General features: G+C 46.0%; 95 non-coding genes and 3 pseudogenes across 95 annotated transcripts; all 98 read right to left on the reverse strand.

Annotated features, from left to right (window-relative positions):
- Positions 1-1,709: 1,709 nt before the first annotated feature.
- On the reverse strand, positions 1,710-1,900 carry LOC130340097 (U2 spliceosomal RNA). The gene has a single exon (XR_008880297.1). It is a non-coding gene; the product is annotated as a U2 spliceosomal RNA (small nuclear RNA).
- A 2,086-nt stretch (positions 1,901-3,986) lies between these two features.
- On the reverse strand, positions 3,987-4,177 carry LOC130340109 (U2 spliceosomal RNA). Its single transcript, XR_008880308.1, has one exon. It is a non-coding gene; the product is annotated as a U2 spliceosomal RNA (small nuclear RNA).
- Positions 4,178-6,256: 2,079 nt separating this feature from the next.
- LOC130340121 (U2 spliceosomal RNA) lies at positions 6,257-6,447 on the reverse strand. The gene has a single exon (XR_008880319.1). It is a non-coding gene; the product is annotated as a U2 spliceosomal RNA (small nuclear RNA).
- Positions 6,448-8,538: 2,091 nt separating this feature from the next.
- Positions 8,539-8,729, reverse strand: LOC130340133 (U2 spliceosomal RNA). The gene has a single exon (XR_008880330.1). It is a non-coding gene; the product is annotated as a U2 spliceosomal RNA (small nuclear RNA).
- A 2,072-nt stretch (positions 8,730-10,801) lies between these two features.
- On the reverse strand, positions 10,802-10,992 carry LOC130340039 (U2 spliceosomal RNA). Its single transcript, XR_008880247.1, has one exon. It is a non-coding gene; the product is annotated as a U2 spliceosomal RNA (small nuclear RNA).
- Positions 10,993-13,076: 2,084 nt separating this feature from the next.
- Positions 13,077-13,267, reverse strand: LOC130340051 (U2 spliceosomal RNA). Its single transcript, XR_008880258.1, has one exon. It is a non-coding gene; the product is annotated as a U2 spliceosomal RNA (small nuclear RNA).
- A 2,090-nt stretch (positions 13,268-15,357) lies between these two features.
- On the reverse strand, positions 15,358-15,548 carry LOC130340063 (U2 spliceosomal RNA). The gene has a single exon (XR_008880269.1). It is a non-coding gene; the product is annotated as a U2 spliceosomal RNA (small nuclear RNA).
- Positions 15,549-17,635: 2,087 nt separating this feature from the next.
- LOC130340086 (U2 spliceosomal RNA) lies at positions 17,636-17,826 on the reverse strand. The gene has a single exon (XR_008880290.1). It is a non-coding gene; the product is annotated as a U2 spliceosomal RNA (small nuclear RNA).
- Positions 17,827-19,415: 1,589 nt separating this feature from the next.
- Positions 19,416-19,526, reverse strand: LOC130340090 (U2 spliceosomal RNA; annotated as a pseudogene).
- Positions 19,527-21,628: 2,102 nt separating this feature from the next.
- LOC130340075 (U2 spliceosomal RNA) lies at positions 21,629-21,819 on the reverse strand. Its single transcript, XR_008880280.1, has one exon. It is a non-coding gene; the product is annotated as a U2 spliceosomal RNA (small nuclear RNA).
- A 2,089-nt stretch (positions 21,820-23,908) lies between these two features.
- LOC130340087 (U2 spliceosomal RNA) lies at positions 23,909-24,099 on the reverse strand. The gene has a single exon (XR_008880291.1). It is a non-coding gene; the product is annotated as a U2 spliceosomal RNA (small nuclear RNA).
- A 2,093-nt stretch (positions 24,100-26,192) lies between these two features.
- On the reverse strand, positions 26,193-26,383 carry LOC130340092 (U2 spliceosomal RNA). Its single transcript, XR_008880292.1, has one exon. It is a non-coding gene; the product is annotated as a U2 spliceosomal RNA (small nuclear RNA).
- Positions 26,384-28,470: 2,087 nt separating this feature from the next.
- LOC130340093 (U2 spliceosomal RNA) lies at positions 28,471-28,661 on the reverse strand. The gene has a single exon (XR_008880293.1). It is a non-coding gene; the product is annotated as a U2 spliceosomal RNA (small nuclear RNA).
- A 2,071-nt stretch (positions 28,662-30,732) lies between these two features.
- LOC130340094 (U2 spliceosomal RNA) lies at positions 30,733-30,923 on the reverse strand. The gene has a single exon (XR_008880294.1). It is a non-coding gene; the product is annotated as a U2 spliceosomal RNA (small nuclear RNA).
- A 2,075-nt stretch (positions 30,924-32,998) lies between these two features.
- Positions 32,999-33,189, reverse strand: LOC130340095 (U2 spliceosomal RNA). Its single transcript, XR_008880295.1, has one exon. It is a non-coding gene; the product is annotated as a U2 spliceosomal RNA (small nuclear RNA).
- Positions 33,190-35,267: 2,078 nt separating this feature from the next.
- LOC130340032 (U2 spliceosomal RNA) lies at positions 35,268-35,458 on the reverse strand. The gene has a single exon (XR_008880241.1). It is a non-coding gene; the product is annotated as a U2 spliceosomal RNA (small nuclear RNA).
- Positions 35,459-37,546: 2,088 nt separating this feature from the next.
- LOC130340096 (U2 spliceosomal RNA) lies at positions 37,547-37,737 on the reverse strand. The gene has a single exon (XR_008880296.1). It is a non-coding gene; the product is annotated as a U2 spliceosomal RNA (small nuclear RNA).
- Positions 37,738-39,829: 2,092 nt separating this feature from the next.
- LOC130340081 (U2 spliceosomal RNA) lies at positions 39,830-40,020 on the reverse strand. Its single transcript, XR_008880285.1, has one exon. It is a non-coding gene; the product is annotated as a U2 spliceosomal RNA (small nuclear RNA).
- Positions 40,021-42,103: 2,083 nt separating this feature from the next.
- LOC130340098 (U2 spliceosomal RNA) lies at positions 42,104-42,294 on the reverse strand. The gene has a single exon (XR_008880298.1). It is a non-coding gene; the product is annotated as a U2 spliceosomal RNA (small nuclear RNA).
- A 2,087-nt stretch (positions 42,295-44,381) lies between these two features.
- On the reverse strand, positions 44,382-44,572 carry LOC130340099 (U2 spliceosomal RNA). The gene has a single exon (XR_008880299.1). It is a non-coding gene; the product is annotated as a U2 spliceosomal RNA (small nuclear RNA).
- Positions 44,573-46,661: 2,089 nt separating this feature from the next.
- Positions 46,662-46,852, reverse strand: LOC130340077 (U2 spliceosomal RNA). Its single transcript, XR_008880282.1, has one exon. It is a non-coding gene; the product is annotated as a U2 spliceosomal RNA (small nuclear RNA).
- A 2,086-nt stretch (positions 46,853-48,938) lies between these two features.
- LOC130340100 (U2 spliceosomal RNA) lies at positions 48,939-49,129 on the reverse strand. Its single transcript, XR_008880300.1, has one exon. It is a non-coding gene; the product is annotated as a U2 spliceosomal RNA (small nuclear RNA).
- Positions 49,130-51,216: 2,087 nt separating this feature from the next.
- Positions 51,217-51,407, reverse strand: LOC130340101 (U2 spliceosomal RNA). The gene has a single exon (XR_008880301.1). It is a non-coding gene; the product is annotated as a U2 spliceosomal RNA (small nuclear RNA).
- Positions 51,408-53,504: 2,097 nt separating this feature from the next.
- Positions 53,505-53,695, reverse strand: LOC130340103 (U2 spliceosomal RNA). The gene has a single exon (XR_008880302.1). It is a non-coding gene; the product is annotated as a U2 spliceosomal RNA (small nuclear RNA).
- A 2,094-nt stretch (positions 53,696-55,789) lies between these two features.
- On the reverse strand, positions 55,790-55,980 carry LOC130340104 (U2 spliceosomal RNA). Its single transcript, XR_008880303.1, has one exon. It is a non-coding gene; the product is annotated as a U2 spliceosomal RNA (small nuclear RNA).
- Positions 55,981-58,072: 2,092 nt separating this feature from the next.
- Positions 58,073-58,263, reverse strand: LOC130340105 (U2 spliceosomal RNA). The gene has a single exon (XR_008880304.1). It is a non-coding gene; the product is annotated as a U2 spliceosomal RNA (small nuclear RNA).
- Positions 58,264-60,356: 2,093 nt separating this feature from the next.
- Positions 60,357-60,547, reverse strand: LOC130340106 (U2 spliceosomal RNA). Its single transcript, XR_008880305.1, has one exon. It is a non-coding gene; the product is annotated as a U2 spliceosomal RNA (small nuclear RNA).
- Positions 60,548-62,630: 2,083 nt separating this feature from the next.
- Positions 62,631-62,821, reverse strand: LOC130340107 (U2 spliceosomal RNA). Its single transcript, XR_008880306.1, has one exon. It is a non-coding gene; the product is annotated as a U2 spliceosomal RNA (small nuclear RNA).
- A 2,083-nt stretch (positions 62,822-64,904) lies between these two features.
- LOC130340108 (U2 spliceosomal RNA) lies at positions 64,905-65,095 on the reverse strand. The gene has a single exon (XR_008880307.1). It is a non-coding gene; the product is annotated as a U2 spliceosomal RNA (small nuclear RNA).
- A 2,066-nt stretch (positions 65,096-67,161) lies between these two features.
- On the reverse strand, positions 67,162-67,352 carry LOC130340110 (U2 spliceosomal RNA). Its single transcript, XR_008880309.1, has one exon. It is a non-coding gene; the product is annotated as a U2 spliceosomal RNA (small nuclear RNA).
- A 2,095-nt stretch (positions 67,353-69,447) lies between these two features.
- Positions 69,448-69,638, reverse strand: LOC130340078 (U2 spliceosomal RNA). Its single transcript, XR_008880283.1, has one exon. It is a non-coding gene; the product is annotated as a U2 spliceosomal RNA (small nuclear RNA).
- Positions 69,639-71,717: 2,079 nt separating this feature from the next.
- Positions 71,718-71,909, reverse strand: LOC130340079 (U2 spliceosomal RNA). Its single transcript, XR_008880284.1, has one exon. It is a non-coding gene; the product is annotated as a U2 spliceosomal RNA (small nuclear RNA).
- A 2,084-nt stretch (positions 71,910-73,993) lies between these two features.
- LOC130340111 (U2 spliceosomal RNA) lies at positions 73,994-74,184 on the reverse strand. Its single transcript, XR_008880310.1, has one exon. It is a non-coding gene; the product is annotated as a U2 spliceosomal RNA (small nuclear RNA).
- A 2,077-nt stretch (positions 74,185-76,261) lies between these two features.
- LOC130340112 (U2 spliceosomal RNA) lies at positions 76,262-76,452 on the reverse strand. The gene has a single exon (XR_008880311.1). It is a non-coding gene; the product is annotated as a U2 spliceosomal RNA (small nuclear RNA).
- Positions 76,453-78,541: 2,089 nt separating this feature from the next.
- On the reverse strand, positions 78,542-78,732 carry LOC130340114 (U2 spliceosomal RNA). Its single transcript, XR_008880312.1, has one exon. It is a non-coding gene; the product is annotated as a U2 spliceosomal RNA (small nuclear RNA).
- A 2,079-nt stretch (positions 78,733-80,811) lies between these two features.
- Positions 80,812-81,001, reverse strand: LOC130340082 (U2 spliceosomal RNA). Its single transcript, XR_008880286.1, has one exon. It is a non-coding gene; the product is annotated as a U2 spliceosomal RNA (small nuclear RNA).
- Positions 81,002-83,103: 2,102 nt separating this feature from the next.
- On the reverse strand, positions 83,104-83,294 carry LOC130340115 (U2 spliceosomal RNA). Its single transcript, XR_008880313.1, has one exon. It is a non-coding gene; the product is annotated as a U2 spliceosomal RNA (small nuclear RNA).
- A 2,067-nt stretch (positions 83,295-85,361) lies between these two features.
- Positions 85,362-85,552, reverse strand: LOC130340116 (U2 spliceosomal RNA). The gene has a single exon (XR_008880314.1). It is a non-coding gene; the product is annotated as a U2 spliceosomal RNA (small nuclear RNA).
- Positions 85,553-87,631: 2,079 nt separating this feature from the next.
- Positions 87,632-87,822, reverse strand: LOC130340117 (U2 spliceosomal RNA). The gene has a single exon (XR_008880315.1). It is a non-coding gene; the product is annotated as a U2 spliceosomal RNA (small nuclear RNA).
- A 2,098-nt stretch (positions 87,823-89,920) lies between these two features.
- On the reverse strand, positions 89,921-90,111 carry LOC130340118 (U2 spliceosomal RNA). The gene has a single exon (XR_008880316.1). It is a non-coding gene; the product is annotated as a U2 spliceosomal RNA (small nuclear RNA).
- Positions 90,112-92,191: 2,080 nt separating this feature from the next.
- LOC130340119 (U2 spliceosomal RNA) lies at positions 92,192-92,382 on the reverse strand. The gene has a single exon (XR_008880317.1). It is a non-coding gene; the product is annotated as a U2 spliceosomal RNA (small nuclear RNA).
- Positions 92,383-94,473: 2,091 nt separating this feature from the next.
- Positions 94,474-94,664, reverse strand: LOC130340120 (U2 spliceosomal RNA). The gene has a single exon (XR_008880318.1). It is a non-coding gene; the product is annotated as a U2 spliceosomal RNA (small nuclear RNA).
- Positions 94,665-96,752: 2,088 nt separating this feature from the next.
- Positions 96,753-96,943, reverse strand: LOC130340122 (U2 spliceosomal RNA). Its single transcript, XR_008880320.1, has one exon. It is a non-coding gene; the product is annotated as a U2 spliceosomal RNA (small nuclear RNA).
- Positions 96,944-99,034: 2,091 nt separating this feature from the next.
- On the reverse strand, positions 99,035-99,225 carry LOC130340123 (U2 spliceosomal RNA). The gene has a single exon (XR_008880321.1). It is a non-coding gene; the product is annotated as a U2 spliceosomal RNA (small nuclear RNA).
- Positions 99,226-101,320: 2,095 nt separating this feature from the next.
- On the reverse strand, positions 101,321-101,511 carry LOC130340125 (U2 spliceosomal RNA). The gene has a single exon (XR_008880322.1). It is a non-coding gene; the product is annotated as a U2 spliceosomal RNA (small nuclear RNA).
- A 2,088-nt stretch (positions 101,512-103,599) lies between these two features.
- Positions 103,600-103,790, reverse strand: LOC130340126 (U2 spliceosomal RNA). Its single transcript, XR_008880323.1, has one exon. It is a non-coding gene; the product is annotated as a U2 spliceosomal RNA (small nuclear RNA).
- Positions 103,791-105,882: 2,092 nt separating this feature from the next.
- LOC130340127 (U2 spliceosomal RNA) lies at positions 105,883-106,073 on the reverse strand. Its single transcript, XR_008880324.1, has one exon. It is a non-coding gene; the product is annotated as a U2 spliceosomal RNA (small nuclear RNA).
- Positions 106,074-108,155: 2,082 nt separating this feature from the next.
- Positions 108,156-108,346, reverse strand: LOC130340128 (U2 spliceosomal RNA). The gene has a single exon (XR_008880325.1). It is a non-coding gene; the product is annotated as a U2 spliceosomal RNA (small nuclear RNA).
- Positions 108,347-110,436: 2,090 nt separating this feature from the next.
- LOC130340129 (U2 spliceosomal RNA) lies at positions 110,437-110,627 on the reverse strand. Its single transcript, XR_008880326.1, has one exon. It is a non-coding gene; the product is annotated as a U2 spliceosomal RNA (small nuclear RNA).
- A 2,100-nt stretch (positions 110,628-112,727) lies between these two features.
- LOC130340130 (U2 spliceosomal RNA) lies at positions 112,728-112,918 on the reverse strand. The gene has a single exon (XR_008880327.1). It is a non-coding gene; the product is annotated as a U2 spliceosomal RNA (small nuclear RNA).
- Positions 112,919-114,992: 2,074 nt separating this feature from the next.
- On the reverse strand, positions 114,993-115,183 carry LOC130340131 (U2 spliceosomal RNA). The gene has a single exon (XR_008880328.1). It is a non-coding gene; the product is annotated as a U2 spliceosomal RNA (small nuclear RNA).
- Positions 115,184-117,284: 2,101 nt separating this feature from the next.
- LOC130340132 (U2 spliceosomal RNA) lies at positions 117,285-117,475 on the reverse strand. Its single transcript, XR_008880329.1, has one exon. It is a non-coding gene; the product is annotated as a U2 spliceosomal RNA (small nuclear RNA).
- A 2,099-nt stretch (positions 117,476-119,574) lies between these two features.
- On the reverse strand, positions 119,575-119,765 carry LOC130340134 (U2 spliceosomal RNA). Its single transcript, XR_008880331.1, has one exon. It is a non-coding gene; the product is annotated as a U2 spliceosomal RNA (small nuclear RNA).
- Positions 119,766-121,857: 2,092 nt separating this feature from the next.
- Positions 121,858-122,048, reverse strand: LOC130340136 (U2 spliceosomal RNA). Its single transcript, XR_008880332.1, has one exon. It is a non-coding gene; the product is annotated as a U2 spliceosomal RNA (small nuclear RNA).
- A 2,084-nt stretch (positions 122,049-124,132) lies between these two features.
- On the reverse strand, positions 124,133-124,323 carry LOC130340137 (U2 spliceosomal RNA). The gene has a single exon (XR_008880333.1). It is a non-coding gene; the product is annotated as a U2 spliceosomal RNA (small nuclear RNA).
- Positions 124,324-126,413: 2,090 nt separating this feature from the next.
- On the reverse strand, positions 126,414-126,584 carry LOC130340088 (U2 spliceosomal RNA; annotated as a pseudogene).
- Positions 126,585-126,594: 10 nt separating this feature from the next.
- Positions 126,595-126,785, reverse strand: LOC130340074 (U2 spliceosomal RNA). Its single transcript, XR_008880279.1, has one exon. It is a non-coding gene; the product is annotated as a U2 spliceosomal RNA (small nuclear RNA).
- Positions 126,786-128,875: 2,090 nt separating this feature from the next.
- On the reverse strand, positions 128,876-129,066 carry LOC130340138 (U2 spliceosomal RNA). The gene has a single exon (XR_008880334.1). It is a non-coding gene; the product is annotated as a U2 spliceosomal RNA (small nuclear RNA).
- Positions 129,067-131,136: 2,070 nt separating this feature from the next.
- Positions 131,137-131,327, reverse strand: LOC130340139 (U2 spliceosomal RNA). Its single transcript, XR_008880335.1, has one exon. It is a non-coding gene; the product is annotated as a U2 spliceosomal RNA (small nuclear RNA).
- Positions 131,328-133,404: 2,077 nt separating this feature from the next.
- Positions 133,405-133,595, reverse strand: LOC130340033 (U2 spliceosomal RNA). Its single transcript, XR_008880242.1, has one exon. It is a non-coding gene; the product is annotated as a U2 spliceosomal RNA (small nuclear RNA).
- Positions 133,596-135,689: 2,094 nt separating this feature from the next.
- On the reverse strand, positions 135,690-135,880 carry LOC130340084 (U2 spliceosomal RNA). Its single transcript, XR_008880288.1, has one exon. It is a non-coding gene; the product is annotated as a U2 spliceosomal RNA (small nuclear RNA).
- A 2,067-nt stretch (positions 135,881-137,947) lies between these two features.
- On the reverse strand, positions 137,948-138,138 carry LOC130340034 (U2 spliceosomal RNA). The gene has a single exon (XR_008880243.1). It is a non-coding gene; the product is annotated as a U2 spliceosomal RNA (small nuclear RNA).
- A 2,084-nt stretch (positions 138,139-140,222) lies between these two features.
- On the reverse strand, positions 140,223-140,413 carry LOC130340035 (U2 spliceosomal RNA). The gene has a single exon (XR_008880244.1). It is a non-coding gene; the product is annotated as a U2 spliceosomal RNA (small nuclear RNA).
- A 2,088-nt stretch (positions 140,414-142,501) lies between these two features.
- On the reverse strand, positions 142,502-142,692 carry LOC130340037 (U2 spliceosomal RNA). The gene has a single exon (XR_008880245.1). It is a non-coding gene; the product is annotated as a U2 spliceosomal RNA (small nuclear RNA).
- Positions 142,693-144,795: 2,103 nt separating this feature from the next.
- LOC130340038 (U2 spliceosomal RNA) lies at positions 144,796-144,986 on the reverse strand. Its single transcript, XR_008880246.1, has one exon. It is a non-coding gene; the product is annotated as a U2 spliceosomal RNA (small nuclear RNA).
- Positions 144,987-147,068: 2,082 nt separating this feature from the next.
- Positions 147,069-147,259, reverse strand: LOC130340040 (U2 spliceosomal RNA). Its single transcript, XR_008880248.1, has one exon. It is a non-coding gene; the product is annotated as a U2 spliceosomal RNA (small nuclear RNA).
- A 2,093-nt stretch (positions 147,260-149,352) lies between these two features.
- Positions 149,353-149,543, reverse strand: LOC130340041 (U2 spliceosomal RNA). The gene has a single exon (XR_008880249.1). It is a non-coding gene; the product is annotated as a U2 spliceosomal RNA (small nuclear RNA).
- Positions 149,544-151,647: 2,104 nt separating this feature from the next.
- Positions 151,648-151,838, reverse strand: LOC130340042 (U2 spliceosomal RNA). The gene has a single exon (XR_008880250.1). It is a non-coding gene; the product is annotated as a U2 spliceosomal RNA (small nuclear RNA).
- A 2,079-nt stretch (positions 151,839-153,917) lies between these two features.
- On the reverse strand, positions 153,918-154,103 carry LOC130340085 (U2 spliceosomal RNA). Its single transcript, XR_008880289.1, has one exon. It is a non-coding gene; the product is annotated as a U2 spliceosomal RNA (small nuclear RNA).
- Positions 154,104-159,492: 5,389 nt separating this feature from the next.
- LOC130340089 (U2 spliceosomal RNA) lies at positions 159,493-159,710 on the reverse strand (annotated as a pseudogene).
- A 2,074-nt stretch (positions 159,711-161,784) lies between these two features.
- Positions 161,785-161,975, reverse strand: LOC130340043 (U2 spliceosomal RNA). The gene has a single exon (XR_008880251.1). It is a non-coding gene; the product is annotated as a U2 spliceosomal RNA (small nuclear RNA).
- A 2,079-nt stretch (positions 161,976-164,054) lies between these two features.
- Positions 164,055-164,245, reverse strand: LOC130340044 (U2 spliceosomal RNA). Its single transcript, XR_008880252.1, has one exon. It is a non-coding gene; the product is annotated as a U2 spliceosomal RNA (small nuclear RNA).
- Positions 164,246-166,336: 2,091 nt separating this feature from the next.
- Positions 166,337-166,527, reverse strand: LOC130340045 (U2 spliceosomal RNA). Its single transcript, XR_008880253.1, has one exon. It is a non-coding gene; the product is annotated as a U2 spliceosomal RNA (small nuclear RNA).
- Positions 166,528-168,613: 2,086 nt separating this feature from the next.
- Positions 168,614-168,804, reverse strand: LOC130340046 (U2 spliceosomal RNA). The gene has a single exon (XR_008880254.1). It is a non-coding gene; the product is annotated as a U2 spliceosomal RNA (small nuclear RNA).
- A 2,083-nt stretch (positions 168,805-170,887) lies between these two features.
- Positions 170,888-171,078, reverse strand: LOC130340048 (U2 spliceosomal RNA). Its single transcript, XR_008880255.1, has one exon. It is a non-coding gene; the product is annotated as a U2 spliceosomal RNA (small nuclear RNA).
- A 2,084-nt stretch (positions 171,079-173,162) lies between these two features.
- Positions 173,163-173,353, reverse strand: LOC130340049 (U2 spliceosomal RNA). Its single transcript, XR_008880256.1, has one exon. It is a non-coding gene; the product is annotated as a U2 spliceosomal RNA (small nuclear RNA).
- A 2,090-nt stretch (positions 173,354-175,443) lies between these two features.
- Positions 175,444-175,634, reverse strand: LOC130340050 (U2 spliceosomal RNA). Its single transcript, XR_008880257.1, has one exon. It is a non-coding gene; the product is annotated as a U2 spliceosomal RNA (small nuclear RNA).
- A 2,087-nt stretch (positions 175,635-177,721) lies between these two features.
- LOC130340052 (U2 spliceosomal RNA) lies at positions 177,722-177,912 on the reverse strand. Its single transcript, XR_008880259.1, has one exon. It is a non-coding gene; the product is annotated as a U2 spliceosomal RNA (small nuclear RNA).
- Positions 177,913-179,993: 2,081 nt separating this feature from the next.
- On the reverse strand, positions 179,994-180,184 carry LOC130340053 (U2 spliceosomal RNA). Its single transcript, XR_008880260.1, has one exon. It is a non-coding gene; the product is annotated as a U2 spliceosomal RNA (small nuclear RNA).
- A 2,068-nt stretch (positions 180,185-182,252) lies between these two features.
- On the reverse strand, positions 182,253-182,443 carry LOC130340076 (U2 spliceosomal RNA). The gene has a single exon (XR_008880281.1). It is a non-coding gene; the product is annotated as a U2 spliceosomal RNA (small nuclear RNA).
- A 2,097-nt stretch (positions 182,444-184,540) lies between these two features.
- Positions 184,541-184,731, reverse strand: LOC130340054 (U2 spliceosomal RNA). Its single transcript, XR_008880261.1, has one exon. It is a non-coding gene; the product is annotated as a U2 spliceosomal RNA (small nuclear RNA).
- A 2,089-nt stretch (positions 184,732-186,820) lies between these two features.
- On the reverse strand, positions 186,821-187,011 carry LOC130340055 (U2 spliceosomal RNA). Its single transcript, XR_008880262.1, has one exon. It is a non-coding gene; the product is annotated as a U2 spliceosomal RNA (small nuclear RNA).
- A 2,084-nt stretch (positions 187,012-189,095) lies between these two features.
- On the reverse strand, positions 189,096-189,286 carry LOC130340056 (U2 spliceosomal RNA). Its single transcript, XR_008880263.1, has one exon. It is a non-coding gene; the product is annotated as a U2 spliceosomal RNA (small nuclear RNA).
- A 2,096-nt stretch (positions 189,287-191,382) lies between these two features.
- Positions 191,383-191,573, reverse strand: LOC130340057 (U2 spliceosomal RNA). The gene has a single exon (XR_008880264.1). It is a non-coding gene; the product is annotated as a U2 spliceosomal RNA (small nuclear RNA).
- A 2,094-nt stretch (positions 191,574-193,667) lies between these two features.
- Positions 193,668-193,858, reverse strand: LOC130340059 (U2 spliceosomal RNA). Its single transcript, XR_008880265.1, has one exon. It is a non-coding gene; the product is annotated as a U2 spliceosomal RNA (small nuclear RNA).
- A 2,053-nt stretch (positions 193,859-195,911) lies between these two features.
- On the reverse strand, positions 195,912-196,102 carry LOC130340060 (U2 spliceosomal RNA). Its single transcript, XR_008880266.1, has one exon. It is a non-coding gene; the product is annotated as a U2 spliceosomal RNA (small nuclear RNA).
- Positions 196,103-198,197: 2,095 nt separating this feature from the next.
- LOC130340083 (U2 spliceosomal RNA) lies at positions 198,198-198,382 on the reverse strand. Its single transcript, XR_008880287.1, has one exon. It is a non-coding gene; the product is annotated as a U2 spliceosomal RNA (small nuclear RNA).
- A 2,084-nt stretch (positions 198,383-200,466) lies between these two features.
- LOC130340061 (U2 spliceosomal RNA) lies at positions 200,467-200,657 on the reverse strand. The gene has a single exon (XR_008880267.1). It is a non-coding gene; the product is annotated as a U2 spliceosomal RNA (small nuclear RNA).
- Positions 200,658-202,703: 2,046 nt separating this feature from the next.
- On the reverse strand, positions 202,704-202,894 carry LOC130340062 (U2 spliceosomal RNA). The gene has a single exon (XR_008880268.1). It is a non-coding gene; the product is annotated as a U2 spliceosomal RNA (small nuclear RNA).
- Positions 202,895-204,985: 2,091 nt separating this feature from the next.
- Positions 204,986-205,176, reverse strand: LOC130340064 (U2 spliceosomal RNA). The gene has a single exon (XR_008880270.1). It is a non-coding gene; the product is annotated as a U2 spliceosomal RNA (small nuclear RNA).
- A 2,092-nt stretch (positions 205,177-207,268) lies between these two features.
- LOC130340065 (U2 spliceosomal RNA) lies at positions 207,269-207,459 on the reverse strand. The gene has a single exon (XR_008880271.1). It is a non-coding gene; the product is annotated as a U2 spliceosomal RNA (small nuclear RNA).
- Positions 207,460-209,548: 2,089 nt separating this feature from the next.
- LOC130340066 (U2 spliceosomal RNA) lies at positions 209,549-209,739 on the reverse strand. The gene has a single exon (XR_008880272.1). It is a non-coding gene; the product is annotated as a U2 spliceosomal RNA (small nuclear RNA).
- Positions 209,740-211,838: 2,099 nt separating this feature from the next.
- Positions 211,839-212,029, reverse strand: LOC130340067 (U2 spliceosomal RNA). Its single transcript, XR_008880273.1, has one exon. It is a non-coding gene; the product is annotated as a U2 spliceosomal RNA (small nuclear RNA).
- Positions 212,030-214,118: 2,089 nt separating this feature from the next.
- Positions 214,119-214,309, reverse strand: LOC130340068 (U2 spliceosomal RNA). Its single transcript, XR_008880274.1, has one exon. It is a non-coding gene; the product is annotated as a U2 spliceosomal RNA (small nuclear RNA).
- Positions 214,310-216,402: 2,093 nt separating this feature from the next.
- LOC130340070 (U2 spliceosomal RNA) lies at positions 216,403-216,593 on the reverse strand. Its single transcript, XR_008880275.1, has one exon. It is a non-coding gene; the product is annotated as a U2 spliceosomal RNA (small nuclear RNA).
- A 2,091-nt stretch (positions 216,594-218,684) lies between these two features.
- LOC130340071 (U2 spliceosomal RNA) lies at positions 218,685-218,875 on the reverse strand. The gene has a single exon (XR_008880276.1). It is a non-coding gene; the product is annotated as a U2 spliceosomal RNA (small nuclear RNA).
- Positions 218,876-220,970: 2,095 nt separating this feature from the next.
- On the reverse strand, positions 220,971-221,161 carry LOC130340072 (U2 spliceosomal RNA). The gene has a single exon (XR_008880277.1). It is a non-coding gene; the product is annotated as a U2 spliceosomal RNA (small nuclear RNA).
- Positions 221,162-223,251: 2,090 nt separating this feature from the next.
- LOC130340073 (U2 spliceosomal RNA) lies at positions 223,252-223,442 on the reverse strand. The gene has a single exon (XR_008880278.1). It is a non-coding gene; the product is annotated as a U2 spliceosomal RNA (small nuclear RNA).
- Between the last annotated feature and the right edge of the window lie 1,070 nt (positions 223,443-224,512).

Genomic DNA, 224,512 nt, shown 5'->3' on the forward strand with positions numbered 1-224,512 from the left:
GCATAGAGGACATGCCTGCACCCCATTGGACTTACCTGTGTGGGTTAAATCCGGGTTATTTGACAACCTATGGCGGTGATGGTTCTGCTCAGGCAGAGCAGTGCTGATGCTCCTCATAAAGCTGTCGCTGCTGTGAAGGTTCTAGGTGACATCACAAATCCCTATGGTTACATACACAACAAAGCTGGGTTGTTGTTGTTTACACTCTGCAAGGCCTGTGGAAGTGAGTGACATCATAGCACTGTAGTTCTGAGGGTTCTAGATGGATGCAACAATCTCCTGTTGCTTCTATGAAGGCCATAATAGACGACATCACCAAACAGCTCCATAGTCACATACACAGCAAAGGAGAGATGTTGTTTACACCTAGTGATGTCAGTGGTATTGAGTGACATCACAGCACAGTGCTAAGGCTCCTGGGCCTGGACACAGCAGCGGCTGCAATATCTCAACGGAGAATACGTTTATATATATGTGTGTGTGTGCGCGTATATATATATATATATATATATATATATATATATATATATATATTTCTCCGCCGAAATCACTTTTAAACCCATTTCCACCTTTTTTTCCCTTCTCTTCCTCTTACTTTTTTTTCACGTTTTTTTACGTTTTTCTCCTTTTCGCCTCTTTTCTGGGCGTATTATTCTTCTTTTTCTTCTTTTTTTTCGTCTAATGCATACCCCATCAGTGCAGCAATGCTTATTCAATACCGCCAGCAGATGGAGACACTGGGGGATAATTTTCTAAGGATTTATACTGATTTTTCCTGTCTGAATTTGTCGCACAGAAAGTTGCAGGCCAAATATGTGTGACATTTCTGCGACTTTAGCTTCTAGAGCATTTTTACAACATTATACATAGGTGCTGAATACATAAAAAGCGACTGTTCAGCGACAGACAAGTCGCATCGGCTGAAAGTAGGCCAGAATGTCAGTCCATGTTGGAGCAGGTTTAGATACAGTCTAAAGTATAGATCTCAAAGTCTGTGCACAGAATTTAGCAAGGGCCTCGCACCTTCTGATGCATCAGGTAGGTGCACAATAGCATAGCCTAACCCTCTGTACTTTGGTCTATATTGATGCGGGACATAGACAGCCAGCTGATGACCAATCCATTAGTGCAATGGATGGCTGGAAGCATTTGTCTTTGCCTTTGCAATACCACAGAAGCAATGCATGGTCAATGTACAGCAATGACACACCTGTGTGAACAGCCAGGAGACCCCCCCCCCCCCCCCCCCCCCATGTTATGTTACATAGTTACATAGTTAGTACGGTCGAAAAAAGACATATGTCCATCAAGTTCAACCAGGGAATTAAGGGGTAGGGGTGTGGCGCGATATTGGGGAAGGGATGAGATTTTATATTTCTTCATAAGCATTAATCTTATTTTGTCAATTAGGAACATTCAGCACCCACCCGCTATCAAGGCAGCTGCCTATCATGTCATGCCCTACCTGCACAGGTGTGCTGGCTACTCAAATGATCCAATTAAGGAGGCCATTTAGTCAGCAGCAGCAGAAGTCCTGTGCCTGGACGCTCCAACAGCGGCCAGACACAAGCAGAAGCAGCAGAAGCAGCAGCAGCAGCACCACCTTTTGTTTTTTGGCTGCAGCAGCAAGGCCCACAGGGCTGGCTAGCTGGCTAGCCAGCAAGCAGGTAGCAATGAAAGTAGGAATCTTTCTTTTTAACCCTGTAAGGGGGTGGTGCACTGTACCCGAAGATACTGCCATATCGGGTCAATGCATAGGGCGACGGAAGCAAGCTTCGAAATCGGCCCCCGTTCTCAAAAATCCATTTAATATATGGTCCCCAGATAGGGGACGTATCAGATATTAAACTGATAAGAACAGATACTACACTTGATCTTAGCCAAAAGGCCGAGAAGCGATAACCGTGAAAGGGGCGGGCCCAACAAGGTCCCCTTCATGGGCACTATCACTGCTTGCTGTCAGGGAGGCTGCCAGACAATTTTCCATGCACACTCTGGGCTGGGGGGCAGTCAACCACCAGTACACACAGCAGAACCTAAACCCATACCATTATTGCTAAGCAGCAAGACAGGGGCCCATTGCACTCCCACGGGGCCTTTTTAAATGCAATCCATAACCCGGATTTGCCAGGAACCCTTCTTACTCCTCCTACTTGCATGTGACACTGGGCTTAGGATCTGCATAGGAAACACACACACAAGCACACACCTACCTTTGTTGCCTGCAGATGCCTCCTTGGCTGTCCCCAAACGGTATCAAACCAACACCCACGGGAAGCTGTAAGCATAGAGGACATGCCTGTACCCCATTGGACTTACCTGTGTGGGTTAAATCCGGGTTATTTGACAACCTATGGCGGTGATGGTTCTGCTCAGGCAGAGCAGTGCTGATGCTCCTCATAAAGCTGTCGCTGCTGTGAAGGTTCTAGGTGACATCACAAATCCCTATGGTTACATACACAACAAAGCTGGGTTGTTGTTGTTTACACTCTGCAAGGCCTGTGGAAGTGAGTGACATCATAGCACTGTAGTTCTGAGGGTTCTAGATGGATGCAACAATCTCCTGTTGCTTCTATGAAGGCCATAATAGACGACATCACCAAACAGCTCCATAGTCACATACACAGCAAAGGAGAGATGTTGTTTACACCTAGTGATGTCAGTGGTATTGAGTGACATCACAGCACAGTGCTAAGGCTCCTGGGCCTGGACACAGCAGCGGCTGCAATATCTCAACGGAGAATACGTTTATATATATGTGTGTGTGTGCGCGTATATATATATATATATATATATATATATATATATATATATATATTTCTCCGCCGAAATCACTTTTAAACCCATTTCCACCTTTTTTTCCCTTCTCTTCCTCTTACTTTTTTTTCACGTTTTTTTACGTTTTTCTCCTTTTCGCCTCTTTTCTGGGCGTATTATTCTTCTTTTTCTTCTTTTTTTTCGTCTAATGCATACCCCATCAGTGCAGCAATGCTTATTCAATACCGCCAGCAGATGGAGACACTGGGGGATAATTTTCTAAGGATTTATACTGATTTTTCCTGTCTGAATTTGTCGCACAGAAAGTTGCAGGCCAAATATGTGTGACATTTCTGCGACTTTAGCTTCTAGAGCATTTTTACAACATTATACATAGGTGCTGAATACATAAAAAGCGACTGTTCAGCGACAGACAAGTCGCATCGGCTGAAAGTAGGCCAGAATGTCAGTCCATGTTGGAGCAGGTTTAGATACAGTCTAAAGTATAGATCTCAAAGTCTGTGCACAGAATTTAGCAAGGGCCTCGCACCTTCTGATGCATCAGGTAGGTGCACAATAGCATAGCCTAACCCTCTGTACTTTCGTCTATATTGATGCGGGACATAGACAGCCAGCTGATGACCAATCCATTAGTGCAATGGATGGCTGGAAGCATTTGTCTTTGCCTTTGCAATACCACAGAAGCAATGCATGGTCAATGTACAGCAATGACACACCTGTGTGAACAGCCAGGAGACCCCCCCCCCCCCCCATGTTATGTTACATAGTTACATAGTTAGTACGGTCGAAAAAAGACATATGTCCATCAAGTTCAACCAGGGAATTAAGGGGTAGGGGTGTGGCGCGATATTGGGGAAGGGATGAGATTTTATATTTCTTCATAAGCATTAATCTTATTTTGTCAATTAGGAACATTCAGCACCCACCCGCTATCAAGGCAGCTGCCTATCATGTCATGCCCTACCTGCACAGGTGTGCTGGCTACTCAAATGATCCAATTAAGGAGGCCATTTAGTCAGCAGCAGCAGAAGTCCTGTGCCTGGACGCTCCAACAGCGGCCAGACACAAGCAGAAGCAGCAGAAGCAGCAGCAGCAGCACCACCTTTTGTTTTTTGGCTGCAGCAGCAAGGCCCACAGGGCTGGCTAGCTGGCTAGCCAGCAAGCAGGTAGCAATGAAAGTAGGAATCTTTCTTTTTAACCCTGTAAGGGGGTGGTGCACTGTACCCGAAGATACTGCCATATCGGGTCAATGCATAGGGCGACGGAAGCAAGCTTCGAAATCGGCCCCCGTTCTCAAAAATCCATTTAATATATGGTCCCCAGATAGGGGACGTATCAGATATTAAACTGATAAGAACAGATACTACACTTGATCTTAGCCAAAAGGCCGAGAAGCGATAACCGTGAAAGGGGCGGGCCCAACAAGGTCCCCTTCATGGGCACTATCACTGCTTGCTGTCAGGGAGGCTGCCAGACAATTTTCCATGCACACTCTGGGCTGGGGGGCAGTCAACCACCAGTACACACAGCAGAACCTAAACCCATACCATTATTGCTAAGCAGCAAGACAGGGGCCCATTGCACTCCCACGGGGCCTTTTTAAATGCAATCCATAACCCGGATTTGCCAGGAACCCTTCTTACTCCTCCTACTTGCATGTGACACTGGGCTTAGGATCTGCATAGGAAACACACACACAAGCACACACCTACCTTTGTTGCCTGCAGATGCCTCCTTGGCTGTCCCCAAACGGTATCAAACCAACACCCACGGGAAGCTGTAAGCATAGAGGACATGCCTGCACCCCATTGGACTTACCTGTGTGGGTTAAATCCGGGTTATTTGACAACCTATGGCGGTGATGGTTCTGCTCAGGCAGAGCAGTGCTGATGCTCCTCATAAAGCTGTCGCTGCTGTGAAGGTTCTAGGTGACATCACAAATCCCTATGGTTACATACACAACAAAGCTGGGTTGTTGTTGTTTACACTCTGCAAGGCCTGTGGAAGTGAGTGACATCATAGCACTGTAGTTCTGAGGGTTCTAGATGGATGCAACAATCTCCTGTTGCTTCTATGAAGGCCATAATAGACGACATCACCAAACAGCTCCATAGTCACATACACAGCAAAGGAGAGATGTTGTTTACACCTAGTGATGTCAGTGGTATTGAGTGACATCACAGCACAGTGCTAAGGCTCCTGGGCCTGGACACAGCAGCGGCTGCAATATCTCAACGGAGAATACGTTTATATATATGTGTGTGTGTGCGCGTATATATATATATATATATATATATATATATATATATATATATTTCTCCGCCGAAATCACTTTTAAACCCATTTCCACCTTTTTTTCCCTTCTCTTCCTCTTACTTTTTTTTCACGTTTTTTTACGTTTTTCTCCTTTTCGCCTCTTTTCTGGGCGTATTATTCTTCTTTTTCTTCTTTTTTTTTCGTCTAATGCATACCCCATCAGTGCAGCAATGCTTATTCAATACCGCCAGCAGATGGAGACACTGGGGGATAATTTTCTAAGGATTTATACTGATTTTTCCTGTCTGAATTTGTCGCACAGAAAGTTGCAGGCCAAATATGTGTGACATTTCTGCGACTTTAGCTTCTAGAGCATTTTTACAACATTATACATAGGTGCTGAATACATAAAAAACGACTGTTCAGCGACAGACAAGTCGCATCGGCTGAAAGTAGGCCAGAATGTCAGTCCATGTTGGAGCAGGTTTAGATACAGTCTAAAGTATAGATCTCAAAGTCTGTGCACAGAATTTAGCAAGGGCCTCGCACCTTCTGATGCATCAGGTAGGTGCACAATAGCATAGCCTAACCCTCTGTACTTTGGTCTATATTGATGCGGGACATAGACAGCCAGCTGATGACCAATCCATTAGTGCAATGGATGGCTGGAAGCATTTGTCTTTGCCTTTGCAATACCACAGAAGCAATGCATGGTCAATGTACAGCAATGACACACCTGTGTGAACAGCCAGGAGACCCCCCCCCATGTTATGTTACATAGTTACATAGTTAGTACGGTCGAAAAAAGACATATGTCCATCAAGTTCAACCAGGGAATTAAGGGGTAGGGGTGTGGCGGGATATTGGGGAAGGGATGAGATTTTATATTTCTTCATAAGCATTAATCTTATTTTGTCAATTAGGAACATTCAGCACCCACCCGCTATCAAGGCAGCTGCCTATCATGTCATGCCCTACCTGCACAGGTGTGCTGGCTACTCAAATGATCCAATTAAGGAGGCCATTTAGTCAGCAGCAGCAGAAGTCCTGTGCCTGGACGCTCCAACAGCGGCCAGACACAAGCAGAAGCAGCAGAAGCAGCAGCAGCAGCACCACCTTTTGTTTTTTGGCTGCAGCAGCAAGGCCCACAGGGCTGGCTAGCTGGCTAGCCAGCAAGCAGGTAGCAATGAAAGTAGGAATCTTTCTTTTTAACCCTGTAAGGGGGTGGTGCACTGTACCCGAAGATACTGCCATATCGGGTCAATGCATAGGGCGACGGAAGCAAGCTTCGAAATCGGCCCCCGTTCTCAAAAATCCATTTAATATATGGTCCCCAGATAGGGGACGTATCAGATATTAAACTGATAAGAACAGATACTACACTTGATCTTAGCCAAAAGGCCGAGAAGCGATAACCGTGAAAGGGGCGGGCCCAACAAGGTCCCCTTCATGGGCACTATCACTGCTTGCTGTCAGGGAGGCTGCCAGACAATTTTCCATGCACACTCTGGGCTGGGGGGCAGTCAACCACCAGTACACACAGCAGAACCTAAACCCATACCATTATTGCTAAGCAGCAAGACAGGGGCCCATTGCACTCCCACGGGGCCTTTTTAAATGCAATCCATAACCCGGATTTGCCAGGAACCCTTCTTACTCCTCCTACTTGCATGTGACACTGGGCTTAGGATCTGCATAGGAAACACACACACAAGCACACACCTACCTTTGTTGCCTGCAGATGCCTCCTTGGCTGTCCCCAAACGGTATCAAACCAACACCCACGGGAAGCTGTAAGCATAGAGGACATGCCTGCACCCCATTGGACTTACCTGTGTGGGTTAAATCCGGGTTATTTGACAACCTATGGCGGTGATGGTTCTGCTCAGGCAGAGCAGTGCTGATGCTCCTCATAAAGCTGTCGCTGCTGTGAAGGTTCTAGGTGACATCACAAATCCCTATGGTTACATACACAACAAAGCTGGGTTGTTGTTGTTTACACTCTGCAAGGCCTGTGGAAGTGAGTGACATCATAGCACTGTAGTTCTGAGGGTTCTAGATGGATGCAACAATCTCCTGTTGCTTCTATGAAGGCCATAATAGACGACATCACCAAACAGCTCCATAGTCACATACACAGCAAAGGAGAGATGTTGTTTACACCTAGTGATGTCAGTGGTATTGAGTGACATCACAGCACAGTGCTAAGGCTCCTGGGCCTGGACACAGCAGCGGCTGCAATATCTCAACGGAGAATACGTTTATATATATGTGTGTGTGTGCGCGTATATATATATATATATATATATATATATATATATATATATATTTCTCCGCCGAAATCACTTTTAAACCCATTTCCACCTTTTTTTCCCTTCTCTTCCTCTTACTTTTTTTTCACGTTTTTTTACGTTTTTCTCCTTTTCGCCTCTTTTCTGGGCGTATTATTCTTCTTTTTCTTCTTTTTTTTCGTCTAATGCATACCCCATCAGTGCAGCAATGCTTATTCAATACCGCCAGCAGATGGAGACACTGGGGGATAATTTTCTAAGGATTTATACTGATTTTTCCTGTCTGAATTTGTCGCACAGAAAGTTGCAGGCCAAATATGTGTGACATTTCTGCGACTTTAGCTTCTAGAGCATTTTTACAACATTATACATAGGTGCTGAATACATAAAAAGCGACTGTTCAGCGACAGACAAGTCGCATCGGCTGAAAGTAGGCCAGAATGTCAGTCCATGTTGGAGCAGGTTTAGATACAGTCTAAAGTATAGATCTCAAAGTCTGTGCACAGAATTTAGCAAGGGCCTCGCACCTTCTGATGCATCAGGTAGGTGCACAATAGCATAGCCTAACCCTCTGTACTTTGGTCTATATTGATGCGGGACATAGACAGCCAGCTGATGACCAATCCATTAGTGCAATGGATGGCTGGAAGCATTTGTCTTTGCCTTTGCAATACCACAGAAGCAATGCATGGTCAATGTACAGCAATGACACACCTGTGTGAACAGCCAGGAGACCCCCCCCCCCCCCCCCCCCCCATGTTATGTTACATAGTTACATAGTTAGTACGGTCGAAAAAAGACATATGTCCATCAAGTTCAACCAGGGAATTAAGGGGTAGGGGTGTGGCGCGATATTGGGGAAGGGATGAGATTTTATATTTCTTCATAAGCATTAATCTTATTTTGTCAATTAGGAACATTCAGCACCCACCCGCTATCAAGGCAGCTGCCTATCATGTCATGCCCTACCTGCACAGGTGTGCTGGCTACTCAAATGATCCAATTAAGGAGGCCATTTAGTCAGCAGCAGCAGAAGTCCTGTGCCTGGACGCTCCAACAGCGGCCAGACACAAGCAGAAGCAGCAGAAGCAGCAGCAGCAGCACCACCTTTTGTTTTTTGGCTGCAGCAGCAAGGCCCACAGGGCTGGCTAGCTGGCTAGCCAGCAAGCAGGTAGCAATGAAAGTAGGAATCTTTCTTTTTAACCCTGTAAGGGGGTGGTGCACTGTACCCGAAGATACTGCCATATCGGGTCAATGCATAGGGCGACGGAAGCAAGCTTCGAAATCGGCCCCCGTTCTCAAAAATCCATTTAATATATGGTCCCCAGATAGGGGACGTATCAGATATTAAACTGATAAGAACAGATACTACACTTGATCTTAGCCAAAAGGCCGAGAAGCGATAACCGTGAAAGGGGCGGGCCCAACAAGGTCCCCTTCATGGGCACTATCACTGCTTGCTGTCAGGGAGGCTGCCAGACAATTTTCCATGCACACTCTGGGCTGGGGGGCAGTCAACCACCAGTACACACAGCAGAACCTAAACCCATACCATTATTGCTAAGCAGCAAGACAGGGGCCCATTGCACTCCCACGGGGCCTTTTTAAATGCAATCCATAACCCGGATTTGCCAGGAACCCTTCTTACTCCTCCTACTTGCATGTGACACTGGGCTTAGGATCTGCATAGGAAACACACACACAAGCACACACCTACCTTTGTTGCCTGCAGATGCCTCCTTGGCTGTCCCCAAACGGTATCAAACCAACACCCACGGGAAGCTGTAAGCATAGAGGACATGCCTGCACCCCATTGGACTTACCTGTGTGGGTTAAATCCGGGTTATTTGACAACCTATGGCGGTGATGGTTCTGCTCAGGCAGAGCAGTGCTGATGCTCCTCATAAAGCTGTCGCTGCTGTGAAGGTTCTAGGTGACATCACAAATCCCTATGGTTACATACACAACAAAGCTGGGTTGTTGTTGTTTACACTCTGCAAGGCCTGTGGAAGTGAGTGACATCATAGCACTGTAGTTCTGAGGGTTCTAGATGGATGCAACAATCTCCTGTTGCTTCTATGAAGGCCATAATAGACGACATCACCAAACAGCTCCATAGTCACATACACAGCAAAGGAGAGATGTTGTTTACACCTAGTGATGTCAGTGGTATTGAGTGACATCACAGCACAGTGCTAAGGCTCCTGGGCCTGGACACAGCAGCGGCTGCAATATCTCAACGGAGAATACGTTTATATATATGTGTGTGTGTGCGCGTATATATATATATATATATATATATATATATATATATATATATTTCTCCGCCGAAATCACTTTTAAACCCATTTCCACCTTTTTTTCCCTTCTCTTCCTCTTACTTTTTTTTCACGTTTTTTTACGTTTTTCTCCTTTTCGCCTCTTTTCTGGGCGTATTATTCTTCTTTTTCTTCTTTTTTTTCGTCTAATGCATACCCCATCAGTGCAGCAATGCTTATTCAATACCGCCAGCAGATGGAGACACTGGGGGATAATTTTCTAAGGATTTATACTGATTTTTCCTGTCTGAATTTGTCGCACAGAAAGTTGCAGGCCAAATATGTGTGACATTTCTGCGACTTTAGCTTCTAGAGCATTTTTACAACATTATACATAGGTGCTGAATACATAAAAAGCGACTGTTCAGCGACAGACAAGTCGCATCGGCTGAAAGTAGGCCAGAATGTCAGTCCATGTTGGAGCAGGTTTAGATACAGTCTAAAGTATAGATCTCAAAGTCTGTGCACAGAATTTAGCAAGGGCCTCGCACCTTCTGATGCATCAGGTAGGTGCACAATAGCATAGCCTAACCCTCTGTACTTTGGTCTATATTGATGCGGGACATAGACAGCCAGCTGATGACCAATCCATTAGTGCAATGGATGGCTGGAAGCATTTGTCTTTGCCTTTGCAATACCACAGAAGCAATGCATGGTCAATGTACAGCAATGACACACCTGTGTGAACAGCCAGGAGACCCCCCCCCCCCATGTTATGTTACATAGTTACATAGTTAGTACGGTCGAAAAAAGACATATGTCCATCAAGTTCAACCAGGGAATTAAGGGGTAGGGGTGTGGCGGGATATTGGGGAAGGGATGAGATTTTATATTTCTTCATAAGCATTAATCTTATTTTGTCAATTAGGAACATTCAGCACCCACCCGCTATCAAGGCAGCTGCCTATCATGTCATGCCCTACCTGCACAGGTGTGCTGGCTACTCAAATGATCCAATTAAGGAGGCCATTTAGTCAGCAGCAGCAGAAGTCCTGTGCCTGGACGCTCCAACAGCGGCCAGACACAAGCAGAAGCAGCAGCAGCAGCACCACCTTTTGTTTTTTGGCTGCAGCAGCAAGGCCCACAGGGCTGGCTAGCTGGCTAGCCAGCAAGCAGGTAGCAATGAAAGTAGGAATCTTTCTTTTTAACCCTGTAAGGGGGTGGTGCACTGTACCCGAAGATACTGCCATATCGGGTCAATGCATAGGGCGACGGAAGCAAGCTTCGAAATCGGCCCCCGTTCTCAAAAATCCATTTAATATATGGTCCCCAGATAGGGGACGTATCAGATATTAAACTGATAAGAACAGATACTACACTTGATCTTAGCCAAAAGGCCGAGAAGCGATAACCGTGAAAGGGGCGGGCCCAACAAGGTCCCCTTCATGGGCACTATCACTGCTTGCTGTCAGGGAGGCTGCCAGACAATTTTCCATGCACACTCTGGGCTGGGGGGCAGTCAACCACCAGTACACACAGCAGAACCTAAACCCATACCATTATTGCTAAGCAGCAAGACAGGGGCCCATTGCACTCCCACGGGGCCTTTTTAAATGCAATCCATAACCCGGATTTGCCAGGAACCCTTCTTACTCCTCCTACTTGCATGTGACACTGGGCTTAGGATCTGCATAGGAAACACACACACAAGCACACACCTACCTTTGTTGCCTGCAGATGCCTCCTTGGCTGTCCCCAAACGGTATCAAACCAACACCCACGGGAAGCTGTAAGCATAGAGGACATGCCTGCACCCCATTGGACTTACCTGTGTGGGTTAAATCCGGGTTATTTGACAACCTATGGCGGTGATGGTTCTGCTCAGGCAGAGCAGTGCTGATGCTCCTCATAAAGCTGTCGCTGCTGTGAAGGTTCTAGGTGACATCACAAATCCCTATGGTTACATACACAACAAAGCTGGGTTGTTGTTGTTTACACTCTGCAAGGCCTGTGGAAGTGAGTGACATCATAGCACTGTAGTTCTGAGGGTTCTAGATGGATGCAACAATCTCCTGTTGCTTCTATGAAGGCCATAATAGACGACATCACCAAAAAGCTCCATAGTCACATACACAGCAAAGGAGAGATGTTGTTTACACCTAGTGATGTCAGTGGTATTGAGTGACATCACAGCACAGTGCTAAGGCTCCTGGGCCTGGACACAGCAGCGGCTGCAATATCTCAACGGAGAATACGTTTATATATATGTGTGTGTGTGCGCGTATATATATATATATATATATATATATATATATATATATATATATTTCTCCGCCGAAATCACTTTTAAACCCATTTCCACCTTTTTTTCCCTTCTCTTCCTCTTACTTTTTTTTCACGTTTTTTTACGTTTTTCTCCTTTTCGCCTCTTTTCTGGGCGTATTATTCTTCTTTTTCTTCTTTTTTTTCGTCTAATGCATACCCCATCAGTGCAGCAATGCTTATTCAATACCGCCAGCAGATGGAGACACTGGGGGATAATTTTCTAAGGATTTATACTGATTTTTCCTGTCTGAATTTGTCGCACAGAAAGTTGCAGGCCAAATATGTGTGACATTTCTGCGACTTTAGCTTCTAGAGCATTTTTACAACATTATACATAGGTGCTGAATACATAAAAAGCGACTGTTCAGCGACAGACAAGTCGCATCGGCTGAAAGTAGGCCAGAATGTCAGTCCATGTTGGAGCAGGTTTAGATACAGTCTAAAGTATAGATCTCAAAGTCTGTGCACAGAATTTAGCAAGGGCCTCGCACCTTCTGATGCATCAGGTAGGTGCACAATAGCATAGCCTAACCCTCTGTACTTTGGTCTATATTGATGCGGGACATAGACAGCCAGCTGATGACCAATCCATTAGTGCAATGGATGGCTGGAAGCATTTGTCTTTGCCTTTGCAATACCACAGAAGCAATGCATGGTCAATGTACAGCAATGACACACCTGTGTGAACAGCCAGGAGACCCCCCCCCCCCCATGTTATGTTACATAGTTACATAGTTAGTACGGTCGAAAAAAGACATATGTCCATCAAGTTCAACCAGGGAATTAAGGGGTAGGGGTGTGGCGCGATATTGGGGAAGGGATGAGATTTTATATTTCTTCATAAGCATTAATCTTATTTTGTCAATTAGGAACATTCAGCACCCACCCGCTATCAAGGCAGCTGCCTATCATGTCATGCCCTACCTGCACAGGTGTGCTGGCTACTCAAATGATCCAATTAAGGAGGCCATTTAGTCAGCAGCAGCAGAAGTCCTGTGCCTGGACGCTCCAACAGCGGCCAGACACAAGCAGAAGCAGCAGAAGCAGCAGCAGCAGCACCACCTTTTGTTTTTTGGCTGCAGCAGCAAGGCCCACAGGGCTGGCTAGCTGGCTAGCCAGCAAGCAGGTAGCAATGAAAGTAGGAATCTTTCTTTTTAACCCTGTAAGGGGGTGGTGCACTGTACCCGAAGATACTGCCATATCGGGTCAATGCATAGGGCGACGGAAGCAAGCTTCGAAATCGGCCCCCGTTCTCAAAAATCCATTTAATATATGGTCCCCAGATAGGGGACGTATCAGATATTAAACTGATAAGAACAGATACTACACTTGATCTTAGCCAAAAGGCCGAGAAGCGATAACCGTGAAAGGGGCGGGCCCAACAAGGTCCCCTTCATGGGCACTATCACTGCTTGCTGTCAGGGAGGCTGCCAGACAATTTTCCATGCACACTCTGGGCTGGGGGGCAGTCAACCACCAGTACACACAGCAGAACCTAAACCCATACCATTATTGCTAAGCAGCAAGACAGGGGCCCATTGCACTCCCACGGGGCCTTTTTAAATGCAATCCATAACCCGGATTTGCCAGGAACCCTTCTTACTCCTCCTACTTGCATGTGACACTGGGCTTAGGATCTGCATAGGAAACACACACACAAGCACACACCTACCTTTGTTGCCTGCAGATGCCTCCTTGGCTGTCCCCAAACGGTATCAAACCAACACCCACGGGAAGCTGTAAGCATAGAGGACATGCCTGCACCCCATTGGACTTACCTGTGTGGGTTAAATCCGGGTTATTTGACAACCTATGGCGGTGATGGTTCTGCTCAGGCAGAGCAGTGCTGATGCTCCTCATAAAGCTGTCGCTGCTGTGAAGGTTCTAGGTGACATCACAAATCCCTATGGTTACATACACAACAAAGCTGGGTTGTTGTTGTTTACACTCTGCAAGGCCTGTGGAAGTGAGTGACATCATAGCACTGTAGTTCTGAGGGTTCTAGATGGATGCAACAATCTCCTGTTGCTTCTATGAAGGCCATAATAGACGACATCACCAAACAGCTCCATAGTCACATACACAGCAAAGGAGAGATGTTGTTTACACCTAGTGATGTCAGTGGTATTGAGTGACATCACAGCACAGTGCTAAGGCTCCTGGGCCTGGACACAGCAGCGGCTGCAATATCTCAACGGAGAATACGTTTATATATATGTGTGTGTGTGCGCGTATATATATATATATATATATATATATATATATATATATATATATATTTCTCCGCCGAAATCACTTTTAAACCCATTTCCACCTTTTTTTCCCTTCTCTTCCTCTTACTTTTTTTTCACGTTTTTTTACGTTTTTCTCCTTTTCGCCTCTTTTCTGGGCGTATTATTCTTCTTTTTCTTCTTTTTTTTCGTCTAATGCATACCCCATCAGTGCAGCAATGCTTATTCAATACCGCCAGCAGATGGAGACACTGGGGGATAATTTTCTAAGGATTTATACTGATTTTTCCTGTCTGAATTTGTCGCACAGAAAGTTGCAGGCCAAATATGTGTGACATTTCTGCGACTTTAGCTTCTAGAGCATTTTTACAACATTATACATAGGTGCTGAATACATAAAAAGCGACTGTTCAGCGACAGACAAGTCGCATCGGCTGAAAGTAGGCCAGAATGTCAGTCCATGTTGGAGCAGGTTTAGATACAGTCTAAAGTATAGATCTCAAAGTCTGTGCACAGAATTTAGCAAGGGCCTCGCACCTTCTGATGCATCAGGTAGGTGCACAATAGCATAGCCTAACCCTCTGTACTTTGGTCTATATTGATGCGGGACATAGACAGCCAGCTGATGACCAATCCATTAGTGAAATGGATGGCTGGAAGCATTTGTCTTTGCCTTTGCAATACCACAGAAGCAATGCATGGTCAATGTACAGCAATGACACACCTGTGTGAACAGCCAGGAGACCCCCCCCCCCCCCCCCATGTTATGTTACATAGTTACATAGTTAGTACGGTCGAAAAAAGACATATGTCCATCAAGTTCAACCAGGGAATTAAGGGGTAGGGGTGTGGCGCGATATTGGGGAAGGGATGAGATTTTATATTTCTTCATAAGCATTAATCTTATTTTGTCAATTAGGAACATTCAGCACCCACCCGCTATCAAGGCAGCTGCCTATCATGTCATGCCCTACCTGCACAGGTGTGCTGGCTACTCAAATGATCCAATTAAGGAGGCCATTTAGTCAGCAGCAGCAGAAGTCCTGTGCCTGGACGCTCCAACAGCGGCCAGACACAAGCAGAAGCAGCAGAAGCAGCAGCAGCAGCACCACCTTTTGTTTTTTGGCTGCAGCAGCAAGGCCCACAGGGCTGGCTAGCTGGCTAGCCAGCAAGCAGGTAGCAATGAAAGTAGGAATCTTTCTTTTTAACCCTGTAAGGGGGTGGTGCACTGTACCCGAAGATACTGCCATATCGGGTCAATGCATAGGGCGACGGAAGCAAGCTTCGAAATCGGCCCCCGTTCTCAAAAATCCATTTAATATATGGTCCCCAGATAGGGGACGTATCAGATATTAAACTGATAAGAACAGATACTACACTTGATCTTAGCCAAAAGGCCGAGAAGCGATAACCGTGAAAGGGGCGGGCCCAACAAGGTCCCCTTCATGGGCACTATCACTGCTTGCTGTCAGGGAGGCTGCCAGACAATTTTCCATGCACACTCTGGGCTGGGGGGCAGTCAACCACCAGTACACACAGCAGAACCTAAACCCATACCATTATTGCTAAGCAGCAAGACAGGGGCCCATTGCACTCCCACGGGGCCTTTTTAAATGCAATCCATAACCCGGATTTGCCAGGAACCCTTCTTACTCCTCCTACTTGCATGTGACACTGGGCTTAGGATCTGCATAGGAAACACACACACAAGCACACACCTACCTTTGTTGCCTGCAGATGCCTCCTTGGCTGTCCCCAAACGGTATCAAACCAACACCCACGGGAAGCTGTAAGCATAGAGGACATGCCTGCACCCCATTGGACTTACCTGTGTGGGTTAAATCCGGGTTATTTGACAACCTATGGCGGTGATGATTCTGCTCAGGCAGAGCAGTGCTGATGCTCCTCATAAAGCTGTCGCTGCTGTGAAGGTTCTAGGTGACATCACAAATCCCTATGGTTACATACACAACAAAGCTGGGTTGTTGTTGTTTACACTCTGCAAGGCCTGTGGAAGTGAGTGACATCATAGCACTGTAGTTCTGAGGGTTCTAGATGGATGCAACAATCTCCTGTTGCTTCTATGAAGGCCATAATAGACGACATCACCAAACAGCTCCATAGTCACATACACAGCAAAGGAGAGATGTTGTTTACACCTAGTGATGTCAGTGGTATTGAGTGACATCACAGCACAGTGCTAAGGCTCCTGGGCCTGGACACAGCAGCGGCTGCAATATCTCAACGGAGAATACGTTTATATATATGTGTGTGTGTGCGCGTATATATATATATATATATATATATATATATATATATATATATATTTCTCCGCCGAAATCACTTTTAAACCCATTTCCACCTTTTTTTCCCTTCTCTTCCTCTTACTTTTTTTTCACGTTTTTTTACGTTTTTCTCCTTTTCGCCTCTTTTCTGGGCGTATTATTCTTCTTTTTCTTCTTTTTTTTCGTCTAATGCATACCCCATCAGTGCAGCAATGCTTATTCAATACCGCCAGCAGATGGAGACACTGGGGGATAATTTTCTAAGGATTTATACTGATTTTTCCTGTCTGAATTTGTCGCACAGAAAGTTGCAGGCCAAATATGTGTGACATTTCTGCGACTTTAGCTTCTAGAGCATTTTTACAACATTATACATAGGTGCTGAATACATAAAAAGCGACTGTTCAGCGACAGACAAGTCGCATCGGCTGAAAGTAGGCCAGAATGTCAGTCCATGTTGGAGCAGGTTTAGATACAGTCTAAAGTATAGATCTCAAAGTCTGTGCACAGAATTTAGCAAGGGCCTCGCACCTTCTGATGCATCAGGTAGGTGCACAATAGCATAGCCTAACCCTCTGTACTTTGGTCTATATTGATGCGGGACATAGACAGCCAGCTGATGACCAATCCATTAGTGCAATGGATGGCTGGAAGCATTTGTCTTTGCCTTTGCAATACCACAGAAGCAATGCATGGTCAATGTACAGCAATGACACACCTGTGTGAACAGCCAGGAGACCCCCCCCCCCCCCCCCCCATGTTATGTTACATAGTTACATAGTTAGTACGGTCGAAAAAAGACATATGTCCATCAAGTTCAACCAGGGAATTAAGGGGTAGGGGTGTGGCGCGATATTGGGGAAGGGATGAGATTTTATATTTCTTCATAAGCATTAATCTTATTTTGTCAATTAGGAACATTCAGCACCCACCCGCTATCAAGGCAGCTGCCTATCATGTCATGCCCTACCTGCACAGGTGTGCTGGCTACTCAAATGATCCAATTAAGGAGGCCATTTAGTCAGCAGCAGCAGAAGTCCTGTGCCTGGACGCTCCAACAGCGGCCAGACACAAGCAGAAGCAGCAGAAGCAGCAGCAGCAGCACCTTTTGTTTTTTGGCTGCAGCAGCAAGGCCCACAGGGCTGGCTAGCTGGCTAGCCAGCAAGCAGGTAGCAATGAAAGTAGGAATCTTTCTTTTTAACCCTGTAAGGGGGTGGTGCACTGTACCCGAAGATACTGCCATATCGGGTCAATGCATAGGGCGACGGAAGCAAGCTTCGAAATCGGCCCCCGTTCTCAAAAATCCATTTAATATATGGTCCCCAGATAGGGGACGTATCAGATATTAAACTGATAAGAACAGATTTTTTTTTTTTTTTTTTTTTTTTTATCTAAAGCCGAGGAACGTGCTTTCGATTCACCCAAAGTGCAAGAAAAAGTGCAAACGTGTTACACTAAAAAAACGTGCACAAAGGATGCGGTCTATCGCAAGCCCTACTGATAAGAACAGATTTTTTTTTTTTAAGTTAACCCTCAGAACTCCATCAGAGCTCTAAGTTCTTATTTGAGCTTGATTTTTTTGTTCATCATCAGGAAAACCCGTTTTTCTTTATTTCTTTATCTTTTTTTAACAATAAAAGAAACCATATTTAAAACATAAAAAAATATTTAACCAAAACTAACAATGCAATATTTCACCAAAGAGGATTACCAAAAGGTCATTCCTCTTCTCCATGCAAAAACCATCAAGAACTCTAGGAAACCACAAGTTATTGCACCTCTCTGCATCTCACTTTTAGCTGGAACCGCCAGCCACGCCGGAACTTTGTATGTTTCCACAAATCTATCCACATCTGCGTGAAACGAACGATAAACTTTATCCCTTGCTTCATTGATTTTGTATCCCAATCTTTCTTTTAGACTACCCAAATCCTTGTCAAAGGCCTTTTTCTCTTTATTTGTCACACTCTCGAAAACAACATCAAGAGAGCCTCCATACCTTACCGGTATAAATTCATCTTCTTCATTTTCTTTCCTTTTCTTCTCCTCCACCACTTTTCTAGTTGGAGCTTCTTCCCCTTCCGGTTCTTCACTCACCTCAATTTCCTCCTCTCTATTTCTTTTCATACCCTCCTTCTTCTTCTTCTTCCTCTTAGGACACGTGCCTACCAGATGCCCCTCATCACCACATAGGTGACATTTTTTCTTTTCTTTACATGCTTCTGGTTCATGGCCTTCTCCTTGACATTTATAGCACCACAAGATGTCGCAGAAATCTTTCCTATGCCCGTACTTCTTACACTTTCGACAAAAGTCGTCCATGCCAGAAAAGAACAGGTCCCCATTAACTGTACCAATCTTAAAACGACCAGGCGGATACATTAGCCTTCCATCAGGTGCTTTCTGAAACTTTACTTGAAATTTCCACTTCGTCGTCCAAAGACCGAATTGATTATATATCTTGCCTTTTGGCTTCACCTCCTCACAGAATCTGGAAAGGAACAAAACAATCTCCTCTTCTGGGATATACGGACTGTACATCCTTACAGTTAGAAGTCTTTCCTGCATCGGAAAATGGGGAGTAATCTCTACCCCTGCCAACACGGTTTGCGACTTCCACAGCAATGCTTTATTGCAGAACATACCACAGTCCTCCTCCGAAACCAGAACCACGTCATAGATACCACTTCTTGGAAATTCCAGCATGGATAATATCTGTTCCTTCTTCAGCTCAAAGAGCTTGAACAAAATCTCTTCCACTACGAAAAATAAGCCTCTCTCCTTCTTCTCAGGGTCCAAAAGAGTAACACGAACTCCATTTCGTAGTCTGGCGTAGCTAGGTACACCTACAGCAGGATCTTCTGTCTTGCCAGCCTCCTCCATCGCAGAACAAAACACCTCCCCTACTGCAAGCAGGTAGGTGGTGATCGCTCCTCGTTGCCCGGGGACTAAGCCGCTACCCTGATGTCAGCAAGGGGGTTTAGTCCCACCAAAAGATGGAACGATCCCCCAGGGAAAAGGAGCGGGTACCCCGGGCACCTTCCAGCCAGATCAAGCAAGCAAATACTACACTTGATCTTAGCCAAAAGGCCGAGAAGCGATAACCGTGAAAGGGGCGGGCCCAACAAGGTCCCCTTCATGGGCACTATCACTGCTTGCTGTCAGGGAGGCTGCCAGACAATTTTCCATGCACACTCTGGGCTGGGGGGCAGTCAACCACCAGTACACACAGCAGAACCTAAACCCATACCATTATTGCTAAGCAGCAAGACAGGGGCCCATTGCACTCCCACGGGGCCTTTTTAAATGCAATCCATAACCCGGATTTGCCAGGAACCCTTCTTACTCCTCCTACTTGCATGTGACACTGGGCTTAGGATCTGCATAGGAAACACACACACAAGCACACACCTACCTTTGTTGCCTGCAGATGCCTCCTTGGCTGTCCCCAAACGGTATCAAACCAACACCCACGGGAAGCTGTAAGCATAGAGGACATGCCTGCACCCCATTGGACTTACCTGTGTGGGTTAAATCCGGGTTATTTGACAACCTATGGCGGTGATGGTTCTGCTCAGGCAGAGCAGTGCTGATGCTCCTCATAAAGCTGTCGCTGCTGTGAAGGTTCTAGGTGACATCACAAATCCCTATGGTTACATACACAACAAAGCTGGGTTGTTGTTGTTTACACTCTGCAAGGCCTGTGGAAGTGAGTGACATCATAGCACTGTAGTTCTGAGGGTTCTAGATGGATGCAACAATCTCCTGTTGCTTCTATGAAGGCCATAATAGACAACATCACCAAACAGCTCCATAGTCACATACACAGCAAAGGAGAGATGTTGTTTACACCTAGTGATGTCAGTGGTATTGAGTGACATCACAGCACAGTGCTAAGGCTCCTGGGCCTGGACACAGCAGCGGCTGCAATATCTCAACGGAGAATACGTTTATATATATGTGTGTGTGTGCGCGTATATATATATATATATATATATATATATATATATATATATATATATTTCTCCGCCGAAATCACTTTTAAACCCATTTCCACCTTTTTTTCCCTTCTCTTCCTCTTACTTTTTTTTCACGTTTTTTTACGTTTTTCTCCTTTTCGCCTCTTTTCTGGGCGTATTATTCTTCTTTTTCTTCTTTTTTTTCGTCTAATGCATACCCCATCAGTGCAGCAATGCTTATTCAATACCGCCAGCAGATGGAGACACTGGGGGATAATTTTCTAAGGATTTATACTGATTTTTCCTGTCTGAATTTGTCGCACAGAAAGTTGCAGGCCAAATATGTGTGACATTTCTGCGACTTTAGCTTCTAGAGCATTTTTACAACATTATACATAGGTGCTGAATACATAAAAAGCGACTGTTCAGCGACAGACAAGTCGCATCGGCTGAAAGTAGGCCAGAATGTCAGTCCATGTTGGAGCAGGTTTAGATACAGTCTAAAGTATAGATCTCAAAGTCTGTGCACAGAATTTAGCAAGGGCCTCGCACCTTCTGATGCATCAGGTAGGTGCACAATAGCATAGCCTAACCCTCTGTACTTTGGTCTATATTGATGCGGGACATAGACAGCCAGCTGATGACCAATCCATTAGTGCAATGGATGGCTGGAAGCATTTGTCTTTGCCTTTGCAATACCACAGAAGCAATGCATGGTCAATGTACAGCAATGACACACCTGTGTGAACAGCCAGGAGACCCCCCCCCCCCCCCCCCCCATGTTATGTTACATAGTTACATAGTTAGTACGGTCGAAAAAAGACATATGTCCATCAAGTTCAACCAGGGAATTAAGGGGTAGGGGTGTGGCGCGATATTGGGGAAGGGATGAGATTTTATATTTCTTCATAAGCATTAATCTTATTTTGTCAATTAGGAACATTCAGCACCCACCCGCTATCAAGGCAGCTGCCTATCATGTCATGCCCTACCTGCACAGGTGTGCTGGCTACTCAAATGATCCAATTAAGGAGGCCATTTAGTCAGCAGCAGCAGAAGTCCTGTGCCTGGACGCTCCAACAGCGGCCAGACACAAGCAGAAGCAGCAGAAGCAGCAGAAGCAGCAGCAGCAGCACCACCTTTTGTTTTTTGGCTGCAGCAGCAAGGCCCACAGGGCTGGCTAGCTGGCTAGCCAGCAAGCAGGTAGCAATGAAAGTAGGAATCTTTCTTTTTAACCCTGTAAGGGGGTGGTGCACTGTACCCGAAGATACTGCCATATCGGGTCAATGCATAGGGCGACGGAAGCAAGCTTCGAAATCGGCCCCCGTTCTCAAAAATCCATTTAATATATGGTCCCCAGATAGGGGACGTATCAGATATTAAACTGATAAGAACAGATACTACACTTGATCTTAGCCAAAAGGCCGAGAAGCGATAACCGTGAAAGGGGCGGGCCCAACAAGGTCCCCTTCATGGGCACTATCACTGCTTGCTGTCAGGGAGGCTGCCAGACAATTTTCCATGCACACTCTGGGCTGGGGGGCAGTCAACCACCAGTACACACAGCAGAACCTAAACCCATACCATTATTGCTAAGCAGCAAGACAGGGGCCCATTGCACTCCCACGGGGCCTTTTTAAATGCAATCCATAACCCGGATTTGCCAGGAACCCTTCTTACTCCTCCTACTTGCATGTGACACTGGGCTTAGGATCTGCATAGGAAACACACACACAAGCACACACCTACCTTTGTTGCCTGCAGATGCCTCCTTGGCTGTCCCCAAACGGTATCAAACCAACACCCACGGGAAGCTGTAAGCATAGAGGACATGCCTGCACCCCATTGGACTTACCTGTGTGGGTTAAATCCGGGTTATTTGACAACCTATGGCGGTGATGATTCTGCTCAGGCAGAGCAGTGCTGATGCTCCTCATAAAGCTGTCGCTGCTGTGAAGGTTCTAGGTGACATCACAAATCCCTATGGTTACATACACAACAAAGCTGGGTTGTTGTTGTTTACACTCTGCAAGGCCTGTGGAAGTGAGTGACATCATAGCACTGTAGTTCTGAGGGTTCTAGATGGATGCAACAATCTCCTGTTGCTTCTATGAAGGCCATAATAGACGACATCACCAAACAGCTCCATAGTCACATACACAGCAAAGGAGAGATGTTGTTTACACCTAGTGATGTCAGTGGTATTGAGTGACATCACAGCACAGTGCTAAGGCTCCTGGGCCTGGACACAGCAGCGGCTGCAATATCTCAACGGAGAATACGTTTATATATATGTGTGTGTGTGCGCGTATATATATATATATATATATATATATATATATATATATATATTTCTCCGCCGAAATCACTTTTAAACCCATTTCCACCTTTTTTTCCCTTCTCTTCCTCTTACTTTTTTTTCACGTTTTTTTACGTTTTTCTCCTTTTCGCCTCTTTTCTGGGCGTATTATTCTTCTTTTTCTTCTTTTTTTTCGTCTAATGCATACCCCATCAGTGCAGCAATGCTTATTCAATACCGCCAGCAGATGGAGACACTGGGGGATAATTTTCTAAGGATTTATACTGATTTTTCCTGTCTGAATTTGTCGCACAGAAAGTTGCAGGCCAAATATGTGTGACATTTCTGCGACTTTAGCTTCTAGAGCATTTTTACAACATTATACATAGGTGCTGAATACATAAAAAGCGACTGTTCAGCGACAGACAAGTCGCATCGGCTGAAAGTAGGCCAGAATGTCAGTCCATGTTGGAGCAGGTTTAGATACAGTCTAAAGTATAGATCTCAAAGTCTGTGCACAGAATTTAGCAAGGGCCTCGCACCTTCTGATGCATCAGGTAGGTGCACAATAGCATAGCCTAACCCTCTGTACTTTGGTCTATATTGATGCGGGACATAGACAGCCAGCTGATGACCAATCCATTAGTGCAATGGATGGCTGGAAGCATTTGTCTTTGCCTTTGCAATACCACAGAAGCAATGCATGGTCAATGTACAGCAATGACACACCTGTGTGAACAGCCAGGAGACCCCCCCCCCCCCCCCCCCCATGTTATGTTACATAGTTACATAGTTAGTACGGTCGAAAAAAGACATATGTCCATCAAGTTCAACCAGGGAATTAAGGGGTAGGGGTGTGGCGCGATATTGGGGAAGGGATGAGATTTTATATTTCTTCATAAGCATTAATCTTATTTTGTCAATTAGGAACATTCAGCACCCACCCGCTATCAAGGCAGCTGCCTATCATGTCATGCCCTACCTGCACAGGTGTGCTGGCTACTCAAATGATCCAATTAAGGAGGCCATTTAGTCAGCAGCAGCAGAAGTCCTGTGCCTGGACGCTCCAACAGCGGCCAGACACAAGCAGAAGCAGCAGAAGCAGCAGCAGCAGCACCACCTTTTGTTTTTTGGCTGCAGCAGCAAGGCCCACAGGGCTGGCTAGCTGGCTAGCCAGCAAGCAGGTAGCAATGAAAGTAGGAATCTTTCTTTTTAACCCTGTAAGGGGGTGGTGCACTGTACCCGAAGATACTGCCATATCGGGTCAATGCATAGGGCGACGGAAGCAAGCTTCGAAATCGGCCCCCGTTCTCAAAAATCCATTTAATATATGGTCCCCAGATAGGGGACGTATCAGATATTAAACTGATAAGAACAGATACTACACTTGATCTTAGCCAAAAGGCCGAGAAGCGATAACCGTGAAAGGGGCGGGCCCAACAAGGTCCCCTTCATGGGCACTATCACTGCTTGCTGTCAGGGAGGCTGCCAGACAATTTTCCATGCACACTCTGGGCTGGGGGGCAGTCAACCACCAGTACACACAGCAGAACCTAAACCCATACCATTATTGCTAAGCAGCAAGACAGAGGCCCATTGCACTCCCACGGGGCCTTTTTAAATGCAATCCATAACCCGGATTTGCCAGGAACCCTTCTTACTCCTCCTACTTGCATGTGACACTGGGCTTAGGATCTGCATAGGAAACACACACACAAGCACACACCTACCTTTGTTGCCTGCAGATGCCTCCTTGGCTGTCCCCAAACGGTATCAAACCAACACCCACGGGAAGCTGTAAGCATAGAGGACATGCCTGCACCCCATTGGACTTACCTGTGTGGGTTAAATCCGGGTTATTTGACAACCTATGGCGGTGATGGTTCTGCTCAGGCAGAGCAGTGCTGATGCTCCTCATAAAGCTGTCGCTGCTGTGAAGGTTCTAGGTGACATCACAAATCCCTATGGTTACATACACAACAAAGCTGGGTTGTTGTTGTTTACACTCTGCAAGGCCTGTGGAAGTGAGTGACATCATAGCACTGTAGTTCTGAGGGTTCTAGATGGATGCAACAATCTCCTGTTGCTTCTATGAAGGCCATAATAGACGACATCACCAAACAGCTCCATAGTCACATACACAGCAAAGGAGAGATGTTGTTTACACCTAGTGATGTCAGTGGTATTGAGTGACATCACAGCACAGTGCTAAGGCTCCTGGGCCTGGACACAGCAGCGGCTGCAATATCTCAACGGAGAATACGTTTATATATATGTGTGTGTGTGCGCGTATATATATATATATATATATATATATATATATATATATATATATTTCTCCGCCGAAATCACTTTTAAACCCATTTCCACCTTTTTTTCCCTTCTCTTCCTCTTACTTTTTTTTCACGTTTTTTTACGTTTTTCTCCTTTTCGCCTCTTTTCTGGGCGTATTATTCTTCTTTTTCTTCTTTTTTTTCGTCTAATGCATACCCCATCAGTGCAGCAATGCTTATTCAATACCGCCAGCAGATGGAGACACTGGGGGATAATTTTCTAAGGATTTATACTGATTTTTCCTGTCTGAATTTGTCGCACAGAAAGTTGCAGGCCAAATATGTGTGACATTTCTGCGACTTTAGCTTCTAGAGCATTTTTACAACATTATACATAGGTGCTGAATACATAAAAAGCGACTGTTCAGCGACAGACAAGTCGCATCGGCTGAAAGTAGGCCAGAATGTCAGTCCATGTTGGAGCAGGTTTAGATACAGTCTAAAGTATAGATCTCAAAGTCTGTGCACAGAATTTAGCAAGGGCCTCGCACCTTCTGATGCATCAGGTAGGTGCACAATAGCATAGCCTAACCCTCTGTACTTTGGTCTATATTGATGCGGGACATAGACAGCCAGCTGATGACCAATCCATTAGTGCAATGGATGGCTGGAAGCATTTGTCTTTGCCTTTGCAATACCACAGAAGAAGCAATGCATGGTCAATGTACAGCAATGACACACCTGTGTGAACAGCCAGGAGACCCCCCCCCCCCCCCCCCCATGTTATGTTACATAGTTACATAGTTAGTACGGTCGAAAAAAGACATATGTCCATCAAGTTCAACCAGGGAATTAAGGGGTAGGGGTGTGGCGCGATATTGGGGAAGGGATGAGATTTTATATTTCTTCATAAGCATTAATCTTATTTTGTCAATTAGGAACATTCAGCACCCACCCGCTATCAAGGCAGCTGCCTATCATGTCATGCCCTACCTGCACAGGTGTGCTGGCTACTCAAATGATCCAATTAAGGAGGCCATTTAGTCAGCAGCAGCAGAAGTCCTGTGCCTGGACGCTCCAACAGCGGCCAGACACAAGCAGAAGCAGCAGAAGCAGCAGCAGCAGCACCACCTTTTGTTTTTTGGCTGCAGCAGCAAGGCCCACAGGGCTGGCTAGCTGGCTAGCCAGCAAGCAGGTAGCAATGAAAGTAGGAATCTTTCTTTTTAACCCTGTAAGGGGGTGGTGCACTGTACCCGAAGATACTGCCATATCGGGTCAATGCATAGGGCGACGGAAGCAAGCTTCGAAATCGGCCCCCGTTCTCAAAAATCCATTTAATATATGGTCCCCAGATAGGGGACGTATCAGATATTAAACTGATAAGAACAGATACTACACTTGATCTTAGCCAAAAGGCCGAGAAGCGATAACCGTGAAAGGGGCGGGCCCAACAAGGTCCCCTTCATGGGCACTATCACTGCTTGCTGTCAGGGAGGCTGCCAGACAATTTTCCATGCACACTCTGGGCTGGGGGGCAGTCAACCACCAGTACACACAGCAGAACCTAAACCCATACCATTATTGCTAAGCAGCAAGACAGGGGCCCATTGCACTCCCACGGGGCCTTTTTAAATGCAATCCATAACCCGGATTTGCCAGGAACCCTTCTTACTCCTCCTACTTGCATGTGACACTGGGCTTAGGATCTGCATAGGAAACACACACACAAGCACACACCTACCTTTGTTGCCTGCAGATGCCTCCTTGGCTGTCCCCAAACGGTATCAAACCAACACCCACGGGAAGCTGTAAGCATAGAGGACATGCCTGCACCCCATTGGACTTACCTGTGTGGGTTAAATCCGGGTTATTTGACAACCTATGGCGGTGATGGTTCTGCTCAGGCAGAGCAGTGCTGATGCTCCTCATAAAGCTGTCGCTGCTGTGAAGGTTCTAGGTGACATCACAAATCCCTATGGTTACATACACAACAAAGCTGGGTTGTTGTTGTTTACACTCTGCAAGGCCTGTGGAAGTGAGTGACATCATAGCACTGTAGTTCTGAGGGTTCTAGATGGATGCAACAATCTCCTGTTGCTTCTATGAAGGCCATAATAGACGACATCACCAAACAGCTCCATAGTCACATACACAGCAAAGGAGAGATGTTGTTTACACCTAGTGATGTCAGTGGTATTGAGTGACATCACAGCACAGTGCTAAGGCTCCTGGGCCTGGACACAGCAGCGGCTGCAATATCTCAACGGAGAATACGTTTATATATATGTGTGTGTGTGCGCGTATATATATATATATATATATATATATATATATATATATATATTTCTCCGCCGAAATCACTTTTAAACCCATTTCCACCTTTTTTTCCCTTCTCTTCCTCTTACTTTTTTTTCACGTTTTTTTACGTTTTTCTCCTTTTCGCCTCTTTTCTGGGCGTATTATTCTTCTTTTTCTTCTTTTTTTTCGTCTAATGCATACCCCATCAGTGCAGCAATGCTTATTCAATACCGCCAGCAGATGGAGACACTGGGGGATAATTTTCTAAGGATTTATACTGATTTTTCCTGTCTGAATTTGTCGCACAGAAAGTTGCAGGCCAAATATGTGTGACATTTCTGCGACTTTAGCTTCTAGAGCATTTTTACAACATTATACATAGGTGCTGAATACATAAAAAGCGACTGTTCAGCGACAGACAAGTCGCATCGGCTGAAAGTAGGCCAGAATGTCAGTCCATGTTGGAGCAGGTTTAGATACAGTCTAAAGTATAGATCTCAAAGTCTGTGCACAGAATTTAGCAAGGGCCTCGCACCTTCTGATGCATCAGGTAGGTGCACAATAGCATAGCCTAACCCTCTGTACTTTGGTCTATATTGATGCGGGACATAGACAGCCAGCTGATGACCAATCCATTAGTGCAATGGATGGCTGGAAGCATTTGTCTTTGCCTTTGCAATACCACAGAAGCAATGCATGGTCAATGTACAGCAATGACACACCTGTGTGAACAGCCAGGAGACCCCCCCCCCCCCCCCCCATGTTATGTTACATAGTTACATAGTTAGTACGGTCGAAAAAAGACATATGTCCATCAAGTTCAACCAGGGAATTAAGGGGTAGGGGTGTGGCGCGATATTGGGGAAGGGATGAGATTTTATATTTCTTCATAAGCATTAATCTTATTTTGTCAATTAGGAACATTCAGCACCCACCCGCTATCAAGGCAGCTGCCTATCATGTCATGCCCTACCTGCACAGGTGTGCTGGCTACTCAAATGATCCAATTAAGGAGGCCATTTAGTCAGCAGCAGCAGAAGTCCTGTGCCTGGACGCTCCAACAGCGGCCAGACACAAGCAGAAGCAGCAGAAGCAGCAGCAGCAGCACCACCTTTTGTTTTTTGGCTGCAGCAGCAAGGCCCACAGGGCTGGCTAGCTGGCTAGCCAGCAAGCAGGTAGCAATGAAAGTAGGAATCTTTCTTTTTAACCCTGTAAGGGGGTGGTGCACTGTACCCGAAGATACTGCCATATCGGGTCAATGCATAGGGCGACGGAAGCAAGCTTCGAAATCGGCCCCCGTTCTCAAAAATCCATTTAATATATGGTCCCCAGATAGGGGACGTATCAGATATTAAACTGATAAGAACAGATACTACACTTGATCTTAGCCAAAAGGCCGAGAAGCGATAACCGTGAAAGGGGCGGGCCCAACAAGGTCCCCTTCATGGGCACTATCACTGCTTGCTGTCAGGGAGGCTGCCAGACAATTTTCCATGCACACTCTGGGCTGGGGGGCAGTCAACCACCAGTACACACAGCAGAACCTAAACCCATACCATTATTGCTAAGCAGCAAGACAGGGGCCCATTGCACTCCCACGGGGCCTTTTTAAATGCAATCCATAACCCGGATTTGCCAGGAACCCTTCTTACTCCTCCTACTTGCATGTGACACTGGGCTTAGGATCTGCATAGGAAACACACACACAAGCACACACCTACCTTTGTTGCCTGCAGATGCCTCCTTGGCTGTCCCCAAACGGTATCAAACCAACACCCACGGGAAGCTGTAAGCATAGAGGACATGCCTGCACCCCATTGGACTTACCTGTGTGGGTTAAATCCGGGTTATTTGACAACCTATGGCGGTGATGGTTCTGCTCAGGCAGAGCAGTGCTGATGCTCCTCATAAAGCTGTCGCTGCTGTGAAGGTTCTAGGTGACATCACAAATCCCTATGGTTACATACACAACAAAGCTGGGTTGTTGTTGTTTACACTCTGCAAGGCCTGTGGAAGTGAGTGACATCATAGCACTGTAGTTCTGAGGGTTCTAGATGGATGCAACAATCTCCTGTTGCTTCTATGAAGGCCATAATAGACGACATCACCAAACAGCTCCATAGTCACATACACAGCAAAGGAGAGATGTTGTTTACACCTAGTGATGTCAGTGGTATTGAGTGACATCACAGCACAGTGCTAAGGCTCCTGGGCCTGGACACAGCAGCGGCTGCAATATCTCAACGGAGAATACGTTTATATATATGTGTGTGTGTGCGCGTATATATATATATATATATATATATATATATATATATATATATATTTCTCCGCCGAAATCACTTTTAAACCCATTTCCACCTTTTTTTCCCTTCTCTTCCTCTTACTTTTTTTTCACGTTTTTTTACGTTTTTCTCCTTTTCGCCTCTTTTCTGGGCGTATTATTCTTCTTTTTCTTCTTTTTTTTCGTCTAATGCATACCCCATCAGTGCAGCAATGCTTATTCAATACCGCCAGCAGATGGAGACACTGGGGGATAATTTTCTAAGGATTTATACTGATTTTTCCTGTCTGAATTTGTCGCACAGAAAGTTGCAGGCCAAATATGTGTGACATTTCTGCGACTTTAGCTTCTAGAGCATTTTTACAACATTATACATAGGTGCTGAATACATAAAAAGCGACTGTTCAGCGACAGACAAGTCGCATCGGCTGAAAGTAGGCCAGAATGTCAGTCCATGTTGGAGCAGGTTTAGATACAGTCTAAAGTATAGATCTCAAAGTCTGTGCACAGAATTTAGCAAGGGCCTCGCACCTTCTGATGCATCAGGTAGGTGCACAATAGCATAGCCTAACCCTCTGTACTTTGGTCTATATTGATGCGGGACATAGACAGCCAGCTGATGACCAATCCATTAGTGCAATGGATGGCTGGAAGCATTTGTCTTTGCCTTTGCAATACCACAGAAGCAATGCATGGTCAATGTACAGCAATGACACACCTGTGTGAACAGCCAGGAGACCCCCCCCCATGTTATGTTACATAGTTACATAGTTAGTACGGTCGAAAAAAGACATATGTCCATCAAGTTCAACCAGGGAATTAAGGGGTAGGGGTGTGGCGCGATATTGGGGAAGGGATGAGATTTTATATTTCTTCATAAGCATTAATCTTATTTTGTCAATTAGGAACATTCAGCACCCACCCGCTATCAAGGCAGCTGCCTATCATGTCATGCCCTACCTGCACAGGTGTGCTGGCTACTCAAATGATCCAATTAAGGAGGCCATTTAGTCAGCAGCAGCAGAAGTCCTGTGCCTGGACGCTCCAACAGCGGCCAGACACAAGCAGAAGCAGCAGCAGCAGCACCACCTTTTGTTTTTTGGCTGCAGCAGCAAGGCCCACAGGGCTGGCTAGCTGGCTAGCCAGCAAGCAGGTAGCAATGAAAGTAGGAATCTTTCTTTTTAACCCTGTAAGGGGGTGGTGCACTGTACCCGAAGATACTGCCATATCGGGTCAATGCATAGGGCGACGGAAGCAAGCTTCGAAATCGGCCCCCGTTCTCAAAAATCCATTTAATATATGGTCCCCAGATAGGGGACGTATCAGATATTAAACTGATAAGAACAGATACTACACTTGATCTTAGCCAAAAGGCCGAGAAGCGATAACCGTGAAAGGGGCGGGCCCAACAAGGTCCCCTTCATGGGCACTATCACTGCTTGCTGTCAGGGAGGCTGCCAGACAATTTTCCATGCACACTCTGGGCTGGGGGGCAGTCAACCACCAGTACACACAGCAGAACCTAAACCCATACCATTATTGCTAAGCAGCAAGACAGGGGCCCATTGCACTCCCACGGGGCCTTTTTAAATGCAATCCATAACCCGGATTTGCCAGGAACCCTTCTTACTCCTCCTACTTGCATGTGACACTGGGCTTAGGATCTGCATAGGAAACACACACACAAGCACACACCTACCTTTGTTGCCTGCAGATGCCTCCTTGGCTGTCCCCAAACGGTATCAAACCAACACCCACGGGAAGCTGTAAGCATAGAGGACATGCCTGCACCCCATTGGACTTACCTGTGTGGGTTAAATCCGGGTTATTTGACAACCTATGGCGGTGATGGTTCTGCTCAGGCAGAGCAGTGCTGATGCTCCTCATAAAGCTGTCGCTGCTGTGAAGGTTCTAGGTGACATCACAAATCCCTATGGTTACATACACAACAAAGCTGGGTTGTTGTTGTTTACACTCTGCAAGGCCTGTGGAAGTGAGTGACATCATAGCACTGTAGTTCTGAGGGTTCTAGATGGATGCAACAATCTCCTGTTGCTTCTATGAAGGCCATAATAGACGACATCACCAAACAGCTCCATAGTCACATACACAGCAAAGGAGAGATGTTGTTTACACCTAGTGATGTCAGTGGTATTGAGTGACATCACAGCACAGTGCTAAGGCTCCTGGGCCTGGACACAGCAGCGGCTGCAATATCTCAACGGAGAATACGTTTATATATATGTGTGTGTGTGCGCGTATATATATATATATATATATATATATATATATATATATATATATATATTTCTCCGCCGAAATCACTTTTAAACCCATTTCCACCTTTTTTTCCCTTCTCTTCCTCTTACTTTTTTTTCACGTTTTTTTACGTTTTTCTCCTTTTCGCCTCTTTTCTGGGCGTATTATTCTTCTTTTTCTTCTTTTTTTTCGTCTAATGCATACCCCATCAGTGCAGCAATGCTTATTCAATACCGCCAGCAGATGGAGACACTGGGGGATAATTTTCTAAGGATTTATACTGATTTTTCCTGTCTGAATTTGTCGCACAGAAAGTTGCAGGCCAAATATGTGTGACATTTCTGCGACTTTAGCTTCTAGAGCATTTTTACAACATTATACATAGGTGCTGAATACATAAAAAGCGACTGTTCAGCGACAGACAAGTCGCATCGGCTGAAAGTAGGCCAGAATGTCAGTCCATGTTGGAGCAGGTTTAGATACAGTCTAAAGTATAGATCTCAAAGTCTGTGCACAGAATTTAGCAAGGGCCTCGCACCTTCTGATGCATCAGGTAGGTGCACAATAGCATAGCCTAACCCTCTGTACTTTGGTCTATATTGATGCGGGACATAGACAGCCAGCTGATGACCAATCCATTAGTGCAATGGATGGCTGGAAGCATTTGTCTTTGCCTTTGCAATACCACAGAAGCAATGCATGGTCAATGTACAGCAATGACACACCTGTGTGAACAGCCAGGAGACCCCCCCCCATGTTATGTTACATAGTTACATAGTTAGTACGGTCGAAAAAAGACATATGTCCATCAAGTTCAACCAGGGAATTAAGGGGTAGGGGTGTGGCGCGATATTGGGGAAGGGATGAGATTTTATATTTCTTCATAAGCATTAATCTTATTTTGTCAATTAGGAACATTCAGCACCCACCCGCTATCAAGGCAGCTGCCTATCATGTCATGCCCTACCTGCACAGGTGTGCTGGCTACTCAAATGATCCAATTAAGGAGGCCATTTAGTCAGCAGCAGCAGAAGTCCTGTGCCTGGACGCTCCAACAGCGGCCAGACACAAGCAGAAGCAGCAGCAGCAGCACCACCTTTTGTTTTTTGGCTGCAGCAGCAAGGCCCACAGGGCTGGCTAGCTGGCTAGCCAGCAAGCAGGTAGCAATGAAAGTAGGAATCTTTCTTTTTAACCCTGTAAGGGGGTGGTGCACTGTACCCGAAGATACTGCCATATCGGGTCAATGCATAGGGCGACGGAAGCAAGCTTCGAAATCGGCCCCCGTTCTCAAAAATCCATTTAATATATGGTCCCCAGATAGGGGACGTATCAGATATTAAACTGATAAGAACAGATACTACACTTGATCTTAGCCAAAAGGCCGAGAAGCGATAACCGTGAAAGGGGCGGGCCCAACAAGGTCCCCTTCATGGGCACTATCACTGCTTGCTGTCAGGGAGGCTGCCAGACAATTTTCCATGCACACTCTGGGCTGGGGGGCAGTCAACCACCAGTACACACAGCAGAACCTAAACCCATACCATTATTGCTAAGCAGCAAGACAGGGGCCCATTGCACTCCCACGGGGCCTTTTTAAATGCAATCCATAACCCGGATTTGCCAGGAACCCTTCTTACTCCTCCTACTTGCATGTGACACTGGGCTTAGGATCTGCATAGGAAACACACACACAAGCACACACCTACCTTTGTTGCCTGCAGATGCCTCCTTGGCTGTCCCCAAACGGTATCAAACCAACACCCACGGGAAGCTGTAAGCATAGAGGACATGCCTGCACCCCATTGGACTTACCTGTGTGGGTTAAATCCGGGTTATTTGACAACCTATGGCGGTGATGGTTCTGCTCAGGCAGAGCAGTGCTGATGCTCCTCATAAAGCTGTCGCTGCTGTGAAGGTTCTAGGTGACATCACAAATCCCTATGGTTACATACACAACAAAGCTGGGTTGTTGTTGTTTACACTCTGCAAGGCCTGTGGAAGTGAGTGACATCATAGCACTGTAGTTCTGAGGGTTCTAGATGGATGCAACAATCTCCTGTTGCTTCTATGAAGGCCATAATAGACGACATCACCAAACAGCTCCATAGTCACATACACAGCAAAGGAGAGATGTTGTTTACACCTAGTGATGTCAGTGGTATTGAGTGACATCACAGCACAGTGCTAAGGCTCCTGGGCCTGGACACAGCAGCGGCTGCAATATCTCAACGGAGAATACGTTTATATATATGTGTGTGTGTGCGCGTATATATATATATATATATATATATATATATATATATATATATATTTCTCCGCCGAAATCACTTTTAAACCCATTTCCACCTTTTTTTCCCTTCTCTTCCTCTTACTTTTTTTTCACGTTTTTTTACGTTTTTCTCCTTTTCGCCTCTTTTCTGGGCGTATTATTCTTCTTTTTCTTCTTTTTTTTCGTCTAATGCATACCCCATCAGTGCAGCAATGCTTATTCAATACCGCCAGCAGATGGAGACACTGGGGGATAATTTTCTAAGGATTTATACTGATTTTTCCTGTCTGAATTTGTCGCACAGAAAGTTGCAGGCCAAATATGTGTGACATTTCTGCGACTTTAGCTTCTAGAGCATTTTTACAACATTATACATAGGTGCTGAATACATAAAAAGCGACTGTTCAGCGACAGACAAGTCGCATCGGCTGAAAGTAGGCCAGAATGTCAGTCCATGTTGGAGCAGGTTTAGATACAGTCTAAAGTATAGATCTCAAAGTCTGTGCACAGAATTTAGCAAGGGCCTCGCACCTTCTGATGCATCAGGTAGGTGCACAATAGCATAGCCTAACCCTCTGTACTTTGGTCTATATTGATGCGGGACATAGACAGCCAGCTGATGACCAATCCATTAGTGCAATGGATGGCTGGAAGCATTTGTCTTTGCCTTTGCAATACCACAGAAGCAATGCATGGTCAATGTACAGCAATGACACACCTGTGTGAACAGCCAGGAGACCCCCCCATGTTATGTTACATAGTTACATAGTTAGTACGGTCGAAAAAAGACATATGTCCATCAAGTTCAACCAGGGAATTAAGGGGTAGGGGTGTGGCGCGATATTGGGGAAGGGATGAGATTTTATATTTCTTCATAAGCATTAATCTTATTTTGTCAATTAGGAACATTCAGCACCCACCCGCTATCAAGGCAGCTGCCTATCATGTCATGCCCTACCTGCACAGGTGTGCTGGCTACTCAAATGATCCAATTAAGGAGGCCATTTAGTCAGCAGCAGCAGAAGTCCTGTGCCTGGACGCTCCAACAGCGGCCAGACACAAGCAGAAGCAGCAGAAGCAGCAGCAGCAGCACCACCTTTTGTTTTTTGGCTGCAGCAGCAAGGCCCACAGGGCTGGCTAGCTGGCTAGCCAGCAAGCAGGTAGCAATGAAAGTAGGAATCTTTCTTTTTAACCCTGTAAGGGGGTGGTGCACTGTACCCGAAGATACTGCCATATCGGGTCAATGCATAGGGCGACGGAAGCAAGCTTCGAAATTGGCCCCCGTTCTCAAAAATCCATTTAATATATGGTCCCCAGATAGGGGACGTATCAGATATTAAACTGATAAGAACAGATACTACACTTGATCTTAGCCAAAAGGCCGAGAAGCGATAACCGTGAAAGGGGCGGGCCCAACAAGGTCCCCTTCATGGGCACTATCACTGCTTGCTGTCAGGGAGGCTGCCAGACAATTTTCCATGCACACTCTGGGCTGGGGGGCAGTCAACCACCAGTACACACAGCAGAACCTAAACCCATACCATTATTGCTAAGCAGCAAGACAGGGGCCCATTGCACTCCCACGGGGCCTTTTTAAATGCAATCCATAACCCGGATTTGCCAGGAACCCTTCTTACTCCTCCTACTTGCATGTGACACTGGGCTTAGGATCTGCATAGGAAACACACACACAAGCACACACCTACCTTTGTTGCCTGCAGATGCCTCCTTGGCTGTCCCCAAACGGTATCAAACCAACACCCACGGGAAGCTGTAAGCATAGAGGACATGCCTGCACCCCATTGGACTTACCTGTGTGGGTTAAATCCGGGTTATTTGACAACCTATGGCGGTGATGGTTCTGCTCAGGCAGAGCAGTGCTGATGCTCCTCATAAAGCTGTCGCTGCTGTGAAGGTTCTAGGTGACATCACAAATCCCTATGGTTACATACACAACAAAGCTGGGTTGTTGTTGTTTACACTCTGCAAGGCCTGTGGAAGTGAGTGACATCATAGCACTGTAGTTCTGAGGGTTCTAGATGGATGCAACAATCTCCTGTTGCTTCTATGAAGGCCATAATAGACGACATCACCAAACAGCTCCATAGTCACATACACAGCAAAGGAGAGATGTTGTTTACACCTAGTGATGTCAGTGGTATTGAGTGACATCACAGCACAGTGCTAAGGCTCCTGGGCCTGGACACAGCAGCGGCTGCAATATCTCAACGGAGAATACGTTTATATATATGTGTGTGTGTGCGCGTATATATATATATATATATATATATATATATATAATATATATATTTCTCCGCCGAAATCACTTTTAAACCCATTTCCACCTTTTTTTCCCTTCTCTTCCTCTTACTTTTTTTTCACGTTTTTTTACGTTTTTCTCCTTTTCGCCTCTTTTCTGGGCGTATTATTCTTCTTTTTCTTCTTTTTTTTCGTCTAATGCATACCCCATCAGTGCAGCAATGCTTATTCAATACCGCCAGCAGATGGAGACACTGGGGGATAATTTTCTAAGGATTTATACTGATTTTTCCTGTCTGAATTTGTCGCACAGAAAGTTGCAGGCCAAATATGTGTGACATTTCTGCGACTTTAGCTTCTAGAGCATTTTTACAACATTATACATAGGTGCTGAATACATAAAAAGCGACTGTTCAGCGACAGACAAGTCGCATCCGCTGAAAGTAGGCCAGAATGTCAGTCCATGTTGGAGCAGGTTTAGATACAGTCTAAAGTATAGATCTCAAAGTCTGTGCACAGAATTTAGCAAGGGCCTCGCACCTTCTGATGCATCAGGTAGGTGCACAATAGCATAGCCTAACCCTCTGTACTTTGGTCTATATTGATGCGGGACATAGACAGCCAGCTGATGACCAATCCATTAGTGCAATGGATGGCTGGAAGCATTTGTCTTTGCCTTTGCAATACCACAGAAGCAATGCATGGTCAATGTACAGCAATGACACACCTGTGTGAACAGCCAGGAGACCCCCCCCCCCCCCCCCCATGTTATGTTACATAGTTACATAGTTAGTACGGTCGAAAAAAGACATATGTCCATCAAGTTCAACCAGGGAATTAAGGGGTAGGGGTGTGGCGCGATATTGGGGAAGGGATGAGATTTTATATTTCTTCATAAGCATTAATCTTATTTTGTCAATTAGGAACATTCAGCACCCACCCGCTATCAAGGCAGCTGCCTATCATGTCATGCCCTACCTGCACAGGTGTGCTGGCTACTCAAATGATCCAATTAAGGAGGCCATTTAGTCAGCAGCAGCAGAAGTCCTGTGCCTGGACGCTCCAACAGCGGCCAGACACAAGCAGAAGCAGCAGAAGCAGCAGCAGCAGCACCACCTTTTGTTTTTTGGCTGCAGCAGCAAGGCCCACAGGGCTGGCTAGCTGGCTAGCCAGCAAGCAGGTAGCAATGAAAGTAGGAATCTTTCTTTTTAACCCTGTAAGGGGGTGGTGCACTGTACCCGAAGATACTGCCATATCGGGTCAATGCATAGGGCGACGGAAGCAAGCTTCGAAATCGGCCCCCGTTCTCAAAAATCCATTTAATATATGGTCCCCAGATAGGGGACGTATCAGATATTAAACTGATAAGAACAGATACTACACTTGATCTTAGCCAAAAGGCCGAGAAGCGATAACCGTGAAAGGGGCGGGCCCAACAAGGTCCCCTTCATGGGCACTATCACTGCTTGCTGTCAGGGAGGCTGCCAGACAATTTTCCATGCACACTCTGGGCTGGGGGGCAGTCAACCACCAGTACACACAGCAGAACCTAAACCCATACCATTATTGCTAAGCAGCAAGACAGGGGCCCATTGCACTCCCACGGGGCCTTTTTAAATGCAATCCATAACCCGGATTTGCCAGGAACCCTTCTTACTCCTCCTACTTGCATGTGACACTGGGCTTAGGATCTGCATAGGAAACACACACACAAGCACACACCTACCTTTGTTGCCTGCAGATGCCTCCTTGGCTGTCCCCAAACGGTATCAAACCAACACCCACGGGAAGCTGTAAGCATAGAGGACATGCCTGCACCCCATTGGACTTACCTGTGTGGGTTAAATCCGGGTTATTTGACAACCTATGGCGGTGATGGTTCTGCTCAGGCAGAGCAGTGCTGATGCTCCTCATAAAGCTGTCGCTGCTGTGAAGGTTCTAGGTGACATCACAAATCCCTATGGTTACATACACAACAAAGCTGGGTTGTTGTTGTTTACACTCTGCAAGGCCTGTGGAAGTGAGTGACATCATAGCACTGTAGTTCTGAGGGTTCTAGATGGATGCAACAATCTCCTGTTGCTTCTATGAAGGCCATAATAGACGACATCACCAAACAGCTCCATAGTCACATACACAGCAAAGGAGAGATGTTGTTTACACCTAGTGATGTCAGTGGTATTGAGTGACATCACAGCACAGTGCTAAGGCTCCTGGGCCTGGACACAGCAGCGGCTGCAATATCTCAACGGAGAATACGTTTATATATATGTGTGTGTGTGCGCGTATATATATATATATATATATATATATATATATATATATATATATATATTTCTCCGCCGAAATCACTTTTAAACCCATTTCCACCTTTTTTTCCCTTCTCTTCCTCTTACTTTTTTTTCACGTTTTTTTACGTTTTTCTCCTTTTCGCCTCTTTTCTGGGCGTATTATTCTTCTTTTTCTTCTTTTTTTTCGTCTAATGCATACCCCATCAGTGCAGCAATGCTTATTCAATACCGCCAGCAGATGGAGACACTGGGGGATAATTTTCTAAGGATTTATACTGATTTTTCCTGTCTGAATTTGTCGCACAGAAAGTTGCAGGCCAAATATGTGTGACATTTCTGCGACTTTAGCTTCTAGAGCATTTTTACAACATTATACATAGGTGCTGAATACATAAAAAGCGACTGTTCAGCGACAGACAAGTCGCATCGGCTGAAAGTAGGCCAGAATGTCAGTCCATGTTGGAGCAGGTTTAGATACAGTCTAAAGTATAGATCTCAAAGTCTGTGCACAGAATTTAGCAAGGGCCTCGCACCTTCTGATGCATCAGGTAGGTGCACAATAGCATAGCCTAACCCTCTGTACTTTGGTCTATATTGATGCGGGACATAGACAGCCAGCTGATGACCAATCCATTAGTGCAATGGATGGCTGGAAGCATTTGTCTTTGCCTTTGCAATACCACAGAAGCAATGCATGGTCAATGTACAGCAATGACACACCTGTGTGAACAGCCAGGAGACCCCCCCCCCCCCCCCCATGTTATGTTACATAGTTACATAGTTAGTACGGTCGAAAAAAGACATATGTCCATCAAGTTCAACCAGGGAATTAAGGGGTAGGGGTGTGGCGCGATATTGGGGAAGGGATGAGATTTTATATTTCTTCATAAGCATTAATCTTATTTTGTCAATTAGGAACATTCAGCACCCACCCGCTATCAAGGCAGCTGCCTATCATGTCATGCCCTACCTGCACAGGTGTGCTGGCTACTCAAATGATCCAATTAAGGAGGCCATTTAGTCAGCAGCAGCAGAAGTCCTGTGCCTGGACGCTCCAACAGCGGCCAGACACAAGCAGAAGCAGCAGAAGCAGCAGCAGCAGCACCACCTTTTGTTTTTTGGCTGCAGCAGCAAGGCCCACAGGGCTGGCTAGCTGGCTAGCCAGCAAGCAGGTAGCAATGAAAGTAGGAATCTTTCTTTTTAACCCTGTAAGGGGGTGGTGCACTGTACCCGAAGATACTGCCATATCGGGTCAATGCATAGGGCGACGGAAGTAAGCTTCGAAATCGGCCCCCGTTCTCAAAAATCCATTTAATATATGGTCCCCAGATAGGGGACGTATCAGATATTAAACTGATAAGAACAGATACTACACTTGATCTTAGCCAAAAGGCCGAGAAGCGATAACCGTGAAAGGGGCGGGCCCAACAAGGTCCCCTTCATGGGCACTATCACTGCTTGCTGTCAGGGAGGCTGCCAGACAATTTTCCATGCACACTCTGGGCTGGGGGGCAGTCAACCACCAGTACACACAGCAGAACCTAAACCCATACCATTATTGCTAAGCAGCAAGACAGGGGCCCATTGCACTCCCACGGGGCCTTTTTAAATGCAATCCATAACCCGGATTTGCCAGGAACCCTTCTTACTCCTCCTACTTGCATGTGACACTGGGCTTAGGATCTGCATAGGAAACACACACACAAGCACACACCTACCTTTGTTGCCTGCAGATGCCTCCTTGGCTGTCCCCAAACGGTATCAAACCAACACCCACGGGAAGCTGTAAGCATAGAGGACATGCCTGCACCCCATTGGACTTACCTGTGTGGGTTAAATCCGGGTTATTTGACAACCTATGGCGGTGATGGTTCTGCTCAGGCAGAGCAGTGCTGATGCTCCTCATAAAGCTGTCGCTGCTGTGAAGGTTCTAGGTGACATCACAAATCCCTATGGTTACATACACAACAAAGCTGGGTTGTTGTTGTTTACACTCTGCAAGGCCTGTGGAAGTGAGTGACATCATAGCACTGTAGTTCTGAGGGTTCTAGATGGATGCAACAATCTCCTGTTGCTTCTATGAAGGCCATAATAGACGACATCACCAAACAGCTCCATAGTCACATACACAGCAAAGGAGAGATGTTGTTTACACCTAGTGATGTCAGTGGTATTGAGTGACATCACAGCACAGTGCTAAGGCTCCTGGGCCTGGACACAGCAGCGGCTGCAATATCTCAACGGAGAATACGTTTATATATATGTGTGTGTGTGCGCGTATATATATATATATATATATATATATATATATATATATATATATATATTCTCCGCCGAAATCACTTTTAAACCCATTTCCACCTTTTTTTCCCTTCTCTTCCTCTTACTTTTTTTTCACGTTTTTTTACGTTTTTCTCCTTTTCGCCTCTTTTCTGGGCGTATTATTCTTCTTTTTCTTCTTTTTTTTCGTCTAATGCATACCCCATCAGTGCAGCAATGCTTATTCAATACCGCCAGCAGATGGAGACACTGGGGGATAATTTTCTAAGGATTTATACTGATTTTTCCTGTCTGAATTTGTCGCACAGAAAGTTGCAGGCCAAATATGTGTGACATTTCTGCGACTTTAGCTTCTAGAGCATTTTTACAACATTATACATAGGTGCTGAATACATAAAAAGCGACTGTTCAGCGACAGACAAGTCGCATCGGCTGAAAGTAGGCCAGAATGTCAGTCCATGTTGGAGCAGGTTTAGATACAGTCTAAAGTATAGATCTCAAAGTCTGTGCACAGAATTTAGCAAGGGCCTCGCACCTTCTGATGCATCAGGTAGGTGCACAATAGCATAGCCTAACCCTCTGTACTTTGGTCTATATTGATGCGGGACATAGACAGCCAGCTGATGACCAATCCATTAGTGCAATGGATGGCTGGAAGCATTTGTCTTTGCCTTTGCAATACCACAGAAGCAATGCATGGTCAATGTACAGCAATGACACACCTGTGTGAACAGCCAGGAGACCCCCCCCCATGTTATGTTACATAGTTACATAGTTAGTACGGTCGAAAAAAGACATATGTCCATCAAGTTCAACCAGGGAATTAAGGGGTAGGGGTGTGGCGCGATATTGGGGAAGGGATGAGATTTTATATTTCTTCATAAGCATTAATCTTATTTTGTCAATTAGGAACATTCAGCACCCACCCGCTATCAAGGCAGCTGCCTATCATGTCATGCCCTACCTGCACAGGTGTGCTGGCTACTCAAATGATCCAATTAAGGAGGCCATTTAGTCAGCAGCAGCAGAAGTCCTGTGCCTGGACGCTCCAACAGCGGCCAGACACAAGCAGAAGCAGCAGAAGCAGCAGCAGCAGCACCACCTTTTGTTTTTTGGCTGCAGCAGCAAGGCCCACAGGGCTGGCTAGCTGGCTAGCCAGCAAGCAGGTAGCAATGAAAGTAGGAATCTTTCTTTTTAACCCTGTAAGGGGGTGGTGCACTGTACCCGAAGATACTGCCATATCGGGTCAATGCATAGGGCGACGGAAGCAAGCTTCGAAATCGGCCCCCGTTCTCAAAAATCCATTTAATATATGGTCCCCAGATAGGGGACGTATCAGATATTAAACTGATAAGAACAGATACTACACTTGATCTTAGCCAAAAGGCCGAGAAGCGATAACCGTGAAAGGGGCGGGCCCAACAAGGTCCCCTTCATGGGCACTATCGCTGCTTGCTGTCAGGGAGGCTGCCAGACAATTTTCCATGCACACTCTGGGCTGGGGGGCAGTCAACCACCAGTACACACAGCAGAACCTAAACCCATACCATTATTGCTAAGCAGCAAGACAGGGGCCCATTGCACTCCCACGGGGCCTTTTTAAATGCAATCCATAACCCGGATTTGCCAGGAACCCTTCTTACTCCTCCTACTTGCATGTGACACTGGGCTTAGGATCTGCATAGGAAACACACACACAAGCACACACCTACCTTTGTTGCCTGCAGATGCCTCCTTGGCTGTCCCCAAACGGTATCAAACCAACACCCACGGGAAGCTGTAAGCATAGAGGACATGCCTGCACCCCATTGGACTTACCTGTGTGGGTTAAATCCGGGTTATTTGACAACCTATGGCGGTGATGGTTCTGCTCAGGCAGAGCAGTGCTGATGCTCCTCATAAAGCTGTCGCTGCTGTGAAGGTTCTAGGTGACATCACAAATCCCTATGGTTACATACACAACAAAGCTGGGTTGTTGTTGTTTACACTCTGCAAGGCCTGTGGAAGTGAGTGACATCATAGCACTGTAGTTCTGAGGGTTCTAGATGGATGCAACAATCTCCTGTTGCTTCTATGAAGGCCATAATAGACGACATCACCAAACAGCTCCATAGTCACATACACAGCAAAGGAGAGATGTTGTTTACACCTAGTGATGTCAGTGGTATTGAGTGACATCACAGCACAGTGCTAAGGCTCCTGGGCCTGGACACAGCAGCGGCTGCAATATCTCAACGGAGAATACGTTTATATATATGTGTGTGTGTGCGCGTATATATATATATATATATATATATATATATATATATATATATATTTCTCCGCCAAAATCACTTTTAAACCCATTTCCACCTTTTTTTCCCTTCTCTTCCTCTTACTTTTTTTTCACGTTTTTTTACGTTTTTCTCCTTTTCGCCTCTTTTCTGGGCGTATTATTCTTCTTTTTCTTCTTTTTTTTCGTCTAATGCATACCCCATCAGTGCAGCAATGCTTATTCAATACCGCCAGCAGATGGAGACACTGGGGGATAATTTTCTAAGGATTTATACTGATTTTTCCTGTCTGAATTTGTCGCACAGAAAGTTGCAGGCCAAATATGTGTGACATTTCTGCGACTTTAGCTTCTAGAGCATTTTTACAACATTATACATAGGTGCTGAATACATAAAAAGCGACTGTTCAGCGACAGACAAGTCGCATCGGCTGAAAGTAGGCCAGAATGTCAGTCCATGTTGGAGCAGGTTTAGATACAGTCTAAAGTATAGATCTCAAAGTCTGTGCACAGAATTTAGCAAGGGCCTCGCACCTTCTGATGCATCAGGTAGGTGCACAATAGCATAGCCTAACCCTCTGTACTTTGGTCTATATTGATGCGGGACATAGATAGCCAGCTGATGACCAATCCATTAGTGCAATGGATGGCTGGAAGCATTTGTCTTTGCCTTTGCAATACCACAGAAGCAATGCATGGTCAATGTACAGCAATGACACACCTGTGTGAACAGCCAGGAGACCCCCCCCCCCCCCCCATGTTATGTTACATAGTTACATAGTTAGTACGGTCGAAAAAAGACATATGTCCATCAAGTTCAACCAGGGAATTAAGGGGTAGGGGTGTGGCGCGATATTGGGGAAGGGATGAGATTTTATATTTCTTCATAAGCATTAATCTTATTTTGTCAATTAGGAACATTCAGCACCCACCCGCTATCAAGGCAGCTGCCTATCATGTCATGCCCTACCTGCACAGGTGTGCTGGCTACTCAAATGATCCAATTAAGGAGGCCATTTAGTCAGCAGCAGCAGAAGTCCTGTGCCTGGACGCTCCAACAGCGGCCAGACACAAGCAGAAGCAGCAGAAGCAGCAGCAGCAGCACCACCTTTTGTTTTTTGGCTGCAGCAGCAAGGCCCACAGGGCTGGCTAGCTGGCTAGCCAGCAAGCAGGTAGCAATGAAAGTAGGAATCTTTCTTTTTAACCCTGTAAGGGGGTGGTGCACTGTACCCGAAGATACTGCCATATCGGGTCAATGCATAGGGCGACGGAAGCAAGCTTCGAAATCGGCCCCCGTTCTCAAAAATCCATTTAATATATGGTCCCCAGATAGGGGACGTATCAGATATTAAACTGATAAGAACAGATACTACACTTGATCTTAGCCAAAAGGCCGAGAAGCGATAACCGTGAAAGGGGCGGGCCCAACAAGGTCCCCTTCATGGGCACTATCACTGCTTGCTGTCAGGGAGGCTGCCAGACAATTTTCCATGCACACTCTGGGCTGGGGGGCAGTCAACCACCAGTACACACAGCAGAGCCTAAACCCATACCATTATTGCTAAGCAGCAAGACAGGGGCCCATTGCACTCCCACGGGGCCTTTTTAAATGCAATCCATAACCCGGATTTGCCAGGAACCCTTCTTACTCCTCCTACTTGCATGTGACACTGGGCTTAGGATCTGCATAGGAAACACACACACAAGCACACACCTACCTTTGTTGCCTGCAGATGCCTCCTTGGCTGTCCCCAAACGGTATCAAACCAACACCCACGGGAAGCTGTAAGCATAGAGGACATGCCTGCACCCCATTGGACTTACCTGTGTGGGTTAAATCCGGGTTATTTGACAACCTATGGCGGTGATGGTTCTGCTCAGGCAGAGCAGTGCTGATGCTCCTCATAAAGCTGTCGCTGCTGTGAAGGTTCTAGGTGACATCACAAATCCCTATGGTTACATACACAACAAAGCTGGGTTGTTGTTGTTTACACTCTGCAAGGCCTGTGGAAGTGAGTGACATCATAGCACTGTAGTTCTGAGGGTTCTAGATGGATGCAACAATCTCCTGTTGCTTCTATGAAGGCCATAATAGACGACATCACCAAACAGCTCCATAGTCACATACACAGCAAAGGAGAGATGTTGTTTACACCTAGTGATGTCAGTGGTATTGAGTGACATCACAGCACAGTGCTAAGGCTCCTGGGCCTGGACACAGCAGCGGCTGCAATATCTCAACGGAGAATACGTTTATATATATGTGTGTGTGTGCGCGTATATATATATATATATATATATATATATATATATATATATATATATTTCTCCGCCGAAATCACTTTTAAACCCATTTCCACCTTTTTTTCCCTTCTCTTCCTCTTACTTTTTTTTCACGTTTTTTTACGTTTTTCTCCTTTTCGCCTCTTTTCTGGGCGTATTATTCTTCTTTTTCTTCTTTTTTTTCGTCTAATGCATACCCCATCAGTGCAGCAATGCTTATTCAATACCGCCAGCAGATGGAGACACTGGGGGATAATTTTCTAAGGATTTATACTGATTTTTCCTGTCTGAATTTGTCGCACAGAAAGTTGCAGGCCAAATATGTGTGACATTTCTGCGACTTTAGCTTCTAGAGCATTTTTACAACATTATACATAGGTGCTGAATACATAAAAAGCGACTGTTCAGCGACAGACAAGTCGCATCGGCTGAAAGTAGGCCAGAATGTCAGTCCATGTTGGAGCAGGTTTAGATACAGTCTAAAGTATAGATCTCAAAGTCTGTGCACAGAATTTAGCAAGGGCCTCGCACCTTCTGATGCATCAGGTAGGTGCACAATAGCATAGCCTAACCCTCTGTACTTTGGTCTATATTGATGCGGGACATAGACAGCCAGCTGATGACCAATCCATTAGTGCAATGGATGGCTGGAAGCATTTGTCTTTGCCTTTGCAATACCACAGAAGCAATGCATGGTCAATGTACAGCAATGACACACCTGTGTGAACAGCCAGGAGACCCCCCCCCCCCCCCCATGTTATGTTACATAGTTACATAGTTAGTACGGTCGAAAAAAGACATATGTCCATCAAGTTCAACCAGGGAATTAAGGGGTAGGGGTGTGGCGCGATATTGGGGAAGGGATGAGATTTTATATTTCTTCATAAGCATTAATCTTATTTTGTCAATTAGGAACATTCAGCACCCACCCGCTATCAAGGCAGCTGCCTATCATGTCATGCCCTACCTGCACAGGTGTGCTGGCTACTCAAATGATCCAATTAAGGAGGCCATTTAGTCAGCAGCAGCAGAAGTCCTGTGCCTGGACGCTCCAACAGCGGCCAGACACAAGCAGAAGCAGCAGAAGCAGCAGCAGCAGCACCACCTTTTGTTTTTTGGCTGCAGCAGCAAGGCCCACAGGGCTGGCTAGCTGGCTAGCCAGCAAGCAGGTAGCAATGAAAGTAGGAATCTTTCTTTTTAACCCTGTAAGGGGGTGGTGCACTGTACCCGAAGATACTGCCATATCGGGTCAATGCATAGGGCGACGGAAGCAAGCTTCGAAATCGGCCCCCGTTCTCAAAAATCCATTTAATATATGGTCCCCAGATAGGGGACGTATCAGATATTAAACTGATAAGAACAGATACTACACTTGGTCTTAGCCAAAAGGCCGAGAAGCGATAACCGTGAAAGGGGCGGGCCCAACAAGGTCCCCTTCATGGGCACTATCACTGCTTGCTGTCAGGGAGGCTGCCAGACAATTTTCCATGCACACTCTGGGCTGGGGGGCAGTCAACCACCAGTACACACAGCAGAACCTAAACCCATACCATTATTGCTAAGCAGCAAGACAGGGGCCCATTGCACTCCCACGGGGCCTTTTTAAATGCAATCCATAACCCGGATTTGCCAGGAACCCTTCTTACTCCTCCTACTTGCATGTGACACTGGGCTTAGGATCTGCATAGGAAACACACACACAAGCACACACCTACCTTTGTTGCCTGCAGATGCCTCCTTGGCTGTCCCCAAACGGTATCAAACCAACACCCACGGGAAGCTGTAAGCATAGAGGACATGCCTGCACCCCATTGGACTTACCTGTGTGGGTTAAATCCGGGTTATTTGACAACCTATGGCGGTGATGGTTCTGCTCAGGCAGAGCAGTGCTGATGCTCCTCATAAAGCTGTCGCTGCTGTGAAGGTTCTAGGTGACATCACAAATCCCTATGGTTACATACACAACAAAGCTGGGTTGTTGTTGTTTACACTCTGCAAGGCCTGTGGAAGTGAGTGACATCATAGCACTGTAGTTCTGAGGGTTCTAGATGGATGCAACAATCTCCTGTTGCTTCTATGAAGGCCATAATAGACGACATCACCAAACAGCTCCATAGTCACATACACAGCAAAGGAGAGATGTTGTTTACACCTAGTGATGTCAGTGGTATTGAGTGACATCACAGCACAGTGCTAAGGCTCCTGGGCCTGGACACAGCAGCGGCTGCAATATCTCAACGGAGAATACGTTTATATATATGTGTGTGTGTGCGCGTATATATATATATATATATATATATATATATATATATATATATTCTCCGCCGAAATCACTTTTAAACCCATTTCCACCTTTTTTTCCCTTCTCTTCCTCTTACTTTTTTTTCACGTTTTTTTACGTTTTTCTCCTTTTCGCCTCTTTTCTGGGCGTATTATTCTTCTTTTTCTTCTTTTTTTTCGTCTAATGCATACCCCATCAGTGCAGCAATGCTTATTCAATACCGCCAGCAGATGGAGACACTGGGGGATAATTTTCTAAGGATTTATACTGATTTTTCCTGTCTGAATTTGTCGCACAGAAAGTTGCAGGCCAAATATGTGTGACATTTCTGCGACTTTAGCTTCTAGAGCATTTTTACAACATTATACATAGGTGCTGAATACATAAAAAGCGACTGTTCAGCGACAGACAAGTCGCATCGGCTGAAAGTAGGCCAGAATGTCAGTCCATGTTGGAGCAGGTTTAGATACAGTCTAAAGTATAGATCTCAAAGTCTGTGCACAGAATTTAGCAAGGGCCTCGCACCTTCTGATGCATCAGGTAGGTGCACAATAGCATAGCCTAACCCTCTGTACTTTGGTCTATATTGATGCGGGACATAGACAGCCAGCTGATGACCAATCCATTAGTGCAATGGATGGCTGGAAGCATTTGTCTTTGCCTTTGCAATACCACAGAAGCAATGCATGGTCAATGTACAGCAATGACACACCTGTGTGAACAGCCAGGAGACCCCCCCCCCCCCCCCCCATGTTATGTTACATAGTTACATAGTTAGTACGGTCGAAAAAAGACATATGTCCATCAAGTTCAACCAGGGAATTAAGGGGTAGGGGTGTGGCGCGATATTGGGGAAGGGATGAGATTTTATATTTCTTCATAAGCATTAATCTTATTTTGTCAATTAGGAACATTCAGCACCCACCCGCTATCAAGGCAGCTGCCTATCATGTCATGCCCTACCTGCACAGGTGTGCTGGCTACTCAAATGATCCAATTAAGGAGGCCATTTAGTCAGCAGCAGCAGAAGTCCTGTGCCTGGACGCTCCAACAGCGGCCAGACACAAGCAGAAGCAGCAGAAGCAGCAGCAGCAGCACCACCTTTTGTTTTTTGGCTGCAGCAGCAAGGCCCACAGGGCTGGCTAGCTGGCTAGCCAGCAAGCAGGTAGCAATGAAAGTAGGAATCTTTCTTTTTAACCCTGTAAGGGGGTGGTGCACTGTACCCGAAGATACTGCCATATCGGGTCAATGCATAGGGCGACGGAAGCAAGCTTCGAAATCGGCCCCCGTTCTCAAAAATCCATTTAATATATGGTCCCCAGATAGGGGACGTATCAGATATTAAACTGATAAGAACAGATACTACACTTGATCTTAGCCAAAAGGCCGAGAAGCGATAACCGTGAAAGGGGCGGGCCCAACAAGGTCCCCTTCATGGGCACTATCACTGCTTGCTGTCAGGGAGGCTGCCAGACAATTTTCCATGCACACTCTGGGCTGGGGGGCAGTCAACCACCAGTACACACAGCAGAACCTAAACCCATACCATTATTGCTAAGCAGCAAGACAGGGGCCCATTGCACTCCCACGGGGCCTTTTTAAATGCAATCCATAACCCGGATTTGCCAGGAACCCTTCTTACTCCTCCTACTTGCATGTGACACTGGGCTTAGGATCTGCATAGGAAACACACACACAAGCACACACCTACCTTTGTTGCCTGCAGATGCCTCCTTGGCTGTCCCCAAACGGTATCAAACCAACACCCACGGGAAGCTGTAAGCATAGAGGACATGCCTGCACCCCATTGGACTTACCTGTGTGGGTTAAATCCGGGTTATTTGACAACCTATGGCGGTGATGGTTCTGCTCAGGCAGAGCAGTGCTGATGCTCCTCATAAAGCTGTCGCTGCTGTGAAGGTTCTAGGTGACATCACAAATCCCTATGGTTACATACACAACAAAGCTGGGTTGTTGTTGTTTACACTCTGCAAGGCCTGTGGAAGTGAGTGACATCATAGCACTGTAGTTCTGAGGGTTCTAGATGGATGCAACAATCTCCTGTTGCTTCTATGAAGGCCATAATAGACGACATCACCAAACAGCTCCATAGTCACATACACAGCAAAGGAGAGATGTTGTTTACACCTAGTGATGTCAGTGGTATTGAGTGACATCACAGCACAGTGCTAAGGCTCCTGGGCCTGGACACAGCAGCGGCTGCAATATCTCAACGGAGAATACGTTTATATATATGTGTGTGTGTGCGCGTATATATATATATATATATATATATATATATATATATATATATATTTCTCCGCCGAAATCACTTTTAAACCCATTTCCACCTTTTTTTCCCTTCTCTTCCTCTTACTTTTTTTTCACGTTTTTTTACGTTTTTCTCCTTTTCGCCTCTTTTCTGGGCGTATTATTCTTCTTTTTCTTCTTTTTTTTCGTCTAATGCATACCCCATCAGTGCAGCAATGCTTATTCAATACCGCCAGCAGATGGAGACACTGGGGGATAATTTTCTAAGGATTTATACTGATTTTTCCTGTCTGAATTTGTCGCACAGAAAGTTGCAGGCCAAATATGTGTGACATTTCTGCGACTTTAGCTTCTAGAGCATTTTTACAACATTATACATAGGTGCTGAATACATAAAAAGCGACTGTTCAGCGACAGACAAGTCGCATCGGCTGAAAGTAGGCCAGAATGTCAGTCCATGTTGGAGCAGGTTTAGATACAGTCTAAAGTATAGATCTCAAAGTCTGTGCACAGAATTTAGCAAGGGCCTCGCACCTTCTGATGCATCAGGTAGGCACAATAGCATAGCCTAACCCTCTGTACTTTGGTCTATATTGATGCGGGACATAGACAGCCAGCTGATGACCAATCCATTAGTGCAATGGATGGCTGGAAGCATTTGTCTTTGCCTTTGCAATACCACAGAAGCAATGCATGGTCAATGTACAGCAATGACACACCTGTGTGAACAGCCAGGAGACCCCCCCCCCCCCCCCCCATGTTATGTTACATAGTTACATAGTTAGTACGGTCGAAAAAAGACATATGTCCATCAAGTTCAACCAGGGAATTAAGGGGTAGGGGTGTGGCGCGATATTGGGGAAGGGATGAGATTTTATATTTCTTCATAAGCATTAATCTTATTTTGTCAATTAGGAACATTCAGCACCCACCCGCTATCAAGGCAGCTGCCTATCATGTCATGCCCTACCTGCACAGGTGTGCTGGCTACTCAAATGATCCAATTAAGGAGGCCATTTAGTCAGCAGCAGCAGAAGTCCTGTGCCTGGACGCTCCAACAGCGGCCAGACACAAGCAGAAGCAGCAGAAGCAGCAGCAGCAGCACCACCTTTTGTTTTTTGGCTGCAGCAGCAAGGCCCACAGGGCTGGCTAGCTGGCTAGCCAGCAAGCAGGTAGCAATGAAAGTAGGAATCTTTCTTTTTAACCCTGTAAGGGGGTGGTGCACTGTACCCGAAGATACTGCCATATCGGGTCAATGCATAGGGCGACGGAAGCAAGCTTCGAAATCGGCCCCCGTTCTCAAAAATCCATTTAATATATGGTCCCCAGATAGGGGACGTATCAGATATTAAACTGATAAGAACAGATACTACACTTGATCTTAGCCAAAAGGCCGAGAAGCGATAACCGTGAAAGGGGCGGGCCCAACAAGGTCCCCTTCATGGGCACTATCACTGCTTGCTGTCAGGGAGGCTGCCAGACAATTTTCCATGCACACTCTGGGCTGGGGGGCAGTCAACCACCAGTACACACAGCAGAACCTAAACCCATACCATTATTGCTAAGCAGCAAGACAGGGGCCCATTGCACTCCCACGGGGCCTTTTTAAATGCAATCCATAACCCGGATTTGCCAGGAACCCTTCTTACTCCTCCTACTTGCATGTGACACTGGGCTTAGGATCTGCATAGGAAACACACACACAAGCACACACCTACCTTTGTTGCCTGCAGATGCCTCCTTGGCTGTCCCCAAACGGTATCAAACCAACACCCACGGGAAGCTGTAAGCATAGAGGACATGCCTGCACCCCATTGGACTTACCTGTGTGGGTTAAATCCGGGTTATTTGACAACCTATGGCGGTGATGGTTCTGCTCAGGCAGAGCAGTGCTGATGCTCCTCATAAAGCTGTCGCTGCTGTGAAGGTTCTAGGTGACATCACAAATCCCTATGGTTACATACACAACAAAGCTGGGTTGTTGTTGTTTACACTCTGCAAGGCCTGTGGAAGTGAGTGACATCATAGCACTGTAGTTCTGAGGGTTCTAGATGGATGCAACAATCTCCTGTTGCTTCTATGAAGGCCATAATAGACGACATCACCAAACAGCTCCATAGTCACATACACAGCAAAGGAGAGATGTTGTTTACACCTAGTGATGTCAGTGGTATTGAGTGACATCACAGCACAGTGCTAAGGCTCCTGGGCCTGGACACAGCAGCGGCTGCAATATCTCAACGGAGAATACGTTTATATATATGTGTGTGTGTGCGCGTATATATATATATATATATATATATATATATATATATATATATATATATATATTTCTCCGCCGAAATCACTTTTAAACCCATTTCCACCTTTTTTTCCCTTCTCTTCCTCTTACTTTTTTTTCACGTTTTTTTACGTTTTTCTCCTTTTCGCCTCTTTTCTGGGCGTATTATTCTTCTTTTTCTTCTTTTTTTTCGTCTAATGCATACCCCATCAGTGCAGCAATGCTTATTCAATACCGCCAGCAGATGGAGACACTGGGGGATAATTTTCTAAGGATTTATACTGATTTTTCCTGTCTGAATTTGTCGCACAGAAAGTTGCAGGCCAAATATGTGTGACATTTCTGCGACTTTAGCTTCTAGAGCATTTTTACAACATTATACATAGGTGCTGAATACATAAAAAGCGACTGTTCAGCGACAGACAAGTCGCATCGGCTGAAAGTAGGCCAGAATGTCAGTCCATGTTGGAGCAGGTTTAGATACAGTCTAAAGTATAGATCTCAAAGTCTGTGCACAGAATTTAGCAAGGGCCTCGCACCTTCTGATGCATCAGGTAGGTGCACAATAGCATAGCCTAACCCTCTGTACTTTGGTCTATATTGATGCGGGACATAGACAGCCAGCTGATGACCAATCCATTAGTGCAATGGATGGCTGGAAGCATTTGTCTTTGCCTTTGCAATACCACAGAAGCAATGCATGGTCAATGTACAGCAATGACACACCTGTGTGAACAGCCAGGAGACCCCCCCCCCCCCCCCCCATGTTATGTTACATAGTTACATAGTTAGTACGGTCGAAAAAAGACATATGTCCATCAAGTTCAACCAGGGAATTAAGGGGTAGGGGTGTGGCGCGATATTGGGGAAGGGATGAGATTTTATATTTCTTCATAAGCATTAATCTTATTTTGTCAATTAGGAACATTCAGCACCCACCCGCTATCAAGGCAGCTGCCTATCATGTCATGCCCTACCTGCACAGGTGTGCTGGCTACTCAAATGATCCAATTAAGGAGGCCGTTTAGTCAGCAGCAGCAGAAGTCCTGTGCCTGGACGCTCCAACAGCGGCCAGACACAAGCAGAAGCAGCAGAAGCAGCAGCAGCAGCACCACCTTTTGTTTTTTGGCTGCAGCAGCAAGGCCCACAGGGCTGGCTAGCTGGCTAGCCAGCAAGCAGGTAGCAATGAAAGTAGGAATCTTTCTTTTTAACCCTGTAAGGGGGTGGTGCACTGTACCCGAAGATACTGCCATATCGGGTCAATGCATAGGGCGACGGAAGCAAGCTTCGAAATCGGCCCCCGTTCTCAAAAATCCATTTAATATATGGTCCCCAGATAGGGGACGTATCAGATATTAAACTGATAAGAACAGATACTACACTTGATCTTAGCCAAAAGGCCGAGAAGCGATAACCGTGAAAGGGGCGGGCCCAACAAGGTCCCCTTCATGGGCACTATCACTGCTTGCTGTCAGGGAGGCTGCCAGACAATTTTCCATGCACACTCTGGGCTGGGGGGCAGTCAACCACCAGTACACACAGCAGAACCTAAACCCATACCATTATTGCTAAGCAGCAAGACAGGGGCCCATTGCACTCCCACGGGGCCTTTTTAAATGCAATCCATAACCCGGATTTGCCAGGAACCCTTCTTACTCCTCCTACTTGCATGTGACACTGGGCTTAGGATCTGCATAGGAAACACACACACAAGCACACACCTACCTTTGTTGCCTGCAGATGCCTCCTTGGCTGTCCCCAAACGGTATCAAACCAACACCCACGGGAAGCTGTAAGCATAGAGGACATGCCTGCACCCCATTGGACTTACCTGTGTGGGTTAAATCCGGGTTATTTGACAACCTATGGCGGTGATGGTTCTGCTCAGGCAGAGCAGTGCTGATGCTCCTCATAAAGCTGTCGCTGCTGTGAAGGTTCTAGGTGACATCACAAATCCCTATGGTTACATACACAACAAAGCTGGGTTGTTGTTGTTTACACTCTGCAAGGCCTGTGGAAGTGAGTGACATCATAGCACTGTAGTTCTGAGGGTTCTAGATGGATGCAACAATCTCCTGTTGCTTCTATGAAGGCCATAATAGACGACATCACCAAACAGCTCCATAGTCACATACACAGCAAAGGAGAGATGTTGTTTACACCTAGTGATGTCAGTGGTATTGAGTGACATCACAGCACAGTGCTAAGGCTCCTGGGCCTGGACACAGCAGCGGCTGCAATATCTCAACGGAGAATACGTTTATATATATGTGTGTGTGTGCGCGTATATATATATATATATATATATATATATATATATATATATATATATTTCTCCGCCGAAATCACTTTTAAACCCATTTCCACCTTTTTTTCCCTTCTCTTCCTCTTACTTTTTTTTCACGTTTTTTTACGTTTTTCTCCTTTTCGCCTCTTTTCTGGGCGTATTATTCTTCTTTTTCTTCTTTTTTTTCGTCTAATGCATACTCCATCAGTGCAGCAATGCTTATTCAATACCGCCAGCAGATGGAGACACTGGGGGATAATTTTCTAAGGATTTATACTGATTTTTCCTGTCTGAATTTGTCGCACAGAAAGTTGCAGGCCAAATATGTGTGACATTTCTGCGACTTTAGCTTCTAGAGCATTTTTACAACATTATACATAGGTGCTGAATACATAAAAAGCGACTGTTCAGCGACAGACAAGTCGCATCGGCTGAAAGTAGGCCAGAATGTCAGTCCATGTTGGAGCAGGTTTAGATACAGTCTAAAGTATAGATCTCAAAGTCTGTGCACAGAATTTAGCAAGGGCCTCGCACCTTCTGATGCATCAGGTAGGTGCACAATAGCATAGCCTAACCCTCTGTACTTTGGTCTATATTGATGCGGGACATAGACAGCCAGCTGATGACCAATCCATTAGTGCAATGGATGGCTGGAAGCATTTGTCTTTGCCTTTGCAATACCACAGAAGCAATGCATGGTCAATGTACAGCAATGACACACCTGTGTGAACAGCCAGGAGACCCCCCCCCCCCCCCCCCCCCATGTTATGTTACATAGTTACATAGTTAGTACGGTCGAAAAAAGACATATGTCCATCAAGTTCAACCAGGGAATTAAGGGGTAGGGGTGTGGCGCGATATTGGGGAAGGGATGAGATTTTATATTTCTTCATAAGCATTAATCTTATTTTGTCAATTAGGAACATTCAGCACCCACCCGCTATCAAGGCAGCTGCCTATCATGTCATGCCCTACCTGCACAGGTGTGCTGGCTACTCAAATGATCCAATTAAGGAGGCCATTTAGTCAGCAGCAGCAGAAGTCCTGTGCCTGGACGCTCCAACAGCGGCCAGACACAAGCAGAAGCAGCAGAAGCAGCAGCAGCAGCACCACCTTTTGTTTTTTGGCTGCAGCAGCAAGGCCCACAGGGCTGGCTAGCTGGCTAGCCAGCAAGCAGGTAGCAATGAAAGTAGGAATCTTTCTTTTTAACCCTGTAAGGGGGTGGTGCACTGTACCCGAAGATACTGCCATATCGGGTCAATGCATAGGGCGACGGAAGCAAGCTTCGAAATCGGCCCCCGTTCTCAAAAATCCATTTAATATATGGTCCCCAGATAGGGGACGTATCAGATATTAAACTGATAAGAACAGATACTACACTTGATCTTAGCCAAAAGGCCGAGAAGCGATAACCGTGAAAGGGGCGGGCCCAACAAGGTCCCCTTCATGGGCACTATCACTGCTTGCTGTCAGGGAGGCTGCCAGACAATTTTCCATGCACACTCTGGGCTGGGGGGCAGTCAACCACCAGTACACACAGCAGAACCTAAACCCATACCATTATTGCTAAGCAGCAAGACAGGGGCCCATTGCACTCCCACGGGGCCTTTTTAAATGCAATCCATAACCCGGATTTGCCAGGAACCCTTCTTACTCCTCCTACTTGCATGTGACACTGGGCTTAGGATCTGCATAGGAAACACACACACAAGCACACACCTACCTTTGTTGCCTGCAGATGCCTCCTTGGCTGTCCCCAAACGGTATCAAACCAACACCCACGGGAAGCTGTAAGCATAGAGGACATGCCTGCACCCCATTGGACTTACCTGTGTGGGTTAAATCCGGGTTATTTGACAACCTATGGCGGTGATGGTTCTGCTCAGGCAGAGCAGTGCTGATGCTCCTCATAAAGCTGTCGCTGCTGTGAAGGTTCTAGGTGACATCACAAATCCCTATGGTTACATACACAACAAAGCTGGGTTGTTGTTGTTTACACTCTGCAAGGCCTGTGGAAGTGAGTGACATCATAGCACTGTAGTTCTGAGGGTTCTAGATGGATGCAACAATCTCCTGTTGCTTCTATGAAGGCCATAATAGACGACATCACCAAACAGCTCCATAGTCACATACACAGCAAAGGAGAGATGTTGTTTACACCTAGTGATGTCAGTGGTATTGAGTGACATCACAGCACAGTGCTAAGGCTCCTGGGCCTGGACACAGCAGCGGCTGCAATATCTCAACGGAGAATACGTTTATATATATGTGTGTGTGTGCGCGTATATATATATATATATATATATATATATATATATATATATATATATTTCTCCGCCGAAATCACTTTTAAACCCATTTCCACCTTTTTTTCCCTTCTCTTCCTCTTACTTTTTTTTCACGTTTTTTTACGTTTTTCTCCTTTTCGCCTCTTTTCTGGGCGTATTATTCTTCTTTTTCTTCTTTTTTTTCATCTAATGCATACCCCATCAGTGCAGCAATGCTTATTCAATACCGCCAGCAGATGGAGACACTGGGGGATAATTTTCTAAGGATTTATACTGATTTTTCCTGTCTGAATTTGTCGCACAGAAAGTTGCAGGCCAAATATGTGTGACATTTCTGCGACTTTAGCTTCTAGAGCATTTTTACAACATTATACATAGGTGCTGAATACATAAAAAGCGACTGTTCAGCGACAGACAAGTCGCATCGGCTGAAAGTAGGCCAGAATGTCAGTCCATGTTGGAGCAGGTTTAGATACAGTCTAAAGTATAGATCTCAAAGTCTGTGCACAGAATTTAGCAAGGGCCTCGCACCTTCTGATGCATCAGGTAGGTGCACAATAGCATAGCCTAACCCTCTGTACTTTGGTCTATATTGATGCGGGACATAGACAGCCAGCTGATGACCAATCCATTAGTGCAATGGATGGCTGGAAGCATTTGTCTTTGCCTTTGCAATACCACAGAAGCAATGCATGGTCAATGTACAGCAATGACACACCTGTGTGAACAGCCAGGAGACCCCCCCCCCCCCCCCCCCATGTTATGTTACATAGTTACATAGTTAGTACGGTCGAAAAAAGACATATGTCCATCAAGTTCAACCAGGGAATTAAGGGGTAGGGGTGTGGCGCGATATTGGGGAAGGGATGAGATTTTATATTTCTTCATAAGCATTAATCTTATTTTGTCAATTAGGAACATTCAGCACCCACCCGCTATCAAGGCAGCTGCCTATCATGTCATGCCCTACCTGCACAGGTGTGCTGGCTACTCAAATGATCCAATTAAGGAGGCCATTTAGTCAGCAGCAGCAGAAGTCCTGTGCCTGGACGCTCCAACAGCGGCCAGACACAAGCAGAAGCAGCAGAAGCAGCAGCAGCAGCACCACCTTTTGTTTTTTGGCTGCAGCAGCAAGGCCCACAGGGCTGGCTAGCTGGCTAGCCAGCAAGCAGGTAGCAATGAAAGTAGGAATCTTTCTTTTTAACCCTGTAAGGGGGTGGTGCACTGTACCCGAAGATACTGCCATATCGGGTCAATGCATAGGGCGACGGAAGCAAGCTTCGAAATCGGCCCCCGTTCTCAAAAATCCATTTAATATATGGTCCCCAGATAGGGGACGTATCAGATATTAAACTGATAAGAACAGATACTACACTTGATCTTAGCCAAAAGGCCGAGAAGCGATAACCGTGAAAGGGGCGGGCCCAACAAGGTCCCCTTCATGGGCACTATCACTGCTTGCTGTCAGGGAGGCTGCCAGACAATTTTCCATGCACACTCTGGGCTGGGGGGCAGTCAACCACCAGTACACACAGCAGAACCTAAACCCATACCATTATTGCTAAGCAGCAAGACAGGGGCCCATTGCACTCCCACGGGGCCTTTTTAAATGCAATCCATAACCCGGATTTGCCAGGAACCCTTCTTACTCCTCCTACTTGCATGTGACACTGGGCTTAGGATCTGCATAGGAAACACACACACAAGCACACACCTACCTTTGTTGCCTGCAGATGCCTCCTTGGCTGTCCCCAAACGGTATCAAACCAACACCCACGGGAAGCTGTAAGCATAGAGGACATGCCTGCACCCCATTGGACTTACCTGTGTGGGTTAAATCCGGGTTATTTGACAACCTATGGCGGTGATGGTTCTGCTCAGGCAGAGCAGTGCTGATGCTCCTCATAAAGCTGTCGCTGCTGTGAAGGTTCTAGGTGACATCACAAATCCCTATGGTTACATACACAACAAAGCTGGGTTGTTGTTGTTTACACTCTGCAAGGCCTGTGGAAGTGAGTGACATCATAGCACTGTAGTTCTGAGGGTTCTAGATGGATGCAACAATCTCCTGTTGCTTCTATGAAGGCCATAATAGACGACATCACCAAACAGCTCCATAGTCACATACACAGCAAAGGAGAGATGTTGTTTACACCTAGTGATGTCAGTGGTATTGAGTGACATCACAGCACAGTGCTAAGGCTCCTGGGCCTGGACACAGCAGCGGCTGCAATATCTCAACGGAGAATACGTTTATATATATGTGTGTGTGTGCGCGTATATATATATATATATATATATATATATATATATATATATATATATATTTCTCCGCCGAAATCACTTTTAAACCCATTTCCACCTTTTTTTCCCTTCTCTTCCTCTTACTTTTTTTTCACGTTTTTTTACGTTTTTCTCCTTTTCGCCTCTTTTCTGGGCGTATTATTCTTCTTTTTCTTCTTTTTTTTCGTCTAATGCATACCCCATCAGTGCAGCAATGCTTATTCAATACCGCCAGCAGATGGAGACACTGGGGGATAATTTTCTAAGGATTTATACTGATTTTTCCTGTCTGAATTTGTCGCACAGAAAGTTGCAGGCCAAATATGTGTGACATTTCTGCGACTTTAGCTTCTAGAGCATTTTTACAACATTATACATAGGTGCTGAATACATAAAAAGCGACTGTTCAGCGACAGACAAGTCGCATCGGCTGAAAGTAGGCCAGAATGTCAGTCCATGTTGGAGCAGGTTTAGATACAGTCTAAAGTATAGATCTCAAAGTCTGTGCACAGAATTTAGCAAGGGCCTCGCACCTTCTGATGCATCAGGTAGGTGCACAATAGCATAGCCTAACCCTCTGTACTTTGGTCTATATTGATGCGGGACATAGACAGCCAGCTGATGACCAATCCATTAGTGCAATGGATGGCTGGAAGCATTTGTCTTTGCCTTTGCAATACCACAGAAGCAATGCATGGTCAATGTACAGCAATGACACACCTGTGTGAACAGCCAGGAGACACCCCCCCCCCCCCCCCATGTTATGTTACATAGTTACATAGTTAGTACGGTCGAAAAAAGACATATGTCCATCAAGTTCAACCAGGGAATTAAGGGGTAGGGGTGTGGCGCGATATTGGGGAAGGGATGAGATTTTATATTTCTTCATAAGCATTAATCTTATTTTGTCAATTAGGAACATTCAGCACCCACCCGCTATCAAGGCAGCTGCCTATCATGTCATGCCCTACCTGCACAGGTGTGCTGGCTACTCAAATGATCCAATTAAGGAGGCCATTTAGTCAGCAGCAGCAGAAGTCCTGTGCCTGGACGCTCCAACAGCGGCCAGACACAAGCAGAAGCAGCAGAAGCAGCAGCAGCAGCACCACCTTTTGTTTTTTGGCTGCAGCAGCAAGGCCCACAGGGCTGGCTAGCTGGCTAGCCAGCAAGCAGGTAGCAATGAAAGTAGGAATCTTTCTTTTTAACCCTGTAAGGGGGTGGTGCACTGTACCCGAAGATACTGCCATATCGGGTCAATGCATAGGGCGACGGAAGCAAGCTTCGAAATCGGCCCCCGTTCTCAAAAATCCATTTAATATATGGTCCCCAGATAGGGGACGTATCAGATATTAAACTGATAAGAACAGATACTACACTTGATCTTAGCCAAAAGGCCGAGAAGCGATAACCGTGAAAGGGGCGGGCCCAACAAGGTCCCCTTCATGGGCACTATCACTGCTTGCTGTCAGGGAGGCTGCCAGACAATTTTCCATGCACACTCTGGGCTGGGGGGCAGTCAACCACCAGTACACACAGCAGAACCTAAACCCATACCATTATTGCTAAGCAGCAAGACAGGGGCCCATTGCACTCCCACGGGGCCTTTTTAAATGCAATCCATAACCCGGATTTGCCAGGAACCCTTCTTACTCCTCCTACTTGCATGTGACACTGGGCTTAGGATCTGCATAGGAAACACACACACAAGCACACACCTACCTTTGTTGCCTGCAGATGCCTCCTTGGCTGTCCCCAAACGGTATCAAACCAACACCCACGGGAAGCTGTAAGCATAGAGGACATGCCTGCACCCCATTGGACTTACCTGTGTGGGTTAAATCCGGGTTATTTGACAACCTATGGCGGTGATGGTTCTGCTCAGGCAGAGCAGTGCTGATGCTCCTCATAAAGCTGTCGCTGCTGTGAAGGTTCTAGGTGACATCACAAATCCCTATGGTTACATACACAACAAAGCTGGGTTGTTGTTGTTTACACTCTGCAAGGCCTGTGGAAGTGAGTGACATCATAGCACTGTAGTTCTGAGGGTTCTAGATGGATGCAACAATCTCCTGTTGCTTCTATGAAGGCCATAATAGACGACATCACCAAACAGCTCCATAGTCACATACACAGCAAAGGAGAGATGTTGTTTACACCTAGTGATGTCAGTGGTATTGAGTGACATCACAGCACAGTGCTAAGGCTCCTGGGCCTGGACACAGCAGCGGCTGCAATATCTCAACGGAGAATACGTTTATATATATGTGTGTGTGTGCGCGTATATATATATATATATATATATATATATATATATATATATATATATATTCTCCGCCGAAATCACTTTTAAACCCATTTCCACCTTTTTTTCCCTTCTCTTCCTCTTACTTTTTTTTCACGTTTTTTTACGTTTTTCTCCTTTTCGCCTCTTTTCTGGGCGTATTATTCTTCTTTTTCTTCTTTTTTTTCGTCTAATGCATACCCCATCAGTGCAGCAATGCTTATTCAATACCGCCAGCAGATGGAGACACTGGGGGATAATTTTCTAAGGATTTATACTGATTTTTCCTGTCTGAATTTGTCGCACAGAAAGTTGCAGGCCAAATATGTGTGACATTTCTGCGACTTTAGCTTCTAGAGCATTTTTACAACATTATACATAGGTGCTGAATACATAAAAAGCGACTGTTCAGCGACAGACAAGTCGCATCGGCTGAAAGTAGGCCAGAATGTCAGTCCATGTTGGAGCAGGTTTAGATACAGTCTAAAGTATAGATCTCAAAGTCTGTGCACAGAATTTAGCAAGGGCCTCGCACCTTCTGATGCATCAGGTAGGTGCACAATAGCATAGCCTAACCCTCTGTACTTTGGTCTATATTGATGCGGGACATAGACAGCCAGCTGATGACCAATCCATTAGTGCAATGGATGGCTGGAAGCATTTGTCTTTGCCTTTGCAATACCACAGAAGCAATGCATGGTCAATGTACAGCAATGACACACCTGTGTGAACAGCCAGGAGACCCCCCCCCATGTTATGTTACATAGTTACATAGTTAGTACGGTCGAAAAAAGACATATGTCCATCAAGTTCAACCAGGGAATTAAGGGGTAGGGGTGTGGCGCGATATTGGGGAAGGGATGAGATTTTATATTTCTTCATAAGCATTAATCTTATTTTGTCAATTAGGAACATTCAGCACCCACCCGCTATCAAGGCAGCTGCCTATCATGTCATGCCCTACCTGCACAGGTGTGCTGGCTACTCAAATGATCCAATTAAGGAGGCCATTTAGTCAGCAGCAGCAGAAGTCCTGTGCCTGGACGCTCCAACAGCGGCCAGACACAAGCAGAAGCAGCAGAAGCAGCAGCAGCAGCAGCACCTTTTGTTTTTTGGCTGCAGCAGCAAGGCCCACAGGGCTGGCTAGCTGGCTAGCCAGCAAGCAGGTAGCAATGAAAGTAGGAATCTTTCTTTTTAACCCTGTAAGGGGGTGGTGCACTGTACCCGAAGATACTGCCATATCGGGTCAATGCATAGGGCGACGGAAGCAAGCTTCGAAATCGGCCCCCGTTCTCAAAAATCCATTTAATATATGGTCCCCAGATAGGGGACGTATCAGATATTAAACTGATAAGAACAGATACTACACTTGATCTTAGCCAAAAGGCCGAGAAGCGATAACCGTGAAAGGGGCGGGCCCAACAAGGTCCCCTTCATGGGCACTATCACTGCTTGCTGTCAGGGAGGCTGCCAGACAATTTTCCATGCACACTCTGGGCTGGGGGGCAGTCAACCACCAGTACACACAGCAGAACCTAAACCCATACCATTATTGCTAAGCAGCAAGACAGGGGCCCATTGCACTCCCACGGGGCCTTTTTAAATGCAATCCATAACCCGGATTTGCCAGGAACCCTTCTTACTCCTCCTACTTGCATGTGACACTGGGCTTAGGATCTGCATAGGAAACACACACACAAGCACACACCTACCTTTGTTGCCTGCAGATGCCTCCTTGGCTGTCCCCAAACGGTATCAAACCAACACCCACGGGAAGCTGTAAGCATAGAGGACATGCCTGCACCCCATTGGACTTACCTGTGTGGGTTAAATCCGGGTTATTTGACAACCTATGGCGGTGATGGTTCTGCTCAGGCAGAGCAGTGCTGATGCTCCTCATAAAGCTGTCGCTGCTGTGAAGGTTCTAGGTGACATCACAAATCCCTATGGTTACATACACAACAAAGCTGGGTTGTTGTTGTTTACACTCTGCAAGGCCTGTGGAAGTGAGTGACATCATAGCACTGTAGTTCTGAGGGTTCTAGATGGATGCAACAATCTCCTGTTGCTTCTATGAAGGCCGTAATAGACGACATCACCAAACAGCTCCATAGTCACATACACAGCAAAGGAGAGATGTTGTTTACACCTAGTGATGTCAGTGGTATTGAGTGACATCACAGCACAGTGCTAAGGCTCCTGGGCCTGGACACAGCAGCGGCTGCAATATCTCAACGGAGAATACGTTTATATATATGTGTGTGTGTGCGCGTATATATATATATATATATATATATATATATATATATATATATATATTTCTCCGCCGAAATCACTTTTAAACCCATTTCCACCTTTTTTTCCCCTTCTCTTCCTCTTACTTTTTTTTCACGTTTTTTTACGTTTTTCTCCTTTTCGCCTCTTTTCTGGGCGTATTATTCTTCTTTTTCTTCTTTTTTTTCGTCTAATGCATACCCCATCAGTGCAGCAATGCTTATTCAATACCGCCAGCAGATGGAGACACTGGGGGATAATTTTCTAAGGATTTATACTGATTTTTCCTGTCTGAATTTGTCGCACAGAAAGTTGCAGGCCAAATATGTGTGACATTTCTGCGACTTTAGCTTCTAGAGCATTTTTACAACATTATACATAGGTGCTGAATACATAAAAAGCGACTGTTCAGCGACAGACAAGTCGCATCGGCTGAAAGTAGGCCAGAATGTCAGTCCATGTTGGAGCAGGTTTAGATACAGTCTAAAGTATAGATCTCAAAGTCTGTGCACAGAATTTAGCAAGGGCCTCGCACCTTCTGATGCATCAGGTAGGTGCACAATAGCATAGCCTAACCCTCTGTACTTTGGTCTATATTGATGCGGGACATAGACAGCCAGCTGATGACCAATCCATTAGTGCAATGGATGGCTGGAAGCATTTGTCTTTGCCTTTGCAATACCACAGAAGCAATGCATGGTCAATGTACAGCAATGACACACCTGTGTGAACAGCCAGGAGACCCCCCCCCATGTTATGTTACATAGTTACATAGTTAGTACGGTCGAAAAAAGACATATGTCCATCAAGTTCAACCAGGGAATTAAGGGGTAGGGGTGTGGCGCGATATTGGGGAAGGGATGAGATTTTATATTTCTTCATAAGCATTAATCTTATTTTGTCAATTAGGAACATTCAGCACCCACCCGCTATCAAGGCAGCTGCCTATCATGTCATGCCCTACCTGCACAGGTGTGCTGGCTACTCAAATGATCCAATTAAGGAGGCCATTTAGTCAGCAGCAGCAGAAGTCCTGTGCCTGGACGCTCCAACAGCGGCCAGACACAAGCAGAAGCAGCAGAAGCAGCAGCAGCAGCACCACCTTTTGTTTTTTGGCTGCAGCAGCAAGGCCCACAGGGCTGGCTAGCTGGCTAGCCAGCAAGCAGGTAGCAATGAAAGTAGGAATCTTTCTTTTTAACCCTGTAAGGGGGTGGTGCACTGTACCCGAAGATACTGCCATATCGGGTCAATGCATAGGGCGACGGAAGCAAGCTTCGAAATCGGCCCCCGTTCTCAAAAATCCATTTAATATATGGTCCCCAGATAGGGGACGTATCAGATATTAAACTGATAAGAACAGATACTACACTTGATCTTAGCCAAAAGGCCGAGAAGCGATAACCGTGAAAGGGGCGGGCCCAACAAGGTCCCCTTCATGGGCACTATCACTGCTTGCTGTCAGGGAGGCTGCCAGACAATTTTCCATGCACACTCTGGGCTGGGGGGCAGTCAACCACCAGTACACACAGCAGAACCTAAACCCATACCATTATTGCTAAGCAGCAAGACAGGGGCCCATTGCACTCCCACGGGGCCTTTTTAAATGCAATCCATAACCCGGATTTGCCAGGAACCCTTCTTACTCCTCCTACTTGCATGTGACACTGGGCTTAGGATCTGCATAGGAAACACACACACAAGCACACACCTACCTTTGTTGCCTGCAGATGCCTCCTTGGCTGTCCCCAAACGGTATCAAACCAACACCCACGGGAAGCTGTAAGCATAGAGGACATGCCTGCACCCCATTGGACTTACCTGTGTGGGTTAAATCCGGGTTATTTGACAACCTATGGCGGTGATGGTTCTGCTCAGGCAGAGCAGTGCTGATGCTCCTCATAAAGCTGTCGCTGCTGTGAAGGTTCTAGGTGACATCACAAATCCCTATGGTTACATACACAACAAAGCTGGGTTGTTGTTGTTTACACTCTGCAAGGCCTGTGGAAGTGAGTGACATCATAGCACTGTAGTTCTGAGGGTTCTAGATGGATGCAACAATCTCCTGTTGCTTCTATGAAGGCCGTAATAGACGACATCACCAAACAGCTCCATAGTCACATACACAGCAAAGGAGAGATGTTGTTTACACCTAGTGATGTCAGTGGTATTGAGTGACATCACAGCACAGTGCTAAGGCTCCTGGGCCTGGACACAGCAGCGGCTGCAATATCTCAACGGAGAATACGTTTATATATATGTGTGTGTGTGCGCGTATATATATATATATATATATATATATATATTTCTCCGCCGAAATCACTTTTAAACCCATTTCCACCTTTTTTTCCCTTCTCTTCCTCTTACTTTTTTTTCACGTTTTTTTACGTTTTTCTCCTTTTCGCCTCTTTTCTGGGCGTATTATTCTTCTTTTTCTTCTTTTTTTTCGTCTAATGCATACCCCATCAGTGCAGCAATGCTTATTCAATACCGCCAGCAGATGGAGACACTGGGGGATAATTTTCTAAGGATTTATACTGATTTTTCCTGTCTGAATTTGTCGCACAGAAAGTTGCAGGCCAAATATGTGTGACATTTCTGCGACTTTAGCTTCTAGAGCATTTTTACAACATTATACATAGGTGCTGAATACATAAAAAGCGACTGTTCAGCGACAGACAAGTCGCATCGGCTGAAAGTAGGCCAGAATGTCAGTCCATGTTGGAGCAGGTTTAGATACAGTCTAAAGTATAGATCTCAAAGTCTGTGCACAGAATTTAGCAAGGGCCTCGCACCTTCTGATGCATCAGGTAGGTGCACAATAGCATAGCCTAACCCTCTGTACTTTGGTCTATATTGATGCGGGACATAGACAGCCAGCTGATGACCAATCCATTAGTGCAATGGATGGCTGGAAGCATTTGTCTTTGCCTTTGCAATACCACAGAAGCAATGCATGGTCAATGTACAGCAATGACACACCTGTGTGAACAGCCAGGAGACCCCCCCCCATGTTATGTTACATAGTTACATAGTTAGTACGGTCGAAAAAAGACATATGTCCATCAAGTTCAACCAGGGAATTAAGGGGTAGGGGTGTGGCGCGATATTGGGGAAGGGATGAGATTTTATATTTCTTCATAAGCATTAATCTTATTTTGTCAATTAGGAACATTCAGCACCCACCCGCTATCAAGGCAGCTGCCTATCATGTCATGCCCTACCTGCACAGGTGTGCTGGCTACTCAAATGATCCAATTAAGGAGGCCATTTAGTCAGCAGCAGCAGAAGTCCTGTGCCTGGACGCTCCAACAGCGGCCAGACACAAGCAGAAGCAGCAGAAGCAGCAGCAGCAGCACCACCTTTTGTTTTTTGGCTGCAGCAGCAAGGCCCACAGGGCTGGCTAGCTGGCTAGCCAGCAAGCAGGTAGCAATGAAAGTAGGAATCTTTCTTTTTAACCCTGTAAGGGGGTGGTGCACTGTACCCGAAGATACTGCCATATCGGGTCAATGCATAGGGCGACGGAAGCAAGCTTCGAAATCGGCCCCCGTTCTCAAAAATCCATTTAATATATGGTCCCCAGATAGGGGACGTATCAGATATTAAACTGATAAGAACAGATACTACACTTGATCTTAGCCAAAAGGCCGAGAAGCGATAACCGTGAAAGGGGCGGGCCCAACAAGGTCCCCTTCATGGGCACTATCACTGCTTGCTGTCAGGGAGGCTGCCAGACAATTTTCCATGCACACTCTGGGCTGGGGGGCAGTCAACCACCAGTACACACAGCAGAACCTAAACCCATACCATTATTGCTAAGCAGCAAGACAGGGGCCCATTGCACTCCCACGGGGCCTTTTTAAATGCAATCCATAACCCGGATTTGCCAGGAACCCTTCTTACTCCTCCTACTTGCATGTGACACTGGGCTTAGGATCTGCATAGGAAACACACACACAAGCACACACCTACCTTTGTTGCCTGCAGATGCCTCCTTGGCTGTCCCCAAACGGTATCAAACCAACACCCACGGGAAGCTGTAAGCATAGAGGACATGCCTGCACCCCATTGGACTTACCTGTGTGGGTTAAATCCGGGTTATTTGACAACCTATGGCGGTGATGGTTCTGCTCAGGCAGAGCAGTGCTGATGCTCCTCATAAAGCTGTCGCTGCTGTGAAGGTTCTAGGTGACATCACAAATCCCTATGGTTACATACACAACAAAGCTGGGTTGTTGTTGTTTACACTCTGCAAGGCCTGTGGAAGTGAGTGACATCATAGCACTGTAGTTCTGAGGGTTCTAGATGGATGCAACAATCTCCTGTTGCTTCTATGAAGGCCATAATAGACGACATCACCAAACAGCTCCATAGTCACATACACAGCAAAGGAGAGATGTTGTTTACACCTAGTGATGTCAGTGGTATTGAGTGACATCACAGCACAGTGCTAAGGCTCCTGGGCCTGGACACAGCAGCGGCTGCAATATCTCAACGGAGAATACGTTTATATATATGTGTGTGTGTGCGCGTATATATATATATATATATATATATATATATATATATATATATATATATATATATATATTCTCCGCCGAAATCACTTTTAAACCCATTTCCACCTTTTTTTCCCTTCTCTTCCTCTTACTTTTTTTTCACGTTTTTTTACGTTTTTCTCCTTTTCGCCTCTTTTCTGGGCGTATTATTCTTCTTTTTCTTCTTTTTTTTGTCTAATGCATACCCCATCAGTGCAGCAATGCTTATTCAATACCGCCAGCAGATGGAGACACTGGGGGATAATTTTCTAAGGATTTATACTGATTTTTCCTGTCTGAATTTGTCGCACAGAAAGTTGCAGGCCAAATATGTGTGACATTTCTGCGACTTTAGCTTCTAGAGCATTTTTACAACATTATACATAGGTGCTGAATACATAAAAAGCGACTGTTCAGCGACAGACAAGTCGCATCGGCTGAAAGTAGGCCAGAATGTCAGTCCATGTTGGAGCAGGTTTAGATACAGTCTAAAGTATAGATCTCAAAGTCTGTGCACAGAATTTAGCAAGGGCCTCGCACCTTCTGATGCATCAGGTAGGTGCACAATAGCATAGCCTAACCCTCTGTACTTTGGTCTATATTGATGCGGGACATAGACAGCCAGCTGATGACCAATCCATTAGTGCAATGGATGGCTGGAAGCATTTGTCTTTGCCTTTGCAATACCACAGAAGCAATGCATGGTCAATGTACAGCAATGACACACCTGTGTGAACAGCCAGGAGACCCCCCCCCCCCATGTTATGTTACATAGTTACATAGTTAGTACGGTCGAAAAAAGACATATGTCCATCAAGTTCAACCAGGGAATTAAGGGGTAGGGGTGTGGCGCGATATTGGGGAAGGGATGAGATTTTATATTTCTTCATAAGCATTAATCTTATTTTGTCAATTAGGAACATTCAGCACCCACCCGCTATCAAGGCAGCTGCCTATCATGTCATGCCCTACCTGCACAGGTGTGCTGGCTACTCAAATGATCCAATTAAGGAGGCCATTTAGTCAGCAGCAGCAGAAGTCCTGTGCCTGGACGCTCCAACAGCGGCCAGACACAAGCAGAAGCAGCAGAAGCAGCAGCAGCAGCACCACCTTTTGTTTTTTGGCTGCAGCAGCAAGGCCCACAGGGCTGGCTAGCTGGCTAGCCAGCAAGCAGGTAGCAATGAAAGTAGGAATCTTTCTTTTTAACCCTGTAAGGGGGTGGTGCACTGTACCCGAAGATACTGCCATATCGGGTCAATGCATAGGGCGACGGAAGCAAGCTTCGAAATCGGCCCCCGTTCTCAAAAATCCATTTAATATATGGTCCCCAGATAGGGGACGTATCAGATATTAAACTGATAAGAATAGATACTACACTTGATCTTAGCCAAAAGGCCGAGAAGCGATAACCGTGAAAGGGGCGGGCCCAACAAGGTCCCCTTCATGGGCACTATCACTGCTTGCTGTCAGGGAGGCTGCCAGACAATTTTCCATGCACACTCTGGGCTGGGGGGCAGTCAACCACCAGTACACACAGCAGAACCTAAACCCATACCATTATTGCTAAGCAGCAAGACAGGGGCCCATTGCACTCCCACGGGGCCTTTTTAAATGCAATCCATAACCCGGATTTGCCAGGAACCCTTCTTACTCCTCCTACTTGCATGTGACACTGGGCTTAGGATCTGCATAGGAAACACACACACAAGCACACACCTACCTTTGTTGCCTGCAGATGCCTCCTTGGCTGTCCCCAAACGGTATCAAACCAACACCCACGGGAAGCTGTAAGCATAGAGGACATGCCTGCACCCCATTGGACTTACCTGTGTGGGTTAAATCCGGGTTATTTGACAACCTATGGCGGTGATGGTTCTGCTCAGGCAGAGCAGTGCTGATGCTCCTCATAAAGCTGTCGCTGCTGTGAAGGTTCTAGGTGACATCACAAATCCCTATGGTTACATACACAACAAAGCTGGGTTGTTGTTGTTTACACTCTGCAAGGCCTGTGGAAGTGAGTGACATCATAGCACTGTAGTTCTGAGGGTTCTAGATGGATGCAACAATCTCCTGTTGCTTCTATGAAGGCCATAATAGACGACATCACCAAACAGCTCCATAGTCACATACACAGCAAAGGAGAGATGTTGTTTACACCTAGTGATGTCAGTGGTATTGAGTGACATCACAGCACAGTGCTAAGGCTCCTGGGCCTGGACACAGCAGCGGCTGCAATATCTCAACGGAGAATACGTTTATATATATGTGTGTGTGTGCGCGTATATATATATATATATATATATATATATATATATATTTCTCCGCCGAAATCACTTTTAAACCCATTTCCACCTTTTTTTCCCTTCTCTTCCTCTTACTTTTTTTTCACGTTTTTTTACGTTTTTCTCCTTTTCGCCTCTTTTCTGGGCGTATTATTCTTCTTTTTCTTCTTTTTTTTCGTCTAATGCATACCCCATCAGTGCAGCAATGCTTATTCAATACCGCCAGCAGATGGAGACACTGGGGGATAATTTTCTAAGGATTTATACTGATTTTTCCTGTCTGAATTTGTCGCACAGAAAGTTGCAGGCCAAATATGTGTGACATTTCTGCGACTTTAGCTTCTAGAGCATTTTTACAACATTATACATAGGTGCTGAATACATAAAAAGCGACTGTTCAGCGACAGACAAGTCGCATCGGCTGAAAGTAGGCCAGAATGTCAGTCCATGTTGGAGCAGGTTTAGATACAGTCTAAAGTAAAGATCTCAAAGTCTGTGCACAGAATTTAGCAAGGGCCTCGCACCTTCTGATGCATCAGGTAGGTGCACAATAGCATAGCCTAACCCTCTGTACTTTGGTCTATATTGATGCGGGACATAGACAGCCAGCTGATGACCAATCCATTAGTGCAATGGATGGCTGGAAGCATTTGTCTTTGCCTTTGCAATACCACAGAAGCAATGCATGGTCAATGTACAGCAATGACACACCTGTGTGAACAGCCAGGAGACCCCCCCCCCCCCCCCATGTTATGTTACATAGTTACATAGTTAGTACGGTCGAAAAAAGACATATGTCCATCAAGTTCAACCAGGGAATTAAGGGGTAGGGGTGTGGCGCGATATTGGGGAAGGGATGAGATTTTATATTTCTTCATAAGCATTAATCTTATTTTGTCAATTAGGAACATTCAGCACCCACCCGCTATCAAGGCAGCTGCCTATCATGTCATGCCCTACCTGCACAGGTGTGCTGGCTACTCAAATGATCCAATTAAGGAGGCCATTTAGTCAGCAGCAGCAGAAGTCCTGTGCCTGGACGCTCCAACAGCGGCCAGACACAAGCAGAAGCAGCAGAAGCAGCAGCAGCAGCACCACCTTTTGTTTTTTGGCTGCAGCAGCAAGGCCCACAGGGCTGGCTAGCTGGCTAGCCAGCAAGCAGGTAGCAATGAAAGTAGGAATCTTTCTTTTTAACCCTGTAAGGGGGTGGTGCACTGTACCCGAAGATACTGCCATATTCGGGTCAATGCATAGGGCGACGGAAGCAAGCTTCGAAATCGGCCCCCGTTCTCAAAAATCCATTTAATATATGGTCCCCAGATAGGGGACGTATCAGATATTAAACTGATAAGAACAGATACTACACTTGATCTTAGCCAAAAGGCCGAGAAGCGATAACCGTGAAAGGGGCGGGCCCAACAAGGTCCCCTTCATGGGCACTATCACTGCTTGCTGTCAGGGAGGCTGCCAGACAATTTTCCATGCACACTCTGGGCTGGGGGGCAGTCAACCACCAGTACACACAGCAGAACCTAAACCCATACCATTATTGCTAAGCAGCAAGACAGGGGCCCATTGCACTCCCACGGGGCCTTTTTAAATGCAATCCATAACCCGGATTTGCCAGGAACCCTTCTTACTCCTCCTACTTGCATGTGACACTGGGCTTAGGATCTGCATAGGAAACACACACACAAGCACACACCTACCTTTGTTGCCTGCAGATGCCTCCTTGGCTGTCCCCAAACGGTATCAAACCAACACCCACGGGAAGCTGTAAGCATAGAGGACATGCCTGCACCCCATTGGACTTACCTGTGTGGGTTAAATCCGGGTTATTTGACAACCTATGGCGGTGATGGTTCTGCTCAGGCAGAGCAGTGCTGATGCTCCTCATAAAGCTGTCGCTGCTGTGAAGGTTCTAGGTGACATCACAAATCCCTATGGTTACATACACAACAAAGCTGGGTTGTTGTTGTTTACACTCTGCAAGGCCTGTGGAAGTGAGTGACATCATAGCACTGTAGTTCTGAGGGTTCTAGATGGATGCAACAATCTCCTGTTGCTTCTATGAAGGCCATAATAGACGACATCACCAAACAGCTCCATAGTCACATACACAGCAAAGGAGAGATGTTGTTTACACCTAGTGATGTCAGTGGTATTGAGTGACATCACAGCACAGTGCTAAGGCTCCTGGGCCTGGACACAGCAGCGGCTGCAATATCTCAACGGAGAATACGTTTATATATATGTGTGTGTGTGCGCGTATATATATATATATATATATATATATATATATATATATATATATTTCTCCGCCGAAATCACTTTTAAACCCATTTCCACCTTTTTTTCCCTTCTCTTCCTCTTACTTTTTTTTCACGTTTTTTTACGTTTTTCTCCTTTTCGCCTCTTTTCTGGGCGTATTATTCTTCTTTTTCTTCTTTTTTTTCGTCTAATGCATACCCCATCAGTGCAGCAATGCTTATTCAATACCGCCAGCAGATGGAGACACTGGGGGATAATTTTCTAAGGATTTATACTGATTTTTCCTGTCTGAATTTGTCGCACAGAAAGTTGCAGGCCAAATATGTGTGACATTTCTGCGACTTTAGCTTCTAGAGCATTTTTACAACATTATACATAGGTGCTGAATACATAAAAAGCGACTGTTCAGCGACAGACAAGTCGCATCGGCTGAAAGTAGGCCAGAATGTCAGTCCATGTTGGAGCAGGTTTAGATACAGTCTAAAGTATAGATCTCAAAGTCTGTGCACAGAATTTAGCAAGGGCCTCGCACCTTCTGATGCATCAGGTAGGTGCACAATAGCATAGCCTAACCCTCTGTACTTTGGTCTATATTGATGCGGGACATAGACAGCCAGCTGATGACCAATCCATTAGTGCAATGGATGGCTGGAAGCATTTGTCTTTGCCTTTGCAATACCACAGAAGCAATGCATGGTCAATGTACAGCAATGACACACCTGTGTGAACAGCCAGGAGACCCCCCCCCCCCCATGTTATGTTACATAGTTACATAGTTAGTACGGTCGAAAAAAGACATATGTCCATCAAGTTCAACCAGGGAATTAAGGGGTAGGGGTGTGGCGCGATATTGGGGAAGGGATGAGATTTTATATTTCTTCATAAGCATTAATCTTATTTTGTCAATTAGGAACATTCAGCACCCACCCGCTATCAAGGCAGCTGCCTATCATGTCATGCCCTACCTGCACAGGTGTGCTGGCTACTCAAATAATCCAATTAAGGAGGCCATTTAGTCAGCAGCAGCAGAAGTCCTGTGCCTGGACGCTCCAACAGCGGCCAGACACAAGCAGAAGCAGCAGAAGCAGCAGCAGCAGCACCACCTTTTGTTTTTTGGCTGCAGCAGCAAGGCCCACAGGGCTGGCTAGCTGGCTAGCCAGCAAGCAGGTAGCAATGAAAGTAGGAATCTTTCTTTTTAACCCTGTAAGGGGGTGGTGCACTGTACCCGAAGATACTGCCATATCGGGTCAATGCATAGGGCGACGGAAGCAAGCTTCGAAATCGGCCCCCGTTCTCAAAAATCCATTTAATATATGGTCCCCAGATAGGGGACGTATCAGATATTAAACTGATAAGAACAGATACTACACTTGATCTTAGCCAAAAGGCCGAGAAGCGATAACCGTGAAAGGGGCGGGCCCAACAAGGTCCCCTTCATGGGCACTATCACTGCTTGCTGTCAGGGAGGCTGCCAGACAATTTTCCATGCACACTCTGGGCTGGGGGGCAGTCAACCACCAGTACACACAGCAGAACCTAAACCCATACCATTATTGCTAAGCAGCAAGACAGGGGCCCATTGCACTCCCACGGGGCCTTTTTAAATGCAATCCATAACCCGGATTTGCCAGGAACCCTTCTTACTCCTCCTACTTGCATGTGACACTGGGCTTAGGATCTGCATAGGAAACACACACACAAGCACACACCTACCTTTGTTGCCTGCAGATGCCTCCTTGGCTGTCCCCAAACGGTATCAAACCAACACCCACGGGAAGCTGTAAGCATAGAGGACATGCCTGCACCCCATTGGACTTACCTGTGTGGGTTAAATCCGGGTTATTTGACAACCTATGGCGGTGATGGTTCTGCTCAGGCAGAGCAAGTGCTGATGCTCCTCATAAAGCTGTCGCTGCTGTGAAGGTTCTAGGTGACATCACAAATCCCTATGGTTACATACACAACAAAGCTGGGTTGTTGTTGTTTACACTCTGCAAGGCCTGTGGAACGTGAGTGACATCAGAGCACTGTAGTTCTGAGGGTTCTAGATGGATGCAACAATCTCCTGTTGCTTCTATGAAGGCCATAATAGACGACATCACCAAACAGCTCCATAGTCACATACACAGCAAAGGAGAGATGTTGTTTACACCTAGTGATGTCAGTGGTATTGAGTGACATCACAGCACAGTGCTAAGGCTCCTGGGCCTGGACACAGCAGCGGCTGCAATATCTCAACGGAGAATACGTTTATATATATGTGTGTGTGTGCGCGTATATATATATATATATATATATATATATATATATATTTCTCCGCCGAAATCACTTTTAAACCATTTCCACCTTTTTTTCCCTTCTCTTCCTCTTACTTTTTTTTCACGTTTTTTTACGTTTTTCTCCTTTTCGCCTCTTTTCTGGGCGTATTATTCTTCTTTTTCTTCTTTTTTTTCGTCTAATGCATACCCCATCAGTGCAGCAATGCTTATTCAATACCGCCAGCAGATGGAGACACTGGGGGATAATTTTCTAAGGATTTATACTGATTTTTCCTGTCTGAATTTGTCGCACAGAAAGTTGCAGGCCAAATATGTGTGACATTTCTGCGACTTTAGCTTCTAGAGCATTTTTACAACATTATACATAGGTGCTGAATACATAAAAAGCGACTGTTCAGCGACAGACAAGTCGCATCGGCTGAAAGTAGGCCAGAATGTCAGTCCATGTTGGAGCAGGTTTAGATACAGTCTAAAGTATAGATCTCAAAGTCTGTGCACAGAATTTAGCAAGGGCCTCGCACCTTCTGATGCATCAGGTAGGTGCACAATAGCATAGCCTAACCCTCTGTACTTTGGTCTATATTGATGCGGGACATAGACAGCCAGCTGATGACCAATCCATTAGTGCAATGGATGGCTGGAAGCATTTGTCTTTGCCTTTGCAATACCACAGAAGCAATGCATGGTCAATGTACAGCAATGACACACCTGTGTGAACAGCCAGGAGACCCCCCCCCCCCATGTTATGTTACATAGTTACATAGTTAGTACGGTCGAAAAAAGACATATGTCCATCAAGTTCAACCAGGGAATTAAGGGGTAGGGGTGTGGCGCGATATTGGGGAAGGGATGAGATTTTATATTTCTTCATAAGCATTAATCTTATTTTGTCAATTAGGAACATTCAGCACCCACCCGCTATCAAGGCAGCTGCCTATCATGTCATGCCCTACCTGCACAGGTGTGCTGGCTACTCAAATGATCCAATTAAGGAGGCCATTTAGTCAGCAGCAGCAGAAGTCCTGTGCCTGGACGCTCCAACAGCGGCCAGACACAAGCAGAAGCAGCAGAAGCAGCAGCAGCAGCACCACCTTTTGTTTTTTGGCTGCAGCAGCAAGGCCCACAGGGCTGGCTAGCTGGCTAGCCAGCAAGCAGGTAGCAATGAAAGTAGGAATCCTTTCTTTTTAACCCTGTAAGGGGGTGGTGCACTGTACCCGAAGATACTGCCATATCGGGTCAATGCATAGGGCGACGGAAGCAAGCTTCGAAATCGGCCCCCGTTCTCAAAAATCCATTTAATATATGGTCCCCAGATAGGGGACGTATCAGATATTAAACTGATAAGAACAGATACTACACTTGATCTTAGCCAAAAGGCCGAGAAGCGATAACCGTGAAAGGGGCGGGCCCAACAAGGTCCCCTTCATGGGCACTATCACTGCTTGCTGTCAGGGAGGCTGAGACAATTTTCCATGCACACTCTGGGCTGGGGGGCAGTCAACCACCAGTACACACAGCAGAACCTAAACCCATACCATTATTGCTAAGCAGCAAGACAGGGGCCCATTGCACTCCCACGGGGCCTTTTTAAATGCAATCCATAACCCGGATTTGCCAGGAACCCTTCTTACTCCTCCTACTTGCATGTGACACTGGGCTTAGGATCTGCATAGGAAACACACACACAAGCACACACCTACCTTTGTTGCCTGCAGATGCCTCCTTGGCTGTCCCCAAACGGTATCAAACCAACACCCACGGGAAGCTGTAAGCATAGAGGACATGCCTGCACCCCATTGGACTTACCTGTGTGGGTTAAATCCGGGTTATTTGACAACCTATGGCGGTGATGGTTCTGCTCAGGCAGAGCAGTGCTGATGCTCCTCATAAAGCTGTCGCTGCTGTGAAGGTTCTAGGTGACATCACAAATCCCTATGGTTACATACACAACAAAGCTGGGTTGTTGTTGTTTACACTCTGCAAGGCCTGTGGAAGTGAGTGACATCATAGCACTGTAGTTCTGAGGGTTCTAGATGGATGCAACAATCTCCTGTTGCTTCTATGAAGGCCATAATAGACGACATCACCAAACAGCTCCATAGTCACATACACAGCAAAGGAGAGATGTTGTTTACACCTAGTGATGTCAGTGGTATTGAGTGACATCACAGCACAGTGCTAAGGCTCCTGGGCCTGGACACAGCAGCGGCTGCAATATCTCAACGGAGAATACGTTTATATATATGTGTGTGTGTGCGCGTATATATATATATATATATATATATATATATATATATATATATATTTCTCCGCCGAAATCACTTTTAAACCCATTTCCACCTTTTTTTCCCTTCTCTTCCTCTTACTTTTTTTTCACGTTTTTTTACGTTTTTCTCCTTTTCGCCTCTTTTCTGGGCGTATTATTCTTCTTTTTCTTCTTTTTTTTCGTCTAATGCATACCCCATCAGTGCAGCAATGCTTATTCAATACCGCCAGCAGATGGAGACACTGGGGGATAATTTTCTAAGGATTTATACTGATTTTTCCTGTCTGAATTTGTCGCACAGAAAGTTGCAGGCCAAATATGTGTGACATTTCTGCGACTTTAGCTTCTAGAGAATTTTTACAACATTATACATAGGTGCTGAATACATAAAAAGCGACTGTTCAGCGACAGACAAGTCGCATCGGCTGAAAGTAGGCCAGAATGTCAGTCCATGTTGGAGCAGGTTTAGATACAGTCTAAAGTATAGATCTCAAAGTCTGTGCACAGAATTTAGCAAGGGCCTCGCACCTTCTGATGCATCAGGTAGGTGCACAATAGCATAGCCTAACCCTCTGTACTTTGGTCTATATTGATGCGGGACATAGACAGCCAGCTGATGACCAATCCATTAGTGCAATGGATGGCTGGAAGCATTTGTCTTTGCCTTTGCAATACCACAGAAGCAATGCATGGTCAATGTACAGCAATGACACACCTGTGTGAACAGCCAGGAGACCCCCCCCCCCCCCCCCCCCATGTTATGTTACATAGTTACATAGTTAGTACGGTCGAAAAAAGACATATGTCCATCAAGTTCAACCAGGGAATTAAGGGGTAGGGGTGTGGCGCGATATTGGGGAAGGGATGAGATTTTATATTTCTTCATAAGCATTAATCTTATTTTGTCAATTAGGAACATTCAGCACCCACCCGCTATCAAGGCAGCTGCCTATCATGTCATGCCCTACCTGCACAGGTGTGCTGGCTACTCAAATGATCCAATTAAGGAGGCCATTTAGTCAGCAGCAGCAGAAGTCCTGTGCCTGGACGCTCCAACAGCGGCCAGACACAAGCAGAAGCAGCAGAAGCAGCAGCAGCAGCACCACCTTTTGTTTTTTGGCTGCAGCAGCAAGGCCCACAGGGCTGGCTAGCTGGCTAGCCAGCAAGCAGGTAGCAATGAAAGTAGGAATCTTTCTTTTTAACCCTGTAAGGGGGTGGTGCACTGTACCCGAAGATACTGCCATATCGGGTCAATGCATAGGGCGACGGAAGCAAGCTTCGAAATCGGCCCCCGTTCTCAAAAATCCATTTAATATATGGTCCCCAGATAGGGGACGTATCAGATATTAAACTGATAAGAACAGATACTACACTTGATCTTAGCCAAAAGGCCGAGAAGCGATAACCGTGAAAGGGGCGGGCCCAACAAGGTCCCCTTCATGGGCACTATCACTGCTTGCTGTCAGGGAGGCTGCCAGACAATTTTCCATGCACACTCTGGGCTGGGGGGCAGTCAACCACCAGTACACACAGCAGAACCTAAACCCATACCATTATTGCTAAGCAGCAAGACAGGGGCCCATTGCACTCCCACGGGGCCTTTTTAAATGCAATCCATAACCCGGATTTGCCAGGAACCCTTCTTACTCCTCCTACTTGCATGTGACACTGGGCTTAGGATCTGCATAGGAAACACACACACAAGCACACACCTACCTTTGTTGCCTGCAGATGCCTCCTTGGCTGTCCCCAAACGGTATCAAACCAACACCCACGGGAAGCTGTAAGCATAGAGGACATGCCTGCACCCCATTGGACTTACCTGTGTGGGTTAAATCCGGGTTATTTGACAACCTATGGCGGTGATGGTTCTGCTCAGGCAGAGCAGTGCTGATGCTCCTCATAAAGCTGTCGCTGCTGTGAAGGTTCTAGGTGACATCACAAATCCCTATGGTTACATACACAACAAAGCTGGGTTGTTGTTGTTTACACTCTGCAAGGCCTGTGGAAGTGAGTGACATCATAGCACTGTAGTTCTGAGGGTTCTAGATGGATGCAACAATCTCCTGTTGCTTCTATGAAGGCCATAATAGACGACATCACCAAACAGCTCCATAGTCACATACACAGCAAAGGAGAGATGTTGTTTACACCTAGTGATGTCAGTGGTATTGAGTGACATCACAGCACAGTGCTAAGGCTCCTGGGCCTGGACACAGCAGCGGCTGCAATATCTCAACGGAGAATACGTTTATATATATGTGTGTGTGTGCGCGTATATATATATATATATATATATATATATATATATATATATTTCTCCGCCGAAATCACTTTTAAACCCATTTCCACCTTTTTTTCCCTTCTCTTCCTCTTACTTTTTTTTCACGTTTTTTTACGTTTTTCTCCTTTTCGCCTCTTTTCTGGGCGTATTATTCTTCTTTTTCTTCTTTTTTTTCGTCTAATGCATACCCCATCAGTGCAGCAATGCTTATTCAATACCGCCAGCAGATGGAGACACTGGGGGATAATTTCTAAGGATTTATACTGATTTTTCCTGTCTGAATTTGTCGCAACAGAAAGTTGCAGGCCAAATATGTGTGACATTTCTGCGACTTTAGCTTCTAGAGCATTTTTACAACATTATACATAGGTGCTGAATACATAAAAAGCGACTGTTCAGCGACAGACAAGTCGCATCGGCTGAAAGTAGGCAGAATGTCAGTCCATGTTGGAGCAGGTTTAGATACAGTCTAAAGTATAGATCTCAAAGTCTGTGCACAGAATTTAGCAAGGGCCTCGCACCTTCTGATGCATCAGGTAGGTGCACAATAGCATAGCCTAACCCTCTGTACTTTGGTCTATATTGATGCGGGACATAGACAGCCAGCTGATGACCAATCCATTAGTGCAATGGATGGCTGGAAGCATTTGTCTTTGCCTTTGCAATACCACAGAAGCAATGCATGGTCAATGTACAGCAATGACACACCTGTGTGAACAGCCAGGAGACCCCCCCCCCCCCATGTTATGTTACATAGTTACATAGTTAGTACGGTCGAAAAAGACATATGTCCATCAAGTTCAACCAGGGAATTAAGGGGGTAGGGGTGTGGCGCGATATTGGGGAAGGGATGAGATTTTATATTTCTTCATAAGCATTAATCTTATTTTGTCAATTAGGAACATTCAGCACCCACCCGCTATCAAGGCAGCTGCCTATCATGTCATGCCCTACCTGCACAGGTGTGCTGGCTACTCAAATGATCCAATTAAGGAGGCCATTTAGTCAGCAGCAGCAGAAGTCCTGTGCCTGGACGCTCCAACAGCGGCCAGACACAAGCAGAAGCAGCAGAAGCAGCAGCAGCAGCACCACCTTTTGTTTTTTGGCTGCAGCAGCAAGGCCCACAGGGCTGGCTAGCTGGCTAGCCAGCAAGCAGGTAGCAATGAAAGTAGGAATCTTTCTTTTTAACCCTGTAAGGGGGTGGTGCACTGTACCCGAAGATACTGCCATATCGGGTCAATGCATAGGGCGACGGAAGCAAGCTTCGAAATCGGCCCCCGTTCTCAAAAATCCATTTATATATGGTCCCCAGATAGGGGACGTATCAGATATTAAACTGATAAGAACAGATACTACACTTGATCTTAGCCAAAAGGCCGAGAAGCGATAACCGTGAAAGGGGCGGGCCCAACAAGGTCCCCTTCATGGGCACTATCACTGCTTGCTGTCAGGGAGGCTGCCAGACAATTTTCCATGCACACTCTGGGCTGGGGGGCAGTCAACCACCAGTACACACAGCAGAACCTAAACCCATACCATTATTGCTAAGCAGCAAGACAGGGGCCCATTGCACTCCCACGGGGCCTTTTTAAATGCAATCCATAACCCGGATTTGCCAGGAACCCTTCTTACTCCTCCTACTTGCATGTGACACTGGGCTTAGGATCTGCATAGGAAACACACACACAAGCACACACCTACCTTTGTTGCCTGCAGATGCCTCCTTGGCTGTCCCCAAACGGTATCAAACCAACACCCACGGGAAGCTGTAAGCATAGAGGACATGCCTGCACCCCATTGGACTTACCTGTGTGGGTTAAATCCGGGTTATTTGACAACCTATGGCGGTGATGGTTCTGCTCAGTGCAGAGCAGTGCTGATGCTCCTCATAAAGCTGTCGCTGCTGTGAAGGTTCTAGGTGACATCACAAAATCCCTATGGTTACATACACAACAAAGCTGGGTTGTTGTTGTTTACACTCTGCAAGGCCTGTGAAGTGAGTGACATCATAGCACTGTAGTTCTGAGGGTTCTAGATGGATGCAACAATCTCCTGTTGCTTCTATGAAGGCCATAATAGACGACATCACCAAACAGCTCCATAGTCACATACACAGCAAAGGAGAGATGTTGTTTACACCTAGTGATGTCAGTGGTATTGAGTGACATCACAGCACAGTGCTAAGGCTCCTGGGCCTGGACACAGCAGCGGCTGCAATATCTCAACGGAGAATACGTTTATATATATGTGTGTGTGTGCGCGTATATATTATATATATAATATATATATATATATATATATATATATATTTCTCCGCCGAAATCACTTTTAAACCCATTTCCACCTTTTTTTCCCTTCTCTTCCTCTTACCTTTTTTTTCACGTTTTTTTTACGTTTTTCTCCTTTTCGCCTCTTTTCTGGGCGTATTATTCTTCTTTTTCTTCTTTTTTTTCGTCTAATGCATACCCCATCAGTGCAGCAATGCATTATTCAATACCGCCAGCAGATGGAGACACTGGGGGATAATTTTCTAAGGATTTATACTGATTTTTCCTGTCTGAATTTGTCGCACAGACAGTTGCAGGCCAAATATGTGTGACATTTCTGCGACTTTAAGCTTCTAGAGCATTTTTACAACATTATACATAGGTGCTGAATACATAAAAAGCGACTGTTCAGCGACAGACAAGTCGCATCGGCTGAAAGTAGGCCAGAATGTCAGTCCATGTTGGAGCAGGTTTAGATACAGTCTAAAGTATAGATCTCAAAGTCTGTGCACAGAATTTAGCAAGGGCCTCGCACCTTCTGATGCATCAGGTAGGTGCACAATAGCATAGCCTAACCCTCTGTACTTTGGTCTATATTGATGCGGGACATAGACAGCCAGCTGATGACCAATTCCATTAGTGCAATGGATGGCTGGAAGCATTTGTCTTTGCCCTTTGCAATACCACAGAAGCAATGCATGGTCAATGTACAGCAATGACCACACCTGTGTGAACAGCCAGGAGACCCCCCCCCCCCCCCCCCCCCATGTTATGTTACATAGTTACATAGTTAGTACGGTCGAAAAAGACATATGTCCATCAAGTTCAACCAGGGAATTAAGGGGTAGGGGTGTGGCGCGATATTGGGGAAGGGATGAGATTTTATATTTCTTCATAAGCATTAATCTTATTTTGTCAATTAGGAACATTCAGCACCCACCCGCTATCAAGGCAGCTGCCTATCATGTCATGCCCTACCTGCACAGGTGTGCTGGCTACTCAAATGATCCAATTAAGGAGGCCCATTTAGTCAGCAGCAGCAGAAGTCCTGTGCCTGGACGCTCCAACAGCGGCCAGACACAAGCAGAAGCAGCAGAAGCAGCAGCAGCAGCACCACCTTTTGTTTTTTGGCTGCAGCAGCAAGGCCCACAGGGCTGGCTAGCTGGCTAGCCAGCAAGCAAGTAGCAATGAAAGTAGGAATCTTTCTTTTTAACCCTGTAAGGGGGTGGTGCACTGTACCCGAAGATACTGCCATATCGGGTCAATGCATAGGGCGACGGAAGCAAGCTTCGAAATCGGCCCCCGTTCTCAAAAATCCATTTAATATATGGTCCCCAGATAGGGGACGTATCAGATATTAAACTGATAAGAACAGATACTACACTTGATCTTAGCCAAAAGGCCGAGAAGCGATAACCGTGAAAGGGGCGGGCCCAACAAGGTCCCCTTCATGGGCACTATCACTGCTTGCTGTCAGGGAGGCTGCCAGACAATTTTCCATGCACACTCTGGGCTGGGGGGCAGTCAACCACCAGTACACACAGCAGAACCTAAACCCATACCATTATTGCTAAGCAGCAAGACAGGGGCCCATTGCACTCCCACGGGGCCTTTTTAAATGCAATCCATAACCCGGATTTGCCAGGAACCCTTCTTACTCCTCCTACTTGCATGTGACACTGGCTTAGGATCTGCATAGGAAACACACACACAAGCACCACACCTACCTTTGTTGCCTGCAGATGCCTCCTTGGCTGTCCCCAAACGGTATCAAACCAACACCCACGGGAAGCTGTAAGCATAGAGGACATGCATTGGACTTACCTGTGTGGGTTAAATCCGGGTTATTTGACAACCTATGGCGGTGATGGTTCTGCTCAGGCAGAGCAGTGCTGATGCTCCTCATAAAGCTGTCGCTGCTGTGAAGGTTCTAGGTGACATCACAAATCCCTATGGTTACATACACAACAAAGCTGGGTTGTTGTTGTTTACACTCTGCAAGGCCTGTGGAAGTGAGTGACATCATAGCACTGTAGTTCTGAGGGTTCTAGATGGATGCAACAATCTCCTGTTGCTTCTATGAAGGCCATAATAGACGACATCACCAAACAGCTCCATAGTCACATACACAGCAAAGGAGAGATGTTGTTTACACCTAGTGATGTCAGTGGTATTGAGTGACATCACAGCACAGTGCTAAGGCTCCTGGGCCTGGACACAGCAGCGGCTGCAATATCTCAACGGAGAATACGTTTATATATATGTGTGTGTGTGCGCGTATATATATATATATATATATATATATATATATTTCTCCGCCGAAATCACTTTTAAACCCATTTCCACCTTTTTTTCCCTTCTCTTCCTCTTACTTTTTTTTCAAGTTTTTTTACGTTTTTCTCCTTTTCGCCTCTTTTCTGGGCGTATTATTCTTCTTTTTCTTCTTTTTTTTCGTCTAATGCATACCCCATCAGTGCAGCAATGCTTATTCAATACCGCCAGCAGATGGAGACACTGGGGGATAATTTTCTAAGGATTTATACTGATTTTTCCTGTCTGAATTTGTCGCACAGAAAGTTGCAGGCCAAATATGTGTGACATTTCTGCGACTTTAGCTTCTAGAGAATTTTTACAACATTATACATAGGTGCTGAATACATAAAAAGCGACTGTTCAGCGACAGACAAGTCGCATCGGCTGAAAGTAGGCCAGAATGTCAGTCCATGTTGGAGCAGGTTTAGATACAGTCTAAAGTATAGATCTCAAAGTCTGTGCACAGAATTTAGCAAGGGCCTCGCACCTTCTGATGCATCAGGTAGGTGCACAATAGCATAGCCTAACCCTCTGTACTTTGGTCTATATTGATGCGGGACATAGACAGCCAGCTGATGACCAATCCATTAGTGCAATGGATGGCTGGAAGCATTTGTCTTTGCCTTTGCAATACCACAGAAGCAATGCATGGTCAATGTACAGCAATGACACACCTGTGTGAACAGCCAGGAGACCCCCCCCCCCCCCCCCATGTTATGTTACATAGTTACATAGTTAGTACGGTCGAAAAAAGACATATGTCCATCAAGTTCAACCAGGGAATTAAGGGGTAGGGGTGTGGCGCGATATTGGGGAAGGGATGAGATTTTATATTTCTTCATAAGCATTAATCTTATTTTGTCAATTAGGAACATTCAGCACCCACCCGCTATCAAGGCAGCTGCCTATCATGTCATGCCCTACCTGCACAGGTGTGCTGGCTACTCAAATGATCCAATTAAGGAGGCCATTTAGTCAGCAGCAGCAGAAGTCCTGTGCCTGGACGCTCCAACAGCGGCCAGACACAAGCAGAAGCAGCAGAAGCAGCAGCAGCAGCACCACCTTTTGTTTTTTGGCTGCAGCAGCAAGGCCCACAGGGCTGGCTAGCTGGCTAGCCAGCAAGCAGGTAGCAATGAAAGTAGGAATCTTTCTTTTTAACCCTGTAAGGGGGTGGTGCACTGTACCCGAAGATACTGCCATATCGGGTCAATGCATAGGGCGACGGAAGCAAGCTTCGAAATCGGCCCCCGTTCTCAAAAATCCATTTAATATATGGTCCCCAGATAGGGGACGTATCAGATATTAAACTGATAAGAACAGATACTACACTTGATCTTAGCCAAAAGGCCGAGAAGCGATAACCGTGAAAGGGGCGGGCCCAACAAGGTCCCCTTCATGGGCACTATCACTGCTTGCTGTCAGGGAGGCTGCCAGACAATTTTCCATGCACACTCTGGGCTGGGGGGCAGTCAACCACCAGTACACACAGCAGAACCTAAACCCATACCATTATTGCTAAGCAGCAAGACAGGGGCCCATTGCACTCCCACGGGGCCTTTTTAAATGCAATCCATAACCCGGATTTGCCAGGAACCCTTCTTACTCCTCCTACTTGCATGTGACACTGGGCTTAGGATCTGCATAGGAAACACACACACAAGCACACACCTACCTTTGTTGCCTGCAGATGCCTCCTTGGCTGTCCCCAAACGGTATCAAACCAACACCCACGGGAAGCTGTAAGCATAGAGGACATGCCTGCACCCCATTGGACTTACCTGTGTGGGTTAAATCCGGGTTATTTGACAACCTATGGCGGTGATGGTTCTGCTCAGGCAGAGCAGTGCTGATGCTCCTCATAAAGCTGTCGCTGCTGTGAAGGTTCTAGGTGACATCACAAATCCCTATGGTTACATACACAACAAAGCTGGGTTGTTGTTGTTTACACTCTGCAAGGCCTGTGGAAGTGAGTGACATCATAGCACTGTAGTTCTGAGGGTTCTAGATGGATGCAACAATCTCCTGTTGCTTCTATGAAGGCCATAATAGACGACATCACCAAACAGCTCCATAGTCACATACACAGCAAAGGAGAGATGTTGTTTACACCTAGTGATGTCAGTGGTATTGAGTGACATCACAGCACAGTGCTAAGGCTCCTGGGCCTGGACACAGCAGCGGCTGCAATATCTCAACGGAGAATACGTTTATATATATGTGTGTGTGTGCGCGTATATATATATATATATATATATATATATATATATATATATTTCTCCGCCGAAATCACTTTTAAACCCATTTCCACCTTTTTTTCCCTTCTCTTCCTCTTACTTTTTTTTCACGTTTTTTTACGTTTTTCTCCTTTTCGCCTCTTTTCTGGGCGTATTATTCTTCTTTTTCTTCTTTTTTTTCGTCTAATGCATACCCCATCAGTGCAGCAATGCTTATTCAATACCGCCAGCAGATGGAGACACTGGGGGATAATTTTCTAAGGATTTATACTGATTTTTCCTGTCTGAATTTGTCGCACAGAAAGTTGCAGGCCAAATATGTGTGACATTTCTGCGACTTTAGCTTCTAGAGCATTTTTACAACATTATACATAGGTGCTGAATACATAAAAAGCGACTGTTCAGCGACAGACAAGTCGCATCGGCTGAAAGTAGGCCAGAATGTCAGTCCATGTTGGAGCAGGTTTAGATACAGTCTAAAGTATAGATCTCAAAGTCTGTGCACAGAATTTAGCAAGGGCCTCGCACCTTCTGATGCATCAGGTAGGTGCACAATAGCATAGCCTAACCCTCTGTACTTTGGTCTATATTGATGCGGGACATAGACAGCCAGCTGATGACCAATCCATTAGTGCAATGGATGGCTGGAAGCATTTGTCTTTGCCTTTGCAATACCACAGAAGCAATGCATGGTCAATGTACAGCAATGACACACCTGTGTGAACAGCCAGGAGACCCCCCCCCCCCATGTTATGTTACATAGTTACATAGTTAGTACGGTCGAAAAAAGACATATGTCCATCAAGTTCAACCAGGGAATTAAGGGGTAGGGGTGTGGCGCGATATTGGGGAAGGGATGAGATTTTATATTTCTTCATAAGCATTAATCTTATTTTGTCAATTAGGAACATTCAGCACCCACCCGCTATCAAGGCAGCTGCCTATCATGTCATGCCCTACCTGCACAGGTGTGCTGGCTACTCAAATGATCCAATTAAGGAGGCCATTTAGTCAGCAGCAGCAGAAGTCCTGTGCCTGGACGCTCCAACAGCGGCCAGACACAAGCAGAAGCAGCAGAAGCAGCAGCAGCAGCACCACCTTTTGTTTTTTGGCTGCAGCAGCAAGGCCCACAGGGCTGGCTAGCTGGCTAGCCAGCAAGCAGGTAGCAATGAAAGTAGGAATCTTTCTTTTTAACCCTGTAAGGGGGTGGTGCACTGTACCCGAAGATACTGCCATATCGGGTCAATGCATAGGGCGACGGAAGCAAGCTTCGAAATCGGCCCCCGTTCTCAAAAATCCATTTAATATATGGTCCCCAGATAGGGGACGTATCAGATATTAAACTGATAAGAACAGATACTACACTTGATCTTAGCCAAAAGGCCGAGAAGCGATAACCGTGAAAGGGGCGGGCCCAACAAGGTCCCCTTCATGGGCACTATCACTGCTTGCTGTCAGGGAGGCTGCCAGACAATTTTCCATGCACACTCTGGGCTGGGGGGCAGTCAACCACCAGTACACACAGCAGAACCTAAACCCATACCATTATTGCTAAGCAGCAAGACAGGGGCCCATTGCACTCCCACGGGGCCTTTTTAAATGCAATCCATAACCCGGATTTGCCAGGAACCCTTCTTACTCCTTCTACTTGCATGTGACACTGGGCTTAGGATCTGCATAGGAAACACACACACAAGCACACACCTACCTTTGTTGCCTGCAGATGCCTCCTTGGCTGTCCCCAAACGGTATCAAACCAACACCCACGGGAAGCTGTAAGCATAGAGGACATGCCTGCACCCCATTGGACTTACCTGTGTGGGTTAAATCCGGGTTATTTGACAACCTATGGCGGTGATGGTTCTGCTCAGGCAGAGCAGTGCTGATGCTCCTCATAAAGCTGTCGCTGCTGTGAAGGTTCTAGGTGACATCACAAATCCCTATGGTTACATACACAACAAAGCTGGGTTGTTGTTGTTTACACTCTGCAAGGCCTGTGGAAGTGAGTGACATCATAGCACTGTAGTTCTGAGGGTTCTAGATGGATGCAACAATCTCCTGTTGCTTCTATGAAGGCCATAATAGACGACATCACCAAACAGCTCCATAGTCACATACACAGCAAAGGAGAGATGTTGTTTACACCTAGTGATGTCAGTGGTATTGAGTGACATCACAGCACAGTGCTAAGGCTCCTGGGCCTGGACACAGCAGCGGCTGCAATATCTCAACGGAGAATACGTTTATATATATGTGTGTGTGTGCGCGTATATATATATATATATATATATATATATATATATATATATATATATATATTTCTCCGCCGAAATCACTTTTAAACCCATTTCCACCTTTTTTTCCCTTCTCTTCCTCTTACTTTTTTTTCACGTTTTTTTACGTTTTTCTCCTTTTCGCCTCTTTTCTGGGCGTATTATTCTTCTTTTTCTTCTTTTTTTTCGTCTAATGCATACCCCATCAGTGCAGCAATGCTTATTCAATACCGCCAGCAGATGGAGACACTGGGGGATACTTTTCTAAGGATTTATACTGATTTTTCCTGTCTGAATTTGTCGCACAGAAAGTTGCAGGCCAAATATGTGTGACATTTCTGCGACTTTAGCTTCTAGAGCATTTTTACAACATTATACATAGGTGCTGAATACATAAAAAGCGACTGTTCAGCGACAGACAAGTCGCATCGGCTGAAAGTAGGCCAGAATGTCAGTCCATGTTGGAGCAGGTTTAGATACAGTCTAAAGTATAGATCTCAAAGTCTGTGCACAGAATTTAGCAAGGGCCTCGCACCTTCTGATGCATCAGGTAGGTGCACAATAGCATAGCCTAACCCTCTGTACTTTGGTCTATATTGATGCGGGACATAGACAGCCAGCTGATGACCAATCCATTAGTGCAATGGATGGCTGGAAGCATTTGTCTTTGCCTTTGCAATACCACAGAAGCAATGCATGGTCAATGTACAGCAATGACACACCTGTGTGAACAGCCAGGAGACCCCCCCCCCCCCCCCCCCCCATGTTATGTTACATAGTTACATAGTTAGTACGGTCGAAAAAAGACATATGTCCATCAAGTTCAACCAGGGAATTAAGGGGTAGGGGTGTGGCGCGATATTGGGGAAGGGATGAGATTTTATATTTCTTCATAAGCATTAATCTTATTTTGTCAATTAGGAACATTCAGCACCCACCCGCTATCAAGGCAGCTGCCTATCATGTCATGCCCTACCTGCACAGGTGTGCTGGCTACTCAAATGATCCAATTAAGGAGGCCATTTAGTCAGCAGCAGCAGAAGTCCTGTGCCTGGACGCTCCAACAGCGGCCAGACACAAGCAGAAGCAGCAGAAGCAGCAGCAGCAGCACCACCTTTTGTTTTTTGGCTGCAGCAGCAAGGCCCACAGGGCTGGCTAGCTGGCTAGCCAGCAAGCAGGTAGCAATGAAAGTAGGAATCTTTCTTTTTAACCCTGTAAGGGGGTGGTGCACTGTACCCGAAGATACTGCCATATCGGGTCAATGCATAGGGCGACGGAAGCAAGCTTCGAAATCGGCCCCCGTTCTCAAAAATCCATTTAATATATGGTCCCCAGATAGGGGACGTATCAGATATTAAACTGATAAGAACAGATACTACACTTGATCTTAGCCAAAAGGCCGAGAAGCGATAACCGTGAAAGGGGCGGGCCCAACAAGGTCCCCTTCATGGGCACTATCACTGCTTGCTGTCAGGGAGGCTGCCAGACAATTTTCCATGCACACTCTGGGCTGGGGGGCAGTCAACCACCAGTACACACAGCAGAACCTAAACCCATACCATTATTGCTAAGCAGCAAGACAGGGGCCCATTGCACTCCCACGGGGCCTTTTTAAATGCAATCCATAACCCGGATTTGCCAGGAACCCTTCTTACTCCTCCTACTTGCATGTGACACTGGGCTTAGGATCTGCATAGGAAACACACACACAAGCACACACCTACCTTTGTTGCCTGCAGATGCCTCCTTGGCTGTCCCCAAACGGTATCAAACCAACACCCACGGGAAGCTGTAAGCATAGAGGACATGCCTGCACCCCATTGGACTTACCTGTGTGGGTTAAATCCGGGTTATTTGACAACCTATGGCGGTGATGGTTCTGCTCAGGCAGAGCAGTGCTGATGCTCCTCATAAAGCTGTCGCTGCTGTGAAGGTTCTAGGTGACATCACAAATCCCTATGGTTACATACACAACAAAGCTGGGTTGTTGTTGTTTACACTCTGCAAGGCCTGTGGAAGTGAGTGACATCATAGCACTGTAGTTCTGAGGGTTCTAGATGGATGCAACAATCTCCTGTTGCTTCTATGAAGGCCATAATAGACGACATCACCAAACAGCTCCATAGTCACATACACAGCAAAGGAGAGATGTTGTTTACACCTAGTGATGTCAGTGGTATTGAGTGACATCACAGCACAGTGCTAAGGCTCCTGGGCCTGGACACAGCAGCGGCTGCAATATCTCAACGGAGAATACGTTTATATATATGTGTGTGTGTGCGCGTATATATATATATATATATATATATATATATATTTCTCCGCCGAAATCACTTTTAAACCCATTTCCACCTTTTTTTCCCTTCTCTTCCTCTTACTTTTTTTTCAAGTTTTTTTACGTTTTTCTCCTTTTCGCCTCTTTTCTGGGCGTATTATTCTTCTTTTTCTTCTTTTTTTTCGTCTAATGCATACCCCATCAGTGCAGCAATGCTTATTCAATACCGCCAGCAGATGGAGACACTGGGGGATAATTTTCTAAGGATTTATACTGATTTTTCCTGTCTGAATTTGTCGCACAGAAAGTTGCAGGCCAAATATGTGTGACATTTCTGCGACTTTAGCTTCTAGAGAATTTTTACAACATTATACATAGGTGCTGAATACATAAAAAGCGACTGTTCAGCGACAGACAAGTCGCATCGGCTGAAAGTAGGCCAGAATGTCAGTCCATGTTGGAGCAGGTTTAGATACAGTCTAAAGTATAGATCTCAAAGTCTGTGCACAGAATTTAGCAAGGGCCTCGCACCTTCTGATGCATCAGGTAGGTGCACAATAGCATAGCCTAACCCTCTGTACTTTGGTCTATATTGATGCGGGACATAGACAGCCAGCTGATGACCAATCCATTAGTGCAATGGATGGCTGGAAGCATTTGTCTTTGCCTTTGCAATACCACAGAAGCAATGCATGGTCAATGTACAGCAATGACACACCTGTGTGAACAGCCAGGAGACCCCCCCCCCCCCCCCCCCCCATGTTATGTTACATAGTTACATAGTTAGTACGGTCGAAAAAAGACATATGTCCATCAAGTTCAACCAGGGAATTAAGGGGTAGGGGTGTGGCGCGATATTGGGGAAGGGATGAGATTTTATATTTCTTCATAAGCATTAATCTTATTTTGTCAATTAGGAACATTCAGCACCCACCCGCTATCAAGGCAGCTGCCTATCATGTCATGCCCTACCTGCACAGGTGTGCTGGCTACTCAAATGATCCAATTAAGGAGGCCATTTAGTCAGCAGCAGCAGAAGTCCTGTGCCTGGACGCTCCAACAGCGGCCAGACACAAGCAGAAGCAGCAGAAGCAGCAGCAGCAGCACCACCTTTTGTTTTTTGGCTGCAGCAGCAAGGCCCACAGGGCTGGCTAGCTGGCTAGCCAGCAAGCAGGTAGCAATGAAAGTAGGAATCTTTCTTTTTAACCCTGTAAGGGGGTGGTGCACTGTACCCGAAGATACTGCCATATCGGGTCAATGCATAGGGCGACGGAAGCAAGCTTCGAAATCGGCCCCCGTTCTCAAAAATCCATTTAATATATGGTCCCCAGATAGGGGACGTATCAGATATTAAACTGATAAGAACAGATACTACACTTGATCTTAGCCAAAAGGCCGAGAAGCGATAACCGTGAAAGGGGCGGGCCCAACAAGGTCCCCTTCATGGGCACTATCACTGCTTGCTGTCAGGGAGGCTGCCAGACAATTTTCCATGCACACTCTGGGCTGGGGGGCAGTCAACCACCAGTACACACAGCAGAACCTAAACCCATACCATTATTGCTAAGCAGCAAGACAGGGGCCCATTGCACTCCCACGGGGCCTTTTTAAATGCAATCCATAACCCGGATTTGCCAGGAACCCTTCTTACTCCTCCTACTTGCATGTGACACTGGGCTTAGGATCTGCATAGGAAACACACACACAAGCACACACCTACCTTTGTTGCCTGCAGATGCCTCCTTGGCTGTCCCCAAACGGTATCAAACCAACACCCACGGGAAGCTGTAAGCATAGAGGACATGCCTGCACCCCATTGGACTTACCTGTGTGGGTTAAATCCGGGTTATTTGACAACCTATGGCGGTGATGGTTCTGCTCAGGCAGAGCAGTGCTGATGCTCCTCATAAAGCTGTCGCTGCTGTGAAGGTTCTAGGTGACATCACAAATCCCTATGGTTACATACACAACAAAGCTGGGTTGTTGTTGTTTACACTCTGCAAGGCCTGTGGAAGTGAGTGACATCATAGCACTGTAGTTCTGAGGGTTCTAGATGGATGCAACAATCTCCTGTTGCTTCTATGAAGGCCATAATAGACGACATCACCAAACAGCTCCATAGTCACATACACAGCAAAGGAGAGATGTTGTTTACACCTAGTGATGTCAGTGGTATTGAGTGACATCACAGCACAGTGCTAAGGCTCCTGGGCCTGGACACAGCAGCGGCTGCAATATCTCAACGGAGAATACGTTTATATATATGTGTGTGTGTGCGCGTATATATATATATATATATATATATATATATATATATATATATATATTCTCCGCCGAAATCACTTTTAAACCCATTTCCACCTTTTTTTCCCTTCTCTTCCTCTTACTTTTTTTTCACGTTTTTTTACGTTTTTCTCCTTTTCGCCTCTTTTCTGGGCGTATTATTCTTCTTTTTCTTCTTTTTTTTCGTCTAATGCATACGCCATCAGTGCAGCAATGCTTATTTAATACCGCCAGCAGATGGAGACACTGGGGGATAATTTTCTAAGGATTTATACTGATTTTTCCTGTCTGAATTTGTCGCACAGAAAGTTGCAGGCCAAATATGTGTGACATTTCTGCGACTTTAGCTTCTAGAGCATTTTTACAACATTATACATAGGTGCTGAATACATAAAAAGCGACTGTTCAGCGACAGACAAGTCGCATCGGCTGAAAGTAGGCCAGAATGTCAGTCCATGTTGGAGCAGGTTTAGATACAGTCTAAAGTATAGATCTCAAAGTCTGTGCACAGAATTTAGCAAGGGCCTCGCACCTTCTGATGCATCAGGTAGGTGCACAATAGCATAGCCTAACCCTCTGTACTTTGGTCTATATTGATGCGGGACATAGACAGCCAGCTGATGACCAATCCATTAGTGTAATGGATGGCTGGAAGCATTTGTCTTTGCCTTTGCAATACCACAGAAGCAATGCATGGTCAATGTACAGCAATGACACACCTGTGTGAACAGCCAGGAGACCCCCCCCCCCCCCCCCCCATGTTATGTTACATAGTTACATAGTTAGTACGGTCGAAAAAAGACATATGTCCATCAAGTTCAACCAGGGAATTAAGGGGTAGGGGTGTGGCGCGATATTGGGGAAGGGATGAGATTTTATATTTCTTTATAAGCATTAATCTTATTTTGTCAATTAGGAACATTCAGCACCCACCCGCTATCAAGGCAGCTGCCTATCATGTCATGCCCTACCTGCACAGGTGTGCTGGCTACTCAAATGATCCAATTAAGGAGGCCATTTAGTCAGCAGCAGCAGAAGTCCTGTGCCTGGACGCTCCAACAGCGGCCAGACACAAGCAGAAGCAGCAGAAGCAGCAGCAGCAGCACCACCTTTTGTTTTTTGGCTGCAGCAGCAAGGCCCACAGGGCTGGCTAGCTGGCTAGCCAGCAAGCAGGTAGCAATGAAAGTAGGAATCTTTCTTTTTAACCCTGTAAGGGGGTGGTGCACTGTACCCGAAGATACTGCCATATCGGGTCAATGCATAGGGCGACGGAAGCAAGCTTCGAAATCGGCCCCCGTTCTCAAAAATCCATTTAATATATGGTCCCCAGATAGGGGACGTATCAGATATTAAACTGATAAGAACAGATACTACACTTGATCTTAGCCAAAAGGCCGAGAAGCGATAACCGTGAAAGGGGCGGGCCCAACAAGGTCCCCTTCATGGGCACTATCACTGCTTGCTGTCAGGGAGGCTGCCAGACAATTTTCCATGCACACTCTGGGCTGGGGGGCAGTCAACCACCAGTACACACAGCAGAACCTAAACCCATACCATTATTGCTAAGCAGCAAGACAGGGGCCCATTGCACTCCCACGGGGCCTTTTTAAATGCAATCCATAACCCGGATTTGCCAGGAACCCTTCTTACTCCTCCTACTTGCATGTGACACTGGGCTTAGGATCTGCATAGGAAACACACACACAAGCACACACCTACCTTTGTTGCCTGCAGATGCCTCCTTGGCTGTCCCCAAACGGTATCAAACCAACACCCACGGGAAGCTGTAAGCATAGAGGACATGCCTGCACCCCATTGGACTTACCTGTGTGGGTTAAATCCGGGTTATTTGACAACCTATGGCGGTGATGGTTCTGCTCAGGCAGAGCAGTGCTGATGCTCCTCATAAAGCTGTCGCTGCTGTGAAGGTTCTAGGTGACATCACAAATCCCTATGGTTACATACACAACAAAGCTGGGTTGTTGTTGTTTACACTCTGCAAGGCCTGTGGAAGTGAGTGACATCATAGCACTGTAGTTCTGAGGGTTCTAGATGGATGCAACAATCTCCTGTTGCTTCTATGAAGGCCATAATAGACGACATCACCAAACAGCTCCATAGTCACATACACAGCAAAGGAGAGATGTTGTTTACACCTAGTGATGTCAGTGGTATTGAGTGACATCACAGCACAGTGCTAAGGCTCCTGGGCCTGGACACAGCAGCGGCTGCAATATCTCAACGGAGAATACGTTTATATATATGTGTGTGTGTGCGCGTATATATATATATATATATATATATATATATATATATATATATATTTCTCCGCCGAAATCACTTTTAAACCCATTTCCACCTTTTTTTCCCTTCTCTTCCTCTTACTTTTTTTTCACGTTTTTTTACGTTTTTCTCCTTTTCGCCTCTTTTCTGGGCGTATTATTCTTCTTTTTCTTCTTTTTTTTCGTCTAATGCATACCCCATCAGTGCAGCAATGCTTATTCAATACCGCCAGCAGATGGAGACACTGGGGGATAATTTTCTAAGGATTTATACTGATTTTTCCTGTCTGAATTTGTCGCACAGAAAGTTGCAGGCCAAATATGTGTGACATTTCTGCGACTTTAGCTTCTAGAGCATTTTTACAACATTATACATAGGTGCTGAATACATAAAAAGCGACTGTTCAGCGACAGACAAGTCGCATCGGCTGAAAGTAGGCCAGAATGTCAGTCCATGTTGGAGCAGGTTTAGATACAGTCTAAAGTATAGATCTCAAAGTCTGTGCACAGAATTTAGCAAGGGCCTCGCACCTTCTGATGCATCAGGTAGGTGCACAATAGCATAGCCTAACCCTCTGTACTTTGGTCTATATTGATGCGGGACATAGACAGCCAGCTGATGACCAATCCATTAGTGCAATGGATGGCTGGAAGCATTTGTCTTTGCCTTTGCAATACCACAGAAGCAATGCATGGTCAATGTACAGCAATGACACACCTGTGTGAACAGCCAGGAGACCCCCCCCCCCCCCCCCATGTTATGTTACATAGTTACATAGTTAGTACGGTCGAAAAAAGACATATGTCCATCAAGTTCAACCAGGGAATTAAGGGGTAGGGGTGTGGCGCGATATTGGGGAAGGGATGAGATTTTATATTTCTTCATAAGCATTAATCTTATTTTGTCAATTAGGAACATTCAGCACCCACCCGCTATCAAGGCAGCTGCCTATCATGTCATGCCCTACCTGCACAGGTGTGCTGGCTACTCAAATGATCCAATTAAGGAGGCCATTTAGTCAGCAGCAGCAGAAGTCCTGTGCCTGGACGCTCCAACAGCGGCCAGACACAAGCAGAAGCAGCAGAAGCAGCAGCAGCAGCACCACCTTTTGTTTTTTGGCTGCAGCAGCAAGGCCCACAGGGCTGGCTAGCTGGCTAGCCAGCAAGCAGGTAGCAATGAAAGTAGGAATCTTTCTTTTTAACCCTGTAAGGGGGTGGTGCACTGTACCCGAAGATACTGCCATATCGGGTCAATGCATAGGGCGACGGAAGCAAGCTTCGAAATCGGCCCCCGTTCTCAAAAATCCATTTAATATATGGTCCCCAGATAGGGGACGTATCAGATATTAAACTGATAAGAACAGATACTACACTTGATCTTAGCCAAAAGGCCGAGAAGCGATAACCGTGAAAGGGGCGGGCCCAACAAGGTCCCCTTCATGGGCACTATCACTGCTTGCTGTCAGGGAGGCTGCCAGACAATTTTCCATGCACACTCTGGGCTGGGGGGCAGTCAACCACCAGTACACACAGCAGAACCTAAACCCATACCATTATTGCTAAGCAGAAAGACAGGGGCCCATTGCACTCCCACGGGGCCTTTTTAAATGCAATCCATAACCCGGATTTGCCAGGAACCCTTCTTACTCCTCCTACTTGCATGTGACACTGGGCTTAGGATCTGCATAGGAAACACACACACAAGCACACACCTACCTTTGTTGCCTGCAGATGCCTCCTTGGCTGTCCCCAAACGGTATCAAACCAACACCCACGGGAAGCTGTAAGCATAGAGGACATGCCTGCACCCCATTGGACTTACCTGTGTGGGTTAAATCCGGGTTATTTGACAACCTATGGCGGTGATGGTTCTGCTCAGGCAGAGCAGTGCTGATGCTCCTCATAAAGCTGTCGCTGCTGTGAAGGTTCTAGGTGACATCACAAATCCCTATGGTTACATACACAACAAAGCTGGGTTGTTGTTGTTTACACTCTGCAAGGCCTGTGGAAGTGAGTGACATCATAGCACTGTAGTTCTGAGGGTTCTAGATGGATGCAACAATCTCCTGTTGCTTCTATGAAGGCCATAATAGACGACATCACCAAACAGCTCCATAGTCACATACACAGCAAAGGAGAGATGTTGTTTACACCTAGTGATGTCAGTGGTATTGAGTGACATCACAGCACAGTGCTAAGGCTCCTGGGCCTGGACACAGCAGCGGCTGCAATATCTCAACGGAGAATACGTTTATATATATGTGTGTGCGCGTATATATATATATATATATATATATATATATATATATATATATATATATTTCTCCGCCGAAATCACTTTTAAACCCATTTCCACCTTTTTTTCCCTTCTCTTCCTCTTACTTTTTTTTCACGTTTTTTTACGTTTTTCTCCTTTTCGCCTCTTTTCTGGGCGTATTATTCTTCTTTTTCTTCTTTTTTTTCGTCTAATGCATACCCCATCAGTGCAGCAATGCTTATTCAATACCGCCAGCAGATGGAGACACTGGGGGATAATTTTCTAAGGATTTATACTGATTTTTCCTGTCTGAATTTGTCGCACAGAAAGTTGCAGGCCAAATATGTGTGACATTTCTGCGACTTTAGCTTCTAGAGCATTTTTACAACATTATACATAGGTGCTGAATACATAAAAAGCGACTGTTCAGCGACAGACAAGTCGCATCGGCTGAAAGTAGGCCAGAATGTCAGTCCATGTTGGAGCAGGTTTAGATACAGTCTAAAGTATAGATCTCAAAGTCTGTGCACAGAATTTAGCAAGGGCCTCGCACCTTCTGATGCATCAGGTAGGTGCACAATAGCATAGCCTAACCCTCTGTACTTTGGTCTATATTGATGCGGGACATAGACAGCCAGCTGATGACCAATCCATTAGTGCAATGGATGGCTGGAAGCATTTGTCTTTGCCTTTGCAATACCACAGAAGCAATGCATGGTCAATGTACAGCAATGACACACCTGTGTGAACAGCCAGGAGACCCCCCCCCCCCCCCCCCCCATGTTATGTTACATAGTTACATAGTTAGTACGGTCGAAAAAAGACATATGTCCATCAAGTTCAACCAGGGAATTAAGGGGTAGGGGTGTGGCGCGATATTGGGGAAGGGATGAGATTTTATATTTCTTCATAAGCATTAATCTTATTTTGTCAATTAGGAACATTCAGCACCCACCCGCTATCAAGGCGGCTGCCTATCATGTCATGCCCTACCTGCACAGGTGTGCTGGCTACTCAAATGATCCAATTAAGGAGGCCATTTAGTCAGCAGCAGCAGAAGTCCTGTGCCTGGACGCTCCAACAGCGGCCAGACACAAGCAGAAGCAGCAGAAGCAGCAGCAGCAGCACCACCTTTTGTTTTTTGGCTGCAGCAGCAAGGCCCACAGGGCTGGCTAGCTGGCTAGCCAGCAAGCAGGTAGCAATGAAAGTAGGAATCTTTCTTTTTAACCCTGTAAGGGGGTGGTGCACTGTACCCGAAGATACTGCCATATCGGGTCAATGCATAGGGCGACGGAAGCAAGCTTCGAAATCGGCCCCCGTTCTCAAAAATCCATTTAATATATGGTCCCCAGATAGGGGACGTATCAGATATTAAACTGATAAGAACAGATACTACACTTGATCTTAGCCAAAAGGCCGAGAAGCGATAACCGTGAAAGGGGCGGGCCCAACAAGGTCCCCTTCATGGGCACTATCACTGCTTGCTGTCAGGGAGGCTGCCAGACAATTTTCCATGCACACTCTGGGCTGGGGGGCAGTCAACCACCAGTACACACAGCAGAACCTAAACCCATACCATTATTGCTAAGCAGCAAGACAGGGGCCCATTGCACTCCCACGGGGCCTTTTTAAATGCAATCCATAACCCGGATTTGCCAGGAACCCTTCTTACTCCTCCTACTTGCATGTGACACTGGGCTTAGGATCTGCATAGGAAACACACACACAAGCACACACCTACCTTTGTTGCCTGCAGATGCCTCCTTGGCTGTCCCCAAACGGTATCAAACCAACACCCACGGGAAGCTGTAAGCATAGAGGACATGCCTGCACCCCATTGGACTTACCTGTGTGGGTTAAATCCGGGTTATTTGACAACCTATGGCGGTGATGGTTCTGCTCAGGCAGAGCAGTGCTGATGCTCCTCATAAAGCTGTCGCTGCTGTGAAGGTTCTAGGTGACATCACAAATCCCTATGGTTACATACACAACAAAGCTGGGTTGTTGTTGTTTACACTCTGCAAGGCCTGTGGAAGTGAGTGACATCATAGCACTGTAGTTCTGAGGGTTCTAGATGGATGCAACAATCTCCTGTTGCTTCTATGAAGGCCATAATAGACGACATCACCAAACAGCTCCATAGTCACATACACAGCAAAGGAGAGATGTTGTTTACACCTAGTGATGTCAGTGGTATTGAGTGACATCACAGCACAGTGCTAAGGCTCCTGGGCCTGGACACAGCAGCGGCTGCAATATCTCAACGGAGAATACGTTTATATATATGTGTGTGTGTGCGCGTATATATATATATATATATATATATATATATATATATATATATATATATATTCTCCGCCGAAATCACTTTTAAACCCATTTCCACCTTTTTTTCCCTTCTCTTCCTCTTACTTTTTTTTCACGTTTTTTTACGTTTTTCTCCTTTTCGCCTCTTTTCTGGGCGTATTATTCTTCTTTTTCTTCTTTTTTTTCGTCTAATGCATACCCCATCAGTGCAGCAATGCTTATTCAATACCGCCAGCAGATGGAGACACTGGGGGATAATTTTCTAAGGATTTATACTGATTTTTCCTGTCTGAATTTGTCGCACAGAAAGTTGCAGGCCAAATATGTGTGACATTTCTGCGACTTTAGCTTCTAGAGCATTTTTACAACATTATACATAGGTGCTGAATACATAAAAAGCGACTGTTCAGCGACAGACAAGTCGCATCGGCTGAAAGTAGGCCAGAATGTCAGTCCATGTTGGAGCAGGTTTAGATACAGTCTAAAGTATAGATCTCAAAGTCTGTGCACAGAATTTAGCAAGGGCCTCGCACCTTCTGATGCATCAGGTAGGTGCACAATAGCATAGCCTAACCCTCTGTACTTTGGTCTATATTGATGCGGGACATAGACAGCCAGCTGATGACCAATCCATTAGTGCAATGGATGGCTGGAAGCATTTGTCTTTGCCTTTGCAATACCACAGAAGCAATGCATGGTCAATGTACAGCAATGACACACCTGTGTGAACAGCCAGGAGATCCCCCCCCCCCCCCCCCCATGTTATGTTACATAGTTACATAGTTAGTACGGTCGAAAAAAGACATATGTCCATCAAGTTCAACCAGGGAATTAAGGGGTAGGGGTGTGGCGCGATATTGGGGAAGGGATGAGATTTTATATTTCTTCATAAGCATTAATCTTATTTTGTCAATTAGGAACATTCAGCACCCACCCGCTATCAAGGCAGCTGCCTATCATGTCATGCCCTACCTGCACAGGTGTGCTGGCTACTCAAATGATCCAATTAAGGAGGCCATTTAGTCAGCAGCAGCAGAAGTCCTGTGCCTGGACGCTCCAACAGCGGCCAGACACAAGCAGAAGCAGCAGAAGCAGCAGCAGCAGCACCACCTTTTGTTTTTTGGCTGCAGCAGCAAGGCCCACAGGGCTGGCTAGCTGGCTAGCCAGCAAGCAGGTAGCAATGAAAGTAGGAATCTTTCTTTTTAACCCTGTAAGGGGGTGGTGCACTGTACCCGAAGATACTGCCATATCGGGTCAATGCATAGGGCGACGGAAGCAAGCTTCGAAATCGGCCCCCGTTCTCAAAAATCCATTTAATATATGGTCCCCAGATAGGGGACGTATCAGATATTAAACTGATAAGAACAGATACTACACTTGATCTTAGCCAAAAGGCCGAGAAGCGATAACCGTGAAAGGGGCGGGCCCAACAAGGTCCCCTTCATGGGCACTATCACTGCTTGCTGTCAGGGAGGCTGCCAGACAATTTTCCATGCACACTCTGGGCTGGGGGGCAGTCAACCACCAGTACACACAGCAGAACCTAAACCCATACCATTATTGCTAAGCAGCAAGACAGGGGCCCATTGCACTCCCACGGGGCCTTTTTAAATGCAATCCATAACCCGGATTTGCCAGGAACCCTTCTTACTCCTCCTACTTGCATGTGACACTGGGCTTAGGATCTGCATAGGAAACACACACACAAGCACACACCTACCTTTGTTGCCTGCAGATGCCTCCTTGGCTGTCCCCAAACGGTATCAAACCAACACCCACGGGAAGCTGTAAGCATAGAGGACATGCCTGCACCCCATTGGACTTACCTGTGTGGGTTAAATCCGGGTTATTTGACAACCTATGGCGGTGATGGTTCTGCTCAGGCAGAGCAGTGCTGATGCTCCTCATAAAGCTGTCGCTGCTGTGAAGGTTCTAGGTGACATCACAAATCCCTATGGTTACATACACAACAAAGCTGGGTTGTTGTTGTTTACACTCTGCAAGGCCTGTGGAAGTGAGTGACATCATAGCACTGTAGTTCTGAGGGTTCTAGATGGATGCAACAATCTCCTGTTGCTTCTATGAAGGCCATAATAGACGACATCACCAAACAGCTCCATAGTCACATACACAGCAAAGGAGAGATGTTGTTTACACCTAGTGATGTCAGTGGTATTGAGTGACATCACAGCACAGTGCTAAGGCTCCTGGGCCTGGACACAGCAGCGGCTGCAATATCTCAACGGAGAATACGTTTATATATATGTGTGTGTGTGCGCGTATATATATATATATATATATATATATATATATATATATATATATTTCTCCGCCGAAATCACTTTTAAACCCATTTCCACCTTTTTTTCCCTTCTCTTCCTCTTACTTTTTTTTCACGTTTTTTTACGTTTTTCTCCTTTTCGCCTCTTTTCTGGGCGTATTATTCTTCTTTTTCTTCTTTTTTTTCGTCTAATGCATACCCCATCAGTGCAGCAATGCTTATTCAATACCGCCAGCAGATGGAGACACTGGGGGATAATTTTCTAAGGATTTATACTGATTTTTCCTGTCTGAATTTGTCGCACAGAAAGTTGCAGGCCAAATATGTGTGACATTTCTGCGACTTTAGCTTCTAGAGCATTTTTACAACATTATACATAGGTGCTGAATACATAAAAAGCGACTGTTCAGCGACAGACAAGTCGCATCGGCTGAAAGTAGGCCAGAATGTCAGTCCATGTTGGAGCAGGTTTAGATACAGTCTAAAGTATAGATCTCAAAGTCTGTGCACAGAATTTAGCAAGGGCCTCGCACCTTCTGATGCATCAGGTAGGTGCACAATAGCATAGCCTAACCCTCTGTACTTTGGTCTATATTGATGCGGGACATAGACAGCCAGCTGATGACCAATCCATTAGTGCAATGGATGGCTGGAAGCATTTGTCTTTGCCTTTGCAATACCACAGAAGCAATGCATGGTCAATGTACAGCAATGACACACCTGTGTGAACAGCCAGGAGACCCCCCCCCCCCCCCCATGTTATGTTACATAGTTACATAGTTAGTACGGTCGAAAAAAGACATATGTCCATCAAGTTCAACCAGGGGAATTAAGGGGTAGGGGTGTGGCGCGATATTGGGGAAGGGATGAGATTTTATATTTCTTCATAAGCATTAATCTTATTTTGTCAATTAGGAACATTCAGCACCCACCCGCTATCAAGGCAGCTGCCTATCATGTCATGCCCTACCTGCACAGGTGTGCTGGCTACTCAAATGATCCAATTAAGGAGGCCATTTAGTCAGCAGCAGCAGAAGTCCTGTGCCTGGACGCTCCAACAGCGGCCAGACACAAGCAGAAGCAGCAGAAGCAGCAGCAGCAGCACCACCTTTTGTTTTTTGGCTGCAGCAGCAAGGCCCACAGGGCTGGCTAGCTGGCTAGCCAGCAAGCAGGTAGCAATGAAAGTAGGAATCTTTCTTTTTAACCCTGTAAGGGGGTGGTGCACTGTACCCGAAGATACTGCCATATCGGGTCAATGCATAGGGCGACGGAAGCAAGCTTCGAAATCGGCCCCCGTTCTCAAAAATCCATTTAATATATGGTCCCCAGATAGGGGACGTATCAGATATTAAACTGATAAGAACAGATACTACACTTGATCTTAGCCAAAAGGCCGAGAAGCGATAACCGTGAAAGGGGCGGGCCCAACAAGGTCCCCTTCATGGGCACTATCACTGCTTGCTGTCAGGGAGGCTGCCAGACAATTTTCCATGCACACTCTGGGCTGGGGGGCAGTCAACCACCAGTACACACAGCAGAACCTAAACCCATACCATTATTGCTAAGCAGCAAGACAGGGGCCCATTGCACTCCCACGGGGCCTTTTTAAATGCAATCCATAACCCGGATTTGCCAGGAACCCTTCTTACTCCTCCTACTTGCATGTGACACTGGGCTTAGGATCTGCATAGGAAACACACACACAAGCACACACCTACCTTTGTTGCCTGCAGATGCCTCCTTGGCTGTCCCCAAACGGTATCAAACCAACACCCACGGGAAGCTGTAAGCATAGAGGACATGCCTGCACCCCATTGGACTTACCTGTGTGGGTTAAATCCGGGTTATTTGACAACCTATGGCGGTGATGGTTCTGCTCAGGCAGAGCAGTGCTGATGCTCCTCATAAAGCTGTCGCTGCTGTGAAGGTTCTAGGTGACATCACAAATCCCTATGGTTACATACACAACAAAGCTGGGTTGTTGTTGTTTACACTCTGCAAGGCCTGTGGAAGTGAGTGACATCATAGCACTGTAGTTCTGAGGGTTCTAGATGGATGCAACAATCTCCTGTTGCTTCTATGAAGGCCATAATAGACGACATCACCAAACAGCTCCATAGTCACATACACAGCAAAGGAGAGATGTTGTTTACACCTAGTGATGTCAGTGGTATTGAGTGACATCACAGCACAGTGCTAAGGCTCCTGGGCCTGGACACAGCAGCGGCTGCAATATCTCAACGGAGAATACGTTTATATATATGTGTGTGTGTGCGCGTATATATATATATATATATATATATATATATATATATATATATATATTTCTCCGCCGAAATCACTTTTAAACCCATTTCCACCTTTTTTTCCCTTCTCTTCCTCTTACTTTTTTTTCACGTTTTTTTACGTTTTTCTCCTTTTCGCCTCTTTTCTGGGCGTATTATTCTTCTTTTTCTTCTTTTTTTTCGTCTAATGCATACCCCATCAGTGCAGCAATGCTTATTCAATACCGCCAGCAGATGGAGACACTGGGGGATAATTTTCTAAGGATTTATACTGATTTTTCCTGTCTGAATTTGTCGCACAGAAAGTTGCAGGCCAAATATGTGTGACATTTCTGCGACTTTAGCTTCTAGAGCATTTTTACAACATTATACATAGGTGCTGAATACATAAAAAGCGACTGTTCAGCGACAGACAAGTCGCATCGGCTGAAAGTAGGCCAGAATGTCAGTCCATGTTGGAGCAGGTTTAGATACAGTCTAAAGTATAGATCTCAAAGTCTGTGCACAGAATTTAGCAAGGGCCTCGCGCCTTCTGATGCATCAGGTAGGTGCACAATAGCATAGCCTAACCCTCTGTACTTTGGTCTATATTGATGCGGGACATAGACAGCCAGCTGATGACCAATCCATTAGTGCAATGGATGGCTGGAAGCATTTGTCTTTGCCTTTGCAATACCACAGAAGCAATGCATGGTCAATGTACAGCAATGACACACCTGTGTGAACAGCCAGGAGACCCCCCCCCCCCCCCCCCCATGTTATGTTACATAGTTACATAGTTAGTACGGTCGAAAAAAGACATATGTCCATCAAGTTCAACCAGGGAATTAAGGGGTAGGGGTGTGGCGCGATATTGGGGAAGGGATGAGATTTTATATTTCTTCATAAGCATTAATCTTATTTTGTCAATTAGGAACATTCAGCACCCACCCGCTATCAAGGCAGCTGCCTATCATGTCATGCCCTACCTGCACAGGTGTGCTGGCTACTCAAATGATCCAATTAAGGAGGCCATTTAGTCAGCAGCAGCAGAAGTCCTGTGCCTGGACGCTCCAACAGCGGCCAGACACAAGCAGAAGCAGCAGAAGCAGCAGCAGCAGCACCACCTTTTGTTTTTTGGCTGCAGCAGCAAGGCCCACAGGGCTGGCTAGCTGGCTAGCCAGCAAGCAGGTAGCAATGAAAGTAGGAATCTTTCTTTTTAACCCTGTAAGGGGGTGGTGCACTGTACCCGAAGATACTGCCATATCGGGTCAATGCATAGGGCGACGGAAGCAAGCTTCGAAATCGGCCCCCGTTCTCAAAAATCCATTTAATATATGGTCCCCAGATAGGGGACGTATCAGATATTAAACTGATAAGAACAGATACTACACTTGATCTTAGCCAAAAGGCCGAGAAGCGATAACCGTGAAAGGGGCGGGCCCAACAAGGTCCCCTTCATGGGCACTATCACTGCTTGCTGTCAGGGAGGCTGCCAGACAATTTTCCATGCACACTCTGGGCTGGGGGGCAGTCAACCACCAGTACACACAGCAGAACCTAAACCCATACCATTATTGCTAAGCAGCAAGACAGGGGCCCATTGCACTCCCACGGGGCCTTTTTAAATGCAATCCATAACCCGGATTTGCCAGGAACCCTTCTTACTCCTCCTACTTGCATGTGACACTGGGCTTAGGATCTGCATAGGAAACACACACACAAGCACACACCTACCTTTGTTGCCTGCAGATGCCTCCTTGGCTGTCCCCAAACGGTATCAAACCAACACCCACGGGAAGCTGTAAGCATAGAGGACATGCCTGCACCCCATTGGACTTACCTGTGTGGGTTAAATCCGGGTTATTTGACAACCTATGGCGGTGATGGTTCTGCTCAGGCAGAGCAGTGCTGATGCTCCTCATAAAGCTGTCGCTGCTGTGAAGGTTCTAGGTGACATCACAAATCCCTATGGTTACATACACAACAAAGCTGGGTTGTTGTTGTTTACACTCTGCAAGGCCTGTGGAAGTGAGTGACATCATAGCACTGTAGTTCTGAGGGTTCTAGATGGATGCAACAATCTCCTGTTGCTTCTATGAAGGCCATAATAGACGACATCACCAAACAGCTCCATAGTCACATACACAGCAAAGGAGAGATGTTGTTTACACCTAGTGATGTCAGTGGTATTGAGTGACATCACAGCACAGTGCTAAGGCTCCTGGGCCTGGACACAGCAGCGGCTGCAATATCTCAACGGAGAATACGTTTATATATATGTGTGTGTGTGCGCGTATATATATATATATATATATATATATATATATATATATTTCTCCGCCGAAATCACTTTTAAACCCATTTCCACCTTTTTTTCCCTTCTCTTCCTCTTACTTTTTTTTCACGTTTTTTTACGTTTTTCTCCTTTTCGCCTCTTTTCTGGGCGTATTATTCTTCTTTTTCTTCTTTTTTTTCGTCTAATGCATACCCCATCAGTGCAGCAATGCTTATTCAATACCGCCAGCAGATGGAGACACTGGGGGATAATTTTCTAAGGATTTATACTGATTTTTCCTGTCTGAATTTGTCGCACAGAAAGTTGCAGGCCAAATATGTGTGACATTTCTGCGACTTTAGCTTCTAGAGCATTTTTACAACATTATACATAGGTGCTGAATACATAAAAAGCGACTGTTCAGCGACAGACAAGTCGCATCGGCTGAAAGTAGGCCAGAATGTCAGTCCATGTTGGAGCAGGTTTAGATACAGTCTAAAGTATAGATCTCAAAGTCTGTGCACAGAATTTAGCAAGGGCCTCGCACCTTCTGATGCATCAGGTAGGTGCACAATAGCATAGCCTAACCCTCTGTACTTTGGTCTATATTGATGCGGGACATAGACAGCCAGCTGATGACCAATCCATTAGTGCAATGGATGGCTGGAAGCATTTGTCTTTGCCTTTGCAATACCACAGAAGCAATGCATGGTCAATGTACAGCAATGACACACCTGTGTGAACAGCCAGGAGACCCCCCCCCCCCCCCCCATGTTATGTTACATAGTTACATAGTTAGTACGGTCGAAAAAAGACATATGTCCATCAAGTTCAACCAGGGAATTAAGGGGTAGGGGTGTGGCGCGATATTGGGGAAGGGATGAGATTTTATATTTCTTCATAAGCATTAATCTTATTTTGTCAATTAGGAACATTCAGCACCCACCCGCTATCAAGGCAGCTGCCTATCATGTCATGCCCTACCTGCACAGGTGTGCTGGCTACTCAAATGATCCAATTAAGGAGGCCATTTAGTCAGCAGCAGCAGAAGTCCTGTGCCTGGACGCTCCAACAGCGGCCAGACACAAGCAGAAGCAGCAGAAGCAGCAGCAGCAGCACCACCTTTTGTTTTTTGGCTGCAGCAGCAAGGCCCACAGGGCTGGCTAGCTGGCTAGCCAGCAAGCAGGTAGCAATGAAAGTAGGAATCTTTCTTTTTAACCCTGTAAGGGGGTGGTGCACTGTACCCGAAGATACTGCCATATCGGGTCAATGCATAGGGCGACGGAAGCAAGCTTCGAAATCGGCCCCCGTTCTCAAAAATCCATTTAATATATGGTCCCCAGATAGGGGACGTATCAGATATTAAACTGATAAGAACAGATACTACACTTGATCTTAGCCAAAAGGCCGAGAAGCGATAACCGTGAAAGGGGCGGGCCCAACAAGGTCCCCTTCATGGGCACTATCACTGCTTGCTGTCAGGGAGGCTGCCAGACAATTTTCCATGCACACTCTGGGCTGGGGGGCAGTCAACCACCAGTACACACAGCAGAACCTAAACCCATACCATTATTGCTAAGCAGCAAGACAGGGGCCCATTGCACTCCCACGGGGCCTTTTTAAATGCAATCCATAACCCGGATTTGCCAGGAACCCTTCTTACTCCTCCTACTTGCATGTGACACTGGGCTTAGGATCTGCATAGGAAACACACACACAAGCACACACCTACCTTTGTTGCCTGCAGATGCCTCCTTGGCTGTCCCCAAACGGTATCAAACCAACACCCACGGGAAGCTGTAAGCATAGAGGACATGCCTGCACCCCATTGGACTTACCTGTGTGGGTTAAATCCGGGTTATTTGACAACCTATGGCGGTGATGGTTCTGCTCAGGCAGAGCAGTGCTGATGCTCCTCATAAAGCTGTCGCTGCTGTGAAGGTTCTAGGTGACATCACAAATCCCTATGGTTACATACACAACAAAGCTGGGTTGTTGTTGTTTACACTCTGCAAGGCCTGTGGAAGTGAGTGACATCATAGCACTGTAGTTCTGAGGGTTCTAGATGGATGCAACAATCTCCTGTTGCTTCTATGAAGGCCATAATAGACGACATCACCAAACAGCTCCATAGTCACATACACAGCAAAGGAGAGATGTTGTTTACACCTAGTGATGTCAGTGGTATTGAGTGACATCACAGCACAGTGCTAAGGCTCCTGGGCCTGGACACAGCAGCGGCTGCAATATCTCAACGGAGAATACGTTTATATATATGTGTGTGTGTGCGCGTATATATATATATATATATATATATATATATATATATATATATATATTTCTCCGCCGAAATCACTTTTAAACCCATTTCCACCTTTTTTTCCCTTCTCTTCCTCTTACTTTTTTTTCACGTTTTTTTACGTTTTTCTCCTTTTCGCCTCTTTTCTGGGCGTATTATTCTTCTTTTTCTTCTTTTTTTTCGTCTAATGCATACCCCATCAGTGCAGCAATGCTTATTCAATACCGCCAGCAGATGGAGACACTGGGGGATAATTTTCTAAGGATTTATACTGATTTTTCCTGTCTGAATTTGTCGCACAGAAAGTTGCAGGCCAAATATGTGTGACATTTCTGCGACTTTAGCTTCTAGAGCATTTTTACAACATTATACATAGGTGCTGAATACATAAAAAGCGACTGTTCAGCGACAGACAAGTCGCATCGGCTGAAAGTAGGCCAGAATGTCAGTCCATGTTGGAGCAGGTTTAGATACAGTCTAAAGTATAGATCTCAAAGTCTGTGCACAGAATTTAGCAAGGGCCTCGCACCTTCTGATGCATCAGGTAGGTGCACAATAGCATAGCCTAACCCTCTGTACTTTGGTCTATATTGATGCGGGACATAGACAGCCAGCTGATGACCAATCCATTAGTGCAATGGATGGCTGGAAGCATTTGTCTTTGCCTTTGCAATACCACAGAAGCAATGCATGGTCAATGTACAGCAATGACACACCTGTGTGAACAGCCAGGAGACCCCCCCCCCCCCCCCCATGTTATGTTACATAGTTACATAGTTAGTACGGTCGAAAAAAGACATATGTCCATCAAGTTCAACCAGGGAATTAAGGGGTAGGGGTGTGGCGCGATATTGGGGAAGGGATGAGATTTTATATTTCTTCATAAGCATTAATCTTATTTTGTCAATTAGGAACATTCAGCACCCACCCGCTATCAAGGCAGCTGCCTATCATGTCATGCCCTACCTGCACAGGTGTGCTGGCTACTCAAATGATCCAATTAAGGAGGCCATTTAGTCAGCAGCAGCAGAAGTCCTGTGCCTGGACGCTCCAACAGCGGCCAGACACAAGCAGAAGCAGCAGAAGCAGCAGCAGCAGCACCACCTTTTGTTTTTTGGCTGCAGCAGCAAGGCCCACAGGGCTGGCTAGCTGGCTAGCCAGCAAGCAGGTAGCAATGAAAGTAGGAATCTTTCTTTTTAACCCTGTAAGGGGGTGGTGCACTGTACCCGAAGATACTGCCATATCGGGTCAATGCATAGGGCGACGGAAGCAAGCTTCGAAATCGGCCCCCGTTCTCAAAAATCCATTTAATATATGGTCCCCAGATAGGGGACGTATCAGATATTAAACTGATAAGAACAGATACTACACTTGATCTTAGCCAAAAGGCCGAGAAGCGATAACCGTGAAAGGGGCGGGCCCAACAAGGTCCCCTTCATGGGCACTATCACTGCTTGCTGTCAGGGAGGCTGCCAGACAATTTTCCATGCACACTCTGGGCTGGGGGGCAGTCAACCACCAGTACACACAGCAGAACCTAAACCCATACCATTATTGCTAAGCAGCAAGACAGGGGCCCATTGCACTCCCACGGGGCCTTTTTAAATGCAATCCATAACCCGGATTTGCCAGGAACCCTTCTTACTCCTCCTACTTGCATGTGACACTGGGCTTAGGATCTGCATAGGAAACACACACACAAGCACACACCTACCTTTGTTGCCTGCAGATGCCTCCTTGGCTGTCCCCAAACGGTATCAAACCAACACCCACGGGAAGCTGTAAGCATAGAGGACATGCCTGCACCCCATTGGACTTACCTGTGTGGGTTAAATCCGGGTTATTTGACAACCTATGGCGGTGATGGTTCTGCTCAGGCAGAGCAGTGCTGATGCTCCTCATAAAGCTGTCGCTGCTGTGAAGGTTCTAGGTGACATCACAAATCCCTATGGTTACATACACAACAAAGCTGGGTTGTTGTTGTTTACACTCTGCAAGGCCTGTGGAAGTGAGTGACATCATAGCACTGTAGTTCTGAGGGTTCTAGATGGATGCAACAATCTCCTGTTGCTTCTATGAAGGCCATAATAGACGACATCACCAAACAGCTCCATAGTCACATACACAGCAAAGGAGAGATGTTGTTTACACCTAGTGATGTCAGTGGTATTGAGTGACATCACAGCACAGTGCTAAGGCTCCTGGGCCTGGACACAGCAGCGGCTGCAATATCTCAACGGAGAATACGTTTATATATATGTGTGTGTGTGCGCGTATATATATATATATATATATATATATATATATATATATATATATATATATATATTTCTCCGCCGAAATCACTTTTAAACCCATTTCCACCTTTTTTTCCCTTCTCTTCCTCTTACTTTTTTTTCACGTTTTTTTACGTTTTTCTCCTTTTCGCCTCTTTTCTGGGCGTATTATTCTTCTTTTTCTTCTTTTTTTTCGTCTAATGCATACCCCATCAGTGCAGCAATGCTTATTCAATACCGCCAGCAGATGGAGACACTGGGGGATAATTTTCTAAGGATTTATACTGATTTTTCCTGTCTGAATTTGTCGCACAGAAAGTTGCAGGCCAAATATGTGTGACATTTCTGCGACTTTAGCTTCTAGAGCATTTTTACAACATTATACATAGGTGCTGAATACATAAAAAGCGACTGTTCAGCGACAGACAAGTCGCATCGGCTGAAAGTAGGCCAGAATGTCAGTCCATGTTGGAGCAGGTTTAGATACAGTCTAAAGTATAGATCTCAAAGTCTGTGCACAGAATTTAGCAAGGGCCTCGCACCTTCTGATGCATCAGGTAGGTGCACAATAGCATAGCCTAACCCTCTGTACTTTGGTCTATATTGATGCGGGACATAGACAGCCAGCTGATGACCAATCCATTAGTGCAATGGATGGCTGGAAGCATTTGTCTTTGCCTTTGCAATACCACAGAAGCAATGCATGGTCAATGTACAGCAATGACACACCTGTGTGAACAGCCAGGAGACCCCCCCCCCCCCCCCCCCATGTTATGTTACATAGTTACATAGTTAGTACGGTCGAAAAAAGACATATGTCCATCAAGTTCAACCAGGGAATTAAGGGGTAGGGGTGTGGCGCGATATTGGGGAAGGGATGAGATTTTATATTTCTTCATAAGCATTAATCTTATTTTGTCAATTAGGAACATTCAGCACCCACCCGCTATCAAGGCAGCTGCCTATCATGTCATGCCCTACCTGCACAGGTGTGCTGGCTACTCAAATGATCCAATTAAGGAGGCCATTTAGTCAGCAGCAGCAGAAGTCCTGTGCCTGGACGCTCCAACAGCGGCCAGACACAAGCAGAAGCAGCAGAAGCAGCAGCAGCAGCACCACCTTTTGTTTTTTGGCTGCAGCAGCAAGGCCCACAGGGCTGGCTAGCTGGCTAGCCAGCAAGCAGGTAGCAATGAAAGTAGGAATCTTTCTTTTTAACCCTGTAAGGGGGTGGTGCACTGTACCCGAAGATACTGCCATATCGGGTCAATGCATAGGGCGACGGAAGCAAGCTTCGAAATCGGCCCCCGTTCTCAAAAATCCATTTAATATATGGTCCCCAGATAGGGGACGTATCAGATATTAAACTGATAAGAACAGATACTACACTTGATCTTAGCCAAAAGGCCGAGAAGCGATAACCGTGAAAGGGGCGGGCCCAACAAGGTCCCCTTCATGGGCACTATCACTGCTTGCTGTCAGGGAGGCTGCCAGACAATTTTCCATGCACACTCTGGGCTGGGGGGCAGTCAACCACCAGTACACACAGCAGAACCTAAACCCATACCATTATTGCTAAGCAGCAAGACAGGGGCCCATTGCACTCCCACGGGGCCTTTTTAAATGCAATCCATAACCCGGATTTGCCAGGAACCCTTCTTACTCCTCCTACTTGCATGTGACACTGGGCTTAGGATCTGCATAGGAAACACACACACAAGCACACACCTACCTTTGTTGCCTGCAGATGCCTCCTTGGCTGTCCCCAAACGGTATCAAACCAACACCCACGGGAAGCTGTAAGCATAGAGGACATGCCTGCACCCCATTGGACTTACCTGTGTGGGTTAAATCCGGGTTATTTGACAACCTATGGCGGTGATGGTTCTGCTCAGGCAGAGCAGTGCTGATGCTCCTCATAAAGCTGTCGCTGCTGTGAAGGTTCTAGGTGACATCACAAATCCCTATGGTTACATACACAACAAAGCTGGGTTGTTGTTGTTTACACTCTGCAAGGCCTGTGGAAGTGAGTGACATCATAGCACTGTAGTTCTGAGGGTTCTAGATGGATGCAACAATCTCCTGTTGCTTCTATGAAGGCCATAATAGACGACATCACCAAACAGCTCCATAGTCACATACACAGCAAAGGAGAGATGTTGTTTACACCTAGTGATGTCAGTGGTATTGAGTGACATCACAGCACAGTGCTAAGGCTCCTGGGCCTGGACACAGCAGCGGCTGCAATATCTCAACGGAGAATACGTTTATATATATGTGTGTGTGTGCGCGTATATATATATATATATATATATATATATATTTCTCCGCCGAAATCACTTTTAAACCCATTTCCACCTTTTTTTCCCTTCTCTTCCTCTTACTTTTTTTTCACGTTTTTTTACGTTTTTCTCCTTTTCGCCTCTTTTCTGGGCGTATTATTCTTCTTTTTCTTCTTTTTTTTCGTCTAATGCATACCCCATCAGTGCAGCAATGCTTATTCAATACCGCCAGCAGATGGAGACACTGGGGGATAATTTTCTAAGGATTTATACTGATTTTTCCTGTCTGAATTTGTCGCACAGAAAGTTGCAGGCCAAATATGTGTGACATTTCTGCGACTTTAGCTTCTAGAGCATTTTTACAACATTATACATAGGTGCTGAATACATAAAAAGCGACTGTTCAGCGACAGACAAGTCGCATCGGCTGAAAGTAGGCCAGAATGTCAGTCCATGTTGGAGCAGGTTTAGATACAGTCTAAAGTATAGATCTCAAAGTCTGTGCACAGAATTTAGCAAGGGCCTCGCACCTTCTGATGCATCAGGTAGGTGCACAATAGCATAGCCTAACCCTCTGTACTTTGGTCTATATTGATGCGGGACATAGACAGCCAGCTGATGACCAATCCATTAGTGCAATGGATGGCTGGAAGCATTTGTCTTTGCCTTTGCAATACCACAGAAGCAATGCATGGTCAATGTACAGCAATGACACACCTGTGTGAACAGCCAGGAGACCCCCCCCCCCCCCCCCATGTTATGTTACATAGTTACATAGTTAGTACGGTCGAAAAAAGACATATGTCCATCAAGTTCAACCAGGGAATTAAGGGGTAGGGGTGTGGCGCGATATTGGGGAAGGGATGAGATTTTATATTTCTTCATAAGCATTAATCTTATTTTGTCAATTAGGAACATTCAGCACCCACCCGCTATCAAGGCAGCTGCCTATCATGTCATGCCCTACCTGCACAGGTGTGCTGGCTACTCAAATGATCCAATTAAGGAGGCCATTTAGTCAGCAGCAGCAGAAGTCCTGTGCCTGGACGCTCCAACAGCGGCCAGACACAAGCAGAAGCAGCAGAAGCAGCAGCAGCAGCACCACCTTTTGTTTTTTGGCTGCAGCAGCAAGGCCCACAGGGCTGGCTAGCTGGCTAGCCAGCAAGCAGGTAGCAATGAAAGTAGGAATCTTTCTTTTTAACCCTGTAAGGGGGTGGTGCACTGTACCCGAAGATACTGCCATATCGGGTCAATGCATAGGGCGACGGAAGCAAGCTTCGAAATCGGCCCCCGTTCTCAAAAATCCATTTAATATATGGTCCCCAGATAGGGGACGTATCAGATATTAAACTGATAAGAACAGATACTACACTTGATCTTAGCCAAAAGGCCGAGAAGCGATAACCGTGAAAGGGGCGGGCCCAACAAGGTCCCCTTCATGGGCACTATCACTGCTTGCTGTCAGGGAGGCTGCCAGACAATTTTCCATGCACACTCTGGGCTGGGGGGCAGTCAACCACCAGTACACACAGCAGAACCTAAACCCATACCATTATTGCTAAGCAGCAAGACAGGGGCCCATTGCACTCCCACGGGGCCTTTTTAAATGCAATCCATAACCCGGATTTGCCAGGAACCCTTCTTACTCCTCCTACTTGCATGTGACACTGGGCTTAGGATCTGCATAGGAAACACACACACAAGCACACACCTACCTTTGTTGCCTGCAGATGCCTCCTTGGCTGTCCCCAAACGGTATCAAACCAACACCCACGGGAAGCTGTAAGCATAGAGGACATGCCTGCACCCCATTGGACTTACCTGTGTGGGTTAAATCCGGGTTATTTGACAACCTATGGCGGTGATGGTTCTGCTCAGGCAGAGCAGTGCTGATGCTCCTCATAAAGCTGTCGCTGCTGTGAAGGTTCTAGGTGACATCACAAATCCCTATGGTTACATACACAACAAAGCTGGGTTGTTGTTGTTTACACTCTGCAAGGCCTGTGGAAGTGAGTGACATCATAGCACTGTAGTTCTGAGGGTTCTAGATGGATGCAACAATCTCCTGTTGCTTCTATGAAGGCCATAATAGACGACATCACCAAACAGCTCCATAGTCACATACACAGCAAAGGAGAGATGTTGTTTACACCTAGTGATGTCAGTGGTATTGAGTGACATCACAGCACAGTGCTAAGGCTCCTGGGCCTGGACACAGCAGCGGCTGCAATATCTCAACGGAGAATACGTTTATATATATGTGTGTGTGTGCGCGTATATATACATATATATATATATATATATATATATATATATATATATATATATATTTCTCCGCCGAAATCACTTTTAAACCCATTTCCACCTTTTTTTCCCTTCTCTTCCTCTTACTTTTTTTTCACGTTTTTTTACGTTTTTCTCCTTTTCGCCTCTTTTCTGGGCGTATTATTCTTCTTTTTCTTCTTTTTTTTCGTCTAATGCATACCCCATCAGTGCAGCAATGCTTATTCAATACCGCCAGCAGATGGAGACACTGGGGGATAATTTTCTAAGGATTTATACTGATTTTTCCTGTCTGAATTTGTCGCACAGAAAGTTGCAGGCCAAATATGTGTGACATTTCTGCGACTTTAGCTTCTAGAGCATTTTTACAACATTATACATAGGTGCTGAATACATAAAAAGCGACTGTTCAGCGACAGACAAGTCGCATCGGCTGAAAGTAGGCCAGAATGTCAGTCCATGTTGGAGCAGGTTTAGATACAGTCTAAAGTATAGATCTCAAAGTCTGTGCACAGAATTTAGCAAGGGCCTCGCACCTTCTGATGCATCAGGTAGGTGCACAATAGCATAGCCTAACCCTCTGTACTTTGGTCTATATTGATGCGGGACATAGACAGCCAGCTGATGACCAATCCATTAGTGCAATGGATGGCTGGAAGCATTTGTCTTTGCCTTTGCAATACCACAGAAGCAATGCATGGTCAATGTACAGCAATGACACACCTGTGTGAACAGCCAGGAGACCCCCCCCCCCCCCCCCCCCATGTTATGTTACATAGTTACATAGTTAGTACGGTCGAAAAAAGACATATGTCCATCAAGTTCAACCAGGGAATTAAGGGGTAGGGGTGTGGCGCGATATTGGGGAAGGGATGAGATTTTATATTTCTTCATAAGCATTAATCTTATTTTGTCAATTAGGAACATTCAGCACCCACCCGCTATCAAGGCAGCTGCCTATCATGTCATGCCCTACCTGCACAGGTGTGCTGGCTACTCAAATGATCCAATTAAGGAGGCCATTTAGTCAGCAGCAGCAGAAGTCCTGTGCCTGGACGCTCCAACAGCGGCCAGACACAAGCAGAAGCAGCAGAAGCAGCAGCAGCAGCACCACCTTTTGTTTTTTGGCTGCAGCAGCAAGGCCCACAGGGCTGGCTAGCTGGCTAGCCAGCAAGCAGGTAGCAATGAAAGTAGGAATCTTTCTTTTTAACCCTGTAAGGGGGTGGTGCACTGTACCCGAAGATACTGCCATATCGGGTCAATGCATAGGGCGACGGAAGCAAGCTTCGAAATCGGCCCCCGTTCTCAAAAATCCATTTAATATATGGTCCCCAGATAGGGGACGTATCAGATATTAAACTGATAAGAACAGATACTACACTTGATCTTAGCCAAAAGGCCGAGAAGCGATAACCGTGAAAGGGGCGGGCCCAACAAGGTCCCCTTCATGGGCACTATCACTGCTTGCTGTCAGGGAGGCTGCCAGACAATTTTCCATGCACACTCTGGGCTGGGGGGCAGTCAACCACCAGTACACACAGCAGAACCTAAACCCATACCATTATTGCTAAGCAGCAAGACAGGGGCCCATTGCACTCCCACGGGGCCTTTTTAAATGCAATCCATAACCCGGATTTGCCAGGAACCCTTCTTACTCCTCCTACTTGCATGTGACACTGGGCTTAGGATCTGCATAGGAAACACACACACAAGCACACACCTACCTTTGTTGCCTGCAGATGCCTCCTTGGCTGTCCCCAAACGGTATCAAACCAACACCCACGGGAAGCTGTAAGCATAGAGGACATGCCTGCACCCCATTGGACTTACCTGTGTGGGTTAAATCCGGGTTATTTGACAACCTATGGCGGTGATGGTTCTGCTCAGGCAGAGCAGTGCTGATGCTCCTCATAAAGCTGTCGCTGCTGTGAAGGTTCTAGGTGACATCACAAATCCCTATGGTTACATACACAACAAAGCTGGGTTGTTGTTGTTTACACTCTGCAAGGCCTGTGGAAGTGAGTGACATCATAGCACTGTAGTTCTGAGGGTTCTAGATGGATGCAACAATCTCCTGTTGCTTCTATGAAGGCCATAATAGACGACATCACCAAACAGCTCCATAGTCACATACACAGCAAAGGAGAGATGTTGTTTACACCTAGTGATGTCAGTGGTATTGAGTGACATCACAGCACAGTGCTAAGGCTCCTGGGCCTGGACACAGCAGCGGCTGCAATATCTCAACGGAGAATACGTTTATATATATGTGTGTGTGTGCGCGTATATATATATATATATATATATATATATATATATATATATATATATATATATTTCTCCGCCGAAATCACTTTTAAACCCATTTCCACCTTTTTTTCCCTTCTCTTCCTCTTACTTTTTTTTCACGTTTTTTTACGTTTTTCTCCTTTTCGCCTCTTTTCTGGGCGTATTATTCTTCTTTTTCTTCTTTTTTTTCGTCTAATGCATACCCCATCAGTGCAGCAATGCTTATTCAATACCGCCAGCAGATGGAGACACTGGGGGATAATTTTCTAAGGATTTATACTGATTTTTCCTGTCTGAATTTGTCGCACAGAAAGTTGCAGGCCAAATATGTGTGACATTTCTGCGACTTTAGCTTCTAGAGCATTTTTACAACATTATACATAGGTGCTGAATACATAAAAAGCGACTGTTCAGCGACAGACAAGTCGCATCGGCTGAAAGTAGGCCAGAATGTCAGTCCATGTTGGAGCAGGTTTAGATACAGTCTAAAGTATAGATCTCAAAGTCTGTGCACAGAATTTAGCAAGGGCCTCGCACCTTCTGATGCATCAGGTAGGTGCACAATAGCATAGCCTAACCCTCTGTACTTTGGTCTATATTGATGCGGGACATAGACAGCCAGCTGATGACCAATCCATTAGTGCAATGGATGGCTGGAAGCATTTGTTTTTGCCTTTGCAATACCACAGAAGCAATGCATGGTCAATGTACAGCAATGACACACCTGTGTGAACAGCCAGGAGACCCCCCCCCCCCCCCCCCCCATGTTATGTTACATAGTTACATAGTTAGTACGGTCGAAAAAAGACATATGTCCATCAAGTTCAACCAGGGAATTAAGGGGTAGGGGTGTGGCGCGATATTGGGGAAGGGATGAGATTTTATATTTCTTCATAAGCATTAATCTTATTTTGTCAATTAGGAACATTCAGCACCCACCCGCTATCAAGGCAGCTGCCTATCATGTCATGCCCTACCTGCACAGGTGTGCTGGCTACTCAAATGATCCAATTAAGGAGGCCATTTAGTCAGCAGCAGCAGAAGTCCTGTGCCTGGACGCTCCAACAGCGGCCAGACACAAGCAGAAGCAGCAGAAGCAGCAGCAGCAGCACCACCTTTTGTTTTTTGGCTGCAGCAGCAAGGCCCACAGGGCTGGCTAGCTGGCTAGCCAGCAAGCAGGTAGCAATGAAAGTAGGAATCTTTCTTTTTAACCCTGTAAGGGGGTGGTGCACTGTACCCGAAGATACTGCCATATCGGGTCAATGCATAGGGCGACGGAAGCAAGCTTCGAAATCGGCCCCCGTTCTCAAAAATCCATTTAATATATGGTCCCCAGATAGGGGACGTATCAGATATTAAACTGATAAGAACAGATACTACACTTGATCTTAGCCAAAAGGCCGAGAAGCGATAACCGTGAAAGGGGCGGGCCCAACAAGGTCCCCTTCATGGGCACTATCACTGCTTGCTGTCAGGGAGGCTGCCAGACAATTTTCCATGCACACTCTGGGCTGGGGGGCAGTCAACCACCAGTACACACAGCAGAACCTAAACCCATACCATTATTGCTAAGCAGCAAGACAGGGGCCCATTGCACTCCCACGGGGCCTTTTTAAATGCAATCCATAACCCGGATTTGCCAGGAACCCTTCTTACTCCTCCTACTTGCATGTGACACTGGGCTTAGGATCTGCATAGGAAACACACACACAAGCACACACCTACCTTTGTTGCCTGCAGATGCCTCCTTGGCTGTCCCCAAACGGTATCAAACCAACACCCACGGGAAGCTGTAAGCATAGAGGACATGCCTGCACCCCATTGGACTTACCTGTGTGGGTTAAATCCGGGTTATTTGACAACCTATGGCGGTGATGGTTCTGCTCAGGCAGAGCAGTGCTGATGCTCCTCATAAAGCTGTCGCTGCTGTGAAGGTTCTAGGTGACATCACAAATCCCTATGGTTACATACACAACAAAGCTGGGTTGTTGTTGTTTACACTCTGCAAGGCCTGTGGAAGTGAGTGACATCATAGCACTGTAGTTCTGAGGGTTCTAGATGGATGCAACAATCTCCTGTTGCTTCTATGAAGGCCATAATAGACGACATCACCAAACAGCTCCATAGTCACATACACAGCAAAGGAGAGATGTTGTTTACACCTAGTGATGTCAGTGGTATTGAGTGACATCACAGCACAGTGCTAAGGCTCCTGGGCCTGGACACAGCAGCGGCTGCAATATCTCAACGGAGAATACGTTTATATATATGTGTGTGTGTGCGCGTATATATATATATATATATATATATATATATATATATATATATATATATCTCCGCCGAAATCACTTTTAAACCCATTTCCACCTTTTTTTCCCTTCTCTTCCTCTTACTTTTTTTTCACGTTTTTTTACGTTTTTCTCCTTTTCGCCTCTTTTCTGGGCGTATTATTCTTCTTTTTCTTCTTTTTTTTCGTCTAATGCATACCCCATCAGTGCAGCAATGCTTATTCAATACCGCCAGCAGATGGAGACACTGGGGGATAATTTTCTAAGGATTTATACTGATTTTTCCTGTCTGAATTTGTCGCACAGAAAGTTGCAGGCCAAATATGTGTGACATTTCTGCGACTTTAGCTTCTAGAGCATTTTTACAACATTATACATAGGTGCTGAATACATAAAAAGCGACTGTTCAGCGACAGACAAGTCGCATCGGCTGAAAGTAGGCCAGAATGTCAGTCCATGTTGGAGCAGGTTTAGATACAGTCTAAAGTATAGATCTCAAAGTCTGTGCACAGAATTTAGCAAGGGCCTTGCACCTTCTGATGCATCAGGTAGGTGCACAATAGCATAGCCTAACCCTCTGTACTTTGGTCTATATTGATGCGGGACATAGACAGCCAGCTGATGACCAATCCATTAGTGCAATGGATGGCTGGAAGCATTTGTCTTTGCCTTTGCAATACCACAGAAGCAATGCATGGTCAATGTACAGCAATGACACACCTGTGTGAACAGCCAGGAGACCCCCCCCCCCCCCCCCCCATGTTATGTTACATAGTTACATAGTTAGTACGGTCGAAAAAAGACATATGTCCATCAAGTTCAACCAGGGAATTAAGGGGTAGGGGTGTGGCGCGATATTGGGGAAGGGATGAGATTTTATATTTCTTCATAAGCATTAATCTTATTTTGTCAATTAGGAACATTCAGCACCCACCCGCTATCAAGGCAGCTGCCTATCATGTCATGCCCTACCTGCACAGGTGTGCTGGCTACTCAAATGATCCAATTAAGGAGGCCATTTAGTCAGCAGCAGCAGAAGTCCTGTGCCTGGACGCTCCAACAGCGGCCAGACACAAGCAGAAGCAGCAGAAGCAGCAGCAGCAGCACCACCTTTTGTTTTTTGGCTGCAGCAGCAAGGCCCACAGGGCTGGCTAGCTGGCTAGCCAGCAAGCAGGTAGCAATGAAAGTAGGAATCTTTCTTTTTAACCCTGTAAGGGGGTGGTGCACTGTACCCGAAGATACTGCCATATCGGGTCAATGCATAGGGCGACGGAAGCAAGCTTCGAAATCGGCCCCCGTTCTCAAAAATCCATTTAATATATGGTCCCCAGATAGGGGACGTATCAGATATTAAACTGATAAGAACAGATACTACACTTGATCTTAGCCAAAAGGCCGAGAAGCGATAACCGTGAAAGGGGCGGGCCCAACAAGGTCCCCTTCATGGGCACTATCACTGCTTGCTGTCAGGGAGGCTGCCAGACAATTTTCCATGCACACTCTGGGCTGGGGGGCAGTCAACCACCAGTACACACAGCAGAACCTAAACCCATACCATTATTGCTAAGCAGCAAGACAGGGGCCCATTGCACTCCCACGGGGCCTTTTTAAATGCAATCCATAACCCGGATTTGCCAGGAACCCTTCTTACTCCTCCTACTTGCATGTGACACTGGGCTTAGGATCTGCATAGGAAACACACACACAAGCACACACCTACCTTTGTTGCCTGCAGATGCCTCCTTGGCTGTCCCCAAACGGTATCAAACCAACACCCACGGGAAGCTGTAAGCATAGAGGACATGCCTGCACCCCATTGGACTTACCTGTGTGGGTTAAATCCGGGTTATTTGACAACCTATGGCGGTGATGGTTCTGCTCAGGCAGAGCAGTGCTGATGCTCCTCATAAAGCTGTCGCTGCTGTGAAGGTTCTAGGTGACATCACAAATCCCTATGGTTACATACACAACAAAGCTGGGTTGTTGTTGTTTACACTCTGCAAGGCCTGTGGAAGTGAGTGACATCATAGCACTGTAGTTCTGAGGGTTCTAGATGGATGCAACAATCTCCTGTTGCTTCTATGAAGGCCATAATAGACGACATCACCAAACAGCTCCATAGTCACATACACAGCAAAGGAGAGATGTTGTTTACACCTAGTGATGTCAGTGGTATTGAGTGACATCACAGCACAGTGCTAAGGCTCCTGGGCCTGGACACAGCAGCGGCTGCAATATCTCAACGGAGAATACGTTTATATATATGTGTGTGTGTGCGCGTATATATATATATATATATATATATATATATATATATATATATCTCCGCCGAAATCACTTTTAAACCCATTTCCACCTTTTTTTCCCTTCTCTTCCTCTTACTTTTTTTTCACGTTTTTTTACGTTTTTCTCCTTTTCGCCTCTTTTCTGGGCGTATTATTCTTCTTTTTCTTCTTTTTTTTCGTCTAATGCATACCCCATCAGTGCAGCAATGCTTATTCAATACCGCCAGCAGATGGAGACACTGGGGGATAATTTTCTAAGGATTTATACTGATTTTTCCTGTCTGAATTTGTCGCACAGAAAGTTGCAGGCCAAATATGTGTGACATTTCTGCGACTTTAGCTTCTAGAGCATTTTTACAACATTATACATAGGTGCTGAATACATAAAAAGCGACTGTTCAGCGACAGACAAGTCGCATCGGCTGAAAGTAGGCCAGAATGTCAGTCCATGTTGGAGCAGGTTTAGATACAGTCTAAAGTATAGATCTCAAAGTCTGTGCACAGAATTTAGCAAGGGCCTCGCACCTTCTGATGCATCAGGTAGGTGCACAATAGCATAGCCTAACCCTCTGTACTTTGGTCTATATTGATGCGGGACATAGACAGCCAGCTGATGACCAATCCATTAGTGCAATGGATGGCTGGAAGCATTTGTCTTTGCCTTTGCAATACCACAGAAGCAATGCATGGTCAATGTACAGCAATGACACACCTGTGTGAACAGCCAGGAGACCCCCCCCCCCCCCCCCATGTTATGTTACATAGTTACATAGTTAGTACGGTCGAAAAAAGACATATGTCCATCAAGTTCAACCAGGGAATTAAGGGGTAGGGGTGTGGCGCGATATTGGGGAAGGGATGAGATTTTATATTTCTTCATAAGCATTAATCTTATTTTGTCAATTAGGAACATTCAGCACCCACCCGCTATCAAGGCAGCTGCCTATCATGTCATGCCCTACCTGCACAGGTGTGCTGGCTACTCAAATGATCCAATTAAGGAGGCCATTTAGTCAGCAGCAGCAGAAGTCCTGTGCCTGGACGCTCCAACAGCGGCCAGACACAAGCAGAAGCAGCAGAAGCAGCAGCAGCAGCACCACCTTTTGTTTTTTGGCTGCAGCAGCAAGGCCCACAGGGCTGGCTAGCTGGCTAGCCAGCAAGCAGGTAGCAATGAAAGTAGGAATCTTTCTTTTTAACCCTGTAAGGGGGTGGTGCACTGTACCCGAAGATACTGCCATATCGGGTCAATGCATAGGGCGACGGAAGCAAGCTTCGAAATCGGCCCCCGTTCTCAAAAATCCATTTAATATATGGTCCCCAGATAGGGGACGTATCAGATATTAAACTGATAAGAACAGATACTACACTTGATCTTAGCCAAAAGGCCGAGAAGCGATAACCGTGAAAGGGGCGGGCCCAACAAGGTCCCCTTCATGGGCACTATCACTGCTTGCTGTCAGGGAGGCTGCCAGACAATTTTCCATGCACACTCTGGGCTGGGGGGCAGTCAACCACCAGTACACACAGCAGAACCTAAACCCATACCATTATTGCTAAGCAGCAAGACAGGGGCCCATTGCACTCCCACGGGGCCTTTTTAAATGCAATCCATAACCCGGATTTGCCAGGAACCCTTCTTACTCCTCCTACTTGCATGTGACACTGGGCTTAGGATCTACATAGGAAACACACACACAAGCACACACCTACCTTTGTTGCCTGCAGATGCCTCCTTGGCTGTCCCCAAACGGTATCAAACCAACACCCACGGGAAGCTGTAAGCATAGAGGACATGCCTGCACCCCATTGGACTTACCTGTGTGGGTTAAATCCGGGTTATTTGACAACCTATGGCGGTGATGGTTCTGCTCAGGCAGAGCAGTGCTGATGCTCCTCATAAAGCTGTCGCTGCTGTGAAGGTTCTAGGTGACATCACAAATCCCTATGGTTACATACACAACAAAGCTGGGTTGTTGTTGTTTACACTCTGCAAGGCCTGTGGAAGTGAGTGACATCATAGCACTGTAGTTCTGAGGGTTCTAGATGGATGCAACAATCTCCTGTTGCTTCTATGAAGGCCATAATAGACGACATCACCAAACAGCTCCATAGTCACATACACAGCAAAGGAGAGATGTTGTTTACACCTAGTGATGTCAGTGGTATTGAGTGACATCACAGCACAGTGCTAAGGCTCCTGGGCCTGGACACAGCAGCGGCTGCAATATCTCAACGGAGAATACGTTTATATATATGTGTGTGTGTGCGCGTATATATATATATATATATATATATATATATATATATATATATATATTCTCCGCCGAAATCACTTTTAAACCCATTTCCACCTTTTTTTCCCTTCTCTTCCTCTTACTTTTTTTTCACGTTTTTTTACGTTTTTCTCCTTTTCGCCTCTTTTCTGGGCGTATTATTCTTCTTTTTCTTCTTTTTTTTCGTCTAATGCATACCCCATCAGTGCAGCAATGCTTATTCAATACCGCCAGCAGATGGAGACACTGGGGGATAATTTTCTAAGGATTTATACTGATTTTTCCTGTCTGAATTTGTCGCACAGAAAGTTGCAGGCCAAATATGTGTGACATTTCTGCGACTTTAGCTTCTAGAGCATTTTTACAACATTATACATAGGTGCTGAATACATAAAAAGCGACTGTTCAGCGACAGACAAGTCGCATCGGCTGAAAGTAGGCCAGAATGTCAGTCCATGTTGGAGCAGGTTTAGATACAGTCTAAAGTATAGATCTCAAAGTCTGTGCACAGAATTTAGCAAGGGCCTCGCACCTTCTGATGCATCAGGTAGGTGCACAATAGCATAGCCTAACCCTCTGTACTTTGGTCTATATTGATGCGGGACATAGACAGCCAGCTGATGACCAATCCATTAGTGCAATGGATGGCTGGAAGCATTTGTCTTTGCCTTTGCAATACCACAGAAGCAATGCATGGTCAATGTACAGCAATGACACACCTGTGTGAACAGCCAGGAGACCCCCCCCCCCCCCCCCCATGTTATGTTACATAGTTACATAGTTAGTACGGTCGAAAAAAGACATATGTCCATCAAGTTCAACCAGGGAATTAAGGGGTAGGGGTGTGGCGCGATATTGGGGAAGGGATGAGATTTTATATTTCTTCATAAGCATTAATCTTATTTTGTCAATTAGGAACATTCAGCACCCACCCGCTATCAAGGCAGCTGCCTATCATGTCATGCCCTACCTGCACAGGTGTGCTGGCTACTCAAATGATCCAATTAAGGAGGCCATTTAGTCAGCAGCAGCAGAAGTCCTGTGCCTGGACGCTCCAACAGCGGCCAGACACAAGCAGAAGCAGCAGAAGCAGCAGCAGCAGCACCACCTTTTGTTTTTTGGCTGCAGCAGCAAGGCCCACAGGGCTGGCTAGCTGGCTAGCCAGCAAGCAGGTAGCAATGAAAGTAGGAATCTTTCTTTTTAACCCTGTAAGGGGGTGGTGCACTGTACCCGAAGATACTGCCATATCGGGTCAATGCATAGGGCGACGGAAGCAAGCTTCGAAATCGGCCCCCGTTCTCAAAAATCCATTTAATATATGGTCCCCAGATAGGGGACGTATCAGATATTAAACTGATAATAACAGATTTTTTTTTTTTTTTTTTTTTTTTTTTTTTTTTGTGCACTGTACCCGAAGATACTGCCATATCGGGTCAATGCATAGGGCGACGGAAGCAAGCTTCGAAATCGGCCCCCGTTCTCAAAAATCCATTTAATATATGGTCCCCAGATAGGGGACGTATCAGATATTAAACTGATAAGAACAGATACTACACTTGATCTTAGCCAAAAGGCCGAGAAGCGATAACCGTGAAAGGGGCGGGCCCAACAAGGTCCCCTTCATGGGCACTATCACTGCTTGCTGTCAGGGAGGCTGCCAGACAATTTTCCATGCACACTCTGGGCTGGGGGGCAGTCAACCACCAGTACACACAGCAGAACCTAAACCCATACCATTATTGCTAAGCAGCAAGACAGGGGCCCATTGCACTCCCACGGGGCCTTTTTAAATGCAATCCATAACCCGGATTTGCCAGGAACCCTTCTTACTCCTCCTACTTGCATGTGACACTGGGCTTAGGATCTGCATAGGAAACACACACACAAGCACACACCTACCTTTGTTGCCTGCAGATGCCTCCTTGGCTGTCCCCAAACGGTATCAAACCAACACCCACGGGAAGCTGTAAGCATAGAGGACATGCCTGCACCCCATTGGACTTACCTGTGTGGGTTAAATCCGGGTTATTTGACAACCTATGGCGGTGATGGTTCTGCTCAGGCAGAGCAGTGCTGATGCTCCTCATAAAGCTGTCGCTGCTGTGAAGGTTCTAGGTGACATCACAAATCCCTATGGTTACATACACAACAAAGCTGGGTTGTTGTTGTTTACACTCTGCAAGGCCTGTGGAAGTGAGTGACATCATAGCACTGTAGTTCTGAGGGTTCTAGATGGATGCAACAATCTCCTGTTGCTTCTATGAAGGCCATAATAGACGACATCACCAAACAGCTCCATAGTCACATACACAGCAAAGGAGAGATGTTGTTTACACCTAGTGATGTCAGTGGTATTGAGTGACATCACAGCACAGTGCTAAGGCTCCTGGGCCTGGACACAGCAGCGGCTGCAATATCTCAACGGAGAATACGTTTATATATATGTGTGTGTGTGCGCGTATATATATATATATATATATATATATATATATATATATATATATTTCTCCGCCGAAATCACTTTTAAACCCATTTCCACCTTTTTTTCCCTTCTCTTCCTCTTACTTTTTTTTCACGTTTTTTTACGTTTTTCTCCTTTTCGCCTCTTTTCTGGGCGTATTATTCTTCTTTTTCTTCTTTTTTTTCGTCTAATGCATACCCCATCAGTGCAGCAATGCTTATTCAATACCGCCAGCAGATGGAGACACTGGGGGATAATTTTCTAAGGATTTATACTGATTTTTCCTGTCTGAATTTGTCGCACAGAAAGTTGCAGGCCAAATATGTGTGACATTTCTGCGACTTTAGCTTCTAGAGCATTTTTACAACATTATACATAGGTGCTGAATACATAAAAAGCGACTGTTCAGCGACAGACAAGTCGCATCGGCTGAAAGTAGGCCAGAATGTCAGTCCATGTTGGAGCAGGTTTAGATACAGTCTAAAGTATAGATCTCAAAGTCTGTGCACAGAATTTAGCAAGGGCCTCGCACCTTCTGATGCATCAGGTAGGTGCACAATAGCATAGCCTAACCCTCTGTACTTTGGTCTATATTGATGCGGGACATAGACAGCCAGCTGATGACCAATCCATTAGTGCAATGGATGGCTGGAAGCATTTGTCTTTGCCTTTGCAATACCACAGAAGCAATGCATGGTCAATGTACAGCAATGACACACCTGTGTGAACAGCCAGGAGACCCCCCCCCCCCCCCCCCCATGTTATGTTACATAGTTACATAGTTAGTACGGTCGAAAAAAGACATATGTCCATCAAGTTCAACCAGGGAATTAAGGGGTAGGGGTGTGGCGCGATATTGGGGAAGGGATGAGATTTTATATTTCTTCATAAGCATTAATCTTATTTTGTCAATTAGGAACATTCAGCACCCACCCGCTATCAAGGCAGCTGCCTATCATGTCATGCCCTACCTGCACAGGTGTGCTGGCTACTCAAATGATCCAATTAAGGAGGCCATTTAGTCAGCAGCAGCAGAAGTCCTGTGCCTGGACGCTCCAACAGCGGCCAGACACAAGCAGAAGCAGCAGAAGCAGCAGCAGCAGCACCACCTTTTGTTTTTTGGCTGCAGCAGCAAGGCCCACAGGGCTGGCTAGCTGGCTAGCCAGCAAGCAGGTAGCAATGAAAGTAGGAATCTTTCTTTTTAACCCTGTAAGGGGGTGGTGCACTGTACCCGAAGATACTGCCATATCGGGTCAATGCATAGGGCGACGGAAGCAAGCTTCGAAATCGGCCCCCGTTCTCAAAAATCCATTTAATATATGGTCCCCAGATAGGGGACGTATCAGATATTAAACTGATAAGAACAGATACTACACTTGATCTTAGCCAAAAGGCCGAGAAGCGATAACCGTGAAAGGGGCGGGCCCAACAAGGTCCCCTTCATGGGCACTATCACTGCTTGCTGTCAGGGAGGCTGCCAGACAATTTTCCATGCACACTCTGGGCTGGGGGGCAGTCAACCACCAGTACACACAGCAGAACCTAAACCCATACCATTATTGCTAAGCAGCAAGACAGGGGCCCATTGCACTCCCACGGGGCCTTTTTAAATGCAATCCATAACCCGGATTTGCCAGGAACCCTTCTTACTCCTCCTACTTGCATGTGACACTGGGCTTAGGATCTGCATAGGAAACACACACACAAGCACACACCTACCTTTGTTGCCTGCAGATGCCTCCTTGGCTGTCCCCAAACGGTATCAAACCAACACCCACGGGAAGCTGTAAGCATAGAGGACATGCCTGCACCCCATTGGACTTACCTGTGTGGGTTAAATCCGGGTTATTTGACAACCTATGGCGGTGATGGTTCTGCTCAGGCAGAGCAGTGCTGATGCTCCTCATAAAGCTGTCGCTGCTGTGAAGGTTCTAGGTGACATCACAAATCCCTATGGTTACATACACAACAAAGCTGGGTTGTTGTTGTTTACACTCTGCAAGGCCTGTGGAAGTGAGTGACATCATAGCACTGTAGTTCTGAGGGTTCTAGATGGATGCAACAATCTCCTGTTGCTTCTATGAAGGCCATAATAGATGACATCACCAAACAGCTCCATAGTCACATACACAGCAAAGGAGAGATGTTGTTTACACCTAGTGATGTCAGTGGTATTGAGTGACATCACAGCACAGTGCTAAGGCTCCTGGGCCTGGACACAGCAGCGGCTGCAATATCTCAACGGAGAATACGTTTATATATATGTGTGTGTGTGCGCGTATATATATATATATATATATATATATATATATATATATATTCTCCGCCGAAATCACTTTTAAACCCATTTCCACCTTTTTTTCCCTTCTCTTCCTCTTACTTTTTTTTCACGTTTTTTTACGTTTTTCTCCTTTTCGCCTCTTTTCTGGGCGTATTATTCTTCTTTTTCTTCTTTTTTTTCGTCTAATGCATACCCCATCAGTGCAGCAATGCTTATTCAATACCGCCAGCAGATGGAGACACTGGGGGATAATTTTCTAAGGATTTATACTGATTTTTCCTGTCTGAATTTGTCGCACAGAAAGTTGCAGGCCAAATATGTGTGACATTTCTGCGACTTTAGCTTCTAGAGCATTTTTACAACATTATACATAGGTGCTGAATACATAAAAAGCGACTGTTCAGCGACAGACAAGTCGCATCGGCTGAAAGTAGGCCAGAATGTCAGTCCATGTTGGAGCAGGTTTAGATACAGTCTAAAGTATAGATCTCAAAGTCTGTGCACAGAATTTAGCAAGGGCCTCGCACCTTCTGATGCATCAGGTAGGTGCACAATAGCATAGCCTAACCCTCTGTACTTTGGTCTATATTGATGCGGGACATAGACAGCCAGCTGATGACCAATCCATTAGTGCAATGGATGGCTGGAAGCATTTGTCTTTGCCTTTGCAATACCACAGAAGCAATGCATGGTCAATGTACAGCAATGACACACCTGTGTGAACAGCCAGGAGACCCCCCCCCCCCCATGTTATGTTACATAGTTACATAGTTAGTACGGTCGAAAAAAGACATATGTCCATCAAGTTCAACCAGGGAATTAAGGGGTAGGGGTGTGGCGCGATATTGGGGAAGGGATGAGATTTTATATTTCTTCATAAGCATTAATCTTATTTTGTCAATTAGGAACATTCAGCACCCACCCGCTATCAAGGCAGCTGCCTATCATGTCATGCCCTACCTGCACAGGTGTGCTGGCTACTAAAATGATCCAATTAAGGAGGCCATTTAGTCAGCAGCAGCAGAAGTCCTGTGCCTGGACGCTCCAACAGCGGCCAGACACAAGCAGAAGCAGCAGCAGCAGCACCACCTTTTGTTTTTTGGCTGCAGCAGCAAGGCCCACAGGGCTGGCTAGCTGGCTAGCCAGCAAGCAGGTAGCAATGAAAGTAGGAATCTTTCTTTTTAACCCTGTAAGGGGGTGGTGCACTGTACCCGAAGATACTGCCATATCGGGTCAATGCATAGGGCGACGGAAGCAAGCTTCGAAATCGGCCCCCGTTCTCAAAAATCCATTTAATATATGGTCCCCAGATAGGGGACGTATCAGATATTAAACTGATAAGAACAGATACTACACTTGATCTTAGCCAAAAGGCCGAGAAGCGATAACCGTGAAAGGGGCGGGCCCAACAAGGTCCCCTTCATGGGCACTATCACTGCTTGCTGTCAGGGAGGCTGCCAGACAATTTTCCATGCACACTCTGGGCTGGGGGGCAGTCAACCACCAGTACACACAGCAGAACCTAAACCCATACCATTATTGCTAAGCAGCAAGACAGGGGCCCATTGCACTCCCACGGGGCCTTTTTAAATGCAATCCATAACCCGGATTTGCCAGGAACCCTTCTTACTCCTCCTACTTGCATGTGACACTGGGCTTAGGATCTGCATAGGAAACACACACACAAGCACACACCTACCTTTGTTGCCTGCAGATGCCTCCTTGGCTGTCCCCAAACGGTATCAAACCAACACCCACGGGAAGCTGTAAGCATAGAGGACATGCCTGCACCCCATTGGACTTACCTGTGTGGGTTAAATCCGGGTTATTTGACAACCTATGGCGGTGATGGTTCTGCTCAGGCAGAGCAGTGCTGATGCTCCTCATAAAGCTGTCGCTGCTGTGAAGGTTCTAGGTGACATCACAAATCCCTATGGTTACATACACAACAAAGCTGGGTTGTTGTTGTTTACACTCTGCAAGGCCTGTGGAAGTGAGTGACATCATAGCACTGTAGTTCTGAGGGTTCTAGATGGATGCAACAATCTCCTGTTGCTTCTATGAAGGCCATAATAGACGACATCACCAAACAGCTCCATAGTCACATACACAGCAAAGGAGAGATGTTGTTTACACCTAGTGATGTCAGTGGTATTGAGTGACATCACAGCACAGTGCTAAGGCTCCTGGGCCTGGACACAGCAGCGGCTGCAATATCTCAACGGAGAATACGTTTATATATATGTGTGTGTGTGCGCGTATATATATATATATATATATATATATATATATATATATATATATTCTCCGCCGAAATCACTTTTAAACCCATTTCCACCTTTTTTTCCCTTCTCTTCCTCTTACTTTTTTTTCACGTTTTTTTACGTTTTTCTCCTTTTCGCCTCTTTTCTGGGCGTATTATTCTTCTTTTTCTTCTTTTTTTTCGTCTAATGCATACCCCATCAGTGCAGCAATGCTTATTCAATACCGCCAGCAGATGGAGACACTGGGGGATAATTTTCTAAGGATTTATACTGATTTTTCCTGTCTGAATTTGTCGCACAGAAAGTTGCAGGCCAAATATGTGTGACATTTCTGCGACTTTAGCTTCTAGAGCATTTTTACAACATTATACATAGGTGCTGAATACATAAAAAGCGACTGTTCAGCGACAGACAAGTCGCATCGGCTGAAAGTAGGCCAGAATGTCAGTCCATGTTGGAGCAGGTTTAGATACAGTCTAAAGTATAGATCTCAAAGTCTGTGCACAGAATTTAGCAAGGGCCTCGCACCTTCTGATGCATCAGGTAGGTGCACAATAGCATAGCCTAACCCTCTGTACTTTGGTCTATATTGATGCGGGACATAGACAGCCAGCTGATGACCAATCCATTAGTGCAATGGATGGCTGGAAGCATTTGTCTTTGCCTTTGCAATACCACAGAAGCAATGCATGGTCAATGTACAGCAATGACACACCTGTGTGAACAGCCAGGAGACCCCCCCATGTTATGTTACATAGTTACATAGTTAGTACGGTCGAAAAAAGACATATGTCCATCAAGTTCAACCAGGGAATTAAGGGGTAGGGGTGTGGCGCGATATTGGGGAAGGGATGAGATTTTATATTTCTTCATAAGCATTAATCTTATTTTGTCAATTAGGAACATTCAGCACCCACCCGCTATCAAGGCAGCTGCCTATCATGTCATGCCCTACCTGCACAGGTGTGCTGGCTACTCAAATGATCCAATTAAGGAGGCCATTTATTCAGCAGCAGCAGAAGTCCTGTGCCTGGACGCTCCAACAGCGGCCAGACACAAGCAGAAGCAGCAGAAGCAGCAGCAGCAGCACCACCTTTTGTTTTTTGGCTGCAGCAGCAAGGCCCACAGGGCTGGCTAGCTGGCTAGCCAGCAAGCAGGTAGCAATGAAAGTAGGAATCTTTCTTTTTAACCCTGTAAGGGGGTGGTGCACTGTACCCGAAGATACTGCCATATCGGGTCAATGCATAGGGCGACGGAAGCAAGCTTCGAAATCGGCCCCCGTTCTCAAAAATCCATTTAATATATGGTCCCCAGATAGGGGACGTATCAGATATTAAACTGATAAGAACAGATACTACACTTGATCTTAGCCAAAAGGCCGAGAAGCGATAACCGTGAAAGGGGCGGGCCCAACAAGGTCCCCTTCATGGGCACTATCACTGCTTGCTGTCAGGGAGGCTGCCAGACAATTTTCCATGCACACTCTGGGCTGGGGGGCAGTCAACCACCAGTACACACAGCAGAACCTAAACCCATACCATTATTGCTAAGCAGCAAGACAGGGGCCCATTGCACTCCCACGGGGGCTTTTTAAATGCAATCCATAACCCGGATTTGCCAGGAACCCTTCTTACTCCTCCTACTTGCATGTGACACTGGGCTTAGGATCTGCATAGGAAACACACACACAAGCACACACCTACCTTTGTTGCCTGCAGATGCCTCCTTGGCTGTCCCCAAACGGTATCAAACCAACACCCACGGGAAGCTGTAAGCATAGAGGACATGCCTGCACCCCATTGGACTTACCTGTGTGGGTTAAATCCGGGTTATTTGACAACCTATGGCGGTGATGGTTCTGCTCAGGCAGAGCAGTGCTGATGCTCCTCATAAAGCTGTCGCTGCTGTGAAGGTTCTAGGTGACATCACAAATCCCTATGGTTACATACACAACAAAGCTGGGTTGTTGTTGTTTACACTCTGCAAGGCCTGTGGAAGTGAGTGACATCATAGCACTGTAGTTCTGAGGGTTCTAGATGGATGCAACAATCTCCTGTTGCTTCTATGAAGGCCATAATAGACGACATCACCAAACAGCTCCATAGTCACATACACAGCAAAGGAGAGATGTTGTTTACACCTAGTGATGTCAGTGGTATTGAGTGACATCACAGCACAGTGCTAAGGCTCCTGGGCCTGGACACAGCAGCGGCTGCAATATCTCAACGGAGAATACGTTTATATATATGTGTGTGTGTGCGCGTATATATATATATATATATATATATATATATATATATATATATATATATTCTCCGCCGAAATCACTTTTAAACCCATTTCCACCTTTTTTTCCCTTCTCTTCCTCTTACTTTTTTTTCACGTTTTTTTACGTTTTTCTCCTTTTCGCCTCTTTTCTGGGCGTATTATTCTTCTTTTTCTTCTTTTTTTTCGTCTAATGCATACCCCATCAGTGCAGCAATGCTTATTCAATACCGCCAGCAGATGGAGACACTGGGGGATAATTTTCTAAGGATTTATACTGATTTTTCCTGTCTGAATTTGTCGCACAGAAAGTTGCAGGCCAAATATGTGTGACATTTCTGCGACTTTAGCTTCTAGAGCATTTTTACAACATTATACATAGGTGCTGAATACATAAAAAGCGACTGTTCAGCGACAGACAAGTCGCATCGGCTGAAAGTAGGCCAGAATGTCAGTCCATGTTGGAGCAGGTTTAGATACAGTCTAAAGTATAGATCTCAAAGTCTGTGCACAGAATTTAGCAAGGGCCTCGCACCTTCTGATGCATCAGGTAGGTGCACAATAGCATAGCCTAACCCTCTGTACTTTGGTCTATATTGATGCGGGACATAGACAGCCAGCTGATGACCAATCCATTAGTGCAATGGATGGCTGGAAGCATTTGTCTTTGCCTTTGCAATACCACAGAAGCAATGCATGGTCAATGTACAGCAATGACACACCTGTGTGAACAGCCAGGAGACCCCCCCATGTTATGTTACATAGTTACATAGTTAGTACGGTCGAAAAAAGACATATGTCCATCAAGTTCAACCAGGGAATTAAGGGGTAGGGGTGTGGCGCGATATTGGGGAAGGGATGAGATTTTATATTTCTTCATAAGCATTAATCTTATTTTGTCAATTAGGAACATTCAGCACCCACCCGCTATCAAGGCAGCTGCCTATCATGTCATGCCCTACCTGCACAGGTGTGCTGGCTACTCAAATGATCCAATTAAGGAGGCCATTTAGTCAGCAGCAGCAGAAGTCCTGTGCCTGGACGCTCCAACAGCGGCCAGACACAAGCAGAAGCAGCAGAAGCAGCAGCAGCAGCACCACCTTTTGTTTTTTGGCTGCAGCAGCAAGGCCCACAGGGCTGGCTAGCTGGCTAGCCAGCAAGCAGGTAGCAATGAAAGTAGGAATCTTTCTTTTTAACCTTCTTTTTAACCCTGTAAGGGGGGTGGTGCACTGTACCCGAAGATTACTGCCATATCGGTCAATGCATAGGGCGACGGAAGGCAAGCTTCGAAATCGGCCCCCGTTCTCAAAAATCCATTTAATATATGGTCCCAGATAGGGGACGTATCAGATATTAAACTGATAAGAACAGATACTACACTTGATCTTAGCCAAAAGGCCGAGAAGCGATAACCGTGAAAGGGGCGGGCCCAACAAGGTCCCCTTCATGGGCACTATCACTGCTTGCTGTCAGGGAGGCTGCCAGACAATTTTCCATGCACACTCTGGGCTGGGGGGGCAGTCAACCACCAGTACACACAGCAGAACCTAAACCCCATACCATTATTGCTAAGCAGCAAGACAGGGGCCCATTGCACTCCCACGGGGCCTTTTTAAATGCAATCCCATACCCGGATTTGCCAGGAACCCTTCTTACTCCTCCTACTTGCATGTGACACTGGGCTTAGGATCTGCATAGGAAACACACACACAAGCACACACCTACCTTTGTTGCCTGCAGATGCCTCCTTGGCTGTCCCCAAACGGTATCAAACCAACACCCACGGGAAGCTGTAAGCATAGAGGACATGCCTGCACCCCATTGGACTTACCTGTGTGGGGTAAATCCGGGTTATTTGACAACCTATGGCGGTGATGGTTCTGCTCAGGCAGAGCAGTGCTGATGCTCCTCATAAAGCTGTCGCCTGCTGTGAAGGTTCTAGGTGACATCACAAATCCCTATGGTTACATACACAACAAAGCTGGGTTGTTGTTGTTTACACTCTGCAAGGCCTGTGGAAGTGAGTGACATCATAGCACTGTAGTTCTGAGGGTTCTAGATGGATGCAACAATCTCCTGTTGCTTCTATGAAGGCCATAATAGACGACATCACCAAACAGCTCCATAGTCACATACACAGCAAAGGAGAGATGTTGTTTACACCTAGTGATGTCAGTGGTATTGAGTGACATCACAGCACAGTGCTAAGGCTCCTGGGCCTGGACACAGCAGCGGCTGCAATATCTCAACGGAGAATACGTTTATATATATGTGTGTGTGTGCGCGTATATATATATATATTATATATATATATATATATATATATATATATTTCTCCGCCGAAATCACTTTTAAACCCATTTCCACCTTTTTTTCCCTTCTCTTCCTCTTAATTTTTTTTCACGTTTTTTACGTTTTTCCTCCCTTTTCGCCTCTTTTCTGGGCGTATTATTCTTCTTTTTCTTCTTTTTTTTCGTCTAATGCATACCCCATCAGTGCAGCAATGCTTATTCAATACCGCCAGCAGATGGAGACACGGGGGGATAATTTTCTAAGGATTTATACTGATTTTTCCTGTCTGAATTTGTCGCACAGAAAGTTGCAGGCCAAATATGTGTGACATTTCTGCGACTTTAGCTTCGAGCATTTTACAACATTATACATAGGTAAAGCGACTGTTCAGCGACAGACAAGTCGCATCGGCTGAAAGTAGGCCAGAATGTCAGTCCATGTTGGAGCAGGTTTAGATACAGTCTAAAGTATAGATCTCAAAGTCTGTGCACAGAATTTAGCAAGGGCCTCGCACCTTCTGATGCATCAGGTAGGTGCACAATAGCATAGCCTAACCCTCTGTACTTTGGTCTATATTGATGCGGGACATAGACAGCCAGCTGATGACCAATCCATTAGTGCAATGGATGGCTGGAAGCATTTGTCTTTGCCTTTGCAATACCACAGAAGCAATGCATGGTCAATGTACAGCAATGACACACCTGTGTGAACAGCCAGGAGACCCCCCCATGTTATGTTACATAGTTACATAGTTAGTACGGTCGAAAAAAGACATATGTCCATCAAGTTCAACCAGGGAATTAAGGGGTAGGGGTGTGGCGCGATATTGGGGAAGGGATGAGATTTTATATTTCTTCATAAGCATTAATCTTATTTTGTCAATTAGGAACATTCAGCACCCACCCGCTATCAAGGCAGCTGCCTATCATGTCATGCCCTACCTGCACAGGTGTGCTGGCTACTCAAATGATCCAATTAAGGAGGCCATTTATTCAGCAGCAGCAGAAGTCCTGTGCCTGGACGCTCCAACAGCGGCCAGACACAAGCAGAAGCAGCAGAAGCAGCAGCAGCAGCACCACCTTTTGTTTTTTGGCTGCAGCAGCAAGGCCCACAGGGCTGGCTAGCTGGCTAGCCAGCAAGCAGGTAGCAATGAAAGTAGGAATCTTTCTTTTTAACCCTGTAAGGGGGTGGTGCACTGTACCCGAAGATACTGCCATATCGGGTCAATGCATAGGGCGACGGAAGCAAGCTTCGAAATCGGCCCCCGTTCTCAAAAATCCATTTAATATATGGTCCCCAGATAGGGGACGTATCAGATATTAAACTGATAAGAACAGATACTACACTTGATCTTAGCCAAAAGGCCGAGAAGCGATAACCGTGAAAGGGGCGGGCCCAACAAGGTCCCCTTCATGGGCACTATCACTGCTTGCTGTCAGGGAGGCTGCCAGACAATTTTCCATGCACACTCTGGGCTGGGGGGCAGTCAACCACCAGTACACACAGCAGAACCTAAACCCATACCATTATTGCTAAGCAGCAAGACAGGGGCCCATTGCACTCCCACGGGGCCTTTTTAAATGCAATCCATAACCCGGATTTGCCAGGAACCCTTCTTACTCCTCCTACTTGCATGTGACACTGGGCTTAGGATCTGCATAGGAAACACACACACAAGCACACACCTACCTTTGTTGCCTGCAGATGCCTCCTTGGCTGTCCCCAAACGGTATCAAACCAACACCCACGGGAAGCTGTAAGCATAGAGGACATGCCTGCACCCCATTGGACTTACCTGTGTGGGTTAAATCCGGGTTATTTGACAACCTATGGCGGTGATGGTTCTGCTCAGGCAGAGCAGTGCTGATGCTCCTCATAAAGCTGTCGCTGCTGTGAAGGTTCTAGGTGACATCACAAATCCCTATGGTTACATACACAACAAAGCTGGGTTGTTGTTGTTTACACTCTGCAAGGCCTGTGGAAGTGAGTGACATCATAGCACTGTAGTTCTGAGGGTTCTAGATGGATGCAACAATCTCCTGTTGCTTCTATGAAGGCCATAATAGACGACATCACCAAACAGCTCCATAGTCACATACACAGCAAAGGAGAGATGTTGTTTACACCTAGTGATGTCAGTGGTATTGAGTGACATCACAGCACAGTGCTAAGGCTCCTGGGCCTGGACACAGCAGCGGCTGCAATATCTCAACGGAGAATACGTTTATATATATGTGTGTGTGTGCGCGTATATATATATATATATATATATATATATATATATATATTTCTCCGCCGAAATCACTTTTAAACCCATTTCCACCTTTTTTTCCCTTCTCTTCCTCTTACTTTTTTTTCACGTTTTTTTACGTTTTTCTCCTTTTCGCCTCTTTTCTGGGCGTATTATTCTTCTTTTTCTTCTTTTTTTTCGTCTAATGCATACCCCATCAGTGCAGCAATGCTTATTCAATACCGCCAGCAGATGGAGACACTGGGGGATAATTTTCTAAGGATTTATACTGATTTTTCCTGTCTGAATTTGTCGCACAGAAAGTTGCAGGCCAAATATGTGTGACATTTCTGCGACTTTAGCTTCTAGAGCATTTTTACAACATTATACATAGGTGCTGAATACATAAAAAGCGACTGTTCAGCGACAGACAAGTCGCATCGGCTGAAAGTAGGCCAGAATGTCAGTCCATGTTGGAGCAGGTTTAGATACAGTCTAAAGTATAGATCTCAAAGTCTGTGCACAGAATTTAGCAAGGGCCTCGCACCTTGTGATGCATCAGGTAGGTGCACAATAGCATAGCCTAACCCTCTGTACTTTGGTCTATATTGATGCGGGACATAGACAGCCAGCTGATGACCAATCCATTAGTGCAATGGATGGCTGGAAGCATTTGTCTTTGCCTTTGCAATACCACAGAAGCAATGCATGGTCAATGTACAGCAATGACACACCTGTGTGAACAGCCAGGAGACCCCCCCCCCCCCCCCCCCATGTTATGTTACATAGTTACATAGTTAGTACGGTCGAAAAAAGACATATGTCCATCAAGTTCAACCAGGGAATTAAGGGGTAGGGGTGTGGCGCGATATTGGGGAAGGGATGAGATTTTATATTTCTTCATAAGCATTAATCTTATTTTGTCAATTAGGAACATTCAGCACCCACCCGCTATCAAGGCAGCTGCCTATCATGTCATGCCCTACCTGCACAGGTGTGCTGGCTACTCAAATGATCCAATTAAGGAGGCCATTTAGTCAGCAGCAGCAGAAGTCCTGTGCCTGGACGCTCCAACAGCGGCCAGACACAAGCAGAAGCAGCAGAAGCAGCAGCAGCAGCACCACCTTTTGTTTTTTGGCTGCAGCAGCAAGGCCCACAGGGCTGGCTAGCTGGCTAGCCAGCAAGCAGGTAGCAATGAAAGTAGGAATCTTTCTTTTTAACCCTGTAAGGGGGTGGTGCACTGTACCCGAAGATACTGCCATATCGGGTCAATGCATAGGGCGACGGAAGCAAGCTTCGAAATCGGCCCCCGTTCTCAAAAATCCATTTAATATATGGTCCCCAGATAGGGGACGTATCAGATATTAAACTGATAAGAACAGATACTACACTTGATCTTAGCCAAAAGGCCGAGAAGCGATAACCGTGAAAGGGGCGGGCCCAACAAGGTCCCCTTCATGGGCACTATCACTGCTTGCTGTCAGGGAGGCTGCCAGACAATTTTCCATGCACACTCTGGGCTGGGGGGCAGTCAACCACCAGTACACACAGCAGAACCTAAACCCATACCATTATTGCTAAGCAGCAAGACAGGGGCCCATTGCACTCCCACGGGGCCTTTTTAAATGCAATCCATAACCCGGATTTGCCAGGAACCCTTCTTACTCCTCCTACTTGCATGTGACACTGGGCTTAGGATCTGCATAGGAAACACACACACAAGCACACACCTACCTTTGTTGCCTGCAGATGCCTCCTTGGCTGTCCCCAAACGGTATCAAACCAACACCCACGGGAAGCTGTAAGCATAGAGGACATGCCTGCACCCCATTGGACTTACCTGTGTGGGTTAAATCCGGGTTATTTGACAACCTATGGCGGTGATGGTTCTGCTCAGGCAGAGCAGTGCTGATGCTCCTCATAAAGCTGTCGCTGCTGTGAAGGTTCTAGGTGACATCACAAATCCCTATGGTTACATACACAACAAAGCTGGGTTGTTGTTGTTTACACTCTGCAAGGCCTGTGGAAGTGAGTGACATCATAGCACTGTAGTTCTGAGGGTTCTAGATGGATGCAACAATCTCCTGTTGCTTCTATGAAGGCCATAATAGACGACATCACCAAACAGCTCCATAGTCACATACACAGCAAAGGAGAGATGTTGTTTACACCTAGTGATGTCAGTGGTATTGAGTGACATCACAGCACAGTGCTAAGGCTCCTGGGCCTGGACACAGCAGCGGCTGCAATATCTCAACGGAGAATACGTTTATATATATGTGTGTGTGTGCGCGTATATATATATATATATATATATATATATATATATATATATATATATATATATATTTCTCCGCCGAAATCACTTTTAAACCCATTTCCACCTTTTTTTCCCTTCTCTTCCTCTTACTTTTTTTTCACGTTTTTTTACGTTTTTCTCCTTTTCGCCTCTTTTCTGGGCGTATTATTCTTCTTTTTCTTCTTTTTTTTCGTCTAATGCATACCCCATCAGTGCAGCAATGCTTATTCAATACCGCCAGCAGATGGAGACACTGGGGGATAATTTTCTAAGGATTTATGCTGATTTTTCCTGTCTGAATTTGTCGCACAGAAAGTTGCAGGCCAAATATGTGTGACATTTCTGCGACTTTAGCTTCTAGAGCATTTTTACAACATTATACATAGGTGCTGAATACATAAAAAGCGACTGTTCAGCGACAGACAAGTCGCATCGGCTGAAAGTAGGCCAGAATGTCAGTCCATGTTGGAGCAGGTTTAGATACAGTCTAAAGTATAGATCTCAAAGTCTGTGCACAGAATTTAGCAAGGGCCTCGCACCTTCTGATGCATCAGGTAGGTGCACAATAGCATAGCCTAACCCTCTGTACTTTGGTCTATATTGATGCGGGACATAGACAGCCAGCTGATGACCAATCCATTAGTGCAATGGATGGCTGGAAGCATTTGTCTTTGCCTTTGCAATACCACAGAAGCAATGCATGGTCAATGTACAGCAATGACACACCTGTGTGAACAGCCAGGAGACCCCCCCATGTTATGTTACATAGTTACATAGTTAGTACGGTCGAAAAAAGACATATGTCCATCAAGTTCAACCAGGGAATTAAGGGGTAGGGGTGTGGCGCGATATTGGGGAAGGGATGAGATTTTATATTTCTTCATAAGCATTAATCTTATTTTGTCAATTAGGAACATTCAGCACCCACCCGCTATCAAGGCAGCTGCCTATCATGTCATGCCCTACCTGCACAGGTGTGCTGGCTACTCAAATGATCCAATTAAGGAGGCCATTTATTCAGCAGCAGCAGAAGTCCTGTGCCTGGACGCTCCAACAGCGGCCAGACACAAGCAGAAGCAGCAGAAGCAGCAGCAGCAGCACCACCTTTTGTTTTTTGGCTGCAGCAGCAAGGCCCACAGGGCTGGCTAGCTGGCTAGCCAGCAAGCAGGTAGCAATGAAAGTAGGAATCTTTCTTTTTAACCCTGTAAGGGGGTGGTGCACTGTACCCGAAGATACTGCCATATCGGGTCAATGCATAGGGCGACGGAAGCAAGCTTCGAAATCGGCCCCCGTTCTCAAAAATCCATTTAATATATGGTCCCCAGATAGGGGACGTATCAGATATTAAACTGATAAGAACAGATACTACACTTGATCTTAGCCAAAAGGCCGAGAAGCGATAACCGTGAAAGGGGCGGGCCCAACAAGGTCCCCTTCATGGGCACTATCACTGCTTGCTGTCAGGGAGGCTGCCAGACAATTTTCCATGCACACTCTGGGCTGGGGGGCAGTCAACCACCAGTACACACAGCAGAACCTAAACCCATACCATTATTGCTAAGCAGCAAGACAGGGGCCCATTGCACTCCCACGGGGCCTTTTTAAATGCAATCCATAACCCGGATTTGCCAGGAACCCTTCTTACTCCTCCTACTTGCATGTGACACTGGGCTTAGGATCTGCATAGGAAACACACACACAAGCACACACCTACCTTTGTTGCCTGCAGATGCCTCCTTGGCTGTCCCCAAACGGTATCAAACCAACACCCACGGGAAGCTGTAAGCATAGAGGACATGCCTGCACCCCATTGGACTTACCTGTGTGGGTTAAATCCGGGTTATTTGACAACCTATGGCGGTGATGGTTCTGCTCAGGCAGAGCAGTGCTGATGCTCCTCATAAAGCTGTCGCTGCTGTGAAGGTTCTAGGTGACATCACAAATCCCTATGGTTACATACACAACAAAGCTGGGTTGTTGTTGTTTACACTCTGCAAGGCCTGTGGAAGTGAGTGACATCATAGCACTGTAGTTCTGAGGGTTCTAGATGGATGCAACAATCTCCTGTTGCTTCTATGAAGGCCATAATAGACGACATCACCAAACAGCTCCATAGTCACATACACAGCAAAGGAGAGATGTTGTTTACACCTAGTGATGTCAGTGGTATTGAGTGACATCACAGCACAGTGCTAAGGCTCCTGGGCCTGGACACAGCAGCGGCTGCAATATCTCAACGGAGAATACGTTTATATATATGTGTGTGTGTGCGCGTATATATATATATATATATATATATATATATATATATATATATATATATATATATTTCTCCGCCGAAATCACTTTTAAACCCATTTCCACCTTTTTTTCCCTTCTCTTCCTCTTACTTTTTTTTCACGTTTTTTTACGTTTTTCTCCTTTTCGCCTCTTTTCTGGGCGTATTATTCTTCTTTTTCTTCTTTTTTTTCGTCTAATGCATACCCCATCAGTGCAGCAATGCTTATTCAATACCGCCAGCAGATGGAGACACTGGGGGATAATTTTCTAAGGATTTATACTGATTTTTCCTGTCTGAATTTGTCGCACAGAAAGTTGCAGGCCAAATATGTGTGACATTTCTGCGACTTTAGCTTCTAGAGCATTTTTACAACATTATACATAGGTGCTGAATACATAAAAAGCGACTGTTCAGCGACAGACAAGTCGCATCGGCTGAAAGTAGGCCAGAATGTCAGTCCATGTTGGAGCAGGTTTAGATACAGTCTAAAGTATAGATCTCAAAGTCTGTGCACAGAATTTAGCAAGGGCCTCGCACCTTGTGATGCATCAGGTAGGTGCACAATAGCATAGCCTAACCCTCTGTACTTTGGTCTATATTGATGCGGGACATAGACAGCCAGCTGATGACCAATCCATTAGTGCAATGGATGGCTGGAAGCATTTGTCTTTGCCTTTGCAATACCACAGAAGCAATGCATGGTCAATGTACAGCAATGACACACCTGTGTGAACAGCCAGGAGACCCCCCCCCCCCCCCCCCCATGTTATGTTACATAGTTACATAGTTAGTACGGTCGAAAAAAGACATATGTCCATCAAGTTCAACCAGGGAATTAAGGGGTAGGGGTGTGGCGCGATATTGGGGAAGGGATGAGATTTTATATTTCTTCATAAGCATTAATCTTATTTTGTCAATTAGGAACATTCAGCACCCACCCGCTATCAAGGCAGCTGCCTATCATGTCATGCCCTACCTGCACAGGTGTGCTGGCTACTCAAATGATCCAATTAAGGAGGCCATTTAGTCAGCAGCAGCAGCAGAAGTCCTGTGCCTGGACGCTCCAACAGCGGCCAGACACAAGCAGAAGCAGCAGAAGCAGCAGCAGCAGCACCACCTTTTGTTTTTTGGCTGCAGCAGCAAGGCCCACAGGGCTGGCTAGCTGGCTAGCCAGCAAGCAGGTAGCAATGAAAGTAGGAATCTTTCTTTTTAACCCTGTAAGGGGGTGGTGCACTGTACCCGAAGATACTGCCATATCGGGTCAATGCATAGGGCGACGGAAGCAAGCTTCGAAATCGGCCCCCGTTCTCAAAAATCCATTTAATATATGGTCCCCAGATAGGGGACGTATCAGATATTAAACTGATAAGAACAGATACTACACTTGATCTTAGCCAAAAGGCCGAGAAGCGATAACCGTGAAAGGGGCGGGCCCAACAAGGTCCCCTTCATGGGCACTATCACTGCTTGCTGTCAGGGAGGCTGCCAGACAATTTTCCATGCACACTCTGGGCTGGGGGGCAGTCAACCACCAGTACACACAGCAGAACCTAAACCCATACCATTATTGCTAAGCAGCAAGACAGGGGCCCATTGCACTCCCACGGGGCCTTTTTAAATGCAATCCATAACCCGGATTTGCCAGGAACCCTTCTTACTCCTCCTACTTGCATGTGACACTGGGCTTAGGATCTGCATAGGAAACACACACACAAGCACACACCTACCTTTGTTGCCTGCAGATGCCTCCTTGGCTGTCCCCAAACGGTATCAAACCAACACCCACGGGAAGCTGTAAGCATAGAGGACATGCCTGCACCCCATTGGACTTACCTATGTGGGTTAAATCCGGGTTATTTGACAACCTATGGCGGTGATGGTTCTGCTCAGGCAGAGCAGTGCTGATGCTCCTCATAAAGCTGTCGCTGCTGTGAAGGTTCTAGGTGACATCACAAATCCCTATGGTTACATACACAACAAAGCTGGGTTGTTGTTGTTTACACTCTGCAAGGCCTGTGGAAGTGAGTGACATCATAGCACTGTAGTTCTGAGGGTTCTAGATGGATGCAACAATCTCCTGTTGCTTCTATGAAGGCCATAATAGACGACATCACCAAACAGCTCCATAGTCACATACACAGCAAAGGAGAGATGTTGTTTACACCTAGTGATGTCAGTGGTATTGAGTGACATCACAGCACAGTGCTAAGGCTCCTGGGCCTGGACACAGCAGCGGCTGCAATATCTCAACGGAGAATACGTTTATATATATGTGTGTGTGTGCGCGTATATATATATATATATATATATATATATATATATATATATATATATATATTTCTCCGCCGAAATCACTTTTAAACCCATTTCCACCTTTTTTTCCCTTCTCTTCCTCTTACTTTTTTTTCACGTTTTTTTACGTTTTTCTCCTTTTCGCCTCTTTTCTGGGCGTATTATTCTTCTTTTTCTTCTTTTTTTTCGTCTAATGCATACCCCATCAGTGCAGCAATGCTTATTCAATACCGCCAGCAGATGGAGACACTGGGGGATAATTTTCTAAGGATTTATACTGATTTTTCCTGTCTGAATTTGTCGCACAGAAAGTTGCAGGCCAAATATGTGTGACATTTCTGCGACTTTAGCTTCTAGAGCATTTTTACAACATTATACATAGGTGCTGAATACATAAAAAGCGACTGTTCAGCGACAGACAAGTCGCATCGGCTGAAAGTAGGCCAGAATGTCAGTCCATGTTGGAGCAGGTTTAGATACAGTCTAAAGTATAGATCTCAAAGTCTGTGCACAGAATTTAGCAAGGGCCTCGCACCTTCTGATGCATCAGGTAGGTGCACAATAGCATAGCCTAACCCTCTGTACTTTGGTCTATATTGATGCGGGACATAGACAGCCAGCTGATGACCAATCCATTAGTGCAATGGATGGCTGGAAGCATTTGTCTTTGCCTTTGCAATACCACAGAAGCAATGCATGGTCAATGTACAGCAATGACACACCTGTGTGAACAGCCAGGAGACCCCCCCATGTTATGTTACATAGTTACATAGTTAGTACGGTCGAAAAAAGACATATGTCCATCAAGTTCAACCAGGGAATTAAGGGGTAGGGGTGTGGCGCGATATTGGGGAAGGGATGAGATTTTATATTTCTTCATAAGCATTAATCTTATTTTGTCAATTAGGAACATTCAGCACCCACCCGCTATCAAGGCAGCTGCCTATCATGTCATGCCCTACCTGCACAGGTGTGCTGTACTCAAATGATCCAATTAAGGAGGCCATTTAGTCAGCAGCAGCAGAAGTCCTGTGCCTGGACGCTCCAACAGCGGCCAGACACAAGCAGAAGCAGCAGAAGCAGCAGCAGCAGCACCACCTTTTGTTTTTTGGCTGCAGCAGCAAGGCCCACAGGGCTGGCTAGCTGGCTAGCCAGCAAGCAGGTAGCAATGAAAGTAGGAATCTTTCTTTTTAACCCTGTAAGGGGGTGGTGCACTGTACCCGAAGATACTGCCATATCGGGTCAATGCATAGGGCGACGGAAGCAAGCTTCGAAATCGGCCCCCGTTCTCAAAAATCCATTTAATATATGGTCCCCAGATAGGGGACGTATCAGATATTAAACTGATAAGAACAGATACTACACTTGATCTTAGCCAAAAGGCCGAGAAGCGATAACCGTGAAAGGGGCGGGCCCAACAAGGTCCCCTTCATGGGCACTATCACTGCTTGCTGTCAGGGAGGCTGCCAGACAATTTTCCATGCACACTCTGGGCTGGGGGGCAGTCAACCACCAGTACACACAGCAGAACCTAAACCCATACCATTATTGCTAAGCAGCAAGACAGGGGCCCATTGCACTCCCACGGGGCCTTTTTAAATGCAATCCATAACCCGGATTTGCCAGGAACCCTTCTTACTCCTCCTACTTGCATGTGACACTGGGCTTAGGATCTGCATAGGAAACACACACACAAGCACACACCTACCTTTGTTGCCTGCAGATGCCTCCTTGGCTGTCCCCAAACGGTATCAAACCAACACCCACGGGAAGCTGTAAGCATAGAGGACATGCCTGCACCCCATTGGACTTACCTGTGTGGGTTAAATCCGGGTTATTTGACAACCTATGGCGGTGATGGTTCTGCTCAGGCAGAGCAGTGCTGATGCTCCTCATAAAGCTGTCGCTGCTGTGAAGGTTCTAGGTGACATCACAAATCCCTATGGTTACATACACAACAAAGCTGGGTTGTTGTTGTTTACACTCTGCAAGGCCTGTGGAAGTGAGTGACATCATAGCACTGTAGTTCTGAGGGTTCTAGATGGATGCAACAATCTCCTGTTGCTTCTATGAAGGCCATAATAGACGACATCACCAAACAGCTCCATAGTCACATACACAGCAAAGGAGAGATGTTGTTTACACCTAGTGATGTCAGTGGTATTGAGTGACATCACAGCACAGTGCTAAGGCTCCTGGGCCTGGACACAGCAGCGGCTGCAATATCTCAACGGAGAATACGTTTATATATATGTGTGTGTGTGCGCGTATATATATATATATATATATATATATATATATATATATATATATATATATACTCCGCCGAAATCACTTTTAAACCCATTTCCACCTTTTTTTCCCTTCTCTTCCTCTTACTTTTTTTTCACGTTTTTTTACGTTTTTCTCCTTTTCGCCTCTTTTCTGGGCGTATTATTCTTCTTTTTCTTCTTTTTTTTCGTCTAATGCATACCCCATCAGTGCAGCAATGCTTATTCAATACCGCCAGCAGATGGAGACACTGGGGGATAATTTTCTAAGGATTTATACTGATTTTTCCTGTCTGAATTTGTCGCACAGAAAGTTGCAGGCCAAATATGTGTGACATTTCTGCGACTTTAGCTTCTAGAGCATTTTTACAACATTATACATAGGTGCTGAATACATAAAAAGCGACTGTTCAGCGACAGACAAGTCGCATCGGCTGAAAGTAGGCCAGAATGTCAGTCCATGTTGGAGCAGGTTTAGATACAGTCTAAAGTATAGATCTCAAAGTCTGTGCACAGAATTTAGCAAGGGCCTCGCACCTTCTGATGCATCAGGTAGGTGCACAATAGCATAGCCTAACCCTCTGTACTTTGGTCTATATTGATGCGGGACATAGACAGCCAGCTGATGACCAATCCATTAGTGCAATGGATGGCTGGAAGCATTTGTCTTTGCCTTTGCAATACCACAGAAGCAATGCATGGTCAATGTACAGCAATGACACACCTGTGTGAACAGCCAGGAGACCCCCCCCCCCCCCCCCATGTTATGTTACATAGTTACATAGTTAGTACGGTCGAAAAAAGACATATGTCCATCAAGTTCAACCAGGGAATTAAGGGGTAGGGGTGTGGCGCGATATTGGGGAAGGGATGAGATTTTATATTTCTTCATAAGCATTAATCTTATTTTGTCAATTAGGAACATTCAGCACCCACCCGCTATCAAGGCAGCTGCCTATCATGTCATGCCCTACCTGCACAGGTGTGCTGGCTAGTCAAATGATCCAATTAAGGAGGCCATTTAGTCAGCAGCAGCAGAAGTCCTGTGCCTGGACGCTCCAACAGCGGCCAGACACAAGCAGAAGCAGCAGAAGCAGCAGCAGCAGCACCACCTTTTGTTTTTTGGCTGCAGCAGCAAGGCCCACAGGGCTGGCTAGCTGGCTAGCCAGCAAGCAGGTAGCAATGAAAGTAGGAATCTTTCTTTTTAACCCTGTAAGGGGGTGGTGCACTGTACCCGAAGATACTGCCATATCGGGTCAATGCATAGGGCGACGGAAGCAAGCTTCGAAATCGGCCCCCGTTCTCAAAAATCCATTTAATATATGGTCCCCAGATAGGGGACGTATCAGATATTAAACTGATAAGAACAGATACTACACTTGATCTTAGCCAAAAGGCCGAGAAGCGATAACCGTGAAAGGGGCGGGCCCAACAAGGTCCCCTTCATGGGCACTATCACTGCTTGCTGTCAGGGAGGCTGCCAGACAATTTTCCATGCACACTCTGGGCTGGGGGGCAGTCAACCACCAGTACACACAGCAGAACCTAAACCCATACCATTATTGCTAAGCAGCAAGACAGGGGCCCATTGCACTCCCACGGGGCCTTTTTAAATGCAATCCATAACCCGGATTTGCCAGGAACCCTTCTTACTCCTCCTACTTGCATGTGACACTGGGCTTAGGATCTGCATAGGAAACACACACACAAGCACACACCTACATTTGTTGCCTGCAGATGCCTCCTTGGCTGTCCCCAAACGGTATCAAACCAACACCCACGGGAAGCTGTAAGCATAGAGGACATGCCTGCACCCCATTGGACTTACCTGTGTGGGTTAAATCCGGGTTATTTGACAACCTATGGCGGTGATGGTTCTGCTCAGGCAGAGCAGTGCTGATGCTCCTCATAAAGCTGTCGCTGCTGTGAAGGTTCTAGGTGACATCACAAATCCCTATGGTTACATACACAACAAAGCTGGGTTGTTGTTGTTTACACTCTGCAAGGCCTGTGGAAGTGAGTGACATCATAGCACTGTAGTTCTGAGGGTTCTAGATGGATGCAACAATCTCCTGTTGCTTCTATGAAGGCCATAATAGACGACATCACCAAACAGCTCCATAGTCACATACACAGCAAAGGAGAGATGTTGTTTACACCTAGTGATGTCAGTGGTATTGAGTGACATCACAGCACAGTGCTAAGGCTCCTGGGCCTGGACACAGCAGCGGCTGCAATATCTCAACGGAGAATACGTTTATATATATGTGTGTGTGTGCGCGTATGTATATATATATATATATATATATATATATATATATATATATATATATATATATATTTCTCCGCCGAAATCACTTTTAAACCCATTTCCACCTTTTTTTCCCTTCTCTTCCTCTTACTTTTTTTTCACGTTTTTTTACGTTTTTCTCCTTTTCGCCTCTTTTCTGGGCGTATTATTCTTCTTTTTCTTCTTTTTTTTCGTCTAATGCATACCCCATCAGTGCAGCAATGCTTATTCAATACCGCCAGCAGATGGAGACACTGGGGGATAATTTTCTAAGGATTTATACTGATTTTTCCTGTCTGAATTTGTCGCACAGAAAGTTGCAGGCCAAATATGTGTGACATTTCTGCGACTTTAGCTTCTAGAGCATTTTTACAACATTATACATAGGTGCTGAATACATAAAAAGCGACTGTTCAGCGACAGACAAGTCGCATCGGCTGAAAGTAGGCCAGAATGTCAGTCCATGTTGGAGCAGGTTTAGATACAGTCTAAAGTATAGATCTCAAAGTCTGTGCACAGAATTTAGCAAGGGCCTCGCACCTTCTGATGCATCAGGTAGGTGCACAATAGCATAGCCTAACCCTCTGTACTTTGGTCTATATTGATGCGGGACATAGACAGCCAGCTGATGACCAATCCATTAGTGCAATGGATGGCTGGAAGCATTTGTCTTTGCCTTTGCAATACCACAGAAGCAATGCATGGTCAATGTACAGCAATGACACACCTGTGTGAACAGCCAGGAGACCCCCCCCCCCCCCCCCCCATGTTATGTTACATAGTTACATAGTTAGTACGGTCGAAAAAAGACATATGTCCATCAAGTTCAACCAGGGAATTAAGGGGTAGGGGTGTGGCGCGATATTGGGGAAGGGATGAGATTTTATATTTCTTCATAAGCATTAATCTTATTTTGTCAATTAGGAACATTCAGCACCCACCCGCTATCAAGGCAGCTGCCTATCATGTCATGCCCTACCTGCACAGGTGTGCTGGCTACTCAAATGATCCAATTAAGGAGGCCATTTAGTCAGCAGCAGCAGAAGTCCTGTGCCTGGACGCTCCAACAGCGGCCAGACACAAGCAGAAGCAGCAGAAGCAGCAGCAGCAGCACCACCTTTTGTTTTTTGGCTGCAGCAGCAAGGCCCACAGGGCTGGCTAGCTGGCTAGCCAGCAAGCAGGTAGCAATGAAAGTAGGAATCTTTCTTTTTAACCCTGTAAGGGGGTGGTGCACTGTACCCGAAGATACTGCCATATCGGGTCAATGCATAGGGCGACGGAAGCAAGCTTCGAAATCGGCCCCCGTTCTCAAAAATCCATTTAATATATGGTCCCCAGATAGGGGACGTATCAGATATTAAACTGATAAGAACAGATACTACACTTGATCTTAGCCAAAAGGCCGAGAAGCGATAACCGTGAAAGGGGCGGGCCCAACAAGGTCCCCTTCATGGGCACTATCACTGCTTGCTGTCAGGGAGGCTGCCAGACAATTTTCCATGCACACTCTGGGCTGGGGGGCAGTCAACCACCAGTACACACAGCAGAACCTAAACCCATACCATTATTGCTAAGCAGCAAGACAGGGGCCCATTGCACTCCCACGGGGCCTTTTTAAATGCAATCCATAACCCGGATTTGCCAGGAACCCTTCTTACTCCTCCTACTTGCATGTGACACTGGGCTTAGGATCTGCATAGGAAACACACACACAAGCACACACCTACCTTTGTTGCCTGCAGATGCCTCCTTGGCTGTCCCCAAACGGTATCAAACCAACACCCACGGGAAGCTGTAAGCATAGAGGACATGCCTGCACCCCATTGGACTTACCTGTGTGGGTTAAATCCGGGTTATTTGACAACCTATGGCGGTGATGGTTCTGCTCAGGCAGAGCAGTGCTGATGCTCCTCATAAAGCTGTCGCTGCTGTGAAGGTTCTAGGTGACATCACAAATCCCTATGGTTACATACACAACAAAGCTGGGTTGTTGTTGTTTACACTCTGCAAGGCCTGTGGAAGTGAGTGACATCATAGCACTGTAGTTCTGAGGGTTCTAGATGGATGCAACAATCTCCTGTTGCTTCTATGAAGGCCATAATAGACGACATCACCAAACAGCTCCATAGTCACATACACAGCAAAGGAGAGATGTTGTTTACACCTAGTGATGTCAGTGGTATTGAGTGACATCACAGCACAGTGCTAAGGCTCCTGGGCCTGGACACAGCAGCGGCTGCAATATCTCAACGGAGAATACGTTTATATATATGTGTGTGTGTGCGCGTATATATATATATATATATATATATATATATATATATATTTCTCCGCCGAAATCACTTTTAAACCCATTTCCACCTTTTTTTCCCTTCTCTTCCTCTTACTTTTTTTTCACGTTTTTTTACGTTTTTCTCCTTTTCGCCTCTTTTCTGGGCGTATTATTCTTCTTTTTCTTCTTTTTTTTCGTCTAATGCATACCCCATCAGTGCAGCAATGCTTATTCAATACCGCCAGCAGATGGAGACACTGGGGGATAATTTTCTAAGGATTTATACTGATTTTTCCTGTCTGAATTTGTCGCACAGAAAGTTGCAGGCCAAATATGTGTGACATTTCTGCGACTTTAGCTTCTAGAGCATTTTTACAACATTATACATAGGTGCTGAATACATAAAAAGCGACTGTTCAGCGACAGACAAGTCGCATCGGCTGAAAGTAGGCCAGAATGTCAGTCCATGTTGGAGCAGGTTTAGATACAGTCTAAAGTATAGATCTCAAAGTCTGTGCACAGAATTTAGCAAGGGCCTCGCACCTTCTGATGCATCAGGTAGGTGCACAATAGCATAGCCTAACCCTCTGTACTTTGGTCTATATTGATGCGGGACATAGACAGCCAGCTGATGACCAATCCATTAGTGCAATGGATGGCTGGAAGCATTTGTCTTTGCCTTTGCAATACCACAGAAGCAATGCATGGTCAATGTACAGCAATGACACACCTGTGTGAACAGCCAGGAGACCCCCCCCCCCCCCCCCATGTTATGTTACATAGTTACATAGTTAGTACGGTCGAAAAAAGACATATGTCCATCAAGTTCAACCAGGGAATTAAGGGGTAGGGGTGTGGCGCGATATTGGGGAAGGGATGAGATTTTATATTTCTTCATAAGCATTAATCTTATTTTGTCAATTAGGAACATTCAGCACCCACCCGCTATCAAGGCAGCTGCCTATCATGTCATGCCCTACCTGCACAGGTGTGCTGGCTACTCAAATGATCCAATTAAGGAGGCCATTTAGTCAGCAGCAGAAGTCCTGTGCCTGGACGCTCCAACAGCGGCCAGACACAAGCAGAAGCAGCAGAAGCAGCAGCAGCAGCACCACCTTTTGTTTTTTGGCTGCAGCAGCAAGGCCCACAGGGCTGGCTAGCTGGCTAGCCAGCAAGCAGGTAGCAATGAAAGTAGGAATCTTTCTTTTTAACCCTGTAAGGGGGTGGTGCACTGTACCCGAAGATACTGCCATATCGGGTCAATGCATAGGGCGACGGAAGCAAGCTTCGAAATCGGCCCCCGTTCTCAAAAATCCATTTAATATATGGTCCCCAGATAGGGGACGTATCAGATATTAAACTGATAAGAACAGATAAGGTTTCAACAAAATTTTATTGAATAAATAAGAAACCATACAAAATTTAAAATGCAAAATAATAAAAGGTTCACAAAAGTTTTAAAATACAAATAATAAAACCAGTAATAAAAGGAGAAAAAATTAAAATGGCAGGATAAAACATTATACAAATGTCATAAAAACTGATTATACTGTTATTTCGTTCCATAGAGGCAGACACCACATGGATGCTGCCTCGCTGGCCCCTAACTGTTTCTTGTCTCTTAGGTAATAGATGTACATCTCACTCAGGGCCAGCTTTATACAGTTTTTAACATCAATAAAATCATGTTTAAAAAGTAAGATGTTCCTAACTTTCCAGATGGCATTTTTAAAACAATTAATAATCATCCAGCAGATCATCTGCTGTTTAAAATTGGGGCAGTTAAAAAGACCGTAAAAGACACATTTGTGATTAAAATCTTTTAGGCCGCAGGCCCACTTCAAAAGTGGGCCTACCTTCCTCCAAAGCTCCCGTGCAAAAGGGCAGTTCCAAAATATGTGCAGCACCGTTTCGTCCACTCCGCAGCCATCTCTCGGGCACTTGGCTCTCGCCACCAGTCCTCGCCTGTGCTGGAACTCACGAGTAGGGAGGCACTGGTGGACGATTGCCCAGGCAAGATCCCTGTGTACATTCGCCAGAAACTTCCCGTACACGTTCCGCCATACCTTTTTGGATCTTGCCTGTGTGAAATTGGACACTGCCAGGGTAACCTCACTCCGCCTGAGGACCTTTGATACCTTTCTCTGGTCCCCCAGTATGTCAGGCTCCAAATCTTGGAGACCTAGGAGCCTGACTGTCTTTTCCAACACCACATAATGTTTTGGGGGACACAGAAGCACCGGAGCGTTCAGAGGGATGCGCAACCATCTTTTAAAAACCATGCCCGCAGCGTACCTTAAAAAGCAGCTAAAAATGCCATTGGATTTAATAATCTTAAAACAGAAACAGAAATACTTTATGTAAAAGAAAGTAAAAAGGTTAGGAACATCTTTCCCGCCATTATCTCTACTTTTGTACATAAAATCACGCTTTAATTTCTCCATTTTTGAACCCCATAAAAAAGTAAAAACAATTCTAGTTACTTTTTTAATGTATAAAATAGATGGAGGAAATACCATGGCAATGTATAGCATAATAGGGAGTAAAACCATCTTTATTATTAAAATCTTCCCCTCCATGGTAAGGTTTCTAAGATTCCACATTAAAATCTTCTTCTCCATCTTAGCTATAGCTGAATCCCAGTTATGGCTCCCATCATTGACCTGGTTAAAAACAATACCTAAAACTTTAATTTGATCCTGTTGCATTGTGACTCCTGGGGTGATGGATGAATCCCAGGAGCCAATATAAAAACAGTCACATTTATCTGTGTTTAGCTTAAAACCAGAGACCTCGCAGAAATAGCTGGTGTTCCTCAATGCCCCCCTCATGGATGGAGAGTCCGGGCACAGTATGGTGACATCATCCATGTACCCCAACACCTTTAGATGGGTCCCTCCTCCACCAGGTATCGGTACGCCTCTTACTACCCGGTCTTTTCTGAGGAGGGCCATCAGTGGTTCGATTGCGCAAATAAAAAGGAGTGGGGACAGGGGGCAGCCCTGTTTGACACCTGATAAAAGAGGAACACCGCTGGTTAAAAAGCCATTAACAGAGACTTGACTAAAACAGGATCGGTATAAAAGCATGATTCGGCTTAAAATCGTTTCAGGCACTGCCATCTTTTTAAGAACTAAAAACAGGTATTCATGGGAGACCCTATCAAAGGCTTTTTCAAAGTCTAAGGATAAAATTGCTACAGTTTGATTTCTATCCTTAAAATACCATAAAACATCTCTTAAAATATTTAGGGATTCAGCTATAGACCTTCCAGGTACCCCACAAACCTGATTTGGGTGAACTAATTTATGAATAAAAGGTTTAAAACGGACAGCTAATAACTTGGCTAAAACTTTATAATCGACATTTAAAAGTGTGATGGGGCGCCAATTTTTTAGCATATCCTTTTCACCTTTTTTAAAAAGTAATGATACAATCCCCCTCCTCCAGGAAGGGGGAAGTTCATTAACAATAAAAGTTTCTTTATACAATAAAACCATATCATCCTTTAAAATATCCCAAAAAGCTAAATAAAACTCGATGGGTAAACCATCTTCCCCAGGGGCCTTCCCACTAGAAAAACTTTTAAAAACAAATAAAAGTTCATCTAAGTTAAGATCACGGGATAAAACCTCCTGGTCTAAAACATCTAGCTTAAAATCAAGGGAATTAAGAACATGTTCTAAAAAGGATGGATTAAGATCTTTCTTATTAAAAAGAAGCTGGTAGAAGTTAAAAACTGCATCTAACATGCCTTTTGGAGTGGATTCACCCTCAAGGTTCTGGATGATATCCCTCCTATTCATCACTTTTTTAAAAAAGAAACGGGAACATTTCTCGCCCTCCTCCAGGTGCTGCACATGTGAGTTAAAAATGATTTGTTTCCCTTTCTTTTCTATGGCATGTTTTATTTCAGTTTTAAGGTTTAAAATATCATTTTCTACATCCATACCAGCTTCTTTCAATTTAAAAAGTACATTTAAACGCATGTTAAGAACATAAAACCACTGTTTTTCCATTTTTGCCTTCTTCTTACCTGCTTTGATAAAAAAAAATCTGATTTTAGATTTGGTGCCCTCCCACCAGTGCAGCATAGGCTCGTGGGGTTTTCTTTGTGATTGCCAGCACTGGTAGGTCCGCACAAACTCCTCTTTTATCTCAGGGTCCTCTAGGAGTGTGGTGTTTAATCTCCAGAGGCCCCTTTTTGCTTTTTGCTCCCCCTCTAGCTCCAGGCCCACCAAGAGGAGCTTATGATCAGAGAAGATATTCTGCTCGAGCGTGCATTTCAGGGGTTTAAAAGCTCTAGAGGAAAAAATAAAATCGATTCTGGAGCTCACTCTTCCATTGGACCATGTGGCGCCCGGGTCCTCCGGCAAGAGATCCTTCCAGCAATCTTTCAAATTAAAATCATCAATAACATTTTTAAGCAGGTAAGAAGTGCGGTCTTTACGATTAATATCCCCACCCTGCCGGTGTTCCCCATCACGTATGCAGTTAAAATCACCTCCCACCAGCAGGGGGGAAGACCCAACACAAAACAGTGGTAAAATTTCAAATAGTTCTGCCCGCTCCTGTTTATCAGGAGGGGCATACACATTTAAAACACGAATTAAAAGTCCATTAAAATATAGATGAATTAAAAGAGCTCTGCCAGGCACAATCTCAGTTACTGTATGAATAGAAAAGGACTGGCCTCGGCAGAGCAGCCCAACACCCACAGAACGACAGTCATTTGCACCGGACCATATGGATGGGCCCAGCTTCCAGTCTTCTTTTAAGTCTTTATAGTCCATTTTACTAGGGATTCCACATTCTTGTAGCAGGCAAAGGTCAAAGTCACATGTCTCTAGATAAGAAAATAAAGCAGCCCTGCGATCAGGGCTCTTTAAGGACCTCACATTGAGTGAGGCAATTTTTACAGGGATAGGCATAGTTTATGGAGAGTCCGTGCTTGGAGAATCAAAGTCAATAATAAGCTGCGTACCGTCATCCCCCGCCTGCGGGGTCATCAGCTCCTTGATGTTCTGAGGGTCGGAGCTTGAGATCGATGATGCCCCGACCCTGAGCTCGCTCTCGTCCGAACTACGGCACGCCGCTTTCCTTTGAATGTCTTCCTCTTCTTCTTCTCTTTGTCTTTTAAATGTCACACTGCTGTCCATATCCTCTGTGTTGCTCTCACTCGATGTAATCTCTGGCCCCCGGCTGATGGATCTGCGTCTTCTTTCATCATTTGACGACTGGAACTGCTGCACAGGGGCCTGTGAGGCCTCTTTTCCGGAACCTTTGCCGCTACCTTGGGAAGTTTTCATCGCTTGTTCCCCAGCAAGCGTTGCTGAGGACTGTTGCTCCAACTTCCCCATCGATCGACGATGGCCAGTTTTACCCACCGGGTCCACTGCTGGCGGGGCAGCAAACCCTGGTTTGGCGCCACTTGTCTTCTTGGCCCTGTCCTGTATAGGCGGAGTAACAGGACCGGGCTCAGACCTGGCCACCTGGCTCCCCTTCCGGCGGGCTTTCACCGGGGCCTCTTCGTCCGGAGCAGGGCGACCCTGGGCCAAGCCAGTACCTGGCTTATGCTGTAATTTTGGGTCCACCTTTGCCCCCACCGAGGCCCGTCGGCTGCCACCCGCCACAGGTGAGCCCCCTTCAGAAGTTTCGGCGGGCTCTTGAGCCAGGTAGGAAGTCGATCGACGTCTTTCAATTTCCCGGGCAGTAAACTCGATCACCCGCCCGGGCTTCGTGGAATCCCCATGGCCTCCCCCTAGCACTACCACCGGTGGGCCCCCCGATGGAGCACCAGAGGTCTTGGGCCTGGACCCATCAGTACCTGCCATCTGGGGTTTGGGCATCTTAAAAAAGGACGTCTTTTGTCCTGTCCCCTCTTTGGGTGGGCCCAGCCTTGACCCACCCATCGTAGTTTTTGCTTTATGGGGACAGGAATTAAAATCGTGATTTTCCTCTCCGCAGAGGTTGCACCTTATCGTATGGCTACATCTTGAGGCTATGTGACCTTCTTGGCCACACCTATTGCAGCGAATCACACGCTCCGCGCCGCAGGTCTCCTGGGTGTGGCCAAACCTCAAGCAATTTCGGCAATACATAGGCATTTGAGGATAGAACAGGAAGCCCCGAACTCTCCCGATGGCAAAATTTGGGGGCGGATGGCAAAGACCCCCAATACCACCGGGATCCTTACGGAGCTTGACCCAGAACTTCCTCTTGCCGTTCCAGAACCGCACGGAGTTCAAGATTTTGTTTGCGAATCGCACCTCTTCGCAGTATCGCCGAAGAAAAGTGGCTATATCCTCCGTGGTCACATGAGGGCTGTGCATAGCCACCACCAACGGTATATGTTCCTCACCATAGAGGAACTGGAACGAAAGACCGTCGAGTCGATCGTCCCTCTGGTCCGCACCAGACAAGGTTGCATAGATGTTATCGCAACACGCCGTGGCCGTGAAGGTGACGGTATACAGGCCACGGCTTTCCTGGTCATTTAGACACAGGATGTCCTCCCTATTGAGGCGGAAGTAGTCAAGAAGAATCACCTCCGCAATGAAGCGGAGGTTCTTCAACTGACGATGGCTCTCCGACACCTCTATGCGGATGGTATTTCGCATCGACATTTCCCCAGAGGGGAAAGCCCAGGAGAACGGCATCTTCCACACCCAGGGACTAAGCCCCTTCCCCAATAGCAGCAGGGGCTCAGAATCCCGCTATAAAAGCGGAACCCTTACCCAAGGCAGAGGTCGGGGGTACCCTAGGTGCTTCCGAAGCTACAGGTAACGCTCAACGTACCGAAAATGCCTTCTGAGACACAAGGTCCCAGAGACAGGGGGATCGCAACCCGTTGTCTGTGGACTAAGCCCGCTCCCCAATAGCAGCAAGGGGGTGAAGTCCCTCCGTAAGGAGAGACAATCCCCCAAGGCCGAGAAGCGGGGTACCACAGACACCTTCCGACCAGACCAAATGCAGATACTACACTTGATCTTAGCCAAAAGGCCGAGAAGCGATAACCGTGAAAGGGGCGGGCCCAACAAGGTCCCCTTCATGGGCACTATCACTGCTTGCTGTCAGGGAGGCTGCCAGACAATTTTCCATGCACACTCTGGGCTGGGGGGCAGTCAACCACCAGTACACACAGCAGAACCTAAACCCATACCATTATTGCTAAGCAGCAAGACAGGGGCCCATTGCACTCCCACGGGGCCTTTTTAAATGCAATCCATAACCCGGATTTGCCAGGAACCCTTCTTACTCCTCCTACTTGCATGTGACACTGGGCTTAGGATCTGCATAGGAAACACACACACAAGCACACACCTACCTTTGTTGCCTGCAGATGCCTCCTTGGCTGTCCCCAAACGGTATCAAACCAACACCCACGGGAAGCTGTAAGCATAGAGGACATGCCTGCACCCCATTGGACTTACCTGTGTGGGTTAAATCCGGGTTATTTGACAACCTATGGCGGTGATGGTTCTGCTCAGGCAGAGCAGTGCTGATGCTCCTCATAAAGCTGTCGCTGCTGTGAAGGTTCTAGGTGACATCACAAATCCCTATGGTTACATACACAACAAAGCTGGGTTGTTGTTGTTTACACTCTGCAAGGCCTGTGGAAGTGAGTGACATCATAGCACTGTAGTTCTGAGGGTTCTAGATGGATGCAACAATCTCCTGTTGCTTCTATGAAGGCCATAATAGACGACATCACCAAACAGCTCCATAGTCACATACACAGCAAAGGAGAGATGTTGTTTACACCTAGTGATGTCAGTGGTATTGAGTGACATCACAGCACAGTGCTAAGGCTCCTGGGCCTGGACACAGCAGCGGCTGCAATATCTCAACGGAGAATACGTTTATATATATGTGTGTGTGTGCGCGTATATATATATATATATATATATATATATATATATTTCTCCGCCGAAATCACTTTTAAACCCATTTCCACCTTTTTTTCCCTTCTCTTCCTCTTACTTTTTTTTCACGTTTTTTTACGTTTTTCTCCTTTTCGCCTCTTTTCTGGGCGTATTATTCTTCTTTTTCTTCTTTTTTTTCGTCTAATGCATACCCCATCAGTGCAGCAATGCTTATTCAATACCGCCAGCAGATGGAGACACTGGGGGATAATTTTCTAAGGATTTATACTGATTTTTCCTGTCTGAATTTGTCGCACAGAAAGTTGCAGGCCAAATATGTGTGACATTTCTGCGACTTTAGCTTCTAGAGCATTTTTACAACATTATACATAGGTGCTGAATACATAAAAAGCGACTGTTCAGCGACAGACAAGTCGCATCGGCTGAAAGTAGGCCAGAATGTCAGTCCATGTTGGAGCAGGTTTAGATACAGTCTAAAGTATAGATCTCAAAGTCTGTGCACAGAATTTAGCAAGGGCCTCGCACCTTCTGATGCATCAGGTAGGTGCACAATAGCATAGCCTAACCCTCTGTACTTTGGTCTATATTGATGCGGGACATAGACAGCCAGCTGATGACCAATCCATTAGTGCAATGGATGGCTGGAAGCATTTGTCTTTGCCTTTGCAATACCACAGAAGCAATGCATGGTCAATGTACAGCAATGACACACCTGTGTGAACAGCCAGGAGACCCCCCCCCCCCCATGTTATGTTACATAGTTACATAGTTAGTACGGTCGAAAAAAGACATATGTCCATCAAGTTCAACCAGGGAATTAAGGGGTAGGGGTGTGGCGCGATATTGGGGAAGGGATGAGATTTTATATTTCTTCATAAGCATTAATCTTATTTTGTCAATTAGGAACATTCAGCACCCACCCGCTATCAAGGCAGCTGCCTATCATGTCATGCCCTACCTGCACAGGTGTGCTGGCTACTCAAATGATCCAATTAAGGAGGCCATTTAGTCAGCAGCAGCAGAAGTCCTGTGCCTGGACGCTCCAACAGCGGCCAGACACAAGCAGAAGCAGCAGAAGCAGCAGCAGCAGCACCACCTTTTGTTTTTTGGCTGCAGCAGCAAGGCCCACAGGGCTGGCTAGCTGGCTAGCCAGCAAGCAGGTAGCAATGAAAGTAGGAATCTTTCTTTTTAACCCTGTAAGGGGGTGGTGCACTGTACCCGAAGATACTGCCATATCGGGTCAATGCATAGGGCGACGGAAGCAAGCTTCGAAATCGGCCCCCGTTCTCAAAAATCCATTTAATATATGGTCCCCAGATAGGGGACGTATCAGATATTAAACTGATAAGAACAGATACTACACTTGATCTTAGCCAAAAGGCCGAGAAGCGATAACCGTGAAAGGGGCGGGCCCAACAAGGTCCCCTTCATGGGCACTATCACTGCTTGCTGTCAGGGAGGCTGCCAGACAATTTTCCATGCACACTCTGGGCTGGGGGGCAGTCAACCACCAGTACACACAGCAGAACCTAAACCCATACCATTATTGCTAAGCAGCAAGACAGGGGCCCATTGCACTCCCACGGGGCCTTTTTAAATGCAATCCATAACCCGGATTTGCCAGGAACCCTTCTTACTCCTCCTACTTGCATGTGACACTGGGCTTAGGATCTGCATAGGAAACACACACACAAGCACACACCTACCTTTGTTGCCTGCAGATGCCTCCTTGGCTGTCCCCAAACGGTATCAAACCAACACCCACGGGAAGCTGTAAGCATAGAGGACATGCCTGCACCCCATTGGACTTACCTGTGTGGGTTAAATCCGGGTTATTTGACAACCTATGGCGGTGATGGTTCTGCTCAGGCAGAGCAGTGCTGATGCTCCTCATAAAGCTGTCGCTGCTGTGAAGGTTCTAGGTGACATCACAAATCCCTATGGTTACATACACAACAAAGCTGGGTTGTTGTTGTTTACACTCTGCAAGGCCTGTGGAAGTGAGTGACATCATAGCACTGTAGTTCTGAGGGTTCTAGATGGATGCAACAATCTCCTGTTGCTTCTATGAAGGCCATAATAGACGACATCACCAAACAGCTCCATAGTCACATACACAGCAAAGGAGAGATGTTGTTTACACCTAGTGATGTCAGTGGTATTGAGTGACATCACAGCACAGTGCTAAGGCTCCTGGGCCTGGACACAGCAGCGGCTGCAATATCTCAACGGAGAATACGTTTATATATATGTGTGTGTGTGCGCGTATATATATATATATATATATATATATATATATATATATTTCTCCGCCGAAATCACTTTTAAACCCATTTCCACCTTTTTTTCCCTTCTCTTCCTCTTACTTTTTTTTCACGTTTTTTTACGTTTTTCTCCTTTTCGCCTCTTTTCTGGGCGTATTATTCTTCTTTTTCTTCTTTTTTTTCGTCTAATGCATACCCCATCAGTGCAGCAATGCTTATTCAATACCGCCAGCAGATGGAGACACTGGGGGATAATTTTCTAAGGATTTATACTGATTTTTCCTGTCTGAATTTGTCGCACAGAAAGTTGCAGGCCAAATATGTGTGACATTTCTGCGACTTTAGCTTCTAGAGCATTTTTACAACATTATACATAGGTGCTGAATACATAAAAAGCGACTGTTCAGCGACAGACAAGTCGCATCGGCTGAAAGTAGGCCACAATGTCAGTCCATGTTGGAGCAGGTTTAGATACAGTCTAAAGTATAGATCTCAAAGTCTGTGCACAGAATTTAGCAAGGGCCTCGCACCTTCTGATGCATCAGGTAGGTGCACTATAGCATAGCCTAACCCTCTGTACTTTGGTCTATATTGATGCGGGACATAGACAGCCAGCTGATGACCAATCCATTAGTGCAATGGATGGCTGGAAGCATTTGTCTTTGCCTTTGCAATACCACAGAAGCAATGCATGGTCAATGTACAGCAATGACACACCTGTGTGAACAGCCAGGAGACCCCCCCCCCCCCCATGTTATGTTACATAGTTACATAGTTAGTACGGTCGAAAAAAGACATATGTCCATCAAGTTCAACCAGGGAATTAAGGGGTAGGGGTGTGGCGCGATATTGGGGAAGGGATGAGATTTTATATTTCTTCATAAGCATTAATCTTATTTTGTCAATTAGGAACATTCAGCACCCACCCGCTATCAAGGCAGCTGCCTATCATGTCATGCCCTACCTGCACAGGTGTGCTGGCTACTCAAATGATCCAATTAAGGAGGCCATTTAGTCAGCAGCAGCAGAAGTCCTGTGCCTGGACGCTCCAACAGCGGCCAGACACAAGCAGAAGCAGCAGAAGCAGCAGCAGCAGCACCACCTTTTGTTTTTTGGCTGCAGCAGCAAGGCCCACAGGGCTGGCTAGCTGGCTAGCCAGCAAGCAGGTAGCAATGAAAGTAGGAATCTTTCTTTTTAACCCTGTAAGGGGGTGGTGCACTGTACCCGAAGATACTGCCATATCGGGTCAATGCATAGGGCGACGGAAGCAAGCTTCGAAATCGGCCCCCGTTCTCAAAAATCCATTTAATATATGGTCCCCAGATAGGGGACGTATCAGATATTAAACTGATAAGAACAGATACTACACTTGATCTTAGCCAAAAGGCCGAGAAGCGATAACCGTGAAAGGGGCGGGCCCAACAAGGTCCCCTTCATGGGCACTATCACTGCTTGCTGTCAGGGAGGCTGCCAGACAATTTTCCATGCACACTCTGGGCTGGGGGGCAGTCAACCACCAGTACACACAGCAGAACCTAAACCCATACCATTATTGCTAAGCAGCAAGACAGGGGCCCATTGCACTCCCACGGGGCCTTTTTAAATGCAATCCATAACCCGGATTTGCCAGGAACCCTTCTTACTCCTCCTACTTGCATGTGACACTGGGCTTAGGATCTGCATAGGAAACACACACACAAGCACACACCTACCTTTGTTGCCTGCAGATGCCTCCTTGGCTGTCCCCAAACGGTATCAAACCAACACCCACGGGAAGCTGTAAGCATAGAGGACATGCCTGCACCCCATTGGACTTACCTGTGTGGGTTAAATCCGGGTTATTTGACAACCTATGGCGGTGATGGTTCTGCTCAGGCAGAGCAGTGCTGATGCTCCTCATAAAGCTGTCGCTGCTGTGAAGGTTCTAGGTGACATCACAAATCCCTATGGTTACATACACAACAAAGCTGGGTTGTTGTTGTTTACACTCTGCAAGGCCTGTGGAAGTGAGTGACATCATAGCACTGTAGTTCTGAGGGTTCTAGATGGATGCAACAATCTCCTGTTGCTTCTATGAAGGCCATAATAGACGACATCACCAAACAGCTCCATAGTCACATACACAGCAAAGGAGAGATGTTGTTTACACCTAGTGATGTCAGTGGTATTGAGTGACATCACAGCACAGTGCTAAGGCTCCTGGGCCTGGACACAGCAGCGGCTGCAATATCTCAACGGAGAATACGTTTATATATATGTGTGTGTGTGCGCGTATATATATATATATATATATATATATATATATATATATATATATATTCTCCGCCGAAATCACTTTTAAACCCATTTCCACCTTTTTTTCCCTTCTCTTCCTCTTACTTTTTTTTCACGTTTTTTTACGTTTTTCTCCTTTTCGCCTCTTTTCTGGGCGTATTATTCTTCTTTTTCTTCTTTTTTTTCGTCTAATGCATACCCCATCAGTGCAGCAATGCTTATTCAATACCGCCAGCAGATGGAGACACTGGGGGATAATTTTCTAAGGATTTATACTGATTTTTCCTGTCTGAATTTGTCGCACAGAAAGTTGCAGGCCAAATATGTGTGACATTTCTGCGACTTTAGCTTCTAGAGCATTTTTACAACATTATACATAGGTGCTGAATACATAAAAAGCGACTGTTCAGCGACAGACAAGTCGCATCGGCTGAAAGTAGGCCAGAATGTCAGTCCATGTTGGAGCAGGTTTAGATACAGTCTAAAGTATAGATCTCAAAGTCTGTGCACAGAATTTAGCAAGGGCCTCGCACCTTCTGATGCATCAGGTAGGTGCACAATAGCATAGCCTAACCCTCTGTACTTTGGTCTATATTGATGCGGGACATAGACAGCCAGCTGATGACCAATCCATTAGTGCAATGGATGGCTGGAAGCATTTGTCTTTGCCTTTGCAATACCACAGAAGCAATGCATGGTCAATGTACAGCAATGACACACCTGTGTGAACAGCCAGGAGACCCCCCCCCCCCCCCCCCCATGTTATGTTACATAGTTACATAGTTAGTACGGTCGAAAAAAGACATATGTCCATCAAGTTCAACCAGGGAATTAAGGGGTAGGGGTGTGGCGCGATATTGGGGAAGGGATGAGATTTTATATTTCTTCATAAGCATTAATCTTATTTTGTCAATTAGGAACATTCAGCACCCACCCGCTATCAAGGCAGCTGCCTATCATGTCATGCCCTACCTGCACAGGTGTGCTGGCTACTCAAATGATCCAATTAAGGAGGCCATTTAGTCAGCAGCAGCAGAAGTCCTGTGCCTGGACGCTCCAACAGCGGCCAGACACAAGCAGAAGCAGCAGAAGCAGCAGCAGCAGCACCACCTTTTGTTTTTTGGCTGCAGCAGCAAGGCCCACAGGGCTGGCTAGCTGGCTAGCCAGCAAGCAGGTAGCAATGAAAGTAGGAATCTTTCTTTTTAACCCTGTAAGGGGGTGGTGCACTGTACCCGAAGATACTGCCATATCGGGTCAATGCATAGGGCGACGGAAGCAAGCTTCGAAATCGGCCCCCGTTCTCAAAAATCCATTTAATATATGGTCCCCAGATAGGGGACGTATCAGATATTAAACTGATAAGAACAGATACTACACTTGATCTTAGCCAAAAGGCCGAGAAGCGATAACCGTGAAAGGGGCGGGCCCAACAAGGTCCCCTTCATGGGCACTATCACTGCTTGCTGTCAGGGAGGCTGCCAGACAATTTTCCATGCACACTCTGGGCTGGGGGGCAGTCAACCACCAGTACACACAGCAGAACCTAAACCCATACCATTATTGCTAAGCAGCAAGACAGGGGCCCATTGCACTCCCACGGGGCCTTTTTAAATGCAATCCATAACCCGGATTTGCCAGGAACCCTTCTTACTCCTCCTACTTGCATGTGACACTGGGCTTAGGATCTGCATAGGAAACACACACACAAGCACACACCTACCTTTGTTGCCTGCAGATGCCTCCTTGGCTGTCCCCAAACGGTATCAAACCAACACCCACGGGAAGCTGTAAGCATAGAGGACATGCCTGCACCCCATTGGACTTACCTGTGTGGGTTAAATCCGGGTTATTTGACAACCTATGGCGGTGATGGTTCTGCTCAGGCAGAGCAGTGCTGATGCTCCTCATAAAGCTGTCGCTGCTGTGAAGGTTCTAGGTGACATCACAAATCCCTATGGTTACATACACAACAAAGCTGGGTTGTTGTTGTTTACACTCTGCAAGGCCTGTGGAAGTGAGTGACATCATAGCACTGTAGTTCTGAGGGTTCTAGATGGATGCAACAATCTCCTGTTGCTTCTATGAAGGCCATAATAGACGACATCACCAAACAGCTCCATAGTCACATACACAGCAAAGGAGAGATGTTGTTTACACCTAGTGATGTCAGTGGTATTGAGTGACATCACAGCACAGTGCTAAGGCTCCTGGGCCTGGACACAGCAGCGGCTGCAATATCTCAACGGAGAATACGTTTATATATATGTGTGTGTGTGCGCGTATATATATATATATATATATATATATATATATATATATATATATTTCTCCGCCGAAATCACTTTTAAACCCATTTCCACCTTTTTTTCCCTTCTCTTCCTCTTACTTTTTTTTCACGTTTTTTTACGTTTTTCTCCTTTTCGCCTCTTTTCTGGGCGTATTATTCTTCTTTTTCTTCTTTTTTTTCGTCTAATGCATACCCCATCAGTGCAGCAATGCTTATTCAATACCGCCAGCAGATGGAGACACTGGGGGATAATTTTCTAAGGATTTATACTGATTTTTCCTGTCTGAATTTGTCGCACAGAAAGTTGCAGGCCAAATATGTGTGACATTTCTGCGACTTTAGCTTCTAGAGCATTTTTACAACATTATACATAGGTGCTGAATACATAAAAAGCGACTGTTCAGCGACAGACAAGTCGCATCGGCTGAAAGTAGGCCAGAATGTCAGTCCATGTTGGAGCAGGTTTAGATACAGTCTAAAGTATAGATCTCAAAGTCTGTGCACAGAATTTAGCAAGGGCCTCGCACCTTCTGATGCATCAGGTAGGTGCACAATAGCATAGCCTAACCCTCTGTACTTTGGTCTATATTGATGCGGGACATAGACAGCCAGCTGATGACCAATCCATTAGTGCAATGGATGGCTGGAAGCATTTGTCTTTGCCTTTGCAATACCACAGAAGCAATGCATGGTCAATGTACAGCAATGACACACCTGTGTGAACAGCCAGGAGACCCCCCCCCCCCCCCATGTTATGTTACATAGTTACATAGTTAGTACGGTCGAAAAAAGACATATGTCCATCAAGTTCAACCAGGGAATTAAGGGGTAGGGGTGTGGCGCGATATTGGGGAAGGGATGAGATTTTATATTTCTTCATAAGCATTAATCTTATTTTGTCAATTAGGAACATTCAGCACCCACCCGCTATCAAGGCAGCTGCCTATCATGTCATGCCCTACCTGCACAGGTGTGCTGGCTACTCAAATGATCCAATTAAGGAGGCCATTTAGTCAGCAGCAGCAGAAGTCCTGTGCCTGGACGCTCCAACAGCGGCCAGACACAAGCAGAAGCAGCAGAAGCAGCAGCAGCAGCACCACCTTTTGTTTTTTGGCTGCAGCAGCAAGGCCCACAGGGCTGGCTAGCTGGCTAGCCAGCAAGCAGGTAGCAATGAAAGTAGGAATCTTTCTTTTTAACCCTGTAAGGGGGTGGTGCACTGTACCCGAAGATACTGCCATATCGGGTCAATGCATAGGGCGACGGAAGCAAGCTTCGAAATCGGCCCCCGTTCTCAAAAATCCATTTAATATATGGTCCCCAGATAGGGGACGTATCAGATATTAAACTGATAAGAACAGATACTACACTTGATCTTAGCCAAAAGGCCGAGAAGCGATAACCGTGAAAGGGGCGGGCCCAACAAGGTCCCCTTCATGGGCACTATCACTGCTTGCTGTCAGGGAGGCTGCCAGACAATTTTCCATGCACACTCTGGGCTGGGGGGCAGTCAACCACCAGTACACACAGCAGAACCTAAACCCATACCATTATTGCTAAGCAGCAAGACAGGGGCCCATTGCACTCCCACGGGGCCTTTTTAAATGCAATCCATAACCCGGATTTGCCAGGAACCCTTCTTACTCCTCCTACTTGCATGTGACACTGGGCTTAGGATCTGCATAGGAAACACACACACAAGCACACACCTACCTTTGTTGCCTGCAGATGCCTCCTTGGCTGTCCCCAAACGGTATCAAACCAACACCCACGGGAAGCTGTAAGCATAGAGGACATGCCTGCACCCCATTGGACTTACCTGTGTGGGTTAAATCCGGGTTATTTGACAACCTATGGCGGTGATGGTTCTGCTCAGGCAGAGCAGTGCTGATGCTCCTCATAAAGCTGTCGCTGCTGTGAAGGTTCTAGGTGACATCACAAATCCCTATGGTTACATACACAACAAAGCTGGGTTGTTGTTGTTTACACTCTGCAAGGCCTGTGGAAGTGAGTGACATCATAGCACTGTAGTTCTGAGGGTTCTAGATGGATGCAACAATCTCCTGTTGCTTCTATGAAGGCCATAATAGACGACATCACCAAACAGCTCCATAGTCACATACACAGCAAAGGAGAGATGTTGTTTACACCTAGTGATGTCAGTGGTATTGAGTGACATCACAGCACAGTGCTAAGGCTCCTGGGCCTGGACACAGCAGCGGCTGCAATATCTCAACGGAGAATACGTTTATATATATGTGTGTGTGTGCGCGTATATATATATATATATATATATATATATATATATATATATTTCTCCGCCGAAATCACTTTTAAACCCATTTCCACCTTTTTTTCCCTTCTCTTCCTCTTACTTTTTTTTCACGTTTTTTTACGTTTTTCTCCTTTTCGCCTCTTTTCTGGGCGTATTATTCTTCTTTTTCTTCTTTTTTTTCGTCTAATGCATACCCCATCAGTGCAGCAATGCTTATTCAATACCGCCAGCAGATGGAGACACTGGGGGATAATTTTCTAAGGATTTATACTGATTTTTCCTGTCTGAATTTGTCGCACAGAAAGTTGCAGGCCAAATATGTGTGACATTTCTGCGACTTTAGCTTCTAGAGCATTTTTACAACATTATACATAGGTGCTGAATACATAAAAAGCGACTGTTCAGCGACAGACAAGTCGCATCGGCTGAAAGTAGGCCAGAATGTCAGTCCATGTTGGAGCAGGTTTAGATACAGTCTAAAGTATAGATCTCAAAGTCTGTGCACAGAATTTAGCAAGGGCCTCGCACCTTCTGATGCATCAGGTAGGTGCACAATAGCATAGCCTAACCCTCTGTACTTTGGTCTATATTGATGCGGGACATAGACAGCCAGCTGATGACCAATCCATTAGTGCAATGGATGGCTGGAAGCATTTGTCTTTGCCTTTGCAATACCACAGAAGCAATGCATGGTCAATGTACAGCAATGACACACCTGTGTGAACAGCCAGGAGACCCCCCCCCCCCCCCCATGTTATGTTACATAGTTACATAGTTAGTACGGTCGAAAAAAGACATATGTCCATCAAGTTCAACCAGGGAATTAAGGGGTAGGGGTGTGGCGCGATATTGGGGAAGGGATGAGATTTTATATTTCTTCATAAGCATTAATCTTATTTTGTCAATTAGGAACATTCAGCACCCACCCGCTATCAAGGCAGCTGCCTATCATGTCATGCCCTACCTGCACAGGTGTGCTGGCTACTCAAATGATCCAATTAAGGAGGCCATTTAGTCAGCAGCAGCAGAAGTCCTGTGCCTGGACGCTCCAACAGCGGCCAGACACAAGCAGAAGCAGCAGAAGCAGCAGCAGCAGCACCACCTTTTGTTTTTTGGCTGCAGCAGCAAGGCCCACAGGGCTGGCTAGCTGGCTAGCCAGCAAGCAGGTAGCAATGAAAGTAGGAATCTTTCTTTTTAACCCTGTAAGGGGGTGGTGCACTGTACCCGAAGATACTGCCATATCGGGTCAATGCATAGGGCGACGGAAGCAAGCTTCGAAATCGGCCCCCGTTCTCAAAAATCCATTTAATATATGGTCCCCAGATAGGGGACGTATCAGATATTAAACTGATAAGAACAGATACTACACTTGATCTTAGCCAAAAGGCCGAGAAGCGATAACCGTGAAAGGGGCGGGCCCAACAAGGTCCCCTTCATGGGCACTATCACTGCTTGCTGTCAGGGAGGCTGCCAGACAATTTTCCATGCACACTCTGGGCTGGGGGGCAGTCAACCACCAGTACACACAGCAGAACCTAAACCCATACCATTATTGCTAAGCAGCAAGACAGGGGCCCATTGCACTCCCACGGGGCCTTTTTAAATGCAATCCATAACCCGGATTTGCCAGGAACCCTTCTTACTCCTCCTACTTGCATGTGACACTGGGCTTAGGATCTGCATAGGAAACACACACACAAGCACACACCTACCTTTGTTGCCTGCAGATGCCTCCTTGGCTGTCCCCAAACGGTATCAAACCAACACCCACGGGAAGCTGTAAGCATAGAGGACATGCCTGCACCCCATTGGACTTACCTGTGTGGGTTAAATCCGGGTTATTTGACAACCTATGACGGTGATGGTTCTGCTCAGGCAGAGCAGTGCTGATGCTCCTCATAAAGCTGTCGCTGCTGTGAAGGTTCTAGGTGACATCACAAATCCCTATGGTTACATACACAACAAAGCTGGGTTGTTGTTGTTTACACTCTGCAAGGCCTGTGGAAGTGAGTGACATCATAGCACTGTAGTTCTGAGGGTTCTAGATGGATGCAACAATCTCCTGTTGCTTCTATGAAGGCCATAATAGACGACATCACCAAACAGCTCCATAGTCACATACACAGCAAAGGAGAGATGTTGTTTACACCTAGTGATGTCAGTGGTATTGAGTGACATCACAGCACAGTGCTAAGGCTCCTGGGCCTGGACACAGCAGCGGCTGCAATATCTCAACGGAGAATACGTTTATATATATGTGTGTGTGTGCGCGTATATATATATATATATATATATATATATATATATATATATTTCTCCGCCGAAATCACTTTTAAACCCATTTCCACCTTTTTTTCCCTTCTCTTCCTCTTACTTTTTTTTCACGTTTTTTTACGTTTTTCTCCTTTTCGCCTCTTTTCTGGGCGTATTATTCTTCTTTTTCTTCTTTTTTTTCGTCTAATGCATACCCCATCAGTGCAGCAATGCTTATTCAATACCGCCAGCAGATGGAGACACTGGGGGATAATTTTCTAAGGATTTATACTGATTTTTCCTGTCTGAATTTGTCGCACAGAAAGTTGCAGGCCAAATATGTGTGACATTTCTGCGACTTTAGCTTCTAGAGCATTTTTACAACATTATACATAGGTGCTGAATACATAAAAAGCGACTGTTCAGCGACAGACAAGTCGCATCGGCTGAAAGTAGGCCAGAATGTCAGTCCATGTTGGAGCAGGTTTAGATACAGTCTAAAGTATAGATCTCAAAGTCTGTGCACAGAATTTAGCAAGGGCCTCGCACCTTCTGATGCATCAGGTAGGTGCACAATAGCATAGCCTAACCCTCTGTACTTTGGTCTATATTGATGCGGGACATAGACAGCCAGCTGATGACCAATCCATTAGTGCAATGGATGGCTGGAAGCATTTGTCTTTGCCTTTGCAATACCACAGAAGCAATGCATGGTCAATGTACAGCAATGACACACCTGTGTGAACAGCCAGGAGACCCCCCCCCCCCCCCCCATGTTATGTTACATAGTTACATAGTTAGTACGGTCGAAAAAAGACATATGTCCATCAAGTTCAACCAGGGAATTAAGGGGTAGGGGTGTGGCGCGATATTGGGGAAGGGATGAGATTTTATATTTCTTCATAAGCATTAATCTTATTTTGTCAATTAGGAACATTCAGCACCCACCCGCTATCAAGGCAGCTGCCTATCATGTCATGCCCTACCTGCACAGGTGTGCTGGCTACTCAAATGATCCAATTAAGGAGGCCATTTAGTCAGCAGCAGCAGAAGTCCTGTGCCTGGACGCTCCAACAGCGGCCAGACACAAGCAGAAGCAGCAGAAGCAGCAGCAGCAGCACCACCTTTTGTTTTTTGGCTGCAGCAGCAAGGCCCACAGGGCTGGCTAGCTGGCTAGCCAGCAAGCAGGTAGCAATGAAAGTAGGAATCTTTCTTTTTAACCCTGTAAGGGGGTGGTGCACTGTACCCGAAGATACTGCCATATCGGGTCAATGCATAGGGCGACGGAAGCAAGCTTCGAAATCGGCCCCCGTTCTCAAAAATCCATTTAATATATGGTCCCCAGATAGGGGACGTATCAGATATTAAACTGATAAGAACAGATACTACACTTGATCTTAGCCAAAAGGCCGAGAAGCGATAACCGTGAAAGGGGCGGGCCCAACAAGGTCCCCTTCATGGGCACTATCACTGCTTGCTGTCAGGGAGGCTGCCAGACAATTTTCCATGCACACTCTGGGCTGGGGGGCAGTCAACCACCAGTACACACAGCAGAACCTAAACCCATACCATTATTGCTAAGCAGCAAGACAGGGGCCCATTGCACTCCCACGGGGCCTTTTTAAATGCAATCCATAACCCGGATTTGCCAGGAACCCTTCTTACTCCTCCTACTTGCATGTGACACTGGGCTTAGGATCTGCATAGGAAACACACACACAAGCACACACCTACCTTTGTTGCCTGCAGATGCCTCCTTGGCTGTCCCCAAACGGTATCAAACCAACACCCACGGGAAGCTGTAAGCATAGAGGACATGCCTGCACCCCATTGGACTTACCTGTGTGGGTTAAATCCGGGTTATTTGACAACCTATGGCGGTGATGGTTCTGCTCAGGCAGAGCAGTGCTGATGCTCCTCATAAAGCTGTCGCTGCTGTGAAGGTTCTAGGTGACATCACAAATCCCTATGGTTACATACACAACAAAGCTGGGTTGTTGTTGTTTACACTCTGCAAGGCCTGTGGAAGTGAGTGACATCATAGCACTGTAGTTCTGAGGGTTCTAGATGGATGCAACAATCTCCTGTTGCTTCTATGAAGGCCATAATAGACGACATCACCAAACAGCTCCATAGTCACATACACAGCAAAGGAGAGATGTTGTTTACACCTAGTGATGTCAGTGGTATTGAGTGACATCACAGCACAGTGCTAAGGCTCCTGGGCCTGGACACAGCAGCGGCTGCAATATCTCAACGGAGAATACGTTTATATATATGTGTGTGTGTGCGCGTATATATATATATATATATATATATATATATATATATATATATATATTTCTCCGCCGAAATCACTTTTAAACCCATTTCCACCTTTTTTTCCCTTCTCTTCCTCTTACTTTTTTTTCACGTTTTTTTACGTTTTTCTCCTTTTCGCCTCTTTTCTGGGCGTATTATTCTTCTTTTTCTTCTTTTTTTTCGTCTAATGCATACCCCATCAGTGCAGCAATGCTTATTCAATACCGCCAGCAGATGGAGACACTGGGGGATAATTTTCTAAGGATTTATACTGATTTTTCCTGTCTGAATTTGTCGCACAGAAAGTTGCAGGCCAAATATGTGTGACATTTCTGCGACTTTAGCTTCTAGAGCATTTTTACAACATTATACATAGGTGCTGAATACATAAAAAGCGACTGTTCAGCGACAGACAAGTCGCATCGGCTGAAAGTAGGCCAGAATGTCAGTCCATGTTGGAGCAGGTTTAGATACAGTCTAAAGTATAGATCTCAAAGTCTGTGCACAGAATTTAGCAAGGGCCTCGCACCTTCTGATGCATCAGGTAGGTGCACAATAGCATAGCCTAACCCTCTGTACTTTGGTCTATATTGATGCGGGACATAGACAGCCAGCTGATGACCAATCCATTAGTGCAATGGATGGCTGGAAGCATTTGTCTTTGCCTTTGCAATACCACAGAAGCAATGCATGGTCAATGTACAGCAATGACACACCTGTGTGAACAGCCAGGAGACCCCCCCCCCCCCCCCCATGTTATGTTACATAGTTACATAGTTAGTACGGTCGAAAAAAGACATATGTCCATCAAGTTCAACCAGGGAATTAAGGGGTAGGGGTGTGGCGCGATATTGGGGAAGGGATGAGATTTTATATTTCTTCATAAGCATTAATCTTATTTTGTCAATTAGGAACATTCAGCACCCACCCGCTATCAAGGCAGCTGCCTATCATGTCATGCCCTACCTGCACAGGTGTGCTGGCTACTCAAATGATCCAATTAAGGAGGCCATTTAGTCAGCAGCAGCAGAAGTCCTGTGCCTGGACGCTCCAACAGCGGCCAGACACAAGCAGAAGCAGCAGAAGCAGCAGCAGCAGCACCACCTTTTGTTTTTTGGCTGCAGCAGCAAGGCCCACAGGGCTGGCTAGCTGGCTAGCCAGCAAGCAGGTAGCAATGAAAGTAGGAATCTTTCTTTTTAACCCTGTAAGGGGGTGGTGCACTGTACCCGAAGATACTGCCATATCGGGTCAATGCATAGGGCGACGGAAGCAAGCTTCGAAATCGGCCCCCGTTCTCAAAAATCCATTTAATATATGGTCCCCAGATAGGGGACGTATCAGATATTAAACTGATAAGAACAGATACTACACTTGATCTTAGCCAAAAGGCCGAGAAGCGATAACCGTGAAAGGGGCGGGCCCAACAAGGTCCCCTTCATGGGCACTATCACTGCTTGCTGTCAGGGAGGCTGCCAGACAATTTTCCATGCACACTCTGGGCTGGGGGGCAGTCAACCACCAGTACACACAGCAGAACCTAAACCCATACCATTATTGCTAAGCAGCAAGACAGGGGCCCATTGCACTCCCACGGGGCCTTTTTAAATGCAATCCATAACCCGGATTTGCCAGGAACCCTTCTTACTCCTCCTACTTGCATGTGACACTGGGCTTAGGATCTGCATAGGAAACACACACACAAGCACACACCTACCTTTGTTGCCTGCAGATGCCTCCTTGGCTGTCCCCAAACGGTATCAAACCAACACCCACGGGAAGCTGTAAGCATAGAGGACATGCCTGCACCCCATTGGACTTACCTGTGTGGGTTAAATCCGGGTTATTTGACAACCTATGGCGGTGATGGTTCTGCTCAGGCAGAGCAGTGCTGATGCTCCTCATAAAGCTGTCGCTGCTGTGAAGGTTCTAGGTGACATCACAAATCCCTATGGTTACATACACAACAAAGCTGGGTTGTTGTTGTTTACACTCTGCAAGGCCTGTGGAAGTGAGTGACATCATAGCACTGTAGTTCTGAGGGTTCTAGATGGATGCAACAATCTCCTGTTGCTTCTATGAAGGCCATAATAGACGACATCACCAAACAGCTCCATAGTCACATACACAGCAAAGGAGAGATGTTGTTTACACCTAGTGATGTCAGTGGTATTGAGTGACATCACAGCACAGTGCTAAGGCTCCTGGGCCTGGACACAGCAGCGGCTGCAATATCTCAACGGAGAATACGTTTATATATATGTGTGTGTGTGCGCGTATATATATATATATATATATATATATATATATATATATATATATTTCTCCGCCGAAATCACTTTTAAACCCATTTCCACCTTTTTTTCCCTTCTCTTCCTCTTACTTTTTTTTCACGTTTTTTTACGTTTTTCTCCTTTTCGCCTCTTTTCTGGGCGTATTATTCTTCTTTTTCTTCTTTTTTTTCGTCTAATGCATACCCCATCAGTGCAGCAATGCTTATTCAATACCGCCAGCAGATGGAGACACTGGGGGATAATTTTCTAAGGATTTATACTGATTTTTCCTGTCTGAATTTGTCGCACAGAAAGTTGCAGGCCAAATATGTGTGACATTTCTGCGACTTTAGCTTCTAGAGCATTTTTACAACATTATACATAGGTGCTGAATACATAAAAAGCGACTGTTCAGCGACAGACAAGTCGCATCGGCTGAAAGTAGGCCAGAATGTCAGTCCATGTTGGAGCAGGTTTAGATACAGTCTAAAGTATAGATCTCAAAGTCTGTGCACAGAATTTAGCAAGGGCCTCGCACCTTCTGATGCATCAGGTAGGTGCACAATAGCATAGCCTAACCCTCTGTACTTTGGTCTATATTGATGCGGGACATAGACAGCCAGCTGATGACCAATCCATTAGTGCAATGGATGGCTGGAAGCATTTGTCTTTGCCTTTGCAATACCACAGAAGCAATGCATGGTCAATGTACAGCAATGACACACCTGTGTGAACAGCCAGGAGACCCCCCCCCCCCCCCCATGTTATGTTACATAGTTACATAGTTAGTACGGTCGAAAAAAGACATATGTCCATCAAGTTCAACCAGGGAATTAAGGGGTAGGGGTGTGGCGCGATATTGGGGAAGGGATGAGATTTTATATTTCTTCATAAGCATTAATCTTATTTTGTCAATTAGGAACATTCAGCACCCACCCGCTATCAAGGCAGCTGCCTATCATGTCATGCCCTACCTGCACAGGTGTGCTGGCTACTCAAATGATCCAATTAAGGAGGCCATTTAGTCAGCAGCAGCAGAAGTCCTGTGCCTGGACGCTCCAACAGCGGCCAGACACAAGCAGAAGCAGCAGAAGCAGCAGCAGCAGCACCACCTTTTGTTTTTTGGCTGCAGCAGCAAGGCCCACAGGGCTGGCTAGCTGGCTAGCCAGCAAGCAGGTAGCAATGAAAGTAGGAATCTTTCTTTTTAACCCTGTAAGGGGGTGGTGCACTGTACCCGAAGATACTGCCATATCGGGTCAATGCATAGGGCGACGGAAGCAAGCTTCGAAATCGGCCCCCGTTCTCAAAAATCCATTTAATATATGGTCCCCAGATAGGGGACGTATCAGATATTAAACTGATAAGAACAGATACTACACTTGATCTTAGCCAAAAGGCCGAGAAGCGATAACCGTGAAAGGGGCGGGCCCAACAAGGTCCCCTTCATGGGCACTATCACTGCTTGCTGTCAGGGAGGCTGCCAGACAATTTTCCATGCACACTCTGGGCTGGGGGGCAGTCAACCACCAGTACACACAGCAGAACCTAAACCCATACCATTATTGCTAAGCAGCAAGACAGGGGCCCATTGCACTCCCACGGGGCCTTTTTAAATGCAATCCATAACCCGGATTTGCCAGGAACCCTTCTTACTCCTCCTACTTGCATGTGACACTGGGCTTAGGATCTGCATAGGAAACACACACACAAGCACACACCTACCTTTGTTGCCTGCAGATGCCTCCTTGGCTGTCCCCAAACGGTATCAAACCAACACCCACGGGAAGCTGTAAGCATAGAGGACATGCCTGCACCCCATTGGACTTACCTGTGTGGGTTAAATCCGGGTTATTTGACAACCTATGGCGGTGATGGTTCTGCTCAGGCAGAGCAGTGCTGATGCTCCTCATAAAGCTGTCGCTGCTGTGAAGGTTCTAGGTGACATCACAAATCCCTATGGTTACATACACAACAAAGCTGGGTTGTTGTTGTTTACACTCTGCAAGGCCTGTGGAAGTGAGTGACATCATAGCACTGTAGTTCTGAGGGTTCTAGATGGATGCAACAATCTCCTGTTGCTTCTATGAAGGCCATAATAGACGACATCACCAAACAGCTCCACAGTCACATACACAGCAAAGGAGAGATGTTGTTTACACCTAGTGATGTCAGTGGTATTGAGTGACATCACAGCACAGTGCTAAGGCTCCTGGGCCTGGACACAGCAGCGGCTGCAATATCTCAACGGAGAATACGTTTATATATATGTGTGTGTGTGCGCGTATATATATATATATATATATATATATATATATATATATATTTCTCCGCCGAAATCACTTTTAAACCCATTTCCACCTTTTTTTCCCTTCTCTTCCTCTTACTTTTTTTTCACGTTTTTTTACGTTTTTCTCCTTTTCGCCTCTTTTCTGGGCGTATTATTCTTCTTTTTCTTCTTTTTTTTCGTCTAATGCATACCCCATCAGTGCAGCAATGCTTATTCAATACCGCCAGCAGATGGAGACACTGGGGGATAATTTTCTAAGGATTTATACTGATTTTTCCTGTCTGAATTTGTCGCACAGAAAGTTGCAGGCCAAATATGTGTGACATTTCTGCGACTTTAGCTTCTAGAGCATTTTTACAACATTATACATAGGTGCTGAATACATAAAAAGCGACTGTTCAGCGACAGACAAGTCGCATCGGCTGAAAGTAGGCCAGAATGTCAGTCCATGTTGGAGCAGGTTTAGATACAGTCTAAAGTATAGATCTCAAAGTCTGTGCACAGAATTTAGCAAGGGCCTCGCACCTTCTGATGCATCAGGTAGGTGCACAATAGCATAGCCTAACCCTCTGTACTTTGGTCTATATTGATGCGGGACATAGACAGCCAGCTGATGACCAATCCATTAGTGCAATGGATGGCTGGAAGCATTTGTCTTTGCCTTTGCAATACCACAGAAGCAATGCATGGTCAATGTACAGCAATGACACACCTGTGTGAACAGCCAGGAGACCCCCCCCCCCCCCATGTTATGTTACATAGTTACATAGTTAGTACGGTCGAAAAAAGACATATGTCCATCAAGTTCAACCAGGGAATTAAGGGGTAGGGGTGTGGCGCGATATTGGGGAAGGGATGAGATTTTATATTTCTTCATAAGCATTAATCTTATTTTGTCAATTAGGAACATTCAGCACCCACCCGCTATCAAGGCAGCTGCCTATCATGTCATGCCCTACCTGCACAGGTGTGCTGGCTACTCAAATGATCCAATTAAGGAGGCCATTTAGTCAGCAGCAGCAGAAGTCCTGTGCCTGGACGCTCCAACAGCGGCCAGACACAAGCAGAAGCAGCAGAAGCAGCAGCAGCAGCACCACCTTTTGTTTTTTGGCTGCAGCAGCAAGGCCCACAGGGCTGGCTAGCTGGCTAGCCAGCAAGCAGGTAGCAATGAAAGTAGGAATCTTTCTTTTTAACCCTGTAAGGGGGTGGTGCACTGTACCCGAAGATACTGCCATATCGGGTCAATGCATAGGGCGACGGAAGCAAGCTTCGAAATCGGCCCCCGTTCTCAAAAATCCATTTAATATATGGTCCCCAGATAGGGGACGTATCAGATATTAAACTGATAAGAACAGATACTACACTTGATCTTAGCCAAAAGGCCGAGAAGCGATAACCGTGAAAGGGGCGGGCCCAACAAGGTCCCCTTCATGGGCACTATCACTGCTTGCTGTCAGGGAGGCTGCCAGACAATTTTCCATGCACACTCTGGGCTGGGGGGCAGTCAACCACCAGTACACACAGCAGAACCTAAACCCATACCATTATTGCTAAGCAGCAAGACAGGGGCCCATTGCACTCCCACGGGGCCTTTTTAAATGCAATCCATAACCCGGATTTGCCAGGAACCCTTCTTACTCCTCCTACTTGCATGTGACACTGGGCTTAGGATCTGCATAGGAAACACACACACAAGCACACACCTACCTTTGTTGCCTGCAGATGCCTCCTTGGCTGTCCCCAAACGGTATCAAACCAACACCCACGGGAAGCTGTAAGCATAGAGGACATGCCTGCACCCCATTGGACTTACCTGTGTGGGTTAAATCCGGGTTATTTGACAACCTATGGCGGTGATGGTTCTGCTCAGGCAGAGCAGTGCTGATGCTCCTCATAAAGCTGTCACTGCTGTGAAGGTTCTAGGTGACATCACAAATCCCTATGGTTACATACACAACAAAGCTGGGTTGTTGTTGTTTACACTCTGCAAGGCCTGTGGAAGTGAGTGACATCATAGCACTGTAGTTCTGAGGGTTCTAGATGGATGCAACAATCTCCTGTTGCTTCTATGAAGGCCATAATAGACGACATCACCAAACAGCTCCATAGTCACATACACAGCAAAGGAGAGATGTTGTTTACACCTAGTGATGTCAGTGGTATTGAGTGACATCACAGCACAGTGCTAAGGCTCCTGGGCCTGGACACAGCAGCGGCTGCAATATCTCAACGGAGAATACGTTTATATATATGTGTGTGTGTGCGCGTATATATATATATATATATATATATATATATATATTTCTCCGCCAAAATCACTTTTAAACCCATTTCCACCTTTTTTTCCCTTCTCTTCCTCTTACTTTTTTTTCACGTTTTTTTACGTTTTTCTCCTTTTCGCCTCTTTTCTGGGCGTATTATTCTTCTTTTTCTTCTTTTTTTTCGTCTAATGCATACCCCATCAGTGCAGCAATGCTTATTCAATACCGCCAGCAGATGGAGACACTGGGGGATAATTTTCTAAGGATTTATACTGATTTTTCCTGTCTGAATTTGTCGCACAGAAAGTTGCAGGCCAAATATGTGTGACATTTCTGCGACTTTAGCTTCTAGAGCATTTTTACAACATTATACATAGGTGCTGAATACATAAAAAGCGACTGTTCAGCGACAGACAAGTCGCATCGGCTGAAAGTAGGCCAGAATGTCAGTCCATGTTGGAGCAGGTTTAGATACAGTCTAAAGTATAGATCTCAAAGTCTGTGCACAGAATTTAGCAAGGGCCTCGCACCTTCTGATGCATCAGGTAGGTGCACAATAGCATAGCCTAACCCTCTGTACTTTGGTCTATATTGATGCGGGACATAGACAGCCAGCTGATGACCAATCCATTAGTGCAATGGATGGCTGGAAGCATTTGTCTTTGCCTTTGCAATACCACAGAAGCAATGCATGGTCAATGTACAGCAATGACACACCTGTGTGAACAGCCAGGAGACCCCCCCCCCCATGTTATGTTACATAGTTACATAGTTAGTACGGTCGAAAAAAGACATATGTCCATCAAGTTCAACCAGGGAATTAAGGGGTAGGGGTGTGGCGCGATATTGGGGAAGGGATGAGATTTTATATTTCTTCATAAGCATTAATCTTATTTTGTCAATTAGGAACATTCAGCACCCACCCGCTATCAAGGCAGCTGCCTATCATGTCATGCCCTACCTGCACAGGTGTGCTGGCTACTCAAATGATCCAATTAAGGAGGCCATTTAGTCAGCAGCAGCAGAAGTCCTGTGCCTGGACGCTCCAACAGCGGCCAGACACAAGCAGAAGCAGCAGAAGCAGCAGCAGCAGCACCACCTTTTGTTTTTTGGCTGCAGCAGCAAGGCCCACAGGGCTGGCTAGCTGGCTAGCCAGCAAGCAGCAATGAAAGTAGGAATCTTTCTTTTTAACCCTGTAAGGGGGTGGTGCACTGTACCCGAAGATACTGCCATATCGGGTCAATGCATAGGGCGACGGAAGCAAGCTTCGAAATCGGCCCCCGTTCTCAAAAATCCATTTAATATATGGTCCCCAGATAGGGGACGTATCAGATATTAAACTGATAAGAACAGATACTACACTTGATCTTAGCCAAAAGGCCGAGAAGCGACAACCGTGAAAGGGGCGGGCCCAACAAGGTCCCCTTCATGGGCACTATCACTGCTTGCTGTCAGGGAGGCTGCCAGACAATTTTCCATGCACACTCTGGGCTGGGGGGCAGTCAACCACCAGTACACACAGCAGAACCTAAACCCATACCATTATTGCTAAGCAGCAAGACAGGGGCCCATTGCACTCCCACGGGGCCTTTTTAAATGCAATCCATAACCCGGATTTGCCAGGAACCCTTCTTACTCCTCCTACTTGCATGTGACACTGGGCTTAGGATCTGCATAGGAAACACACACACAAGCACACACCTACCTTTGTTGCCTGCAGATGCCTCCTTGGCTGTCCCCAAACGGTATCAAACCAACACCCACGGGAAGCTGTAAGCATAGAGGACATGCCTGCACCCCATTGGACTTACCTGTGTGGGTTAAATCCGGGTTATTTGACAACCTATGGCGGTGATGGTTCTGCTCAGGCAGAGCAGTGCTGATGCTCCTCATAAAGCTGTCGCTGCTGTGAAGGTTCTAGGTGACATCACAAATCCCTATGGTTACATACACGACAAAGCTGGGTTGTTGTTGTTTACACTCTGCAAGGCCTGTGGAAGTGAGTGACATCATAGCACTGTAGTTCTGAGGGTTCTAGATGGATGCAACAATCTCCTGTTGCTTCTATGAAGGCCATAATAGACGACATCACCAAACAGCTCCATAGTCACATACACAGCAAAGGAGAGATGTTGTTTACACCTAGTGATGTCAGTGGTATTGAGTGACATCACAGCACAGTGCTAAGGCTCCTGGGCCTGGACACAGCAGCGGCTGCAATATCTCAACGGAGAATACGTTTATATATATGTGTGTGTGTGCGCGTATATATATATATATATATATATATATATATATATATATATATATATATTTCTCCGCCGAAATCACTTTTAAACCCATTTCCACCTTTTTTTCCCTTCTCTTCCTCTTACTTTTTTTTCACGTTTTTTTTACGTTTTTCTCCTTTTCGCCTCTTTTCTGGGCGTATTATTCTTCTTTTTCTTCTTTTTTTTCGTCTAATGCATACCCCATCAGTGCAGCAATGCTTATTCAATACCGCCAGCAGATGGAGACACTGGGGGATAATTTTCTAAGGATTTATACTGATTTTTCCTGTCTGAATTTGTCGCACAGAAAGTTGCAGGCCAAATATGTGTGACATTTCTGCGACTTTAGCTTCTAGAGCATTTTTACAACATTATACATAGGTGCTGAATACATAAAAAGCGACTGTTCAGCGACAGACAAGTCGCATCGGCTGAAAGTAGGCCAGAATGTCAGTCCATGTTGGAGCAGGTTTAGATACAGTCTAAAGTATAGATCTCAAAGTCTGTGCACAGAATTTAGCAAGGGCCTCGCACCTTCTGATGCATCAGGTAGGTGCACAATAGCATAGCCTAACCCTCTGTACTTTGGTCTATATTGATGCGGGACATAGACAGCCAGCTGATGACCAATCCATTAGTGCAATGGATGGCTGGAAGCATTTGTCTTTGCCTTTGCAATACCACAGAAGCAATGCATGGTCAATGTACAGCAATGACACACCTATGTGAACAGCCAGGAGACCCCCCCCCCCCCCCCCCCCCATGTTATGTTACATAGTTACATAGTTAGTACGGTCGAAAAAAGACATATGTCCATCAAGTTCAACCAGGGAATTAAGGGGTAGGGGTGTGGCGCGATATTGGGGAAGGGATGAGATTTTATATTTCTTCATAAGCATTAATCTTATTTTGTCAATTAGGAACATTCAGCACCCACCCGCTATCAAGGCAGCTGCCTATCATGTCATGCCCTACCTGCACAGGTGTGCTGGCTACTCAAATGATCCAATTAAGGAGGCCATTTAGTCAGCAGCAGCAGAAGTCCTGTGCCTGGACGCTCCAACAGCGGCCAGACACAAGCAGAAGCAGCAGAAGCAGCAGCAGCAGCACCACCTTTTGTTTTTTGGCTGCAGCAGCAAGGCCCACAGGGCTGGCTAGCTGGCTAGCCAGCAAGCAGGTAGCAATGAAAGTAGGAATCTTTCTTTTTAACCCTGTAAGGGGGTGGTGCACTGTACCCGAAGATACTGCCATATCGGGTCAATGCATAGGGCGACGGAAGCAAGCTTCGAAATCGGCCCCCGTTCTCAAAAATCCATTTAATATATGGTCCCCAGATAGGGGACGTATCAGATATTAAACTGATAAGAACAGATACTACACTTGATCTTAGCCAAAAGGCCGAGAAGCGATAACCGTGAAAGGGGCGGGCCCAACAAGGTCCCCTTCATGGGCACTATCACTGCTTGCTGTCAGGGAGGCTGCCAGACAATTTTCCATGCACACTCTGGGCTGGGGGGCAGTCAACCACCAGTACACACAGCAGAACCTAAACCCATACCATTATTGCTAAGCAGCAAGACAGGGGCCCATTGCACTCCCACGGGGCCTTTTTAAATGCAATCCATAACCCGGATTTGCCAGGAACCCTTCTTACTCCTCCTACTTGCATGTGACACTGGGCTTAGGATCTGCATAGGAAACACACACACAAGCACACACCTACCTTTGTTGCCTGCAGATGCCTCCTTGGCTGTCCCCAAACGGTATCAAACCAACACCCACGGGAAGCTGTAAGCATAGAGGACATGCCTGCACCCCATTGGACTTACCTGTGTGGGTTAAATCCGGGTTATTTGACAACCTATGGCGGTGATGGTTCTGCTCAGGCAGAGCAGTGCTGATGCTCCTCATAAAGCTGTCGCTGCTGTGAAGGTTCTAGGTGACATCACAAATCCCTATGGTTACATACACAACAAAGCTGGGTTGTTGTTGTTTACACTCTGCAAGGCCTGTGGAAGTGAGTGACATCATAGCACTGTAGTTCTGAGGGTTCTAGATGGATGCAACAATCTCCTGTTGCTTCTATGAAGGCCATAATAGACGACATCACCAAACAGCTCCATAGTCACATACACAGCAAAGGAGAGATGTTGTTTACACCTAGTGATGTCAGTGGTATTGAGTGACATCACAGCACAGTGCTAAGGCTCCTGGGCCTGGACACAGCAGCGGCTGCAATATCTCAACGGAGAATACGTTTATATATATGTGTGTGTGTGCGCGTATATATATATATATATATATATATATATATATATATATATATATATATCTCCGCCGAAATCACTTTTAAACCCATTTCCACCTTTTTTTCCCTTCTCTTCCTCTTACTTTTTTTTCACGTTTTTTTACGTTTTTCTCCTTTTCGCCTCTTTTCTGGGCGTATTATTCTTCTTTTTCTTCTTTTTTTTCGTCTAATGCATACCCCATCAGTGCAGCAATGCTTATTCAATACCGCCAGCAGATGGAGACACTGGGGGATAATTTTCTAAGGATTTATACTGATTTTTCCTGTCTGAATTTGTCGCACAGAAAGTTGCAGGCCAAATATGTGTGACATTTCTGCGACTTTAGCTTCTAGAGCATTTTTACAACATTATACATAGGTGCTGAATACATAAAAAGCGACTGTTCAGCGACAGACAAGTCGCATCGGCTGAAAGTAGGCCAGAATGTCAGTCCATGTTGGAGCAGGTTTAGATACAGTCTAAAGCATAGATCTCAAAGTCTGTGCACAGAATTTAGCAAGGGCCTCGCACCTTCTGATGCATCAGGTAGGTGCACAATAGCATAGCCTAACCCTCTGTACTTTGGTCTATATTGATGCGGGACATAGACAGCCAGCTGATGACCAATCCATTAGTGCAATGGATGGCTGGAAGCATTTGTCTTTGCCTTTGCAACACCACAGAAGCAATGCATGGTCAATGTACAGCAATGACACACCTGTGTGAACAGCCAGGAGACCCCCCCCCCCCCCCATGTTATGTTACATAGTTACATAGTTAGTACGGTCGAAAAAAGACATATGTCCATCAAGTTCAACCAGGGAATTAAGGGGTAGGGGTGTGGCGCGATATTGGGGAAGGGATGAGATTTTATATTTCTTCATAAGCATTAATCTTATTTTGTCAATTAGGAACATTCAGCACCCACCCGCTATCAAGGCAGCTGCCTATCATGTCATGCCCTACCTGCACAGGTGTGCTGGCTACTCAAATGATCCAATTAAGGAGGCCATTTAGTCAGCAGCAGCAGAAGTCCTGTGCCTGGACGCTCCAACAGCGGCCAGACACAAGCAGAAGCAGCAGAAGCAGCAGCAGCAGCACCACCTTTTGTTTTTTTGGCTGCAGCAGCAAGGCCCACAGGGCTGGCTAGCTGGCTAGCCAGCAAGCAGGTAGCAATGAAAGTAGGAATCTTTCTTTTTAACCCTGTAAGGGGGTGGTGCACTGTACCCGAAGATACTGCCATATCGGGTCAATGCATAGGGCGACGGAAGCAAGCTTCGAAATCGGCCCCCGTTCTCAAAAATCCATTTAATATATGGTCCCCAGATAGGGGACGTATCAGATATTAAACTGATAAGAACAGATACTACACTTGATCTTAGCCAAAAGGCCGAGAAGCGATAACCGTGAAAGGGGCGGGCCCAACAAGGTCCCCTTCATGGGCACTATCACTGCTTGCTGTCAGGGAGGCTGCCAGACAATTTTCCATGCACACTCTGGGCTGGGGGGCAGTCAACCACCAGTACACACAGCAGAACCTAAACCCATACCATTATTGCTAAGCAGCAAGACAGGGGCCCATTGCACTCCCACGGGGCCTTTTTAAATGCAATCCATAACCCGGATTTGCCAGGAACCCTTCTTACTCCTCCTACTTGCATGTGACACTGGGCTTAGGATCTGCATAGGAAACACACACACAAGCACACACCTACCTTTGTTGCCTGCAGATGCCTCCTTGGCTGTCCCCAAACGGTATCAAACCAACACCCACGGGAAGCTGTAAGCATAGAGGACATGCCTGCACCCCATTGGACTTACCTGTGTGGGTTAAATCCGGGTTATTTGACAACCTATGGCGGTGATGGTTCTGCTCAGGCAGAGCAGTGCTGATGCTCCTCATAAAGCTGTCGCTGCTGTGAAGGTTCTAGGTGACATCACAAATCCCTATGGTTACATACACAACAAAGCTGGGTTGTTGTTGTTTACACTCTGCAAGGCCTGTGGAAGTGAGTGACATCATAGCACTGTAGTTCTGAGGGTTCTAGATGGATGCAACAATCTCCTGTTGCTTCTATGAAGGCCATAATAGACGACATCACCAAACAGCTCCATAGTCACATACACAGCAAAGGAGAGATGTTGTTTACACCTAGTGATGTCAGTGGTATTGAGTGACATCACAGCACAGTGCTAAGGCTCCTGGGCCTGGACACAGCAGCGGCTGCAATATCTCAACGGAGAATACGTTTATATATATGTGTGTGTGTGCGCGTATATATATATATATATATATATATATATATATATATATTTCTCCGCCGAAATCACTTTTAAACCCATTTCCACCTTTTTTTCCCTTCTCTTCCTCTTACTTTTTTTTCACGTTTTTTTACGTTTTTCTCCTTTTCGCCTCTTTTCTGGGTGTATTATTCTTCTTTTTCTTCTTTTTTTTCGTCTAATGCATACCCCATCAGTGCAGCAATGCTTATTCAATACCGCCAGCAGATGGAGACACTGGGGGATAATTTTCTAAGGATTTATACTGATTTTTCCTGTCTGAATTTGTCGCACAGAAAGTTGCAGGCCAAATATGTGTGACATTTCTGCGACTTTAGCTTCTAGAGCATTTTTACAACATTATACATAGGTGCTGAATACATAAAAAGCGACTGTTCAGCGACAGACAAGTCGCATCGGCTGAAAGTAGGCCAGAATGTCAGTCCATGTTGGAGCAGGTTTAGATACAGTCTAAAGTATAGATCTCAAAGTCTGTGCACAGAATTTAGCAAGGGCCTCGCACCTTCTGATGCATCAGGTAGGTGCACAATAGCATAGCCTAACCCTCTGTACTTTGGTCTATATTGATGCGGGACATAGACAGCCAGCTGATGACCAATCCATTAGTGCAATGGATGGCTGGAAGCATTTGTCTTTGCCTTTGCAATACCACAGAAGCAATGCATGGTCAATGTACAGCAATGACACACCTGTGTGAACAGCCAGGAGACCCCCCCCCCCCCCCCCCCATGTTATGTTACATAGTTACATAGTTAGTACGGTCGAAAAAAGACATATGTCCATCAAGTTCAACCAGGGAATTAAGGGGTAGGGGTGTGGCGCGATATTGGGGAAGGGATGAGATTTTATATTTCTTCATAAGCATTAATCTTATTTTGTCAATTAGGAACATTCAGCACCCACCCGCTATCAAGGCAGCTGCCTATCATGTCATGCCCTACCTGCACAGGTGTGCTGGCTACTCAAATGATCCAATTAAGGAGGCCATTTAGTCAGCAGCAGCAGAAGTCCTGTGCCTGGACGCTCCAACAGCGGCCAGACACAAGCAGAAGCAGCAGAAGCAGCAGCAGCAGCACCACCTTTTGTTTTTTGGCTGCAGCAGCAAGGCCCACAGGGCTGGCTAGCTGGCTAGCCAGCAAGCAGGTAGCAATGAAAGTAGGAATCTTTCTTTTTAACCCTGTAAGGGGGTGGTGCACTGTACCCGAAGATACTGCCATATCGGGTCAATGCATAGGGCGACGGAAGCAAGCTTCGAAATCGGCCCCCGTTCTCAAAAATCCATTTAATATATGGTCCCCAGATAGGGGACGTATCAGATATTAAACTGATAAGAACAGATACTACACTTGATCTTAGCCAAAAGGCCGAGAAGCGATAACCGTGAAAGGGGCGGGCCCAACAAGGTCCCCTTCATGGGCACTATCACTGCTTGCTGTCAGGGAGGCTGCCAGACAATTTTCCATGCACACTCTGGGCTGGGGGGCAGTCAACCACCAGTACACACAGCAGAACCTAAACCCATACCATTATTGCTAAGCAGCAAGACAGGGGCCCATTGCACTCCCACGGGGCCTTTTTAAATGCAATCCATAACCCGGATTTGCCAGGAACCCTTCTTACTCCTCCTACTTGCATGTGACACTGGGCTTAGGATCTGCATAGGAAACACACACACAAGCACACACCTACCTTTGTTGCCTGCAGATGCCTCCTTGGCTGTCCCCAAACGGTATCAAACCAACACCCACGGGAAGCTGTAAGCATAGAGGACATGCCTGCACCCCATTGGACTTACCTGTGTGGGTTAAATCCGGGTTATTTGACAACCTATGGCGGTGATGGTTCTGCTCAGGCAGAGCAGTGCTGATGCTCCTCATAAAGCTGTCGCTGCTGTGAAGGTTCTAGGTGACATCACAAATCCCTATGGTTACATACACAACAAAGCTGGGTTGTTGTTGTTTACACTCTGCAAGGCCTGTGGAAGTGAGTGACATCATAGCACTGTAGTTCTGAGGGTTCTAGATGGATGCAACAATCTCCTGTTGCTTCTATGAAGGCCATAATAGACGACATCACCAAACAGCTCCATAGTCACATACACAGCAAAGGAGAGATGTTGTTTACACCTAGTGATGTCAGTGGTATTGAGTGACATCACAGCACAGTGCTAAGGCTCCTGGGCCTGGACACAGCAGCGGCTGCAATATCTCAACGGAGAATACGTTTATATATATGTGTGTGTGTGCGCGTATATATATATATATATATATATATATATATATATATATATATATATATTTCTCCGCCGAAATCACTTTTAAACCCATTTCCACCTTTTTTTCCCTTCTCTTCCTCTTACTTTTTTTTCACGTTTTTTTACGTTTTTCTCCTTTTCGCCTCTTTTCTGGGTGTATTATTCTTCTTTTTCTTCTTTTTTTTCGTCTAATGCATACCCCATCAGTGCAGCAATGCTTATTCAATACCGCCAGCAGATGGAGACACTGGGGGATAATTTTCTAAGGATTTATACTGATTTTTCCTGTCTGAATTTGTCGCACAGAAAGTTGCAGGCCAAATATGTGTGACATTTCTGCGACTTTAGCTTCTAGAGCATTTTTACAACATTATACATAGGTGCTGAATACATAAAAAGCGACTGTTCAGCGACAGACAAGTCGCATCGGCTGAAAGTAGGCCAGAATGTCAGTCCATGTTGGAGCAGGTTTAGATACAGTCTAAAGTATAGATCTCAAAGTCTGTGCACAGAATTTAGCAAGGGCCTCGCACCTTCTGATGCATCAGGTAGGTGCACAATAGCATAGCCTAACCCTCTGTACTTTGGTCTATATTGATGCGGGACATAGACAGCCAGCTGATGACCAATCCATTAGTGCAATGGATGGCTGGAAGCATTTGTCTTTGCCTTTGCAATACCACAGAAGCAATGCATGGTCAATGTACAGCAATGACACACCTGTGTGAACAGCCAGGAGACCCCCCCCCCCCCCCCCCATGTTATGTTACATAGTTACATAGTTAGTACGGTCGAAAAAAGACATATGTCCATCAAGTTCAACCAGGGAATTAAGGGGTAGGGGTGTGGCGCGATATTGGGGAAGGGATGAGATTTTATATTTCTTCATAAGCATTAATCTTATTTTGTCAATTAGGAACATTCAGCACCCACCCGCTATCAAGGCAGCTGCCTATCATGTCATGCCCTACCTGCACAGGTGTGCTGGCTACTCAAATGATCCAATTAAGGAGGCCATTTAGTCAGCAGCAGCAGAAGTCCTGTGCCTGGACGCTCCAACAGCGGCCAGACACAAGCAGAAGCAGCAGAAGCAGCAGCAGCAGCAGCACCACCTTTTGTTTTTTGGCTGCAGCAGCAAGGCCCACAGGGCTGGCTAGCTGGCTAGCCAGCAAGCAGGTAGCAATGAAAGTAGGAATCTTTCTTTTTAACCCTGTAAGGGGGTGGTGCACTGTACCCGAAGATACTGCCATATCGGGTCAATGCATAGGGCGACGGAAGCAAGCTTCGAAATCGGCCCCCGTTCTCAAAAATCCATTTAATATATGGTCCCCAGATAGGGGACGTATCAGATATTAAACTGATAAGAACAGATACTACACTTGATCTTAGCCAAAAGGCCGAGAAGCGATAACCGTGAAAGGGGCGGGCCCAACAAGGTCCCCTTCATGGGCACTATCACTGCTTGCTGTCAGGGAGGCTGCCAGACAATTTTCCATGCACACTCTGGGCTGGGGGGCAGTCAACCACCAGTACACACAGCAGAACCTAAACCCATACCATTATTGCTAAGCAGCAAGACAGGGGCCCATTGCACTCCCACGGGGCCTTTTTAAATGCAATCCATAACCCGGATTTGCCAGGAACCCTTCTTACTCCTCCTACTTGCATGTGACACTGGGCTTAGGATCTGCATAGGAAACACACACACAAGCACACACCTACCTTTGTTGCCTGCAGATGCCTCCTTGGCTGTCCCCAAACGGTATCAAACCAACACCCACGGGAAGCTGTAAGCATAGAGGACATGCCTGCACCCCATTGGACTTACCTGTGTGGGTTAAATCCGGGTTATTTGACAACCTATGGCGGTGATGGTTCTGCTCAGGCAGAGCAGTGCTGATGCTCCTCATAAAGCTGTCGCTGCTGTGAAGGTTCTAGGTGACATCACAAATCCCTATGGTTACATACACAACAAAGCTGGGTTGTTGTTGTTTACACTCTGCAAGGCCTGTGGAAGTGAGTGACATCATAGCACTGTAGTTCTGAGGGTTCTAGATGGATGCAACAATCTCCTGTTGCTTCTATGAAGGCCATAATAGACGACATCACCAAACAGCTCCATAGTCACATACACAGCAAAGGAGAGATGTTGTTTACACCTAGTGATGTCAGTGGTATTGAGTGACATCACAGCACAGTGCTAAGGCTCCTGGGCCTGGACACAGCAGCGGCTGCAATATCTCAACGGAGAATACGTTTATATATATGTGTGTGTGTGCGCGTATATATATATATATATATATATATATATATATATATATATATATATTTCTCCGCCGAAATCACTTTTAAACCCATTTCCACCTTTTTTTCCCTTCTCTTCCTCTTACTTTTTTTTCACGTTTTTTTACGTTTTTCTCCTTTTCGCCTCTTTTCTGGGTGTATTATTCTTCTTTTTCTTCTTTTTTTTCGTCTAATGCATACCCCATCAGTGCAGCAATGCTTATTCAATACCGCCAGCAGATGGAGACACTGGGGGATAATTTTCTAAGGATTTATACTGATTTTTCCTGTCTGAATTTGTCGCACAGAAAGTTGCAGGCCAAATATGTGTGACATTTCTGCGACTTTAGCTTCTAGAGCATTTTTACAACATTATACATAGGTGCTGAATACATAAAAAGCGACTGTTCAGCGACAGACAAGTCGCATCGGCTGAAAGTAGGCCAGAATGTCAGTCCATGTTGGAGCAGGTTTAGATACAGTCTAAAGTATAGATCTCAAAGTCTGTGCACAGAATTTAGCAAGGGCCTCGCACCTTCTGATGCATCAGGTAGGTGCACAATAGCATAGCCTAACCCTCTGTACTTTGGTCTATATTGATGCGGGACATAGACAGCCAGCTGATGACCAATCCATTAGTGCAATGGATGGCTGGAAGCATTTGTCTTTGCCTTTGCAATACCACAGAAGCAATGCATGGTCAATGTACAGCAATGACACACCTGTGTGAACAGCCAGGAGACCCCCCCCCCCCCCCCCCATGTTATGTTACATAGTTACATAGTTAGTACGGTCGAAAAAAGACATATGTCCATCAAGTTCAACCAGGGAATTAAGGGGTAGGGGTGTGGCGCGATATTGGGGAAGGGATGAGATTTTATATTTCTTCATAAGCATTAATCTTATTTTGTCAATTAGGAACATTCAGCACCCACCCGCTATCAAGGCAGCTGCCTATCATGTCATGCCCTACCTGCACAGGTGTGCTGGCTACTCAAATGATCCAATTAAGGAGGCCATTTAGTCAGCAGCAGCAGAAGTCCTGTGCCTGGACGCTCCAACAGCGGCCAGACACAAGCAGAAGCAGCAGAAGCAGCAGCAGCAGCAGCACCACCTTTTGTTTTTTGGCTGCAGCAGCAAGGCCCACAGGGCTGGCTAGCTGGCTAGCCAGCAAGCAGGTAGCAATGAAAGTAGGAATCTTTCTTTTTAACCCTGTAAGGGGGTGGTGCACTGTACCCGAAGATACTGCCATATCGGGTCAATGCATAGGGCGACGGAAGCAAGCTTCGAAATCGGCCCCCGTTCTCAAAAATCCATTTAATATATGGTCCCCAGATAGGGGACGTATCAGATATTAAACTGATAAGAACAGATACTACACTTGATCTTAGCCAAAAGGCCGAGAAGCGATAACCGTGAAAGGGGCGGGCCCAACAAGGTCCCCTTCATGGGCACTATCACTGCTTGCTGTCAGGGAGGCTGCCAGACAATTTTCCATGCACACTCTGGGCTGGGGGGCAGTCAACCACCAGTACACACAGCAGAACCTAAACCCATACCATTATTGCTAAGCAGCAAGACAGGGGCCCATTGCACTCCCACGGGGCCTTTTTAAATGCAATCCATAACCCGGATTTGCCAGGAACCCTTCTTACTCCTCCTACTTGCATGTGACACTGGGCTTAGGATCTGCATAGGAAACACACACACAAGCACACACCTACCTTTGTTGCCTGCAGATGCCTCCTTGGCTGTCCCCAAACGGTATCAAACCAACACCCACGGGAAGCTGTAAGCATAGAGGACATGCCTGCACCCCATTGGACTTACCTGTGTGGGTTAAATCCGGGTTATTTGACAACCTATGGCGGTGATGGTTCTGCTCAGGCAGAGCAGTGCTGATGCTCCTCATAAAGCTGTCGCTGCTGTGAAGGTTCTAGGTGACATCACAAATCCCTATGGTTACATACACAACAAAGCTGGGTTGTTGTTGTTTACACTCTGCAAGGCCTGTGGAAGTGAGTGACATCATAGCACTGTAGTTCTGAGGGTTCTAGATGGATGCAACAATCTCCTGTTGCTTCTATGAAGGCCATAATAGACGACATCACCAAACAGCTCCATAGTCACATACACAGCAAAGGAGAGATGTTGTTTACACCTAGTGATGTCAGTGGTATTGAGTGACATCACAGCACAGTGCTAAGGCTCCTGGGCCTGGACACAGCAGCGGCTGCAATATCTCAACGGAGAATACGTTTATATATATGTGTGTGTGTGCGCGTATATATATATTTCTCCGCCAAAATCACTTTTAAACCCATTTCCACCTTTTTTTCCCTTCTCTTCCTCTTACTTTTTTTTCACGTTTTTTTACGTTTTTCTCCTTTTCGCCTCTTTTCTGGGCGTATTATTCTTCTTTTTCTTCTTTTTTTTCGTCTAATGCATACCCCATCAGTGCAGCAATGCTTATTCAATACCGCCAGCAGATGGAGACACTGGGGGATAATTTTCTAAGGATTTATACTGATTTTTCCTGTCTGAATTTGTCGCACAGAAAGTTGCAGGCCAAATATGTGTGACATTTCTGCGACTTTAGCTTCTAGAGCATTTTTACAACATTATACATAGGTGCTGAATACATAAAAAGCGACTGTTCAGCGACAGACAAGTCGCATCGGCTGAAAGTAGGCCAGAATGTCAGTCCATGTTGGAGCAGGTTTAGATACAGTCTAAAGTATAGATCTCAAAGTCTGTGCACAGAATTTAGCAAGGGCCTCGCACCTTCTGATGCATCAGGTAGGTGCACAATAGCATAGCCTAACCCTCTGTACTTTGGTCTATATTGATGCGGGACATAGACAGCCAGCTGATGACCAATCCATTAGTGCAATGGATGGCTGGAAGCATTTGTCTTTGCCTTTGCAATACCACAGAAGCAATGCATGGTCAATGTACAGCAATGACACACCTGTGTGAACAGCCAGGAGACCCCCCCCCCCCCCCCATGTTATGTTACATAGTTACATAGTTAGTACGGTCGAAAAAAGACATATGTCCATCAAGTTCAACCAGGGAATTAAGGGGTAGGGGTGTGGCGCGATATTGGGGAAGGGATGAGATTTTATATTTCTTCATAAGCATTAATCTTATTTTGTCAATTAGGAACATTCAGCACCCACCCGCTATCAAGGCAGCTGCCTATCATGTCATGCCCTACCTGCACAGGTGTGCTGGCTACTCAAATGATCCAATTAAGGAGGCCATTTAGTCAGCAGCAGCAGAAGTCCTGTGCCTGGACGCTCCAACAGCGGCCAGACACAAGCAGAAGCAGCAGAAGCAGCAGCAGCACCACCACCTTTTGTTTTTTGGCTGCAGCAGCAAGGCCCACAGGGCTGGCTAGCTGGCTAGCCAGCAAGCAGGTAGCAATGAAAGTAGGAATCTTTCTTTTTAACCCTGTAAGGGGGTGGTGCACTGTACCCGAAGATACTGCCATATCGGGTCAATGCATAGGGCGACGGAAGCAAGCTTCGAAATCGGCCCCCGTTCTCAAAAATCCATTTAATATATGGTCCCCAGATAGGGGACGTATCAGATATTAAACTGATAAGAACAGATACTACACTTGATCTTAGCCAAAAGGCCGAGAAGCGATAACCGTGAAAGGGGCGGGCCCAACAAGGTCCCCTTCATGGGCACTATCACTGCTTGCTGTCAGGGAGGCTGCCAGACAATTTTCCATGCACACTCTGGGCTGGGGGGCAGTCAACCACCAGTACACACAGCAGAACCTAAACCCATACCATTATTGCTAAGCAGCAAGACAGGGGCCCATTGCACTCCCACGGGGCCTTTTTAAATGCAATCCATAACCCGGATTTGCCAGGAACCCTTCTTACTCCTCCTACTTGCATGTGACACTGGGCTTAGGATCTGCATAGGAAACACACACACAAGCACACACCTACCTTTGTTGCCTGCAGATGCCTCCTTGGCTGTCCCCAAACGGTATCAAACCAACACCCACGGGAAGCTGTAAGCATAGAGGACATGCCTGCACCCCATTGGACTTACCTGTGTGGGTTAAATCCGGGTTATTTGACAACCTATGGCGGTGATGGTTCTGCTCAGGCAGAGCAGTGCTGATGCTCCTCATAAAGCTGTCGCTGCTGTGAAGGTTCTAGGTGACATCACAAATCCCTATGGTTACATACACAACAAAGCTGGGTTGTTGTTGTTTACACTCTGCAAGGCCTGTGGAAGTGAGTGACATCATAGCACTGTAGTTCTGAGGGTTCTAGATGGATGCAACAATCTCCTGTTGCTTCTATGAAGGCCATAATAGACGACATCACCAAACAGCTCCATAGTCACATACACAGCAAAGGAGAGATGTTGTTTACACCTAGTGATGTCAGTGGTATTGAGTGACATCACAGCACAGTGCTAAGGCTCCTGGGCCTGGACACAGCAGCGGCTGCAATATCTCAACGGAGAATACGTTTATATATATGTGTGTGTGTGCGCGTATATATATATATATATATATATATATATATATATATATATATATATATTTCTCCGCCGAAATCACTTTTAAACCCATTTCCACCTTTTTTTCCCTTCTCTTCCTCTTACTTTTTTTTCACGTTTTTTTACGTTTTTCTCCTTTTCGCCTCTTTTCTGGGCGTATTATTCTTCTTTTTCTTCTTTTTTTTCGTCTAATGCATACCCCATCAGTGCAGCAATGCTTATTCAATACCGCCAGCAGATGGAGACACTGGGGGATAATTTTCTAAGGATTTATACTGATTTTTCCTGTCTGAATTTGTCGCACAGAAAGTTGCAGGCCAAATATGTGTGACATTTCTGCGACTTTAGCTTCTAGAGCATTTTTACAACATTATACATAGGTGCTGAATACATAAAAAGCGACTGTTCAGCGACAGACAAGTCGCATCGGCTGAAAGTAGGCCAGAATGTCAGTCCATGTTGGAGCAGGTTTAGATACAGTCTAAAGTATAGATCTCAAAGTCTGTGCACAGAATTTAGCAAGGGCCTCGCACCTTCTGATGCATCAGGTAGGTGCACAATAGCATAGCCTAACCCTCTGTACTTTGGTCTATATTGATGCGGGACATAGACAGCCAGCTGATGACCAATCCATTAGTGCAATGGATGGCTGGAAGCATTTGTCTTTGCCTTTGCAATACCACAGAAGCAATGCATGGTCAATGTACAGCAATGACACACCTGTGTGAACAGCCAGGAGACCCCCCCCCCCCCCCCCCCCATGTTATGTTACATAGTTACATAGTTAGTACGGTCGAAAAAAGACATATGTCCATCAAGTTCAACCAGGGAATTAAGGGGTAGGGGTGTGGCGCGATATTGGGGAAGGGATGAGATTTTATATTTCTTCATAAGCATTAATCTTATTTTGTCAATTAGGAACATTCAGCACCCACCCGCTATCAAGGCAGCTGCCTATCATGTCATGCCCTACCTGCACAGGTGTGCTGGCTACACAAATGATCCAATTAAGGAGGCCATTTAGTCAGCAGCAGCAGAAGTCCTGTGCCTGGACGCTCCAACAGCGGCCAGACACAAGCAGAAGCAGCAGAAGCAGCAGCAGCAGCACCACCTTTTGTTTTTTGGCTGCAGCAGCAAGGCCCACAGGGCTGGCTAGCTGGCTAGCCAGCAAGCAGGTAGCAATGAAAGTAGGAATCTTTCTTTTTAACCCTGTAAGGGGGTGGTGCACTGTACCCGAAGATACTGCCATATCGGGTCAATGCATAGGGCGACGGAAGCAGAAATCGGCCCCCGTTCTCAAAAATCCATTTAATATATGGTCCCCAGATAGGGGACGTATCAGATATTAAACTGATAAGAACAGATACTACACTTGATCTTAGCCAAAAGGCCGAGAAGCGATAACCGTGAAAGGGGCGGGCCCAACAAGGTCCCCTTCATGGGCACTATCACTGCTTGCTGTCAGGGAGGCTGCCAGACAATTTTCCATGCACACTCTGGGCTGGGGGGCAGTCAACCACCAGTACACACAGCAGAACCTAAACCCATACCATTATTGCTAAGCAGCAAGACAGGGGCCCATTGCACTCCCACGGGGCCTTTTTAAATGCAATCCATAACCCGGATTTGCCAGGAACCCTTCTTACTCCTCCTACTTGCATGTGACACTGGGCTTAGGATCTGCATAGGAAACACACACACAAGCACACACCTACCTTTGTTGCCTGCAGATGCCTCCTTGGCTGTCCCCAAACGGTATCAAACCAACACCCACGGGAAGCTGTAAGCATAGAGGACATGCCTGCACCCCATTGGACTTACCTGTGTGGGTTAAATCCGGGTTATTTGACAACCTATGGCGGTGATGGTTCTGCTCAGGCAGAGCAGTGCTGATGCTCCTCATAAAGCTGTCGCTGCTGTGAAGGTTCTAGGTGACATCACAAATCCCTATGGTTACATACACAACAAAGCTGGGTTGTTGTTGTTTACACTCTGCAAGGCCTGTGGAAGTGAGTGACATCATAGCACTGTAGTTCTGAGGGTTCTAGATGGATGCAACAATCTCCTGTTGCTTCTATGAAGGCCATAATAGACGACATCACCAAACAGCTCCATAGTCACATACACAGCAAAGGAGAGATGTTGTTTACACCTAGTGATGTCAGTGGTATTGAGTGACATCACAGCACAGTGCTAAGGCTCCTGGGCCTGGACACAGCAGCGGCTGCAATATCTCAACGGAGAATACGTTTATATATATGTGTGTGTGTGCGCGTATATATATATATATATATATATATATATATATATATATATATATTTCTCCGCCGAAATCACTTTTAAACCCATTTCCACCTTTTTTTCCCTTCTCTTCCTCTTACTTTTTTTTCACGTTTTTTTACGTTTTTCTCCTTTTCGCCTCTTTTCTGGGCGTATTATTCTTCTTTTTCTTCTTTTTTTTCGTCTAATGCATACCCCATCAGTGCAGCAATGCTTATTCAATACCGCCAGCAGATGGAGACACTGGGGGATAATTTTCTAAGGATGTATACTGATTTTTCCTGTCTGAATTTGTCGCACAGAAAGTTGCAGGCCAAATATGTGTGACATTTCTGCGACTTTAGCTTCTAGAGCATTTTTACAACATTATACATAGGTGCTGAATACATAAAAAGCGACTGTTCAGCGACAGACAAGTCGCATCGGCTGAAAGTAGGCCAGAATGTCAGTCCATGTTGGAGCAGGTTTAGATACAGTCTAAAGTATAGATCTCAAAGTCTGTGCACAGAATTTAGCAAGGGCCTCGCACCTTCTGATGCATCAGGTAGGTGCACAATAGCATAGCCTAACCCTCTGTACTTTGGTCTATATTGATGCGGGACATAGACAGCCAGCTGATGACCAATCCATTAGTGCAATGGATGGCTGGAAGCATTTGTCTTTGCCTTTGCAATACCACAGAAGCAATGCATGGTCAATGTACAGCAATGACACACCTGTGTGAACAGCCAGGAGACCCCCCCCCCCCCCCCATGTTATGTTACATAGTTACATAGTTAGTACGGTCGAAAAAAGACATATGTCCATCAAGTTCAACCAGGGAATTAAGGGGTAGGGGTGTGGCGCGATATTGGGGAAGGGATGAGATTTTATATTTCTTCATAAGCATTAATCTTATTTTGTCAATTAGGAACATTCAGCACCCACCCGCTATCAAGGCAGCTGCCTATCATGTCATGCCCTACCTGCACAGGTGTGCTGGCTACTCAAATGATCCAATTAAGGAGGCCATTTAGTCAGCAGCAGCAGAAGTCCTGTGCCTGGACGCTCCAACAGCGGCCAGACACAAGCAGAAGCAGCAGAAGCAGCAGCAGCACCACCTTTTGTTTTTTGGCTGCAGCAGCAAGGCCCACAGGGCTGGCTAGCTGGCTAGCCAGCAAGCAGGTAGCAATGAAAGTAGGAATCTTTCTTTTTAACCCTGTAAGGGGGTGGTGCACTGTACCCGAAGATACTGCCATATCGGGTCAATGCATAGGGCGACGGAAGCAAGCTTCGAAATCGGCCCCCGTTCTCAAAAATCCATTTAATATATGGTCCCCAGATAGGGGACGTATCAGATATTAAACTGATAAGAACAGATACTACACTTGATCTTAGCCAAAAGGCCGAGAAGCGATAACCGTGAAAGGGGCGGGCCCAACAAGGTCCCCTTCATGGGCACTATCACTGCTTGCTGTCAGGGAGGCTGCCAGACAATTTTCCATGCACACTCTGGGCTGGGGGGCAGTCAACCACCAGTACACACAGCAGAACCTAAACCCATACCATTATTGCTAAGCAGCAAGACAGGGGCCCATTGCACTCCCACGGGGCCTTTTTAAATGCAATCCATAACCCGGATTTGCCAGGAACCCTTCTTACTCCTCCTACTTGCATGTGACACTGGGCTTAGGATCTGCATAGGAAACACACACACAAGCACACACCTACCTTTGTTGCCTGCAGATGCCTCCTTGGCTGTCCCCAAACGGTATCAAACCAACACCCACGGGAAGCTGTAAGCATAGAGGACATGCCTGCACCCCATTGGACTTACCTGTGTGGGTTAAATCCGGGTTATTTGACAACCTATGGCGGTGATGGTTCTGCTCAGGCAGAGCAGTGCTGATGCTCCTCATAAAGCTGTCGCTGCTGTGAAGGTTCTAGGTGACATCACAAATCCCTATGGTTACATACACAACAAAGCTGGGTTGTTGTTGTTTACACTCTGCAAGGCCTGTGGAAGTGAGTGACATCATAGCACTGTAGTTCTGAGGGTTCTAGATGGATGCAACAATCTCCTGTTGCTTCTATGAAGGCCATAATAGACGACATCACCAAACAGCTCCATAGTCACATACACAGCAAAGGAGAGATGTTGTTTACACCTAGTGATGTCAGTGGTATTGAGTGACATCACAGCACAGTGCTAAGGCTCCTGGGCCTGGACACAGCAGCGGCTGCAATATCTCAACGGAGAATACGTTTATATATATGTGTGTGTGTGCGCGTATATATATATTTCTCCGCCAAAATCACTTTTAAACCCATTTCCACCTTTTTTTCCCTTCTCTTCCTCTTACTTTTTTTTCACGTTTTTTTACGTTTTTCTCCTTTTCGCCTCTTTTCTGGGCGTATTATTCTTCTTTTTCTTCTTTTTTTTCGTCTAATGCATACCCCATCAGTGCAGCAATGCTTATTCAATACCGCCAGCAGATGGAGACACTGGGGGATAATTTTCTAAGGATTTATACTGATTTTTCCTGTCTGAATTTGTCGCACAGAAAGTTGCAGGCCAAATATGTGTGACATTTCTGCGACTTTAGCTTCTAGAGCATTTTTACAACATTATACATAGGTGCTGAATACATAAAAAGCGACTGTTCAGCGACAGACAAGTCGCATCGGCTGAAAGTAGGCCAGAATGTCAGTCCATGTTGGAGCAGGTTTAGATACAGTCTAAAGTATAGATCTCAAAGTCTGTGCACAGAATTTAGCAAGGGCCTCGCACCTTCTGATGCATCAGGTAGGTGCACAATAGCATAGCCTAACCCTCTGTACTTTGGTCTATATTGATGCGGGACATAGACAGCCAGCTGATGACCAATCCATTAGTGCAATGGATGGCTGGAAGCATTTGTCTTTGCCTTTGCAATACCACAGAAGCAATGCATGGTCAATGTACAGCAATGACACACCTGTGTGAACAGCCAGGAGACCCCCCCCCATGTTATGTTACATAGTTACATAGTTAGTACGGTCGAAAAAAGACATATGTCCATCAAGTTCAACCAGGGAATTAAGGGGTAGGGGTGTGGCGCGATATTGGGGAAGGGATGAGATTTTATATTTCTTCATAAGCATTAATCTTATTTTGTCAATTAGGAACATTCAGCACCCACCCGCTATCAAGGCAGCTGCCTATCATGTCATGCCCTACCTGCACAGGTGTGCTGGCTACTCAAATGATCCAATTAAGGAGGCCATTTAGTCAGCAGCAGCAGAAGTCCTGTGCCTGGACGCTCCAACAGCGGCCAGACACAAGCAGAAGCAGCAGAAGCAGCAGCAGCACCACCACCTTTTGTTTTTTGGCTGCAGCAGCAAGGCCCACAGGGCTGGCTAGCTGGCTAGCCAGCAAGCAGGTAGCAATGAAAGTAGGAATCTTTCTTTTTAACCCTGTAAGGGGGTGGTGCACTGTACCCGAAGATACTGCCATATCGGGTCAATGCATAGGGCGACGGAAGCAAGCTTCGAAATCGGCCCCCGTTCTCAAAAATCCATTTAATATATGGTCCCCAGATAGGGGACGTATCAGATATTAAACTGATAAGAACAGATACTACACTTGATCTTAGCCAAAAGGCCGAGAAGCGATAACCGTGAAAGGGGCGGGCCCAACAAGGTCCCCTTCATGGGCACTATCACTGCTTGCTGTCAGGGAGGCTGCCAGACAATTTTCCATGCACACTCTGGGCTGGGGGGCAGTCAACCACCAGTACACACAGCAGAACCTAAACCCATACCATTATTGCTAAGCAGCAAGACAGGGGCCCATTGCACTCCCACGGGGCCTTTTTAAATGCAATCCATAACCCGGATTTGCCAGGAACCCTTCTTACTCCTCCTACTTGCATGTGACACTGGGCTTAGGATCTGCATAGGAAACACACACACAAGCACACACCTACCTTTGTTGCCTGCAGATGCCTCCTTGGCTGTCCCCAAACGGTATCAAACCAACACCCACGGGAAGCTGTAAGCATAGAGGACATGCCTGCACCCCATTGGACTTACCTGTGTGGGTTAAATCCGGGTTATTTGACAACCTATGGCGGTGATGGTTCTGCTCAGGCAGAGCAGTGCTGATGCTCCTCATAAAGCTGTCGCTGCTGTGAAGGTTCTAGGTGACATCACAAATCCCTATGGTTACATACACAACAAAGCTGGGTTGTTGTTGTTTACACTCTGCAAGGCCTGTGGAAGTGAGTGACATCATAGCACTGTAGTTCTGAGGGTTCTAGATGGATGCAACAATCTCCTGTTGCTTCTATGAAGGCCATAATAGACGACATCACCAAACAGCTCCATAGTCACATACACAGCAAAGGAGAGATGTTGTTTACACCTAGTGATGTCAGTGGTATTGAGTGACATCACAGCACAGTGCTAAGGCTCCTGGGCCTGGACACAGCAGCGGCTGCAATATCTCAACGGAGAATACGTTTATATATATGTGTGTGTGTGCGCGTATATATATATATATATATATATATATATATATATATATATATATATTTCTCCGCCGAAATCACTTTTAAACCCATTTCCACCTTTTTTTCCCTTCTCTTCCTCTTACTTTTTTTTCACGTTTTTTTACGTTTTTCTCCTTTTCGCCTCTTTTCTGGGCGTATTATTCTTCTTTTTCTTCTTTTTTTTCGTCTAATGCATACCCCATCAGTGCAGCAATGCTTATTCAATACCGCCAGCAGATGGAGACACTGGGGGATAATTTTCTAAGGATTTATACTGATTTTTCCTGTCTGAATTTGTCGCACAGAAAGTTGCAGGCCAAATATGTGTGACATTTCTGCGACTTTAGCTTCTAGAGTATTTTTACAACATTATACATAGGTGCTGAATACATAAAAAGCGACTGTTCAGCGACAGACAAGTCGCATCGGCTGAAAGTAGGCCAGAATGTCAGTCCATGTTGGAGCAGGTTTAGATACAGTCTAAAGTATAGATCTCAAAGTCTGTGCACAGAATTTAGCAAGGGCCTCGCACCTTCTGATGCATCAGGTAGGTGCACAATAGCATAGCCTAACCCTCTGTACTTTGGTCTATATTGATGCGGGACATAGACAGCCAGCTGATGACCAATCCATTAGTGCAATGGATGGCTGGAAGCATTTGTCTTTGCCTTTGCAATACCACAGAAGCAATGCATGGTCAATGTACAGCAATGACACACCTGTGTGAACAGCCAGGAGACCCCCCCCCCCCCCCCCCATGTTATGTTACATAGTTACATAGTTAGTACGGTCGAAAAAAGACATATGTCCATCAAGTTCAACCAGGGAATTAAGGGGTAGGGGTGTGGCGCGATATTGGGGAAGGGATGAGATTTTATATTTCTTCATAAGCATTAATCTTATTTTGTCAATTAGGAACATTCAGCACCCACCCGCTATCAAGGCAGCTGCCTATCATGTCATGCCCTACCTGCACAGGTGTGCTGGCTACACAAATGATCCAATTAAGGAGGCCATTTAGTCAGCAGCAGCAGAAGTCCTGTGCCTGGACGCTCCAACAGCGGCCAGACACAAGCAGAAGCAGCAGAAGCAGCAGCAGCAGCACCACCTTTTGTTTTTTGGCTGCAGCAGCAAGGCCCACAGGGCTGGCTAGCTGGCTAGCCAGCAAGCAGGTAGCAATGAAAGTAGGAATCTTTCTTTTTAACCCTGTAAGGGGGTGGTGCACTGTACCCGAAGATACTGCCATATCGGGTCAATGCATAGGGCGACGGAAGCAAGCTTCGAAATCGGCCCCCGTTCTCAAAAATCCATTTAATATATGGTCCCCAGATAGGGGACGTATCAGATATTAAACTGATAAGAACAGATACTACACTTGATCTTAGCCAAAAGGCCGAGAAGCGATAACCGTGAAAGGGGCGGGCCCAACAAGGTCCCCTTCATGGGCACTATCACTGCTTGCTGTCAGGGAGGCTGCCAGACAATTTTCCATGCACACTCTGGGCTGGGGGGCAGTCAACCACCAGTACACACAGCAGAACCTAAACCCATACCATTATTGCTAAGCAGCAAGACAGGGGCCCATTGCACTCCCACGGGGCCTTTTTAAATGCAATCCATAACCCGGATTTGCCAGGAACCCTTCTTACTCCTCCTACTTGCATGTGACACTGGGCTTAGGATCTGCATAGGAAACACACACACAAGCACACACCTACCTTTGTTGCCTGCAGATGCCTCCTTGGCTGTCCCCAAACGGTATCAAACCAACACCCACGGGAAGCTGTAAGCATAGAGGACATGCCTGCACCCCATTGGACTTACCTGTGTGGGTTAAATCCGGGTTATTTGACAACCTATGGCGGTGATGGTTCTGCTCAGGCAGAGCAGTGCTGATGCTCCTCATAAAGCTGTCGCTGCTGTGAAGGTTCTAGGTGACATCACAAATCCCTATGGTTACATACACAACAAAGCTGGGTTGTTGTTGTTTACACTCTGCAAGGCCTGTGGAAGTGAGTGACATCATAGCACTGTAGTTCTGAGGGTTCTAGATGGATGCAACAATCTCCTGTTGCTTCTATGAAGGCCATAATAGACGACATCACCAAACAGCTCCATAGTCACATACACAGCAAAGGAGAGATGTTGTTTACACCTAGTGATGTCAGTGGTATTGAGTGACATCACAGCACAGTGCTAAGGCTCCTGGGCCTGGACACAGCAGCGGCTGCAATATCTCAACGGAGAATACGTTTATATATATGTGTGTGTGTGCGCGTATATATATATATATATATATATATATATATATATATATATATATATATATCTCCGCCGAAATCACTTTTAAACCCATTTCCACCTTTTTTTCCCTTCTCTTCCTCTTACTTTTTTTTCACGTTTTTTTACGTTTTTCTCCTTTTCGCCTCTTTTCTGGGCGTATTATTCTTCTTTTTCTTCTTTTTTTTCGTCTAATGCATACCCCATCAGTGCAGCAATGCTTATTCAATACCGCCAGCAGATGGAGACACTGGGGGATAATTTTCTAAGGATTTATACTGATTTTTCCTGTCTGAATTTGTCGCACAGAAAGTTGCAGGCCAAATATGTGTGACATTTCTGCGACTTTAGCTTCTAGAGTATTTTTACAACATTATACATAGGTGCTGAATACATAAAAAGCGACTGTTCAGCGACAGACAAGTCGCATCGGCTGAAAGTAGGCCAGAATGTCAGTCCATGTTGGAGCAGGTTTAGATACAGTCTAAAGTATAGATCTCAAAGTCTGTGCACAGAATTTAGCAAGGGCCTCGCACCTTCTGATGCATCAGGTAGGTGCACAATAGCATAGCCTAACCCTCTGTACTTTGGTCTATATTGATGCGGGACATAGACAGCCAGCTGATGACCAATCCATTAGTGCAATGGATGGCTGGAAGCATTTGTCTTTGCCTTTGCAATACCACAGAAGCAATGCATGGTCAATGTACAGCAATGACACACCTGTGTGAACAGCCAGGAGACCCCCCCCCCCCCCCCCCATGTTATGTTACATAGTTACATAGTTAGTACGGCTAAAAAAGACATATGTCCATCAAGTTCAACCAGGGAATTAAGGGGTAGGGGTGTGGCGCGATATTGGGGAAGGGATGAGATTTTATATTTCTTCATAAGCATTAATCTTATTTTGTCAATTAGGAACATTCAGCACCCACCCGCTATCAAGGCAGCTGCCTATCATGTCATGCCCTACCTGCACAGGTGTGCTGGCTACTCAAATGATCCAATTAAGGAGGCCATTTAGTCAGCAGCAGCAGAAGTCCTGTGCCTGGACGCTCCAACAGCGGCCAGACACAAGCAGAAGCAGCAGAAGCAGCAGCAGCAGCACCACCTTTTGTTTTTTGGCTGCAGCAGCAAGGCCCACAGGGCTGGCTAGCTGGCTAGCCAGCAAGCAGGTAGCAATGAAAGTAGGAATCTTTCTTTTTAACCCTGTAAGGGGGTGGTGCACTGTACCCGAAGATACTGCCATATCGGGTCAATGCATAGGGCGACGGAAGCAAGCTTCGAAATCGGCCCCCGTTCTCAAAAATCCATTTAATATATGGTCCCCAGATAGGGGACGTATCAGATATTAAACTGATAAGAACAGATACTACACTTGATCTTAGCCAAAAGGCCGAGAAGCGATAACCGTGAAAGGGGCGGGCCCAACAAGGTCCCCTTCATGGGCACTATCACTGCTTGCTGTCAGGGAGGCTGCCAGACAATTTTCCATGCACACTCTGGGCTGGGGGGCAGTCAACTACCAGTACACACAGCAGAACCTAAACCCATACCATTATTGCTAAGCAGCAAGACAGGGGCCCATTGCACTCCCACGGGGCCTTTTTAAATGCAATCCATAACCCGGATTTGCCAGGAACCCTTCTTACTCCTCCTACTTGCATGTGACACTGGGCTTAGGATCTGCATAGGAAACACACACACAAGCACACACCTACCTTTGTTGCCTGCAGATGCCTCCTTGGCTGTCCCCAAACGGTATCAAACCAACACCCACGGGAAGCTGTAAGCATAGAGGACATGCCTGCACCCCATTGGACTTACCTGTGTGGGTTAAATCCGGGTTATTTGACAACCTATGGCGGTGATGGTTCTGCTCAGGCAGAGCAGTGCTGATGCTCCTCATAAAGCTGTCGCTGCTGTGAAGGTTCTAGGTGACATCACAAATCCCTATGGTTACATACACAACAAAGCTGGGTTGTTGTTGTTTACACTCTGCAAGGCCTGTGGAAGTGAGTGACATCATAGCACTGTAGTTCTGAGGGTTCTAGATGGATGCAACAATCTCCTGTTGCTTCTATGAAGGCCATAATAGACGACATCACCAAACAGCTCCATAGTCACATACACAGCAAAGGAGAGATGTTGTTTACACCTAGTGATGTCAGTGGTATTGAGTGACATCACAGCACAGTGCTAAGGCTCCTGGGCCTGGACACAGCAGCGGCTGCAATATCTCAACGGAGAATACGTTTATATATATGTGTGTGTGTGCGCGTATATATATATATATATATATATATATATATATATATATATATATTTGTCCGCCGAAATCACTTTTAAACCCATTTCCACCTTTTTTTCCCTTCTCTTCCTCTTACTTTTTTTTCACGTTTTTTTACGTTTTTCTCCTTTTCGCCTCTTTTCTGGGCGTATTATTCTTCTTTTTCTTCTTTTTTTTCGTCTAATGCATACCCCATCAGTGCAGCAATGCTTATTCAATACCGCCAGCAGATGGAGACACTGGGGGATAATTTTCTAAGGATTTATACTGATTTTTCCTGTCTGAATTTGTCGCACAGAAAGTTGCAGGCCAAATATGTGTGACATTTCTGCGACTTTAGCTTCTAGAGCATTTTTACAACATTATACATAGGTGCTGAATACATAAAAAGCGACTGTTCAGCGACAGACAAGTCGCATCGGCTGAAAGTAGGCCAGAATGTCAGTCCATGTTGGAGCAGGTTTAGATACAGTCTAAAGTATAGATCTCAAAGTCTGTGCACAGAATTTAGCAAGGGCCTCGCACCTTCTGATGCATCAGGTAGGTGCACAATAGCATAGCCTAACCCTCTGTACTTTGGTCTATATTGATGCGGGACATAGACAGCCAGCTGATGACCAATCCATTAGTGCAATGGATGGCTGGAAGCATTTGTCTTTGCCTTTGCAATACCACAGAAGCAATGCATGGTCAATGTACAGCAATGACACACCTTGTGAACAGCCAGGAGACCCCCCCCCCCCCCCCCCCATGTTATGTTACATAGTTACATAGTTAGTACGGTCGAAAAAAGACATATGTCCATCAAGTTCAACCAGGGAATTAAGGGGTAGGGGTGTGGCGCGATATTGGGGAAGGGATGAGATTTTATATTTCTTCATAAGCATTAATCTTATTTTGTCAATTAGGAACATTCAGCACCCACCCGCTATCAAGGCAGCTGCCTATCATGTCATGCCCTACCTGCACAGGTGTGCTGGCTACTCAAATGATTTAATTAAGGAGGCCATTTAGTCAGCAGCAGCAGAAGTCCTGTGCCTGGACGCTCCAACAGCGGCCAGACACAAGCAGAAGCAGCAGAAGCAGCAGCAGCAGCACCACCTTTTGTTTTTTGGCTGCAGCAGCAAGGCCCACAGGGCTGGCTAGCTGGCTAGCCAGCAAGCAGGTAGCAATGAAAGTAGGAATCTTTCTTTTTAACCCAGTAAGGGGGTGGTGCACTGTACCCGAAGATACTGCCATATCGGGTCAATGCATAGGGCGACGGAAGCAAGCTTCGAAATCGGCCCCCGTTCTCAAAAATCCATTTAATATATGGTCCCCAGATAGGGGACGTATCAGATATTAAACTGATAAGAACAGATACTACACTTGATCTTAGCCAAAAGGCCGAGAAGCGATAACCGTGAAAGGGGCGGGCCCAACAAGGTCCCCTTCATGGGCACTATCACTGCTTGCTGTCAGGGAGGCTGCCAGACAATTTTCCATGCACACTCTGGGCTGGGGGGCAGTCAACCACCAGTACACACAGCAGAACCTAAACCCATACCATTATTGCTAAGCAGCAAGACAGGGGCCCATTGCACTCCCACGGGGCCTTTTTAAATGCAATCCATAACCCGGATTTGCCAGGAACCCTTCTTACTCCTCCTACTTGCATGTGACACTGGGCTTAGGATCTGCATAGGAAACACACACACAAGCACACACCTACCTTTGTTGCCTGCAGATGCCTCCTTGGCTGTCCCCAAACGGTATCAAACCAACACCCACGGGAAGCTGTAAGCATAGAGGACATGCCTGCACCCCATTGGACTTACCTGTGTGGGTTAAATCCGGGTTATTTGACAACCTATGGCGGTGATGGTTCTGCTCAGGCAGAGCAGTGCTGATGCTCCTCATAAAGCTGTCGCTGCTGTGAAGGTTCTAGGTGACATCACAAATCCCTATGGTTACATACACAACAAAGCTGGGTTGTTGTTGTTTACACTCTGCAAGGCCTGTGGAAGTGAGTGACATCATAGCACTGTAGTTCTGAGGGTTCTAGATGGATGCAACAATCTCCTGTTGCTTCTATGAAGGCCATAATAGACGACATCACCAAACAGCTCCATAGTCACATACACAGCAAAGGAGAGATGTTGTTTACACCTAGTGATGTCAGTGGTATTGAGTGACATCACAGCACAGTGCTAAGGCTCCTGGGCCTGGACACAGCAGCGGCTGCAATATCTCAACGGAGAATACGTTTATATATATGTGTGTGTGTGCGCGTATATATATATATATATATATATATATATATATATATATATATATATTGTCCGCCGAAATCACTTTTAAACCCATTTCCACCTTTTTTTCCCTTCTCTTCCTCTTACTTTTTTTTCACGTTTTTTTACGTTTTTCTCCTTTTCGCCTCTTTTCTGGGCGTATTATTCTTCTTTTTCTTCTTTTTTTTCGTCTAATGCATACCCCATCAGTGCAGCAATGCTTATTCAATACCGCCAGCAGATGGAGACACTGGGGGATAATTTTCTAAGGATTTATACTGATTTTTCCTGTCTGAATTTGTCGCACAGAAAGTTGCAGGCCAAATATGTGTGACATTTCTGCGACTTTAGCTTCTAGAGCATTTTTACAACATTATACATAGGTGCTGAATACATAAAAAGCGACTGTTCAGCGACAGACAAGTCGCATCGGCTGAAAGTAGGCCAGAATGTCAGTCCATGTTGGAGCAGGTTTAGATACAGTCTAAAGTATAGATCTCAAAGTCTGTGCACAGAATTTAGCAAGGGCCTCGCACCTTCTGATGCATCAGGTAGGTGCACAATAGCATAGCCTAACCCTCTGTACTTTGGTCTATATTGATGCGGGACATAGACAGCCAGCTGATGACCAATCCATTAGTGCAATGGATGGCTGGAAGCATTTGTCTTTGCCTTTGCAATACCACAGAAGCAATGCATGGTCAATGTACAGCAATGACACACCTGTGTGAACAGCCAGGAGACCCAGCCCCCCCCCCCCCCCCCCCATGTTATGTTACATAGTTACATAGTTAGTACGGTCGAAAAAAGACATATGTCCATCAAGTTCAACCAGGGAATTAAGGGGTAGGGGTGTGGCGCGATATTGGGGAAGGGATGAGATTTTATATTTCTTCATAAGCATTAATCTTATTTTGTCAATTAGGAACATTCAGCACCCACCCGCTATCAAGGCAGCTGCCTATCATGTCATGCCCTACCTGCACAGGTGTGCTGGCTACTCAAATGATTTAATTAAGGAGGCCATTTAGTCAGCAGCAGCAGAAGTCCTGTGCCTGGACGCTCCAACAGCGGCCAGACACAAGCAGAAGCAGCAGAAGCAGCAGCAGCAGCACCACCTTTTGTTTTTTGGCTGCAGCAGCAGCAAGGCCCACAGGGCTGGCTAGCTGGCTAGCCAGCAAGCAGGTAGCAATGAAAGTAGGAATCTTTCTTTTTAACCCTGTAAGGGGGTGGTGCACTGTACCCGAAGATACTGCCATATCGGGTCAATGCATAGGGCGACGGAAGCAAGCTTCGAAATCGGCCCCCGTTCTCAAAAATCCATTTAATATATGGTCCCCAGATAGGGGACGTATCAGATATTAAACTGATAAGAACAGATACTACACTTGATCTTAGCCAAAAGGCCGAGAAGCGATAACCGTGAAAGGGGCGGGCCCAACAAGGTCCCCTTCATGGGCACTATCACTGCTTGCTGTCAGGGAGGCTGCCAGACAATTTTCCATGCACACTCTGGGCTGGGGGGCAGTCAACCACCAGTACACACAGCAGAACCTAAACCCATACCATTATTGCTAAGCAGCAAGACAGGGGCCCATTGCACTCCCACGGGGCCTTTTTAAATGCAATCCATAACCCGGATTTGCCAGGAACCCTTCTTACTCCTCCTACTTGCATGTGACACTGGGCTTAGGATCTGCATAGGAAACACACACACAAGCACACACCTACCTTTGTTGCCTGCAGATGCCTCCTTGGCTGTCCCCAAACGGTATCAAACCAACACCCACGGGAAGCTGTAAGCATAGAGGACATGCCTGCACCCCATTGGACTTACCTGTGTGGGTTAAATCCGGGTTATTTGACAACCTATGGCGGTGATGGTTCTGCTCAGGCAGAGCAGTGCTGATGCTCCTCATAAAGCTGTCGCTGCTGTGAAGGTTCTAGGTGACATCACAAATCCCTATGGTTACATACACAACAAAGCTGGGTTGTTGTTGTTTACACTCTGCAAGGCCTGTGGAAGTGAGTGACATCATAGCACTGTAGTTCTGAGGGTTCTAGATGGATGCAACAATCTCCTGTTGCTTCTATGAAGGCCGTAATAGACGACATCACCAAACAGCTCCATAGTCACATACACAGCAAAGGAGAGATGTTGTTTACACCTAGTGATGTCAGTGGTATTGAGTGACATCACAGCACAGTGCTAAGGCTCCTGGGCCTGGACACAGCAGCGGCTGCAATATCTCAACGGAGAATACGTTTATATCTATGTGTGTGTGTGCGCGTATATATATATATATATATATATATATATATATATATATATATATTTCTCCGCCGAAATCACTTTTAAACCCATTTCCACCTTTTTTTCCCTTCTCTTCCTCTTACTTTTTTTTCACGTTTTTTTACGTTTTTCTCCTTTTCGCCTCTTTTCTGGGCGTATTATTCTTCTTTTTCTTCTTTTTTTTCGTCTAATGCATACCCCATCAGTGCAGCAATGCTTATTCAATACCGCCAGCGGATGGAGACACTGGGGGATAATTTTCTAAGGATTTATACTGATTTTTCCTGTCTGAATTTGTCGCACAGAAAGTTGCAGGCCAAATATGTGTGACATTTCTGCGACTTTAGCTTCTAGAGCATTTTTACAACATTATACATAGGTGCTGAATACATAAAAAGCGACTGTTCAGCGACAGACAAGTCGCATCGGCTGAAAGTAGGCCAGAATGTCAGTCCATGTTGGAGCAGGTTTAGATACAGTCTAAAGTATAGATCTCAAAGTCTGTGCACAGAATTTAGCAAGGGCCTCGCACCTTCTGATGCATCAGGTAGGTGCACAATAGCATAGCCTAACCCTCTGTACTTTGGTCTATATTGATGCGGGACATAGACAGCCAGCTGATGACCAATCCATTAGTGCAATGGATGGCTGGAAGCATTTGTCTTTGCCTTTGCAGTACCACAGAAGCAATGCATGGTCAATGTACAGCAATGACACACCTGTGTGAACAGCCAGGAGACCCCCCCCCCCCCCCCCCATGTTATGTTACATAGTTACATAGTTAGTACGGTCGAAAAAAGACATATGTCCATCAAGTTCAACCAGGGAATTAAGGGGTAGGGGTGTGGCGCGATATTGGGGAAGGGATGAGATTTTATATTTCTTCATAAGCATTAATCTTATTTTGTCAATTAGGAACATTCAGCACCCACCCGCTATCAAGGCAGATGCCTATCATGTCATGCCCTACCTGCACAGGTGTGCTGGCTACTCAAATGATCCAATTAAGGAGGCCATTTAGTCAGCAGCAGCAGAAGTCCTGTGCCTGGACGCTCCAACAGCGGCCAGACACAAGCAGAAGCAGCAGAAGCAGCAGCAGCAGCACCACCTTTTGTTTTTTGGCTGCAGCAGCAAGGCCCACAGGGCTGGCTAGCTGGCTAGCCAGCAAGCAGGTAGCAATGAAAGTAGGAATCTTTCTTTTTAACCCTGTAAGGGGGTGGTGCACTGTACCCGAAGATACTGCCATATCGGGTCAATGCATAGGGCGACGGAAGCAAGCTTCGAAATCGGCCCCCGTTCTCAAAAATCCATTTAATATATGGTCCCCAGATAGGGGACGTATCAGATATTAAACTGATAAGAACAGATACTACACTTGATCTTAGCCAAAAGGCCGAGAAGCGATAACCGTGAAAGGGGCGGGCCCAACAAGGTCCCCTTCATGGGCACTATCACTGCTTGCTGTCAGGGAGGCTGCCAGACAATTTTCCATGCACACTCTGGGCTGGGGGGCAGTCAACCACCAGTACACACAGCAGAACCTAAACCCATACCATTATTGCTAAGCAGCAAGACAGGGGCCCATTGCACTCCCACGGGGCCTTTTTAAATGCAATCCATAACCCGGATTTGCCAGGAACCCTTCTTACTCCTCCTACTTGCATGTGACACTGGGCTTAGGATCTGCATAGGAAACACACACACAAGCACACACCTACCTTTGTTGCCTGCAGATGCCTCCTTGGCTGTCCCCAAACGGTATCAAACCAACACCCACGGGAAGCTGTAAGCATAGAGGACATGCCTGCACCCCATTGGACTTACCTGTGTGGGTTAAATCCGGGTTATTTGACAACCTATGGCGGTGATGGTTCTGCTCAGGCAGAGCAGTGCTGATGCTCCTCATAAAGCTGTCGCTGCTGTGAAGGTTCTAGGTGACATCACAAATCCCTATGGTTACATACACAACAAAGCTGGGTTGTTGTTGTTTACACTCTGCAAGGCCTGTGGAAGTGAGTGACATCATAGCACTGTAGTTCTGAGGGTTCTAGATGGATGCAACAATCTCCTGTTGCTTCTATGAAGGCCATAATAGACGACATCACCAAACAGCTCCATAGTCACATACACAGCAAAGGAGAGATGTTGTTTACACCTAGTGATGTCAGTGGTATTGAGTGACATCACAGCACAGTGCTAAGGCTCCTGGGCCTGGACACAGCAGCGGCTGCAATATCTCAACGGAGAATACGTTTATATATATGTGTGTGTGTGCGCGTATATATATATATATATATATATATATATATATATATATATATATATATTTCTCCGCCGAAATCACTTTTAAACCCATTTCCACCTTTTTTTCCCTTCTCTTCCTCTTACTTTTTTTTCACGTTTTTTTACGTTTTTCTCCTTTTCGCCTCTTTTCTGGGCGTATTATTCTTCTTTTTCTTCTTTTTTTTCGTCTAATGCATACCCCATCAGTGCAGCAATGCTTATTCAATACCGCCAGCAGATGGAGACACTGGGGGATAATTTTCTAAGGATTTATACTGATTTTTCCTGTCTGAATTTGTCGCACAGAAAGTTGCAGGCCAAATATGTGTGACATTTCTGCGACTTTAGCTTCTAGAGCATTTTTACAACATTATACATAGGTGCTGAATACATAAAAAGCGACTGTTCAGCGACAGACAAGTCGCATCGGCTGAAAGTAGGCCAGAATGTCAGTCCATGTTGGAGCAGGTTTAGATACAGTCTAAAGTATAGATCTCAAAGTCTGTGCACAGAATTTAGCAAGGGCCTCGCACCTTCTGATGCATCAGGTAGGTGCACAATAGCATAGCCTAACCCTCTGTACTTTGGTCTATATTGATGCGGGACATAGACAGCCAGCTGATGACCAATCCATTAGTGCAATGGATGGCTGGAAGCATTTGTCTTTGCCTTTGCAATACCACAGAAGCAATGCATGGTCAATGTACAGCAATGACACACCTGTGTGAACAGCCAGGAGACCCCCCCCCCCCCCCCCCATGTTATGTTACATAGTTACATAGTTAGTACGGTCGAAAAAAGACATATGTCCATCAAGTTCAACCAGGGAATTAAGGGGTAGGGGTGTGGCGCGATATTGGGGAAGGGATGAGATTTTATATTTCTTCATAAGCATTAATCTTATTTTGTCAATTAGGAACATTCAGCACCCACCCGCTATCAAGGCAGCTGCCTATCATGTCATGCCCTACCTGCACAGGTGTGCTGGCTACTCAAATGATCCAATTAAGGAGGCCATTTAGTCAGCAGCAGCAGAAGTCCTGTGCCTGGACGCTCCAACAGCGGCCAGACACAAGCAGAAGCAGCAGAAGCAGCAGCAGCAGCACCACCTTTTGTTTTTTGGCTGCAGCAGCAAGGCCCACAGGGCTGGCTAGCTGGCTAGCCAGCAAGCAGGTAGCAATGAAAGTAGGAATCTTTCTTTTTAACCCTGTAAGGGGGTGGTGCACTGTACCCGAAGATACTGCCATATCGGGTCAATGCATAGGGCGACGGAAGCAAGCTTCGAAATCGGCCCCCGTTCTCAAAAATCCATTTAATATATGGTCCCCAGATAGGGGACGTATCAGATATTAAACTGATAAGAACAGATACTACACTTGATCTTAGCCAAAAGGCCGAGAAGCGATAACCGTGAAAGGGGCGGGCCCAACAAGGTCCCCTTCATGGGCACTATCACTGCTTGCTGTCAGGGAGGCTGCCAGACAATTTTCCATGCACACTCTGGGCTGGGGGGCAGTCAACCACCAGTACACACAGCAGAACCTAAACCCATACCATTATTGCTAAGCAGCAAGACAGGGGCCCATTGCACTCCCACGGGGCCTTTTTAAATGCAATCCATAACCCGGATTTGCCAGGAACCCTTCTTACTCCTCCTACTTGCATGTGACACTGGGCTTAGGATCTGCATAGGAAACACACACACAAGCACACACCTACCTTTGTTGCCTGCAGATGCCTCCTTGGCTGTCCCCAAACGGTATCAAACCAACACCCACGGGAAGCTGTAAGCATAGAGGACATGCCTGCACCCCATTGGACTTACCTGTGTGGGTTAAATCCGGGTTATTTGACAACCTATGGCGGTGATGGTTCTGCTCAGGCAGAGCAGTGCTGATGCTCCTCATAAAGCTGTCGCTGCTGTGAAGGTTCTAGGTGACATCACAAATCCCTATGGTTACATACACAACAAAGCTGGGTTGTTGTTGTTTACACTCTGCAAGGCCTGTGGAAGTGAGTGACATCATAGCACTGTAGTTCTGAGGGTTCTAGATGGATGCAACAATCTCCTGTTGCTTCTATGAAGGCCATAATAGACGACATCACCAAACAGCTCCATAGTCACATACACAGCAAAGGAGAGATGTTGTTTACACCTAGTGATGTCAGTGGTATTGAGTGACATCACAGCACAGTGCTAAGGCTCCTGGGCCTGGACACAGCAGCGGCTGCAATATCTCAACGGAGAATACGTTTATATATATGTGTGTGTGTGCGCGTATATATATATATATATATATATATATATATATATATATATATATATTTCTCCGCCGAAATCACTTTTAAACCCATTTCCACCTTTTTTTCCCTTCTCTTCCTCTTACTTTTTTTTCACGTTTTTTTACGTTTTTCTCCTTTTCGCCTCTTTTCTGGGCGTATTATTCTTCTTTTTCTTCTTTTTTTTCGTCTAATGCATACCCCATCAGTGCAGCAATGCTTATTCAATACCGCCAGCAGATGGAGACACTGGGGGATAATTTTCTAAGGATTTATACTGATTTTTCCTGTCTGAATTTGTCGCACAGAAAGTTGCAGGCCAAATATGTGTGACATTTCTGCGACTTTAGCTTCTAGAGCATTTTTACAACATTATACATAGGTGCTGAATACATAAAAAGCGACTGTTCAGCGACAGACAAGTCGCATCGGCTGAAAGTAGGCCAGAATGTCAGTCCATGTTGGAGCAGGTTTAGATACAGTCTAAAGTATAGATCTCAAAGTCTGTGCACAGAATTTAGCAAGGGCCTCGCACCTTCTGATGCATCAGGTAGGTGCACAATAGCATAGCCTAACCCTCTGTACTTTGGTCTATATTGATGCGGGACATAGACAGCCAGCTGATGACCAATCCATTAGTGCAATGGATGGCTGGAAGCATTTGTCTTTGCCTTTGCAATACCACAGAAGCAATGCATGGTCAATGTACAGCAATGACACACCTGTGTGAACAGCCAGGAGACCCCCCCCCCCCCCCCCCATGTTATGTTACATAGTTACATAGTTAGTACGGTCGAAAAAAGACATATGTCCATCAAGTTCAACCAGGGAATTAAGGGTTAGGGGTGTGGCGCGATATTGGGGAAGGGATGAGATTTTATATTTCTTCATAAGCATTAATCTTATTTTGTCAATTAGGAACATTCAGCACCCACCCGCTATCAAGGCAGCTGCCTATCATGTCATGCCCTACCTGCACAGGTGTGCTGGCTACTCAAATGATCCAATTAAGGAGGCCATTTAGTCAGCAGCAGCAGAAGTCCTGTGCCTGGACGCTCCAACAGCGGCCAGACACAAGCAGAAGCAGCAGAAGCAGCAGCAGCAGCACCACCTTTTGTTTTTTGGCTGCAGCAGCAAGGCCCACAGGGCTGGCTAGCTGGCTAGCCAGCAAGCAGGTAGCAATGAAAGTAGGAATCTTTCTTTTTAACCCTGTAAGGGGGTGGTGCACTGTACCCGAAGATACTGCCATATCGGGTCAATGCATAGGGCGACGGAAGCAAGCTTCGAAATCGGCCCCCGTTCTCAAAAATCCATTTAATATATGGTCCCCAGATAGGGGACGTATCAGATATTAAACTGATAAGAACAGATACTACACTTGATCTTAGCCAAAAGGCCGAGAAGCGATAACCGTGAAAGGGGCGGGCCCAACAAGGTCCCCTTCATGGGCACTATCACTGCTTGCTGTCAGGGAGGCTGCCAGACAATTTTCCATGCACACTCTGGGCTGGGGGGCAGTCAACCACCAGTACACACAGCAGAACCTAAACCCATACCATTATTGCTAAGCAGCAAGACAGGGGCCCATTGCACTCCCACGGGGCCTTTTTAAATGCAATCCATAACCCGGATTTGCCAGGAACCCTTCTTACTCCTCCTACTTGCATGTGACACTGGGCTTAGGATCTGCATAGGAAACACACACACAAGCACACACCTACCTTTGTTGCCTGCAGATGCCTCCTTGGCTGTCCCCAAACGGTATCAAACCAACACCCACGGGAAGCTGTAAGCATAGAGGACATGCCTGCACCCCATTGGACTTACCTGTGTGGGTTAAATCCGGGTTATTTGACAACCTATGGCGGTGATGGTTCTGCTCAGGCAGAGCAGTGCTGATGCTCCTCATAAAGCTGTCGCTGCTGTGAAGGTTCTAGGTGACATCACAAATCCCTATGGTTACATACACAACAAAGCTGGGTTGTTGTTGTTTACACTCTGCAAGGCCTGTGGAAGTGAGTGACATCATAGCACTGTAGTTCTGAGGGTTCTAGATGGATGCAACAATCTCCTGTTGCTTCTATGAAGGCCATAATAGACGACATCACCAAACAGCTCCATAGTCACATACACAGCAAAGGAGAGATGTTGTTTACACCTAGTGATGTCAGTGGTATTGAGTGACATCACAGCACAGTGCTAAGGCTCCTGGGCCTGGACACAGCAGCGGCTGCAATATCTCAACGGAGAATACGTTTATATATATGTGTGTGTGTGCGCGTATATATATATATATATATATATATATATATATATATATATATATATATATATATTCTCCGCCGAAATCACTTTTAAACCCATTTCCACCTTTTTTTCCCTTCTCTTCCTCTTACTTTTTTTTCACGTTTTTTTACGTTTTTCTCCTTTTCGCCTCTTTTCTGGGCGTATTATTCTTCTTTTTCTTCTTTTTTTTCGTCTAATGCATACCCCATCAGTGCAGCAATGCTTATTCAATACCGCCAGCAGATGGAGACACTGGGGGATAATTTTCTAAGGATTTATACTGATTTTTCCTGTCTGAATTTGTCGCACAGAAAGTTGCAGGCCAAATATGTGTGACATTTCTGCGACTTTAGCTTCTAGAGCATTTTTACAACATTATACATAGGTGCTGAATACATAAAAAGCGACTGTTCAGCGACAGACAAGTCGCATCGGCTGAAAGTAGGCCAGAATGTCAGTCCATGTTGGAGCAGGTTTAGATACAGTCTAAAGTATAGATCTCAAAGTCTGTGCACAGAATTTAGCAAGGGCCTCGCACCTTCTGATGCATCAGGTAGGTGCACAATAGCATAGCCTAACCCTCTGTACTTTGGTCTATATTGATGCGGGACATAGACAGCCAGCTGATGACCAATCCATTAGTGCAATGGATGGCTGGAAGCATTTGTCTTTGCCTTTGCAGTACCACAGAAGCAATGCATGGTCAATGTACAGCAATGACACACCTGTGTGAACAGCCAGGAGACCCCCCCCCCCCCCCATGTTATGTTACATAGTTACATAGTTAGTACGGTCGAAAAAAGACATATGTCCATCAAGTTCAACCAGGGAATTAAGGGGTAGGGGTGTGGCGCGATATTGGGGAAGGGATGAGATTTTATATTTCTTCATAAGCATTAATCTTATTTTGTCAATTAGGAACATTCAGCACCCACCCGCTATCAAGGCAGCTGCCTATCATGTCATGCCCTACCTGCACAGGTGTGCTGGCTACTCAAATGATCCAATTAAGGAGGCCATTTAGTCAGCAGCAGCAGAAGTCCTGTGCCTGGACGCTCCAACAGCGGCCAGACACAAGCAGAAGCAGCAGAAGCAGCAGCAGCAGCACCACCTTTTGTTTTTTGGCTGCAGCAGCAAGGCCCACAGGGCTGGCTAGCTGGCTAGCCAGCAAGCAGGTAGCAATGAAAGTAGGAATCTTTCTTTTTAACCCTGTAAGGGGGTGGTGCACTGTACCCGAAGATACTGCCATATCGGGTCAATGCATAGGGCGACGGAAGCAAGCTTCGAAATCGGCCCCCGTTCTCAAAAATCCATTTAATATATGGTCCCCAGATAGGGGACGTATCAGATATTAAACTGATAAGAACAGATACTACACTTGATCTTAGCCAAAAGGCCGAGAAGCGATAACCGTGAAAGGGGCGGGCCCAACAAGGTCCCCTTCATGGGCACTATCACTGCTTGCTGTCAGGGAGGCTGCCAGACAATTTTCCATGCACACTCTGGGCTGGGGGGCAGTCAACCACCAGTACACACAGCAGAACCTAAACCCATACCATTATTGCTAAGCAGCAAGACAGGGGCCCATTGCACTCCCACGGGGCCTTTTTAAATGCAATCCATAACCCGGATTTGCCAGGAACCCTTCTTACTCCTCCTACTTGCATGTGACACTGGGCTTAGGATCTGCATAGGAAACACACACACAAGCACACACCTACCTTTGTTGCCTGCAGATGCCTCCTTGGCTGTCCCCAAACGGTATCAAACCAACACCCACGGGAAGCTGTAAGCATAGAGGACATGCCTGCACCCCATTGGACTTACCTGTGTGGGTTAAATCCGGGTTATTTGACAACCTATGGCGGTGATGGTTCTGCTCAGGCAGAGCAGTGCTGATGCTCCTCATAAAGCTGTCGCTGCTGTGAAGGTTCTAGGTGACATCACAAATCCCTATGGTTACATACACAACAAAGCTGGGTTGTTGTTGTTTACACTCTGCAAGGCCTGTGGAAGTGAGTGACATCATAGCACTGTAGTTCTGAGGGTTCTAGATGGATGCAACAATCTCCTGTTGCTTCTATGAAGGCCATAATAGACGACATCACCAAACAGCTCCATAGTCACATACACAGCAAAGGAGAGATGTTGTTTACACCTAGTGATGTCAGTGGTATTGAGTGACATCACAGCACAGTGCTAAGGCTCCTGGGCCTGGACACAGCAGCGGCTGCAATATCTCAATGGAGAATACGTTTATATATATGTGTGTGTGTGCGCGTATATATATATATATATATATATATATATATATATATATATATATATTTCTCCGCCGAAATCACTTTTAAACCCATTTCCACCTTTTTTTCCCTTCTCTTCCTCTTACTTTTTTTTCACGTTTTTTTACGTTTTTCTCCTTTTCGCCTCTTTTCTGGGCGTATTATTCTTCTTTTTCTTCTTTTTTTTCGTCTAATGCATACCCCATCAGTGCAGCAATGCTTATTCAATACCGCCAGCAGATGGAGACACTGGGGGATAATTTTCTAAGGATTTATACTGATTTTTCCTGTCTGAATTTGTCGCACAGAAAGTTGCAGGCCAAATATGTGTGACATTTCTGCGACTTTAGCTTCTAGAGCATTTTTACAACATTATACATAGGTGCTGAATACATAAAAAGCGACTGTTCAGCGACAGACAAGTCGCATCGGCTGAAAGTAGGCCAGAATGTCAGTCCATGTTGGAGCAGGTTTAGATACAGTCTAAAGTATAGATCTCAAAGTCTGTGCACAGAATTTAGCAAGGGCCTCGCACCTTCTGATGCATCAGGTAGGTGCACAATAGCATAGCCTAACCCTCTGTACTTTGGTCTATATTGATGCGGGACATAGACAGCCAGCTGATGACCAATCCATTAGTGCAATGGATGGCTGGAAGCATTTGTCTTTGCCTTTGCAATACCACAGAAGCAATGCATGGTCAATGTACAGCAATGACACACCTGTGTGAACAGCCAGGAGACCCCCCCCCCCCCCCCCATGTTATGTTACATAGTTACATAGTTAGTACGGTCGAAAAAAGACATATGTCCATCAAGTTCAACCAGGGAATTAAGGGGTAGGGGTGTGGCGCGATATTGGGGAAGGGATGAGATTTTATATTTCTTCATAAGCATTAATCTTATTTTGTCAATTAGGAACATTCAGCACCCACCCGCTATCAAGGCAGCTGCCTATCATGTCATGCCCTACCTGCACAGGTGTGCTGGCTACTCAAATGATCCAATTAAGGAGGCCATTTAGTCAGCAGCAGCAGAAGTCCTGTGCCTGGACGCTCCAACAGCGGCCAGACACAAGCAGAAGCAGCAGAAGCAGCAGCAGCAGCACCACCTTTTGTTTTTTGGCTGCAGCAGCAAGGCCCACAGGGCTGGCTAGCTGGCTAGCCAGCAAGCAGGTAGCAATGAAAGTAGGAATCTTTCTTTTTAACCCTGTAAGGGGGTGGTGCACTGTACCCGAAGATACTGCCATATCGGGTCAATGCATAGGGCGACGGAAGCAAGCTTCGAAATCGGCCCCCGTTCTCAAAAATCCATTTAATATATGGTCCCCAGATAGGGGACGTATCAGATATTAAACTGATAAGAACAGATACTACACTTGATCTTAGCCAAAAGGCCGAGAAGCGATAACCGTGAAAGGGGTGGGCCCAACAAGGTCCCCTTCATGGGCACTATCACTGCTTGCTGTCAGGGAGGCTGCCAGACAATTTTCCATGCACACTCTGGGCTGGGGGGCAGTCAACCACCAGTACACACAGCAGAACCTAAACCCATACCATTATTGCTAAGCAGCAAGACAGGGGCCCATTGCACTCCCACGGGGCCTTTTTAAATGCAATCCATAACCCGGATTTGCCAGGAACCCTTCTTACTCCTCCTACTTGCATGTGACACTGGGCTTAGGATCTGCATAGGAAACACACACACAAGCACACACCTACCTTTGTTGCCTGCAGATGCCTCCTTGGCTGTCCCCAAACGGTATCAAACCAACACCCACGGGAAGCTGTAAGCATAGAGGACATGCCTGCACCCCATTGGACTTACCTGTGTGGGTTAAATCCGGGTTATTTGACAACCTATGGCGGTGATGGTTCTGCTCAGGCAGAGCAGTGCTGATGCTCCTCATAAAGCTGTCGCTGCTGTGAAGGTTCTAGGTGACATCACAAATCCCTATGGTTACATACACAACAAAGCTGGGTTGTTGTTGTTTACACTCTGCAAGGCCTGTGGAAGTGAGTGACATCATAGCACTGTAGTTCTGAGGGTTCTAGATGGATGCAACAATCTCCTGTTGCTTCTATGAAGGCCATAATAGACGACATCACCAAACAGCTCCATAGTCACATACACAGCAAAGGAGAGATGTTGTTTACACCTAGTGATGTCAGTGGTATTGAGTGACATCACAGCACAGTGCTAAGGCTCCTGGGCCTGGACACAGCAGCGGCTGCAATATCTCAACGGAGAATACGTTTATATATATGTGTGTGTGTGCGCGTATATATATATATATATATATATATATATATATATATATATATATATTTCTCCGCCGAAATCACTTTTAAACCCATTTCCACCTTTTTTTCCCTTCTCTTCCTCTTACTTTTTTTTCACGTTTTTTTACGTTTTTCTCCTTTTCGCCTCTTTTCTGGGCGTATTATTCTTCTTTTTCTTCTTTTTTTTCGTCTAATG

This window comes from Hyla sarda, unplaced genomic scaffold (genome assembly GCF_029499605.1).
Source record: "Hyla sarda isolate aHylSar1 unplaced genomic scaffold, aHylSar1.hap1 scaffold_565, whole genome shotgun sequence".
NCBI classification, from domain to species: domain Eukaryota; kingdom Metazoa; phylum Chordata; class Amphibia; order Anura; family Hylidae; genus Hyla; species Hyla sarda.